General features: G+C 33.6%; 15 protein-coding genes and 1 long non-coding RNA gene across 22 annotated transcripts; 6 read left to right on the plus strand and 10 right to left on the minus strand.

The window, feature by feature from the left end:
• Window positions 1–17,632: 17,632 nt before the first annotated feature.
• On the minus strand, window positions 17,633–28,595 carry LOC123692681 (probable tubulin polyglutamylase TTLL2). The gene is made up of 12 exons (XM_045637454.1): window positions 28,527–28,595; window positions 28,063–28,182; window positions 26,447–26,550; window positions 22,815–22,959; window positions 21,353–21,515; window positions 20,999–21,112; window positions 20,568–20,773; window positions 20,005–20,156; window positions 19,589–19,736; window positions 19,090–19,182; window positions 18,607–18,798; window positions 17,633–17,864 (listed from the first exon to the last, which is right to left on the minus strand). The coding sequence occupies exons 1-12, from the start codon at window positions 28,593–28,595 to the stop codon at window positions 17,673–17,675; spliced, it is 1,698 nt and encodes a 565-aa protein (XP_045493410.1). The 3' UTR covers window positions 17,633–17,672.
• A 1,878-nt stretch (window positions 28,596–30,473) lies between these two features.
• LOC123692412 (cytochrome P450 4d2-like) lies at window positions 30,474–32,336 on the minus strand. 2 transcript variants are annotated; one of them, XM_045637154.1, is made up of 7 exons: window positions 32,286–32,336; window positions 32,002–32,198; window positions 31,864–31,915; window positions 31,583–31,763; window positions 31,167–31,318; window positions 30,867–31,049; window positions 30,474–30,751 (listed from the first exon to the last, which is right to left on the minus strand). In XM_045637154.1, the coding sequence occupies exons 1-7, from the start codon at window positions 32,287–32,289 to the stop codon at window positions 30,585–30,587; spliced, it is 936 nt and encodes a 311-aa protein (XP_045493110.1). In that variant the 5' UTR covers window positions 32,290–32,336; the 3' UTR covers window positions 30,474–30,584. The 2 variants fall into 2 exon arrangements, with proteins under 2 accessions (XP_045493110.1, XP_045493109.1); XM_045637153.1 differs by having other exon boundaries at window positions 30,867–31,052.
• Window positions 32,323–34,020, minus strand: LOC123692682 (probable cytochrome P450 313a1). The gene is made up of 4 exons (XM_045637455.1): window positions 33,864–34,020; window positions 32,873–32,962; window positions 32,646–32,756; window positions 32,323–32,471 (listed from the first exon to the last, which is right to left on the minus strand). Exons 1-4 carry the CDS (start codon window positions 34,018–34,020, stop codon window positions 32,323–32,325), a joined length of 507 nt encoding a protein of 168 aa, XP_045493411.1.
• A 5,125-nt stretch (window positions 34,021–39,145) lies between these two features.
• Window positions 39,146–43,821, plus strand: LOC123692683 (probable cytochrome P450 313a4). Its single transcript, XM_045637456.1, has 10 exons — window positions 39,146–39,230; window positions 39,457–39,567; window positions 39,760–39,913; window positions 40,362–40,428; window positions 40,610–41,030; window positions 41,755–41,951; window positions 42,098–42,357; window positions 42,617–42,771; window positions 42,945–43,130; window positions 43,658–43,821. Exons 1-10 carry the CDS (start codon window positions 39,146–39,148, stop codon window positions 43,819–43,821), a joined length of 1,800 nt encoding a protein of 599 aa, XP_045493412.1.
• A 1,881-nt stretch (window positions 43,822–45,702) lies between these two features.
• Window positions 45,703–79,559, plus strand: LOC123692684 (cytochrome P450 4C1-like). Its single transcript, XM_045637457.1, has 16 exons — window positions 45,703–45,781; window positions 46,172–46,261; window positions 46,492–46,602; window positions 46,960–47,145; window positions 47,460–47,589; window positions 69,524–69,545; window positions 71,661–71,709; window positions 73,804–73,893; window positions 76,639–76,749; window positions 76,907–77,092; window positions 77,383–77,579; window positions 77,768–77,831; window positions 77,905–78,106; window positions 78,379–78,530; window positions 78,871–79,056; window positions 79,387–79,559. The coding sequence occupies exons 1-16, from the start codon at window positions 45,703–45,705 to the stop codon at window positions 79,557–79,559; spliced, it is 2,028 nt and encodes a 675-aa protein (XP_045493413.1).
• Window positions 79,560–80,286: 727 nt separating this feature from the next.
• On the minus strand, window positions 80,287–89,097 carry LOC123692411 (cytochrome P450 4c3-like). The gene is made up of 10 exons (XM_045637152.1): window positions 88,895–89,097; window positions 86,302–86,388; window positions 85,642–85,752; window positions 84,839–85,024; window positions 84,091–84,287; window positions 83,592–83,661; window positions 82,362–82,563; window positions 81,736–81,887; window positions 81,045–81,230; window positions 80,287–80,825 (listed from the first exon to the last, which is right to left on the minus strand). Exons 1-10 carry the CDS (start codon window positions 89,049–89,051, stop codon window positions 80,650–80,652), a joined length of 1,524 nt encoding a protein of 507 aa, XP_045493108.1. The 5' UTR covers window positions 89,052–89,097; the 3' UTR covers window positions 80,287–80,649.
• Window positions 89,098–93,718: 4,621 nt separating this feature from the next.
• LOC123692410 (cytochrome P450 4c3-like) lies at window positions 93,719–105,496 on the minus strand. Its single transcript, XM_045637151.1, has 10 exons — window positions 105,115–105,496; window positions 101,733–101,819; window positions 100,664–100,774; window positions 98,151–98,336; window positions 96,952–97,148; window positions 96,591–96,660; window positions 96,162–96,363; window positions 95,207–95,358; window positions 94,357–94,542; window positions 93,719–94,235 (listed from the first exon to the last, which is right to left on the minus strand). Exons 1-10 carry the CDS (start codon window positions 105,269–105,271, stop codon window positions 94,060–94,062), a joined length of 1,524 nt encoding a protein of 507 aa, XP_045493107.1. The 5' UTR covers window positions 105,272–105,496; the 3' UTR covers window positions 93,719–94,059.
• Window positions 105,497–106,233: 737 nt separating this feature from the next.
• LOC123692686 (putative gustatory receptor 28b) lies at window positions 106,234–108,037 on the minus strand. The gene is given in 4 exon segments (XM_045637458.1): window positions 106,234–106,510; window positions 106,686–106,775; window positions 106,861–106,932; window positions 107,018–108,037. Coding segments are annotated over 4 exon segments (1,245 nt in total). The 3' UTR covers window positions 106,234–106,447.
• A 6,611-nt stretch (window positions 108,038–114,648) lies between these two features.
• On the minus strand, window positions 114,649–131,470 carry LOC123692671 (rho GTPase-activating protein 39). Of its 3 annotated transcripts, none has more exons than XM_045637443.1 (22): window positions 131,358–131,470; window positions 131,085–131,175; window positions 130,782–130,874; window positions 130,576–130,704; window positions 128,702–128,841; window positions 125,890–126,013; window positions 125,623–125,728; window positions 125,433–125,542; window positions 125,153–125,242; window positions 124,746–124,876; window positions 123,545–123,718; window positions 122,922–123,088; window positions 122,411–122,524; window positions 121,964–122,116; window positions 121,385–121,662; window positions 120,677–120,901; window positions 120,239–120,444; window positions 119,703–119,895; window positions 118,642–118,773; window positions 117,709–117,949; window positions 117,221–117,375; window positions 114,649–116,575 (listed from the first exon to the last, which is right to left on the minus strand). In XM_045637443.1, exons 1-22 carry the CDS (start codon window positions 131,369–131,371, stop codon window positions 116,351–116,353), a joined length of 3,291 nt encoding a protein of 1,096 aa, XP_045493399.1. In that variant the 5' UTR covers window positions 131,372–131,470; the 3' UTR covers window positions 114,649–116,350. The 3 variants fall into 3 exon arrangements, with proteins under 3 accessions (XP_045493399.1, XP_045493400.1, XP_045493397.1); XM_045637444.1 differs by having other exon boundaries at window positions 123,566–123,718; window positions 125,153–125,251; XM_045637441.1 differs by having other exon boundaries at window positions 125,153–125,251.
• A 2,439-nt stretch (window positions 131,471–133,909) lies between these two features.
• Window positions 133,910–143,326, plus strand: LOC123692835 (dipeptidyl peptidase 3). Its single transcript, XM_045637632.1, has 14 exons — window positions 133,910–134,070; window positions 134,317–134,435; window positions 134,609–134,761; window positions 135,388–135,615; window positions 135,789–135,915; window positions 136,209–136,497; window positions 136,833–137,086; window positions 137,421–137,563; window positions 139,027–139,138; window positions 140,720–140,852; window positions 141,174–141,297; window positions 141,889–142,036; window positions 142,560–142,733; window positions 142,875–143,326. The coding sequence occupies exons 1-14, from the start codon at window positions 133,938–133,940 to the stop codon at window positions 143,030–143,032; spliced, it is 2,295 nt and encodes a 764-aa protein (XP_045493588.1). The 5' UTR covers window positions 133,910–133,937; the 3' UTR covers window positions 143,033–143,326.
• A 4,928-nt stretch (window positions 143,327–148,254) lies between these two features.
• On the minus strand, window positions 148,255–180,184 carry LOC123692833 (protein piccolo). Of its 2 annotated transcripts, XM_045637630.1 has the most exons (28): window positions 179,970–180,184; window positions 167,208–167,313; window positions 164,840–165,039; window positions 164,470–164,578; window positions 164,289–164,397; window positions 164,065–164,184; window positions 163,533–163,665; window positions 163,087–163,165; window positions 162,444–162,585; window positions 161,905–162,016; window positions 161,521–161,647; window positions 160,997–161,081; window positions 160,549–160,737; window positions 160,055–160,181; window positions 159,641–159,730; window positions 159,444–159,556; window positions 159,030–159,154; window positions 158,474–158,574; window positions 158,065–158,218; window positions 157,726–157,872; window positions 157,222–157,428; window positions 156,875–156,934; window positions 156,577–156,688; window positions 156,100–156,197; window positions 155,614–155,640; window positions 154,927–155,006; window positions 149,839–153,385; window positions 148,255–149,450 (listed from the first exon to the last, which is right to left on the minus strand). In XM_045637630.1, the coding sequence occupies exons 2-28, from the start codon at window positions 167,306–167,308 to the stop codon at window positions 149,390–149,392; spliced, it is 6,555 nt and encodes a 2,184-aa protein (XP_045493586.1). In that variant the 5' UTR covers window positions 167,309–167,313; window positions 179,970–180,184; the 3' UTR covers window positions 148,255–149,389. The 2 variants fall into 2 exon arrangements, with proteins under 2 accessions (XP_045493586.1, XP_045493587.1); XM_045637631.1 differs by lacking the exon at window positions 155,614–155,640.
• Window positions 180,185–184,965: 4,781 nt separating this feature from the next.
• LOC123692442 lies at window positions 184,966–205,628 on the plus strand. Of its 2 annotated transcripts, none has more exons than XM_045637186.1 (14): window positions 184,966–185,172; window positions 195,190–195,282; window positions 196,748–196,889; window positions 197,689–197,829; window positions 198,277–198,445; window positions 201,598–201,712; window positions 201,870–201,986; window positions 202,167–202,362; window positions 202,511–202,676; window positions 202,779–202,896; window positions 203,016–203,136; window positions 203,479–203,658; window positions 204,098–204,182; window positions 204,272–205,628. In XM_045637186.1, exons 2-14 carry the CDS (start codon window positions 195,216–195,218, stop codon window positions 205,436–205,438), a joined length of 2,784 nt encoding a protein of 927 aa, XP_045493142.1. In that variant the 5' UTR covers window positions 184,966–185,172; window positions 195,190–195,215; the 3' UTR covers window positions 205,439–205,628. The 2 variants fall into 2 exon arrangements, with proteins under 2 accessions (XP_045493142.1, XP_045493143.1); XM_045637187.1 differs by having other exon boundaries at window positions 184,966–185,167.
• LOC123692443 (ruvB-like helicase 1) lies at window positions 205,599–209,320 on the minus strand. The gene is made up of 10 exons (XM_045637188.1): window positions 209,083–209,320; window positions 208,616–208,744; window positions 208,282–208,456; window positions 207,849–208,051; window positions 207,416–207,584; window positions 207,066–207,157; window positions 206,828–206,934; window positions 206,631–206,733; window positions 206,460–206,551; window positions 205,599–206,074 (listed from the first exon to the last, which is right to left on the minus strand). The coding sequence occupies exons 1-10, from the start codon at window positions 209,221–209,223 to the stop codon at window positions 205,915–205,917; spliced, it is 1,371 nt and encodes a 456-aa protein (XP_045493144.1). The 5' UTR covers window positions 209,224–209,320; the 3' UTR covers window positions 205,599–205,914.
• A 1,446-nt stretch (window positions 209,321–210,766) lies between these two features.
• LOC123692713 (importin-13) lies at window positions 210,767–223,803 on the plus strand. The gene is made up of 17 exons (XM_045637486.1): window positions 210,767–211,101; window positions 211,284–211,451; window positions 211,549–211,665; window positions 212,014–212,126; window positions 212,434–212,610; window positions 213,103–213,289; window positions 213,598–213,840; window positions 214,066–214,242; window positions 214,801–215,035; window positions 216,043–216,251; window positions 219,334–219,477; window positions 219,856–220,005; window positions 220,958–221,095; window positions 221,518–221,749; window positions 222,162–222,299; window positions 222,466–222,646; window positions 222,991–223,803. The coding sequence occupies exons 1-17, from the start codon at window positions 210,949–210,951 to the stop codon at window positions 223,109–223,111; spliced, it is 2,883 nt and encodes a 960-aa protein (XP_045493442.1). The 5' UTR covers window positions 210,767–210,948; the 3' UTR covers window positions 223,112–223,803.
• A 6,890-nt stretch (window positions 223,804–230,693) lies between these two features.
• On the minus strand, window positions 230,694–240,375 carry LOC123692396. Its single transcript, XM_045637135.1, has 14 exons — window positions 240,089–240,375; window positions 239,523–239,642; window positions 238,459–238,561; window positions 238,168–238,301; window positions 237,777–237,899; window positions 237,364–237,465; window positions 237,072–237,155; window positions 234,422–234,543; window positions 234,051–234,102; window positions 233,896–233,942; window positions 233,083–233,250; window positions 232,561–232,731; window positions 231,814–232,014; window positions 230,694–231,461 (listed from the first exon to the last, which is right to left on the minus strand). The coding sequence occupies exons 1-14, from the start codon at window positions 240,150–240,152 to the stop codon at window positions 231,225–231,227; spliced, it is 1,728 nt and encodes a 575-aa protein (XP_045493091.1). The 5' UTR covers window positions 240,153–240,375; the 3' UTR covers window positions 230,694–231,224.
• A 435-nt stretch (window positions 240,376–240,810) lies between these two features.
• On the plus strand, window positions 240,811–242,111 carry LOC123692397. Of its 2 annotated transcripts, none has more exons than XR_006751537.1 (3): window positions 240,811–240,851; window positions 241,309–241,503; window positions 241,951–242,111. It is a non-coding gene; the product is annotated as an uncharacterized LOC123692397 (long non-coding RNA). The 2 variants fall into 2 exon arrangements; XR_006751536.1 differs by lacking the exon at window positions 240,811–240,851 and adding an exon at window positions 241,212–241,228.
• Window positions 242,112–243,793: the final 1,682 nt, after the last annotated feature.

The raw sequence follows: 243,793 nt of genomic DNA on the forward strand, positions 1-243,793 counted from the left end.
TAGGTATCTTTCAGTACCGTATTTTACACAACATGCCTAGTATGATCAAATATCAAATATGAATCCCACAGTTTGAGTTTGACATTTTTTTCATAATGTTTAAATATTATAACATAATGTTTGTATTATGATTGTTTAAGGCGACAAATAAATTATCTTTTACCATCAAATAATCTAAATCTTATTAAAACTTTAGCTCATAAACTACTTTAACACAACTACGAAACACCTGACAATTATTTAAAAACCACATAAATCATTTTAAATAATCGCTTTTTCTTACACTTAATAATATACACATAATAATATATATGCATTCAAAAAGCACCCCGCAGTTGCAGTTGCATGAACCCCGTGGCGGTGTCTGAGTGACAAAATGACACACATTCCCATCCTCATACTTCTTTGGTTAGTGAAAGAAAACAACCTACAGCTAACATGAACTCGGCTCACCTATGCGTGAAGCCATTCATACTGTAAATGAAAATGGTGAACGTAGCTATCAAATGAACGCTATTTTTTCAGTGACGTTGCTTTTTCGACTTCTAGAAAAAATCGGATTAGTTTATTTTCAGTATAGTAGAATGTAGTTTTAACAAGAATGACTTTTTATTCATTTTTATTTAATTGAACTCTATATTTATAAAATGGTGGATGAGAATTAATATTATCAGTATAACCACAGACTAATAATAATATACTACGTACACAAGTATAACTGTAGAATTTAGTTTTGACATTTTTAAGATTTTTTTTATGAATTTTTATTTAGGGCCGATTTTTCAATGCTTGGATTAAACTTATCCGTCCAATAGAGTATTACACGATAATATTAAAATGTCACGTAAACTGTCAAATACGGGCAATTAGAATAGGTACCTACGTTTTTCAATGTTTTATACCACAGTTTTATACATTATTCGTCGAATAAGTTTTAACCAAGGATTGAAAAATCAGCCCTTAAACTAATAAAGAAAATGGTGGGCTTAATAAAGTCATTTTGTACTAGGTAAGTAATTGTATTCACAACCTCCAGATTATATTATGCAATATTTTTTTATCTGAATGAAAATAATAAACAAGCGTCATCTATTGGTAAATTTGTAAGATTAAAGTTTTCTTAGACTTCTTAACAATTTCTTCAGAGAAGGTAAAATTTTATTTTAGTAGTTACAACTTACAAGTTTGAAAATTAAATATTTTAGGGTTATAGACCTATCTTCATTTTTTCCGATACCTAGTCAAAAGTTGTTTACCTAAAAAAAATTAAACATATCACTGTAAAATATAAAATAAATATATTTTACGTAATTTCATTCAAACTCCCACATTTTTAAATTTACGATACATAGGTAATATTATTATACAGATAAATTATTTAATGTCTAAAAGTCTAAACAAATTTTAATTCTTATATTTCAGCGTCTTTACTTTGCTAGAATTATATTATAAGAAAGCATATCTAGTAGCGACATCTCTTGACACGACCTACTCGCTCACGTTTAGAACAAGACTGTTATGTTATAGTTCATGTAAATATTAAAAGATGGCGCTGTAACTAAAAATGAGTGCAAAAATTTTAATCTTTATTATGGAACTAGCTTTCCGCCCGCGGCTTCGCCCGCGTTTTCAAAGAAAAACCCGCATAGTTCCCGTTCCCGTGGGATTTCAGGGATAAAACCTAGCCTATGTTACTCGTGGATAATGTAGCTTTCGAATGGTGAAAGAATTTTTCAAATCTGCCAAGTAGTTTCGGAGCCTATTCAATTCATACAAACAAACAAACAAACAAAAAATCAAACCTTTCCTCTTTATAATATTTGTATAGATACAGAATCAATAATTATTAATGATGTGCGCTTATGTTTAATGCTTTTGATTTAAAACTTATATTATTGAACAACTTTATTTAAAAAATACACATAACTTTGTGAGTTTTTTTTATATTTTTGCCCATCACGTAGCCTGTACAAGTAGTACATACCTACATTAATAAATACTATTTATTTCTAATTGTACTTACAGTACCTGTTCTATGTTGTTCTATGGTCAAATATTAAAGGCAGTAAGGCATATTATTATAAATTCAATCATACAACATTAATTGCACACAGAATTACATACACTTTTAAGTACTCTACATAAAGTACAATATTTACCATCTTATTTTATAGCAGCCATAAAAGCTTACACCGTAAACAAAAAATCTTAAGTGCAGCGTTAATAGTATCCAAGGTGTCTTATAATATAATAAGGGATTAGGTGTAAGAGATGAAATATTTTACAAAAGTTTCTCAAGTCCGGCGGATGTAGCTTGCTTTATTTTGCGAGGATAACAATGTGCTGGCTGACATTGACTGATCGCGCTCTTTTACCGGCAGCATAGCTGTTTTCAAGATTTCGCCCTTTGTACCTATCAAAATGGAGCGAAGTTGATAATTTATGAAGTATTTACTACCCTTTTAACGACATTTGACTAAGTAATCACCGTTCTGAAGATGATTATAAAATATTCATAATAATAAATTTGCTATGGCTTTGAAGATTATTTCGCAACGGATTATTTTGATGAAGTATATTATTAAATTCAAATTATGAAGTTGCGGAGGCTGGTTTCTGGGAAATTCAGAATTAAATATTTAATTCAAGGGCACACAAATATCGGGAATATCATTATTATTTATAAACCCACAGTTCAATCGTTATTATTAGATTAAAGGTTAAGAAGAAAAAAATATTCATAGAAAGGGTCGTAAATTGCGTAAATAATGCTCCTATATAATAACAGTGAGACGTTTGAATATTGTATTTAAGAAATATGCTACACATTTTCTTTTCTATAATAATTAGTCTTTCTCTAGAAATTATGTACAAATTAAAGGATAAGTATGTACCTAAACATACCAATAAGTAGATATGTAGTAACATACAAGTTAGGTATACAATTTACGAGGAGGTAGAACACCACTCTTAAACTTATCCATATCAATTAGGGGAGACCGAGGGGAGTTGAAACAATTTTTACGTTTTGTTTAATATAACTCATACTATTGTCAGAAATCTTATGGTACTGGTACCAATCGATAGGTTATTCTATACACTTGCGAATGGTTAGCATAAATAAACGGTAAGCGTTAAAAATGATGGTGAAAAATGGACTTAATCGCAACAAGTCAACTTGTTTCAATTCCCCTCATACCGAGGTAAGATGAAACAGAGGTCGAGGAGAGTTGAAACATTATGATTCTGGGGAGTAATAGGAACTGCAAAATAAAAATGTTTATTTGATTCAAAGGTTTTAATTAAAACTTTTATTTTCAAGTAATCAACGACCTTGTAATATGTAATAGTAATATTTTAATGACATATCAGTCAAGTAGGTCTAATACAAATAATACACACAAAAATTAATAAAAATTAACATGCGTAACATCAATTATAATTAGTCAAATCAACAAAATGTTTTACATTTTTTTTAAACTAAATCTTTGACATAAAATAGTTAATAATCAGTCGTTTTTTAAGTATGTATTACAATCAGTACCTACCTACTATAAACTATGGAACAATAATTTAAAAAATATCAACAAAGTTCTCCACCAGCACAAGCTTCATGGGCACACAATTCACATTTAGCCCACTTTTCTTTGGATCTGTTATTTGAATATGATTCCATACAGTAAATGCAGCAGGATTCCTCTTCTTCTTCATCACTATCTTCTTTTCTTGACAACCTTAACCTTTTTAGTTTCACAGCCTGGTTTTGATCTATTTCTTGCTTTAGTTCATCCAGTAGGCATGCTTAAACAAATAAATACATTAAATCAACAATAACATCCTATAATCTTCGTACTTTTTAGCTATAATCAGATATTAAATTGAAAACAAGGAGAGTTGAAACAGTCTGTTTCAAATCACCTCGGTGAGAAAAAACCTCCCAATTTTTACTCAAATCTCGATCAAGCAGTAAATAGACAGAAATCAAATTCACCAAGTATATTTCAAGAATCTATAGATAATAAGTTTTTAAAACCTATATAACTCAACCCAAAAAAGAAAACCAATATTAAAGTACAAGCATCGTAAAAAATCATGAAATACTTACTTTTTGCGATTTTCGGCACATGTCATTCAGAACTAAAAAACTGCACAAATGACGCCACCGGCGTGAAGAGACGCGATAGCTTGTGGTAGGAGAAGTTTAAAAAAAGACGTTGCCAGATCGCTAAAGGTTTTAAGTTCCGAGAAATCGGGACTGTTTCAACTCACCTTTGTTTCAAATCCCCTCGGTCTCCCCTACCTATTTTCTGCTCAAAACACCAGAATAATTCGTCAAATATACATAAGATTATAGCATTACAAAATAACGACTGTACAAACAGTACGTATTATTATTTCACGATGTAAGCCAAAGTGGTTGCACGCTAAATGGCTCCCGTTTGTTTGATAGGCTTTGCGGGCAACACTCTCGTAGCTCAGACCGCAACTATTTATCGTGTTTTCTTTATCGAGAACATAGAAAATTTGTTCGATTTTGTATTAAACTGTTGATTTACCACTAAATCTAACATCCAGTATACTTTCTTTTAGCGAAACGAAGGAGTTATTTTAGGATTAGTTTAGCAAATAAATACAAACGCTACGTAGTACTTACGCTACAAGTTACAACACATGAAAACTGTAGTTTTATGTTCTGCTATAAGATACATTTTTGTCATGTTGGATACACAGAGCTATTGATATTTCTGAACTTTTGACGATTAAAAGTAGTAATAGGTAGTGATAGTAATCTCATTACATATTTTAATTACAAATACCTAGTAGGTCATTTAACGCTCTTCAACAATGTTTTTTTCTCTACAAACTGGAAGTTGTATGTGTATCAAATAAAAATATAATTATATCTTAAAACGTTTCATAATAATAATATGTAAAATACATAATATGTCTTTACATGAATAACACAAAATAAATATATAAACGTTTCACAATCGAGTTACTATGATAACAAACAGTTGTTCCAATAAAAGTTTCTATCGTCAGATAAGAGGCTTGCGGGGACGCCCGACGATATTCATTTACCACAATGACAGCGAACTTTATGCTTTGTTGCAAAATAACTAAGCGCTGAATAAAATTTATTCAAGTTATAAACGTATTTAAAAAGCTTTTCAGCTGCGCTTCTCTTGAAACAAAGAGGATTATTAACAATGTTTCAAAAATGTACAAATAACTCGCATTATTACGTATTTGATTTTCAGGAAATTTGGGTATTATTGTGGTATTATTTAGCATTCCAAGAATAATTGGTATATATCAAATTTTCTTGTAAAATTTAATTTGTATATTAAGCTATTGCATAGCTTCTATCGCGGGCCTTGAGCGTGGGGACCAAATCGAGAAATTCCGTAACGAAAAAACCTAACGCTCCCCACTCCGACGTGCGGAGGTGTGGCTTGAAGGCATAGCATGCAATAGCTTTACCGCGGCCGGCGCGGCAGTCCCCAAGTGCCACACGTCGTTTTTTTTACTATATTACTGGCCTTGCCATTACCATAATTCTCTCTCTACATAACATTATTTCAATGTTATTATGTATTTGTAATTGTCAATAAATAATTAAATATCCACTGAAATTTACTTACATTGTATGAGGTACTATGTGTACAGTTGACATCGTGTAACAAGAAAGTTGCAGAATTAATCATCATCATCTTCCGCCCATTTTCTTCTTTGTGCATGGGCTATAGGGACTTTAATGAAGGCTTATAACATAGAGATAAATTACTAATAGTACTGGCAAACTGGTACTTGGTAGAAATATTTTTTCTTTTGTGTTGCACGTCATAGTTATTTAATTCATTACAATGAGGCAGAGGTGATACAAAAAATATTTTATTCCATTATTGAGTAGGGAATGAAGTGAAACAATTATTTCAATATAAGTATTATAATGTTTTCAATATTCAAATAATCAATATAATCAATATAAGTATTATAATGTTTTCAATATTCAAATTTTCTTGCAAAATTTAATTTGTCTATTTAATACATTTGTGTTAAGGAAAAAAAAACGACATTCATTGTAACTGTGTATCACATGTCAATACACTAAACCTCTCCCGTGTGCCTCGGAAGTAATAAAATATTAAAACTCGTTTGATAAATTTCGTCATAAAACATTCAAGCAATGTAACCACAAAGAACCGTTTAAAATTCTAGATCCTCGTAAAATTTTAAAATTAAAAGGATTTTATTCAAAGCTATAAATTTTAGAACGAATTTATTGAGTTCAAAAATAACAATGCTCAAAGATACTCTAAAATAACCTTGGTTTATTTTATTTGGTGTTAACAGTTTTATTTTCATCTAAAACATTCAGATTTTTTATTTTTTTTACTAAAAAATAAAACAAATGCATTCTACTGTGGTCAAAATAGGTGAATCAATAGATCAAATTACATAAGTTAATAAAAAGAAATAAAATGCTATGAAACTTGTTTTATTGTAATTAAGTAGTCAAGTCCTCTATAATTATTGATCAATTTACTGGTTAACAGGTTTTCTAATTTTATATTAACTTCCACGTAAATTATGCAGCGATGATATTAACTATTAAGTACACTTTGACTCGTATTCCAATGCTCTTATTTCAAATTTATTTTATGAACTCTCCAAAAACATCGATCACTGACGCTAAATACTGCCTCCCCCGACTGCAACGCAAAAAAAAAAATAAGCAAATCGCGCTAAACCAACTTTTATATCTATTGAATGAAATTAAATGGAGATTAATGGATGGCCGGATGCTTACTGTTTCGTCATTAGCCTGCCATTGTGTGAACAACGATAATCCACATTGTGGTTCAATTCCCGCCAAAACGTAAGCTGAACGGATTTCACCATTAGCTAATATGAATTAGTTATGAATTCATAATCCGACTTGTGCTGCCTATGTGGGATATTTGCGATTTTATATTTACGTTTTAAGGCCATTTATGTTTCTATAAACAATAAAGCTTTACTTATTTTCTTTTAAACAAAGTGTTTTTAATGTAGATAATAAGTTATTCAAGGAAAAATTAATGCTACGAAAAGGCTACGAATAATTGCAAGTCACATTACACACATTATTATAAGCACCAATTTATCCTAGCTTGGAAGACAAGATCGCTTTTTAGCTTTATCAGCATTATTAAGTAATTATCACATATGGATAATTTTATGTGTAGGTATATCGATTCTTATAACACACATATATGGTAGCTAGTTTTTATCATGTGCATTAGTCGTTAGTCTCCATATATTTATCCAAATCCAATAGCAAAGCAACTATTTATTTAAAAGCATTATTTATTACCATATCATATAAAACCTATATGGTCGTATAATTAATACGAAGTATCGATATCATTGAATATAATGGATTAGTTCAATATCAGATATACCAAATTGTAATTAGTTGACCTGAGGTTACTCTATACTACATGAAATGGAGTGGGAATTACGTACAATTATTATTAACTACAATGTTCAAATTGTAATTCCATACCTTAATTGGTAGTTTAGATCGGTTTGGTTAATTATCTATATAGTCTTGAATGACATGCTGAATCTCTCTGGTGACCAACTCCGATGAATAGCAAGGAAATTGTTATCCTGTTCCCAACTTTTTCTTAGGAGCTGTTGAGTATAACTGTCCAAATGTTATATTACTTTTCATCATAATCATCAGGTATGTATTTGTAGTACCGAAACAAAGGTTTATTCGCAAAGTGCATTGATACAAACATGAGCTAATCCCTCTGTATAAAGCCAACGCGATGCACTAGCGAACGTCGATGTATTTCAGCTATATTACCGCCGAAATTAAGCTAATGTACTGTTAATAGTCCATATGAGCGTCTCAGCTAATCTAATAATGGGTATCGATCAACGTCAACGCGTCAAAATGCTCTCGTTATTCGATGAATAAACAATTCTGAAGCTTTCTTAATTATGTAAAGGTTTCTATGGGTATTGAATTTGTATTGCTGTTTGAATATTGCTCGTGGCTTTCATTTTGTCGTTTAGGCAAATTTTGTGCGTCATGAATATCTTTATGTAAAATGTATATCTTGATTTTATACCAGTATTATATTTTTTGTGTTATATGCTTCATACTAATACAATAAGCTGGAAACTTCAATTGTAGATAGTTACTAAGAAAACATTTCACGTGAATAGCGAAACTTATAAAATATATGAAACAATGGCCGCAAAATTAGTCTGCAGCGAATGAATTCAATTTTGTTAAAAATAAACTATCACGAATGAAGTTCACTCACGAGAAAGCGCGGGAAAGTTGAACGCTAAGCATGTTATTTCAAATATAAATTTCAATTAGGCACTTGCTTTTCGAGTAAGTTAAATTCACAAAGCTTTCTGAGGTGTATTGCCTGCGGGGCTCTGGTCCGTACAAACCAAACTCAGTCCCAGGGGTATGGGTATAACCGTTATATTTTCAAGTGTTATTACAGTCATTCAATTTCATAAATGGGATATCCTAATTGTGGTGGTTTCTATTGTATACCATGTTTTATGTTCTTAAGTATTTTTCGGTGGAACTGTGATTGAACAGTGAATTTCATATTTGCGAATTTGGTTCGGAAAATAATATGCTTACCTGCATCGCCTTTGGCACAATAATGAATATGAGATAAGTCGATGTATATGGGCTCTACATAGTACAAATAAAAGGTATGTTACAATATTTAACTTAATTGACATTTTGCTTTTTAGAAAAAGAAGTAATATAGTTTCTGTTGTATATAAAGTAAATAGTGTATAGGTATGTGTGTTAGAATGATATTTTATCCAATTTAGATTGCTCTACACATTTATTTACATAGGCTTTGATTTGAAATGCAGTCTACAATTGCTCAACTTATTCTAAAAAATCTATAAAGTTCTAAACTATACGTGATACGGTAATACAATGCCGAATATATACTCGCATATTACAGGAACCTAATTGAGCCGATGTTACATACAGTGATGTACAATATGCTGATGCACATTTACGTATCAGGTGAAATAATATTTTCTTCTATACAATGGTTAAATGGTGAACCTAAATAAGCAGAACTTGAAATGGAATCCAAACTGCAAACAGTAAAATAAATACGATAATTAACACAAACGCTCCCTTGGGTTAAACTCTATTTAGACAAGAGTAGAATAACTCTTTGAGCAAAGTAATTAAATTTTTTATGCTCTCGAGAAAGCGTTCGCAAAGTTTTTTAAACATTCTTGAATAAGTTCGTGATAATACACAAGAATTAAGTAAATATTCATTTTGTAAAGATATGCAGATAGAAAACGATTGCATCATATTATTATATCAGATTTGCTAAAATTTTACAGTTGTTGTTCAGACAGGTTCATTAATTATTTATAGCAGAAGTCCAATAGCAATGGTAAAATACCCAACCAATAAACTTTTTATTTATCCCAAACTTCTCAATTCTAAGCTGCTTAGCCGAGATTGGTACGTAAGTAGGAACTATAATCAGAAACTTAGGTCCTTCCAGAAAATGCAGAGAGAATGGGAAATCCTTAATCGATATATTTACCAGACGTCTAATAAATAAATGTCTAATAAACAAAAATTGTTAAGCTGACATACATGACCAATCATAACTCATTCAGGCTGTTTAAGTTTTACCTTACATAACATATAAAATTACATTAAATAATTAAAACGGAACCATTTCGAAGTGCAAACTCAAAGTCGCTGGTTTGCGGAGTGCGGACGCAAGAAAGTTGTGAATTTCATCACAAAGGACAAAGGTAGCGCACCGGAGGCGATTTGCGCAGTATATTTGTTCCCGTCTAATTAAACACGAAACAATTGGAAGCGCATTACGGTGGAAGCGAAACAGTACAGTTTAAACCGCGGTATTGGTGAAAGGGAATTGATACTGTAAAAATCTACATGAAATTACCTCTAAATTCGCATTTTTTTGCCTTGAAACAGTGCAACATGAAGTTTGGTATTTTGAACATAATAAATGTAATCTCTTACTCTTTGGCACAATGTATTAGTTATAAGATTGTTCATTGTTCATATTACAACCTTACAGACATTGAATACGACCAATCATCCATGAATATACGAGACTTCATCATATAACCGGAATATTACATAAAGGCCGCCTAACATGATGGTATAGCGTACATCAATACTATCCAACACAACGACTAGTACCATTCTAATTAGAACATAAGCTCTTGCACGACTCAATAAAACAGTGAAATCAATATGTGTATTTGAGATTGCGAACAATTTGTGCGCGGAATGTTACCCATTGTACATATTAGGCCCCCTATTTCAATAACGAGGGTAGCCCGCAAACATTTGCGTTTCACCGTCACTGTTTATCTAATAACAGTAAACATTTTGCAATCAGTACCGATACTAAACATAATAAATACCTATTTGCCATTTTGCTAGTATTTAGAGTTAACTTTGTGTCTGTGGTAAGCTAATATTTATATGACGTACAATTTGCTACAATTAATTAAGGTTTGAAGTGAAATGCGGCGGAGAATATTAAGTCTCTGTAGTGGCTGCGAACCTAGGTCTTAATTTGTTATTACGAATCCTTATTTTCTCTCACTCATTTTCAGTATAACGAGATGCACAATACGGTAGATATTATGCCATTTATATAATAAAGGTGATTGTGCTGTTGCACAATTGTTATTCAATGTCGAGTGACTTGATTCTCTTGGTCAAATCGATCTCGTTTCAAATTGTACTTACTGGCCGATGTACCGATGATGTGATATTGTGTAGACTGCATTGACGCTTCGAAAGATACGTTAACATTTTACGGATTGAATAGTTATCGTATTTTTATTCGTGTATAATATCTGCCTATCACTAAAAATATTTAGAGGAATAAGAACTCTCTGAAGTCTAGAGTCAAGCACAAATAAGAGCTAAAAACAAATACATTATCTCGGCTACCATCTTATAATATAAAAATGAATCGCAAAATGTGTTGGTAAGCGCATAACTCGAGCACAACTGAACCGATTTCGTTAATTCTTTTTTTATTACATTTCTTGAAGTACGAGGATGGTTCTTATGAAGAGAAAACGTAAAAATGTACCACGGGCGAAGCCGGGGCGGACCGCTAGTACATTATAATAATGTGAAATAAAAAATATAAGGAGTATAATATGTACAAATAAAAAGGCAAATTAAATCACCAAGATAATACAAAAGATGTCCTAAGCTTCGTTGTTTGAAAATAAATGGAACCAATGAATCAAAAGCTCGCGCCATGGACGATGGAAGCGCTCTACCTCTCCGTCTCCACCTCTCTTGATGCATCGCCTTTATTGTAGGTGTGTATAAAACAAATAATGCGCAATTTGGCGCATCAATTTTGCAACAAAACAAACTAAACGAAACGAGCTTAATACAATATTCTATCCGCGAAATCCGGCTCATAATTCACACAGTGCGTTCACGGCATGGCAGGTGGTCTTAATAAATACGAAAACGGTCTATCGTGGAGTTAGATAATAAATTCAAGAGGCAATCAACGCAACGGGGGCTGATAAAAATATTAACAACCGAAAAATAATTATGCATTCATGAGTCCCTCCGGATAACTTCGAGCAACGGAGTAAACTAAGTCCGGGATTTGGTCTTTTTATCCGCTTACACAAAATACATTATTGCAGCGATTTTTCCTTTTCGCTTTCCGTTTCTATTTAGGAGGACAGTTGGGTAATCTCTAAATCTGTTGGTATGGTAACGAATTACATAAATTATGTTCTACTTAAATTATTACAATTTAATTGGCTTATAAAAGTCAGTGATAGAGCATCTTGTATAAATTCTATAGAAGAAGTCGCGTTGTATTTAATATTGCTTGTTCTGGACCTGAGAGAAATGACTATACTTATTACTCTGACGTAAGCAGAACATTACTTCCATCTCCCATTCAACCCAAACAAAATCACTCCTCAATCATCCGAGCACGTTCTACTCAATAATTCCGTACTGAAATACCTGTACGCACGAAACAAAACCACCCAGTTCGAGTCATCAATCAATCGTTAATCCAACGACGCAATATCCATAAAATGAATCGGTCGCGTACGGGGCGGTACATTCGGCCCGTAATAGGCACAGCGAGCCAGCGACAATGCCGCAATCGGGCCAGCAATCTGCATAATGGATTGCTCGCCTGAACGCGCTCCCCTCATTCAATTGTCGCGGTCGTCGATGTGTCGCCTGGTTATTATGGACTACGGAATTAATATCGCAGAACTGAGAACGGTCTAATGTCGCTTGGGATATTTAAAGCTATTGCGGATAGCCGGATCGGTCTGCTACCGAAATTTTCAAACGGACTATTTTTTGTTACAACATTGTGAAGGTTGGTTCGTTTTGGCCTTGTTATGTGATAAATTATATACCACCAACGCTACAAATTATAACATTAGAAAAATAAACGAACACTAAAAGTTAAAAATCCTGCCCTTATTTGAAATCGGTCGCGTAAAATACAAAAATAACGCAAATACGCGTAAATACAATGTACAGAAAACAAAGCTTTGTACTAAAACGCTGGGCAGTCCATTAGAAACATGCATTCTAACAAATCATATGAGCTTAGTTGTATGGCGTAGTTAAAATTTGAATTCAACTCCCAACTTGTTATGTGACAGTACAAATAGCTCGTTTGCCTTAGCATTTGGGAATTTCCTTATTTGACCCATGTGTTTTCGGGTGAATAATGATATATAAATGTTTCTACTAATAACAACCGAACTTTAATTAATAATAAATTTTTTATTGGGTAAAAATACATTACATAAAAAACCAAGCAATTGTACAGACTCGATCAAAAACTAAATATAAATAAAAAGGCTATAAATTACTTTTTAACCACCAAATGACTGTTTAACAAAAATATGCATTACAAATTAGACTAAATAAACTCTTTGAAACTTAGTGTTAAATTATTTCAAATCAAATTGCTAAAAGACCACTTAAAGTAAGTTCATTGCTACTTTCTCCCATATTCAAGTATTAATTGAATCTTGTGAATTATATCCAAGATGTACGGTCGACACAATATGATGTACGGCTCAATAACGCTCCTTAACGTAACGCTGGCTTTATGAGCTTTGCTGTATGTTCCAGTTACAATATCGAAGGAAATCTATGTATTCAGATAATATGCGGAAAATAGAATCAATGACACCGTGTTATGTTCACATGTTATGAATAAAGTTAGCAATTTTAATAATTCATTATAACAAAAATCAATATTAGGTTTATGTTTCTAAAGCATAGATAATACAAAACTCTATTATTTTATAAGGATTGTAGCGAACTTTATGAGGTAAAACACATAACATAAACTGTATTCCTCAGATGTCTCTACCTCGCTTCACCGTCTTTCAGGACGTTTTCGGTGCCGTCCTAAGATATTATTTCAGCCACAACTCATATATCGTATACACTACTATTATTATCATACTAAATTTGTCTTACATTGTCTCCAAACATAAAAACTAATATTTCAATTATAATTATTTCAAATGCATTTAAAATCGACAACGTTCCTTATAAATACCACTTGCATTATGAATATTCCGAGTTCATAATTACAAAATAATTGACAATGTGCATAAATCAAAATTAACATTCATTAAATATTTACTTCGTTAAAGTACTCAGTGTATATAATAAGCGTCTTGTTCATAATTAAACAGCCCGTAATACACATTGTTATTACGTATATAAGCTGTTCGTGCTGCGATGCGCTTAATTAAAATATGCATTATTATAAATTATGCTTACCACGTTAATACGTCAATTCCAAAATTGCTTCTTACAGCTTTAAGCAAATTGTGTTTCAGAATTTTAACCGACTATGAAAATTATTTGAAGACATACCCTGTTAATCTGTTCTTAAAAAATAAGGGTTTAGAATTTATATGCATTTACAATGCAGTAACTGTGCCAAATTATTTTCTGAAATTAGCCTATCTACAGCCTACTTAAAGAGCCATAAAAAACGCTATGAAAAGTTTCATATTACATTCTCATGCACCGTGTTTGTTATGTGTACAAAAATCTGAAAACTACTCGAACATAGACAGTCATATTATAGATTTGAAACAAAATTAGTTCCATTTTCCATTTGCCTACGGAATACCAAACGATCGAATAAAACGTCATATAACTAGCAACTTAATACTCAGCGCGGTAATTCTGTAATTGAAATGGACAGTACTATTTTTGCATTCGCATACGCTGCAGCTCCCGATAGAAAAACACAATAGGGCCTGAACAATGGGTCCATTCACCGGTCTTAAATGCCTTCGGCTGTATGGAAATTTTACAGCCTCCCTACATATCACTGTAACTTGATTTTTAACTGACGAAATGGATTCATTGTTCTGTGTGTAAATTAATGCCCTGTATTGGATATTTTTCGAATAGTGCACTGTTATCTTTAAATTTTCGTTTTTGTCGAATGAAATTTGTTTTAATGCTTTGTGCGAAGTTTTAACAATGCTCGGAATTTGATTCTCTTAGTTCCGTATCTATTTTCATTGAATAAAATCGTAGCATTAGATTTATTATTTCATTTATATACGCTGTGTTTAGGAATTGTCATGATTAGATAACCAAAACACATGCTTATATTTTAGCATTTCCACTTATTTAGTTGGTTTTTGTTTTTGTTATAGGTATAAATAGGTAAATATGTTTTATTATTTAATGCTCTATAATCTCGTCTCAAATATCGTAATCAATGCTATCTACCACCTCAAATTATTAATAATTATTGTTCGCATTCTCTTAAATTTCACATTCGCTATCACGTAGCACATAGTACGTGCTACGGAGTAAATTCTAATAATAAAGCAGGTAAATGGAGTTAGCGACCAAATGCATAGTAATATACAAACATGAATATATTTGTGACAAAATATCTCTTTATTCTAAAGCCTAAAAGCGATCTTCTTATAATCTTTGTCTCTTACAAAGATTATAAGAAGATAGAGATTAATGTTTTCCCCAGGAGAAGCTATTTTTTATTTTGAATGAATGAATGAAAACGCTTTATTGTACACCATTACAAACAGGAAAAGACATACATATACAGAAGAGAGACATGCACAAATGGCGGCCTTATGGCTTTAGTAGCCATCTCTTCCAGGCAACCAAACACAAGATAAAAAACCAAAATCATGACAGAGGGTGGTGGTAAAGCTGTATTAGATTGGTAATTAAAAAAAAATTCAAAAAAAACAATATACCTACATAAACATACACATACATAAGTACATAAAAATTATTATAAATAAAAACATACATACACACATACATATATACATAAAGCATATATTAAATAAATATCGTATTAAAAATATATAGGTACCTATAATACAATAAGTTATCACTTTTTAATGTAATGTTTATTCAGTAAACGTTTTAGCTTTTCTAATTGTGACAGGGAGATCATTCCACAGTTTAATAGCTTTCACAGTAAATGAAGAATTGAAGAAAGATTTGTGTGTAGGAATACATAGAGATAGAGTTTCATGAGAGCGCAGGTTCAGTCCGTGAGTACATATAAATACTGAAATTTATCTTTGAGATATGAGGGAGTGTAACGATAAAAATTATTTTATTTTATTAAAAAAAATACATAAAAATATATTTATTAAAAAATACATTCACCAACAGAATAGATTACTAGTGAACCCGGCTGTTAATATTATATTTTCTAGGTTTTGATTCCAGCAAGTATCAGCAGCTGTAGGTATATTTTGTCGTCTATGCTTTTAGCTAAAATTTCGAAAACGGCTTCACAGCAATTTTTATTTTTTTATTATTGAAATTATTATTACAAATTATTACAATAACTTAAGTCTAAGTCCCACAAAACTGCACATGCAGTTTGTCTGTGGGATGCCTCTTATATATCTATCTATAACTAAATATATTATATAATATTATTATTGTCTGTTATAAAATATAGTATTAAGTATATTTATTTAAGTAAGTAGGTATATCTATTTAGGAGTTTGTGCTTACTACTTACCTAATAGTGTATGTATCTGTTCATTCATTTTTTTCCATGAATGGTACTGAATAGAGTGCAAGAGATTTTACAACTAAAATATTTATTTACGTTGAAGTCTAAATAATAAAAAATGTCCACGTAATGATCCTTAAATGTTTTATAGATACTTACTTTATATCGATAATAATTACATATTTAAATACTAACATAAATGAAATAAAAAATTCTCGTTAACTATTATTCAAAATATATATAACGATGATACTGCATTCGTATTCATCAAACAATGGTCAATATCATCTTACTTGTTATTGTTAACTAAAAACTACATTCGCAAATTCTAGCTCGATGCTAACGAACACCGTAGGTACCTATACTGAAATATATTTTACACGTATTATTGGGTTTTTCTTCTATTCCTTTTTCGCCAAATAATAACAAACAATTTAAAACATTCTTTGCTTTCAATACTGTTGCATAGAGCATACGCTTCCAGGTTTTGATTATCGTGTTTTGTATTAAAAAGTGTGATATATCACATTTTTACCGTGCTTCTACTACACGTACTTCTACTACGTTCATCTACTTATGCAGTGCTACGATATTACGTACACTTGTTAACATTACCCAATACCATGTTTTTTCAAGGTACAATTCCGAGACGGGCCGCAGACCGCAAACTGCAACAGCAAACTGCAAGCGACAACACTTGTTTCTATGAGCATCTATGAATCGCTGCGCGTTGCGTCTGCAGGCAGCATCGCCGCGCTTGGAATCAATTTCATAGATTATTGTCCTATAGTAGGTAGTTTTTTTTTTTTAATTGCAAGGTAAAACACCTTTACAGGCAGGCATTAGGCGTAATATTTTCTCTCGTAATAGCTATAAAACAAATACAATTCGCAGAAATCAATTTCAATCTTTCTGAATACGATCTTAATTATTTGGAATAGCTACTTGCAATTTCGCGTTTGCAACATCACTTTACTAGTTTGTACTAACTAAAAACTTTAACAGCATTTCAACAAATTGTTAACTTTTATTTTATAATTGACTGAAATAATGTTATAAACGAATAGTTTTTGGAACTTTCAGCAATTGATAAACAGAGAAAATTTCTACATGAAGTATTTTGCTGTCTGATTTTCTATTATACCTAACTACCTAATTTAAGATTAATTAAATAAGATTTTTAATTAGCTGTAGGTGGTGTGTTCTTGACGTGTATAATGTTGTTTATTATTTTCATAAAGTAAGGGCTCCATAAACTACGTTAACATCAACAATAACAGTGATTCGCATATTTTCAGACGATACTGGCACACGATTATATCAAAAGGATTTGAATACAGACATCTTAGTACCACAGACTAATAATAATATACTGTTAGTACATATCCCCATAAAATTATCCCCAGTACGTTTGATAATTTATTATTCCAAGAAGCTACTGTAGACATTCTATAGATTTTTTGCGAGATTAGCTAATAAATCCATCCCATCTAAATAAAAGTCAAACAAATCCAGAACACATTTATTCTTAAAGTTAAATTGAACACATTAAAACGGTGGCAGCCAGACTTCAAAATTCGGGCCATAAGCTAGTTTCTTTCGCAGTGCAGCCTCGAAGACGGCATCTCTAGTGGAATCCCGGGAACGCACGTCGCGACCGCATTCCCGGACTACTTCTCGAGCCGCACGGACAAACTTCGACACGTGGGCTACACTTTCTCTTACATCTTCTAGAGGTAACTGTAACAAAACAACAGTTTGTCTTCTAAATATTTTTGAGTAACATAATAAAGAAAATTATTGATTAATCACTTTCTTCTTTCAGTTCGCTGTCTACTTTTAAAGGTCTGTTAGAAACGATATCTCGAACATTAAAATAATATAAGAGGTCCAACATAAACTGCAAGGCTTTAAAATGAACACAAATACTTAATAGTATGTAATAATAACACAAATATATATCACACGGAAATAATTAAGCTTTCCGATGATGGAATTTTTAGAATGGAACAACACAAAATCTAATCGATATTACTAGATCTCAATACTAAAGAGTTTATAAAGATAACTGACTCTTAAAATGATCGCAGACAGATTCGATTGTGTGTACTTGTACCATTGCGAGCAAGTACATACATCTAATATATAAAAATCAATGCCACTTTTCGTTGTAATTCCATAACTCGAGAACGGCTGAACCGATTTCGATAATTCTTTTTTTATTATATTCCTTGAAGTACGAGGATGGTTCTTATGTAGAGAAAACGTTAATATGTACCACGGGCGAAGCCGGGGCGGACCGCTAGTCCAATATAAAAAATGACATATAAATGGTAAATTGTAAAATGAAATTGTAATATTGAAATAGTTAATGTAATGTACTAACATAGTAATTAAGAAATTACTAACAAGTGGACCTATGATGTTCTGCTAATAAATGGATTAAATAAAGAAAATATATTCGTAGACATAAGAAAATTACTTGTTCATAATTAGACAGCGTATGCGGGTGAATCCGGACCCACTGTCCCACGCGGTTGGACCCCCTATCCCACCTTACACCGTTACCCCACATACAGGCGTTCATCATTCGTCTCCGAGACGCCGCAGTGGCGTAGCCCCCGCGCCAGGTCTCGTCTGCTACTTCTGGGGGTGAAGTAATCCTTGGTGCTGACTAAAAGGAATATTTTGATCAGTATCTAAACCAATCCTCCCTACTATTAGCGAATTTTTTTTTTATTTTGTATGAAATTAGTTTTTCCGAAAGAGCTCTGAAAAATATATATCAACGATATTATGATAGATACATATTTGAAGTTAGAAATAATATCATTGAAGTTAGAAGGTTCACTAGTTATTTATAAAATAGAGGTCCTAAAAACAACGTAAATTGTTTAAAGTAACACATTACTGTACAGTCATAAAATCAGCATTTGTTGTTCGGCTTTGTTAGCTTATTTCTCACCTGTGTATCTGAGACGTCACTAGCAATGTCGGAAGACGATTTGTAACTTTGTAGCGTTTCTATTGGCTTTTCTTTTATTTTATCAGGAACATCCTGTAAAATAGAATTGAATGTTAACATTTATATTTTATGTAAATAAGTTATTTTATATTATATTAGTATATTTATTACAGTAAAATAAACATAAAGCAAAGACAATGAATATGCACCGACTACTTGTATTACTTACCTATATTATTTTAACAAACAAAACTAAAAAGATTATCTGGCTACGAAGTCAACTAAACGACCTCTAAACGACCAAACGAATAGTAATATTATTATACACTGACACAGTGTCCTAACTCTGCACCGAAAACAGAGTGATTATTTTCTAGTGCAGATACACCTTGATCATCTATTTCCTACTTATCTGCCTCATACGAGGTTGCACGAGACTTCGTTTTACATAATTGATTATATTTTAAAATATTTATATTCAAGTTCACCCTAAGCTCACATTATACTTATCAGTCATTGGTGGTTGTATAGTAACGCAGTGTACAGGCATGGCTCTGCGCCGTCGGTGTACGCGCCCGCCGCGCTTATGACCAGACGTGGAGCGGTTGGTCGCACTAGGTGTTCCACTTTCATCTTCTGAACTGTAACTAATTATAAAGAAAAACATTTACTTAATAAAACATGGTTGAGTATAGAAAATACAAAGTTCTGCTATTAATCAAATTTATCAATTGGTAAAGAGCTTCTATAATATAGCAACAATTTATTGCATTTAACTCTTGCAAAATATTCATATTTGTAAAAATCTATCATCCGTGCTGGTAAACATTTATTCTCCATATATCTCCACTTGGCATCTGCTTCTATTACTTAAGAAATTTATTTCATAAGCAAAATATGGAATTTCATATTAACCTAGTAATATATGGTACAGAAGGTCCCTGCAGGTACGATAGGCCAGTGTGTCTCATCGGCAATCCGAGCAGATCAAACAGTTCGTGCAACATTGGCTGTTTCACTGTTATATCCGCTTCACAGTCCGCTGCTAATGCTGGGGAGAGGTTCACCTGTGAGGAGAAAAAGAATTATATTAGCATTTCGTTTCAACATATCAAATCCATAATAACTTATCGCATCGCATCCACGGCAAATCTACAATTGCGCTAAAATAGTGCAAACTGAAATAGTTATAAATTTTGACCAGAATGAGTAGATGAAAATTTGAACGATGAAAATTTGTAATTTAAAAAAAGTAAATAAACATCAATCAATTTAATACGGCAAGTGCCTACAACCACTCTAAAATATGTATTTACTAGGGTAATTAAATTCGTATACTCATGACGTAAATTTCGATACATCTATCTTTTACCGAATGTATTATAAACTTTATAAATGTGTCTTGTATATGAATACCCTAGAGATACGAAATCGAAGTATGTTTGAAATCTACGAGTGCATGAGAAACATGTTTTTACCTCAATCAACCAGGGCTTCAAAGAATCATCGAGCAATATATCAAAGCCGTAGAATTCAAAACAGTTCCTAGCTGGTGGAGTACCAGCAGCTTGAGCTAATAGCGTCAGAGTTACTATGGCCCTTATCCTCTGCCAAACCAGCCATTCTATAGCACCCCATCTACCAATCAGCGCGCGACGTACTTGTTTCAGCGTCCATTTACACCCTGGGAATTGTCATTTCAACGTTTTAATTAAATTTACATGCGAGGAAAAACCTCTACAGATAAAATTTTCAGCGTTTTCTTCTTTTGGTGTCTGTTTCTAACATAGATTAGTTAAAATAAATTAAAAGAAGAAAAAGGGGCATATGTAGGAAATGGTAATACTAAATGGTTCAATGAAGGAGTTCTATTTTATACACACTACTATATTTTATAGTCAAGACTTACCACTTCCAATCCTGTCTTTGCATTCTGCAAATCTTGGTCCGGTTTTATTTAATGAGGAATTCGTCAAATGTCTATATGGATTGTGTATATCAGATAATGTGTATTTATCAGTTCCTGGAAATAAAATTAAAATATTATAACAATGCAGCAATACGAATAATATTTACAATAAAAATTTTAAACGATAAAACGAAACAAAACCAAATAAGTAGGTATTACGTTATTATATCCGAGCCCATGTCAAAAGCTTGTTCTATAAAGGATAATTAAGTTAGTCAGAATATTATATTTAAGCTGTGTGTACGGAATCAATTATTGCAGCGAAATATATTTGGTTCCGAGGAAAGTACATACCGAACCTAGCCAGCCCCTCAGCATACATATACGCAGTGAGTGGTCTATACCCAGGAACACAGACGTACAGCCGCAGGTCGAACTTATACCCAGCAATTAGCAAAGGTCGTTCAATGTACCGTTGCACCACAGCTGGACTACCGCAACGCATTTCGCAAACGCTCTGAAATTAATAAAAGGCAACTCATGTGATACTCCTGTAGTGTTATAAAAAACACTGGCTTAATAATATAGCTACTAACATGAAATAATAAATTTAAAAATACACACTAGCTTAATTCCACGCCTCTATTCGCATAATACACTTCTGAAACTCTGAATTAATACTGACTATAATTATGTATGTGTCCCAATTCTATAAAGTTCCAATCTACTGTTTTTGCGTGATAAGTCACAAATATCCAACATGGACAGATTCGGCGAACATCTTTTTCGTTCATAAGAAGTTGATTAAAAACGTCTTAGTAGTAGACTTAAGACAATAGACCTTGTCTTTTTGTTTAAACGGATTCGTGGTAAATATTAAATGCAGTTACATTCACAATGTAACATCTAGTATCTACTATTCTAGCTATCAAGTCTTAGTACGCTGCTCTTTGTACTTTATTTCCCTGATGGCTAGGTGCCAGGAATTATGGTGCATAGTATCTTTAATTCCTTCTAGTGATTTGTAGTTTTATTTTTACTACAACACTTACAATGCGATGCAATGGATTGGGTAAAAATAGCATCATAAAAGCTTAACAGAATTTAGTAACTTTGTTTCCACAAAATACTAGATAGTATGAAGGAGAACATAGTACATAATTTCTTATACGTAGGGTAATCTATTTGAACCATTCGATCATCGTTAAGGCAGAGCAGGATATATGACCTGCCCCAATCGCGTGATTAGAGCTACTTAGTATATAAACAACTCCGTCTGAAAGTTGTGCACTCGTAACCCATAAATGACGTACGTTTAGAAATGAGATATTATTGTTATCAAATTATAGTGCATTAGGCTGTATGGAAAAGACATGAATAACGACTGTTTAGATATACCTTTAGTTTGACCTCAAAATGGAGTCGAACAAATGGGCCGTAATAATTTTCTTGCCAAGAAACTATAGTTATTATTGAATAGTAACAAATGAGCTTCTGTACTAATGGCATTGTCTAAATTGCTTAGGTTTAACCTTTACCATTTTGCTAGTATAGGACAGCTAGTTTGTAACATACTAAACATTATTTAACAATTTGCAGAAGCTTCAACTCACAGCGAACAATCTATCAAAATCCACTTATCCACCCTACGTTTTACTGTAGAAAATATTTTCCTTAATCGACCATATAGTGAGATCGACCTTAATTGGTTATACTCCTAGTTTTTCTAGCACCTAAATACGAAGGACAAGCTTTGTAAACATGAAATTACTGAATTCTATGTGTACCATCTTCTTCTTAGTATTAATTAACTCACACGAAAAAGAAATATCCCTCTGCCTTGGCTCTGTGCGACCGGCTTATGTATCCACACAGCATTGTTGCCATCCTCACTGCGCCTCAGCCGTGAACACTCGGACACCAACTTCGCGTATTCCAGGGGTAAATGGAAGCACGTTGGACTGAAATGTATGGATACAAGCTACGTTATTTGATGCTAAAGAATGTATTTTATTATTATGGACAGATACACTCTGTAGGATAGAGTTACGCTAGTTGAAACACAACCATGATTGAGAAAATTACAGTTCTTGGAATAATCCAAGAAATTGTTATAAAACAATTGAAGGTCAATAAAAGGTAAAGGTTCTGAAAAAAAAAATGAAATGGATTTTCTAAATATACGACAAATATTGTATCGCTTTATACTGCATAATATGTAAATATAGAGTTCTGCATTTCATTAAATTTCTAAATTATAACATCACTGGCATGCAAACGTCGTATTATTTTAAAGCGATGAAGTGCATAGAGCAACAATATTTAAAGGGAATGACGTTAATTCTATAGTACACAACAAATGACATTGACTTTTTCTTCAAATCGTCACGCAAATGCCGGTACCACTTGGGGTAATTGCTATAAAAGCACGGTTCATTAATATTCCCAACTATAATTTAATATTACCTCGAACTTTCACCTTCGTCCCGAAGACAGAACAATTCTTATTATTGACCTTTGAAAGCGAATGCAAACTTCACTAATTTAATATTATTCCAGTAATTTCTACCGCGTTAAAAGTTTTATTTGAATTTGCTATTGTTTGGATAGTTATTGGCAATTAAATGTCGCTGCATAGTTATTTGCTAACAGAATTTAATTTAAAAAAATTATACCATCTTAAATAGTTGTTTACAATTCCAACGTTAAAAGTGCATTCCAAACATAATAAACCCTTATTTCATATTATTTGCTTAAAGTTACGTTTACATTAACTTTATATCGGGAATGTTACTTTTGCATAAATAAAATACTTATATATTATATAAATAAAGCGATGATGAACATCAATTATTTTCAAATATCAGAAAAGCTCCCGTAAAAACAGACATAACTCTATAAGACTAACTTTTACCAACCCCAAATCGAATGCATTTAATTCATACATGCAACTGTCCATAAACTTAAATATCAGCTATTTATACACTCGAATCTACGCAAGATCGTGTACACAGAGGCCTACATAAACAACGTTTACAACGATTTAAAATGCCGCCTGCTTTTTTCCGTGCAACTATTTCCGTGACGCACGCAACGCCACGCGTGATTCCATTCAAATAGTCTGTGACGCGAGGCGATTGACTCTGCCCCCCGTCATACGACAATATGATAGACATTGCTCTTCTTAGCCTGTGTACAGAGTGGCACTTTAAGTTTTTAGTTATAAGTAAAATATCGGATTTCTGACAATTTGTGACTGTGATAAATACTTATAAAAATGTAAAATAAATATGCAAGGGCCGTCTTGTACGTTAGGCTGCAATAATGCAATGTTAATCTGTGCTAAAGTATAGTTTTTTCGAATGCATGTTTAATAATTAAAAATGCAATATAGCGCAGTTGGATTGGATAGACAAAAAGTTAGAGTTAAAAGTCGAATTTGATTCATCGATGATTGTACAATCCGTTCATTGTAAAAAAAATCTAAAATGAGTTAGAAAAAATAAACTAGCTACACACAGATTACGGTCTAGATATTTTAAATTACTTGAACCATTTTTATGAGTATTTTAAACTTTTATGAAATATTTGATTGGTTTAATGTGATCTCCAAATTCACTTATTTGTAAACTGTTTCTATTATATATACATAATTAACAAAAGGAATAAATTACAGAGAAAAAATCGCGTATTTACTATAACTCTAGTGTATGAACACAGCTTTACAGAGCTTTGCAAACGTCAATGATCTTAATGGCTTTCTAATGGACTGAAAACATTTTATTTATTTGTTCCAAAGCTATCATTCGATTTTTCTAACTTTAAGCTCATAGTTCAGGATACATCGCCCATTTTTGCAAGTGACTACTATCAAGCTGATTTTCCGTTTGTAGCTTTATTTTGATGAGACACCGAATAATTTCGTGTACGAAACTCTCGATTGTGGTAGCTAACAGAGATAACAAGGATAGGTAAATTTTTTTGATTTGATGGTACTCAAATATTTATTACGCAATTTGTAGGACAATATGTCTGTTGAATTATATAAACATTAACTAAGTGAAAACAAAAAAATCAGCTTGTTAGTAATCATTTATGATGACCTCGTTATCGATACACTTTGGAAAGGGGAACTCTTTGAACAAACCATAGATTTTGTAGGACAAATATTTTTTCGAATAATTTAGGTAATTATCTTGAGATTGAACAAAAAAAAATTCATTCAGTTAGTAATAAATATTTGAGAACCATCAAATCAAAAATTTTTATCCTTGTTATCTCTGTTAGCTACCACAATCGAGACTTTCGTACACGAAATTATTGGGCGTCTCATCAAAATAAAGCTACAAACGGAAAATTAGCTTGATAGTAGTCACTTGCAAAAATGAGCGATGTATCCTGAACTATCAACGTTTTGTAAAAAAGAATATTATAAACTTGAATATTTTTTTTTTTATTTACCACAACATAGATATGAGAGTCTCATATTTTGGTTGTAACAGTTCCAATAGTATAAAATTTCACTTGAAAGTCAGTTTTGTAAACAAGCAATTCGTTCAAGGCGTTTGTATTCACCAGACTTATTTTCGATTCGCATAATCGCGTGCCGATTTTTTATGACTTAAAATTATCAAAACAGTATTATTTCGGTTTCATTTTCGTTGCTCCTTGTGGTATTTAACATTTTTCGATAATCTGAGATATCGTAAATTTAATTTTTGATGATATTACTGTCGGTTATAAATTAGCAGGAGTTATTAAAATTTAATGGTACTTCCGCAAACCTCAAATTGCCATCACGAAACTGCTGCTCTAAATTTATGACTACTTTAATTCTATTTTTTACTTTTAAACTTTTATTGGTGGGAGTTAAGTGCTCCCTTCTTTTGTGAAGGGAGCACTTAATACCTACTTGAATGAACCAGAAATATGAATTAATTGATTGATGGGTACCGAAACCTTCAAAATATCGGCACATCGGAGGTAATTCTGTCAATGTGGATTTTACAAGCAAAAAAAGTGAAAATTTTGTGTATTTCTAATATATTAAAATCTGACATTGAGATATATAAGTGTATTCTGTATCTTATCAATGGATATTTCTACTAACTTGTAGCTAAAGTGTAAGTGTATTTTAATTTGTATATCATGTTATATTTGGAGAACCCGCTAATGTAGGGTCACCTTATGGTCAGGTATACGACGAATATACCACAATTGATTAAATTATTTTTTACACAAAATAATTTTGCTGCCTTGTCCCTGTCGAAATGGAAATTCTTTTCATTTCTATAATGAAATTAATCTAAGACCAATCAATTGTAAGACTACTACTACTCTAACTACCTATCGCGACTCTAAAAACTAATTGAACGATAGCTTTAAGATCCCATACAGTTACTTATATACTTTTAATAATGTCCTTAATTCATTACAATATAACTTTACCTAAAGTCATATATAGGGCCGTAGACTCTCCTCATGCACCGAAGAAGTCGAGAGAGACTATCCTTGCGACATATCGAGCCTCCTTTTGGTATGTGATTCATAAACTGAAATCAAATAGTGTACTGTTCAAATATCTTTAAAAATAATATTGTATCAAATTGTACCAAGCAATACTTAATTTAAAGAGATACAAAATAAAAGTATGACAGATACATATAAATCAATCAAAGCTGAGTTAAATCCGTATTGCTTTTCAAAGTTTTGTTTTCAAAAATATTCCTGTAATGTAATTATTATATACCACAAAGATATTATATCCATCAAATTATAAATAGGTTCAGGTGATCTTCGTTTAGGTAAGTATATATTTAGTCGACTTTGTTTAAGAAAATACGAGACTAAAACTAGGTTAAGACAATTATTATAGTATAATTTGATCTATTTGTATCCAACTTTGTTTTATAATAAAAGATGTAAAAATAATCAAGACATTATAAAATCTTGATTTGCTTTTGTTTTTTTTATTTTAAAAAACATTTTTTTTTCTGACAAAATAAAACTACAAGTTTTACGAATTTCTAAAAATTATTGTCACATTAAAACAAACATGAAAATTCCAAAAAAATCCAAAATTATGGGCCAAGTAACTGCCAACAAACGGAACTAAGTCTATAGAAGACCGCCGTAAATATAAATAAAAAATATTGTCAAACACGAGCTTCGATCATAAAACTATCAATATTCGCAGCGTCATAACTTTTGATTAGGCAAAGACACGAGAAAATTCCATAGAAAACTGCTATCAATGAACCATTGTACAAAATCGTTTTAGTACGGTCGAATTTGCCGTCACCCACATTTTCCGTATGCTGCAATTGGCAGCCATAAAACACTGTTATTATTTATACCTCAATAAAAATGCTTGAAATGCATGGTAACTTGATACTTGTTTTTTTTTTGTCAGTACCTAAGTATATTTTATTTCTACGTTTATGGGCATGTATTGCGAATTTATCATACGGTAAATATTTTGTAGTAATAATCATCTCGCATAAGAGACAAACAACTACTATAATTTCATATTTCTCGCTCTCGCCTTCAATTTTTGCCCCATCTTTTAACCAGAGACCATTTTCAAGTGTTTGATTTTACGCGAGTGTTATACATTTAGAAATTAAAGACTTTTTAACGGATTTTAAACGCGATTTATTCATTATATTATTTTCCCGGCGTGGTCAGGGGAGTCTCCCCGTGACCACGCTCGCTGTAAAGTGTTCGAAACGTCGGGAAAATAATATAATGAATAAATCGCGTTTAAAATCCGTTAAAAAGTCTTTAATTTCCAGAGACCATTTCTTATAAGCTATTAATTATCAAATGATCTAATCTAATTAAAAAAAACACTAGTGTCTGACCGAATGCACAAAAATCAAATTTTCTCATTATTTTATTAAGGTGCACGTAACGGTGTAATTTTTTATTCAATTTTACTTGTTCTAAGATATTTTTACGTTGTAAAGGGCTTCTGTTGAATAAAGTAGTTCAAGCACTATAGGTACGAGTTCTTTTTTATTACAAGGACAATCTCACAAATGTACTATTTAAATATAATTTACCTGCCAATCGTCAAGAGTCTTGTAGCATGTTGCAGGAAAGGCGCTGCTCCTCCACCAGAGATTCCATTTATCTTCACCGCCATGCCCTTGGTATATACGCCAACCGCGTTCAGCACAAACCTAAAGATTATATATCATTTGAACATAAATCTCTAAAGTTAATTTTAATATTCTTAAATTATTACAAGAGCGAAGAAAACGCATATGAACATTTATCAATTTTAACTTTACTTCATTCATTTATTCCTTTTGACTCGTATCTTTTTTGTCGGATCACAATATAACAGCCAAAATTGAATGCCTGAATATGATTATAATATTACCTATACCTTCTTTAATTTATAATATAAACTCTCCATATAAATTAAACTATCTTACACGCGAGTTCGCTTATACTATAAAAGATCATCAGATCATCTCAACAAAATAAAGCCTGCAGCTGTGTTGTAAAAACAAAAACTTACTTTCACAAGCAAACTCGGGCCGGATCCGTTATCATTAAGCCGGTAAATAAAAGGTTCATCATCGTCCATTTCCTTCGACTTTACAATTCAATCCTGTAACAAACGTTCATCAAAACCACAGGGCTCAACACAAAAAGACAAACAACAGATACTTACTGCTCTATCAGATGCTCATTATACTAAAAAAAACTCATGCGATTGTTTCTTGTATTGTTTTGGTAGAATTCGTAAACTTTTCAGGTAGAGGGGTTGGTACGGGCCAACTGTTTCGTTTGGCCGCCCCCGAGGCACTGCTCCCGCTGCATCAAAGCCTTACCAAAATAATTTATAGCCTTGTGGGATTCGTGACAGGGCTTTATAAGCAAACCCTGCGATGAGTTAAAACGTGGTGCTTTCAATTTGTTAACTAATAAAGTGTGTATTCGCTATGATTTTCCGATCTTATCAAATACACAAATAATAGTTCAAAAATGAATAAAAAAAATATTCGCGCCCTTTTAAGTTTTATTCATAGTGAAACATTTAATTTTGCCTAATTTGTTATCTTTATTCATCTTTTTATCATGAACGAAGTTATAAATTCTGTAGAATAGTATTTTTATTAATAATAAATAATATTTTTGTTGGACTGTAATAAGTCGGTACTTATTTAAAATAAATCATTATACGGCCTTAACAACCTTAACTGAAGATCAAGTATTTTAGCCACATACTTACTTGACGTTGAGATTTATTTTACTACACTAGAAAAAATATGACCTATTGTGCCATAAATCAGTTAGATATTCCGATACCTACGCATCAAGAACTTTCAAGGTTTCGTCAAATTTTTATCACATAAAAAATTACTAAATTTACGTAGGTACGCCGCGTCTGTTCTGTCTGTCTGTTTACGATGAGCTCAAAAACTACTGCACCGATTTTCACGCTACCAATTGATGACATTGATTTTATGTAAGCTTTCCACCCGCGGCATCGCCCGCGCAGACAAAGAAAAACCTGCATAGTTCCCGTTCCCGTGGGATTTCCGGGATAAAACCTGTCCTATGTCCTTTCTCGGGTATCAAATATCTCTATACCAAATTTCATGCAAATTGGTTCAGTAGTTAAGGCGTGATTGAGTAACAGACAGACAGACAGAGTTACTTTCGGATTTATAATATAAAGTATGGAGTAAGGATATGTCACCTGTCTCTATCCAAGCAAATCCAATAGATCCAGTTAAAATAAAATCAATTTCACATTTAATTGTAAGTTTAACACATCATAAGAATATTGCACGTATTAGCTCTACCACTATTCATTGAATAAATTTTAAATAAATATTCATTAGATATTCTTAAAATCAAATAATTGCACTTAATTGACCAAATATTTCTTAATACCTATAATACCTATGGAGGAAATGACATGTAGTGACATACATAGTTTTCTTTTTAATCATTACAGTAATTGTCAAAGGAGTACGCCATGTCACATACAATTTGCATACAATACAATACAGACAATACATAATATTTTATAAAGCACTTTTATACCCTCTTCACATTGAAATTAATAGTATTTCTATTGTTTTTTCTAATTATTCTCATTACATACAAAATTTATAACACTTTAAACATCACGCAGTACCGATAACGGTACACGCTTGGTACACGGTACACTATTATAAAATAGTGTCAGTGAAAAAACTTGGAAAAAGGCATCAAACGTTTATTTTAATATACACTGAGGAATATTATAACCAAAACTTTATAGTTGCAGAGAAGAACCAATCTAAGCTAATAATGAGAATTGTGATTGTGTGATTTTGTTACTCATATCCAAGCTCATATCCGCCAACCCGCATTCGGCCAGCGTGGTGGATTATGGCCTGTACCCTCATAGGAGGCCCGTGTCCCAGCAGTGGGAACCTATATGGGCTGATGATGATGATGATGATGATGAGTTACTATAACAAATTCTAAATTCGTTGGTATCTGTGGTTGGTATCTATTGATGCATAGTCTATTTTATGATTGATTTTATTTCTTAAATGTTCTACATTAATTCCTCGCTTTATCTTCTTTCTAGGGCGACTTTGTACCCATCAACCGCCTTCATCATTATATCCAATTTTACTCTAATATTTGGTTTAGGGCCTCTCTCTGGTTCGCCTACAATCTTATAATGGCGGAGTATCGTCGCTAGTGACGTTTTCATAGACATCATGGCGTATTGGTATCCTAAAAAATAAAGAAATCTTAAACATACTCATTTGTTTTATTTTCATTCCTCGTTTTTATTGAATTCATTTAGATAAATTTATTTATTAAGATTCATGATAATAATTGACCTCACCTATGCAATTACGTGGTCCAGAACTAAAAGGCAAGTAGCAACTTGGATGTGGTAATTTATTTCTATGCGGCAGGAATCTATCCGGATCAAAACATTCTGCATCCTGACCCCAATACTTTGGATTTCTATGTGTTCCCCAGATTGATGCTATACAGCCTGAACCAGCGGGAAGTATGGACCCATCTTCTAGAAAATAATAGGTAGGTATACCAAAAAGTTGATCAAAAATTAACACATACTATCTTAGCATACTATTCTTTAAATAAAATTGTTTCTTCTACTTTGAACTTTAATACTCACGTAATACAGTGTCTTTTTCAATTTTACGAACAATAAATGGCACAGAGGGGTAGAGTCGCAAACTTTCTTGTATAACTCTATGAAGATAGACCAGTTGTGACAAATCTTCTCTCTGTATTGAACGCTTCGTATCACCTAATACTGTCTGCAACCTAGAATATAATTTACAATACAATATATATAAATTCACACTTTCACATTTTACGTCCTTTTAAGCTATAGTTTTTTCATTCTTATCGCTAACTAACAATTTCAATTTTATAATATTAGTAAGGGCACGATTGAAGGAAGGGCGATGGAAATTTTCTCTTCAAAACAGATCTCGATACATGAGAGCATACACGTATACTCAATAGACAGATTGTTAATAGTGTAATCCGAAAAAAAAATCAAAAGATTATTTTTTTTTAACTTACTCATCATAAACTTTTTCCTGCACATGATGGTATTTCGCTAAAAGCTTCATAGTGAAACCAATGGAAACCGCTGACGTATCAGTCGCAGCTATTATCATCATTAAAGCTTCTTCACGTAGTTCTAAATCATCCATACCATCTATTTCATTCATTGAAATCAGATGATCCAGAATGCTCTTTACTGAAATCACATTAAAAACTAAATGCCAACGTAACTATTTATTTACTCTGATATATTTTTTGTAAAGCTATTTAATTCAAGAAAGACATTTTATAAATACCTTCTAGGACTTCACTGTTATCCGATATTTGTTTCCTTTTATTTTGAATCACCTAAAAATTTTATCGGTATATCATTTATTTTATACACCTCTAAGATAATCGATGTCTTGAATCTTATTTACTGAGAAAAAATTTACCTCATCGGCGAAGTCATTCATTATTTTAATGTACTTTTTAATACGTTCATGATTAGGATGAAATCTATACAACCAGTTTGGATGAAGCCAGAAGTGGAATATTCTCTGAGCTATATAATTTTGGCCTTCATTGACAGCGTTCAAAAATGCATTATCAGGGTTCTGTTGAGCGCCAATTTTTACACCCATCGTTGTTTCTATAAACAGCTTATTGATGTAAACATTGTAAGATAAAAAATACTTATAATACTGGCAAGTAATTGTTTGATGTATCTCTTACTTACCCATAGTAGAATCCAAACTATAAGCATTTATAAACGGTCATAAACTAAATTGTCCTCTATTTATAAATGATGATAACACTGAACACAATTTTTCACTGTTCTCTAGAAAAATGTTGAAAAACGTTGACAGTATCTTTGGGCTGAATAAAGGCATGACCATTTTTCGACGTTGTTTCCAAATAGGTACTAAAATAAAAATTCATTTTATTAAGGACACTGTTGAGTATAAATAAATTTAATGTATGTGAAGTCCATGTATCCATGTTTCCAATGTCTGCGAAAAAAAGATCTAAAACATATAAGTTGATATATTATATATCTTCTTGTTGTTATAACCAGAACATTGTAGACAAAATTTACCTGGGGCAAAGACCGAGCCATTTCCAATGACTTGCCACATAAATCTATAAATATCATCTTTCTCTAGACTGGATTTAAGAACTGTTTCAAGTACTGGTGCCTCTGTGACCACTGCAATACAATTTTTTAATTATTTCGGACATAGTAAAAGAAATAGAGTCTTTTAGTGGAATTTTGTATTTTTATTTAATGTTGCTAAATAATCTATTAAAAATTTAAGATATCACCAAAATAAAGCAGAGGTCCAAACCAACTGGCAAGTACTCCACCATTGTTCATACTGGCATAGCTGGAGTTCTGCATTACTTCTAAAATATCTGTAAAATAAATAACCATAAATACAAGGCATAAAAAATACAACGGCATTCTAATAAAACGAACAGTACTTTATAAATATTCTATCGAATTCCATAAAAAGTCACTCTTGTTTTAAATTGAACAAGTTTTTTTTTTTCTTTGACGTCAGGAATTTAAAGATGTACCTACATAACTAGCTATTTCCCGCAACTTCAACCGCGTGGTAAAAATAAAATTTTATGGTTATTACCCTTATTACTTACTAGCTTTCCGCTTAAGAACATTTGTGTCGTACATGATTTCTATGTAGCTTTAACCATTAAGGTTGCACACGCGACGGAAGCTTAAAAAATGGAGTAACTTCTCCCGTTTTCCCAATATTTCCCTTCACTGCTCTGCTCATATTGATCATAGCGTAATAAAAAGTATACTATAACCTGCCCAGGAGTATGAAGAATATTTGTGCCAAATTTCGTGAAAATCCGTCGTGTAGTTTTTGTTTCTATAACGAATATACAGACAGACAGACAAAAATTTTACTGATTGCATTTTTGGCATCAGTAGCGATCCCTTGTCACCCCTTCATAGTTTTTTTTAAATATATTTCATGTACAGAATTGGCCTCTACAGATTTATTATAAGTATAGATTACCCTTCGGGATAAAATTTATCAAAATCCTTTCTTAGCGTATGCCTAAATCCTACATCATAGTGGGTATACCAAATTTCAACCCGTTCGGTCCAATAGTTTGAGCTGTGAGCTTTTCGTTTTATATATTAAGAAGATATTCATTCATTGTCGTCATATGAGTGGGAACAAAGATTCAAGGTTATTATTAACCATACGTGATACTACTTCGTTTTCTTTTGAGTAGATTGATGGAATTAATAATTGGCATAATAAAAACATGTGATACTTACGTTCTGTAGAACCTAGGAGTGAATATGCAGCTCCAATGATAGGCAAACTATTATCATCTATTGGAAATTTATTAGCAAGTTCATATAAACGTTTTCTTCTCAATCTAAACACATAGTATGAAAACAAAACAGCAAGGAGTAACAACCAAATGTACATTTTGGGCTCTTGTATAGGCAATGGTATAAACAGATGTAGACGAAGAATAACAAATGAAATATGCTTTTATACAAAGGATACTTTCTTGGGATTACATTAAAATATAGAAGTACATGCATTTTTATATTTGCAGGTGGAAACTTTATTGAATAAAAATCGAAATTATGCGCAATAAAAAGCATTCGATATTGATAGTAAGTGAACCAAAAGTGAACGTAATATCTTATATTTTTTTATTAAAACATTAATATACAGGGTGTAATCGTTATGTTTGCACAGGCGATTATTCCGTAACTATTGAAGATATCAAAAAACTTTAAACTAATATCGAAAGCCTAATGAGTAAAACGACAATAATAACTTTTTATTAATAAAACGGGAAAATTTTACGTCCCGTTTAATCACTGCCATACATTTAGTATGAGATACTATCCCGAACATGTAATATGAAAAATTTTGGTTCTTCTTTTGGTTTTGTGCTTAAATTGCTTCGTAAATTTTAATGAAAATTCATTTAAAAACTGTAAATAGAGCTATGTGGAATACAATGGTATTCCAAAACGAGGACGTCACTTTGAACATTTGCTTCGAACACAAAATGGTATGGGAAATTAAATGTATGGGAGTGTTTAATGTAACTTTTTTGGATATTTCCCGTTTTATTTTTAAAAAGTTATTATTGTCATTTTACTCATTACATAATGTTCTTTTGATATTTAAAGTTTTTTTATAGCTGTAATAGTTACGTAATAATCGCCTGTGCACACTTAACGATTACACCCTGTATAAAATTTTTATATGAAATTTGTTACATTCAGTTCAGTTTAAGGTTTTTTTTTAATAAAAACGAGTTTGTAAAGTGCTCAACCGATTTTAAAAATTAGATAGATACCTTTACCGAGTACCAGAAATGAGCAGGCTTTTTTCCGTTCAAACTGGGTTAAGTCCGTTGAATTAGCTGGGGTTTTCTTTCAGTTTAATAAATAATAAAATATTAATTTGGATTTGATGCGTTGATCAGAATAAGATTGCACAATCTAATTTTGTTACATATACGATCTTTCGGTGATTCTTACAACACGGATTTACTGTCTTTGAGTGGAATAAAGCAAAGGGAGTGGGTCTGTATATTTCATAATATTTCTAATTTTATTGTGCAGGTTATGCTTTCGCTATGATGTCGATAAAAACAACAGCATTATGCGTGATTCTGAAAACCTACAGAGTTCTACCAGACCCTGAGGACGGCCCTGTGCCACACATTAGACCCAAGTTTGATATCACTATGACTTTAGTGGATGATAAAGTGGCATTAGAAAGAAGATAATACTTAAATGATACTCAACATACACCAATACACCAATACATAAATAGTTTTTAATACTTGTTTTGTCCTAATTAAATTCTTAAAACAGCATAATTCCAGTCACTTGGTGCAGGTATATTTATATGTATGATGCTGTTTTAAAATTTGTTATCACTTTGTATTAATTTCATTCTATGTTAACGCTTGTGTGTAAGCTGTGGTCACATATAACCGGTTGTGCATACGCCAACTTATATAAAAAAAAACTGTATTTAGCCTAAGTACACATGTAACGACCTTTTGTGATCCTTAAATAAATAAAGAAAATAAAATAAAATACCAAATACATTAAATAGTAAATTATCAAGATGTTTCTTTTGCCTCCTCCTACAACCTCCTATAATATCAAACCTTCCCTTTAACCCAATTTCATCAGTCTCTAAAACATGGAAAGATAACATTTATTTGGCTTATTTATTTGGCGTTTGCAGAAAAGTCAATCATCCATATTATAACGTTGACCAATAACATTCCTTTGCATAAGAGCCTACAAAATAATATTGAAATATATATAAAAACGGAATGCTATTTCTTCATTATTATCATTATTTTCTTGGGCACTTGGACGTTTCTGATAAAATGTCTGGATCTATTACATCATTTTTTATTAATTTTGATACTGCGAAAAAAATCTTGCTTTCTGTAGATATAGATACTAGAAATATTAGGTACCTATAGCTAAGTAGCTGTTTCGAGCGGTGTAACCCGCGGTTGAAAACTAAAGTAGATATTATTTTTATATCATACGGAAACGGCAAACCGAACTACTTACTTAAACCATTCTTTTTTTTTCTATCAGAATTTTTTACGTTAATAAAACGTACTACATAATATGTTGAAATTGATATTTTTGGTTTTATGGCAATTGAATTGCTTTATAAATATAAATTTATAAAGAATAGAAAAAATTCGATCACTAGGCGGGACTCGAACCCGCATCCTTTCGCGCCATTCCGGGGCGGATGCCTGACCAACTCGGCCACTCGTGACCCAAAAACGTTGAAACACGCTCTTGTACTACGTACGTAGTAAGTATAAAAAAAATATTTTATGGGAAATGATTTTATGAATTCTAATTAAATAATAATGAATCATTAACATTGCTTTATATGACGTAATAAAACTAAATAGGTATATATTGTCTTACCACAAAAAACTTTTGACAGGGTTTATCTTTAAGCGCGGGTTCTCTTTAATCTGATTTTGTCTTAATTCATATAGACAACTAGAGGTTTAAAGTTAGACTGTGTATGTTAGTTTTTTGTGGTAAGACAAATAATGTCTTGATAAAGACATACTGAAATAGAGATATGCCTTGGAAACACAAGCTGAGATTTTAACTGACTTTAAAAAAAAGAGGAGGTTCGGTATATTTTGTGATCACCGAAAACTTCAATTTAAAGACCTTATCTCGTAAACTGAATAAACAAGAATCATAGAAATATATAATATCTACTTAGTTATATATATATGTATAATATTAAATGTATTATGGTTTGTATTAATTATCGTAAAAAAAGTTATGAGGAAAAAACTAAAAAGTTTTATTTTTCAACAGGGTAATATATTTTTTAATTACTAATAATTAATTCAATCTTTATTACATGCGTATGTAAGTTCTTTTTTATTGTGTACATATAGGTATATTACATTCCTTCTAGAAAAGTCGAAATTTCATGGTGTAGATTTATTATCTTTTTCAGTCGTCACATGAATAGAGTTCAAATGTTTATGCAATATTCCGACAGTTTACCTTCAGTTTTCCTTCATTAATAAAATAGTTATATCGTAACAAGGCAAAATATACCTATTTTATAACCCTAAAACACATAAATTAATGTTTTCTATTACATGTTATTTCTATTTTATATGGAAAAACCATAAAAAATCTGTTGAGACTTTTTTTAAAATACATTAACTCAAAGATACGGTGCCCGACTCATTTCCATCTTTTCGTAATAATATGTAGTACATAATTATATAAACACGTGTATTGTATAGTAATATTATTTAAAAATCAGTCAAGTGCGAGTCGGACTCGCGACATTAAGGGTTCCGTAGGTACAATTTACAAATAGTTTGGAAAATCCAAAAGTGCACGCCTCATAATCTCATCCTTTACAATAAAATTGATCATTTATAAAGAGTACACTATAAATATAAAAAAGAAATAAAATAAAACAGTTGGAAAAGTAAAGAAAGCGGTACCGTAATAATTGAGCTATTTTTCTTGTGGCCCCACCTAGATGTGAAACTGCGCAGGTTTAAGGGACTGACTACCAACTTATTTTTTTAAACCTTGGCTTATAGTATAAAGAATCGAGTTTATAATGGTGAATTTTGAGTACACTATAAATATAAAAAAAGTCGATATTTTTTTTTTGTTTATTTAATAACAATTAAACCACATCGAATCAGACCCTGAAAAAAGAAAGGGTTCTATTCCTGAGCATACTCAAGCGTAAGAGAAAAAAAAAGACTCGATTAGTAAAGTATTTCGATCGCTATCGTGTTAACAAGAAAATCCTCCGCACATACAGACACACGGACGTCCAAGACAGAACTTTTTTAAACTGTTTTTTAACTAGTTTAAATAACAAAAACGACATCAAAAATATCATGAATGTTGAAAATAGTGTTTTTTCTTAATATGTGTGTGTATGTATTATCTTACAAGTGCAATGTATGATACATAAAGACATTTTTAGTTTGAAAAATCAGATGTTTTGCGCGAAGTGACAGTAGTACCCACCTCAACGCTTCGCTTGTGAGGCGTGCAATAAGCTGAAGAGTAACTGCAAAAAAATGCTCACCCGTCCAATTTATTTGCAGATAATATAGCGGCCCGATAAATACTCTGAAAATTTCAATTGCCTAACTATCACGGTTCATGAGATACAGCTTTGTGAAACAACAAACAGACAACAAAGCCTCAGTAATAGGATCTCGTTTTTCCCTTTAAGCACGGAATCCTAAAATGAATTTTACGCGTGTTCACCTTATTAACTAGAGCGGTCATTTTAAAAATAATATATAAAATGACCGCTCTTAATGGGCTTTAATATAGTACAAAAAAATCCTTTTTTTAATATATATATAAAAGGTTATAATAGTTCCTTAAACAATAAGGTCGCCCTTAAGTTTCAAAATTTTACTGTTGACGGACGTGTAAAATTGTATAATGTTTTTATGGGTATATTGTATATTTGTTATACTTTTTCTTTATTTGGGAAGAAGACACATCCGTAGGTATGTGGTAGCTTCGCGAATATATTCTACTAAAAAGAACTTGCCTTTTATAGGCGTTGCCCATCATTTTTCTGGCGATACGGAAAGTAAGTGTTTATCTATCTGACTTCTTCTAGTTTAAGAGTAAATGTACATAATTTTGTAAATTAAAATTTTTTGGCAAAATAAAGATTTTATTTATTATTTATACAATTTTAGAGTCAATTTTTTCATTGATTTCAGAGAGCGAAAACTTCAACGGTTCTATCCGGCTCTTCTGTGTAGACTACTTTCCTGAAATAAAATTATTAAAGTGAAACTTTTATTACATCGTCTCAAACTTTTTGATCTGTGTAGCGCATGTCGCGTGACGCACGATACGTACGATAATTATTATCGTACAAATACGATAATTTTTAGTGTGAAAAAAAGTTTCACTTTTACCGTGGTTTCATAAAACCACACAACATTTTTTTTATTATTTATATTATGTGTCAAAATTATTTAAATCTTTTTTATGTTTAAGGTATAATGGAGTCGCTAGTAGATTTGAGTAGCGAGTGTTCAGAAAACGGTGGTGTCCTGAGGGCATGGCTTGGCCCATTACTATATTTAAGTAAGTTTATTTCTTCAAAATCTTACCTAGAATCAAAGACCGTATTATATTTGATGGTGTGTTTTCGTTTTCAAGCGTTTTTTTCATCCTGCGTTAAATTAACAATACCTAAAGTATATATTTAACTGTATGAAAGACTTCATTATCATATATTCTAAAAGACTATCTGAACAAAAATTGTAAGATAGAAAAGATGAATTGGATGCTTTTTTGTATAATATTACAGTTACAACGGATCCTGAAAAAATAGATGTAATACTTAAACATCACCTGGACAAGGACGACGTTATCAAGGTTCTTCATCTTGGTGTTGGCTATGGATCTTTATTTGCTCCAGGTAAGAAAAAAGCCAAATTTACTGTTTTACGCATGGTTTAAATAAAAGGCCATCTCGAAGTGAGAAAAACATTTACTTGTGAGTCGAAACCGAACAAAAACTTACTTGTGGGATGACAGTATAGTATCTAAACTACAGGAAGACCTTTCGATATTATCACTACTGTAAATAAATCTTTATATTTTGTTATAGGTCCGATATGGAAGCCTCGTCGGAAAGTAATGATATCTGTTTTACATCCAAAAGTTTTGACAAATTTCTTCGACATTTTTGTACAACGAGGTAAAAAATTAGCCGAGAACCTGGCTGTGATTGCAGTGGATAAAGAACCTAAGAGTATTTGGCCGTATTTGAATTCACATAGTTTTGATATTATCTGGGGTTAGTAATGTATACTTACTTATATTTACATTCTTATTTGAAATGGACAAAATAATGACTAAATTAAGCACATTTTAATATTAAATCTATTTTAATATTGGAGTAAGTAGGGGAGACCGGGGATGGTTGGCTATAGGGGCAGCTAGACTAAACAACAATAACTCGCCACAATTCACGTGTTTTTCATCAACCAATCACGAGCGACGATGCCTGCCTACGACCCGCTAACTTGTGTGAAGTGAGCCGCCGCAGTCGCGTGGCGTTCGTGAGTGGCATCACATGTTGTATTTTTGGTCTCGGTAAGTAACTTTTTTCGTTCGTACTTTTTTTGTTATTGTGTCTTTGGATCTGTTAGAAACAATGCTGTTGTTATGCCAAATGTAAATATGATAATTTTATTCTATATTACACAGTATTGCTTCCATGTTAGCGCCAGAGTTTGCATATGATACGCAGGTGAAATTCAAAATGGCGTCAGGGGTTGGTTGACTAATTTTGTTCGGGGTACGTAGACTAATTGGTCAACCAACCCCTTTATAATAAGTATAACATTTTATCATTTATTTAAAGAATTGTGTGGGCTAATAGTTAATGTGCATCATCAATGTAAACACTTTTATAGTCTTCTCTCACATACTAAATTACAGTTGTATTTTTACAGAAAATGAGGACGTACAAAAGAAAATCTGAAAGGGGTGATGTACCAAAAGATATCATAGAAAGAGCTTGCCACTCAGTAATCTTCGATAATAATAGCATCAAAGCCACATCAAAGAAATACCAAATTCCATACAAAACGTTGCATCGTTATGTGACTAAACTTAAACAAAAGCTAGAACGTTATCCGAACCTCGGGAAAGCTGATTTGACCCTGGACACGGCGGGGTACTTAAAAAATAGGCAGGTATTTAGCGATGACGAAGAAAATAAACTGGTAGCTTATTTAAAGACGGCTGCTGACATTTATTATGGATTAACAGCGTATGAGACACGCAAGTTTGCATTTGAATACGCAAAAAAGAATAATAAAACTGTACCTGAATCTTGGAATACAAAATTAATGGCTGGCGAAGATTGGCTTGGTAATTTCTTAAAACGTCATCCCTCGTTATCAATAAGATCACCTCAACCTACAAGCCTGTCTAGAACTACGTCGTTCAACAAACAAAATGTACTTAAGTGAGTTCTTTGTTAACTTGAAAACAGTTTACGAACGTTTAAATCTAAGCCCAGGTGATATTTGGAATGTTGATGAGACGGGACTTACAACAGTCCATGTGCCTAATAGAGTCATAGCTCGCCGGGGTATTAAAAATTTGGGTAAAATGACTTCGGCTGAAAGAGGCACTTTAGTGACAATTGCAGTAGCAATTTCAGCTCTCGGCAACATGGTTCCCCCGTTTTTTAACCGAGAATGAATCTCAAATTTAAGTTTGTTTATATGTAATTAAATAAAAAGTTTCTATCATTTAGTACATTTTAATGTTTTATTTTATACTAATCCTCTTTATTTACACTAATTACTGCCTAGGTCAACCTACCCCATGCCTATAGTCAACTTACCCCGGACATGGGGTAGGTTGACCAAGCGTCAGGGTTTTAGAAAATCGACTAAATAAATATTATAATGATAAATATATAGGTTATAGATTAGTATTTTAGGTACCTGAATAGTTCTTCTATCTGTATCAACTGCTATTTTTGTTATATACAGTTAAACATCAGAGATATACGAGCTTAAGTCAAAAATTAGTCAACCATCCGCGGTCTCCCCTACCTACCTATTTATTTATGTTATTTTTACAGAAACAACAATAGGAAAGAGCTCTATTGACATCGATAGACATAAAGAAACGTTTCTAGACGCAATAACACAAGTGAAAGATTATCTTACGACTAGAATCTTTCATTTTTGGCTCCAACCGGACTACACGTTCCGTTTACATCCAAATTTTGCAAAAATTGAGGCACTTAAGAAAACTGGCTACGCATTTCTTGATGAGGTAATAAAATATTATTTTTTAACGTATCGTTGCTGCTGATCACTTAGCATTCAAAGCATTTTTTATATCTACATCAGTTAAAAAACTTATAATATGAATATTTCCATATATTTTTCAATTTGCAAAATATAGAACTTGTATTGCAGGTCGTACGAAATAAGAGAAATGAATTTAACGAACAGCATGTGACAGATAAAAGCGTGGGTCAAATCAACAAAAAATCGACACTCTTCGATCTATTCCTATCCTTTTCTAAACGGGACAATAATGGGTACAATGATTTAGAAATGCGAGAAGAATTATTGTCTCTATTTCTAGCCGCTACGGAAACTTGCGCAAACGCAGTCTGCATCGTCTTAAAATTACTAGCAAAGTATCCTCTTGTGCAGGAAAAAGTATATGAAGAGTAAGTACATGAATATCATTTACTTATAAGTTATTTTCACGCTTGAAGCTTATGATCCTTATGATGTTCCTTTTTATTATAATAATGTCATGGACTTTATGCACATTTGATGTGTTCCCGGTTTTTATCAAGATTTTATTTTTTTGACCAATTGCGAGGTTTGAACCTCACCATAATCAAATATGGTTACTGTGCTGTACTAAACCGACATTGTAAAAATAACAAATTTTCCACCTGTAATAAAATAAGCAATTTTTAGGATGTGTGCAGCGTTTCAAGATCAAGACATGCTACCAAATAATAAAGAAGATCTTGCAAAATTAGAATATTTAGAGCGTGTGATAAACGAAACCCTTCGACTTTACCCAGCAGCGCCCTTCATAATCAGAAAAACAAATAAGGATATTGAATTCAGTGAGTACCTACATAATATATAATATATTTTAAAATGCTCATATTCTATGTAACAAAAACCTTTCAAGGTTAATCAAGGTACAATAAAATACGTCACTAAAATAATAACTAACATCATCAACAACATACGAAAAAAAAATTTTTTATACATAAAAAAATATTATATGTTGCAGCGGATGGTATTACAATACCAGAAAACATAAGTGTGCTGATATCGATTTGGGGTCTGCATAGAAACAAGAAGTACTGGGGCTCGGACGCGGACTGCTTCGACCCCGACCGCTTCCTGCCCGAGCGCTACACTCAGGTGCCCCCTGGCTGCTTCATACCGTTCATTGCTGGTCCTAGGAATTGTCCTGGTTAGTACCTACCCTATTTATTTCTTTAGTTTCCACGCGGGTGAAACCGCGCGGCACAGCTATTATCAAATAAATTTTCTAGCGTTGTCATATGAAAAAATTGTGCTGCAGTTAGAAAAACACCACAAAACATTATTACATACCTAGTCAACATATTGATACAAAATATATACGCCACATAAATGTAATTTATTTATTTATTTATTTAAATAGGTACACATCACAGCTGACAATTTTGACTAATTATACACAAGTTTAATCACAATCATGTTGCGGTAAAATGCCAGCCAAATTGTGTGTACACAGCACAATTGAGGTTAAAAAAAAATATATTAAAAATTATATTATTTAGCACAATTCATAGATTCATTTCATTTCATTTCATTTCAAATACCTACATTACATTCAATCACATAAAATACAGTTAATTTAATAAATACCTACATTACATTCAAAAATATATATTAAATATATATTATATAAAAAAAAATATATAATATTATGTTTTGTATTTGTATTTGTTACAGGTTATTCATACGCCATGATGTCAATGAAGATAACGTTATGTGTGTTATTCAAAAACTTCAGAGTCCTACCAGAGCCCGAGGACGGTTCAATTCCACACATAAGAGTCAAGTTTGATATAACAATGTCGGTACTTGACGATAAAGTGGCACTAGAGAAAAGATAAAGTAAAACGTTATACCTATGAAGATGATGGTTATAGTTTTTTTTTTTTTATATATAAACAACCAAAAATATTTATTATGTTTTTTCTTTCCTGAAGTAAAACAGGCAAAACCTTGATCAAATTAGAGTATTTTATGTCGTTGTAAGTTTTACATAAAATAATTAAGATAAGACTTAAAAACACTGTGAAAAAATTAAAAAAAACAATAAAGCAAAAACAACATGGGAATCCACTAATTAGCACAATGTTAAATATTATTCATGTTAAATATATATATTATTCATTTATTTTCTTTTTTGCGTAACTAATTTTAAAGTAACACAATAAAAACATGAGTTTGAAGCGTTTTACCTATAAAGAAGGTCATACACCTACACTATTTCATATTTCGCATATTTAATTATTATCAGTTAATCTGCAAATAGTTCAGATCACACCTTGATCACACAAAATACAATTTGTATCATTGACAAAATATCTTATTTTCAGTACCTATTGCATAGACAATAATTATACTTTTTACATACATATATTTCACTGCAGTAGTCTGTATTAAACTGAAGCGTAACTGCGTAAGTTGTTGGGAGAATATTTTATAATTAGAAAGAAAGAAAGAAAGAAACATTTAATTAATAAACAACCGTAGGTACGTAATAACGTTTTGTAAATTGCCGAATGGTTCATTTTATTTTGATTTGTATTGTATCTAGTTTTTGCAACTGGACGTAAATACCATGAAAATAATTGAAATAAATGAGTATACCTATATTATTTTTTAAAGTTTGTTTTATTATATCCTTCTTTCTCATAATATGTACCTCTATGTACTTCACTACCTACTTTACTTTGGCATGTGCGCCTAGTTCTCTATATTATATGTATTGTCAATACTTATCACGCCTAAAAGAAAATCAGGATATGATATTCAAAAACCATGAAGAGCGTATTGGCTCGTTTTTATTAATAGGAATGAAAAATGAAGAAAGTGATGTTCATAATATTAAGTAGATATTATGAACATCACTTTCATCGTAGTTCAAGTTACAGATCACGTTTAAATGGCCTTGTAAAACATTTATAAAAAAAATAGTTCAAATTCATATCATCGCATTTCCACCAGTCTAAGAAAAAACATTTTATACTATTAATTGCAGTAGGCTTATGATGGCAGAGGTTGTTTTTATAAGTTCATGATATTGAAATCACCTTATAAAAAATTCTTTCATCTATAAAACAGATGAGGGTATATTTTTCTAATCCCGGAACTTAGACCACACGTCTATAGGCGTTATTAATAAACTAGCTGTTCCCCGCGGCTTTACCCGCATTACTCCGGTCCTGTTGGTCTGAGCGTGATGATATATAGCTTCCTCGATAAATTGGCTATCTAACACCGAAAGAATTTTTCAAATCGGACCAGTAGTTCCTGAGATTAGCGCGTTCAAACAAACAAACAAACAAACAATCAAACAAACAAACAAACTCTTCAGCTTTATAATATTAGTAGGTATAGATTACCTACAAGAATAATATTCGGAGAATTTTTTTACATCAATTATTTAAGTATATTTTTTTCGTAACGAGCAATTAGTCAATGACAATCAGTTTTTATTATCAATATTTTTTGTGGTTAAATGGAGATTTTTTGTAAGAAAACAATAGACTACAAAATTATTCACTTAAATTTTTTTGGGAAGCGAAGCCGTTGTTTTAGCATATATCTGTGTAACTAGTTGATCTGTTAGAACCACTATAACAGGAGAGTATTGTTACTGTTGCTGGACGGGGGAATTTATAATAATGACTACATTTACTGCATATTGTTTAGTGTTAATATTTTTTTATTTAATTTACCGTTACAAAAATAGACGCATCTACTTGATGCTTCGGAATATAAAAACACCCAAAGAAGACATTCCACTATTCGGAGTTTCTCTGTTTCTCCTGGGAAATGCTGAACGTATGTACACTTTTTTCTTCAAACTAAAAGTAATATATTATATTATTATAAAAATAATGAAGCTTAGATTGTCTTCACTTGTATGTGTGTAAGTTTGTTTGTAACCGACTCCTTAAAACCGGCTACTCACGTACTTTTTCAAGTGGGAAAATCTTACCTGAGATACACTCAAGTACCTGAAAAAAAAGTCATTTATATGTTTTTTTCTTTTTAATTAAATTAATTTCAATCTAAGATATTATAATAACAACTTGCATTATTCAAATCAAAGATATCGACTTACAATTATTCAAAATTAAGAATAGCTTATTTTTCATTGGGTTTTTATTTTTAGCTAGTTACTTAAATACATTTAAATTAATAAAACTATTTTCAAATTTTTATTTACAGATATAATGAACAAAATGATACAATATGGTCGGGCCGCAACAGCATTTGGAGGCATTACAAAAGCAACACTTGGACCTTTTGTATACCTCAGTGAGTATATTTAATACGATAATAGGTATTTACCTTTAATATTATTTAAAACTAACTAACTTTGACTAGGCAGTAGGCAAGTGAAGCCAAAGGCAAAAAGCAACTCTAAAATAATTTATAGATAATTTTTAATACACATGAACATCATATTATTATGACACATTAAACATACATAGGAATCTCGGCATTATTTTATGTTTTTAATACTTAACATTGGTTTTATATTTCAGTAATAACCGATCCAGCTTTAATAGAAGTAGTTTTGAAAAATTGTCTAGAAAAAGACAAATTACATCGATTTATACATTACTTTCTCGGAAACGCCTCAATTTTTGCCCCAGGTGAGTTCTTCATAATTAATTAATCTAGGAATCTTGCTAAAGAAGTTGCACTTCTGACACGTGCTCGGCACATACGCTCTTTTTTTATTAATGGTTTCAGTTTAAAGAATAGGTACCTACGTTTGAATAATGAATGTGAAATATATAAAAAAGTTCAGGTAATGATATTTCCTGTTCTTCATAAGATTGATTTTTCTGTAGTACTTTTTAGGTCTCAAAATGAAATCAGTTCCGAAGTATAGGGAGATATCATTAAAATTTCAATTAGCTACATCATACTTAATTGCCGTCAAAGTATTCACCCATTTCAAGTATTTTTATAACAAATAAATTAATAGCAATTACTTTTTATTTCAGTTTCCATTTGGAAGCCTCGACGTAAAGTGATAGTTCCAGCATTTAGTCCAAAAATCATATCGAGCTTCTTTGATATTTTCGTTGAGCAAAGTATCAAATTAGCTGAATCACTAAAACCGATGGCAGGAGCAGGAATATTTAAAATTTGGCCATACATAAATAGTTACAACTTGGACTCTGTTATGGGTAAGCTAGACTTCTTAATAACGCAATAAATTAGCAGATATTAAGGTATCAAATACATTTTCAACTGACTTCCAAACCGCAGGAGGTTCTCAATTCAACTTTCAATCTCTTCTTGGGTTTGTTACTTCAGAACTTTTGAGTGGATGAATAATTCTTAATCGTTGTGTGGTTCCCTAATTTAAATGGAACCACCATTTAAATTTGTTTCCATTTAAATTCAATATTTTGTTAAAGATAATTATTATGAGTAAATAGCATTCTACCTACCCATTGGGTAGTACCCAATTCTAACAAAATTTACTATGTTTTTTTAGAATCCGCAATGGGCACATCTTTGACAGATGAGGACAATTATGACGTATTTTTAAAGGCTTCATATGATGCTATGAAATATTCCAGTGAGAGAATATTTCATCCATGGCTCCAACCAGATTGGATTTATAAATTTTTTCCGCAATATGAAAAGTTGAAAAAAGCTACGGAAATCATACACGAATTAACCGACAAGGTATGTATTTTGTTTCGTGTTGCTAAAAATTGCAAATATGAAAATAATAATATTACAATAGTGTAGGCTTAACCCATTGAGCCCCGAGCGCGCGGCCCGATCGGACCACGACACAATAGATTTTCTATTGTGTCTGTGATTCCGGGGGCTGAGTTATTAATATTATAAAGAGAATAGAACTTTATTATTTTAACACACTTGGAAAATCCCAGACAATACAAATAACTACTTTTTTCACTTACCTACATTTTATTACCTTTTACTTCAGGTAATCGTGAAAAAGAAATCTCAGCTGAGAAAAATTCAGACAGGGGAAGCGAAAGTCCAGGAAACAAATGGTATTTTATTTGATTACTAACTCATTTTGTATATTTTGTCATGTACCTGACTCATTTGTATATTTTGTCTCCTAGTATCTGATTTATGAAATATTTTAAATTTTTTAGGTGGACAAAAGCAGTTTCTAACCTTTCTTGATCAATTAATATCCCATTCTGGAGGTGTTGATGGTTTGAATAATTTGGCTATACGTGAAGAAGTATTGACTTTTATTTTAGCAGCATCAGACACGTCAGCCGTTTCGATCGGTAATACTCTGAAACTGCTTGGAAAATATCCGGAAATACAGAACAAAGTGGTGGAAGAGTGTGTATCTTCGTATTGTCACTACATAGTATAAAACAAAGTCGCCTTCTCTGTCCCTATGTCCCTTTGTATGCTTAAATCTTAAAACTACGCAACGGATTTTGAAACGGTTTTTTTAATAGATAGAGTGATTCAAGAGGAAGGTTTTAGTATATTATAATTTATTAGGTTTTAGACAAAGCGGGCGAAGCCGCGGGCGGTAAGATAGTTTTCTATAAACGACTGTTTACCAATAATCATGTACGAAAAAGAATATCCCGTGCACTTCATAATATACTTATTAGTAAATTGGCTGCACTTGTTTTTCTTTGCAAACAGCTATAAATATGTACCGGAACTGAGTATAAACTTTTGTTTTTCACTAGGTAGATTTTATTTATATCCTTAGCTGGCCTCACATTTTTTAGAAATTTAAATACATATTATATCTTAAGCTTAAGTTACTTCATCGTCTTTTAACTTTTCAGATTAGATTCTCTCTACGGGGATTCAGATCGTCTCATTGAAAAAGATTTTCCAAAGCTTCAATACTTAGAAAGAGTTATAAAGGAGAGTCTAAGACTGTTCCCACCAGTGCCATTAATTGTACGCACTGCTACTGAAGATTCTCCTTTGAGTAAGTAAAGTAAACTGATATTATAGATATATTGATACTTATTACAGAGATATAATTGCCGAATATATTGCCGAAGTTTTTTATCCATGAACAATGGACATGCCGGTTTCCTTACAATGTTTTCCTTTTCCTCTTAGAATACCCCAAAGTAGAGATAATGTTAATAAAATTGAATCTATCTCATTTGCATAAAAAACATATGGATCAGGATCCATAGACAATTATCCATTATATAATTCAAACTTCTCGCAAATTCTTATTAGTAAATCAAGATGGAATTAGGTATTTAACCCTGCATTCAAATCTGTGTTGTGCACGCGCATTGCTCCGCTCCTGTTAGTCTAATCGTGATGAGATAATATAGCCTATAGCCTTCCTCCATAAATGGGATATCTAACACCGAAAGCATTTTTCAAATCGGACTAGTCCTAAGTTTAGCGCGTTCAAACAAACAAACAAACTCTTCAGCTTTATAATATTAGTGTAGAAGATATTCTTATAAAATTAGGTTGATAGTAAACAGTACTTAGTAAAAATATAAAATATTTTATTGTAGAGTAAAAAAACCTTTATTTTCCAATTTCATTTTAGATAAAGAAATTACAATACCTCAGGGAACAGGTATAGTTCTTAATATTTATGGTGTCCATAGGAACCCCGTCGTGTGGGGTTCTGACGCCGACTGCTTCAATCCCGACAGATTTTTGCCAGAACGAATGCAGGGCATGCAACCTTGCTCTTTTATGCCATTTAGTCAAGGCCCTCGAAATTGTCTCGGTATGTATCATATAAATTTTGACTGAAATTATTGGATAACAACTTGCATTTAAGGCCGTTTAAAAATCATCTCAATAAGAACTAAAACAAACTAAAAATAATGCGCTTTCATAGGAGGAAAGATTTCTATATCTTCTTCTTACGGTGCATTTACATCAAACGAGTGAATGCTCATTCTAACCCCGCTATGTCAAATTATTTTAGTGTAAACAAGCGTAGAGCATTATTTCCTTGTTCTTAGTGCGTTCGGAAAGATTCAATGGAATGTTCTTATACCGAACGAGTTTTCGTTTACATTTAAAGATCACGAAAGATCAAAGAAGGCTCTTGCTCTAGCACTATGTTCGTTTGATGTAAATGCACCGTAACACTTTTTAAAGGTTAAAATGCAAATAAAAATAGCATAATGCAAATATATTAACATTTGGCATATTACACGCATTATTAGTTTGACATGTTTCTCATTTCCAGGTTATCAGTATGCTATTATGTCAATCAAAACAGTCCTAACGACTCTTTTGCGGCGATATAGAGTCATCGGAGAGCCAGAAAAAACTCTTATACCAACGATTAGGTGCAGATATGACCTCATGATGAAAGCTATCGACGGATATGAAGTTGCTTTAGAATTACGATAATAATAAATAGCAATAAAATCTGAAAGGTTTCTTTTGGCTTATAATTTGTGTAGGTTTTGATTTGTAATAAACATAATAATACGTTCGCAGATACATAACTGTATAATTGATATATCGGGTAAAATTATTTTTCCAAATAAATAAAAATTACAAAATAGAATTTGGTTGAATTTCATTTACTACGTTACTTGTAAATATATTTACTTTTAATTTTTTCTTATAAGCATATTCATTGAAAATTGTATTTGAAAATTTACTTCAGTAATTTATTTTACTAGCTTTCCACCCGCGGCATCGCCCGCGCAGTCAAAGAAAAACCCACATAGTTCCCGTTCCCGTGGGATTTCCGGGACAAAACCTATCCTATGTCCTTTCTCGGGTATCAAAATATCTCTATACCAAATTTCATGCAAATTGGTACAATAGTTAAGGCGTGATTGAGTTAACAGACAGACAGACAGTGTTACTTTCGCATTCTTATTATTAGTATGGATTACAAAATATGATCTTTTTTATACGTAACTTAACACTAGAAACAAATGATCATAATATTTTGAGTATAAAAAATATAATTACTCAATGATCATGCTTTGCGTAAGTAATTTGCATAAATAACTCCATAAAAATTAAATACATGTAAAAAATATGGTTAATGTGTCTACTATTCATTAAATAATAATAATTATGCTAATTTTTGCATCGTCCGTAGTTTTTACCTGTTTTATTCACATTATTCTCATGGCCTAAACTTCGATTGTTATATTCTAGGGTCAAAAAAATTGTCTGACGTTAAAGCCATTTTTTATTTTACTTTTATATCCTATATTTTTCCGCCAAGCCGCTTTTTTTCGTTTAAGTAGCATAATATGTACAATACTTATATGTATATGCTAACTAGCTTTTCGCCCGCGTCTTCGCCCGCGTTTTCAAAGGAAAACCCGCATAGTTCCCGTTCCCGTGGGATATCCAGGATAAAACCTATACTATGTGTTAATCCAAGTTACCCTCTATAATCTTAATAATCGGTTCAGTAGTTTATGCGTGAAAACCATACATACATACAAACCTTTCCTCTTTATAATATTAGCCCAGTATTACAATATTATTTCCTACAGTAAAGAAACGCCTTTGATGTCGCGCGATGCCGCCGCCAGCGTAGGTACTTACGCTGCCACACGAAAATACGCTAGGGTTGCAACAAATGGGAAATAAAACAATTGTAATTATTAATATTATGATGAAATCATTTATTCATATGTACATTCAAAATAATTGCGATTATTAAATCTGATGTAATTATTTGTTCATAAATATATAATAGGCATGACGAAAGATTTTAAAATCCTCTTCCATAACGTGTGTATATGTTTACTATACAAGAAAAACCCTATATTTCGGTAATATACTTAAATTTAACGAAGATAAAAGCCATTTTTCAAAAAATATTTATTAACTGTGCCAAAACAGCTCGCAGGTGTTATGGCGTAGGCGTAACGTCACTCTTTAGTAAATACGTAATTATTTGTACGCATTGCGAAGAAAATTAAAGAAATATTTATTTAATATGTGTTATAGAAACGAATTTCAAAGTGTATAAGTGGTGTGCAGTATTGCAGTGTGAATCCACTTAAAAATAATGCTCAAAAATGTGTTAGTAATTATTTCAAGCGAAGAAATAATAAGAAATGATTGTATAAAATTGGCGCGGAGAACCCCGAAACCACGTATTCGTGAATTCGCAATTATATTTCTGCTCTGAGTCGATAAAGCATACGTGAAACAATAGAAAATAAATAAAAATGCGTATTCTCAACATATTCATAACAACAAAATACATCTGACGTGAGTCGTTTACTTAAGCGTGACGTCACGCGTGTTTTAGTCAAAATGGCGAACTGCAGAATTTACCATTTAACTAAGTAATGCATGCGCATTGGGATGTACAATCTGATTAGAAAATAATGAGGACAACATATACATAGCTTTGATTTTAATTCAACAGATACAATTAATACAATCTTTCTGAAATATTGTTTCCTTCTGGGATTTCAATGTAGATTTACATCCGAAAACGGAACAGTTTTTGCGCGCCATAATAGAATATGTAAGTACCTATGTATAATAAAATTATTACACAAAAAATACGACTGCGTCGTCCTTTCGCGATAGTTAATGCAAACTCAGCGTGATTGCATCAAGCGGCCCGCGTCGCCCGACCCCCCGCCATTTCCCCTCCGTTTCTCTGCACAAGTACATTCGTCGCCATACTGTAGGAAATATGGTAATACCACAGACTAATAATAATATACTACGTGTAATACTGTGATATTAGTATAGATAAGCATTAAATATTTAATTTATCTTTTCTCTAGTGCCACTTTATCGTCAAGTACTGACATTGTGACATCAAACTTGACTCTTATGTGTGGAATTGGACCGTCCTCAGGCTCTGGTAGGACTCTGAAGTTTTTCAGCAATACGCATAAAGTTATCTTCATTGACATCATGGCGTAAGAATAACCTGAAACAGTTTAAATCACAAATGATTCCCTGTATAACACACAGTCAATTAACAGAACTTGAACATCCATAAATAGACTATATAACATTAGATACTTATAGATAGGGAGGCGAGGTAGCTAAATGGCGTAATTCAACGGCGTCGCCGAGACTTTTCAAAATCGAACGATAAAATAATTTTGAAAAGAAAAGCTTCTATGGTAAAAACCATTTTAGCGGTGGGTTTGGCGTGTACGGATTTTCAAAAATGTAAAAAAAAACAGTAACTTGGGCATTCTCGAGCGCGTCAGATATTCATACTACGTATGCCCCAAGTGCCTCTGATAACAATGGTATACTAATCTGCCGGTTTGCGTGGTGGGGATAGGCATATAAAATCGTCAAAAATGCACAAAAAAAAAATTTACTCAAGCGCGTCAGATTTTCGGAAGGGGTGTTAATTAGGCCCCAAGGAAGCTCCCCTTAAAAAAACTGACGATTACGGCGTGACGATAAGTTACGATGAATTTTTGAAAATGCAGAAAAAAAAAGTCCTTTTGAAATACTTACTCGAGCGCGTCAGATTTTCATAGGGGAGGTTTATCTCGGTATCCTGAAAGCATATTTTCTTAATCTGACAAAAATGTTGGTGGGTTCTCTTAATCTGACCGAAAAAGGTTTGTGGGTTTTTTTTTTTAATCATCGTTATATTTCATATCAATTTTTCTTAACACTCTCAGTTTTCGAGATGTACTCAAAATACCGGGAGTTTGAGTTTTATGATGCTTCAAGTAAAAAAAGTTTTAATTATGGACAAAAATGAAAAGAGACCTTTTTTTGGAAAATAAAATTACCTTTTTTGTTTATTTAAACTTCTTTTTTGGAAAAAGTAAAGTTCGCGACTTATATGCTGCAACGCGTTTTTCGGAAGACGAAATGGCTCCTCCAGACACAGTTGACAGATATATACTACGTACATACAGTTAGGAAACTAAGCCCCCCCCCCCATGAAATTATGACGTATAGCTATAGGGCTGTTACTTTTTGATATTTAACCGACTTGAAAAATAAAGGAGAAGGTTATCAATTCGGCCTGTATATTTCTGTTTGCTTTTTTTCAGTTGATTTTGTGGTAATTTGGAGATTAAAACCCGTTAAAATACAAAAATGGTGTAGCCTAAATATGAATTTACAAGAAGAAACAATCCGAATTAATACAGCTTGTAAAAGTAAATACGTTTTTATCAGTGCTATATTTCGAAATCTAGCTTTGTTATGGACGCCGAAGGCTATTTAATGTACCTAAATTATTTATAATGCTTGATATTTATATTATACATATAATAATTTTAAACCAGAATTTACAATACTTGTATGTAGGTATATAGGTCTACCAGAATCTGATGGCATATTTATATTTAAGAAATAAAAGATTTTCATGTGGCAACTTATTTGACAACTATCAAATTGGTTGTCAAATTATTTGTCTTTTTTTCAGTTGATGAATAATTTTTAGGATTTTGTCTATAAAATCTTCGAAAATGTCGAAAAAGCCGCTGCGATCACAAGCAAGAGGTGTTGTTTATAATGTGTATAGAAAAACAATCGATGAAGAATGGTCAAACACATCACAATTTTCAATTTTGAAGATTTTATTGGTAAACCGGACTTACCCGTTTTGATACTTTAAATTAAAAAATATTATATTATGTAGGTAACTATAATATTGTTTGTTGATGTAATTTTATGAAAACATATTACAGGAGTTTCCAATACGGCTATTCGTCAAGTCAAAGCTGGCCAAGTCAATTTAATAATGTGTGTATCTGTTAATACTTACGAAAATAAACATAGTTTTATTTTATTTTTATTTTATTTTATAAAAATTATAAGTAGTCTAGTTTTGATCTACATTATAATTATATCGATATTTTCACATGGCATACTGATAATTAATATACAAATATAGGTATATAAATTAATATACAAATATGTATAAATAATAATATGTATTAGGTACCTGTATAAAAGTAATATATGTATAATGTATATTATACATGTAAGTATGTACTTACATAATATTAAGTAGATATCTCATTATTAAGTACAGTATTGTCCACTTATGTAATGTGACTAATTATATTGAGGACAAAATAAAAAATAAGCAGTATCAACATCGTTCAGTCCATTTTCCCTAGGGTTGCACACTCAAAATTTTGATTTCCCTAATTGCCATCAGATTCTGGTTTACCTATACCTACTAAATTATTTTTAAAACGATAAATTAAATGAAATTAAAAAACACAAAATATGCAAAAATAAATTAAAATTATCATTATACGAGCATAGAACCTCTACCTTTTTGTTTTAGGAAGAAAAAGAAAATAGTTTGACAGGCTTAGTGCTTGACAAAGTGGAGACGCCACGTATCGATAAAAATACAATAATTATAATATCTATCTTTTTCTTCCCTAATATTTACGTAATTATGCACATAAATTTAAACAAGATTTTTTTAAGGATTCCTTTTTTATATTTTCGTGCTCTTCTAGATTGCGTAAAAATAGATGCAACCTTTAAACAGACTGGACTCCTAATAGTGACTATTTGTAGCTATCATTTTGGTAGAAAATATGTCAACTTAATTTAAAACTCATGCTGCCATATCTATAGAAATTAAAAAATAGTTCTACTCTCTCTACTCTTTTTAACTTGTAGTCAGGTACGGTATTTACAAATATATTTATTGAAAGGGCTACAAACTGAAACAATCGATATTTATTTAATGTGAATTGACATCACTTTAAACTTTTTTCCATACTATATTCAAAATCTATGGATGTGTCACCCGCTACTATCGATCCCCCTCAATACCCTCGAAAACACGCTTGATGGGGGGGGAGCCATTTCGAACATTTTGTATGAAGTTTCCTTACTGTATGTATCTGTATATTGTGCTCCAGACTTCCGGTCATGCGGAAACCGGCAGATTTTGTAGTTTTAGTAAGTTTTAGATTATATTCTTCAAAATAAAAATAAAAACAATCGCGCTCGAGAATGCCGGATTAACGTTTTTTTTTACAAGTTCGCGACCCTATAACTCGGCGGCGTCGAGGACTTATGGTCAGATTAGTTAAATTTAGTCTTAAAACACTAAAATCAACCCCCAATATCTTAATCTGACGCGCTCGAGTATTTCAATATATCGATTTTTTTTTACTAATCTGATCGTCTATCCTAGGCGCGCGTCACTACATATAGAGCTAAATAGTTTACAAGGTTGTTCTATTAGGTCTAAGGTATCTCTCATATCTTAAACTGCCACGCTCGAGTATTGCAGAAAATTTCCCTATTCGCCTCCCTATCTATTATGTTTTGTAAGGCTAGTAAGGGTTCAGTAGCGTTATCATATAGATAAGTAAAATAACGATCAATTAAAAGACAGATTTTGAATAAAATTATGATAATACTAGCTTCCGCCCGCGACTCCGTCCGCGCGGATGTACGTCGTCGCGTGGATGGTTCATTTCTCCTTTTTGAGTAACTCTGACAATGACATCTTATAAAAAAAAAGAATCCACTGCGGGTAACGCAACGTGTGTTCGCGGTTCTATAGAACAACGTCTATGGATAAAACTGAAAAATTAAGATTTATTTTTTTCCACGTTTTTTTCCAGGATAAAAAGTATCCTATTTTATGCCCAGGATAATAAGGTATAATTATGCCAAGTTTCATCGAAATCGAACCGTTAGTTTTCACGTGATCTCTTCACATACAAACAGACAGACAAAAAAATTTTAATCACATATTTGGGTCTGGTATCGATCCAGTAACACAGTAACAATGCTATTTATTTTTTTCATTATTTTCAATGTAGGTACAGAATTGATCCTTCTACAGATTTATTATAATGTATTATAGATTGTCGTAAATTTTCATTTACATCAGCAGTGTTAATTTGTTTTCCTATTATTATATGAATGTGTCAGTAAGCAAATTTAAAGAAAGTAAGTTCAATAACGAAGCAAAAAAAATTATGTAGAAATAGACAAATGTGTAAAAAAAAAAAGTTTTGAATACTAAATATTTACCAGGACAATTCCTAGCACCAGCAATGAACGGTATGAAGCAGCCGGGGGGCACCTGAGTGTAGCGCTCGGGCAGGAAGCGGTCGGGGTCGAAGCAGTCCGCGTCCGGACCCCAGTACTTTTTGTTTCTATGCAGACCCCAAATCGATATCACTACAGCAGTGTCTTCAGGTATTGTTATACCATCCGCTGCAATATTTAAATGAAAAAATATTACCATTTATTATAAACTTAAGTATTTATATACATTTTAACTTTCTTCGTTCCCTGTTTAAGTAGTCAAGCAAAATAAAACCAATTTTATTCGATTATGAAAAATTGAGGATGTATAATAAAATATAAACTTACGAAATTCAACATCTTTGTTGGTTTTTCTGATAATAAAAGGTGCGGGGGGATAAAGTCTTAACGTTTCGTATATTACACGTTCCAAATATTCCAGTTTTGCAAGATCTTCTTTATTATTTGGTAACATGTCTTGGTCTTGAAACGCTGCACACAACCTAAAAATATATGACTCAATTTTAATAAGAGATATTTTATTAGCTATGAAGAAGAATCGAAATGCTATTATTTTACTACATTAATATTTAAATTAAAATGTGTTAACCTAAGTTTGGCTAGTAGGTAAACATTACAGCATGTTTCAAGTCAGGATAGTAAACTTATAAAGGCTAATAAATAAGTAGATACTTCTAGGTTCGGGTAGCTCGATTTCTAAGCTAGAAAGATTATCAACAAGCCAAATTAGTTTGTTTAATAGGATTGGTAAGACCATCTTGAATAATACTTGCCTAGAAGTCAATGACAGACAAATTAATTATTCATATAAAAGAAAACATGATCATCGTCCTCGTCCACCAACTTAAGGACACATCCATAAAGATTTATGTGATGACATTTACTTACTCCGCATATAATTTTTCCTGAACACGAGGGTACTTTGCAAGTAGCTTTAAAGTAACGCAGACTGCGTTCGCGCAAGTTTCCGTTGCAGCCAGAAAAAGAGACAGTAATTCTTCTCGCATTACCAAATCATTGTATTCATTATTGTCTCGTCTAGAAAAGAATATGAATAGATTGAATAGAGTTGATTTTTCATTTTGAACCAAGCTTTTATTTGTCACATCATATTGTTCTTTGAATTCACATCTCTTCTTTCTTACAACCTGCAATATTAAAATCCTCATTTTATAGTTTTGTCTGTGAACATAAAACTTTCAATTTTTATCATGTTTATAGCGAATCGTGTCGAATTTTTTTTTATAAGCCTTTAAAAATACTTTTATAAGATCCACTGACCCAAACCGTGCCTTTCCTTTAAAAACTCACTCTAATAGTATGAACGGTTATCATATACGTTTATTATGATAAAGTCATTTAAATTTATCACCATCTAGTAAAACAAAAAGCAATAAGAGGAATTAAAACGTTTTTATTCATATTTTTTGTTACCATGTCTAAAAACGCGTATACACTTTTTTTAATCGATTCGACTTTTGCATAATTGGGATGAAGACGAAATAAGCAGTCTGGATGAAGCCAAAAGTGAAAGATTCTAGTCGTAAGATAATCTTTCACTTGATTTATTGACTCTAGAAATGTTTCTTTATATTCATCAATGTCAATAGAGCTCTTTCCTATTGTTGTTTCTGGAAAGAATACAAATACCTAAATAAGTTTGGGTATAAATGGTTTAAACAAAATTGTTAAGATGAGATATTTGTTGTAGAATGTAACTCACCCCAGATAATATCAAAACTGTATGCATTCAAAAGAGGCCACATATTCAAAGGGTCATTTCCCACAGAAATTCGAGACAAATCTTGTGCAAATTTTTTGCCTCGTTCTACAAAATCATCGAAGAAACTCGTCAAAACTTTTGGATTTAAAACAGAAAGCATAACTTTCCGACGAGGCTTCCATATCGGAACTATAACATAAAATAAAATAACGTAGTATTATAATGTAATAAAATTCATTTTTTACCTATTATGTGTTACCTATTAACTTCGTAATAATTTTTGCTCATAGTTCAAGTATATTTCATATTTTATATGGTATATTATATTTTCAATAATTTCGAAATTTCCAAATACCATTCGGTAAAACTATACCTAAACATTGTAGGTACCTTATATATTTTTTATTGCGCAGAATAATATTAATAATAATTCACAAAGTATCATTAAATCTTGCTTATTATACCGGTAAAGGGCATGCAGGTCGTAGCCACTAACTTGTAATTAAATAAAATACTTATTTAAACATTTTTCCTTTTTTGTCAATTTTATTTTGTATGTATTTTCTTAGGGTGGGCAGCGTTTGGGAAACTGCGTGGGGTCTTACTATCGTCAATCCCACAATGCCTAAAGACAAAAGTCTTCAATCAGTGCGTCCTACCTGTCATGACATACGGAGCCGAGACGTGGACACTCACAGTGCGGCTAGTCCACCAACTTAAAGTCGCTCAGCGTGCTATGGAGAGAGCTATGCTCGGTATTTCTCTGCGGGATCAAATCCGAAACGAAGTCATTCGCCAGAGAACAAAGGTTACCGACATAGCTCAGCGAATTAGCAGGCTGAAGTGGCAGTGGGCTGGTCACATTTGTCGCCGAACGGATAACCGTTGGGGCAAACGCGTTGTAGAGTGGAGACCGCGACTCGGCAAACGTAGTGTAGGACGCCCTGTAGCAAGGTGGAGCGACGATATACGCAAGATTGCCGGTACAGAATGGCGGCGAAAAGCCGAAGACCGAGCCAAATGGCGTGCCTTAGGAGAGGCCTATGTCCAACAGTGGACGGAGAAAGGCTGAAGAGAGAGAGAGAGAGAGAGAGATGTATTTTCTTACTTTTGACCTGAGCAACACAATTAAAAATGATATTAAGAACCAGCAAGCACTCACACCACATATATTATGGATATACTTGATTTCCGCCCGCGGCTTCGGCCGCGTTTTTAAGAAAATACCCGCATAGTTCCTATTGCTGTAGGACTTTCTGGATGAAAAGTAGACTATTTCTTATTCTGCGTCTTCAGCTACCTACATCCAAATTTCATTGTAATCGGTTCAGTAAATTTTACGTGAAAGAAGAACAAACATCCATCCTCACAAACTTTCTCGTTTAGTAGGACTTATAGGTTAGGTACCCGGCGCAAATAGAGATCCATTGCCGACACCAGTATGAAGAACTTTGATGACGTCATCCTTATCTAAGTGATGTTTCAGTATTACATCCATTATCCCGGGGTCTGTGGTAGCTGAAAAATTTGTATGAATATTAAATTTTAATAATGCCATTTCGAAATAGTTAAATAGTGAGTTTCTTGGTTTTGCTTAACAATATTAATAATTATCACTTTTATTTAACTGTCCAGAGGTCGGCAAAACAAGTAATTTAAAGACGTGCATTCAACGAACCAAAATCAAGCTTCATGCATGAATAACGTAGGTTTGACAAGAATTTCCTCTATAAACGATTGGATGCAAAATGCCGCTCTATCTACTGAAGAAACCGCATCAAAATCCGTTGCGTAGCTTGAACAATCTAAACATACTTAGTGACAGACAGAAAGGCTGTGGAAAGTGACTTTGTTTTATATTTATGCTATTTATAACTACTATGTAGTACATTTGATCAATTAAATAGTCTTACCTATATACAGCAATGGGCCAAGCCATACTCTCAGTATACCGCCGTTTTCTGAACACTCGGTACTCACTTCTGCTAGCGATTTCATAATACCTATAACATATAGAAGAAGAAAAAATTCAAAATAAAATTTACACACACAATTTCATATTTTTCAGAAGAGAAGGACGAGTTTGATGAAATCAAGCAGAATATGATAAAATAAACCAGTAAAATACAACTCGGTATACCTAATATATGAATGTCGACTCGAAGGATTAGCGCGTTCAAACAAAAAACAAAACAAATCTTTAACTTGATTATCATCTTAATATATATAAATCTCGTGTCACAATGTTTGTCCTCAATGGACTCCTAAACCACTTAACCGATTATAATAAAATTCGCAAACCATGTGCAGTTCGATCCAACTTGAGAGATAGGATAGTTTAAACATGTAGGTACCACGGGCGAAGCCGGGGCGGACCGCTAGTATTAGTATAGATTAATTAGGTAACCCTTAAAAAATATATGATTTAATTAAAATTGACGTATTGTTAATAATTGTTGTACAGTTTGTACGAGGATAAAATACACACTTTAGAATATGTGCCAGTTATTTATTCATATATTTAATAATCATTAAAAGAATTTATTTGATAAAATTGCCAACCATGAATACTTACTTTCAGTATCTCCAGAAAAATGATGGGCGACGCCTATTAGTGGTAAATTATTTTTCGAAGAATATATTCGCGATGCCACTACATATCTACGGATGTGTCTCTTCCCCAGAAAGAGAAAAATTATAACAAATATACAATAAACCCACAAATACATTGTAAAAGTCTATACGTGCGTTAGGTGCAAAATTTTAACACCAAACTGTAATCAGCATATTTATGGTGCTTATATAATATAACCTTCTTTACAATAATAAAATAATCAAATGATTTTTTTTTTTTGTATAATAATTATTAATTACCACGTCCACAGACCACGTCATATTTTTATATGACGTGGTAATAAGAGTTATACTCTTCATCATATAAAAATATGAGTACTAGCGGTCCGTCCTGGCTTCGCCCGTGGTACATGTTTACGTTATAATAAGAACCATTCTCTATTAAAAAATAAATTAACGAAATCGGTTCAGCCGTTCTCGAGTTTTGCGCTTAGCATACAATCTCGAGTTGGTGATTCCTTTTTATTATTGAGAAGATATAGTGTGATGTGGTGAGTTATCCTTCTCATATAGGTCTGCAGGAAGGACCACAATTTCATTTACCTTTTTAGAATAACATTCTTAAAAAGCTATTTACTGCCCAAATATTACCAAAATTAATAGTTGAATTTTTTAACTATAGGTATTTTAAACAAGACAGTTGAATTTTTTAACTATAGGTAAATTCTTATTGAGAACACTGGAATAGCCGTTCAAATTGATTATTTAGAAAATATACTTTTATATTCTTACGTATAGTAACCTCTTTGCAAGATACTACCTATACGTAATATAAATATACTAGCTTTTCGCCCCGGCTTCGCCCGTGGTACCTACATGTTTACGTTTTTTTATAAAAACTATTCTATCTCTCAAGTTGGATCGAACTACACATAGAGTGCGAATTTTATTATAATCGGTTAAGTGGTTTGGGAGTCCATTGAGGACAAACATTGTGACACGAGATTTATATACTTATATTAGAGAAGAAGATTACGTAAATGCTACTTTTTAGCAAATTAATAGCTATAACTTTGGTAATCATAGGAATTTACGTCAATAATTAATTGTTTTAACAATCATTGTGTTAAGGAAAAAATAAAGCTTAAGTAATTCATTCCTCAATTATCTATACTAATATTATAAAGCTGAAGAGTTTGTTTGTTTGTTTGAACGCGCTAATCTCGGGTACTACTGGTCCGATTTGAAAAATTATTTCAGTGTTAGATAGCCCATTTATCGAGGAAGGTTTTAGGCTATCTAGACACGCGGCAGCGTGTCAAGCCGAGTTCAAGCGAAGAGAACTGGCGAGCAGCAGCCGTGTGTATATTTACACGAACCATTTCGAGCCACTTTTCACCCCCTTATAACTCGAAAACTATTTAAGTTAAATAAACCAAATTTGGTACATATCAAGAGGACCTCAAGATAAACAAGAACCTTAAATTTCATAAATACAGATTAAACAGTTGCGTAGATATTAATATCCAAAAATCGCAATTTTTAAGACTGACTGACTTATAGACATATACAAAACCTAACCTACTTCCAGATGACCTAGAAAGTTCAAATTTTGTAATCAGCTAGATAATAGTGAGTGTACAAAGGAAAAAATCAGAAAATACTGAATTTATTTGTATTTAATTTTTTTTTCAATGACATTAATTTTGTTTGTATGGAAAAATGGAAAAGTTTAAAAAAATAGAAAATAGTATATTCACCTTACTAGTCTTAAAAAATAGATCAAAACTAGTCAGTGGCCGAAAAAAATTTTGAAAGCCATCAATAAATGACTGAGATATAGATTATTGAAGTTTACATATTTTAGCGCGAAACATCTGTAGATTCGATGCGCCTCTGACATCACACTCACTCGCGCTAGTATCGCTAGGGCGGATTACTTCGATTGCATGATTTCTTTATTCAAAACTATTATTAAACGTAAAATAAAAGAAAATTGTAATAAAAATATTGCTCATACAGTTAAAAATAATATATAATTTTACAAATTCACATTTCTTTATTCTTTATTTATGAGTGTTTAGTTTATTTTTAATTTCAGTGTAATGGAAGAAGGCTTTGTCGAAGGTCGAAATGATTTAATTTGCGTAATATTAATATTAATATAAGTGAAACATCTTTAGGCGCGTTTAGAGTAAAATTTAAAAAATCTCATCATGGCAATACCGTAACGTCATGGAGTAAAGCGACGATTCTTCTACAACGATCTTTGCATCTTTGTAATAGTGTGTGTACATATTCACGCTGGATGTTTAGAAAATCATGTAATCTTTTAAACAGAAAACGAGTTTAAAAAATTGCAGATAATGACGGGGCAATGTGCGCTGACATTCATAACATACAAGAAAATATAGAAAATAATACTAAACAAACCATACAAAGAATCCGAAAGAAAAAATAAAAAAAAATCGTATATAAAAAGTATTATATTCATAAAGTAAATCAAATTTGCAGAGTAATTTTCTGTACAAAAAGTAATGATATCCCACCAAAAACATAAATGTAAAAATTGGAGCCGAGTTCAATCGTTGACTTAATTTGCCAAAAAAGAAATGAGATCTAATTAATGTGTGCCAAGTTCTGCAGACAGTCCAGAAATTTATTTATAAAGATGTATTAAGTTCTTAGGTTGACTGAAAACTCAATTGTTTTATTTTCCCTTAGAGAACAATGTTTATTCCAAAATATAACTTTTTTAATTTGATAATATAATTATTTTCACAAAGCAAACAACTAATGACCTATTGAACCCCATAATTTGATGAGGCTAGTTTTACATACTGTTTATATTTTGTGAAGTTCTAAAAACTAGCCTCATCAAATTATGGGGTTCAATAGGTCATTAGTTGTTTGCTTTGTGAAAATAATTATATTATCAAATTAAAAAAGTTATATTTTGGAATAAACATTGTTCTCTAAGGGAAAATAAAACAATTGAGTTTTCAGTCAACCTAAGAACTTAATACATCTTTATAAATAAATTTCTGGACTGTCTGCAGAACTTGGCACACATTAATTAGATCTCATTTCTTTTTTGGCAAATTAAGTCAACGATTGAACTCGGCTCCAATTTTTACATTTATGTTTTTGGTGGGATATATTATCACGCTACGACCAACAGGGGTGGAGCCACGGGGGTGAAACCGCGCGGAGCAGCTAGTTATAGATAATAATTAATATGGCACTTTATAATTAATCCTAGATGATTTATTACCTATTACGTACTTTGCATAGGTCAGGTATTACTGATTTGTGATGTAATATGATTACATTATAATATTGTGTAAGTCATAGCAGACAGATCATTAAAATAATTGTTGTGGTAGTACGGTTTATTTCATATTATTTTATAACAATGATAGCAAGTAAAATATAAAATATATAAATTTTGTGATCGCGTAGGATTTGATTTTTTTTTCAAAATGTTTGATTTTTTACTAGTCAAGCCCTTTTAATTTGATATTGACCATTTTGTTCAGGTTCTACGTTAGGTACCATAGACAGACACATACACATTATATTATAGATACGTCAAACTTATAGCATCCTAGGGATTTAATGATTTAAATAGTGCTCGTAGAATTAAGTAGTTTTCCACAGGACAACTATTTTTTTTTTATATGCTCTCTCCATTACAAATTAGAGCGTTCCTTAGAGGCAAACATACTTGACGTGTACAGGTAAAAATATTGTTTGCATCTTCAGGCTTTTTGTAATAACCGTGAACGTCATAATGATATTTTGTGTGATCTTCGTAATTCTCACGTCCATTTTTTGAATACATCAATGATTTTAAGACTTGGAGTATAAAGTAAAAATACCATAATTAAGTTTAAATGAATCAGATAAAATTTTTATTTTATTTATTTAAATTCAGATTCATACATATTTCGTTAGTAAAGAATTAAAAAAATATATATATTTCATCGTCATCCAATGCCCGAGAAAAGTTAATAATGTTTTATTCAGATATTATCAGCCGATTTTTTCTTCACTATAATATATAATATAATATTATAAAGAGGAAAACTTTGTTTGTTTGTTTGTTTGATTGTAATGAATAGGCTCATAAATTACTGGACCGATTTTAAAAATTCTTTCCCAATTCGAAAGCTTCATTATCCACGAGTAATATAGGCTTATATATTATCACGCTAAGACCAACAGGAGCGGAGCCACGCGAGTGAAACCGCGCGGCACAGCTAGTATAAGATATGATCTGAATTTCTTATGGGCATAACTAGTCGTTATTCTTTTCTAATAATATGTTTATACATTCTTCATCTTCTAAATTAATAATTGTAATTGTAATAATAGATACATTTCAAACTCAAACTCAAACTCAAACATTTATTTATTCAATTAGACTTCTTCCAGAAGCACTTTTGAATCGTCATTACATTCTTTAAATTTACCACCGATTCGGAAAGCAGTATCTATATAATATATATTATCATAATATGCCAAGAACTGTCCTGTAATTCTTACGCGACAACCCTCCATGGATTTTCATCTTCCATATATTCCTTAATGCTGTAATAGGCTCTCTGAACTAATACATTTTTTAAATAAGTTTTAAATTTAACACTACTAAACTCTTTAATACTATGAGGAATTCTATTGTTAAAACGTATACCTTGGCCCATAAATGAATTTTTAACCTTAGTGTCTATCTCCTACTTTTGTGTGTAAGTCTGCGTTTTTGTGTACATGTAAAACATTATTAAATATATACTGTGATGGTACAGTGAGGATACCAGTATTCTTAAAGAGATCTCTTAGTGAGTCCCGAGCACGTAAATTATATATAGAGCGTATGGCTCTTTTCTGTAATATATTTAATAAGTACAAGATAACAGTGACATAGTTTTCTTATATAAGACATAAAGCCTTGGACTTGCCCCAGCTGATTGGTTAAATAATGGTAATTAACATTGTTTTTCCAGTGGTATCTTATGTTCTGACTTTTCGACAAGTTTGAATTTTATTAAATTCATAGCACATTAAAAAAACCGCCTTCAAGTTGTCGAAACTATAGACGAAGTTTAATTGGTACCAACTTCGAAATAAATGAAGAGTTCCTTCGATTTTTCCAGGATTCCATGATCAGATGCTGACCTGATGATCATGGAACCAACTTCGAAAATTATTTACTTTCCTTGAAAGTGTTTTGTAACAGGATGGCGGTTCTACATGGGTCTTAGTACGCAATGCCAAAAGAAAAATGATGGTCAGAACGCTGGTACGCCTTAGTCGAACTCGTTGGATAAATTACGAAAGTCAAATATCAAATAATAAGGCCTTCAAAATTGATATCACAATTCAGCGTACACGGTATAAACGATTCATCGGACGTGATACATTTTCAGTATTTTTTCAAAACTTTTGCATAATGTATAACATTTAGGTCAAAGTTACCAATATTGTTAACATGTTGTGGCTTTATATTTTGATCCTTGTGATGTGGTAACTTTAAGACATTATAACTCGTTGTTAAATTTAGTGGATATTGATATTTTTTCTGATAAATGGCCTGTAATGAAGAACAAGATTAATAAGCTTTTTTTGTCCTAATTAAATTCTTAAAACAGCAAATTTCCAGGTGCCATTATATTTATATGCATGATTAAGCTGTTTTAATATTTGTTACCACTTCGTATTAATTTCATAAATTTATGTTATTGTGTGTAAGCTGTGGTCACATATAACCGGTTATGAATACGCCAACTTATATATGTATAAAAAAACTTTATTTAGCCTAAGTACAAATGTAACGACCTTTTGTGATCCTTAAATAAAGAAAATAAAATAAAATAAAATGAATATTTCAAATATTATCTGACATTAAGGCTTTTAGACTTTTACGTATTTATACTGCACCAAGAGCCTGATATAAAAACTAATGTAATCGAAAACTCATTTCCAGAAACTGCAATGGGTGTTCCTTTAAATGCTCAAGAAAATAACAACCACCCTATTTTAATAGCGACCAATGATGCATTAAAATACACATGTGAACGAATATTTCATCCATGGCTCCAACCAGACTGGCTGTATAAATTGTTTCCACAATATAAGAAATTGAAAAAAGTCACAGACATAATACATAACTTTACTGATGAGGTATATTTTTATAACTTCGTTTGCTAGATCTTATAAAATATAGAATATAGATACTGTTTAAAAGTATTGGATTCTTCATCAAAAACAATAAAGAAGCTCTAAAGACTCACATTAATTTTAAAATTGACAAGATATGTTATTTAATTAATTTAATGAGTAGTTTAAAAGCAATTTAAACTTCAATATTTAGAAAGAGTTATAAAGGAAACTCTAAGGCTGTATCCTTCTGTACCTATCATCATACGAACTACAACTGAAGATTCTCCTATGAGTAAGTCAAAAGTCAAAACTATATTTAAGTCTGCGATATAAAAGTGATAAATTTGATTAACTCCATACTGAATATAACTTACAGGAAGTAGATTTTTACTATCGTCATGTCCACTTAGTAAGATAGGTACTGCACATTACTTCTCCTGTGAAAAAAAATCTGTCAATAACATTTATTGTACTTTTTTGCAGATGATGATATTATTTTTCCAAAGGGGGCAGGAGTAGCTCGTATATATGGTGTCCATAGGAATCCCAAAGTTTGGGGTCCAGATGCTGACTGTTTTAACCCAGATAGATTTTTACCGGAGCGAATACAAGGAATGCATCCTTGCTCATTCATACCGTTTAGTCATGGACCTCGTTTGTTCTCTTGTTTGGGTGAGAAATGTTTACTATTTTTATTTTATTTTATAAATAAAGTTATCTTCTCCTCTTTATGTGTTTGTAAGTTTTATCAGCTGCTGTTTTTTTTTTTTCTTTTTTTGTTTTACAAAAGATCTACAATACAAAAAGTCAAATTTGATACTCAATACTTAAACTAAACTTTACTGCATCTCGCCCAAAGTAATTTCAGCCATTTCCCTTTATATGACGTGTATATTTTTGATACTATAAATTTTATCTTTTTCAGGTTGATATCAATAAAGACAGCATTATCAGCTATCCTAAGACGATACAAAGTCATAGATGAGCCAGAAAACAGTCCTATACCAAATATAAGAGTCAAATTCGATATTATGATGAAGGCAGTCGACGGATACGAAGTAGCTTTAGAACAACGATGAAAGACTTTAAATAAATATAAGTAAAAAAAATTTTAGTTTTATTTTTTCGCAAATATGCCGCTTCATAAAAAAAAACAATAATGACCGTAAGTATATGAATTAATTTGTATGAATTAATTTAACCCGGAAAAATTCAGAGAAAAATAATTCAGACACGTTTTCCTATGAACATATAGTATAAAAAATTTATTTAAAAAATGTCTTAGAATGCACCCTAGATACCAATATTTGTTTTTATATTATACTAGGTTTCCGCCAGCGGCTTCGCCCGCGCAGTCAAAGAAAAACCCGCATAGTTCCCTTTCCCGTGGGATTTCCGGGATTGCGTCATTTTTCCGGGATAAAAAGTAGCCTATGTCCTTTCTCGGGTATCAAAATATCCCCATACCAAATTTCATGAAAATTGGTTCAGTAGTTTAGGCGTGATTGAGTAACAGACAGACAGACAGACAGAGTTACTTTCGCATTTATAATATTAGTATGGAAGAGAGATACAACGAGATGTATTGTACTTAATGTAAATTTTTATTTGAAAGAAATAAAAATTTTCAATCATTTTAAGTAGTTTTAAGTTTTTTCCATCCTATAATTTCCAACCTAATCATTACACAAATGTTTCTAATATATCAAACATAATGATTGAAATATTCCACACTTATATATTTTATATTATGTACCTACTTAAAATTACAATGCATCATTTTCACAAATGAATCATGCGATATCATCGAAACATTTCTTATAATAACAAAACATTAACATAAAAATATACTATAATATAACAACACCTCTCGTTCGTTCACACAAAAACAGTAAAAAGAGATATTAATTATTATTAACTAGCTGTGCTCCGCGGTTTTACCAGCAGTCCTCCGCTCCTGTTGGTCTTAGCGTGATGACATAAATTATTATTACGTAGTATATTATTATTAGTCTGTGCCTGTGGTGCCTATATCCTTCCTCGATGAATGGGCTATCTAACACCGAATGAAAAAAATTTCAAATCGGACCAGTAGATCCCGAGATTAGCGCGTTCAAACAAACAACAAACATAAACCGAGGAAAAAAAAGAAAAAGCTATTTTATCAAATAAATTATCGCCTTTTTTGTAAACGTGACCTCAACGTCACGTTTACAAAAAGGATTTTAATCGCATGACATTTTTTTTAATTTTCGCGGAAGTTTTCGTAAATTGTGTAAATTTATGATCAATGGATTGATGATTGGCATGATCAAATTATACAAAAAAAGTTGTAGGTTTTAGATTTTTCAAAAACTAGCTGCTCCGCGCGGTTTCACCCCCGTGGCCCCATTCCTGTTGGTCGTAGCGTGATGATAATATATAGCCTACAACGTAACCTTCCTCGATAAATGGGCTATCTAACACCGAAAGAATTTTTCAAATCGGACAAGTAGTTCCCGAGATTAGCGCGTTCAAACAAACAAACTCTTCAGCTTTATAATATTAGTATAGATTACAGGGGCATGTTTTCCTATTACCTTTGATCAAAAGCTGTGATATAAAGACGATAAATTTTTTTTAAGTTGTAATTATGGATCCATTAATAAGAAGAAAAAACACATTTAGGTACCTTTTTAATTTATTTTACATTATTATTATTTTTTTACGAAATGGAATAACCTTATGACGTCATTTGTACATTTTTCCAAAAACAAGAAGTTGACGACATAAAACATGATTTACACGGAAATGTCTAGCATTACGTGCTTAATAATAATTATTCATTCATTGAATTACGCACACATTCCATTTAAAAACAAAAACAAATCTCCCATAAAAATATATTGAAGCACAGATATTATAGAAACATTACATAATGATTAAACTAACAAAATTATTATATTCCTTGCGTTCACATACACTGGATATGATTTAGCTATAATTTCAAAAAAGGAGGAGGTTATCAATTCGGTGTAGGTACATACTCTGAGGTTTCTGAACCGATTTACGTGATTCTTTTTTTGTTTGATGCGGAATATAAAAATTTTATTCGGATAGCTTTTTTGTCTGATCTTGACTGATCTCGATGACTTAATAGAAATGTAGCAAGTAACTTTGATTCACTTCCCGGTTCCCGATTGAGCTGAAATTATGTTTACCTATATAAATTGGATAGCGATGAAACATTATTATGACATAGAACTGATTTGATGATGGAATCGGAAGGTGGCCATAGGAACTGAGTAATATATTGATTCAACTTTATCGAACTTTATTTGGGCTCGTTTGATTCGTGTTGAAAAGTACACTAAAAAGTATTAAATAAAAATAACTACGTTAAAAACAACCGACTTCAAAAACGGAAAAGTAAAAAATAAAAATGATTGGAACCGACATCAAAAACTTTTTAGTAAATAGCACATCTAACTATCTAACTCTTGTTATAAACTTATAACATTGATCTCATGAAAGCTAAATCGTCTTTTTATTAAATAACTAGCTTCCGCCCGCGACTCCGTCAGCGCGGATGTCGGTCTTCGCGTGGATGGTTTATTTATCCATTTTGAGTACCTCTGACAATAACATCTTAGGTATAAATATCTATTGGACCCAATTCCCAAATACGGCTAGGCCTATAATAATACGCAACGTGTGTTCGCGGTTCTACGGAACAACGTCTATGGATAAAACTGAAAAATTAAGATTATTTTTTTTCTACGTATTTTTCCAGGATAAAAAGTATCCTATTTTACGCCCAGGATAATAAGGTATAATTATACCAAGTTTCATCGAAATCGAACCGCTAGTTTTCACGTGATGCCTTCACATACAGACAGACAGACAGACAGACAGACAGACAAAAATTTTTTTAATCACATATTTGGGTTTGGTATCGATCCAGTAACACCCCCTGCTATTTATTTTTTCAATATTTTCAATGTACAGAATTGACCCTTCTACAGATTTATTATAATATGTATAGATAATAGATAAAAAATAGTTATTTCATTTCGTTAGCATTAAGTAGGCGCGTTCTGAAGGGCACAATATTTTTTGTAGTATATATAAATTATAAAAAATATTTCAAGGCTAAGGTATAAATATAAATACAAAGTTTTTATCGATTGATTAAAAACTATTTAATTATTTTTAATAGAGAAAATTTGTTATTATGTATCCCACTGCCCCTTTGCTTTATTTTTGTAACTTTTTCATGCGTAGCTGCTGTACCAAATATCCGTGGATATTTGGTACAGAGATATAGCGGGCGGTAGGTATCACGCGAGTGACGCTACGTGTTCCAGCTAGTTCCTCATATTTTGTGTTGATGCAGAATATATGTTCGAAGATGTATAATAATCTATACAGTCTTATTAGTTTTTGAATGCTGATTATCCTTGACTGCTTTTGCCTTTAAATGTTGCCGGATTCACCAGGAAGCTAAGTGTAGAGTACATATTGTATTTTTATAGAAATTTAACCGTTTAAATAATAAAATATGTGTGAAGTGCTGCTCCTTTTTCTTCTTCCCCACTACTGGATACCTAATTGAACCTAATAAATTAGCAATTCCTTTTTTAGGGTTTCCTATTTGTGTTTCCCATTGTCTACTAAGACAATATTATAAATTTATAGAGACTAAAATACCTATATTTTTTTTACTTTTTTCGCAACAAATTATCACAACATTTTATAGTTCACTGTCTTGAAAAAAATTAAAGATTTAATGACATAATTACTATCGTATTCTATAGTTTTGGTTTAATATTATTTTATGCAAAATATTTTTAATTTATGGCATACTAAAAAAGGTCGATATTATAAATGTTTTCACATTAATTGCGGTTAGATAAATTTTATATATATTAGACTCAGTGTAAAATAGTACTCTTTCAGTGTCACATCAGATTTACACATAGAAGCACAATAATGGCTTCATTTTTATTTTACTGTTTGTTACCAATTTTATGTTATGTGTTATATCGTTACAAAAATAGACGAATCTATGCGATGGTAAAACATGTCAAAGGGACTGCTGATGACATACCGATCTTTGGGATTTCCGTGTTTCTTTTAGGAAGTGCTGAACGTATGTACATTTTATTATATTACTCATCAGTGTTTTAGTGTGTCATACAGTGTGGATCCATAATACTAGTATTTTTTTAGTTTAGTGAATTAAATTAAAGTTTAGCACCAAAACGTTCGTTATATTATTATCGTGGTAGAGCTGGAAAATTCCTGAAAGGGTTAAAAGTTAAAACCCTACTTGATCATAAACAAAATTGAACAATTCTAAGGTTTTGGATTAAATCCACATGCCTCATAGACAATATCTCAAATAAGCTCAAATCAATCAAGTCAACTTCCATATCCCGTCAATATGACTTAATTTATATATCTTGGTTACTTTTGTGACTATAATGATTATCTGCCCTTGGTTTCCTATTTGTCTCTCTATTGTTTCTGCAAGTTTGATATAAAGCTAATATTATAAAGCTGAAAAGTTTGTTTCTTTGTTTGTTCGAGCGCGCTAATCTCAAGAACTACTGGTCCTGAAACTATATTATATTACTACTTATCGAGGAAGGATAAACTGGCTAGTGGCTATATATCATCACGTTAAGACAAACAGAAACGGAACCACACGGGTGAAACCGCGGAGCGCAGCTAGTATTTTATAAAAACAAAATATAGAGTTATTACATTCGGTTACGACAAGCTACAATTATAACTTGTTATGTTCAAAACCACAATCAAATCGTGAGAGTATATTATTAACATAGTGTGATAGTAATGAAATTAAAATATACTTACTTGTTTAATAAATATGTAAGAGAATTAAACTCTATTTTATTCATCTATGAATATTTATAACATTCCCTATTTTAATTGCATAGAGATAAAACGTTACATCTCATATGGCACTTTAGGGTAAAAGATTTAGATTTAAGATATTCAAAATTAATTTTAATCCAGTTGTAGAAATAGATCAAATCAGATAAGAACAGATCAAATTACTTTTATTCAATGTTATGCTTGTTTAAATTATTTCCAAAAAATACCTGTATAACGCGTTTAGGATACGCATATTCACTAATCAATCTAAGGTCGGTTGCAGAGCTTCACCGACCATCAGTGCGTACGTCAGTCGCGCTTGTCATATGTATGGAAATTAATAAAACCGTTCATAGCTAGACCGACCATACGCACGCGTATTTCCATACATAATATGACAAGCGCGACTGACGTACGCACTGATGGTCGGTGAAGCTCTGCAACCGGCCTAATATATTGACATAGTAAAAGTAATTACATTAACATAATATATCCTAATTTTATTAAAAAAAATGTATTCGTATAGATATAATGAAGAAGATGGTAGAGTACAGCAAGGTCACAACACATTTTGGAGGTATATCAAAAGCGTGGCTTGGACCCTTCTTATATTTCAGTGAGTAAACATATATATTGATCGATAAATTTATTATATGTTATAAGAAAATACTAGGTTTAAATACCGCCTCTATGATACTACGGAAGGCATTTCCATACAGGCATTTTACTTTCCCATAAATAAAATGGATCAGTAAGACTACAATATTCCCTTTATATAAGTATTGTCATTACCCGACTTTAAAAAAAATAAGTCGTTGCTTGTAGCAGTAAGGTAAACGCAGCTATCAACGACCCATCGAAAATCTGAAGGTATTACCGACCTATAAAAGTAATTCGAAATTTAAACGTTTCCAGAACTATTCTAGCTATAGGTAGGCAAAGTTATAAACGAATGTATTACTTGAGCATCGTATACTTTTACGTTAGTGTAACTGTGCAAAAAAGAGTTAAAATACGTAAGTTGCTGCGGGGTAGCGTGGAAGCAGGACGTGTCGTACTATTCCGTTGTTCCTTCGGGTAAGTACTGTGAGTATCTAAGACATTTACAAACAAATGACATCTATACTTTAATTTATATTACTAAATGTCAATGCATTTAAGTGTTGACTTTTCATTTCTTACAACATTTTATTAATAAAAAGTAATTTGAAACGATAAAACTTTAAATTAAAATGGGACGGTGTTAGCTTCACCAGTTTAAGTCGTGGCAGGTATCAACGACCCGTAAGTCGGCAATGGCAGCAACGTAACTTTTTGTTTTATTTTCTTTTATGTTATTGTATCACACTAACACAAGTGGTTTTATGGACCAGTTTAAATCTAAGCTATGAGTCTTCATAAAAATCTATTAGCGACTAAACTTTTTTGTCTAGTGTTGTGTCTTTTAGCGTTGTCAATTTATACAAAGTTATGATATTTTTCGAGGATCCCTATCGAATAGTTACAGTAGTAAATCATTGTTTTTTTGTTTAAACAATATGCATTTGTTCATATTTTGTATGACATTAATCAATTATAATCTATTTTATAGTCTGATGGTCAAATGAATTAAAATAACCATTTTTTTATGGGTCGGTAATACAATTTAGGTTTATACTTACATACTTTATTACCGACCCATGTGGGTCGGCAATAGCAACTATAGGAAGCTATTACCGATCGAATATAGATTGTTTAGTTTCTCATCTACTTTTATGACATAACCTAGGTGCCTATTAAAAAACGCTTCTTCATGGTTAAATTAACATTAAAAACATATAATTATATTTTTTTCCATAAATATGGAACCACAAAAGCGGCGAAAAGTATACAGTAAAAAATAACTCGCCGAAGCAATCAATCAAATAGCATAAGGAAATATCCTAGAGTTTGAAATCCTCTAATTTAATATATGTACATATATTAATGGTATTGTTGATTAATTTTAAAGTTTATAATTATTTAGTTCATTACTAAGAAGTACTCTGAATTTGTTTTATTAAAAATAACTACTTATAGTAAAAAATAACTATAATAAAAAAATACGAATATATTTCCATTTTTATTTCATTTTATTAAGATCGGTAATCATCATCATCACTAGCTTCTATACATTCCATTGCTGGAAAAAGGCTTCCTCTCACATACGATCGGGAATAGCTGCATAAAAATCGTTAATAGCTTCTCAGCCGTTTTTATGGGTCGGTAATTGCAACAATCGACTAAGTCACATTTTAAATTATTTTTTACAAGATAATCCTTTATTTGAATGTATTTGATTCAATAAAAACATTTTTTATACATAACACTAGCATATAAAATGAAACTATAAATCTTTAGAAGAACCAGTATACTTAAAAAGTATGGTTGATTTTAAAATTGCCTTAGAGGGGTCGTTAATACCTGCATTTACCTTAATTAAACTTTAATAACAAAGATTTAACAAAGCGAATTGGCCCAGAGTTCTGACCCGCGTGCGCTTGTAATTCTTTCCCACCCATCTATTTACCTAATTTTATTATTTGTGATTTTGTGAACAATATTTAAATAGGTACTGCTTTAGTAAAATTCAAATAATTCAATTTGATTTAAAAAGTATAATTGTTTAACAATATTTTCTCTAAGACTTTTATGTACTTATTAATTGATCACAAGGTATGTTATAATCCATATAAAATGTATTGTAATGCCTTATAAAAATATTAATACACAAAATAAATGTTAGAATTCGTGTTTATTTATTTTTATTACAGATAAGAGTAGGCCTTCCAATAAACCGGAAAGTCTATCATAGAAAAAAAAATCTTAATGCTGAATGCATTAAGAATTTTTTTCAATTATTTGCATAAAAACCGGATTATTACCTTCCGGGCTGATTGAGAATAATTATGTTAATATTATACATAATACATAATATCTACGTAACGCATTATAACACCGAACCTTCGGTTCACTTCCGTTCGCGACGCGTTCGCGTTATGGCTGCCTTTCTGGCTAACATAGACAAACACCACACAAAAAAAGCATTACACAATGCAACCGCTTCTATTACTTATTCGTTAGTGTCATACTTAGTTTATCTCTCTAGTAGAGATGAGAAAAGATTGAGCAATAAGCTTTTATCACGTAGATAATATGTGCCGTGTGTTTTATATTGAATCAAATTATTGTCTTAGTTTTATTTATGTCTTATTATACATGTACTTACAAAAAGAATAAATATATAAATAAATATTGATTATAATTTCTTCTCTGATTTCTTAATCTATATTATAATTTTAGTACCAAAACAGTATTTAAAACGACTTAATTTTATCTTCAGTGGTAACAGATCCAGCGGCATTAGAGGTGGTTCTGAAAAATAATTTAGAAAAAGACAATTTGCACCGTTTCTTAAGATTCTTCCTCGGAAATGCATTAATTTTTGCACCAGGTAAGATTTTTGACAACACCATGTATTTTATAACTAACTTATTATATAACTTTTTACAATTCCTAAAATGTAGTAGTTACTTATTCTAGAAGAATTTATATCGTTAAATTTTACTAAATTTACACTTTAAACTAAGTAATTGTATATTTATTTACAGTCTCTATATGGAAGCCCCGCCGAAAAGTTGCAGTACCAGCTTTCAGCCCAAAGATAATTTCTAGTTTTGTCCACGTTTTCGCAGAGCAAAGTGACAAGTTAGCAGAATTGCTAAAACCTAAAGTGGGGATTGGAAAATTTAAAATATGGCCTCACATCAATGCTTATAATCTTGACTCTGTTATGGGTAAATATCTATATTTAACTTAATCGATCATTAATTTGTATTGAGCTAAAGATTTTACTTCATTGTATTTAGTTATACTTATGTGCGAAATCAGGCGATTTTAATCTTCTTGAATATTAAATATTTATAACTCAATAAAGTACTTAAGTTTAAAAATATAACTATTAATTTTTAGACATAGCATATTTTCCTGAACTTCGTAATAGTATCCGTGACAGATTGTCTAAAGGTTTTTAATTACGCAATATAAAAAAATATCTATGATGAATTTCATCATTTTCTTATTACAGAAACGGCAATGGGTGTCCCGTTAAATACACAAGATGATTATGAAAACCCAATTTTAACGGCCACAAATGACGCATTTAAATACACATGTGAACGAATATTCCATCCATGGCTTCAACCGGATTGGTTATACAAATTATTTCCCCAGTATACTAAATTGAAGAAAGCAACGAAAATCATACACGACTTTACAGATGAGGTATGAAAGTTTATCTTATTCCATATTATCACAACGTTTTATTATCTACGTATAAAGCACAATACAATACAAGTTGTTGTCAATTCATCTAGGCTGACCTTAAATAAATAAATAAATTCATTTTTTTCGTCTTGTACTTGAGTATTTCTATTTATTTATTTTTTATTTAACTTTTTAAATATTTTAAGGTTATCAGAAAGAAGAAACTACAGCTTAAGGCGGATCAAAAGAAATCGAACATCCATAGATTAGGTATTTCCCATTCACAATCTCATATACCAAACGTGTTCATTCAAATACTAACATCACTCATACAATTTTATAGATTTACTGCAAAATACGGATATAACCTTTTTGGATCTCTTGATATCTCAGTCCGGAGGCTCGGAAGGATACACCAATCTGGAGCTACGGGAAGAAGTATTGACGTTCATTTTAGCCGCTACAGATACGTCGGCTGTCACAATGGGCTTCACTCTCAAACTATTGGGAAAATATCCAGAAGTACAACAGAAAGTGTTTGATGAGTAAGTTTATTTTTGGGTATATTTTACGATCGATCGTCCTGTTATCATCGGTTTATTGGAACTAAGAGAATAATTTGTGCAATGCTATAATTTCTTTCAAGTATCAAATACATATTAATATATTGGAGCATTTGTAATCTTTTGAACTGTCACCAGTTTTACAGAATTTTAACACTAGGTATATCTTCCATTTTAGTATACAGCACCTACACCAGAATGTTAATAGTATATTGTTAAAGGCAAAAACTATATAATACGTTATATATTTACAGAATTGACGCAATATTCGGTGATTCAGATCGGCTCTTAGATAAAGATGATCTACCAAAGCTTCAATATTTAGAACGAGTTATAAAAGAAACACTGAGATTGTATCCTTCAGTACCATTACTCATAAGAACTACCACAGAAGAGTCACCATTGAGTAAATATTCGTTTTATTAATAATTATTGTCTTATCGTTAAAAACAAAAATTCTTTTTAAAACGACGAATTCACGACAAATTTCTTTTCTATTAAATGAAACAAACGAAATTAATTTTTTAATTTTCGCACATACAGCGACATCTTTTCGGATTCACAATTAGCTTCAATTTTTATGAAACGTAATTGTATTTTATTGTTTATAATCATACCATTGCTTTTTTGTCTTCTAACTAAATAACTCATAATCCTTACTTTAACTATTAATTGTATTATGTTGTTGTTTTTTTACAATAATGTTTATTTCATAAAATGTATTAAATTTTAATTTTGTGTTTCAGACGAAAACATCGTTCTGCCAAAGGGTACAGGCATAGTTGCTAGCATATACGGTGTCCATAGGAACCCCAATGTGTGGGGTCCAGATGTGGACTGTTTCGATCCGGACAGATTTTTACCAGAGCGAACTAAAGGAATGCACCCCTGTTCGTTCATACCGTTTAGCCATGGACCTCGTAATTGTCTTGGTAAGTTTAAAGTTACCAACTTTCCTTTTTTCTGCTAATTATGTTGTTTTGAAAACTTGCTTATACAGTTATTCAAAGGATAATTTTAAACAACTGAACGGATATTGATGATAATTCTATTGACAGTGCTGTGCCTGTACACCAAAATAATACATAAGCACAGGGAGCTGAACTAAATTCACTTGTTTTCAACCACTTTCAACCTGTTATAATACCAAATTAAAAGCTGTGCACAAAATCAATTAAGACGTCTCCAAAGGGAGAAACAAAAAATTGTTATGAATAGTAAATATGTAAGTTGAATGTTTTAAATATAGTGAATACTTTCAGGTTATCAATACGCGATGATATCTATCAAGACTGCACTTTCCACCATCCTGAGACGTTATAAGGTCATCGATGAACCAGAGAAAGGTCCTATACCAAACATAAGAGTCAAATTGGATGTTATGATGAAAGCTGTCGACGGTTATGAAGTGGCTTTAGAATTACGTGAAAAATAAGTACTTAAACATAAACATATTCCTGTAAATATAGGTAGAAAATGAAATTTAATTTATTTAATGTTCAATTTGGTATGGAGTTATTTATTTTATGCATTTGATTATAATATGTTCAGTATATTAAGTATGAATAGGTATTAAGTAAATATTTTTATGATGTAAAACAAGTCTACTTAAAAAAATATGTTTAAAACGTGTTTTAATGGTTACCAAGGAATTAGTATTAAATGTTGTAACCAATATTTTTAAATGTTTTATTTTGAAAGTGGCATTCTTATCCTTACTTCCTCCTTATTAATAAAGACAACAAAATAGAAATAGAAATTATAAAAATAAAGTTTTTATTCCGCACAACTGTCCCTACAAAAATAGACAAAAGTCGGAAAATCGCGTAGTGCCTTCATTATTTTTATGCGTGTTACAACGACAGTAATAATCTATACTAATATTATAAAGCTGAGGAGTTTGTTTGTTTGAACGCGCTAATCTCGGGAACTACGGGTCCGATTTGAAAAATTCTTTCGGTGTTAGAAAGCCCATTTATCGAGGAAGGCTATAGGTTATATATCATCACGCTAAGACCAGCAAAACCGCGGAGCGCAGCTAGTGTTTGATAATATAATACTACTATACACTTAAATTGAGGTATTGTTTGGCAATAAATAACTTCGTTATATTAAAAATTTAAATAACAATATCATAATTACAAAAAATAAAATACATAGAATAAAACTCACAATTGATTGTATTTGCAATTTCGGCCTCATAGAGCCACGATTATTGTTTATTTGTGACAGCTTGTACATTTTTTTTATGCTGTAATAATAATATAAATATAATATTATAAATCTATATTTATTAACATTATAGTCGTTGTAACTTTTGTCATTTCGATATAGTTTATACAATATTTATTTACACCACCGACAAATAAATAAGTTTGGAATCAATTATTTCAAAGAATTAATTTTCTTATTATACTACTGTTACAATTTTACAAGATCACCTGGACCATAGTAATTAATTCCTATTTAATTTATTAAAGTCCTATTATCACTGTTAAGCCGCGAACTATCCTTAAGCAACTATGCTATAAAGAGCTCCGCTTCTCTAATGCAATCCGATATCCATCCACAGCCTTCATCATTATTTCTAGTTTCATTCTCATCTTAGGAGCGGGACTGGTCTCTTCTAAACCCACTACTTTGTAGTTTTTAATAATTGCCGACACTGCTGCCTTCACCGACATCAGAGCGTATTGGTATCCTGAAAAATGTATTCGTAAACTTATACAACAAATTTTTATTTGAAAAATTAAGTGAATTGAAGTGAAAAGAACCAGATTAAGGAAAATTCATTAAAGCGATTTGCATATAGTTATTTTCAATAATAAATCTGAAATATTATTATTCTTGTAATATTCTTTTCTGTGATATTAAAAATGATACCTAATACATATACATATATGACAATAGAGCAACATACCTAAACAGTTTCTTGGTCCATTACTGAAAGGCATGAAACTGCAAGAGTTAGCCAAATTGAACCGCTCCGGAAGAAATCTGTCAGGATCGAAGTTCTCTGCATCAGGGCCCCAATATTTAGGGTCTCTGTGAGCGCCCCATATGGATACTACCACCCCAGAGCCAGCGGGCAAAACGTAGCCAGAAGCTGTAAAATAAATATATATATGTAGAGTCATACTGCACGAAAAACCAGCATAAAATATTCCTATTTAATAATTTTTGCAATTACCAATTTTATTAATAGTCTCTATTTAACTTATAAACGCCTAGACAGCTTCTACGCCTAGAAGCTGCGAAAGCCTTTTAAGGATACAATTTTTGTAAAATTATTATTTTATGCATTGATTTTCAAAAATGAAACATAGAAACTATTTTATTCTGTTAAATATTTAGGGTATGGGCGTAGGGGAAGAGGAGAAGTGGTGAAATGGCTTCCCCTTGTTACCCGATATTAAACTCAAAGTTCTTAGGTTAGTAGAAAATTATAAATGAGAAAGACTGATTTTCAAATACGACGATCAATTTATTTAGTCGTTTATTATCAACAAGAGTGCTATGATAATAAGGGGTTTGAGTTAAAATTATTTTTTTATTGTTCTAGCCTCTAGGCATATAATATAAAGGGAAAACTATAGTTGTGTAATACATACGTAGTTTGGAGTCCTTTAATACTTTTCTTATAATAAAAGGTACAGGTGGGAATAATCTAAGTGTCTCCTTGACTACTCTATCTAAGTACTTCAATTTGGCGTAATCTTCTTTGACTAGCGGTCGTTTGGTCTCGCCGAATACCTCTATAAGTCTGAAATACAAAATTTTCGAGTATAGTTTGCATTTAATATCATTATATTTCTCTTTCTATACGAATATTAATGAAAAAGAAGAAGACATATATATACACTAACTAGCTGTCCCGGCAAACGTTGTTCTGCCTTACTCTTCATCATTTAGTGGTATGAAAAATAGATGTTAGCCGATTCTCAGACCTACCCAATATGCTTACCAAATTTCAGAGGAATCGGTCAAGCCGTTTCGGAGGAGTATGCAGACTAACACTGTGACACGAGAATTTTATATATAAGATATATACACTAAGATATTTTAATCAATTTTCTTTGAAAAATGTATTTCTCCAAAGAAAATCTATCTAAAGAAAAACAAATTTTCTTAGCCTTAAAATTCAAGTATAACACCTAAAACTAAAATATTCATTATTATACTATATTTATTGTTACTGTTTAACAAAATATTAATTAAGAAAATTAAAATAACATACTCGGCATACAGTTTCTCTTGTACTTTCGGGTATTTCCCCAATATTTTCAAGGTGTTTCCAATAGCAACAGCAGATGTATCGGTCCCAGCCACGGTCAAAGTAAGCACCTCCTCCCGTAGCTCCACATTGTTGTAGCCTCTCTCTCCGCCAGACAAACTGATTAACATATCCAGGAAACTCCTTGTTTTGTAGTCTTGCAAATCTGTAATATTTTAACATCACTTGGAAGATAAAAATAGAATATCAAAACGGTCTCACGAAATGGTGTACTGTAGTCATATGAATTACTAGCGGTTCGCCCCGGCTTCGCCCGTGGTACATATTAACGTTTTCTCTACATAAGAACCATCCTCGTACTTCAAGGAATATAATAAAAAAAGAATTATCGAAATCGGTTCAGCCGTTCTCGAGTTATGGAATTACAACGAAAAGTGGCATTGATTTTTATATATTAGAAGATAGAGAATATACACGACACACGTATTAATTGTTCTTTTATGAAAATTAGTTATCCAGTCTCTGTTGGAAACTCTACTCTCGAAGTTGCTGACGAATTTGTCTACCTAGACAAACCGTCCAATTAGGCAGGTCCAACTTCGGGAAGGAGGTCAATCGTCGAATCCGACTCGGATGGGCAGCGTTCGGGAAGTTAAATAACATCTTTTCGTCCAAAATCCCTCAGTGCCTGAAGACTAAAGTCTTCGAGCAGTGTGTGTTACCAGTGATGACCTACGGAACAGAGACGTGGCCTCTAACCCTGGACCTTGTGCACAAGCTCAGCGTCGCCCAACGTGCTATGGAAAGGGCTATGCTTGGAGTTTCCCTACGAGATCGAATCAGAAATGAGGAAATCCGTAGGAGAACCGGAGTCACCGACATAGCTCGCCGGATTAGCACGTTGAAGTGGCAATGGGCGGGGCACATAGCCCGTAGAACCGATGGCCGTTGGGGCAAAAAGGTTCTGGAATGGAGGCCACGAACTGGACGACGAAGCGTGGGACGACCTCCCACAAGATGGACAGACGACCTGGTCCGAGTGGCAGGGAGCCGCTGGATGCAGGCCGCCGGTGACCGGTCGTACTGGAGATCCTTGAGGGAGGCCTTTGTCCAGCAGTGGACGTCCCACGGCTGATCATTTAGATAATAATTATTTCGTTAATTGTATGTATTTATGTAATACAGTAAATATTCTACAAATAACTTCAAATGTCTACAATATAGAAAACTTACCCAATTGCTTATCAACTTCAGGTTGTGACTGTTTCTCGATTTTCAATTCTTCTCTCTTTTTGCATATAACCTGTTTTATAAATAAGATATAGGTATGTATGATTATAAAAAGGACAAATTATTTATTTGCGACACATCATCGAGCAATGTGTTTGAAATGATCCAGAATGATGCGACACAAAGTATCTAAAGAATGCATTTGAAAAAAATTACAATCATCTAACACTTTGAGATATTATCATGGTAAGTGATAATCCCCAGTTTCTTTACAGGTCGACCCGTAGAGCACTTAAGGATGTTGTAGCGAAGATGCAAAGAAGTAATTTTAATTACTCCTTTTATATTTTTCGCTAAACTTGCTTATTTTATGTTACACGTTAGACTATTAGTAACCTATAAATTAAATATTTGAACGCGATCTGGGTTACGCTAAGCCAGAATTATTGTTGAGGTCACTTTATTTAAATGATTGAAAGTTATAAATAAATCTGATACAAACGTCGTCAGTGAAGCTGTGTAGCACACCAATGCCGTCTTTTTGGACTTTGTATTGCGGGAACAGTTTGAAGATGCAGTCTGGTTGCAGCCACAGGTGGAATATCCTTTCACAGATCACATTCATTAGAGTGTTCATTGACATCAGGAACGGGGATACCGATTTGCCTTGTGCGTCCATTTTCACACCCATCACAGTTTCTGTTTTCAGTATATAGAAAAACTTCACGTTAAAATGAACCATGACAGTATAAAATAATTACGTTGAATCAAAGACTAAGTAATTTCGCTGTACGTTAAATCATCCTTTTTCCTTTGAGGAATGAACTGGACTAGCATATCAAACAGAACTTGTCTGTCCTAGAACTAGAGTCTAAGTTTGTTTCTTACCACCGGCGGCATTTAACTTAAATAACGAGCTAAACGAAGTCTAAAGCTAGAGAAAAAACTGATGCTTCGTAAATATATGCAAGCTGGTAATCTGTGTGTTGTAGTTAAATCAAAACTGTAACTCGCAGGCCTGTCTGTTTCTAAAAAAAAGACGTGTGGCACTCGGGGACCGCCCCGGTAAAGCTATTGCATAGCATTCCTTCAAGCCACACCTCCGAGCCCGTCGGGGTGGAGAGCGTGAGGTTTTTTCGTTACGGAATTTCTCGATTGATTCGGTCCCCGCGCTCAAGGCCCGCGATAGAAGCTATGCAATAGCTTAATAACAAAATACGGCTTAGAGAGAACATAAAATAAAAACGTACCACAAACCGCATCAAGAGTATACGACGATAAATGCGACCAAACGCTAAACTCTTTCCCATTGGCGCACTCCGCTAACTTTTCTGACATCTTCTCACTTTGCTCCGAAAATACTGCTACGAATTTCTCCACAATTTTCGGACTAAACGCTGGCGTTAATATTTTGCGTCTCCGTCTCCAAATTGATACTGTAATAAAACTTACTGCTACTTAAAAGGCATATGATTATTTAAAAGGCTTTAAACGTCTTTCAAATCATTGAAAAGAAAAAAATATAATATAATTGCAATTATTCTTCCCTCTACGAAGCCTACGCTCTCTATTTTAACTAATTACGTCGTACGTACTGCACGTACCTTAATATGGCCAACCTTTTGACTATCGGAAGAAGAAATGAATTCGCACAATATGGAATATGAATATCCAATTAAATTAACGAATAAGTAGTTATAAGAACAGAAGATCTATTACTCTACCAAAGGTCATCAAGATATTAGATTAAAAAAAACGTTCTCTATAGTGCATAGAAACTGTCGAAACCGTTGTAAAGCATGAGGCAGTTTTTGTACAAGGTTTATATTATAAAACTAGCGGTCCGCCCCGGCTTCGCCCGTGGTACATGTTTACGTTTTCTCCACATAAGATCCATCTTCGTACTTCAAGGAATATAATAAAAAAAATAATTATCGAAATCGGTTCAGCCGTTCTCGAGTTGTGCGCTTACCAACACATTTTGTGATTCATTTTTATATATAAGATTATTTACTATCTAACTATTTAATTCATTTATTAACTTTTAACCAACCTGGTGCAAAAATACCTCCATTACCAATGACTTTTCGAATAAACCTGTGTAAATCATCTTTTTCCATAAACGTCTTCAGCGCCCTTTCAATATCCACGGGGTCGACGACAACTACAAAAACCAAATTCATATTAAAAATATTCAGATTTCCATGTAAAAAATATAATATACGTAAATTTAATAATTTTCATAACTCTCTCAATTTTTTTTTTTTTTTTGAACACAACTACACACAGTGGGATACATCATACAAGTAGCAATTAGCAATTTAACTTTTAATTACAAAAACTTTAACCGAATTACACTTTTTTATAAACACAAGTTGCTTGCCTCGTTCTGAATAACTTTTTTATGTACTAATTTTCATTTTGTAACGAATCCTAATCCAAGCGGACTCAAAGCCAATAAATCAAAAATCTAAGAAATCCTTTCTTGAATTAATTATTAGTTATGTAAATATCAGACCTTACTTTTATACATAATATTAAAATAAAGATTTTCACTAAACCAGAGATCGCTTGAATTTTCTTTGATTCCAATATATATGTTTTTTTAATGTTTGGAAATTGACTACTATAACAAAAATTTAACATAATTAGATGTACTTCATATAATAAAAACATAATATACTAATTATTATTGTTAGGTATATGTACTTACTAAAATATAAAATATGACCAAGCCACGCGCGAATTATTCCATGCTGCATAGAGACATAACTATAATACTGTAAGGATGACATTGTACCTAAAAATAAGAAATAAAATTATATAAGAATAATTTATTTATCAAACTTTAAAATATATACAAAATGTAGTAACTAAAACTAACATTTTAAATGCATAACTCCATCTAGTCAAAAATGAAGCTTTTATAAAAAAAGTATCACAAAAAAACACATTAACGTATCACACGTACACAAACTTTTTTTCGTAAAAACCATCCACTAATTACGTGTGCGTAATTTTAGGGATTTTCCTTATCACATAAACATAGACACAGACGTAAATATTTATTTCAACAACACACTCAACTAACAAAAAATAGTAACGAATTGTGATCACATATTTTATTTTATTTTAAACTAGCGGTACGCCCCGGCTTCGCCCGTGGTACATATTTACGTTTTCTCTACATAAGAACCATCCTCGTACTTCAAGGAATATAATAAAAAAAGAATTATCGAAATCGGTTCAGCCGTTCTCGAGTTATGCGCTTACCAACACATTTTGCGATTCATTTTTATATTATAGAAGATAACTATAATTAAATCAAATAAAAGCAACAATTTTTTTTATTATTTACTGCAAAAGCAAACGGTTGTACAGCGAGCCTATGTCATCGGCTCGATCGGCTTATCGACATCTAAAACTTTCTGTTTTCTACATTTCGTCTGTTATCAAGACCTCCAACCCAAAGCTTTATTCCCATGGGAATCTTATAATAAATAGTGCAAATTATTGAAGTGAAACTTCTTTATCGGGGTTGGACAAAAATTTAGTGTAACATTTTTGTGTTACGCGGTAGGCGTGATATTTTTGCGTTACGCCGTAGGCGTGACTTTTTTGCGTTACGCGCCAACTTTTTCTTATCCCTAAATTTCACTTCTTACGTGTGTACTCTAGTACACGCACACATTTTTTATTTATATATAATATATTATTTAACATTTAATAAAAATACATTTACATCATCTCTATACATCTACATAATATACCTACATCTTTATAGCTGACAACTTTTTTTTTATTTTTATCTTCACTTACAATTTTACCTCAATAAAACAAAACTATGGGTAGTGTTTTAATTTAAATTTTGTCCTTATATAAATCATTCTTTATTACACCAAACAAAACAAAAAAATCGTAAGTAGGAAGCATTTCTGGAAAAAGTGTAAGTTTGGCGGTTTAAACAAAGACAATACTGTCATACATAACACATCACATACCTACGTGGCTTACACTCGAGGAAGGTTTTAGAATAAAATTTGTTAAGTTTTATACAAAACAGGCGAAGCCGCGGGTGCAAAGTTAACTATCAAATATTTAAATCGAACAGTATATAAATATACACGTAACAACTTTTTTCTGCTAAATAATAATTGTTATCCGTATATGGACATTCCATTATCACACAAGGTTATAGACTAAGATACCACCACTAGATCTTACACTAGATTTAGTAGATTTGCTCATGTATGACATTAATTTTAAATGAATTTTCAGAGAGTGTGCAATGGATTACAGATAGGTTGCCTCATTGCGTGTTAAAATTGGCCCCATAATATATATGTAATTCATTTTTGTATTCAGATCAATTTGCTTGTGTAAATTATAGCTATTTATTCATGGATTTTACTTAATTTTAAAGAATCAAGTGAAAATTAAAATAAGTGATTGACATGTCTCAGCCAGTTTTAAGCAGGTATATTTTTGTTAATTACTTTTTAACAAACACAGCACAAAAATTAATGAAAATCTCATAAAAACAGCTACGCACTTCTTCACAAAAAATTTGATAAAAAAAAATTTAATACAGTAAAAGCAATTTTGCGAAGTTATATATATAAGTCACGCCAGATTAGTTTTCATGTATATTGTATTATACGATATTATTTATAACTAGCTTACCGCCCACGGCTTCGCCCGCTTTGTCTAAAAGCTTATAAATTATAAACCATAAAACCTTCCTCTTGAATCACTCTATCTATTAAAAAAACCGCATCAAAATCCGTTGCGTAGTTTTAAAGATTTAAGCATACAAAGGGACATAGGGACAGAGAAAGCGACTTTGTTTTATAGTACCTACCTATGTAGTGATAATTCTCTACATGTATCTGTGTTCTCTACATGTGTCTAGTTTCGAGAATTAAACGTAGGTAATAATATCGTGACGTGTCATGCATTGTTGTGTACCCATGAACTATTGGACAGATTTTAAAAATTATGATATGCACCAGCAAAAAAGATTTGTATTATGATATGCTTCTCTACAGTTCCTCCAAGAAACTTATTTAATAAATGATTGTATTGAAAACTTTTGATTATATGATTAATTTTGAAGTTTTCCAATGGAAAATAAGAAAATCCATTACCATTTTCTTTCGTCACCTTAACGCAAATTTAACATGATGATGTTGTTTACGAAGAAAATTAGAGTAGATTTCATAGTATATATAGTTACATATTAGAAATAGACGATGATTTTTAAAATCTAAGTATTTAAAAAGTTCATGTGAGTAAACGTATCTTACCTTCTGCATCCCCAAGGAATGTGTGTGCGATGCCAAGTATCGGAAGCTCTTTCTTAGGCCCAGGTATTAGCGCAGCTAGCTTGTACATTTGCCTCCTTTTCAACTTAAAGAAAACCGTCCACAGCACAGTCAATATAACAAGCAAGTACAGAATCATCTTTGCATCATGTTTCACGACTCACTGAACAAAATCATACCCTCGGGCGATCAAATGTGTATGTAGCGGTGATGAAATCGAACCGTTTTATATACATTGTCCTGTAAAGGTTGGTGCACTAACTTTTATGTCGTAATACATGAGTAAAAGAGTTTGTGGACAAATCTAACCTTCCATGTCTTGAAACAAGTTCACTAAAGACCTCGGTGTAGCATTTAACTACGGTTTAGTTTTCCTAATCGTTTTTTTTTTCGTTGAGAGATTAGAGAATTCATGTATGTACTCCACTTTTCAATGCCCGGTTGACTGACCGGTTTTGACTGACCGGTTGGCTTGGTTGGTAGTGGCCCTGCTTTCCAAGCCAGAGGTCGTGGTTTCGATTCCCACCCGTGGCAAATATTTGTGTGGTGAACATAGATGTTGTCTCTGTGTCTGGGTGTTAATTATAATAATAATAATGGTGTTAATTAATATAAGTATTTATTTCAAATTACATATGTATGTTTATCAGCCATCTGGTTTCCATAATACAAGCGAAAGCTTATCCCATACAATCAGATTGTGCCGTGTGTGAAAATTGTCCTGAAATATTTATACGTTTTATATTAGAGTATCTTAAGATAAAATATTATAGTATCTTCACCGTGTGTGACGCGCTTAAGACGGATACCATTCCAAAATATCAAACATGCTGAACGTTAGTAATCAAGTTTTCACTTCTGCCGGCACTCCCAGAGTGCAACCCGTCTTTTTTTTATGAAGGAGAAGGCAACACAGCAGACGCGACGCCTGATGGTAAGCGGTCAGCGTCGCCCATAAGCCCCCACAGCGCCGGGGACATTGTGAGTGTGTTACCGGCCTTTTAGTTAGGAATGTGTTCTCTTCTTAATGACTTAAAGGTCCCCAGATTGTAACCATTTGGGCACACCGCACAAGAAAGCTGGTTCCATATGACTGTTATGCGCGGAAAGAAGATCCGTTTAAAGCGCACAGTTGTCGACCGCCAGCAGTCAAGGTAGCGAGGGTGGTACCTACTTCTGCTTATGGCGGGCTGTATGGTAATGGAACGGTAACAACAGCTGCGGGTAATATTACAAACAATTCCTCAGAGCACTCCCCATAGTAGATGCGGTAGAGAACGCATAAGGAAGCGATATCTCTTCGCAACGCCAGAGTATCAAGCCGATCGGTGAGACTAGGTTCGTCAACGAGTCGTACAGCTCTCCTTTGAATGCGGTCAAATGGAAGGAGGTATTGTTGGGGTGCCCCGACCAAGAGAGATTAAAGAAAATTACAACCATTTAAAATAACTCAAGATCAGTTAATGTTGATAACAGTTCATTGAATTTGTCCCCGCTTGAATTAAGTATTAATTTGTTTTATCTTTACCAAGCAAACCATAACTGCATTTAAAATTCCATGCACTTGTGCGTATATATATGTATCTCAACTTCGCATCACGTAGAAATTTTGAAACAGATTCAAATTAAACTTATCTGAGGTACTAGGTAAGTTCATAGGCAAATAAAAACTTAAATTAGAAAAATATTTTATTTGTACTCGTCAATCGAATGGTATGGAAATACATGAATCATTATTAAATTATATCAAAACATTTTTTAAAGAAGATCCGTAATAAATTAGCAACGTCGATGAAAGTAATTAGTAATGTGATTATATTATAATCTCGGAATTTTTACCTGATTTTTATATTTTTTTTACCTTTAAAATATATAATATTACATTTTTTATTAATATTAACAAGTTCAAAATTTTTGCACCAGTTCGTCAGGTCGTGTATTGTAGAAATGCATTCAGTTTTCATATGAATTTTTTAAGTTGACTCTTTTGTAGCGTTGCGTAGGTACCTACGCGTAGGGACCTCGTTGTTTTTTGAACAAGTTTGAAATAAATATTTCTAAGAAAATAACGTAGTTCTACCCAATGGTACTCAGAAAATACAGAAAATGTCTTGAGAGGAAAAATGAGTGATCCTTGAAATAGTCATAAAATACCTACATTTTTTTGAGAAAATTACCAGTTTTCCATGATTTTAGGTAACTTTGACCTCAAAATAATAATCGTAATTCGTTACTTTAGTATTATTATAGTAGTTTATTATTTCTATGATATAAGCTTGTAATTCAATTCATACTATGATATTAGTAGGTACATAGTTTACTGACTTCCACAAAATCATAACAATTATTTAATAACTAGCTGCGCTTCGCGGTTCTACCCGCGTGCCTCCGCTCCTGTTGGTCTGATGATAATATATGTAGTCTATAGCCTTCCTCGATGAATGGGCTATCTAACACCGAAAGAACTTTCCAAATCGGACCAGTAGTTCCTGAGATTAAAGCGTTCAAACAAACATATAATACATATTAGTATACCTAGATAGACTGTAGAGCCTAAAACCATGCTACTGCGTATTAAAGAGCTTTTGCTTCGCTGAAACAAATCGATTAGATTAACGAATATTTCCAAACATCGGGTATGAAGAGAATTGTACGTAGTTAATAATATGTAATGACAAATATAAATTTTGTATTTTTTTATTGGTTGTTGAAAAATACCACAGCATAAACCAATAATTTATTGAACGCGTGCTAAAAACGTAAAGAATATTTGGTTCGGAAAATATCGACCTATTAGCTAAAAATAACGTTATCTAATATTTAAAGAGATATTAATGAAAAATTAATAAAATTAATAACGATAAGATGACAATTAAATTACATTTAAATTGAAGGCTAAATAATGAATAGCATGGCTGAAAAGATTTAATATAACTAGCTTACCGCCAGCGGCTTCGCCCGCTTTCTCTAAAACGATTTGAGATTTAAACTATCCTATCTCTCAAGTTAGATCGAACTGCACATGGTGTGCGAATTTTATTATAATCGGTTAAGTGGTTTAGGAGTCCATTGAGGACAAACATTGCGACACGAGATTTATATATATTAAGATTATAGATAACGTATTACTCGATTATTTAAACTCGAATAATATAAGTCAGCGCGGTATATTTCTTTATTTTACAAAAAATTACGCACACTACGGGATACAGCTGTTTTGGAGGTGACGGGAGGTGACTCCAGTCACGTACTTTATTATCCACCATTTCTGGAAAACTCCAATTATATTTTAAATTTTAGAACAAAAACCTTTAACATGTATAATTTATGTAACAAATATCCATAATAATCTATAAATAGGTTAATGTTTATTTATATTTCTTCTAAAAGTAAGAAAATAATACTACTTGGAGGAAAAGCACCTATCTTAATACTTTAAATAGAAAATTTTACTCAATAGAAAAATACCATTATTAAAAATAATGAAAACTGCATTTGAAGATTTCCGAAAATCCGTTTGTCCAACCCGGGCATTGAACCGATTAAAATCTGCTAAAACTGCACGTTGTACCTTTATTGCATCGATAACGGACGGTAGTTTGGATGATAACTAGCTCTATATGAAAATTAATAATCGAAGGAAAGGGACATCGTGAAATGTAAAATTATTTACAAAAAAAATGATAATAAAGGTACCTACCTCATCATCGAAGAAAGGAGTATGCAATAGAGAAACATGCAAATTGCAATAATCATAACTAAGTAGTAAGAATTCGACATTTTAATAGATAAATGACATTAATGATAATTATTAATTACTAACATTACTAAACACTACAGTAAACAGATGATTCTTTGAGTAAAGGTGCTTTAACTTAACCCATTAAATTTATTTTTGAAGTGAAAACTTCTTTAGCGTAAGACGGATTTTTTTAGCCCATTTATTCCATGCGTAAGACGGATACCATTCCAAAATATCAAACATAGAACGTTAATAATCAAGTTTTCACTTCTGCCGGCACTCCCGGAGTGCAACCAGTCTTTTTTTCACATTATTAATTTATTAGCTTCCGCCCGCGACTCCGTCCGCGCGGATGTGGTCTTCGCGTGGATGGTTATTTCTCCATTTTGAGTACCTCTGTCAATAACATCTTATAAATATCTATTGGACCCAATTCCCAAATACGGCTAGGCCTATAATAATACGCAACGTGTGTTCGCGGTTCTACGGAACAACGTCTATGGATAAAACTGAAAAATTAAGATTAATTTTTTTCTACGTATTTTTCCAGGATAAAAAGTATCCTACTTTACGCCCAGGATAATAAGGTATAATTATACCAAGTTTCATCGAAATCGAACCGCTAGTTTTCACGTGATGCCTTCACATACAGACAGACAGACAGACAGACAGACAAAATTTTTTTTAATCACATGTTTGGGTTTAGTATCGATCCAGTAACACCCCCTGCTATTTATTTTTTCAATATTTTCAGTGTACAGAATTGACCCTTCTACAGATTTATTATATGTATAGATCAAGATTGTTAGAGAGATTTCATCCTTATAAATTACCATAACGATCGATCATCGATGCTTGCAACTCTTCAACTTTATAACATCAGTAAAGATACATAGATTACACAAGATAAGTGAAAAAATAAAATGTTGTGACTTGTAGAAATGGAAAAAATAAATTGGTTAATATCTCCTAACCCAAGCCCAGAGCAGAAAAAGTATAAAAACTTTCAAACTTATTCAGATTCCAAATAATTTGGGAAGGATGGTAAAAAATAAAAAATAAAATAAATGTTTACAAATTTATTCATTTACATTAATTAAATTAACTATACTAGTATACCAATAAACTATATAACATACACATCAAGCAAATGTTCTGTTCTGCATGTAGGTAATTGATAACAGTCTTCATATAAAATAATAAAAGGCATTCGTCGCAAATAAACGTTTATCATATAAATTATGAAGCTTTATTCTTGACACACGTTAGTTATCACTTTTGCATTGAATAGACAAAAAGTGGTTTCCCAGACCATTAACGATATCAGACAAAAAATAGTTATATAATTCACATTTATGCAATTGTTTTCACTATAGTTGCGTTTCTTTCTTTATTAATATCAAGGTTATAAAGATGTTCGTTTTTCTAATGATATCTGGTATCCATCCACTGCTTTCATCATTATTTCTAATTTAACTCTCATCTTGGGTGCAGGGCTGGTCTCTTCTAAACCCACTACTTTGTAGTTTTTAACAATCGCTGACACTGCTGCCTTTACAGACATCAGAGCGTATTGGTATCCTGAAAAAACAGTATCGTAAACCTTATATTATTGTCCAGTTAGGAGATTCCATACTTTTTGATTGAGTTTACATGTTTCTTAAACTTCTTCTATATCAAGTACAGGATTATGTCAACTCACCTAAACAGTTTCTAGGTCCATTACTGAAAGGCATGAAACTACAAGAGTTGACCAAATTGAACCGTTCCGGAAGAAATCTGTCAGGATCGAAATTCTCTGCATCAGGGCCCCAATATTTAGGGTCTCTGTGAGCGCCCCATATGGACACTACCACCCCAGAGCCAGCAGGCAAAACGTGGCCAGAAGCTGTAATATAGCATTTACATAAGTATTGATCAAGCAAATTATTTACTAGAACAATCACAACTACCTGCCTGTAACAACGAAGAAAAAGTGAACCAGGAAGTTTACTTTTTGAAGTGAAACTTCTTTAGAGAATAATTTAAAGGTCGCATCATGGCAATACCGCCACGCCATGGAGGTATTTTTGAATCATGCCAAAGAAGTTTCACTTCTGATACGTGTTCGTGGCACATACGTTCTTTTTTATATTAATTATCTATATAATTTAAAATATGTATTTAATTTAATAGTTGAAAAGTGGTTCCTATTCAAAACTGAAATAATTCATAAACAAATCGAACACGTTTATAAATAGTATTCATAAAAACTAAAAGATCCAGAACTGAATTAGGTACATAAAGATTTGCAAGGCAATTAATCTCGTAAGTAGTTTCAAGTTTCAACCTTTCTTAGATCATAATTAATAATAATCAGCTGCAAACGATCTAATATTTATAAATATTTTATAATTTTTGTAATAAATCAAATTAGCATATAAACGTAATGTTCATATATTTTATTCCGATTTGCTTTATAGACTCCTAGTTTTTACGATGGAAATCCTAATTTAATTGCTTCAATTTAACAAAAAATGTATTGATTTGGAGAAAAAATTAAGTTTACTTACGTAATTTGGTGTCCGTTAATACTTTTCTTATAATAAAAGGTACAGGTGGGAATAATCTAAGCGTCTCCTTGACCACTCTGTCTAAGTACTTCAATTTGGTGTAATCTTCTTTGACTAGTGGCCGTTTTGTTTCGCCAAATACTTCCATAAGTCTGAAATTAAGAATATTACTTTTCATGAGTGTAAATATTTTATTATACACTCGCGTTCCATACGGTGAGTGAGGGGTCCGGAGGCCCACATCCCTTCCCATCCCCTACCCATCCTCTCCTTCCCTATCTTCATTCCCTCCCATTCTCGCGCCTTCTACCTAACTCCTTCCAAATCCCTTTGAGGACAGCAACACATCCACTTCCCAGTGGAGTGGATGCATATGGGCGGCGTGTGTCGCTTAATACCAGGTGATGCGTCTGCTCGTTTGCTATCCTATTTCATAAAAAAAAAAAATAGCTTTCCACCCGCGGCTTCGCTCGCGCAATCAAAGAAAAACCCGCATAGTGGCCGTTCCCGTGGGATTTCCGGGATAATACCTATCCTATGTCCCGGGGTAAAAAGTAGCCTTTGTCCTTTCTCGGGTATCAAAATATCTCTATACCAAATTTCAGGCAAATTGGTTCAGTAGTTAAGGCGTAATTGAGTAACAGACAGACAGAGTTACTTTCGCATTTATAATATTAGTATCACATAGCTAAAAATGTCCGTTTATGCATTATTATTTTCAATTGGCCAGTCAGAGCATGCAACCTCGAGCGGAAATTGCATCGCGAGGCTGTTCGCACCGTGGTGATCGGCTTATACCTAATAAAATTAATGATTTTTTTTTTAGTTTTATACAAAGCGGCGTATCTACATTATCTTCAAATTATTATTTATTCTAATTTATGATGACACATATCTCTGTTAATAAGTTGTAAGTTTTATCCCGTTCTTTTTGCAAAAAAATCATGTCACTTACTCAGCGTACAATTTCTCTTGGATTTTGGGGTATTTTCCCAATATTTTCAAGGTGTTGCCAATAGCAACGGCTGATGTATCGGTCCCAGCAATCGTTAATGTTAACACTTCCTCTCGAAGTTCCTCATTGTTGTAGCCCCTCTCTCCTCCCGACAAACTGATCAACATATCCAGAAAACTCTTTGTTCTGTAGTCTTGAAGATCTGGAATTATTTTATAGATTTGTAGGTAGCTCACCTATCTTTCGTAAATTAAATAGATTTTAGAAGGTTAATTAACCTTCAGCTCCCTAACAAACATAATTTTTTACATGTCTCCAACGGGTATATCAACCAAAACCTTTCACAGTTCTATGTAATTTTTTAACTAAATAATCAAGAAAGTCATAAGCTGGACTTTTTCTCATGCAATTTTCGTTACTAAATCTCACCAAATTGTTTGTCGACTTCGGGTTGTGATCGTTGCTCATTTTTCAATTCTTCCCGCTTTTTTTGAATAACCTGCAGCGTACCGGACAAAATTATTTTAATTAATGCATTTAAAATAATATGTACATAATAATATTTCAACTCATTTTTTATTGTTTTTAAAATTAGTTAGGATTGTTTTTAAAACAGAAGAATTTGACTTTAAACAATTGAATCAAGGTCAAATTTGTTTCATCAATTTTAATCAAAGAAAAAATACGCATCTAACTTTGACTTTAATTTCTACGACACGTTTTACAGTTTACTACCATAGTCAAAGATGGCTTAAAAAAACAAATTCCTAAGATATGTAATCTTCTCTACCTCATCAGTAAATCCGTGTAGTACACCAATGCAGTCTTGATGTATATTGTACTGTGGGAAAAGTTTGAAGATCCAGTCTGGTTGCAACCATAAATGAAATATCCTCTCGCAAACAACATTTAGCAAAGCATTCATAGAGGCTAAGAAAGGAGAATTTGGATTTTCTTGCGCACCCATTTTAACTCCCATTGCCGTTTCTGTTAAATTAAAACACATACTTTAACTCGCGTCATAAAAAAATGTAATAATTGGAATCAAGAATATAATAATTGTAAAGTGAACATAGCAGTTTTCTGTTTATCTGAATTAAATTATTGCACGTGCAATGTGCATATAACTTCTCAAAAAATTGTACAAGAAATAAATAAATATATGAATATTAAGCAAATAAATAAAATGGACTTGACGTGGAATCTTTTATCTGAATTGTAAAGGAGGAAAAGATTATTCTAACAAAATTTGAATGGATTACTGATTTACTAGAAAGGCAGCGATTTAATTTTTTTTAAGTTATTTATTAAAATATTTTTTTTATTTAAAACTTTCCAAATGTCAAGGACTGCAGCGTTTAGGAAATCCTGAAGTCAATGCAATGTCAATGAGAGGTCATTGTATCTCACCAACGTTTTTTGATCCTTCGATTTCTAATAACATAAAAATGACGGATGGTATTTACTCATAATCTTAATAATGGATCCTTTTCATAATGGACGGCGCGGGCGTTGGCCCAACATATTTATTTGTTTGGTGTAATAGGCACATTTAGCCTTTAGGCCCTCTGCACTATCGTGATTGCCTCTACTCGCCCAACGCTGCCATATTTTGCAGAGGGCCCATAATACGTAAAAATGAATGTTTGTCCGTATGTCGTATTTAAAATGGTATAGTACTAACATCTTATGACGTTTCTTATACGATGATACGATGTCAACAAAGTAATGTGCATGAGAGTTTAGCTGCGTTGGTAGTACTAAACTTGGACAATTTACCACAGGCGATGTCGGGTTACATAGCTAGTTAACTTACATCAATAACTTTTATTATGTTTTTACGTTTTTTATTTATGTATTAATTAATAATTCAACAAGACAACTAAACTTAACTCAAAGCATAATAATAATCATCGATGTTATCGCTCAAGCGTAGATTTCAGTATGTTTATTTTTTCGAACAACAATTTTTTTTTTTCAACTACTTACCACAAACCGAGTCAAGAGTATACGACGATAAGAATGGCCAAATGCTAAAATCTTCCCCGCTAGCAGAATCCGCCAGCCTCTTAGATAACTTCTCACTTTGCTCGGAAAATACTTCTACGAATTTCTCCACGATTTTCGGACTAAACGCCGGCATTAATATCTTGCGTCTTCGTCTCCATATTGAAACTATAAAAATATAGACATTACACATATTATCGTAATTATAAAACTCAAGTTAAACTCACTATAAAAATATAACTTAACATACTTAGGTATAATAATATAATCATATGTTTATTGTTAAAAGATATAGAATATATATTAAAAGATATAATAGATATAGATATAGAATAGGTTTTATCCCGGAATTCCCACGGGAACAGGAACTATGCGGGTTTTTCTTTGACTGCGCGGGCGATGCCGCGGGTGGAAAGCTAGTACTGTATAACGGTGGCGGTGAACCTGCGCAGTGCGCAGTATACTTTATTAAATATATAATAATACTTTAATTACAAAATATACAAATAATTATTTGAAGTATAATAAAAAGATTTAAGTATAAATACATTCAGAATCAAATAAAATAACGTAACTTTAATACTATAATTTGAGGGGTAATAAAGATTCATTTAATCTATGAAAAACCTTAGTTTTAGCTTAACGTTCAGTATCATCATTAAATCACAGTGTTAATTGAAATAACTTCTATTAAATAACAACTCGTAATGATACGTTAACATAAGGTTAGGTCAAGTCGTAACTGCTCCCCATAACCGCATTATATCATACCATCATTATTACTGGTTTCTTGTGACTGTTTATATAAATCGTAATCAATTAAATGAATCGTATATTTTTATTGTAACGGATATTAAAATACAATAACAATAGGTATTCAATTACAGGCATTATGCATCGTCACACTGCCGTGAATGCAACTGCGGAAAGCAAAGATAAATCAAACTTTTATAAGAAATGTACAGCTAACTAAATTTTTAAGAACATCAAGCCCGAGATAGAACCTAATTTAATTCCTAGAAAAATATACAGTGTAGGCAATCAAGCCCTAGAATTATTATCTTCTATCTTTAATGAATTAATTACGAGAGTATGTAGAGAATATGGAGTGAGTCTTATTCTTTTGTTCTTTGATGAACAGGTTAATTGTATCAATCAATTTGTGCTATTGTGATTAGAGGCATTACTGTTTATGGTCGTGGATGATGAATGCAAAAAACATTATGTAGATCTGATTCATCTACTGCTGCGTAACCCAGTAGTACAACCATTTAAAAATAAAAATAAAAGAGACTAACCAGCTTTGTGCTGTTGTTATCAAACGTTATATTAATTACTAGCTTCGCTCCGCGGTTTCACCCGCGTGACTCTGCTCCTGTGAATCTTAGCGTGATGATTTATAGCCTATAGCTTTCCTCGATGAATGGGCTATCTTACACCGAAACAATTTTTCAAATCGGACCAGTAGTTCTTGAGATTAGCGCGTTCAAACAAACTCTTCAGCTTTATAATATTAGTATAGATAATTTTATAACATTTTATATGTTTGTTATATTTTATCCTAAACTAATCAATCTTACTCTAAAAGATTTTGTTTATGGTTTAGCTTCAAGAGTACCTAATCTTCAAGGGCGTGGGCATAATGAATCGCAATTTGAAGTGATTTATAAAATTGCATTCTTTGTCTTACACTTGCAAAATTCTAAGTACTAAAGAACGTCTACTTGATTTATTATAATATATTTAGACCTATTTTTGACACGGTTATTTTTCTTCTCAAGTAACGAATAAAAACAAAATGTGATTTCACATGTTCCCATCTTTGAAATTCCATTCAGTAGATAAAATTTAGACCCAACATATTGGCAACTAGTACAAATAAATTAAAATAAATTACAGTGCATAAAATAAGATGAAAATCCTATGATTACTCATGTAATTGTTTTCCGATATTTTATTTTATAGGAGACCTTCTTGCCCTTGAATGTTTCCGCATGCCGTGGTGGATATTTATGCTTATTAACTTGTCCTTATGTATCACTTTGCTTCTGGGAGTAGAGTGGGATTTCCAGATTATCTATGTATTTAAAATGACCATATATAGGTCACGAGTAAAATAGGAATATTTGCTCGTTTATCAAATTATCATTGATATAAATGTTAAATATAATGGACTAATTCAAATGTTATCATAATTAAATCGAGCTATTCCATATTTGAGTTAGTTTTAACAAGATTTTCTCATTAACGCATATTAATTTCTTATAATTCTAATGTGCACGAAAATATAAACAAAAAGTACTTATAAATTAATATAAAGTGCAAGCATAAGAAAAACTTATTAAATTACGTTTGTTTAAATTTATTAAAATAATATCAACGTATAAAAAATGCATCAATGCGATATTACTACATAGCCACGCAGGCGTGAAATAAAGAACAACTACTAATAAATAAACTACATACTTTTAAGCAATTACTAAGTAATACATTACCTGGCGCAAAAATTCCTCCGAAGCCGATGACTTTTCTAATAAATCTATGCAAGTCATCCTTCTCCAAACATGTCTTCAACACCATTTCTAAATCCACAGGATCAACTACGACTGCAAACAATAATATTATGAAATATCCGGACATTTCGACAACTGATTAATCCTACTACAATAATACGTATTATAAATGCGAAAGTTTGTGAGGATGTGTGTGTGTGTTTGTTACTCTTTCACGCAAATACTACTGAACCGATTACAATGAAATTTAGCACACATAATCTAGAGGGTAATTTGGATTAAAACATAGGATAGGTTTCATCCCGAAAATCCAAGGTTTTTCTTTCAAAACGCGCGCGAAGCCGCGGGCGGAAAGCTAGTTTTCTATGTTTCTTAGAATTGACGTAGAATCAACATAAAATATACTAGGTAAGTTACCTCGTCTCGGAGTCAACCTGGAATAATAAATAAAACTACCTATGGTTCTCAGGTATATTGTAAAATCTCTATTTCGGCTTATCTAATATATAAAAATCAATGCCACTTTTCGTTGTAATTCCATAACTCGAGAACGGCTGAACCGATTTCGATAATTCTTTTTTTATTATATTCCTTGAAGTACGAGGATGGTTCTTATGTAGAGAAAACGTAAACATGTACCACGGGCGAAGCCGGGGCGGACCGCTAGTTAATCATATAGGAAGCTGCAAACTATACAAAATTTGTCGTAGGTATAAGAATGCATTAATGCAATTTTATTCTTAGATCATTAAGGTTTTATTGAATGAAATGAAAAATTCTTTATTGCACACTTAATACAGGATTATAAACTTAGAGCCATTATTGGGATGGGGGATTTGGGATGGGGGTTTTGAATAAATCAAAATCTTTTCTTAGCCGATGCCATCATCCTAGTGGCTATCTGCATGCTAAATTTCAGCCCGATCGGTCCAGTAATTTGGGATATGCGTTAATAGATCAGTCAGTCAGTCACCTTAACAATTTGTATATTATTTTTACGTTAAGAAGAAGATATATAATGTGTACTAAAATGTACAAAATATGTACTTACGAAAATATAAAATATGACCCAGCCATCCGCGAAATATACCATGTTGCATACTTCCGTAACTATAGTATTGTAACGCTGACATTATACCTGAAAATAACATGAAAAGACATAGAAAGTCAATATAGTTCACTTCACATTTCAAGTTTCACTTCAAAGTTCAAATGTACCTAGGAAATTCAATTTTGTACTAATTTGGATGTAGAAGGAATTAAAACTAGGACAAACATATTGATAATTGATTGGAATATATCCGCCTACTTCACTAGATTTCTTCGTGTTATCGTATATCAGCAATAAATTGAAGAAATACCTAAGAATAGATATTGTTATTTCACTATAATTATACTGTATTTCCGTTACAGAGAATACTTACGTTACTATACTTTCCGTTACTATACTTATGTCATACTGAGAAAAAAAATGATCTAAATGAGTTGCGAGTTATTTGTTGCGATACAATCAAGGGAAAAATTGCTAGTTGATTTATTAATGAGATTAAAATGATGTCACGGCTATATTACTGTGATATCTGAAATCTGATACTCTTAGCTATAAAGTTTACCTGACATTCATGTTAGTATACTACGTACACATGCATTTTCTTGTAGCAATAAAGCCGCCTTTTGACTAATTATGTCCTATTAAGTAAAATTTGTATTTTCTGTTTGTAAATAAAAAAGCTTATAAATAAATAAATAAATAAATACACATGCCAAGTACGGAGTCAAATAAGGGATGGACCTATGTGACTCCTTACAAGGTTTTCGTCAGGTTTTTGTATCAATCATCGCTAAGATTACACAGGGTGGCCCAAGCGTTGACGTGAATCATTTAAATAATTAAGGGTTAATAATTGTTATTTTAACAAAAATGTTGTTGATAATCTCGTTAGCTGGGTCCACACCGGACGATCCACCGCGATCCGATCGCGCGCGGCAGGCGCACGAATCACGGATCGCCTTAGGATCGCTTGGAGCGCATATTTGGGATCGCCAGTTTTTAAAGTGGATCGGCCTAACACGATCCACGATCCATGCTCCGCGAACCTGGATCGCGTATCGTGGGATCGCTGGATCGCAGCTAATTATCATGTCTGTTATTACCCATATAAAATTAAGTGTCTATGAAAATGTGTAGTTATACTTTGTATTGTTACATCTTGAAGAATCCACCTGGTATTAGATTTTTTGAAATAAATACCTACAATAAATTTCTATCTCAATTTTTATTACATTTTTAAATTGATCACAAAGTCTACAACCCGTATCGAAACATCATTCTTCGGTAGAAGTAAAACAAAGTGTGCAATTTTTTTTTAATTATTATTGTTGTCTATGTAATTTATTATAATGTAACTTGAATTAATTGCATCATAATGCGGGAACCAATGATGTTATTTCCTGTATTTTAAAGTTTTTTTTTCTTTAAGAAACTGCACTAAGCACTATGTAATGTACCTATTTATGTATAATTGATGTATGATGTATCTTAAAGAATAAAGATTTTTTATTATTTTCTTAATTGCTATGATTCATCATAAGGAGAACAAACAAAATATATTAATAACAAGTTTAATATTTAACATTTTTGTTTCAATTTTAATGTTCAACTTGGTTTTTTATCCAGTTTTTTAGACATTCAAGAGTATTCTAATTTAAATTTACTTATGGATCCTTAAAATTATTCTCTCATGTAAAATTGTACTAACTATTTTTTCTCAACGAGCTTTTTCATGGAAGAAGTAAACAACACATTTTTATTACATCCGATTATTTTTTTTCCTACACTAGTTGACGTTACAATCTTATAATATAAAAATGAATCCAAAATGTGTTGGTAAGCGCATAACTTGAGAACGGCTGAACCGATTTCGTTAATTCTTTTTTTATTATATTCCTTGAAGTACGAGGATGGTTCTTATGTAGAAAGAAAACGTAAATATGTACCACGGGCGAAGCCGGGGCGGACTGCTAGTAATAAATAAATTTGTAAACAAAACGCGACACATCTAGCTATTAACATTGACCTTACTCTAGTTACAAACAAGATTTTTTGCGGACAAGTAGGCAATAAATAATTTTAGACATGAATGGTGGTTTTTCTAGCGTCAATGTAAAAACCATTGTAAAAACCCAAAGGTTAAACTATCTACTACCTATTTCATTACACATTTTACAATAGCATTATTTCGGTTCATTAATATTTAATCCCTCGATCTGTAACGAGATTCGGAAAAATTGTAAGTTTTTTTTAAGTTTATTAATTTAATTGCAGTAGGTATAAATCATCATAGGTTATATATCATCACGCTACAACCAACAGGAGTGGAGCCACGGGGGTGAAACCGCGCGGAGCAGCTAGTATGTTGTAAAATTGCTTGTCAACTAAAGTTCTTCCATTTGTTATATTGGAAATAAATTATGTATTATCTACTAGTTTATTCTGTGGTATTATGCTATATAACATAATTTACGGACTTCACATTGTTTTTAATTAGACCCTATTCAAAATTTCAGGCTGTGACCGCACCGTGAGATGGAACGTTATCGTTACCGTCTTCGATGAATTGTAGAGTAAAGAAAAAAAAGGTTTTAAAGAGTTAATCCTTAAATAAGTAGTAAATACAGTTTACAATCTCACGGAAAATAAAATCGATCGGCACAAATTTCACGTAATTGTAATTCTTGTCTTCTTACTGATCTTAATTATAATTTGTGATTTAAAAAAGTAAAAATTTAATATTATAGATAAGGTTCTATTAATTATTTTACATCCAACGAGCGGTCTACCCCGACTTCGCTCGTAGTGCATAGTATATATCCAACAGTAAAATAATTTAAAAATCGATCGAGCTTGCGATTAGTGCTTTCAAATAAAGTAATAAACAAACTATACATAAAATAAAATAAATGTATGTCAAAAAATATGTTTATCTTTAAACATTTTCCAGGAAATAATTTTTGTTATCTCTATTTTATATCCAACAAAGAAAATAATATTTTTCTGAACTGTGCATTATTTTCATAGTAAATAGAAATCTGTAAAAAAGTAATAGACTACATAAAAGAAAGTCTCTATATATTATACGAAGGTGTCGAAATTACTACTTTCATAAAATAAACAAATTTTAACCCTTTTTCACTTTAGTAAAACATTTTTCAAACTAGCATTGCTTGATAAACACATCGAAGATCGAATCATTGCATGGTAGAAACGTTGATTGTCAAGTTTAATTGTTTCAAGTTTAATGTGGACTTTTTTAATTACTCGCCTTGTATGGCCACATGTACTTGAAACATTGCATGTTACAGATAGATCAATTACAAATAAATCAACGGCCAATTACACATTTTATAAGATTACCTATATTATTAGGACTCACCTTCCGCGTCTCCCAAGAAACTGTGAGCGACGCCGATAACTGGGAGCTCTTCTTCAGGTCCAGGTATCAGCGCCGCCAGTTTGTACATTCGCCGTCTCCTCAACTTAAAAAGTACCGTCCACAGCACAGCCACTATGACCAACAAATATAGGATCATCTTTGCATTCGTTACTTTACGAATTGAATAGAATCATATGCACACGGCGTATTAGCGTGTCGCAATGATGAAAATGCGCCGTTTTATATAGGCATTTTCCTGTAATCGCGTACGGTTCGTGCACTAATTCTTGTGTCGTAATAGATGTGGGGGTCGAAGAGTTCATGGAGCGCTAGCCCAACCTTCAGTACCTGGAAACGAGTTATCACCTCGCGTCTAGTTACGCAGTGCACTGAGAAGGATCGGTATGAACGAGTGACATACTAGCCACCTGCAGTAGGCACCTACATGTATTTCCTATTAATTATCAACATATCTTGCGGTTGCAAACGATTGAAGCATGCTAATGTTATTCTTTGTAATATTATGCTTTCTATTCTATGCGATACAAGGATATATTAAAGCAATAAATATCAAAGCAATGAATTAAACATGGTTAGATTTAATATTTATTTACGATTGACCATTTTTTTATTATTTTTCAGTTCCTTTTAGAATTTTCAATAATTACTAATACAGGTAGGTACCTACTTTATTGCTGTTATACGTTTTATTCAAATAAAAGCCAAACAAACAACATATTTAACTATTTTATTTATTACTAGCGGTCCGCCCCGGCTTCGCCCGTGGTACATATCAATAAAAAGTAGCCTATGTCCCTTCTCGGGTATCAAAATATCTCTATACCAAATTTCATGCAAATTGGTTCAGTAGTTTAGGCGTGATTGAGTAACAGACAGACAGAGTTACTTTCGCATTTATAATATTAGTATGGATTTATTAAACGACAAACAATTTTTCTCTTTTGTTATTCAAAGGTGTCAAAATAAAACGCTTGTTACTTAACGATGATTTATTGAATCGAGGTTCATACACAGGGTCCTATAACATATTTTAGATTTTAGACCATAATCCATACTACGCTGCCGGTACGGTATAGGTAGTTAGTATTTGTACAAATTACCAAATTCATTATTTTTTTTATGTTTGACTGTTATCTTAAATTGATTGAATAAGTGGTGATGTCCGATGAGAACTTCTAAAATCCATATGAAGTTTATTAATAAAATAACAAATATAATCAAAATAATTGACCTAGAGGAAGAGTGATACTTGAGAATATTAAAATTCGGAAATAAGATTTTTCCGTCGGTGATAAACTCTGCCAAAGAAAGCTTAATGTTTTTGAGTAACAGACTGGAGCAATATAATCAGAAAGGTGATGACAGAACGAGTGCCCTGAAACATAAAAATAGATTATATTATATGTATTTTACAAGCTACTAAGTATAAAGAAGAATAAATATTTTTCGGAATATATTTATAATCAATAAGTTCAGCACAAAATTAGGAACAATTATGAGAATAAGATTTTCATCAATAATACGACTCAGACTTATGTGTGAGTTCTTACCTCTAATAAAAGAACATATTCTATAGGAAATATGCCGCGCGCCGTAAATTTTGGTGTTTGATGAATAACTTGCAATGAGAGCTTCAAAGCCTAAGAAAAGCGAGATATAGTTATTTTCAGAAAAAAATTGATATAAAAAATAAGATAAATTTAATGTTTTAACTATTATATTTACCTCTTCTTTCACAGATGAATCAATATTCCTACTATTAATCATAGTATGCGCCAAGAAAGAAGTTACTTTAGCCTGAAATTCAATATTAAAGATAACTGGAATATTATATTAATCCTGGAATAACAAACATATATGCAAATTCCATAAACTTGTATACCTCTTTAACAGTTACTTCACAGAAGTAAATGCTCGAAGACAACATAGCTATGGAAAAAAATATTTGTCAAAACACGTATATCAAGAACTGAATATATCGTTCTAGTTCATGAAACAGACCTGCTGCAGTCGCTTCCATAAAATAATAAAGGTAGAGTATTATTATAAGAAGCCACACAGACAGTGTTAGAAGCAATGCCAGACCAAATTTATCGTTAGCTATCTCAGTGGCCTTGTACAGCATACTATATATTTTCCCACATTTGTTTACCATTTCGCACAGAGCCCTGTCTTGCATACTGATCGTTTTATTATCCACATTTTTCATACGCACAAAAAAGAAGCTCTCACCTCTTCTTTGTAATTTCCTGAGCACTTTATTTATTCTCTTATATCTGTCACGGATTATAAAGAGGTAAACACCATAGTGCAGGGTTGTCACAAATACTAGGGAATCGGAGAATAATATTTGATATATCTTGCTGTACGGGATGTTGTCTATTCTTTGGCTTATCGAAACCCAGATACTGAAGGAACGTATGACCCACATAATAATGAGTGTTACAGGTATCAGGAAAGATGGAGTAGACCTTTTACTATGATCTATATTTTCGCCCAACTCTTTGAACGCTTCGTCGATATCAACGAGTTGCTGCATGTGTTTAGTAGCTCCACTGAGGTCGAACGATATCTTCCACATTGCGTAAATAACGTACGTCGTAGTTGCGATATTTTCAACTAAATCTCCATAGTGTTTCAACTGCGTATCATATAAAACTCGCAATATAGTTTGGTCATAACTGTACACATTGTAAATAGCACAAAAATAAAGTGAATGCCACAGCGTAAACAAAACAAATCCAACAAACGAAAATTGAGAAGTAATTACATTTTCAGAAGTACTTTTGATATTAAAAATTGATACTCCTAATAATTTCCTCACAGTCCCTATTAAAATGCATGCTTCGACAATGTTGCCATACTTTTTTTTCCGTTTAAACCACTTTCCAATTTGCTCCATTTTCGCTAAATTAACACAAGAGTCTTTTGGAGAGTATTGAAAACGAATGTGTTCCCATATTACATTTCATACTTTCATCAATTTCAAAATGGACAATAAATGAATTACCTATAATTTTTCTTGTAATAAAAACAAATCACTTTTCATTACTTCAATGATAACCACTCTAGACGATTGCGTAATACAACATGCAGAGGAGTTAAATGATACAATTAATGGTATTTACAATTATCCAACGGATAATCGAATTTTATTTTTCAAAATGTTCACATTTACATAATAGCCTACGCCATGAACTATAATGTCCAACGCGATAGGTATATCATCTGAACAACTAAAAATTAGGCATATTATATACAATGGGTGAAAATAAATTGTTTATTACAATTATTTATAAGCACTATACAACTTTACATATTGTGAAAATACAATACAAGCATTTCGGTATATAATATAGGACTATCATATCACTGCCAAAAGTACAATTATTTGAATTAAACATAACTAAGTGCGTGTATACAGTAAACACATACGTAATTATTGCAATACATAGAAAATAATAATATATTTGCTGCGTAACAAACTCTAATATTTAAGAGCACTAAGCATCTATTAGTTACAAATTACAGATCTTGATAAGATTTACATTATAGGCTATCGAGGCTATGTTAGAAAACTATGAGAAATTCGAAAAAGGTACCTCCCTTGGTACTTGCTTATCACCGGAATTAAACAATACGACGGTAGCCGTATTTTAATAAATGGTGGATTACTCTTACTTTTCTTTCTCTTTCTCTCTCTCTTATCTTTAGGCTACCGACGCATCTAATGCTATTATGGCACAACGTAATAAATGAAGAATTAAGGTAACATTTATACAGGTATCTGTTGTTAACAGAGTAAGGCGAAGCCTTCTACACTTAACATCCTATCTGAAATTATCTTTAAAATATGAGTGAATAAGGTATATGTGTAAATTATTGTAATATGTATTATGTCTTTCAGGAAAGCTTTTTATGAAAGATACATAAGTATTACCTAATATTCGAATAATTTATCCGTCGTATGAATTATGCTTTTATACCCACATAATATTTATTCACTTATATTTTCATTTTTCATACATGGATGTTTCGACCAATTGCATCGTTATACTGAATATTCTTCCGCCATTTCAATGCGTGCATGTCACTTTAAGATTGTAAACACTATTAGATTACAATCTGAATGCATTATTTAGGCAAATTATAATCTATCAAAGTGAACATAATAATCTTATGATAAAAAAAATGCGTTAAATAGCGAGCAAATGTTACAATTTGTCGACAGAGAACAATTTCACGAGTTAGATGATAATCTAACGGTTTTGACGATCTTACGGCGACACATGCAACCTGATTTATAGGTACCTACGTCAGGAATATTAAAATTAATTACACAGATACAATATGACGTACAAAAAACAAAACGTTATAGTTATTGTGACGCAAAGCCTCACATTGCACCTGGTTTTAATTAGATAAATAAGAAGCTGCCACCTTTTTTTACTTGTATATGGTCGATGTATGACTATTTTATCTCACCAAACTTTAGATTCTTTAAAATCTAAAGACTACATTGCTTTGTGACGAAAAAACTGGTAAATTATAGATACTAAAAATTTACGAATAATGTTACATTTCCCTTATAAACATAGTTTTGAAGAATCCCTGAATATTAGTTCAAAATGATAGAAAATACAAAAATAATTTCATAATAAATCACTGCGATATGTCCAAATTTTAACTTAGCTCTAGTCACTAGGTATACTCAAAACTTAAACATAAACAGAAATATAGAACAAAGTTACAAAAATAATCATCTTATTGTTTATCTTATGAGATTAATTCAGCGACTTCATTCGCGAAATAGATGTGAAAGTTCTTGAAGGTTTTATCGTAACATTCAAAATTATATCCAGCGGAATGTTGAATGGAATAATTTATAATCACATACGTTTAAAAAATTGAATAAAAATAGCAAAATAATTTTATATTTTCCACCGCTATAAAATAAATGCAACCAAAACACATTATAATATACAACTAGAATATCGTAATAAAATACCATTTGTGACATAATTGAGGCGGTCAAAGCTGTGTTAACAATAATAATAGTTAGAAAATCATTAAATCATAAATGCACGTAATATATAAATGTTGTTAATATACGAGTATAATATTTACTTTATTGCAATTTTCATTAAATATTACAATAGATTTTTTGGAAGGTGTATTAATTTCGACATATAAGAGCTAGCGCGCAAGAGCAACTTTTGTCTCCGCAACTATTTTGTCTCTCCCATCAACTCTATGGGCTCGTAATAAAGTGCGCGCACGTATTAGTATATTAAGAAGAGCTGGAACGTCAACACATTTACACATTGCACATGTTAGGCCGGGAGATACTGACACAAAATTTCGGGTCATTTGTAACAGGATGGCGGTCTAGAGGGGTCTTACTTATCCGACGAGTGTGACTTACGCCCACGCGACTAGTCCGCCGGTACCAGCGTTCTGACCATCATTTTTCTTTTTGTCATTGCGTAATAAGACCTCTGTAGAACCGCCATTCTGTTACAAATGACCCGAAATTTTGTGTCAGTATCTCCCGGCCTATGTATGTGTCATATTTTGCAATTGTTTATAAATACAGGGTGATGTTATTGGTGTAGTACGAATATCTAAAAATCTATGAAGAATTTTGTGATACAGTAAATGGAAGAATTATAGACTATTTTACAGTATTTAATAAAATCATTTAATTTTTTGTTCATTTTCATTAGAAATGTCAATTTTTCTCACCAAGGCCAGGTGGAAATTTGGATGATAAGGATCTTGTTAGAAAAATATAAATTTTGACTAAAATCGGCATTTTTTTTTTCAAAAATCAAATTACTAATTAATAATCAGAGTTATCACCATTTACATTAATTTACAAACGATATCGGTTGTTCTTACTTAAAATTGAATACCAATGTCTTATTGCGGTATGTGTTCTTTGGAAGTGTTCGTAAAGTTGTTGATCCGTAATTAAATTTTGCGGAAAATCTTTTAGAGCGCTTAGTTGTGACATATCCTAAGCATATTTAATAGAATTAAAAGACGAGCGAATATCCAGAATAAAACACAATACCTATTCTTTATGACATTATTTAAAAAAAATACGCCAAACTATACACAATTTTTACTTGATGCAATCCTCAAAGATCATGGACATAGTGTATTGCGCCTTCCACCATACCATCCAGAACTCAACCCAATAGAGTTACTATGGGGCATAATTAAAGGGAAAGTAGCATCACAAAATGTGAACTTTAACTTGAAAACTGTGGAAGAATTATTTAGAAAGGAAGCAAATGCCATATTAGTCTGGATATGTTTAGTGACGTTTGGAGAAAGACGCGAGAACACGAGGAAAAATATATTCAATTAGAACCAAAAGTAGATAATTACACTGACTCATTTATAATAACATTAAGAAATTCCGACGGCGAAACATCGAGTTCTTCGAGCGATGAAAGTTTCAGTGAAGTAGAAGATTACGATTATGATTAAATAGATTCTTCATTCTTCTCTATAGATACTGCTTTCTGAATTGGTGGTAAATGTTGAAACTGTTAAACTGTTATGACGATTCAAAAGTGCTTCTAGAAGAAGTCTAATTGTATAAATGTTTGAGTTTGAGTTTAAAACCAATAGTGTGAAAATCATACAATAAACATGTAACACGTATTTGTTAGCGCGTATTGGTAGGTATTACGTACTTACTACAAATATAATATTTCTTAGATATTTTTACTCGACCAAAGTCAGGACAAGACTGCTCCGCAACTGCAGAAGACGTCCGTCATTTAAATCATTATCAAAACAACCATCCGTGTGTTGGGAGTGAGCGCACGTGTTATTTGTATTGTTTTTATGACCTGAAATTTAATTATTATTTGATAATTGAATGATTATTAATACTTTTATCCAATTGATTATTTTTAGAATAAATAATTAAGTTCATCAATTGATTTACTTTTAAATTATAATTTTACAGGTAAATTATGAGAGCTTTCATAATTATATTTGCATATAATTATTTATCTACAACGCACCCATTTTACAATTCAAGTCTAAAATGAAACTAGAGTCGCATTTATTTTTGAACATACTGTAAGTGAAATTGCATAAGTGTGAGTACTGTGAACATGCCAGCTTTCCTTAATTGACCGATAGCGACGCAACTCCCCATAGAGTTGATGGGAGAGACAAAAAAATTTTTCGATCGTAAAGCACTCTCTGATGCTTCGCATCGTCGTGCAATAGTTGCGGAGACAAAAGTTGCTCTTGCGCGCTAGCTCTTTGTGTAGTTAAAAGAAGTCTTAGCAGTTAGAAAATTTTATATATATGTTATAAAGTTGATTACCATTTGGTCTTACCATCTTAGCACTATTTCCAATAAACTTTAAACTCCATAATTGTGACTATAATAATATCTACTATACTTTCTTGCTAATTTAATGAACACTATTTCAATTTTCAATACACTTTCTATACAAACATTGGCTGCTATAACATTTCAGGTGACATCGCTAAGAATTTTGTGCCAATAGGAATCTTGAATATATCTATAGGTATGAATACTTTTAAACATTAGTAACTTTATTGATTCCCTCTATACCTAGATGATTATTTACTTCTGGCAAGTTTGAAGTGGCATAGAAAAATTAAATTAAAGAGTGGCCCATTATTATATTTTCCGTGTTACAATCGCTAATTAACAACAGCTATATACGAAATTTTCGACTGATTTTACAAAGTTTATATTTTCAATTATTTTATTCATCGTCTTCTCTCAATTTTAATATCATCCGATCGAAAATTTTTTTTTTTTTTTTTGTAATTTCCACATTCTATAAATGTTCCAATAATATTCCAAAAACATCTTCCAAATACATTAAAAACTCCTCTTTTAATCAAGTAGGTTTCTACTGTCATCGGACATTTGCTAGGGGATTTTTCTGTTCTATTTGCGATACAATATACATACTATAGATATTATTATTATAATGCTATTAGCCAAGTAAATGCAAAAAACCCAGGTTACGGGTACTTGACACTTGAGACTATATCGACAACGTGACACGCACGTGCGCTGCCATCGTCGTAATTACTTCAAAACATTATAATTAAAATAATTAAATCATATTATTCTTTTAGTTTAGTATTGCATGTCTTGTTTAACCGATCTTGTAAAATATTCGTATTGTTAATATGATGCCAAAATAGTTTTGGAATGGAGCCAAATTTTCAATGCGCTTCTTGAAGATAATGAATGTCATATATTCTAATGTTTTCCAGTATAAAATGCGATATATAACTTTATTTCTTAAAGATTATTTCCATGTCACAACTTAAATGAAGGCCACAATTATGAGAAAGAGAAAGACGATTAATAAAATAATATGAAAACAGATATAATGAAGTAAAAAACCAAACTGTCGAAATGCCGGCTAATACTCTCAGATCAATGAAGATAGATTTATAGGTTAATATTTTCAATGGATATTAAATGTTAATAGACCATTAAACATGTAGTTTATATAATAGAAGATAGTATCATGCACTTAATATATTGCCATACATCGTTAGAACACCAGCCTAATAAATTGTATCTAATAATAAAAACACGCGCGTCCACAGTATAACAAATTCGTACCACACAAATTGCACAAATATAGGTAAACCAGAATCTGATGGCAATTAGGGAAATCAAAATTTTGAGTGTGCAACCCTAGGGAAAATGGACTGAACGATCTTGATACTGCTTATTTTTTATTTTGTCCTCAACATCATTAGACACATTACATAAGTGAACAATACTGTACTTAATAATGAGATATCAACTTAATATTATGTAGGTACATACTTACATGTTAATATACATATAACTTTTATCTATGTAATACATATTATTATTATTTACACATACCTATATTTGTATATTCATTATCATTATGCCATGCAAAAATATGGATGTAACGATAATGCAGATCAAAACTAGATTGCTAATAATTTTTTATAAAATAAAATAAAAATAAAATAAAACTATGTTTATTTTCGTAAGTATTAACAGATACACACATTATAAAATTGACTTGGACAGCTTGGACTTGACGAATAACCGTATTGGAAACTCTTATAATAAGTTTTCATAAAATTATATTGTAATCAACAAACAATATTATTATTAGTTACCTACTTATAATATTAATTTTAAGTATCAAAACGGGTAAGTCCAATTTACCAATAAAATATTCAAAATTGAAAATTGTGATGTGTTTGACCCTTCTTCATCGAATGTTTTTCTATACACATTATAAACAACACCTCTTGCTTGTGATCGCAGCGGCTTTTTCGACATTTTCGAAGATTTTTTAGACAAAATCCTAAAATTATTCATCAATTGCAAAGAAGACAAATAATTTGACAACCAATTTGATAGTTGTCAAATAAAATTGCCATATGAAAATCTTTTATTTCTTAAATATAAATATGCCATCAGATTCTGGTAGACCTATACACTTTCGTAAAGCTCAAGTTATGTTAATCACATATCAATAAATATCTTTGGATACGACCAAAAAAAACGTTTTCGAGTACAAAAATACAAAAAATATACAAGGATATTTGGGAATATTCACTTTATATGGAGATAAGCGCTGCCTTGCCACGACACTAAACAATTTAATCATTATCCATACACATAAATAATTAAACAGTCTAATAAGTTTTATTGGCTCTATGAAGAAAGCATATTATAAGATCAAACTGAGATACACTGAGATACTTTTGAAGTTGTTGAAACAATTATTATATTACAAGAGCGATAGTTTTTGAAATGTTTAATTTATTAAATCTATTTTTCATCTTCTCAATTATTTAAAAATTACTTGATATCACATAACCAATGATTAATTAACACCTACAAGCACATTGGAAAGTACTGAATTTCAAATTACAAACCTAGGGTTGCCAACATTATAAAATTGTTATGGTAGGTTTATCAAGTCTATAACAGCTATAATATGTATTATTTAAGAAATATATATTAAGCAGTATCTACACAGAAATTTTGAAATGGATGGAACAACGACTGCCACACTTAAATTAATAACAATCTATTTTCTCGATTTTGTAAAATCTATGAACAAGGCTAACTGTTTAACATCATAAAATTTAACATCTTTACTATATTTATCTTGAACAATTATGATAACTAGAAATATGTTGGCAACCCTAATTAAATGACTAAACATAACTGTTCAAACTTCCCTCTAGAACGACTATAAGGACAGGCACTATTCTTGCTCTATATCGCAATTACAATTATCATTAAACATTTGAGATATTAAATTTAAAGCCGTATATTACTTTCGCTGACCAGATAAATGATTCTTTAGTAATTTCAATAGGAGATACAAATGATTTCAGTCACTCGAGACCGCGATAAGATCTTGTCGGTAAAACAAATCGAGCTATTAGCAACAATTGAATTACAATTGAAGTAAAAAGGTGATAAGAATGGTAATTTTTTCTGCTCATTTTGTGAGTAATATCGTATAATTAAATATTACACAACTCTAATTGCTGTAACTCTTGCTACCATGGTACATCGCTAGGTCACATAGAAGTTAATAAAACTCCAAAAGTGAAATTTATTCTTCCGAAGGTAGAAAGATGTAGCTTTTTTTCATCTACCTTCAATTTTAATATAATCATCATCATAAATTATTAGGCTCTTTTCTCCCTGCTTTTAAGGTTTAGGCCATAATCCACAACTCTGGCCAAGTGCGGGGTTGCTATATGGTTTATGCCGTCAAACTTTTTGGTTCTTTATAAAAAGTTAGTTAGATAGTAGGTAACCCTAGGCCGATCTCGTTTATTGCATGTTCAAATAGTTGCTTCTTCTATTCATTATTTGTCATAAAATAGAGCAGGACTATATTATTTCATATTTCCCACTATAATTGCTTCTGATCATTCAAATAAATACAATTTCACGTAAAAATTTACTTCCTACACACAAAGGCATCTTACAAATCTACTAAGGCTTACAAAATCTATCCAACGATAGTTGTTTTATCACTATGCATATAAACATTGCTTATAGCTCGATTTTTTTCCCATATAATTCTCAATTCTCAACACTCACATACGGAGTATATAGCTGCTAAAAATTCATATATTTTGTAACGTTATTGTTACAATAGTTGAGATTCATCAGTCACAGAAGATCTTGTACGTGCGAAGTGTCGAGGTTTGTGATCAACGTTTTCATAAAGGTCATTTCTTTGCGCGCATTTTCTAATATGACCCTCGGGTCTGTGGATGTGCACCTGAGGCAGTTTGGAGCGAACACCATGGCGAGATTCGCAGAGTCCATTTTGGTTTGACTTACCACTTCCGGCGCAGTAAATTGTTGTAGGAAACTTATTAAATATGTTAATACCTGGAAGGAAAGTTTGGTATCAAAATACGAAATATATATATTTTTTTTTTATGAAAACATCAGAAACATAAAAACAGCAATATCTGAATTGAAATATACTGTTAAGTCAGCAACTACTGGTGTCCTGTTGTGCCGTGGTCATTCTTCACTACAACCAACGCTAGTAAGGCATATTACGATTATAACAGAGTCAATTTAATAGTCAACATTTTACAGCTCAACTAAAGCTCAGCTCTATGTCATGATAATTTTTCATCGCTTTCCAATTTACATACGTATACAAAATTTCAATTTGATACCATTCCACATCAAACAAAAAAAGAATCATGTAAATCAGTTCAGAAACCCCGGCTTAATAGGTGTACATACATAAAAAAAATATACCGGCCGAATTGATAACCTCCTCCTTTTTTTCAAGTCCGCCTAAATATTTAGTAAAGGAGACTTTTCAATTAAATTACAATTACAATTCAAGTCATTTGTGTTATTACATTCATGAACACTCACCAGTTTATAACGCACCAGCAACCACTGCAGCGCTCGTATACGCTGCGAATTCACTTCCCATTTTAACATTAGCAGCGCTGCACGCGCTTCGCATATAATCTAAAATAGAAACCGAAATTTTAAACTTGGAACACTCACCAGTCTATTAAGCGCGGGCAGCCGCTGCAGCGCCCGCGTGCACGCGGCGAAATCGCAGCCCGCAGCGACGCAAGCGCCGTACAGCGCGTCCGGGATCAGCGGCTCGTACAGCTCGCGGTACCACAGCTTGAGCAGGCTAGCGGGGGCGTGTGCGTCTGGAAGTTTTGTGATTGTGAGTCAATTTGAATTGGAAAATTCTTATTAAAATCAATAAAGCTAAAGTTTGTTAAATTGGATGGTTGTATGTATGTTGGTTAGTCTTTTATACGAAAACTACGAACACTGAACTGCCTCTGAACGGATTTTGATTATCCTTGACAGCTATCTTTCGTGAGTAATAGAATAAATGGTATCAGATAGTTTAGTTATTGCACACCTCAGCAAGGTAATGCTTTAGTATATTATAAGAAAGATCGTTTAAAGATAACCAAATCCGTATACGGATGATATTTAATAATTCTTTATGTCTAAATAAAAATCGTACTCACCAGTCAACATAGAGGCATCGGGCAGCTCCCAATTATCTATCTTCGCCTTAAGAGCATTAACCTCATCCACGTCTGCGGAAACCCTGAATATGCCCTCCGTTTCCCTTCCGTTAAGGGCCAGCACTTGCTGCGATAAAGCAACTTGTACCCACGGCAATTGTCGGTTCGGAAACCTCTCCTTTTGTAACATCATCACTTCTGCTAGCGTGTTGCCGAACATTGACTGACGGAATATTTGTATCTGCAATGTATTTTTGTTTTTAAAAAAATTGTAGGATAAAGTGTCTTGGCCTTAACTAACATAATTGACAACAATAGACAATAAAAGACTAAATAAACGGCAATAAACTCTCGATAGAAAAGTCGTATTTAAATGCTTGTAAACAAACTATGTTTGAATTTGAATAATAGGGAATATGCATAAAATTTGAAATGGCCTAAAATATTTTTTTCTTCAATAATTATAGTAATATTATAATGAAAAGATTTTTTTTTATTTACTTATTATTTAAACCCCTAAAATAATATTCAGAAAGTGCAGAATAAGGGAGCGAAATTCAAACTTCCAAAACGCTCCACAATAGGTCGAACGAAATGTGACGTCATCTGACACGACATTGTATTCATCACTCCACAGCAAACACTAAGGTAAACACCCACTGGACGTGTCATGTGACGTAACGCAAAGCGCGCGCAAAATGGCGGCGTTTGAACTGCTTAAATTTTTTAAAAGTTTTAAATTTCATTTTTAAAAATATCTAGAGTATTTTGAAGTCCATTAATATTTTTTTGTACGTTATAAAATAGTAAACTATTAATTTAAGACAAAAAAGAAAAACGTGAATATTCCCCATTATAATATGAGTTGATGAAAATGTCTAAATATAAACTTTTTTAAAGGTATTACAAATTGTTATCTATGGAATATCTTACCCGCGCTTGATCAATGTCTTCAGTTGTGGGTTTCCTTGGCTGTCGTTTCCCACCGAAGCCGATCCGTTCTAGCCTCTTGCACGCCACACTTGCGTAGTGCGACACTTGCACGTGAATCGGCCATTTTCCAACCTAAGATATTATTATTATATTATATTGGCATTGTTTTAAATTAAGAATTCCAAATAAGGATAATTTTTCTTAAAAAACTTTAATTTAAAACTGTCAATAAACACATCGTTTCGAAATCTTGTAAATTGTAACTGCAGTTAAAGTTGGTTAGTACGTTTTACATACACCCATACTCCCTACGTACAAGACAGGCCTGAAACTTGTGGACGCGCTATTTTATATTACGCGATATTTTCTATAAAATCCCAACCCCATACTACTATAAGTGTCAAGCTAAGTTGATATTGCTGAGTTGACACAAGCGAGTCGCATAGCGGCTTCGCATTGCTTTCGCAGTCGCATGGTTCGCGTTAAGCCCTTCTCCCATTACGATACTTCTAGAATACGACACTCGAAAAGAGTATTAGGATATTTGCTCGCTACCCGATGCTCGCATATTAAGCAGCTGAAAAATTACTAAACTCATCATTATTGTGCCTCTTTCTTGTGTACGGACGTTATGTCGAGCGATTTCAGTGACGAAGAAGCTCTTGCAGTTTTTCTGTTTTTAGAAATAGAAGACGTCAACGTAAGAGTAGGATACTTCCTATCCCTGGATACATCTATATATTGAACTTACAAAAACTCTATAAATTAAAGTTTTTGTAAGGGTCTAAGTCCGCACCATTTTCATGAACTCCCCCCTTTACCACTAGTTAATACATGTGACCCACCTCCGGGAACCCGTCCGATTAGGGCCCTTCTGGCCTCCTCCACTCAAGCGACAGCTCAAGCCGAGGTTCGTGGTCCCCGTCAAGGGGGGACGCCCTTGTGCATGTCGCTACCAGGGTGAACCTTCAGTTCACCCCCGCGTCCGCGTTAAAATGTAGTAGCCCTTCTGGCTAACATTGAGAAACACCATACAAAAAAAAAAAAAAAAAAAAAATAACCTCCGGGAAGCAGTCGGCGAAGGCCGGGTCGCGGTGGCGGTTGACGTAGTTGGTGAGCGCCGGCTGGAAGGCGGGCGAGGGCGGCACGAACGCGAGGCACACGGCCAGCAGCTCCCAGCCGCGCAGCAGCGAGTCGCGCAGCGGGTTCTCCGTCGTCTGCCGGCACAGCTGCACGTACAGCTCGTCGCGGAGTCTGCGCACACATTGCCATGTCAAATGCCACTCCTTAGACACAAAGCGTAACATGACACTGACCTTTATTGACTATGCAGACACACAATTGTGTGAGGAATTTAAAATAAAATATCCCCACGTTGCCCTCGCTATTAACACTGATATATTCATATTTTCAAATATACTGATCATAATGGCACATTACATTTCCGGCTATATAAATCTAACCAAAAACTTCTGTTACCTTCTGATATCACACTCCATACAAAATCTAATATCACTAGTCTTCCGAACCAATAATTTATACACAAGCTAAAATTACACATAATTATAAATTTCGACTTTTTACAAAATCCACTTACTTTTCATTAGTAAACGTAGCGTGCAGTATATCCTGCGCGACCGAGTTGAGCGTCATACCGGGACGCGCCTTCCGATCACCCATGTATATCTGCACCAATCTAAACAAGTCCGTAGCCGCCTTCTTGTGGCCCTTGTCCCACGCCGCGCCCACCATTGGTGCGTTTATCGACGATGACGTCCAGGATAACATGTCGCGGACGGACGCCTGGGAAAATGTTATTTATGAACAGACGGAACACGTTGAACAGCAATAAATAATACTAGAAACATTAAAAGATTGTGTTAAATGGGTGGATGGTGGATAGTCTTGAAAATTAAATACTCAATACATCAGGAAAATCTGTATAGTATATACTTCATTTTTGATTGGCAAGACGTTAATATACTATATTATAGATTTTATAACACCTTTTATAACTTTAACAAGCAATATTCACCTTCCGCCTAAAAATGCCTTTATTGAAGTTCAGGTTGTCCTTCGCGAATATCTCTATATCCTGCTCTGGGGGCGGCATGTGCGGCAGGTGCGGCACCAGCGGGCGCGGGTGAGCTCGCACCGGGCTGTATAGAGCCCCCTCGCTAGCTGTCACGCTGGACGCCGCCGCACCGTCACCTGTGTCCGCGCGATCAGTCGTGCCCGTGCCGCCGCCCACGGATGACGTCTGCAATAAAGACGCCGATTTAGAAGTGTAATTCACTAATAAAAATACGAAGATTTGTTCTTAAAAACCCTATCAATTATTTTATTGACAAGAAAAACTGTATTCATTAATTTTTTAATGGTTTGTAAGTTCTAATGACAGCCTATAAAAGAGTCATAGTTGAATCATTTCCACTATTATTTTACGTGAACTTATTTTCCATTATATCTACTAGCGGTTCGCCCCGGCTTCGCCCGTGGTACCTACATGTTTACGTTTGTTTTTCATAAAAACTATCCTATCTCTCAAGTTGGATCGAACTGCACATGGTGTGCGAATTTTATTATAATAGGTTAAGTGGTTTAGGAGTCCATTGAGGACAATCATTGTGACACGAAATTTATATAAGTATATTAAGATTAGTTTACGGATATCATACACAGCTTATAATACTACACGAGAACATTAATTTATCAATTTTAATATAACATAATGTACACTTACCCTATGTATCCCCGGCGAGGGTTGACGATCGAACCCAACAAACGTGTTATAATACGCCACGCCATGATTCATGTACTCCGCGTCCGTCGGCCGGTGCGCGTACGTGTGCGGCAGGTACACGCCGGACCCGTCGTCGTCGTCCGGCGTCCGCGCGCCGCCGTCCGACGACTCGTTGTCCGGCTCGTGACCGGACAGCGAACGCGAGCCGGATCCAGAGCGGGAACGGGACGAGCCCGACTCGTTGTCTGAATCCGAGTGGCCGGTGTAGCGGCTGCGGCCTGTTTAAAACATTAGTTATTAAGAATTTCCTCTATTTCTAGATCCTCTCGTCTCTAATTGTAATATAAGTAAAAACATAGTACAATAAAATTACCTAATCGTAAGCTATTTATTAAAAAAATCATTAATTAATCAATAATATGAATCAATAATACAGAAACTTATGCACCCCTAAATTTAAATTGATCATACAAGTTATAAAAACAATAATATCTATTGCATATAAATGACATATAATATTGAATATTGCATGAAACACAATAATCCAATTTGATTAAGAACAAAAAATACTGCACTTACTGGACAACTTAGCCTGCTGTATAATATAGTCTTGCAATGGTAACAAATGCTGCATGCCCCGCAGATCCCAATTACAGTAGAGAGGGGAACCACCACCATCCTCCTCTTCCTCATCTTCCGCTTGATCGTCAGGTTCTACTGGTCGTCTGTGGCCTGTTATAGTTTAAAAATATTTTAAAACAACAACAGGGTATTAATTTAAAAGATAAGACAGATTCAGGCGATTACTGATATAAATACACGTTAAATGATTTCCAAAATATGGCACTCTGTTAATTTTTCAGAGTCGGTCAGAAAAGACTTTGCTTTAATAAATTGCTTTCAAAATTTATCGAGATACTTCTTACTCAATTCATATGTATGTTTACAACAACCTCATTACAAAATGATTTGATTACTGAATGCCATTTATAAAGTCGAACATTAAAAAAATGGGTTAATACTAACGTCTAGACTTAGTTCTATCGCGCGGCGTCGTTCTTTCCAAACGTTGATTGTGCTTTTGAACATTCGGCTCGGTGAGCGAGGGCTCCAAATTCACACACTTCATTTTGTAGTTCACTAAAAAGCAAACAAAATCATTCAATATAACCAAGTTCCAAGCAAGAAGATAAAGCAAACCAAATAAAGTAATCATAAAACTCAGAATTATTAGGGTAATTTAAAATTTAAACTACCCTCATAGATCTGACTATTTCACTTCATATGCATGTATATTTTTACAATGACGCTGACAGGGACTCCATAAACAATCAAACAAAAAATACACTACATAATCAAATACCATTTAAACCACGAATTTCCATCAAATATACTTTCTCCCTGTTTTAAACCAAATTATTTCCAAACAACAACAAAAAAACTATTTGAACAACCCACCCACAGCAATAATATACACCTAACTACGTTTTAAAATCACTTTTTTTAAATCAAAACGTGTAACAACATTATAACTCACCAGCAGCAACATTATCCGCTTCATTAGCAGACGAGAGCCTCATAAAGTTGTGATGTTGGTGCACGTGCGGTTGGTGCGGTTCGTGCGGCGGCGTCCTGTGCTTGCTGCTGCTTGACGACGCGGACGTCTTGCTTGAGGTGTACCTCTCGGGCTCCGCTTGTTGCCGCCTGCAAACATCACTGTAGTAATCCCCAGAGTTAAGGACTGAAGTTGGCTACCAAATGAGTTCCTACTAATATTATAAATGCCAAAGTTTGTGAGGATAGATGTTTGATACCTACTCTTTCACACAAATACCACTGAACCGATTACAATGAAATTTGGTATGTAGGTAGCTGAAGACCCAGAATAAGACATAGGCTTCTTTTTATCACGGAAATCCCACAGGAAAGGGAACTATGCGGGTTGTCTTTGAAAACGCGGGCGAAGTCGCGGCTCTTATTATTGCATTATTGACGTAAATACAACAAATCAAATATTGTACACGAACAAATTCATAAATCTAGCCGCTACAATTGCAAACCACTAAATAATCAAAATGAAGTTTCAAGTGTACTCTTTTTGTTTTTCTAAAATCTTTCATTCAACTCAAAATTTAGATAAATCCTATAACATTTACTCACATATCAACAGATTGCTGATACCTTGTGAACTCTCTCGGCGTGTGCCAGTTGGACGCATTGTGACGGAGGTCCAGGCTGGTCTGTCTGAAAGGCTTGTCCACGCTGTATACCGCTTGCTTCTCGGGATACCGCTCGATACGGTCTAGTTCCGCTAACCGATCTTTGTCTAAGTGCCTGGAAAGAGTTTAAATACTAGATTATTAGAAGGTAATCTGGATAATCATTTTATGTATACGGTTCCCCCATTGTAGCATTAGTGGCTGCGTTTATAATAATGTTTTATGGAATGTTAAAATATATTATGTAAATTTTGATATCCATACACATACATACTTTAAACACGAATTCCAAAACTATTTATAGTTGGTTTACAAAATTTCTTGATGTTAGCTTAAATTGACAGTTTAGAAACTTTGTTTATGATATACCTACTGAAAGTTGTTGTTATTCAATTATTTACAAGTTTTCTTTAAATAATAATAATACAATCTGTTAAAAATTCTTATTGAAATTCAGCCATCGTAAATCGTAAAGTTATAACTGTTATACAAACTTATTGAGTATAGAAAGCGATTACGTGAGTCATATTTATAATATCACTGAAAAATTCAGGTTATAAAAATTTCACTTCCGTGAGCGTGACACGCAACTTAAAATCATATTAATCAAAGTAAAGAATACAGAATGTAATATATTTTATAGCAATCCATTAAAGCCATTCGGTCTTTGTTTATTATATTATTGTGCCATTTAACTCCCCACAATGAAATAGATTTTGAAAAGGATCTACTACTATACAATGCATCTTTCAGGCCCCGGAATCACAGACACAACAGAAAAAATTGTGTCGTGGACCGATCGGGCCGCTCGGGGCTCAACGGTTAATATGTTTATTTATAAACTTCCCTAAGTCAATGTTTAATTTTTATAATTAGTTCCATTCAATCCTATATTAATTACGATGAATCTCAAAGAAAATCGTTGATGAATACAACGATACAACATGCAAAACACCTAACACACCCTAAAGAAAGAGCGTGTGTGCCGAGCACACGTGTCACAAGTGAAACTTCTTTGGCAAGATTCAAAGATACTAAAATTATTACTCCATGACATGGCGGTATTCCCGGTATAATTTTATTCTCAACGCGCTCAAAGAAGAACAGTTCAAAAATTTAAAATATTAAACTTAGGTACCTACCTATCAGAGTATCTCTCCCGTGAATGTCTAGACAAGTGGTGCGGTCTCTCCAAGCTGAGCATGTGCCGTGCGCCCGCCGCCTCTGTGGCCAGCGATATTGACGACACGAGAGATGGTCGGGCTGCTGATGTCTAGACAAATATAATATAATATATTTATTAGAAAAATAATAATCATTGCGTGTTAATAGAAAATATTTCCTTACAAATTTGAGTGTTTTTGTTTAAATGTTTATCATTGACGTTACGAAATAGGTTGAGAAAAGAGTCAATAGTGCTTAAATACTTCTGTTGAAGGTAGTTTTTTTATTTTATAAAACTACTCGAAATAAAACATGATTATACTCTTAGAAATGTTTATATAATTTTATGAAGTTATTATTAAAATAAAACAAATCAATAACATACCTGTAAAAATGATGTTGGCTGTGGTTTCTGCAGCGGACTGCTTGGACTCTGCGGTGAAGCGGACTCACAAGACGACCCGCCCGCCGATTGCTGTTTTAACTAAACAAATTATTATTTACAACCTACAATATCTAATCTACTTATTATAATTTATAACACTAATTTCCATAAAACAATATAGAGATACAATATAGTGTCATAATATTCTAGTTTTATTTGTCACTTTTTATTTTTCTTTACCTTTTCATTAAAAATAGGGCAAAAAATAAGTCATATTCACCTTACGTCTCGTTAAAGGCGTGCTCTCGACAGACTTAAAGTATTTTTCGTGCATAGAATCATCGGAGGCATCTTTCCTAGGCGATATGAAACTACCGCTTCGATTCAAACCTATAAAACATCGGTATTTTTTAACATGTTAAAATGTATATCATATAATTAAGTAAAATAGAAAATAAATAATTATTTACCTGAATGTGGAGACCATTTTTCGCTGTCGTGAGTAGGGGGTGGTTGAACACTGCTGCGTTTTTTCAATTGTGGCGTACAAATCGGAGGATTGCAGGCTGCGAGCTCCTAAATAATATCATAAAAATACATTATATTTTAAAGTGTGTGTTGGAATAAATGGTTTCTTTCTTTCTAATTCTTATGTAATGTTTGCTTGCACTGCTATGTAAAGTGTGCTTTTGGAAGACTAAAATACTGTATAAAATACCATAAAACAAACATTATACCTGTTTCCTCCTTTGTTGTGCACTACTGATGCTACTATCAGAAGACCGTCCCGAGTCCGTGTGCCGACACAGAGCTGTAGAACCATCTTCGCTCATCCGCCCTCTACGACTCTCGCCACTATTCCTGTTTTCATCATAAATATTTTAATAACGTTACCTAACTTACAATCCGTAAAAGTGAAGGTTTTCCAAAACCTTTATAGATATGTATAACAATACTGTTTCATCCGCATTTACTCCCTACTCTTTGTAAAAAAGCGAAAGTACGCAAGTAAAAAGTTTTACGCTTCTAAATATATAAGGTTGAAACAGAAAATGACTAAGGCAGATAGGACCACTTTTTGGTCAGAGATCAAAACTTGATACGAGTAAAATGGAATTCAAATATGTACGATTGTCACACGATACCGTTAAATAACTCAGGCCCCGGAACCACAGACACAATAGAAAATCTATTGTGTCTGGGACCGATCGGGCCGCTTGGGGCTCAATGGGTTAAGAGCATCCATATAGAAAACGAATTTTCTTTTCAATTGAAAAGTGCTTTTATAATAATCATTAGAGCAACAATTTACCGAGTCATAACGTGAAATCATGCAATGATACAATATTTTGAAATAGGATGAAAGGTCGCGACATTATGCGATAGCTAACAATGGATTTCACTCTAAATGAATATAACTCGGCGCTATTCGTTCAACAAACAGTATAACTATATACGATATTATATTTGAAGGTCAGAATACATTTTGCAGCCGCAATATTTTTATAACTCTTTACAAAACGAAACATAAAACTTCAGTAGATATCATTCATTTCCTTTCCATTCAGTACTTTTCATAGCTGGATGTTATTTTCCTAAGCCATGTCTGTGGCTGATAAAAATGCGAGAACTGCAATAAAAATTTAGTTTACGCCGTATTTTTTCTTGCGTAAATCCAGTTCCCGAAAGCAAATATAGGCCAGATTAATGTAACTTTATCGAGTTAAAAAATAGATTTGTTACTTTTGGTTGTAAGCGTAACAAAAAACAAACATGCCGCCGAAAAATTGTTTATCACTACAAATATATTTATACTGTGTCACTACATAGTATAAAACAAAGTCACTTTCTCTGTCCCTATGTCCCTTTGTTTGCTTAAATCTTTCAAACTACGCAACGGATATTGATGCGGTTTTTGTTAATAGATAGAGTGATTCAAGAGGAAGGTTTTAGGATATAATTTATTAGGTTTTAATCAAAGCGGGCGAAGCCGCCGGCTGTAAGCTAGTTTACCTATAAAATAACAGCAATAAGCAAAATATTATCATCACACGAATACGGAGAAATAAACATTTTTGGAACTATGTAGATATTTAGATCATTAGACCATGATTGTTATTTAGATCATGAGATAATATTTTTAGAACTATTTGATGAAACTACAACGAGACAATGGAGCTCATTTCGTAAAATATCTACCACTAGTGGTTCGCCCCGGCTTCGCCCGTGGTACATATTTCGCAATAAAAGGTAAGTAAATAATCCATACTAATATTATAAATGCGAATGTAACTCTGTCTGTCTGTCTGTTACTCAATCACGCCTAAACTACTGAACCAATTTGCATGAAATTTGGTATGGAGATATTTTGATACCCGAGAAAGGACATAGGCTACCTTTTATTGTGAAATATGTACCACGGGCGAAGCCGGGGCGGACCACTAGTTTCAAATAAGTAGCATATTTAAATGTAACGTTTTTGTATTCTAACTCGGAATAAAAAACTACGTAAAATTATAGCTAATTCAAACACCATGTGGTGGTTCAGAGAGCAGTCAACCTGATCGAACATTGCGTAGTAACTTGATATATTAGGCAGAGATTTGTTTACACTATGTGTCTGCGAAAATATTTCCATGCGATTTGTTATTTTTTTGCATTGTCTTTGATGTTTCATTTGAACACTGCTTTAATCAACATTGAGTTATTTATTATCTTTTCTCTAGAATACCTTACGGCTTAATCATTGTATACGGCCAATTTTATGAGCGAATCGCGATTATTTATTGCATCAAAAAGCTAAAATTAAAATTGGTAAAGCAAAAGCTATGTTTATGTAATTTTGTTTTAAACGGTATATTTCTATGAATTCAGAATGTGCACTTTTATTTGGGAATGATATATATTATTTTCTCATTGATACGCGATCATGTGCATTTATTTATTGACAGGTTTATTCATGTGATTGTTCCCTATTGTCCACATAACACGCACTTCATATTTCGTCAATAATAGACGATTGCAAGACGAATTCTTGCATTTTGCGTAGAAACAACCAAAATTGTGTGCACAGAGCGGCAACGTCGCGTCATTCGTCGAGTTAGTCGTGCGGTCGTGGAAACATCCTCGTGCGTATTACGTACCTATTAGTATATTTTATTACAATTATTTATAGGCCATATTTTTTTTTATACAAAAAAAGTATGTATGTGATATATCGTCAAAACAGGTGAATATAGAGCTAATAATATCATGATCGTTATTTTGTTCTTTTCTACCCTACGGTTTCGTATTTCTAAACAATTTTTATTTGCATTAAATAATTATAGCAGTTCTATCTGATTCTTGGTTACACTAATAAGAGCAGCAGACAATCTTTTTCACGGAATGAACAATCAAAATTTACTTTAGTAGGTTTATATATATTTAACCGAATTTAATATACAGTTTTTGTTTATATATATTTAACCACTCAACTTCTAAGTTAATTTATACACTTAATAACTTCTTTTAATAAACAAGAAATTCATAATATAAAAATGAACAAACCTGTGATGATAATGAGTTCGCCTCGTACGCACAGGGCTTGTTTGTGTGATTGTCACATTTTTGGTATTACTCGGCGATTGCTTGCTGACACTGGCAGTTGTGTTGCCGTTGCTGTTAATTGGATCTAGGGTTGATGGCACCTTTAAGAAAAACAGAATTTATGAAAGTATATTCAAACAAAAAAATATAATTTTAATTGACATTTCTTAGCCAAATTAAATTTGTTCTTATAATTATCATTACATTCTTGTTTTTTATAGAATTAAATATAAAAGTAGTGTTTGTATATTAACTAATGTATCTCAGCACTACATGCTTAATATTTAACTATTGAAACCCTCAAACAGACAAACAATACACTTTTTTAAAATAAATGTATGTCATAAGCTTTCATTTTCAATATAAGCACCTAATAAAAAGTTTTATCATTAATATCTTTAAAGTTACATAAGCCATGTAACAAATCCACCGAGTGAAAAACAAAGATGTCCAACAATAAAATTTAAGCACTTAAACCTTGTTCACCATTTACTCATGCTCTATAAAACTGCATAAAAGTTTGAAACAATGTTTGGCACGGTGCCAAGTTATCAAAGCATAATAATGTAAAAATCACTTTACAAAAACAGGTTAACAGGTTAGGTTGAGATGTTCATTGTGAGTAGAATGGCCATGCAAAATATACGACCACACTTGAGGTGCTAGAAAAACACTTAGTTTTAAGTTTTCCGTTATTAAAAAAAATTATTAATTTATTATAAAAATTCTCTTTTTAGTAGAATTCAGTGTTTCAAATATTTAAGCACATAGTTCCTACCAATGTACAAATAGTTCATTAGTGATGTGTTATAAATAATTAATTGAAAATATTTTAATGAGAATATAATATATAGAGGAATGAGATAAAAAGTCTTCAAGTCCTTTTGCAAAAAAAAAATAATATTTCTATGGTAGCTATTTAATTTATATAATTATTGTTGAACATATATATTATTTTCTATTTGTTTCTTTTAACTTGCAAATAAAAAAGTAAATTATTATATTTAGGGCCGATTTTTCAATGCCCAGATAAACAGCTAGATAGACTTTATTCTTCAGTTAACAAAATATTCAATTTTTCAATAGACGAATAGGACTTATCTATCGATTAACTACGTTATTTGACGAATAAATCTATCTGCCGCTCCAACGGCCAGATAGCGTGCTATTCGACGAATAGGCGTTTGATTTGACAACTGACGTGTCAAATTTGGGATATTTTCGTTTGTAATAACATAGAGCCTATGCTCTATTTATATATTTATATTTATAACTCTATAGTTATTAACAATTAAGCCTCTTTCTATATAATTATTATCAATTAAAATCATATTGAAAATGATGTTTTTGGTAGTGTTGATGACCATGCCATTGAAAATTTGCCGAACGCTGGCTTTATGTCGTTTCCATCGTAAAATATATTTAAATTTAAAGACAAATTTAATCAAAACTCTTTACTCGAATCAAAACAACAATCAACAATCATAGAACACGAGCAAACTTAAAATGCACTCCTGACGTGTGTCATAATGACGATTGTTGACTAATTGCAAGAGTTGACTCTATCCCGCTCTAACCTGACTTATTTAATATGTTTGTTTCGCCACTCCGAGAGCAGAGCTGCCAATATGGAAATATTTGGTCAGATAGTTATTCATCAAATAAATCACGATTGAAAAATAGGCGAGCCGTTATGAGTTAGATAAACAATTGAATAAATCTATTCGAGGGGTAGTTATTAGACTTTTTATCTCGGGATTGAAAAATCGGCCCTTAAACTGACACATTCTTGAAATAATATTATTACTTATTAAATCAATAAAAAAAACAATTACCTGAGGTGCTGCCAAATTAGTTTGAGTAGATGTTTCCCTTCGTTTTTCTGGATCAGTGTTTTGTTTCAATGTTTGTAATTTAGCTAAAGGTATGATGTCACAGTCTGTAGGCCTATGCCAAACAGTTGTCTGAAAGTAAATAATCTGTAAGACTTCTATCAGATACAATATGAATCATCAGACACAATATAATATTCTAAACATACCTGAGTTGAAGCATTGTAGTAATAAAATCTATGAGTATTGATATCAAATAACTCCCACCATTGTGATGAATCCGTACGTTTTACTTTGACACCCTGAAAAATCTTGAACTTTTATTTCGTGATATGGGACGTCTATAAAATTTATAATCTTTGTTTATATTATAGCAATCTTTATGTATTACGAGAAGTTAAAAAAATCGATAACTATTTTTTTTTTATTTAAATTATATTTCATTAAATAAGAATTCCTATGATTCCTAAATTGAGGGATCATTAATTTTATTCCTCTTTTTCAAAGTTTACCTCCGGTGGGTCCCATACACATTCTCCTGTAGTTAGGTTAGCATACATATGCTCCTTTGTCTTCGGTTCTATAATCTCCACCCATTCCACCCTAGAATAAAACATTACCGCAATTTAAATGAAATACTGCACCCCTACCGCACAGCAACAAACGTATTCTGGGCGTGACATTAGCGATTTCCGCGTATACTTTATTGATTTTGCAACTTTACACCGATTTATTTGAAAGTTATCGATCTAAAATATTAATAAAAACATGTATCTACAGTTTACCTCTCTGAAGACATTGTCACGGTAATAAATTCACTGATAAAGCTTTACTTCTTCATACTTAACAACTTATTGGAACTAAAATTATGTACGAATTTTTAACCATCCATGTTGAGTGTTTACTTCACACCGAGACTTCACAGTTCAGACGGCTGAACATAGATAAAAAATATTTACACAGACGACACAGGAAGTCAGTTTCAATATTTTTATCTAAAAAACTTTATTCTAAAATATATGAATTCTTTTCTGTGTTGCACAATGCACAATAAAGAATTTTTGTTAGTATGTTTGTTTGTTTAGGAACTTGATATATTAAAGATTTTATATATATAATTACACCAATATTATCGTTACACACATGAACACATCAACAAAGTCTGATATTTTTTATTGTACAAATATCTAAAAATATGATAATTTTGTAATAATGTAAAAGGAAGATTTAAATAGCTCTTATAAAGGTCTATAATACAAAATAAAAAAGAGCATGTATGCCAAGCACACGTTATTATTTGGCAAGATTCTGAAAAGATACCATTGCATTGGGCTACTATGTACTACGTATAGAGAGGACATCGGTACTACACTATTTGTAACACGAGTTAGAGTCAATCGTCTCAAACCAATTTTTTTTTTTTTGTTACATTGATTGGTTTTAATTTATAAGTAATAATAGGCAGAATATCTACAAAATGTATGAATCACTAGCTGTCGCGCACCGCCGCGCTTGTCACACAAATTTTGTTCGTGATGTCCTCTCCATACGTAGTAATAATACCTCAATGACAAAGGGGGAAACTTCCTAATATCCTACTAATATTATGGATGAATGGATGGATGGATGTTTGATATTCTTTCACGTAAAAACTACCGAACCGATTACAGTCTTTGTGGGTGAGATCGTGGGTGGAAATGTAGTAGATAATAAAGATCTTCATTTCTTGTTAGAAAACTATAAATTTTGACTAAAAATGGCAAAAGATTTATTAAATTTAATTAAAAATAATCAGTGCTGCACCATTTGCCTTAATTAAGCAACGAAATCGCTTGCTTGCAGTTGTCTTCTATGTATGAGGCTTAGTATGAGGTATGAGGTTCTTTCGGTATAGCTTAGTAATATAGGTACTAATTTACTCTTTGGTTCTTTTTATCTGTTGATATCGTGGTTGTTCTTTAGTTAAGTTGGCGGACTGCAGCTCCAGGGATAATATGTCTGAGTGGCATACGGTAACAATTCAAAATATCCCTAGTCTTTGTTGATGTGTGTTTATTAAATTAACTGCTTGTACCAGCTTCATCTTTACGATTCTCTTGATATACAAATAAACATTTTTTATACTCATCACAAACAATGAGGCGAAACTCAGAAAACGTGCAGAAACCTAATCACATCTATTTTACTCACCACTGCTGGGAGCATTTGAAATTTGAATTAAACACGAATTAAATTAATAATACTGGCAACATTATTTTAAGCGCTGACAGCGCATCGTCTGCGGGTTTTATACCTACACCTACCTAGCTGTGTACCTAGCACAATGAATAAGGATTCCCAGTGAGGATTCCTTATGTCGCCTCTACACATAGGCCAGCGCATTCGCCAACGCGCTGGCAGTGCGCTTGCAAACGCGCTTGTGAGTAATCCACTCATTGGAAGGTCGTTCAGTATGGTTTGGTTCGAGCCAATGTGTGGACGGATTCAAAATGGATGTAACAAACAAAGAAATAAACACACTTTCACATTTATAATATTAAAATAATATTAAAGTGAGCATTCTCTCTTTGTGAAGTAAAACATTGTGAGAAAAACGGCATGTCCAAGAACTTTATTTATTTGGCACTTTTAATACATACAAATTTTTTATTTTTATGGTACTTATTTTTTGGGTTCTACAGGCAGTTTTCACTCTGATAGAGCTCAATAAATTTAAATGTTTCCTCGTTACTCATATTGTTCGCCTTTTTGTCAAGTTAGGTGTTAATTCGCCGCAAGAAAAAAACGTGCACTCCTGATCGCTGCTACAGTCAAACTGATCGGCGATCGCGCGGTCATTGGCCAATGTGTGGATGGTGCGCCAAGCTTGCGACAAGTGTCGTTTGAAGTTGCAGTCGGCAAGCTCGCAAGCGCGCCGGTTAACGTTCAAATACCTACCACCAGTGCGCATTTCACCCGTTCTACACATAGACAAGTGCATGTGCCAACGCGCTTGCCAACGCGTTGGCCTATGTGTAGTGCCGGCATTAGTCATTGGCCTACCATTAAACCACAGAGCAAGTAAATTAAACCACAGAGTGCAAAAATTGTGACTTGACACATAATGTTTGCTGTGGACTGTGGTTTGATCTGACAATACGACTTGTAATATTTGAAACAGTCATCTGTGCCCTGTCGTCTGTCGATATTCATTGATTTAGCTTCAGATAACAATATAAATTTTATTACCTATTTTCAGTATTTCTTGTATCAGCCACTAAGTATTGGCAATTTGTATTATATCGTAATTGAATAACTAAATCGTAGTAAGTACATGATAGAAATTTTATTGATATATTGTATGTATACTTTCGATTTCAAGGAAAATGTTTCGATCTGTTAATAACCTATTCAAAAGCCGGCTCATTTGTGCTGATTCAATGGTTTTTAATAGATTAAATCGTTTCTCCGTAAAATCTACACAATTGAATATAAATCAGCCGTTAAAATTAACCAAGGGTCAGTACCAAAACTTATTTCTTCGTTTTTGTATTTCTAACAGTAATGTAAACATCTGGAGTGATGGCATTATTTATTTAATCAAATATAATAGTGACTACCGCGTCTATTCAAAAATAAGCTTCTATAAATTGAATTGGACTTTTTCGTAGTTTATCTAATTAATAATTCGATTGTAAGAATGGTCTATTTGTATTAATTGTCAACTATATACCTACTAATAACTAAATCCATTTATTTTTTTAGCAATGGATAAATCTAATTTCTTACTTCCCAACAATCAAAGATTTGTTGAATTAGACAGCTCACAAGCTTTCGAGAATTTAACAAAACAGGAAAAACTTTACGCACATTATTTAAGTCAGGTAATATTTTTTTATATTTTTCTTTTCATTTCTACAATGAAAACATATAAAGCTGCATTGCCTTTGGATTTGGTGTTAAATAATTTATCAATAATTCCTCTTTGCTAAGTTTGTAATATCTAAATACAAATAATTAATTAATTATAAATAAAATACATTTATTGTTTTTTTAGGCTGCATGGAATGGAGGCCTTATTGTACTAATGCAAACTAGCCCTGAATCTCCAAAGATCTTTTCTTTGTTGCATAGAATATTTTTGGAAGAACCGATAGAAGAATTGAAAGACTCATGTAGCAAAGCTGGAGTATCTGAAGATGACTTTCAGGTAAAATAATTAAATTTTTAATTTATTGCATTAATTGATATTGTATTTCAATCTTATACTACCAAAAATAAGAGGTAACTAGTAACTACAACTGTACTACATGGTTTCGCCTACGGACGAACCTGTTGGAAAAGCAATTCAAAAGCTGGTAAAAGCAAAATCCCTGCAGTGTCAAAAAAAATCCATTCAAAAACTTTTGTGTAAAAGTATGATGAGATATGTCACAATATACAATTGGATATCACAATATATCTTAGAAATACAAGGTTGCTACTTGTTATGCATTTCTGGATTACATACAGTTCAAAATAAAAGAATATGCTAATATACTTTATACTTTTATAGTATTTAAATTCTCTTCAATAGATCAGTATTTTCGATTTGTAGCAGATTTATACCAGAATTAACAACATATAAAAGATCTTTTTTTCCTCATAATTTTTTTTATTGTAGTATTGAACGTTGAAACCTTATCATAAATCATTTTTCTAGTTCATAGAAAAAAAATAGATAACCACATCCTGTATAACATTTTTATGTGGTTTTTTCAAATATATAACCAATCGAAATAGTTGATAACAATAAAAGATGATAAAACTAGTTTCTGAACATGATTTTTTTTTCAGGCATTTTTAGTCTATGCAGGTGGAGTATTTGCCAACAGTGGTAACTACAAGGGATTTGGCGACACTAAATTCATTCCTAATCTGCCTGATTCCACATTTGAATTGATTGTGAAATCATCTAAAGCCTATGAAAATGATACAACCCACATCACAAAACTTTGGCAAAACACTCACCATGCAATTTACAGTATTGCTCCAAGGTTAACAAGTTTGGGTCTAGCTGATAAGGTTAGTACTTGTTTTTCTTCTTTGTAAAATTTTTGTAACTAGTAGATAATTTTGTCAGGAAATTGAGAATAAACAAAAAAATGATTTTTTTTACTACCAAATTGCTATAACATGAAATGGTAGTAGCACTATTTAGAAAATTATTAAATTATTAATTAAATTATTTATTTTAGGGAGTGACAACATATTTTTCAAGCAACTGCACTGAGGAGGATTCCAATTTAGTAAATGATTGGATGAAAACAAAACGCATCGAAGCTTACATCTGCCGGACATTTAAAACTACAGCTAATGATGGATGTAAGAATTTTTGTTAATTTAAAATTTAAATTTACTTTCGCGGTTTTTAGATATTTATTGTTCAAGAAATTTTAATTTATTCACATAACGTATGTGGTAATAGATAAATTGAAAGTATTTTTAAAACCACAACGAAAAAAAGATATTCAAATCTAGTTATAATGATGCTATTTACTAAATGAATCTTACAATAATATATTTTTAGTAAATTTAAATATTTAATTTAAATCTGTAGATAAGTGTCACAAATGAATAAAGTTTATAGACACTGTTATTCCTATTTTCGTTTCTAGTGCCATTATACACAATACACTTGGCGAGTGTTGAGAAATCATCCAAAGCTCCTATCACTATGGATAAAGAAAAGTACAAAGGAGCCTATTTCCAAGTCACTCGGGGGGACTATTCTCCACTCCTCAAACTGGTGTCAGACAATCTCACCAAGGCCATAGAATATGCAGCTAACGACAATGAAAAGAATATGCTCAAACATTATGTGAACAGTTTCAACGAGGGTGACTTGAATGAACATAAAGAGGGAAGCAGATATTGGATCAAGGATAAAGGACCAATTATTGAAACGTGAGTATCTTGTACATTAATACCCAATTTGAGAAAGGTTGTTTTCTACTTTTAAATAGATGTAAATCAGTAAATGCACTTTTTGAACACTTTTTAGTTTCTTATAGTTCATATGAATTATACAATATATTCTTATAGTTCATAATATGTACCTATTGGAAAAATTGTTTTATTTTTATAGTTCATATGTATTGGAAAAGTTGTTTTATTCAATCTTTACTACTTGTTGTTACTACAAATATTACATATATAGGATTTACAATTTTACATACAATTAACAATTTGATTGCAACATTAACATCCCTAATCGAAAACTAATATTTATTAATTCACAGATATCAAGGATTCATCGAAACATATCGCGATCCTAGCGGCCAGCGTGGAGAATTCGAAGGTTTCGTGGCCATGGTTAACAAAGAAATGTCCAAAAAGTTTGGAACCCTGGTCGATGGAGCAGAGAGGTTCATCAAGTTGTTGCCCTGGGGTGAAGATCTGGAGAAAGATACCTTCCTCAAACCCGATTTCACCAGCTTAGATGTTCTAACCTTCTCCGGAAGTGGCATTCCAGCTGGCATTAACATTCCCAATTGTAAGGGACGTTTTTTGATATATATTGTAGGTTTTGTGTCGTTTATCGTCGTCGTTATTATAATGATATAAAAAATAGGTAAATAAAATGGGTGATTAAAAGATAAAACTCAAGGTTATAATTAATGTGAAAGAATAATGTTTTAACGATATTTATTTAACTAGTAGATATTACTTTCTATTTCAAAATTCTATATTAATGTTTTTCACAACGTCCAACATATAATAATTGGTTTGAGAGTGCATTTATTAAATAATAAATACTTAATTTCGTTTTAAGTATCATTTTCTTTTCTTCACATATAAATATAAAACAAAATTATTTTTTATTACAGATGATGAAATCCGCCAGAACGAGGGTTTCAAAAACGTATCTCTCGGTAACGTGATCCCAGCCGCGTACAAGGAGTCAGTCATACCATTCCTTTCTGATGGCGATAAACAGCTTTTGGAAAAATACCGGGTTGCTGCTTTTGAGGTAAATAGACGTACACACACGTTATTCCTACATTGGTTAGGGAGCCAGGTGCAAATTTGGTTAATTATTTCCTCTCAAGAGATAATTCGTCAGACGCATCAGAGTATAGTAATATAAAGCCTCGTGAACGTCGGCTGGCGCTCGGTTGGGGGGGTGAGCGGTTGTAGCCTCCCACGCACGTAGGAAAAAAAAATACATTCATTCATTTCCTCTCAGCTAAAAATTTGTCAAATTGTAGCTAACCCAATATCTCAACGAAAAAAAATAATCAGCTGGTTACAACATGGTGTATTATACGTCAGCTGGTGTCTCGAACATGAAAAAAATAAAATTATTTTCCGTGATTTCCTCTCAAACAAAAATTTACCTGATGATAGCTTATATGTAACTGTGGATATATATTATATAGGTCGGCTGGCTGTATCTTGGTGGAAAAACCGTCAGCTGATACTTTGAAAGTTATTACATAGGAGTTAGACAGAAGCATCTATTGCCAATTTATATGCATCAACTGACTAGGTTTTCCTCTAATTATTGCTAACTGATTTTTTTTATTTATCGCATCAGTATATAAACAATCAGCTCACAAATTTTCATCTGAGATGAAATGACGTACCTTTAATTATTATCGTTATTTTTAAAAATTCAAGCAACACACGCTAGCATAATTTAGACAGTAATAAGGTACTTGGAGGTGGTTAGTTGTGCGCATGATCGGGGTACTACGTACATTCAGCCACATCGGTAAACATGTTTTTACAAATATGTATTATAAACTGCATTTAAAAATAACTATCATATCATCAAATTCACATAACTACCTAAAAGTGTAACAAATATGAAATAACCCATTAAAAACATTAGTTAACTATAATTATTAAAAAAATAATAGTATAATATATAATTAATAAAGTTATTACTTATCTTTTACGGGGACTTGTGATATTGATGGAATTCCACGTATCTCGATGATTTTGTTAATGTCTCATTATATTCGAAACACCAGCTGACGTATAATACACCATGCTGTAACCAGCTGATTATTATTTTTCGTTGAGATATTGGGTTAGCTACAATTTGACAAATTTTTAGCTGAGAGGAAATGAATGAATATACTTTTTTTTCTTACGTGCGTGGGAGGCTACAACCGCTCATCCCCCCAACCGAGCTCCAGCTGACGTTCACGAGGCTTCATAATACTATACTTTGATGCATTTTACTAATTACCGCTTGAGAGGAACTTGGTCATAAAATCTGCTTCTGGCTCCCGGACCAATGCTATTTTATCAAAATATATATTTCTGTGTGTCGCGACCAGAATATACGTTTAAGTAATAAGTTCTGAACTATTAAAACTTATATATTTATCAAATTGTCTAAATAATAAAGTTAAAAATCTGAAATATTTTCACTTTAGAGACATATCTTCATACTATGTTTATGTTTGTATTTATAAATGCTAGGTGCAAGTGGGTCTTCATGAACTCCTCGGTCACGGCAGCGGGAAGTTATTGCGGCAAAACGCTGACGGCACATTCAACTTCGACAAGGAAAAAGTGAAAAATCCTCTAACAGGTAATTTATTATTTCCAGTGGCGGTACGTTCATACAAGCCGAAAAGCCCGGCTTGCCTAAGGAATTCGCTACGAGACAGGAAAATACCCAAATTCACTTTTGAATATTCGCGCGCAACGAGCAATTCAAAATTTGCTCCGAAATTCAATGAAAACTCACCAACAAACAATGTCGAATTCGAGTCAAACTTTTTAATTTCATCCTTCTTGCTATCTAAATAAAGTCGTATTTTGTATAAACAGTGCGGTGTCCTTCTTGAGTGACATATAGTTCTCTCGCTTGCACTCGTGGGCTTTTACCGGGCTTTGCGCTTATCTCTTCTAACGTATGAAATTTCGTTGAAGTAGCTACATACCTATCTATAGAATTCTATAGCAATTTATATGGCCAACAAAGCCGGGCTTTAACAGTGTGAAGATAGTTACGATTGCGCGTCGCGCGAACGAACTTCGTGAATATTATTGTAGTATGGTTTAGCGCGTGATTATACCGGTGTAATTTAGGTTAAGTTTTTCGAATTTTGTGATAAAATAAGTGTCGCGACACAGATTGTATTGTAAATTGTGATGATTTGCTTTGTGCTCAGCGGGGAAAGGTAAAATCATTAAACTTTACTGTAAAACAACGATTAATTTCTTCATCAAAACCAACTCCCGATTTGTGCAGTAAGTAACATAAACCAAATTTTAATTGTAATGTTTACGAATTATCGATTTCATGAATGAGAATTGGTTAGAAGAAGCCTTCTGATGAAACTTGCACATATTTTGGTATTTACGACTCTTGCTAGTTGTTTTTCCACGGAGCGTGCTTTCTCAGCGTTAAATCGAATTCATAGGTAGGTAGGTACGTATTTAAGAAATACACAAGGCCAAGAACGCCTTTCTGAATTAACAATGACTGTCATTGAGAAAGAGCTGTTAATTGAATTAAAACAATCACCTAAGTAGGTACCTACCTACTTCTATTCTGATGTTATAAAATATTTCCTTCAGAAAGATCGGCGTTTTGAATTAGAATATAAATGATCTGTACAATTTTATAATATAATGTCATACAGTTTTATATAATTTATAGATATAGATTTTAATATGATTGTAATGGTAAACGTTTGACTCAACTGTTTGCGGGCGCGCGTGAAGATTTAGAAGATTTGATTCGGTATGTTCACATTTTTTATAAGTTTTATAACGAACATAGGTACCTACTTAGTAACACAGTGTATAACCTAATTCAAGAAAAGGGTACCCAGCAAACACTTCGAAAAATTTGGGCTTGCCCAGTCCTTACACCCTAGGCACGCCACTGATTATTTCTAATGTGTACCTGACACTAACACATGATTTTTCTTGTAGTCTCGGTAAGTTGTATAAAAAGTGTTTCAGAAGTTGAGATTGAGGCATAAATTTATATTCACCCCCATAATTTAATTCAATTTATGATCAACATTTTTTTGTAAAGTACTAGAATTAATTAAGTTGTTATAAACTTTATACAGGACTGTATCACAAATGCCCTAATGTTATTTCTTTATTAAATCATTATTTATTTCATTTCTTTATTAAATTATTAATTCAACAGGCAAGCCAATCGAATCTTGGTACACGGAAGGCGAAACATATGACAGCAAGTTCACAACGCTCGGCTCCGCTTTCGAAGAGTGTCGCGCTGAAGCCGTCGGACTGTACCTATCCTTGGATACGGAGATATTAAAGTGAGTTAAAGCGATTATACTTATACATTTATCTACATACTACATGCCAATTACTGTGAAAAAACCTTTTCCACATTTATAGTGGAATTTTTTACAGTATTTGTAATTTGTTATGAAGTCTCATCCAGGGATGTGGTATTTGATTTTTTAAATAAGTATCGATATTCTTCACTGGCTAGTTTGTGATGAAGCTTTTGTTGATCGAAATTCGAAACTTAGCGTTTGTGGGAGATGGAATAAATAGAGTTCAAATGTTGCATGATTTTGTATAGAACTCAGTATAAAATATTAAAGTAAGGATACAAAAAACTATTATTCTAGAATATTCGGTTACGAAGGGCAAGAGGCGCAAGATGTGATGTACGTGAACTGGCTCAGCCTGCTGTGGAACGGCGCGGCCAAAGCCACGGAAATGTACCAACCGTCTACTTCTACCTGGCTTCAGGTTAGTGTTAATTAATATTTATGTGAATAACTAGCTGCGTACTTACTTCACTGTGGCATATTAAAAATATATATAATGCGAGATAAGTACAAAACACGAAAGAATATTTCAAGCAGCACAAAACCTTTTGAGTTCACAAAGCACCTTCAAAGCAATTTAATATAAATCCATACTAATATTATAAATGCGAAAGTAACTCTGTCTGTCTGTCTGTAACTCAATCACGCCTAAACTACTGAACCAATTTGCATGAAATTTGGTATGGAGATATTTTGATACCCGAGAAAGGACATAGGCTACCTTTTATTGCGAAATATGTACCACGGGCGAAGCCGTGGCGGACCACTAGTTTAATATAAATACTAACTGCATTCAAGTTTCAAATTCTTACAAGAAATTTATTGTACTAATAAAAACATCAGTTTGCTTTGAAACATATCAGCATGGTATTTTTTATTTTTGTTGTATACGTCAAACTCATACTTAATCGCTTTAAAAATAACTTAAATCTGAGTCTTCCTAATTCACATAAAATAATGAAATAAAACAACCATTTCCTGTTAAATATTTTTTTTTATTACATCAATTTAGGCTCACGCCAGGGCTCGCTTCGTTTTGATGCGACTCCTCGAACTGGAAGGCGACGGTATGCTCACAATCACTGAGACGGAACCTGGCAAGGATCTACTGATGACCCTTGATAGAACTCGTCTTCCCACCGATGGAAAGAGAATTATTGGTGAGTGCTATTAATAATTATTATAATATGTATTAAATGTTTTAAAAATATAACATAAATTTGCCTCTTTAATCCGACAAAAATAAGCTTTTTGTATATTCTTATATGAAATAAAACTATATCAAACCAAACAAATAATTACCAAAAATACTTCTTTATTTCCTTATCACGCTACAAAATTGGTTTAAAATATTGATATTTGATATCGTAAAAATAATTTATTTTCTGTAATGACTCTGGTCACATTGCATAGAAAGTTGGAACAAATAAACATCGAGCCCGCGCAGTTGTATGGGCTCGTGGCGATACACAACTGTATTGAGAACGCGTTTTGTATAGACGCACCGCATACGTATGCTGGTGGCGAACACTCACCACAGTAGTGTCCGCGACAAAATACATGTATGAAAATATGTGTCAAGTGGCTGTCGCTGGCTACTAGTGGCTGTGGTAGATGGCCCGTTTGCGCCCATCCTATAAGAACTTTTCTTTTTCTAAATTTTTTCGATTTTTTCTTTCGCAGGCGAGTTTCTAGTAAAACTCCAAACCATAAAAGCAACGGGTGACTCGGCGGCGGGCGAGAAGCTGTTCGGCGAGTACAGCCGGCTGGCGGGCTGCTGGGGCAAGTGGCGGGATATAGTGCTGATGCATAAGCAGCCACGGAATATCTTCGTGCAGCCGAATACTGAGGCTAAAGGTAGGATATATTGTGCAAAATAAATACGGCTAATACAATGTTAGTATGTACTTTAAATTTGTCTGGCATATGCCATAAACTATTTTTAATTTGAAATATAAAAATATATCAGCACTAATAATATCAATATCAATTTTCCAGGTGATGAAGTTGAGCTAAAACGTTACCCAGCCACCGCAGAGGGTATGATAGCGTCGTGGGTACAACGCTTCCCCACAACCAAGCCAGACGACATTCTAGAAAAACTCGCTGAAGACGACAGCAAATACTTCGAGGAACTGGAAAAACTTGCGGCGTAATTGTCTACATAATCAATAACTAATAGATGTTAAGAAACTGCCGTATATGAATTTGATATTAATTTACCAATTGTATTAATTTTATTTTCGAATTAAATGTCTCAAAACAATATTTTTACTGTCTCTGGTATTCTATTGTGAAAAAGCAGCAAGAAGTTCTTAAAACTTGAAATGTCTATGTATGTGTATTTTATACCGTGATCGAATATATGCCGGTACATTATTCATTTTACAATCTGAATGTATATTGCTACATATTATGTATTTGTGGCCAATAAAATATTTAGAAAGTCACTTTTGTTTTATTGTAACCTTAAACTATAATTTATATTTATATTATGTGAGTAACCAGTATGTTAATATTTCTAAAAATTGAAAAAACAAAAAAAAAAAAAGCAAGAAAAGTCTCTGGACTATAATCCAGAGGTGGCGCGAACACCCTGTGATGACGGGTGCCTTTAAAAAAAAAAAAAAAAAACCTTAAACTATAATACAATTAAAAAACACAGCTTGCTAATCAGATTCCATAGAATTGGCATTGTATTTGATGCATAATCACACGCCTTCACACAATCAAACAAATAATCCATGAATAGTCGCTTGAGCAAGCGATCTACCAAGTAAGTAGTTGAAATGAAATAAATAAGCATGGTATTTCTATTTCCTATATATATGTTTAATCCGCCAACCCGCACTTGGCCAGCGTGGTGGATTATGGCCTGTACCCTCATAGGAGGCCCGTGTCCCAGCAGTGGGAACGTATATGGGCTGATGATGATGATGATGATGATGATGATATATGTACGAATCAAGTCGACAAACTTTTCCAATACATGCTTATTCAAGATTACGCAAGTTTTTATGTATGTATGGATGCTGGTAACTCTTTCACGCAAATACTTCTGAACCTATTACAATGAAATTTTACATGCAGGTTTTTGAAGACCCAGAATAACACATAGGCAACTTATTATCCCGGAAATCACACGGAAAGGCGTTTTTCTTCGACAACACGGCATAAGCCAGAGCTAGATACCTAATAGGTACTTAAAATGTTTTGGATGGTTTTATGATCCGTCCATATTATATCTAATTTGTTTATGCGTATAAATTAGGCTATATTGGAGGTTTAGTTTATTAAGGATCCGTCATTGTATAGCCTCAGTGGCGAACTAATAACTTGAAAGTTTGGCTAGGGAGGTCTCCAGCACAGAGCAAGTACTGTAGGTAGTAGTCTGCATATGACCAACGCCTTATCAAGAATCGTAATAGAATTTCTACTTACTACTTAGTACTAATTTTATCGTATTAATATCAGAAAAATTTTCAAAAATTAAATATGTATTCCAATTTTAAGTCAATTTTTGGATTCACTAATTTGTCAGTAATGTTCAAAAAGTAGATAATGCCTCCTACTTACGCAAAGCGCATACTTACGGGCTTATAATATCGTAGCGATAAATTCATAAATTTGTGTAAACAAACTAGCGGCCCACAAGAGATCGACTTTCATCTAGGTACCTATCAGATACTAGGCTAACCGCTAGAGTATGTAGAAGTCAACATATTATTATATGAATAATTACGTTTTACCTACGCATAAAAAGACAAAACCGGCCAATTGCGAGACGGACTCACGCACCGAGGACTCCGAACAAACCTTTTTTTATCAGTTGTAACTCTAAAAATATGTATGCTAGCTTTTCTTAATTTAACGTAGGTTTTGATTCCCTTGCGAATGTCGAAATTTGCGATAATTTGGCGAATAAAACGGCTGTATAATTGGATTGCGTTGGTTTATTTTAGTTTGATTTCACATCGTTATGGGACATAAATTTCAGCTTGATTCCTCCATGCTTTCTTGAGAAAAAGGGTGTTGACAGACCGAAAACTTTAAAATTATTAAACTTTTAATAAATATATTTTTTTTTTATATATAATTAAAAATTATGATTTTTTTTTTGCAATTTTTACTCTATCGTAATTGTTCCTATATCTGTGACTAGCGGTCCGCCCCGACTTTGCCCGTGGTACATATTTCGCGATAAAAGGTAGCCTATGTTCTTTCTCAGGATCTAAAGATTGTTTGTACCAAATTTCATCAAAATCAGTCCAGTAGTTTATGCGTGAAAACCATACATGATACATACATACAAACCTTTCCTCTTTATAATATTAGCACAGAATACATAATAGTAGCTAAACGCTACAGAACGGACACTCTCCGCCTCCCGCCAAAATTAAACACTTACCTCACCCCGCACGATCAGACATGTTATGGTACCCATTTCCCCGCTCCACGATACCAAGTACCAACGACGTCTTAAGTCGCCTCTACACATAGGCCAGCGCATTCGCCAGCGCGCTGGCGGTGCGCTTGCAAACGCGCTTGTGAGTAATCCACACATTGGAAGGTCGTTCAGTATGGTTTGGTTCGAGCCAATGTGCGGACGTATTCAAAATGGATGTAACAAACAAAGAAATAAACACACTTTCACATTTATAATGCAATGTCTTGAGACATTGGATTAAAATCCATGTCTCAAGCACATTTTGATTTAAAATAGTATTGTTAATAATTAATTGTGTAATTTTAATACTAACGTAGTTTTTAAGGTACCAAGATACTAACAATTATATGGATATTGCAATTATCTGAAATAAATTGAATAAATAAATAATATTAAAGTAGGATGCTCTTTGTGAAGTAAAACATTGTGAGAAAAACGGCATGTCCAAGAACCTTATTTATTTTGCACTTTTAATACATAGGTACAACATTTTTATTTTTATGGTACTTATTTTTTGGGTTCTACAGGCAGTTTTCACTCTGATAGAGCTCAATAAATTTAAATGTTTCCTCGTTACTCATATTGTTCGCCATTTTGTCAAGTTAGGTGTTAATTCGCCGCACGAAAAAAACGTGCACTCCTGATAGCTGCTACAGTCAAACTGATCGCGCGGCCAATGTGTGGATGGTGCGCCAAGCTTGCGACAAGTGTCCTTTGATGTTTCCGACACCGCGCGGCAAGCTCGCGAGCGCGCTGGCCAACGTTCAAATACCTACCACGAGCGCGCGAACGCCCGTTCTACACATTGGACAAGTGCATGTGCCAACGCGCTTGCGAACGCGTTGGCCTATGTGAAGTGCCGGCATTAGACGAAACGCAACGAAGATTGACAACATTAATCAAATTGACATAAAGTAATTTTATTATTTTGGATTTGTGATTATCGTTTTTCGTAGAAAATGGTTAAATATTGTGCTGTTTACGGATGTATTTCATCAGAAAAACGCGAATTTTTTTTTACGCTAGTCACAAATGTGCCAACCATAAAGCGTTAACACACACATTTGCAGTCTCTACAGTGTGACTGTCAAAACAATCATTTTGTATGGAGTGTCCGGGGTGTGATATTAGTATAGATTTATGACGTTACTTTGTACCAAATTTCAAGAATGTGTTTATCCCCATAACCCTGTAGGTTTTGATTTCCTTGCAAATGTCAAAGTTTGCGTAAATTTCAGTATTTACGGCTGTACCACAGTATTACCATATTTCCTACAGGCGATATGTATGAGTATGGCGACGAATGTACTTGTACAGAGAAACGGAGGGGAACTGGCGGGGGGTCGGGCGACGCGGGCCGCTTAAAGCCTGTCCCAGACAGACGCGGCCTGCGGTGGCGATCTGCTGTTGCCTTCTTGCTTGACCGTGATAACAATATACTGCCGCGGCCGCGGTGGCGGTCATTCTAACCTACAGCGGCACATTAGCTCTCGAGTCTCACCTGCAAGTGGACGTTAGTAATGGCCAATCGTACGAAGTTTTCTTGCTTTTATTGCCCATATTTTGTCTTTAATTCTTTTGTTTTTTTAGTCTTTATGTGATGTATCATACAAAACTGGGTAATTTTGCACTATTTGAATAAACAACTCAGTGTTTATAGGCATAATTTCACGCGGTACACGCGGCCTGTTGCAAAAATTTACAACTGATCGCGTAATGACCGCCTCATGTCCGCGCGCTCATTCACACAGAAGCGGTGGCGGACAGGGCGGGGCTTGCGGCCGCGGTAAGCCGCGCTGTGACCGCGTCCAGGCCGCGTCTGTCTATGTCGTTCCTAGAACTTTCAAGTCATCCAACTGACCGCCACCGCCACCGCCACCGCAGGCCGCGTCTGTCTGGGACAGGCTTAATGCAATCACGCTGAGTTTGCATTAACTATCGCGAAAGGACGACGCAGTCGTATTTTTTGTGTAATAATTTTATTATTCATAGGTACTTACACATTCTATTATGGCGCGCACAAACTGTTCCGTTTACGGATGTAAATCTACATTGATATCCCAGAAGGAAACAATATTTCAGAAAGATTGTATTAATTGTATCTGTTGAATTAAAATCAAAGCTATGTAGGTATATGTTGTCCTCATTATTTTCTAATCAGATTGTACATCCCAATGCGAATGCATTACTTAGTTAAATGGTATAATATACAATTAAGAACATCCAAAAATAAAGTGTCCACGTAAATAATATTTAGCAGTGATCTGTAATTATATATTTATGAACAAATAATTACATCAGATTTAATAATAGCAATTATTTTGAATGTACATGTGAATAAATGATTTCATCATAATATTAATAATCACAATTGTTTTATTTCCCATTTGTTGCAACCCTAGCGTATTTTCGTGTGGCAGCGTAAGTACCTACGCTGGCGGCGGCATCGCGCGACATCAAAGGCGATTCCTTACTGTAGGAAATAATATTGTAATACTGTGGCTGTACCGTTTGACTGGGTAGGCTTATAAGTTTTATTTTTTACAGCATCAAGTGATCGTAGACTTAAGAGTACAATACAAATTTCAGCTTGATACCTCCATGCGTTCCTGAGAAAAGGGTGTTGACAGACAGACAGACTACAAAGTGCTCAAGGGTTCCGTTTTTTCCTTTTGAGGTTCGAAACTCTAAAAAAGAATACAAAATCATTCAAGTAGCTTTAAGTTAAATCAAATCAAATAACAATTAGAAAACAAATTCATCCTTCTGTAATTTAGATAAAATAAGGATTTTATTTGATTTTTTACTTTAATTTAAGTTATGAGGTAGGTGAACTTGGCCTCAAAGGTAATTAATAAAGGGCCAGGATATTTTCTTCATCATAATAAAAAACTAGGAAGTTATTCGGGTTGTTAGAGAAATAAAAAACCATTATTTTTAACTATAATTTATTCACATTCAATACAAAACGCGCGTGATAGCAATTACAATATTATTCAATCACATTCTGAGTTCACATTAACTATGACACCGAACAATATTATTAATCACTACACACAAATAAATAGCTCGATACTAATGATTAAATTAATAAATAATTTTAATACGAATAAAAAAGATGAAATCATTATTGCTTATAAAACTTGGGCTTAATATGATATAGTAAAACAATGAAATGGCAACAAATGAAGTTAAAACTTATATTATCATTCAAAATACTTCTGATCTGTCAACAAATAATATTATGTAGATTTAATAAAATTCGAGAACTTTAAATACCTGTAATACTTTTACGTTGTAAGAGACTATGTTTATTAATACAATTTATGTCTAAGAAAACTTTTTAACTAAGCACCATTCTATTCGATAACTGTTACATGACTTAGCAAACAATACTATCTGATAAATTATCAACATTTTAACTTAAGATTGACTCAGGGAAGCGCATAGTTATAAGTCAATTAATAGTAACTTAATTATTAAAATATGTTGAGTTATAAATATATTTGTGCAAACACACAGTAAATCGTGTCATTTCATGTCTCTCAATAAAATGGACAAATCCAGTCGCTTTCGGTTTATATAAAGGCACATAAGATTCAATTCACAATTAATCTGATTTCAATTCATATTATGGTTCAACAATATTTGGCATTATATATTCATATAAAATTTTAATAAATATACAAAAAGTACATTTGGCGTTTGATTTTGATTATTATTTTAACGCATATCGTTCGTAATATACATATATTAAAAAGCAAAAATGACAACATCACAGCTAAGATGATCGATGACGATAACACCTACCGAAATTTTACTCCTAATTTGCCACTAATGAGATTTTATGTGCATTAGTCTAAGTACAAACTATGCAAATGCAAGCAGACTACTCGATTGGCAAGATATCTCTATGCTCAACAACAGGACATTAGCAAGAAAACATAACGGAGATTCGTTTCAAATATCTAGACTTCAGTAGATTCGAACAAATGGATAGAGTGAAAATGCTTATGTAAAGAGAAAAGTAACAAGTGCGGTGTAAATACATCGCTAGTAGCGCCTCTCAGTCGCCTTTCGCAGAGCGTTCTGTACCGTCGCCTTCGCTTTTAGGTGAGCCAGTGGATCTGAAATTAATTACACCAAAATCTTTATCACACCAGATGACGTGTGTTTATATATTATTGTGATATTATAAATGGTGTGCCCTATGTGAAAATACTCTATTCTTTTTTAATTCTACTTAATTTTCTTGCGTTAATATGAAATTACATACAGACTCATTTATAAAGTAATAGAAAAGTAGTGCTCGAATGATATATTATCTATATTAAATTTATCTACATGAGACGATTCGAGTTTCAAAATATTTATAAACATAACTGTCAATCTTGAAGCATTAGTGCTATAAAAATTTAATACAAAAGCATGAAGCGTGCACAAGAGTAAAATCTTTTTATTGGAAGAGTTATTCAAGATTATTTACGGTACATAAATAGATTACAATATACACACCTTGACAGCGAGTCCTTTTCTGGTTCGGGCTTTCTCGTGACACTGATCGAATATTTTCTTTGTCGAATTTTTTCAAGAATATTTTCTGGACTCGGTTCTTTTTCGCTCTCTTTTAGTATTATTGCAGGGTTGCGGGTACGCTTAGGCCGATATGTGGCGTAGTTTCCGGGTGAATACATGGAATTTGTTCTGTTATATTTTTGGGGTTCTCTAAGTAAACTAAGACTAAGATTTTCTGTGCCGTCTGAACTGTCCATTAGGGACTTCGTTCTCGAATATCTGTTCTGACTATAGGACAAAGGCTGATCGTAGTCGAGGTAGCTGCGTCCCCCTGAATATTTTCGAAGGTCATTTCTATCGAGAGATCTGTACGTGTCCACTTTATCATTTATTCCATCGTATCGTAAATTACTTCTAGTATTGACGGGCAAGTCGGCAAGGAGAGATCTATAGCGATCTGTCGACGGCGACAGGTCGGATGCGACGGAATATCCAGGCGATAAGTCGTATGTACTGGGAGAGGTAGGAGAAACATCATATTTCGTTTCCGAAGGTTGCGAGTAAAGTCTCGCTACGGGATCATACTCAGTTGCACCTGGACCGACTAAATTACTTTTTCTCCTTTGTTTCTTTTCGTTAAATCTAGAATAAAAACTTTTCCTTCGTATTCTGTCCACTATATCCTCTTTTTCAGGGGTCGTGGAATCGTGGCTACGTAAAGGCCGTAGACTGCTAGGAGACAGGGGATTTTTGTCTTTAATTTCAGCACTTTGGTCTGATTTAACATCAGAATTAGAATATACTGATCTACTTCTAGATCTACTTCTACTGATAGTGTCGCTCAAGTCCAACTTTCCCGTTCCGTCTGATATCACTCCATTTTTCTCTTCTTCGTATATTTTTCTGTTGCTTTCCTTGTCTAAAGAGGTGTCCATTATTTGAGGTTCTATCACAGGATTTGTAGGAACTATTTTTTTAACTCTAGGTAGTTTTGAAAAATCTAATTTTAATGAATTTCTAATATTCTTTCGACTCGATTCGTTTTCGATTTCATTTTTTAGCGGTTTTTCATCAATTTCTAATAAAGTATCATTAACGTTGTCATTGTTTGCTTTATTATATTTACTTTTTCGATTTAATCCATTTAATAACAGGGACGACGGCCTTCTTGCTTTTTCATTATCATTTTCTAAAAAATCAGCATCTTTAAGCAGTACATCGCATTCGTTTATCGTTAAGTTGTCTATTGATGGTTTTTCAGATACTACTGCTTTTGTAGATTTATCTTTTGCATCGAATTTTTTAAATAGTCCTAGTACTTTAGATACAGTTGTTTTATTCTGGGCGTTATTTTGATTCTCGAGAGCTGCAACATCAGTTATCGTAACGGCTCGCTTTATTAAGTTTGATTCAGTTGGAGGCTCTACTGGTACAGAATGTTCTCTTTGAGTCCTACTTAATTTAGATGTTTCTTTTTTATTTTCACTATTTGTTGAACTGTTTTGACTCTTTTCTGGCGAGTTGGATTTTGAAGAAGTAAATTTCTCTAGTTTATGACCTATAGATTGCAGCATTGATTTCTTTTTTGTAGTAGTTGTTGTTTTGGAACTATCTTCGGGAGTTTTATCCTTTTGTTTTTTCACGACCTTCTTTTTTTCGGAAGTGGATTTAGTATCATTTACGTCTTGGTTATTTCCTAAGTCAGTCTTTGATTTTGATGAAACTTTTTTAATTATTTTCTTTTTCACGGCTACTTTTTTCTCGCTTTGTTCACTATCAGCGTTTTTAAGTTTTGAGTCATCTTTTTTAATGGAATTATTTGTAATTTTACTGTTTTTAGTAATTTCAGAATCTTTAATTATTGTTGAATTATTATTGCTGGTTTCCGATCCATTACTAATTATCTTTTGTTCGACATTTTGTGACTTTTCCTTGTCTATAGAATTTACTATTTGATACTTCTTTAAAACTAGACTCGATGATGTACCATCAGTTGCACCATTCTTTTTTATAATCTCTCTATTTTTCGATTTGTCTTTATCATTCAAGCCTTCTTGAATTTGTCCAGATTCAACATTTGATGTAAGTGAAACTTTAGATTTTCTTGGTAATGTAATATTAAAACTAACTTCGATATCACTCTTCATTTCTGGACTTGCAGAATTTTCTTTCGAAGCAATATTCTTTGATTCGTCCTTTTTGGTGTCTTTAAGGAAACTTTTCTCTTGCGTTATAGTGCTATTAGGATAGCTTTTAGGCCTCAATAGCTTAGATTCACGCGGGGCTTGTTTATTGTCAATAGCGTCAATATCTTTATGATTTTTTTCGTCTACAATGTTTTTGGTCGTATTATCGAATGCGCTTACATTTTTCGCAGGATAACTCTTTGGTCTCACCAACTTTGTATCTTTGTTGTTAACGACATCACCATCTTGTCCCGTAGTTTGTGGATCATCGAGTTCCTTTTTCGTTAGTCGTTTATTAGATAGTGATGAAGAGTCACCGATGTTTTCTTTAATGTTATCTAAAATAGGAAAGAAAGGAGTATTCGACCGGCTGCGATCTTTCCCCAACAATATTCCGGTGGGCGACAAACACTTTCGAAACGAATCATTTTCGAGAGAGTTATTTTGAGATTCTTTCACATCGGTCGAACCGTTTGCGACGTTTTCCGCACATTTGTTTTTCTTTTCTCTTATCTCTTTGAGTATCTTTTGCGTCTCCAACTCTTTCTCTTTTTTATGTTTAGCGTATAGACTCTCTTCCGGGGGAGATTCGAAGAAATCCGACCTGAGGAATCTAGATATTCGTTTTCTAGGTTGATCGCCAGACAGCCTCATAGAGTGACGCCTAAAGCCTAACGACGAGGAGTTTCCTAAAGCGGGCGAGCCGTACGCCGCAATGTAGCTCGGGTCCGTGAGGATGCTGCCGCCGTCCGTAGTGTAAGTTTCATCCAATGAGCTCGTGCGGTCGGTCAGATATTTACGCAGCAGGGGGCGGTCGGGCGTGTCGCGCGCGCCCGACCGCGACCGGCTCGACTCCCGCAGAGACGAGTCCACTTTATTCGCGTAATCTCCGCTCGCATCCGAGGTGGGCGACGTGACTTCCCGCGTGGCGGACGAGCGGCGCCGCAGCCGGGGGAGCGTGCAGAAATGGGAAGCGGTAACTTCGGGCACGTCGTTATCTACGCTTTCCGGTTGCGGGTCCGGTTTGGGTTCGGTGTCGGTGGTCGGTTCTGCGGCGGGCTGGTCGGAAGGCGGGTCGCGGTCGGGCGCGTCGTGGGCGGAGGGCGTGCGGGCGGCGCGCGGGGGCGGTGCGGGGGCGGACAGCGACAGCGTGCGGCGCAGCTCCCGGGCGGCGCGGGGCGGCAGGTGCGGCAGGTGCGCGAGCAGCTCGCGCTGCAGGCGCCGCGACAGCGCCGGCGTGAGCCCCGACAGCGCGCGCATCTCGCGCTCCGAGAACTGTATCGAGCTCAAGTCCAGATCCGACAGGTCGAGCGCGCTGTCGTCCCGCTCGGCGCTCGCGCGCGACTTGCCCTTCTTACTACCTGAAATTCAACAGGAAAACACACGATTTCGATCATGCATAACGCTCGGGGCGGTATGTTTATGTACAGTGCGAGGGCTGAGTCCTTTCGCGATTATTTTTATTCAAATTTTTATCATGTGAGAGGCGGGTTACCGATGCGGTCGCATCGAGTCTGGTTAAAGGTTAATGAAAAATTTTGAGTAAAACGTTAGTGTTAGATCAAACTGAAAGCCGATGCAAACCAAAACACGAATATATGCATTCAAATGTTGCTTTAGAGTTCGATATAAAAAATGCGTTCTAAATTATTATTGTGCCATCAGCAGCGATTTACTTCAAACGTCGAATGCGTCTAATTCGGTGAACAGCCGCAGCGCGCGATGCGCAACACAAAACACATAAATGAAAAAAAAATAAACATAATTTAGTACCTATTCCTGCGTGTCGTTTGTGGCGGGTTTGTGGTTGGCGCTGGTGCCGCTGTGGAGTGTAGATTTGGTCGGAGCATGCAGTGTAACGCGCAACCCAACTGCAACCACACCAACACAACCTCACTACCGCGTGTCTGCCGGCGGCCAAGTGCCCCCCCCTCCCCCTCCCCGCGACCCCCGCTCGCCCCACCCCCAAAGGCTCTCAAGTCGAAACATCAAGTGCTACCACATCCACTATCTACACATATATGGCGTGATAACAAATAAGAACATATGAATCAGTGTCAGTCAGTTTTAATAGTCGCTGTTTGTAACACATTATAAAATTTTGTCTATGCGATGATTCCCTCGTTTGACTGTAGCGGGTCGGACGACCCATTTAGAATGTAATCGATGCATTTCATGCAAATTGTAACTACAAAAGTACACGATAATCTAGAGCAACGCAACATTTTCCTGCTATTGTTAGCGGGTAGGAGAAAAAACCTGCACAAAGAATGCAAATTGTAATACATTAAAACACTACAGTGCAAAACGTTAAAATAAAAATGTTATTAATAATTTAAGTAAAACAACACATAAAATATAACAGACTATTCTACAAATGTAATTAATCAATTTGTACAGTAGTCTATTATATTATTTAAATTGAACATTAATAGAAAACCAAAATGTGGAAAACGTTACTAATATCCGATATGTCGCGGTCTCGTTTTAATCGTTCCGTATGAATGGATGATGTCGATCGTTAATTGATTAAGTATAAGCTAGCTGTCTTGTGAGTGGTAGCCGTGCCACCTAGCTACTTGTGATGCGCTAACTTTTACTGATAATCAAAATTTATTCATGCTAAATTCAGATACTCAAATTTCCACTAATTTATATATAAAAAAATCAAATTTAAAAATTTCGAAACATTCTCAAACATTGTAAAATCTCTATAAAAAAATCCAATGAAAAAATTTTGAGCTCAAGCGTGTGCCGTGTGCAATGTAATGTCTGTACACTAAAATGACGCAAGCGTGCGAGACCGGTTGCCGCTCCATACACTATGTAGGGGCGTGTCGGTATATCGGCAACGTTTTCCCGTGCTTCAAGCGGATGCAGTGTGCGGGCGCGTCGCACTCACCTCGCGGCACGGGCGCGCGCGACTTGCTGAACATCGAGTCGAACGGGGACTGCATGTCGCGGGACGACCAACCTTCGCGCCTACAACACAAGGGTTATATTGCTGTAACATGGTTCCGCACACATTTACATGCAACTTAAATAGGATAATATATATTGACCACATAATACATAATATCATCAATACTACACACATTTGTGAGAATTATATGCTATATAAAAACTTTATAGCAAGAGGACCAGATTTTGATTATCGATATAAAATATCGGTCTGACAATGCCACCTACTAATTTTTTTTTCCGATATTAAATATTCGATATAAAATTAATAAATCGATCAGTTACATAGATCTTAATATTTATTTCATAAAGCGATCTTGTCTCTGTGAAATAACAATATTGAGTACACAAAATAAATAATTGAAACTCTCTTCAAATTTACACATTTTCATTCACTTCATATTTAAATACAAAGACAGCACTTTATTATTTTATATTTCTTTCTCCACCTCTTTTCCACTATTTCGTCTTTATATCACTATCAAATATTCCCTAATAATAAATACTTACGTCTCTGAAACACTTCTCTTATTTTCCGTGTACCTATGTGTGCTGCATGAAATGATAGTTAATAATAAAACATTGAACACAACCATAATATATAGTTATTGGGATGACATATACTTACATGAAATGCCTCCGTGGTAAGTGAGGGCTGCATGCGAAAAACAAATGTCATTAATTAATTATATTAGAAAAAAACAATGGATTAAGAAAGCAAATATCAAACTGTTTGCTGAAATTTTTCCAAAAAAAAACACATTAACCCATTGAGCCCCGAGCGGCCCGATCTGACCACGGTCCACGACACAATAGATTTTCTATTGTATCTGTGATTCCGGGGGCTGAGTTATTAATAAATTAATTCATGAAAAATGTGATTAGTATGTTGTAAGGGTAAAAAGTAAAAACTATTAGTACCGTAAGTGATTATTTTAAACAAGATTTTATGAAATCAATTAAATTGTTTAAAAAACACAAACCTCACATATTCTATTACCATAATTTATCTTGTATTAATAGCCCCAAATGTATAAAGATTGAGGTAAATGAAAGTTAAAATAAAATAAAAATTAATTTTATTTCATGTTAAGATAATCAAAATAATATATACCTGTTAAAGAACGGTGTATGCAAATTGTTGAAAAGCGAGTGCGGGTGCTGGAAGCCCGTGCCCTCTTCGCCGTTTAAGCGCTGAGTTAGCGCACGCACCTGTAAATTATTTGTACATGATAAATATTTTTACATTATAATTAAGAATTATCTTAATATGTGAATCTTTGAAAAATACCTCTGAAAAAAAGAGATTCCCAAAAGAGATTGGGAACCTTTGCAAAGTTAACCTTAAAGTTCTTGCTAGCCAATACTGAATTATTCATTTAAAACTATTCAATTTTATGCGATATTAGAACCGAGAAATTGATTTTTATAATAAAAGAACTTTAAAAACAGTCTAAGGGTACTTTCAGTCGCAAATATAAAACATGAAACAGATGACACATCACCTACGTAAATTTTTTTTTAAATAACAATACCTTCTAAAAAGGTCAAGGTATCTTTTATACAAGTGAATAAATAAACGTATATTTACCCTATGCAATAGAGTGGAGAACAGATTCTCAGCAGTGAGCAAGTGGAAGCCCTCATCTTCTTCGTCCTCCTCGCCTGAGCTTACAGACTCCGCGCGAGCCAAACGGCTCGATCTGGAATATTTATATATTTGAGATGAATGAATCATTTATTTTTATTTTTTTGCTAAATTAAAAAAATAAACAAAATGTATGTAACAATGTGTGTCCTTACATATTATGTAAATAAAAGCTTTCATTCTTAGAGAAAGTTTTATTTCGTTTTTGATATTTTATTTCTTCTGATTGTTTTGTACTCACCTCAATCTGTGCATATGAGTGTCATCTTCTTCTTCGGATTCACCACCGCTGACTAGGCTACTGTAAAGTAAAAATTATATGGTTCAATTTAGTATCTTTAAATTAAATGCACATTGCACAATTTAAATAAAAAAAAATCTTAATAAGATAATATCTTGAACACCTCAAGCAAATATCAGTCAGGCGCACAAATGGAAATATTCCTTTTACCGGCTCGAACGTGATCATTACCCCTTAGTCCCTTCCGTGCGTATTACACGTTGCGGCGTGAGTATTATTATAGACTCGCGGACTTACTTTACCCGCCTGAACGTTTTAATTTTCTTTATAATAATCCCGCCCCCTACCTGATGCGTCGTGGTGTTATTCTCGCAGTATGCGCGAGTGGCGATCGTGGAGCCGACTCCGGCTCGAGGCTGCGCTGGCGCGGAGTCACGTAGCCCTTGCCCTCCACAGCGATGGGGATTATGAACTCGCGGGCTGATTTCTTTATCGGCTCGCCGCTGCTAGGGCTAGCCTCGCTTGTTCCGGTTGATTCGGTGGATGCTAGACGCCTGTTAGTAATGGTATTTTTTAAATATCAATACAATTATTTACAAAATGATTTAGGATTAAAATATAGTAAATAAAAACCGATTAAAGAATGAATAATGACGATTAATTAATTTGAACGTTGAATTAAATGTTTCAACGACATGACGATGCTTAATTTTTTTAACAAAAATGTAAAAATTATAACATCGTTTTTTACCATCTTCAAAAAATAGTATTAGCATATATATATACCAAAACCTTTAAAACAATCACATAAAATAAACGTCAAACAATATAAGGCCAGTAATAAAATAAACCTTAGCGGTGTGTGCAAGCGCGGTGCGGGCTTATGCGCAGCGGGCGCGGGCGTAGGCGGTGTGGGGACAGGCGCGGGGCCGGGGGGCGGGGACGTAGCGTCCTCTGGCGCCATACTGATTGGTATGATGCGCTCCACCGACACACCCCTGATACGTACAAATATAATACACATTGATGATTTAAAAATTACACAAAAAATATAAATTATATATAGTAAAAATTAAATGGTTATATCTACTTAGATGTAGCTAGATAGAGATAGCGCGTGGAAGACAGCGGCGAAGCTAGTGACGTCACGCCCGCGGACTATATTTCAGCAATCACGTCACAAATCTCACCTATTGCGATGGTCCTCAACACGATGATGTGCCTCTGTCCTGAACAGCTTGCCCTCATTGCGCGGCGGTGCGGAAGCGGGCGGTGTTGAAGGTGGTGACGCGAGTGACGTCACACCCGCTGATGATGAACGCCCGTATGGTACTGGCGGTTTACCTGGTCATAAAAAATGAATTTATTAAAACTTTTGCTTAACGTGTTATGACGTATAACCTTTAAAAAAGTGCTTTACGGGCAAAACATACACGTCTCTGATATTGCAGACGCCAACGTAGACTAGAAGATGTATATATGCTAAACGTAAATCTAGAATGTTCACAAATTTAATGCTGCATAAATGAAAAAGTTTAGAATACATAAGAAGAACAAGTATACCAAATAAACGTTCAAAGATTTATAAAAAAAGCTCACCAGTTCGAATAGCAGTAGAAATGATGTCTCTAGCGGCGCGACGGCGGCTCTCCTCTCCCGCGCGCTCCTCCACTAATTTCGCCATTGAACTTTGCAGGCTTCTGTACAAAATATAAAATGTTTTATCTATAACATGTTACACTAACCATGTCTGCATTGTAGAACACATTCATACATAATAATACAAACGCTTCAATGGTATAATCCATACTAATATTATAAATGCGAAAGTAACTTTGTCTGTCTGTTACTCAATCACGCCTAAACTACTGAACCAATTTGCATGAAATTTGGTATGGAGATATTTTGATTCCCGAGAAAAGACATAGGCTACCTTTTATTGCGAAATATGCACCACGGGCGAAGCCGGGGCGGATCACTAGTTTATTATAAGCCCATACAGGTATTTTTTCCTCATCATCACCTACCCTCACTTTTTTAATATTGATTTATCCAACATCTATCTATATAATAATCTAGATCGAAGGTAATTCTTTTAATTTTAAATTCTAGTCCTTATTCGTTGATATAAGTAAAAATGTGAATATTAAAGAACCTTCTAGCATCCTGCAACAGCACGGCCGGGTCGACCGCAGTGGACGCGTTTGCAGGCTCGCTCTCAGTTTTCTTAACACCGCCTTTGTTCATTTGCGTTTGTTTCTCGTTGCTTTCGACTGGCGACTGAAAACAAGTTTATAAATCTATAATTATAACAAAAATCTAATCATATTTTCTATTAATAGTAAACGTTCAAATAAGATCGATGTTTCACTTGTGTTAGACTCAAAATAACTATTTTGTCATATAGAAATGCGTAACAGAAGAAGACAAGTGAGTAATGTAGAAAATATGACTGATACTAAATATGTAACGAAAATATGGCATATTTGGCTAAGATCCAGGCTCTTGTTATCAGTTAAATATTACAATTATTATATTATTTTATATTTTTAATTATGTTAATTGTTACCTTAGGTGGTTCGATGCCGATTTGTTGCAAACGCACTGTTCCATTATCAAGTGGTTTGTTTGATAACTCGCGATCTTCACTTTGAGCTTTGGGCTTCGCGATTTTCGACACAACTGCAATTGTAATAAGGTTGTTATTTGTTTGTCTTTATAAGGAGTATCTATTAAATATATTTTCTCAATGTTGTTGATTCAAACCTGGTTTAGAAACATTTCGTTTGATTTCTGGCGATGTGGTAAGAGACGCTCTTCTTTCGAACTGTTCCTTGAAGCTACCGACATGACCTCCTACAAGTATAACCAGATATTAAAATATGATACATAAGTAATTCAAATTATCGTACTTCAATTAATATTATTAAAAGTACTAATGATATAAATATCAAAGGAACTTGAACAAAATATTAAAAAAAATTGGCATTCAATCAAAAAGTACAGAGGAACAAAAGCGGACGAGAAATATGGTATGGAAAATTTCTTTTTTACCTACGAAAGACTGTAAATCTTAAGCATCGTTCCAACGTTATTTTTAACAATAGCAGACCAATGGCTGGTTCTTTAGAAGAAAATTCTTATCCTTAAGAAAAAATATGAATTAAATAAACAATTTACCTATAGACAATTTCTTTGGTTTAACTGGTGCGGGCGCTGGCGGAGTAGCTGGCTGTGCCGGCTGAGCTAGCGATAGAGACGTGAGCTTGTCTGCGGCCGCCGATACCGTTGTTTTGTTGTCTTCCACCTGTTAAAACAATAACGTTTACAATTTTATAATAAATGATGGTTTGGTAAAAGATGGATAAAATTTATACAAAGGAATTGAACGATCTAGCAGTTAATAAATTATACATAGTTGTTTGAGTTTGAGTTTTGAGTTTGAGTTTACTAATATCATAAGGAGGAAGATTTGTATATAAGTATGTTTGTAACAAATAGGCTCAAAAACTACTGGACAAATTTAGATTATACTTAGATCAGAATAACACATGATTTAAAGAACTTGAATTTTTCCGCGGGTGAAACCGCGGGGCACACTTAGAATGCGTATATTTTATAAATCTTTTGAATATTCAAATTTAAAAAGTCTTAAAATATTTCTCGATAATAACCTTTGTTTCTTCCAGTTTTTCTGGAGCCGTATCAATTTTGGCGGGTTTCTTTGGCGACACGACCTTCGGTTTCTCCTCATCTTTGGGCACATCTTTGATTTCAACGGTTGGCGCTTTGCTAAGTTCTACTGTGGCTGGCGCAGGCGTTATTGTCATTGTGGCTGACGATTTAAGGGATTGCTGTGGGGCCTGTATTTTCATAAATTTACCATATAAGTATGTTATATTTCTCGTTATAATAAGTATATGCAATTGTGACATTTTGAAAACATTATTTTGACAAATTACACTTTAAAATACTCCATAAAAATTAATACAATTCTTGGGCTAATTTTAAAATTTCTCATAAGGTAAAAGCTTTTCAGCAGTACTAAAAGTATATCTCTAAACTAAATTATCCCACTTTTAAAACGTTTCTAGAAGTTTCCAATCATTTCCCGACATTTACCTCATCATTATAATACTCCTGCTCGTCGTCAGGCACACTCGCCTCCTCCGGCAGCGCGGGCGGAGCGCCGGCGATACTCGCGCAACTGTACAATACAAGTATTTTATTAATTCTATAAATAGTGCTTTTTTGTATTTAGTACATAGTGAATTGTGAGGAGAAATTAATAATTGACTTGTTTATTTATACTTAAAAAGCAACGTTTTACTACAAAACATATAGCTGACCCACACGTATCACTGGACCCACACGTGTCACAGACTCACTCGTGTCACTGACCCACGTGTCACTGACTGACCCGCGCGTGTTTTAATATATATTTGGAAATTTATATTTTTATTTCAAAGATAGGTAATAGACTTTTTTATGATTTTAGTTTTTCAATGATCCAGTCTGAATTACTTGATGTTAATGAACACGTATGTATATTACATATTAATCTTAGCCATTGTTTCTGAATAATTCTATATGGAATCTTAAATCTGTCAAAAAATAATTAATTAAAATTGTATAATTATATTCACCTGGCAACCCTCTCCTTCTTCCTCTGCAAGCCGCTCGCGGACATGGCAAGCTCGAGCTTCCTCTTGTTGTCGCTCGCGGACACGATGGTGCGTGTGGGCGATGGTTTGATTGCGTCCTCGCCACCCTCTGTAATTTTATATATTATGTATTTATAATTTACATTAAGTTACCCAAAAAAAAAAATAGATTTGTTACCCTATGCTAACAATAAATAGGAAATGTGAATGAGTAAACAAAGTATATATTTACTAAATTGAACATGAATAAAACTTCTTTCTTCATTCGATAGTCAATGTAATCCCACCCACTCCTAAACGCAAAGTTAGAAAATTTCAACGAGCGAAAAGTATTAGTAACCCTAATAGAATACTTTACAAGTGTACCTGCTACAAGTTCCAAAATTCGTTTCTCGGCCGAGTTGCTAGGCTCCACTGCCATCGAGGTGGAGCTAGTTAAGTCTGTACAGCTTTCATCCGGTCCGCCTAGTTCTGATTGCTACAAAGGGAATACAAACATATTAAAAATAATAACAAAACACATAATTTTATAGGTATTTGAATTCATTGCAGGTTTTTGAGAAGGTGCAATTGCAATAATTGAAGTTTGAAGACTCTAATACAATAAGCTTCCAAATATCAGCGTATCTACCCTATATTACGTGGGTGCATTAATTAAATTGTGTGCACAATGCACATTCTGTATTGTTCCGAGGTACGTGCTCGTGCATGAGTGCACGTGTACATTCGTAGATGTATGCATATCTACTATGTACGTGTCAATACTTGTATGTTTTGTGTACAAACGTGTTGTTAATACCCGCTGTAACGCTTGCGTGTACGTTCATATGTGTGATTCCGTGCCCTATTGCCACCCTAGAGCTTGCATGTGCGTGTAATCATGTGTATTGTGTATGTATGCATACCTCATTCGGCACAACAACACTATTCGAGTGCGAAGGCGCGGCGGGCGCAAGAGACAGCAGCAAGTCGAGTCGTACGGGCGTCTGCGCCGCTAGGGCTTCAGCCATCTCGAGGCATGATGTCTCGCAACCTGTGTTCACCCACCTGAAGAGCATTTTTTTAAATTATGCTCGATCGTTATAATTAATAGGTAATAAATAGCTGTGACGGGTGAACCCGCAAAAGCAAGAATTTCTATAGCTTTTGAGTTATTCTGATGCATAAGCTACTCAGAGGAGTATCATCATATTCCGTTCAGTTGATTTTTGCATCAAAAAGGATAGGATGAAAGGTTTATGAGAAATAGCATAATTTATTTTTAAAGAATCCTAACTAATTTATTGTTTGGGTAGCCATTCCTTTTATTATTTGGATAAATAAATAAGTTTCTTCAATTTTTTCTCGTATAGAACTCTATATATTCGTTACAATAACTATTAAATACTGATAATCCACATCCTATTTACCAATTAACCGCATTTATGCGAAAAATTAATGAAAAAATGCGAAAAATTATTTGGTAAACGTCCATTCTCCAGTCTTTAATTGGGATTCTTACTGTAAGAGAAATTTAAAAAACATGCAATAATTACGAAAAAACCTTACGGATGGTCACAAATGTACACGATGTCGGCACGCTTCAACGGGTCCACCGTGAGCATGTCGCGAATTAGCGGCGACGCGGCTGTAATTAATCATTTTTAATTGCTATTGATTCTGGTTTATGCGATTATCTAAGTAATTAGCGGATAGCTATGTGGCAACTGACCGCCTTCTTGGTAGTGGTTAATGCGTGAGCAGAACTGTTAGGTCCTGGTCAAGTAATTTCAGTTTAGTTTAGTTTTATTTCAGTATCGAAATTAACTGGTGGAACAATAATGATGAAAGAAAATAGTTTTCAAAATAAATGACACACTAAATCTTAATACAAATAACTAAGAACAAGTCAAAATTATAGAAATTATAGTTTCCCAAATTTTATATCATAACATTTTAATTTAATTTACCTGTCATCATTTTATGTTTCAATTCATTTCAAAGTGCATACTTACTAGACGGATTTTTAGGTTCATAATAATCTCCGTTGCTAATTTGTCGAACAAGACGTTTGAAATTTGAGCCGTCGAAAGGCATGGCACCATACACCAACGTGTACAGAAGCACCCCTAATGACCAACAGTCTACCTGAAAATGTATGAAGAATTAATTTTAGTTTGTATAGTAGTTCATAATATAATAATATAAATAATTTCTTTATTTTTCTCACACCCCATCATCACATACCTAACTTAGTTTACATACATAATAAAACGCGCAAACTAAAGCGTATTTTCACCCATAAGCAACAAGCTCAAATCAATAAATGAAATAAAGATTAAAAAATGCCTATTTCAAGTAAATTATAATATGTAAAAATTGTCCATATTGACAATAAACTGCTTGAGGATCAACTCTCTATTACGCAATTATACCAGACAAACCCAGTCTTAATACTTAAGGGAGAAATACATTGTAACGCGATGATAAACGACCTGCAGGTGAGTTTGATAAACAAATTTCATATGAATTGGATAATGGACTCACTTCAGGACCAATATAAGGAGTTCCTTTAACAATTTCCGGCGACGCGTACAGCGGGGAGCCGCAGAACGTTGACAATAGTGACGTCTCTTTGAACACATTGGAGAGACCGAAGTCCGCTATCTGTTCAAACATATTCATATAAATTATTACTAATAAATATAGGCAAATAAAATAATTTTCTTAATACTATTTGAATGTAAAAGTCAGTTATGTTCATACTTTACCTTGGCACTGCCCGTGTCATCGAGTAACACATTTTCTAACTTTAAATCTCTATGGCAGATTTTATGTATATGGCAATAATATACAGCGGTTGCAATTTGACGAAATAACCTTAAAATGAGAGAAAATATAAATTAACTAATTCACAATAAAAAAATCAGCTATGTGGAATTGTATTCTAACCTTCTTGCTTCATCTTCTTCTAATACCTTTTTCTGACTAAGATAATCATACAATTCACCACCGGAACAATATTCCATTACCAAAATCATCTTTTCACTATTTTCAAATACTGAAACAAACCAATATGTTCATTGTTCAATTGTCTAACATTGGCTCGAGGTTTGAACAAAACAACATAATATCAAGAAGTATGTGAATAGAAGAACAATAGGTTCGAATTTATCATGACTGTATTTGATTTAACAGCAGCATTTGATTAGTTAGAAATTAGGGTTAAGCTTTTCAATGAAAATGAAAATAGACACTATTGCTGGTCGTTTATATACTCCTTCAATTGTTATTCTTAATTAATCATGATTAAACTTCTTACCTTCGTATATATGTACAATATTCGGGTGCCTGACCGAAGACATAATCTGCACCTCTCGTCGAATGCGTACCAAGTCAGCTTCTGTTTCAATTTTACATTTCTTTATCGTCTTAATTGCCACCTCTTGTCCAGTCTTCTTGTTAATTCCCAATTGCACTTTTCCGTATGTACCTTGACCTAATTTCCTTACTATATCGAATCTGAAACAGAAAAGTTCCAATAATTTAATTATTTTATTGCTTTCCAGTCTATTTACGCTCTATATGACATATGAGTGCTTAACTCTGGAAGAAAATAATTTCATGATAATCTTGCTTTGTCTTAGACAGTCTAGCGGTAATATGCACCTACGTCCTACAAAATTTTACCTTCTTCAAAATTATGGCTCAGTTTAAAATTGGGTGCAGAAAGTAGGCAACTGTGAACGAACTCTCATAACGTGAGTGGGACTCGTTTTAATAATAAAACCGTACCGACATTAACAGCAGAAGCATAGCAAATATTTGAAAATAGTTTTTATGCTAAAAATATTTTTTTAGAATTTAGTGAAAATATCCATTTATCACTATTATTGTGGGATGGAACAAATTTACAAGCTGCAAAAATTCCTCTTGTTTTATTTAAACAAATTCTTAATTTTTACGATGCTTTAAAATTTTTGCCTGAGGCTAAGAGCAATCAATAAACCTTTATAAGTTATAACGGATAAAAAGCGCATTACACGGCCACTGAACTCGTGTTGTTGATAAAATTCTGTTTGTTTTTAACAATGTCACGTTGGTGAGTATCAATTGCACTTTATCTGACGCTAATGTTTGTGCTAAGTGCATATAGTGGCAAAATATAGGAGGTGCTTAGCCTACAAACATGTAATGAATTGCAGACGGGAATCAAAGCGGCATCAGATATCATGTGATACGTCAATTATTTTATAGACATTTTAAGTAACTGTATTATTAGGTAGGTATGTGACTTTTATGTATATGTCCCTTTAACGAGATTTAATATTATAATACTTTTAAAAGGAAGTATACTTTAATAAGACATACAGCATCCAAATATGTATGCATAATATTATGTAAACACTAAACATTCAACGTAATAGTACAGTATACGAATTATTTACACAAATACTTTTCTCAACTATTATCACATGCTCTTTCAATAACAATTACCTACAAGTATTTGTATTGAAATTCAATATTTACAATAATAATTTCAGAGTATAGAATAATTTTCAATAAAATTACGTTAGTCAATGCAATCAACTTTTAAATTTTTTTACCTTGAAATATCTAATGCTGTCACTGGACAGTGTCCAAGCCTCAAGGCCATATAGAGCAGAGTCGATGTAAATCTTGAGACATTGTTTCGATTTTACGTTATAAAAGTAGAGCATAGTATGTGCTTGTATATTACGCAGATAATTATTTAAATTGTTATTTCAAAAATAGTGTGACGTCACCTACAACCTTTACGCCCACTATTTCCGATCCGCAAGCGTGGGTGCATAAATCTATACCCTAAAATGCGGTCACCGACTGCGCCTTTCCACGTCTCCCACTATTACTTTCAATATATTATTTTCTATTAATATTTTAACAGGTATATCGAGGACATAGCGCTATGCAACGGTGTCACGACTTCAACATTTTATTGTAATTATTGTAGAATGATCACGACAAGTGAGACATGTCGATATCTACTTCTGCCCAACTTTTGCATTCTATACATACCACCGACCAAAAAAAAACTTAGCTTTTGAGAATTGAAATGTGATTTATTTTTTTAACAAATAGAATGTTTGGAAGTTAGCAGAGCGATAAGTCATACGGACTATCTTCACAAAGGAATGAATATCTAAACACATGCTCACCTACAGCGAATTACTAGAAATACCTATGCATGTCTATAAACAAATGGCAGTGTTTCACATACCTATGTTGCTTATTTAATCAGACGTTGAATCGAGCATGATGCTGTGTATACTCAAGTAAGAGCTTATATTATATATTTTAAATCACGAGACGTTTTATATTAAGTGCTAATGATATTATATTATAAGGTAGAATAAAGACACACCACAAAAGCACAAAAAGCTTGTAGGTCCTAAAATTAGATAACGTCCTAAGTTTGACCACTGCAATAGCTGAACCCATTTTACTGTTTATCTTTCTACTTTTCTTGCTCTTTTTTCAAATCCGCCAACAAGGTTAAATGTTTATGCCTTATGGTACAGAAACATTCTTTCACGCTTGCAATGATCATCGTACCTAATGCTTGTATATAAAAAAACATTGCGTACAAAACTATTCCAGCAGCATTTTTTAGGGTAGATTTAAAAAATTCCAAGGTTTTGTTTTGTTACCTCTGTTTCAGTCGTAACCGATGATCGTGCAGCCGCACATCGCCGGTATTCTCGATACCGTCCATGATGTTGGCCGTACGCTTGTTTTCGCCGACCACCATTTTGTCTGAAAAGATATACAGTTTACGCTTATAAATGCATTCATCTAAATACATATTATAAGAATTATTGAGTATTAATTGATTTTTAAGCGAAGAGTCAATATAAAATAAGCGTAGTATAGAAGAACATACTACTGAAACATCAAAATTATGTGCACCATTTGGAATTCTTAGCTCTATTTGGTGATATTCTGCTACAAATTTAAAAGAGAGCTCAATAAATACAAGTTCTGAATTACATAACGCAGAATCATATCATCACAATAGTCGAAAGCTTTCGTTTTAGATTTATAGTTTAGAAGACACAAAATAACTAGTTGTAGCGATTCGTATTTCAACGAAAGCAGTCATTACAAAAAATACAAAAAACGCTACAAAAAATTAGAAACGCTCGTATTTAAAACAGTTTTTTGAGTTAACAATTTCTCCTTGAGCGTATACTGTATATTGATCAGAGCCAACAGCCGGCGTGCGGTGTGACGTAGAGGACGTACGAGGAATCGTAATGAGATCGTGTAGGATACGCTGGAGATTTATCATTCTGTAGTCTGTTCACGTATGCTAATGCTTTCTGTTCAACACTTCGCTGAATACAGTCGTCGACGAAAGTTTCAAATATATTTAAATTGAAGTCTGTGTAAGCTTTGCTGTGCTTTGTGCTTTGTGCTTTTTTAGATTATTATTATCAAAGTATCCTACTAATATTATAAACGCGAAAGTTTGTAAGTATGGATGGATGTTTGTTACTCTTTCACGCAAATACGACTGAACCGATTACAATGAAATTTGGTAGGTAGCTGAAGACCCAGTATGAGTATGTAGGTAGATGAATAAGACATAGGCTACTTTTTATCCTGGAAATCCCACAGGAACGGGAAAGCTATGCGGTTTTTTCTTTGGTTTCAAAGAAAAACCTGCACAGTTCCCGCGGGCTAGCTAATCTCACGTGTGCGTAGTGCGTACTAATCTAATCTGTCTTCTGCGAAAGTAATAATCGAGGGGTATATTATAGATTCGTATAAAAGTTCCAAATTTTTCCCAATTTTATAAAGTACCTACCTTGCTTTATGAATACCTTAAAAGTGGAAAAAAAGACTTTCGTCCCAACACTTACCATAAATTAACCATTTAGTGTCTGGCTTTCAATAGTAATATCATAAAAGTCTTATCCAGTTATAAAGCTGAATAAAAGAACGGTAGGCATATAAATCCGAGTCTTTACGATTCACAAAAACACACGGACACGTAAGCACACTTTCAAAATGATGCAAACATCTCGCTTTACTTAGAAATAATTCTGAGACTCTGTTCTAAGAACTTCGGTATGTGAAATTTAATCATGCATCAAATTTCGTCCCAGTTAAAACAATGATATTTTCAAACGAAAATAATCATGAGGAGGTATCTATTCAACATTGATGTAATGTAATCGCAGCTATAGTAGGAAGTTGAGAATATCGTCTCTCTAAGCTAATGGTAAACTGTTTCCTGTCTTACCTACTTCTTTTAAGGCACAAGTAAACCTATGTTTCTTTAGAGCACAATTTGGCATAGATTTATAATAGATTTTCTGTGATATAATAAATAAAAAACATACACAACTTTGACTTGCGGTTAAGCTGTAAGCGTGCCAAATTTTATAGTCAAGATGTAGTTTTTGCTACCTTTATAACATACTAGCTTTCCGCCCGTGTATAGTAGAAGAAATATATCGCATATCCCCGTTCCCTATATCCTACCTATGTATAACTCAGACTCGGATCTCAAGCTATCGCTGTAGCAAATTTTATCCAAATCGGTTCAGTAGTCGAAGCGTGAAGAGACACAGACAAATATCATTAAGAACATAAAGTCATAAAATTTTTACTAACTTGGTGAAAAATAGAGGTTTAGGCAATATTTTAAGGCTTATTATATTATTTTTAATTCACTAGGGACCTCATTAACCTTATATCGTACTGTACGAATATGTATTTAACGTTGACTTATGTATTTATATGACCATTCATCAAGTCATGTTTATTCTATGAGTAGGTACTTACTTGTTTATTCCCCAAGCGCTGACACGAAAGGAAAAAATGTAATTGTATTATTAATTCATTTTATGTGGGTCATTGGGTGGGGTAATTAACATATAGAAATGAAATAGTGTTCCTAATTTTATTTCAAACCTCTACATATAAAGACGCAGATCATCATGGATTCATTGCAATTCTTCGTTAATCATAAACATTTTTCAAACCATAAATATTAAATATTCCTTTAGTTTCTGACGAGGAACTCCATTGCAAGTAGTCTTTTGATGTAATTATAACCTTATTACTTATTAAGTTATTAGTTATAATTGACATTTTAAGAAGTTTTTATTTTTAAGTAGCCAAAGATAGTATTGTTGAAGCAGCGAATTATAAAAAGAGTGTAAAACATGTTTCGAACACCGATTAATCATTAATTTAAATAGACGCAGTCAGTCCTACTATTACGCTCTACTTGATCTTTGGCGGCATAAAAGTGAAGAAATTTTATTGCGGGCGAAACAAAACTAGTACACCGAGGTATCACGGTTTAATTTACGGTTTTTCTCATAATTCGAGTGATTGAAATGGAAAGATAAAGATAGATAAAAAACAATCAAATAAAAATTAATGAATTAATTATAGAAAGTAATTTCAGTACTACAACACATATAATTTGTGAGAAGTAACATTGTATTCCGGTAACAATATAGACTTCTTCAGGAAAGTCGTAATTATTGTTTCAATAGAGAAATTTTCGTGTTTTCCATTAAATCACGTTTAATGTCACCTTATGTATTTCAAAAACAATTTTCAGATTGCAATCAAAAATAATTAGTTACCACTAAAAAATTGTTTGTAGCGACGCAGACGCAACCTACGTCTGCTTTACCATTTAGTTTGAAGATCTAAATTCTAACATCTATTATTCGGAATATAGAATGCAACGTGATCACTTAAGTTCACAACGTGCGTGTATTACATTGTAATGTATATGCCTGTGTAAATACATAGTAACAGAAATAGAACAGAATTGAATTTGAGACAGTCGTTCACTCCCGCCCACTCGACAATCACGACGGGCCACTAGAATAATACGATACAACGACGAACAATAGCTTAATGTTTTATGAGTAATTGTCGAAAAATCGTTAAATACATCAAAGAATATTACCTATGATTGTATTCATTCATTATTGTTTAAGTTTTTGATATTAATTTATTATGTAATTATAGTGTTGTTTGAATTTAATGCACCCTTGTGGGTACGAGTGCATTATACGAATGTAGTTATGCATAAAAATTCGTTTATAACCGATTCCAAATAAAAATGTGTAACATCTCATACAATTTTGGAGAACAAAAGCACCCTAAACAAAAAAATGCGCTTCTTGTTGTCACTCACTAAACGAACCCCATCCATGTGTATATATACGCAAATATGACAAATATGAATGACCGCCGTGTCGTATTACACGAAACTTCAATTCAATCCTTACGTGAGCGTCAGTGGTTTAACTGTCTTGTTTACATTATGTTTGACGGCACTATTCACGGTTATAGCTGCGTGGTAATGTCCATTATGGAACATTAACATCGAAACCGGAAGATGCGGTCTAGCACTCAATATATCATTGCTAGACTAATTTGATGTGTTAATATTTACACATAACACTCATCTATGGTAATAGGTACTATATACCTAATTGTACAAGTTATAATAACTATAGTAACTTTGCCCTAATAGTCATTTCAAAATTCATATTATAAGAAGATTAACCGCATACGGTTTTCCTTTGTCCCTAAATAGGTTACATACAATGTCATATAAATTATAATGAACTCGCACATTATTCAAAATCATAACATTATTTAGGCCGTTTTGAAGAGATAAGATTTGACAGCACAAGGTAGCAAAAATTTGGGCTATTGGTACCTATAGAAAATGATATCAAACTGTAAAATATGTCATCCCAACCATAAAAAGCATTCCATATATTACAGGAAAAACAATTGAATTATTGCTAAAATATGGTTACTAGTTATAGATTCAAAACCACATAACAAAATAATAATTAATACTTCTGTGGATTCCCACTGAGAAAACATTACGGTAATAGGGTATTTACCATTTTGGATATAATATATTTGCATAGTCTCGTTTATGAACAAAGAAAATATTATTTGCACCGTCTGCGACCTGCAGCGCGCGATATTTCACCTCTTGCGTGTTTTGCATTTTTGAGAAACAAGTAATCTTTTCTAAGGCTTCATCCATATATTATTAAACCTCGTTCAGATAAGTTGATCCATTTACACGTGGAGAGATAGACAAAGCTACTTTCGCATCTTTATTCATCCTTTGTAGGTACCCTTCCGTTTATTGCACGCCTCATAAGCGAAGCGTTGAGGTGGGTACTACTGTCACTTCGCGCAAAACATCTGATTTTTCAAACTTAAAATGTCTTTATGTATCATACATTGCACTTGTAAGATAATACATACACACATATTAAGAAAAAACACTATTTTTAACATTCATGATATTTTTGATGTCATTTTTGTTATTTAAACTAGTTAAAAAACAGTTTAAAAAAGTTCTGTCTTGGACGTCCGTGTGTCTGTATGTGCGGAGGATTTTCTTGTTAACACGATAGCGACCGAAATACTTTACTAATCGAGTCTTTTTTTTTCTCTTACGCTTGAGTATGCTCAGGAATAGAACCCTTTCATTTGTCAGGGTCTGATTCGATGTGGTTTAATTGTTATTAAATAAACAAAAAAAAATATCGACTGTTCTCCATAATTTTAGTATATTTATATATATTCTTTTTTTTTATATTTATAGTGTACTCAAAATTCACCATTATAAACTCGATTCTTTATACTATAAGCCAAGGTTTAAAAAATAATTTGGTAGTCAGTCCCTTAAACCTGCGCAGTTTCACATCTAGGTGGGGCCACAAGAAAAATAGCTCAATTATTACGGTACCGCTTTCTTTACTTTTCCAACTATTTTATTTTATTTCTTTTTTATATTTATAGTGTACTCTTTATAAATAATCAATTTTATTGTAAAGGATGAGATTATGAGGCGTGCACTTTTGGATTTTCCAAACTATTTCTATACTGCGTTAACTTTTATTTTATTTCTCTTGATATTCACCAAAAATGCTCTTATTTTAAAAATGTTTGAACTCTTTCTAGTACCTTCAGGAACCAATTTATTCTTCAAACTTTTATGTTTGTTATCTTTAATAATTGCATACAGAGCGCGAAATCACAAAAAAATATTAAAAACACGTTGAGCAGTAATATGCAGAAAGCTGCAAAGCTTGAACTCTTTGGTTCCTATAAAAGTTTCACTAAAACAAACGACAATTAGAACAAAAATATGTAGGATTAGTCAGTCTTGAGTGTAGTTATTTATATACAGCAAAAGTTGTAAAAATAACTGACACTCGCATACATAGGACACATATTTATAGTTGTAATATAATTTCACTCATTTTAACCGTGTCACAGTGGATGTGTCATCTGTGCTCATTTTTCATAAAGTAATTCCCGTCTTTAGTCTCATTATTTTTAAATGATCTCGGTAATATTATAAATCTTAAAAATTTATTTGTTGCACAAACCTTCTGAAACTATAGATATGGCTAATTTTTACATGCAGCTAATTACCTGCATTCCGTAAGGAATTACATAAATATTAAATACAAAACTACACAAAACGAATTGATTTCAACAAAAAAACAAGGCTATTTTTTATACGATATCGAGTAAAGCATCATGATACATAATATTACTTTCTTATTAAAAAGGGTTCTTCTATACTGATACGATAAATAAAATAACTGTAACTATTAATAACTCAACCCCCAATAATGAATTCTAAAAGTGATAAGACGATTAGAAATCGGAATGTACCCGGCGTGTCTGCAGACGATACTTGCAATAAACACGGGTTACGAGGCGGAAGTAGGGCGCTCGGCAAACCGTACACGGCACCAATTACTTTAGTATCCATTATTCTGGTAGAAATAGAATATAACACTAACATAATACGTATCTTACATACACTTATAGTTTGTTTTTGTACCTAATTTAAAAATAATAAAAAAATTGCATGAGGAGAAAGTATCATTAGGCCGCCTTTACACCTGTAAGTTTTACTTACGTAAGTCACTTACGTAAGCTACTTACGATAAATTTTCAAATGTAAACACTCGTTGTAAGTAACTTACTGTAATTTTTTACAACTTTCGTAAATTTAAAAATTACAAGTCTAAACGTGTTCGAGTTTGCTTACGGAAGCGACTCGCAGCTTATTGAATTATTTTGATAAGTTGAGAACTCACCAAAACAATGTCCTCTAAACAAAAACAAAATAAAATCTGGTCACCAAACGAGGTAGAAGCTTTAATTACCGCTTTTGAAGCACGTCCCATACTGTGGGACTACAAAAATAAAGAATACAAAAACCGCGTAAAAACAAATTCACTACATGTTGAACTTAGCGAAATGTTTAATATCACTCCAGATGAAATCATTAGAAAGTTGCATAATTTGAAAGGACAATTTAGCCAAGAAGTGACAAAATTAAAGAAAAAGAAGAGCGGCAGCGGTACTAACGAAGTTTATGTGTCAAATTGGCGGTATTTTAATGCCCTTTCTTACGACTTGCCCTACTGATTTAATGTAAACGGGCGTGTAATAATTTATGTAAGTTTAAACTCACAAAAATTACGTAAGCATTATTTACTGTAAGTTTATTTTAAGTGTAAATGCAACCGTAAGTCAGTTACATAATTTTTACGAAAGTAACTTACAGGTGTAAAGGCGGCCTTAGATATATATACATGTATATTATCGTGAGTGACGACTTGGCTCTATTAATTTGCTTTTAAGTTTTAACCTGGTCGTAAGTCGCACTTTTGGCTCCTTTTATACTTTTCCGATTCATTTCGAAAAGCTCTTCTTGTATACTTTTCATAACCACAAAAATATAATACTGTTTGTACCTAGTACCTATATTATTATGATATTCTATGATATATAAAAGAGCTAGATACGTTACCCGCTCTCTATTTTGGCAAGAAAAAACTCAGGTAAGTGCCCGAGTTTCACTTAGTCACGCACCATTCAGCGTCGTGGCTGGACGTTCTTTTTGTATTTTAATCGGCAGTTGTTATTACGAAGTACATGAGTGAGACATGTATTATGTCTCGTGCGTGAGAGTGAAAGAGAGAACAACTGTATTGGTGATAATGCGTTAGTAAGTAGGTATGTATTAATTACGCTGTTTTTTAGTGCAATGATGTTGGCGTATGCCGCGTCTACTAGTATAATAGGTCATTGATGATATTAAATTAGAGGTTCACGGTGTAACATGGTTTTCGAACTATATTCGTGTTATAAGATCATTATTTAGTAATACGGAGTCGTACCATTGACCTTAGAGCGATAAAATCTAGTCAATAATTACACAGACTAAATACTTTATTTTTTTCTCCATCCTGCATATTATAATGCCACAATCTGTCATGTTTGTGTAAGCAATACCGTGGATCATGTAACAGAAGCCCTCCTCCGGCTAACCGCATCAGGAAGAGCGGTAAAGGTGTCAATGTTTATCGGCCACCACCGGCCTCATCGATGGCATTGGCGTCGAGTGAACGGTCACGTCAGGAAAAATGCGGAGCAAGTAGCCAATTAACATGCGAGATAGTGTGAGGCCGGCGTCTCGGCGCCTCTATAAATAACCACCAGAAGACTGCCATAGCCGCGATGCCGCCTGCCACCGATCGACGATGTAAAATGGAGGGAAGACATAAATCTCCGTCTCCGAACGGCGACATCACACGTTGATACATCGGGTCACAATTTATTACGAACCATTTTATGACAAATTGTTTTATTCGCTAGACGTATCGATCGAACGCATTTTATTAGGTAATACTTAAGTACGTACGTACGTAAGTCGGTAGATTTAGGGCATGTACAAAATTTCAGTTTCCTTCACGCGTGACGCGAGGAGTAAGCTGCAGCTGTTTTAATGACGATAAACACAAAAAAAGCTATCTTGCCATCATCAGGTCGTTTAGAGTGAGTGGGGCCGTATCCCGGAAATGCGTATACAGTGGGGAGGTGCGAGTTGCGACGTCAACAGAGGTGTGCGAGATGCCACGAGTGATCGCGCTATTTCTGTCTAGTCACCAGTTGAATAACCTCCAATCAGCTATTCGCACTTAGTTCGCCTACGATAGCCCCTACATAACTTTTAAAACGTGTTCTTAATGTACAACATTATTAGAAATAACCACATTAAACTTGGCACAAATACTACAATATTCTAATATCCTGATCTAATATTCTAATCATGCAATAGGTATTCCGATTCAAGAAAAGATAATTTTTATTGTAATGGAATTATGAGCACAGGAGCTTTTGGAAGACAACATCACGAATACATGTTAAATTGGGGACAACCAAATGAGGCTATAGTTTAAAACAACATGATTTATTTTGTTTAGCTACTTAAACATGCACGCTCCCAATAGAGGTGAAAATTATCGACGTCCTACTTAGAACGAAAGGACTCTTCATTTGAATTGAAGCCGAGTTAGGTGTCTTGCGAATGGAATTTTAATATAACTAGGTAGTAGGTATGTATTTACAAAAGTATAATATCGCAGGAATATCTTGTGAATGTCTGGGAATGAGAAGAATCTAAGGTTGTCTGATATAGGTAGATGCGATCAACTCTGATGAAATATCGTTTGGAAATTGTCAATTTTTTCGGCAAAGTTACAAAACGTAGTCTGTAAAAATCACGAGCATGCCTATAAAGGAACAAAAAAATTATCCAAGATACATTTATTAAATGCTTATCGTTAAGAATACATTTCTTCAAACTGAAATAACTAAGTCTGGGAAGCTATAAAATACTAAATTGCACGAATAACAATATTGCAATACATATAGGTACCAATACCATGTACAAATAAATAATGCCATTCTTTAGTTATAATATGCAAAAATGAGTTTGTATGTTTTTTTTCTTTCTTTCACGTCGGAAAGGACCGCTCCTGAATCCTGTGTAAGTATCTACATTGTTGTGTCTTCAAATAGAGCAGAGGATAGGATTTTTACTGCGGTAAAAGTTAAAACATCTCATTCCCATGACAATTCCATTGACGATGCGGGCGGAGGCATTCACAGAATGCTAGTTTACCAATAAAATCCGCAAATTAATTATGGAAGACAACTGTTGAGATCTAAAGTACAGTAATCAGTGACCAAATTAATCTTAAAGTTCAATGACAATAGGAAGGTAACTACGTGAAAATATGTATAACAAAAACGATTTTATATCGAAAAAGAAACTAAAAATAATGGCATTGCATGGAGGTCCATGACACGAAGCAATGAAAAAGGTTTTTGTGCTAATAACCACTTATATTAAAATTTATTTCAAAACATCAGTGGTTTTCGATATTTCTATTAATAAATCAACGAGTATATAAACTACATGTAGGTACATAGGTATTTAACTTTATTGAAGAAACTGCTGACGCAAATCAGCCCATTACATGACTAGGATTAATACGTAGGTACATTATGTTACGTAAAGCAGTGTTTTGAAATTAACTAAAATCCTATTTTAAACCGCTATAAAGCGGCTTTAGTAACTAGGTACAACATAATTTTACAACGGCATTACTTATACCAATAGAATTATAAAGAAAATAATCCGATAAACACAAAAGTGAATGTGGCTAATTAATTATTTCCGCGATTAACTCGCGATTAGTACCTAGTTATTATGCATTAACCATTTTACATACAAATGTAACGCCTAAACCGGTCACGCACATACAGTAAACACGAGAGTCCCGACTCCCGACTACACGACTGACGCAGTCGTATGCATGTTTTGTCGTAAAACTTTATAATTTGGCAGAGTATAGAACTTGGGGCCGATGAATGTAACAAAAATAGAGTATAATTCCATGACGCTGACTCAATAGTCTTAATCCTGCATTTTCTGTTTAAACACGGTTATAAATTAAATTTTGCGAACGTCAGTACTAAAAATCGAGTAGTTAGACTATATGAACGTCTGATTTTTTACATTAATTTAATATTATTATTTTACAACCTTTCAACAAAAAATGATTTTCTTGGAATTTTTGAGAATGTAGTACAAAGCGATTACAAGTAAAAATACTATTGTTAAAGTACTGTGATTTATTGGAATCCCGCTCATCAATTTCATGAAGAAATAGTTTACATTGGAAGTGGGCCAGGTCAACAAGTTCATATTTAATGAAAATACTACAGATGCCGAACCGGTGCTATTGATCCATTTATTTGAAAAATGTCAACATTGACCTATATCCGATAAGAAGAAGGTTTGTGCACTGCATATGAATGCAAACTTAAACATTGGTTTTTATAGAGTTCAATTTGCATTAAATGTTAAATTTTGTTTTACAAAACTATAAAGTATTTTATTTTATGCCAATTCAAATGTATAGTGTCAAATGTTTTTTGTTCAAAGTTTACGGAATTTCAAATTGTTTTCCTACTGTTATTAAAGTGGATATTCAGCTAAAATGTTCTGTGAAGTCATACCCACTTTATTTATAAGCAAAAACTATTTGCAATCATCATCATCATCATCAGCCCATAATCCATATATGTTCCCACTGCTGGGACACGGGCCTCCTATGAGGGTACAGGCCATAATTCACCACGCTGGCCAAGTGCGTGTTGGCGGATGACACATGTCGTCGAACTTTTTAATTCTTCGACATGTCGGTTTCCTCACAATGTTTTCCTTCACCATTCGAACTATTTGCAATACATAGGTATATTGCCTAATGAAGTAAAGTCCACATGTTGTTCCAAGAGCATTTCAATCATGTAGAACCTTACCAAATGTAGTATTTTCAACGCAAACATATCTATTATATGTTAATAACACATTAATAACATAATACTGAGTACTGACAACTGAGTGCTGGTATGTGAGGGTCTTTTATATAACTACCATTTATATTTCAGTTAAGTACTTATAACAATTTCCCTATCATAATAATTGTCACCGAGCAAGCTCTACAGATGACAGACGTTGAGTGCTGTGCCAAGTGCTGGTCTGATGACACTTATCATTATATTTTATCATTAATTATATTTATTATTTAATAGTTAGTGAAATATTATGAGTTTAATCTTATCTTCAATATGAGCTCAAATATTATTCATGTTTACAAGTACGTACATGCATTTAAAATTCATTCATCTTTACTTAAATACATAATAACAAATGTGTTTATTTGTTTTTCACATTGCAACAGAGTGATTTTATGACATGCTTATGTGTCTAGAGATAGTGAAGGATAGAATACTAGTAACATTATAATTTCATACGTGAAATAAAGAAAAAAATAACATTCCAGTCACTATTTGCTTATTGCAATATTATGCTGAATAATCTCAATATTTATTTTAGTTTGCAATCTTTATCCTTATTCAGGTGTCAAAACTACAATACAATGTACAATAAGATAAGTAGAAATCTATTGATGTTAAAAAAGTGTTTTCGTAACAAACATAGGGGATAATGGTACAAAAGTATGTTAAATCACAAATTTAGAAGCTACAGAGAAAAACTGAAGACCTAGTTTCATGATATTATTAGAATGTGCCTATCCCAATTAACCAAGGACAGCATTGGAATTGCTTTGAATTAGTTATAGTAATATTATTAAAAAAAGGAACTAAGTAAATTATTTGTTATAATTTAACAACAGCTTTTATTTTATTTTTTTTAACATGAAATTATTAATTTATTGTGATAAATAATAAATTGAACTTCTTCACTGAAATTCATACTAAAAATTATTAAAAAGGATATGTAAAGCATGGCCCCTGCTTGCATATACATATCACAATTAAGGAGCCAAATTAAGGGTGCAATTCCAATATTGCCCCTGCTGCAGGTAGGTAAGTAGCCGGTTTAACACAACAGTATGGTAAGCTATTAATTATTATGTATGTAAGTACATACCTCATATTTATTATCATCTTATTATTCATATTCAATTAATAATTATTACTATATTAATATTCTGATAAGACACTAGACTATTGTTTACTTCCCTAATATTATCTTGTGATTACAGTGCATTTTAATTGGTAAAATGATTATTGTAAATTTTGTGTTTTTAATTTTTTATTCAACGCCTGTAAAATATTATTATCGATACATATGTAGAATAAAAACACACGTTTGTAAAAAATGCACGCTCTTTTGCTATGCTGTATGGTGAGATGAATCACTGTGCTCTAAATGTTTACAGCCTTTGGTATTCTTCGCTGATGTCATGAAGAATCCGATGGGTAGGTACCTAATAATGAAAGCTACGGCTAACCATATAGCTGCGAATTATTTTTGAGTGCAATAGTTTAAAATAAAGTAAGGAATTTTCTAAAAGATTCAGTCATTACTTCGTAAACTAGACTTCGACATTAATATTTTTTTTAAATGATACCGTCACTCATTAAACAATAATAATTAATAGAACAATAAATGATTGCCTACGAATGAAGTTTTAAGCGTAGGAGGCAATAAATACCTTTATTTTATGTGTAATCCAATATCCCAAAGAAAGTAGTCCTCCTATTTACACACGATTATCACTGTCATTCATGTAACTTTAACACACCATCACAAAGCAGCACTGCACAAATTTTCACTTATAATTAATAAATAATGTGAAAATATCACATAATGCGCCATTTTCGCAATAAATCCGAAGGACAGCAGTCGGCAATCGCTGCCATCTTTTTTGTCAAATGTCTAAAAACTAAATATAGCGCAAAGAGTATAGTAACTATGTATAAGGATATAGCGCTTCATACGAACTCTAGTGTTATTTTTAGAAAATAAAAAGACGCCTTCCTACTTCGCTCAATAGCGACATCTGTATCAAAAACTTTAATTTAATTAAAAGTTTATAGATGTCGCTTACCTTAAAAAGTAACTTTTAATAATGCTCCGTAGATGGCGCAACGTACCTTGTATGGAGCAATAATACGTGGTATAATCACAGAATACATAATAGTCCATTGAATAAAAAGTTCTAGAGTGCGTGAGTTAGTAACGTAAGATGTTTCTTCGGAAACATGTCAAGAGTCCCTAGGTAATAAACATACTAAAACCCCGGGACACTAGGAGGAGCCCCGGAGTGGGGGGAGGGGGGAAAAGGTCCATTTTTTTCATTTTTCGCTTAAATCTCAAAAACGGTACATGTTAGAGAAAAACTTTCAAGGAAAAGTTGAAAGGCCATAAAATTATCTACAAGTTGTACCTACATCATTTTTTTCTATATCCTAAAGTTTCTGAGTTACACGCAGTAAAAAATGATTTTGGCTCAAACAATTTCCCCATACGATCAAAAAATATTTCTTTCTTCCAAAAAAACTCAAATGTGCAACTTGTGATCGGTACTGATAGATTGCTCTTAATTAGGTCTATAATTGGTAAAATAAACACATTCCTCCATGGAAGTCTTTAGAAGGAATCGATTGTCAAAATATATTAGGGTAGTTTGAGTTACTGAACATGATCTGATCATTTTTTTCTTCCAAAAAACTCAAAATTGACCGGTACAGATATATTGCTCATAATAAGGTCTTTCATTGATAAATATACCAGAATCCACCACGGAGGCCTTTACGGGGAATTGAATTTATTAGGGTAGTTACGAAACTTGAACTTTTTATTTTTTTTCTTCCAAAAATCTCAAATGTGCAACTTGTGACCGGTACTGATAGATTGCTCTTAATTAGGTCTATAATTAGTAAAATAAACACATTCCTCCATGGAAGCCTTTGGGAGGAATCGATTGTCAAAATATTATATAAAGGTAGTTTGAGTTACCGAACTTGATCTTTTTATTTTTTTCTTCCAAAAAACTCAAAAGTGCAACTTGTGACCGGTACAGATGGATGGCTCATAATTAGATCTATCATTGATAAAAATACCAGATTCCACCACGGAGGCCTTTACAGGAAATTGAATTTTATTAGGGTAGTTACGATACTTGAACTTTTTATTTTTTTTCTTCCAAAAAACTCAAATGTACAACTTGTGACCGGTACTGATAGATTGCTCTTAATTAGGTCTATGATTGGTAAAATAAACACATTCCTCCATGGAAGCCTTTAGGAGGAATCGATTGTCAAAATATTATATTAGGGTAGTTTGAGTTACTGAACTTGACCTTTTTTTTTTCTTCCGAAAAACTCAAAAGTGCAACTTGTGACCGGTACAGATAGATTGCTCATAATTAGGTCTATCATTGATAAAAAAAAACAGATTCCACCATGGAGGCGTTTAGGAGGTATTGAATTTAGAGTAGTTAGGTAAAATAAAAAGCTTTCGAATTTTTCACATTTCATGGGATGTAGCTCGAAAACGGCTGCGAATAGAAAAAAATGATGTAGGTACAACTTGTAGATAATTTTATGGCCTTTCAACTTTTTCTTGAAAGTTTTTCTCTAACATGTACTGTTTTTGAGATTTAAGCGAAAAATGAAAAAAATTGACCTTTTCCCCCCTCCCCCCACTCCGGGGCTCCTCCTAGTGTCCCGGGGTTTTAGTATGTTTTTTACCTAGGGACTCTTGACATGTTTCCGAAGAAAGATCTTACGTTACTAACTCACGCACTCTAGACCCCCCTTGGAGGGACTCATTCAATGGACTATAATAGTAGGTAGCTAAACCAACTAAACGCTATGCTAGTATAATACCGTAATACTATGTACACTTATTATTATTATCTGGTTGCCCGAGAAAATTAAGCCGAAAATGGCTATCAGCTGAAATAATTCGTGTAGTTTTGAAGATCGCTACAGTTATTCCTTGTCGTCGTCCAGTCCATATTATATTGTTAAGGGTGTAGGCGGGTTCAAAGGACCATTTTTTAGTTTTTTGCATAAGTCTTAAACCTTTTTTTTTTATAGTGGGGAAATCTTCCAAAGATACCCACGGCCCCCGGGGAAGGAGCCATGGGTTATGTCGGATTCTTACCGACTAAAACCCCACTGTGTTCCGTCGAGCCGCTTTAATGATGGGGCCGCGGGTATTGATTAGAATTCTTCCGCGACTGCACAACTAGCATAACCTTAGAGCATAACGGTTACTTCTAGGAAAATATTCTACAAAAAATCCTTTATTACTTAGCTCGATTATTAAAACAATAAAGTAGGTACCCACAAGTATATGTAAGTATGCTATGCCATTAAAAAAATGGGTTCTGTGGCATGGTACAAATGATTATATTCCGTTGTCGACATTGTGAATTTTCATGGATATGATAAATATATGATAATTTAAAAAGTACATTAACATTTCATAATACAAATGATTAAAATTAAGTATTAAAAAGAAGGAAAACAATTACGTGAAAGGATAAGTGGGTACCTATAAGTAAGCAATAAAAGTCAACCTTTTAAGCCGGACAATCTGAAAAAAATAATTTCAAGGCTACACGTTCTTCCTCATTCCCATAATAGTGATTGTATGTTCAAGCTAATACAAGACATAAAAAAATTAAGTCGAAACAACATGTTTTCGAGGGAGTATGATGTCCGAGTACAGACACACTGAACATTAATAGCTATTTTGTATTTTTATTTAGTTAAGTTTTTGTAATCTCGAAGTTAAAAGTTATTATAAGAATTTTAAATAATTATTTAGTTTTACTCATAATTATTATCTGTAATTTTATTGACTTTGAAGAGCGCTGCACAGTGCACATACCTACTGTTTATTGCTCTTTGCATACAACATTTACTTTGCTACCTAGTTATACAGCAGCTTCAGCCCGCCTCTTTCTGACACATTCTATAAAGTACCCTTCCAAAGCCACAGAATGTTTAATAGTACATACCTAGTTACTTACTATTTACTAACATACCCAGTTGGAATTTTAGTTTCTACTGTATTCCACTGTAGGTAGGTATTCCATCTGTGTTCTGAATGGGTTCGATCTTCATTCTGCCATGTCACCTTGAAAATATTTAACTACTTTATTACTTTTATTGGAAGGACATAAAAAATATGTGCGATTAATTTTAAATTACTTATGTAAAAAATATATCGACCTATTTTTAGCAAAGACCAGACTTATAGGTAGGTACAAAAATAAATTATTAAGGAATATTGTAAATCTTATCTTAATACATTTAGTTATTAATAATATCCTTAAAAATGGAAAAATTGAGTGTCACAATCGAATTACGTGGAACTTCATTAAAATTGTATTTTGCAAACTACAGCAGCATTTCACGACCATGTCTTAAAAGTTTTGACATTTATTATTCTGGATATTTAGCCACATAATAATATACCCATTATTCGTCTGGTCAGCGGCCAATACGTAACAAATGCGTCACACCGCACACGTTTACGCCTCCTGTTAGCGGTTGGAGAAAGTGCTTGTGCAATGATGCAAACAACGCCGGCTACAAAGGCATAAACGATCTCACAATATTTCATATTTCCTCACAGAACTAAGTGCGTTTTTGGTTCAGAGGAAGGAACATCAAGCACGACATAATATGAAGGTTACTGCCATAACATGAGCGTTGGCTAGTTATTGCAGATATAAAGTTGTTTTTTAAATGTAGGATAAAATTAAATGGTCGAAATGTAATGGATGCAATGCAAAATGTGAACACGAATGAGAATTTGTTATTGAACTAGAAATACATATCTATGTAATAAAAAATAATCGGCAAATGTTGCTAAGCGTAAAACTCGACAACGGCTCGACCAATTCGGCTATTTCTTTAACGTTTTTGTTAAGCCAAGGTTCTCAAGGTGGCAGGGCAGAATAACGTCTGCTGAGGCAGCTACGAATCAATAATCTTCTTCTTCTTCTTCTCTTAATTAATTGCTCCACCCAATAAAAAGGGACTTCGCCAATGTTCAGTATACATGGGAGAGACAGGACTCAAATTTCAGCCAGTTAGACTTGTTCGGTTGTGACATTTAACATTTGGAACTGAGTGGGAAAATGCAGAAATTTTGATCAATAATCTTATAATGAAGGTGAGACTTGATTACTGTTATATGTACCAAATTTTAATTACAGGATATCCCTTCGAGAGAAAAGTAATAAAGAATTTATATATTTAAAGCTAATCAGTAAAATAAATTGGAAATAGAAGCAGCAATCATTATGATGTTACATCGGAATTCGGAACCACAGGTAATTACAAGGCATAAGACTGGTAATAAAGGTTGTACAATAACTTATAACCGCTCATAATGCATTGAGTTATTATAATGTTATTTATTACAAATCACTTTGCAGTTACGTTAGTATTTATTACGTGTTTGCTTTTGAAAAAAAAGTGGTGGTGTTAGACTGTTAGACACATTTGCATAAGGTTCCAGTAATTTAATAGCCGTTACGTGGATGAAGCGGAAAGAGGAAGTATACCGAATAACATCAGCCCAAACAACTAAACAATACCAGCAAGGCAGCAACCAGATCACTGATGTAACCGCCAAAGTGTAGGGGGAAACCACTTTTCTCTTGACTCTTGAGTTTCTCCAAGCGGCGCGCGCGCAGTCCAACTCGCAACGGCACACCGTACGTATCCTCATTGAAGCTAAATTTGTTCCGATACAACCGAAATAATACGGTGTTGTTGTGATAAATATATTTGTGTAGATTGTGATTAAATATTGTTGAATACATCGATTGGTGTACAGTGTACGGTACCAGTTCTCGAGTCGCCCAACCGTATCGGAATAACTGTGAGGTTTGTTTTGTTTAATTAATATTCTTTGAGCGAACTTTGCGTAGTCAACAACATTTTACTGTTGACGATAGTTTATTACCACTGTTCTATATCTTGAAACTATACTATTTTCACAATTTGCATATACCTACCGTAAATCAAGCGGGAATTCACTTCACATTTGCGAATATTTTCATTAGTTATAACTTATTGCTAATGACTAAAATCTATGTTAACTAGATAAGTATATTGACAAATTAATCTAAATTTGAGTTGTAAACTATGAGTTTTTAAATGCAATTTTTTGCATTAACGCATCTGAAAATAAATATGTAGGTACCTACTTAGATAAGATTTATCAACCCGGGTTCCCAACCTGTAAATCTAGAAGAGCAAGAATGTAATATTGGCGGTATCTGCAAAGTGGAAAGACTCAGTCAACTGTTCTTAAATTAATTACATATAGGTAGGTACCTATCGTTAAAAAATTGTAAATCTTAATATCTTTTTAAAATCTCAAACATGAGTCGGTTCATAATTACTTTCTATAAGTCGTACAAACAATGTTATATGGAAGCTGGAGTCAGTACTATAAAATACTGAAGAAATCTGGCAAACGTTTTCGATTTCACAATAGGTAGGTACAAAAAAAGAGCCCTAACTATACCTATTCGATATACCTAAAATCTTAGAAATTACTGGATTGACTTCAATTCTTTCACTGTTGGATACCTACCTACGTAGGTATAATAGACTAAGTATATTTAGGACGGACGTAGCTGGAGACTGCTAGATAAGATATATATAATTAGTATAAAATAACTTTAAGATAATTACGTAATAACCATAATTTTCCGGTCTTTATTCTGCATTTAGCTTGATGTAGAGTTGATTCAAATAATTTAATTGGTAGATAACTACCTATAAGCATAAGCTTATAATAGGTACAATTAATATCGCCAAGTGAAGTTTCATTAAATAATATAAAATACAAAGAACGAAATCTGCCGATATAAAGCCAAGCATAAGAGGATATATTATAGCTGCATAACGATGCAAATCTAAATTTCAAATGCACTTTAGAGGCTTGTTATATCTTTATTTGCCATCTTTCTTATTTTCTCCTCCGGTGAGCAAACTCATATGGAAGTACCAATTAATGTTTACAGTAAAAAGAGTGTACCTTATCTGGTACATGACAACACTACCGATATGCGGATGTGATGTCAATGATAAGCTGTTTAGATCTGTCTTCTCTTGGTTAGTTAGAACAGGAGAATATTTTACAATGAGAAACACCTACAGAACCTTTTTAAATATTACTTAATATTTTCATTGTCATAGTAAATTGATTTTACAATGTAAAAATGTATGGTAAAAGAAGTTACCTATACCTTCGTTACGATTTATATATTTAATTCTAATGAAGTTTTTTTAATAATCAAGGTCGAGAACAATTACAGCAATAGGAATTTAAATGAAGGACAGTCGCAAAATTTATATAGGTACTTATATTTTAATTTATTAATTTATATAATCCTGTAAACCTTCGATCCATATATTAGAATTCAACGCGCTGTTTAAAATGTAGGTAATACATTTATTAATGAATGTAATGGCATTCCATTACATTCAATCATGATAACTTGACCATATACCTAATAAGTTACAAGTAATGGTAGCGAAATCCCTGATCTAAATAAAATGCATTTTATAACTAGTATACCGTAGAAGAATTACAATAATTTATACTGTCATATCAATAATTAATTTCTAGGGACAACACACAACTCAAATATCGATATTCATTAATAATTTCGATTATTATTTTCTCTACTTATTACTCCACGATATTTCGTATATCTGCATCACCAAATCGAAACAAAAAAGCACAACTTTGAGGGATCTTACTGATTTTCGTAACAAAAGGTTGCAATGCAGGACGCGCGAGTCAGTTTTGTTGATTATACATATTATGTAATTGAAAGAAACCATTTATTTATATTGTATATTATTTTCGGAATGCTTAATCCATAATTATGGCAATCAAATACCAAATGTTTATTTAATAACTTATTGATTATTGTCCCACAAATGCACAGCTACTTAAATCAACTGCACTTTAAACCGTAGTACACGTACTTTCGTAAATCCAACCTAATTGATACAGTGCTACACGCATTGTTTCGTCACAACTATCGGCATTCACAAAGTGCTAACAATTGCCTCGAGTTGCGTACATACAGCCTTTTTTGTGCGACTAACATTGCAGCAACTTACCTATTGTATGAAGGAAGCTGGCTCAGAACCCGGGAAATATGCGCCTGGGTTACAATGTGTGTTGCAAGCGGACAATATTCTATTGCTACTTATAATTATAGGTCATTAACGTCTTATTTATTTATAAATTATTGTTCTTGCATGCTCCTTTAACAATAGACAATTAATTAATATTAATTTTTATGCGTTACGACTCCCCGTATGGGAGTATGTGTGCTATTTATTATTTCGTATTATTGAAATCATTGAAATGTGCCATGTCAATGACAAAATAACCAATGAGAACCTTCGTATTTTGAAAGCGTGAGTTAAATAAATTTGGCCTTACGCACTAAATATTTTTGTATGTTTGAGTTTTACAATTTACATAATTTTACATCTACCTAAGTGAAATTTTCGAGTTTTTGAAGGCTACGATGATGCATTTGATTCATTTTATAAAATTGAAGTTTTTTATAAAATAAACAAGAAATATAAAAAAATATGTTTATTAAGTACTAAAGTAAAGTCTGTCATTACAATATGATAATTATTTATATGTGAGTCTTGTACTTATTATTTATTAACAATGATTCATCAGTGCAAACAAAAGCCTGTCTGCACCGCTGTGCTTTCCATTCCTGCATTATAAGTGTGTCTATATCTAATCTCAATTGTTGAATAAACACTTCCTCTTTATTTTTAACATACAATATCATTGTAGCCTCAGCAATCACAAGTTTTACTTTAAATCGCAACACAATGGGTTTATGTATCTTACGTCAATTGCGCAATATGTGTAATGTTTTCTTTCCTTATTTACATGACGTAATAGTATATCATCGATTGATTATTTTATGTAAATATTATACAATTTTGGTACCTAATTCTTATTCAGATGATATACGGCAAGACAAATTTATTCGATTATTAGTTAGAATTAAATACTTAATTGGACACTTAAAGGGCAATAATATATATCCCAATATTCCGTACAATTATTGTAGTACCTATAACTAACCAATAAAAAGTTATGACCTCAAGCAATGATGTAACACGGGCACCGTAAAACGCACCACTCGGATCAATAACGGTATAATCTGCTTTCACTTTACGACTGAATGCAGCTAAGTATTAAGTAATACACCCTTAATTTTCCTTTTGGCATAATTAGTTTCGGTGCGACCGAAACCAATGTTGCATTTCGATACAATCCATACTAATATTATAAATGCGAAAGTAACTCTGTCTGTTACTCAATCACGCATCGCCTTAACTAGTAAACCAATTTGCATGAAATTTGGTATATTTTGATACCCGAGAAAGGTTATAGGATAGGTTTTATCCCGGAAATCCCACGGGAACGGGAACTATGCGGGTTTTTCTTTAACTGCGCGGGCAATGCCGCGGCCGCGGGTGGAAAGCTAGTTTTAATATAAACTAGACTCTAGAGTCGATAAACATTCAAGATATCGTGACAATGTTCTTTCAATACAAATAATACATAATTAATTGCGATTTCTATTGTTTAATTGACAAATATATAATATGTATATCAAATAGATATGATAAACAGTTTCGTAATTTATAAATTATATGATACATATTATTATTTGACTGATGCATTCACTGCTTTCACTCACGAGTCGTGGTGTAACTAATACTTAATCTGTGGTCGTGGTGGACGACGCGCCGACTATGAAGTTAGGGTCAAAACATTTAAATTGAATTAATTACGCATATTACATGAGAACAATTTCTCTTCTATCAGTCCAACTAAACTTGGATATAAAAACATTCGCTTTCGGATTAGATATAAGTATAGGCATTACCTGCATATTGCAAAATAGGAAAAAATAGCTATGAAGTAAATGCATTCATACAAAAACAGTTCATATTTTATTCGAGTGTTAATTAACAGGTAATAAACTTATTACTGATCATTAATAAACAATGTCGTAACGAAAATGGACTGTGTAGAAATAAACAAACATATTGCATTTTCCATACAAGGATAATTACCTTGAAAACCTAATTTTAGCCATTTTAATATGTAGATATACCTAGTCAAAGTCAAAAAGCAATGGAAATATTCAAAGTGAGACCGCCATTGACCCTATATCGTGATCCGAACAATACAAATATGTATTACTATGCAGTATTTCACAAGTAATACCCGACCTTCCGAACACAGCTTTGAACTTTCAAATGCAAGTTTAAGCTGTAAAGCTGAGTGAAAGTCCTGCGGCTTACCATCGCCGTCACGCGTAATCGTGTTGGTAATTAAATTATGAGTTGGATACAGAACAATTGTTATAGTCAAAAAATTAAATCAAAATAGCAAAACAAATCGAGTCGTGTCGAGCTCATACTTCATCTTCTAGTGTTACTAGGTACTCTACCCCGATCCTCGGTTTGTTAGTAAGCCACCGATGCAAATGCTTCCACTATTTAATTATGAGGAGTATGTAGGTAGCTAACTACAAGAAGGAAATAGAAGAAAGTTCCACGTATTTTTCTAAACATCGAATATTCAATTTTACCCAAAATGACCGTATTTAAAACAAAATCTATCTATAAATAAAATACGGGCGATATACGGCATAACTAATATTAGGTTTATTTATAAGTATTTTCGCTTTCCACCAGCAAACACTTTCTCTGAATAATTAGCTTCATTAGAGACATTTGAAGTACCGACAAAGGAACAATAAGAAGTAATTTTTAGTAATTAAGTACATAGGTTAGCGCGGAGTATCTACCGTATTTTTTGAAAATTGTTCTGTTTTGAAAATTGATTTGAAAATTTGAAATTTGTTCTATTTTCAATAAAAAAAATCATTAGAAATTTTAACTAAACTTTAAAAACGGTAGACAGATATAATATGATCTGATTCTGTGCATTTACATAAATTAATAATAAATAGAAATACAGATACTAAAATGCCAAGCTTTGTCTTCTATCTGGGTAGGTATGTACCAATTTTTTTTTACCATCCTCAACATTCCTGCATAATTCGACACATTGAAATTATCCAAGTGCGTTTTATATTAAATAGACGAACAAGCACGCGTATTTTTCCATTTTTTTTTTAAATTTTAACTGAACACTCACCAGTGCTTTGTAGGTATATTATGCACATCATATATTTAATATAATAAAGAGTTTTCTATACAATACTTTATACATACAGTATTTAAGACTTTTATTAATTTATCAACTTTATCAGTACAGATGTATCTTACTGATAAATAATAATATAACATAAACGATGGATGGAACGTTATCAGCTGATTACGTCCAAGATTTAGGTAACCGTGGTCCATGATGTCACCGCATATTATATTATTATGAAGTCTCTTTGCAAATTGTCGAGATATCTTTTATAAGGATGTATGTAATTGTGTGGTCCTTAAATTAATTGTACGATAACATTTTATGTATTGTCAGGTATTTTCAAGTGTATTGGTGTAATGAAATACAGTTATTATATATTTTATAATGTAGATGTAGAATCATTATATTTTGTAATGCTCCTGCATCCTAGTATTTGTTCATATCAATTTAAACAATCGTAGACATTCGATTTTTTACAATTAGCACTCAATGTAACCAATACTCGGACATAAAATATTATATTGCAGTTGACCCGAAATATCAGTTTCTGTGTCAACGATCTATTCCGTAGGAAGTTTACTGGATATAATATCAAATTCAATATTGTTAGAATCCGAAAAGCCGACGAGCCATGAAATTAAGGTCGTTTTACCTCCACTGCTGTTCGGGTCAGTGAATACGATCGACATGGCCGACATGTTTGATTGCAAATAATCCGTAGCCAATCAAAATAATACCCTCATATAAAATTTATTGTTATTAGAAACTATTTTCTCTATCAACCAGACTCTCTCCAATCTAATTGTTATTGAAAACTTTATCTGTAACAATTGGATTAGAGAGTAAATGTTTACGTTCTTTGTGGAATTACACAATGTTGTTAATTAATATAAAAGACCTATAGGCAAATAGGTAATAATCATGGTTTTACAAACTTTGGCAACATGTTAATGACAACAATAAACCATGTAAATTGAAAATTGTTATAAACATACTTATTAATTATCTTTAAATGGTCGGTCTGTTTATTTATTAAAAGTAAATAAACAGTTATGGTTTTATAATATAAAACAAGCCAAGCCACAAAATACGCTAGTCTAGGACCTAGTTAATTAAGTAACAATTGAATTGATATAAGATATACTACCTAAAACTTTGTGTTTCGTATTTTTCTTATTTACCATTGATTCTGTTCCTGTTTAGTTCAGCCTATACTTAATGTACCTACCTGGCTTTAGCGGTTAGTCGATTTACAATTATTAGAAGAATCTAAGGCTATAATTATTAAGCAATATAGGTAAATGGGCAAGTAGGTAATTACTTGCAGGTAATTGGACATTACTCACAGTAATTCCCCACTCAATGAATAATTATTAAATTAATTAACAGGGAAAATTGTAAAAATAGACCTAACGTTTTCAATAAACAATAATTGATTGTGTGACCATTAAAATGCCACAGGAAACATATAGATAAAAAAAATTTGCAGTTAAACCTGTTAATTTTTTGATCGTACCTACCAACTTATATGCAAACATGTTGTACTGATGTAGAGCAATATAATAATATTATGTTTTTTGTTCTTGCTGGTGAGTGACATTTAATTAATATCTGGGGGCACGGTAGTGCCCCCGCCAAGACGAGCAAAGCGAACAAGCGAAGCGCACGGGCACTACCTACCTTTTCTCGAAGCGCTTCGACGTTTTTTTGAACCCTCATAACTTGGGTTTGGATTATGCTAGATCAACAAAATTTTCGGGATATATTGCCAATAGCGGACTTATTGAAAATATTAAGTTTTAATTACATTAGCTTTTATACTTCAGATTTTATTTATATCTAAAAAACGCTAATTTCGTCACTGACTCACTGATGATCATCAAAATTCTTAAGGTATTTCCTAATGTCCTAGAAAGCTGAAATTTTGTATGTAAGCTAGTATTAGCACACAAACAACAAAAAAATTATAAAACTTGTAACTTTCATCCCCCAACCCCTTAAACTAGGGAATGGGAGTTTGTATGAGACCTGTAATTTTAAATTAAATTTTGATGACGCTAGAGGTCTAATCTAATAATCTAAAACTTGGTTCCCCTAGATATATATATGCATAGGTACTCCTTGTTAAAAAAAAATTAAAAATTTAACCGACACATAAAATTTTGTTACAAACAACTTACAAAAAGAAATGAAATCCCACCAAAAACATTTTCATGTAAAATGTTGCCAAGACGATCCCATATGACTCGCACTGTCAAAAAGTTATCAGATCTCATGTAGAGCCAAGCTTCTAACACTACACGCCCTAACTCTACAAGGCCTAACTTCACAAACTCTACACCTTAGTCAAAATATGTGGCTTGGCCGTTCGTTACTACAAGAACTATTGTATAACACAAAAGTAATGAACAGTGAATTAATTAATTTTTCACCTTACGCCGATGTGAATGTAGCGAAATGAAATGAAACTCTACAAGGCCTAACTTCACAAACTCTACACCTTAGTCAAAATATGTGGCTTGGCCGTTCGTTACTACAAGAACTATTGTATAACACAAAAGTAATGAACAGTGAATTAATTAATTTTTCACCTTACGCCGATGTGAATGTAGCGAAATGGCCAAGCCACATATTTTGACTAAGGTGTAGAGTTTGTGAAGTTAGGCTTTGTAGAGTTAGGGCGTGTAGTGTTAGAAGCTTGGCTCTACATGAGATCTGATAACTTTTTGACAGTGCGAGTCATATGGGATCGTCTTGGCAACATTTTACATGAAAATGTTTTTGGTGGGATCTTATTGACATGAATTAAAAACAACGATTCGTTTTACAAAATAACTAATAAGTAGGTAAAACTATATTTTTAAATGACATTTTAATAAATAAAATTAAGAATTTAAAATTACAAAACATTCATACAAATAAGATAAACTCATACACAGAGTTCCACACTAAAATATAAATTTTACAACACTGTATAGTTATAATTGTGCAAGTTTTTCGCTAACATTCTTATGCAGTGCAGCAGACTGGTTGCTTGCAGACGAGGTTAACCTTAATACCGTCGCGTCGTCGGCCTTTCGTTTTGCTAAACTATATTGTCGTCAATGTTTTTCAATTGCATAATAAATTCAAAAACAAATCAAGAATTTAATAATTATTAATTACCTATAATGTCGCAAAATAATTAATTTTCCTGTTTATCTTGTTGAGTCAGAGTAATGTACAATTACTTCCTCAGTCTCAAAAAACGTATAGGTACCTACAAATATTTAATACAACTTGTACTTTATTATCCTGTGATTCGAAGCACGTGACATGTATTTTAGTGGCTCTATAATAGAGACTATCTATTAAATTGTCGTAAATAATCTAAAAATAGCCTATTGTCACATATTCATTTAAATGTATGATTCAGCTAGTGTTAGGTAGATCAATAATTTGTTGTACCTATGTTTAAATATAATGGAATAATTACCTATCATTGGTTCTCCGTTTCATTTTGCCTGATATGTAGAGTAAGGGTAGTTTATACAGTTTTAAATAATCTGTCGTTACAATAATATTATGAATATCAGTAAGAATCTAATCGATTTCTTAAATCTTACAAGATTGGACTAAGAGAAAAATAATAAGAAACTAATTAATTTGAGACATTTCCATTCAATTTAGCATGCAATTCATTTAAATTTCTCTATAAAAGCGTAACTCATTTATGCACTTAAGATTTTGGAAAGAGAAAGTTTCGACAGTTGTGTTATTTGTAGATTCTGCTTGACTCACCATTTTTGAATAAACTAAGTTCACTTATCTTTATACGGCAATCTTTGTCAGGTTTCCGTAATTGTAAAATATAATTAAAAACTACGTAATGAAACGTGTTATATAGGTAGATATGTAGTACGTATGTTCACATGAGAAATTCAATAAAAACCTATAAGCGATTGTATTAACTGTTAATGTTTCAAAATCTCTAGAAGAGATATTAGGTACAAGCAACGCCTATACTATGTTCCCGCAATAAAATATTTAAGCAACAATATATTTTCGAAACAATAGAAAACGTGAAAAACTAACAAAGGGATTAAAAGTAGACCACGTTCACATTTCCTCTCGCGTGTATTGAAAAAATTGGTCACATGACTGTTAAGCAAGATTTAACAAGTTTTAATGAGGTTGACAAAACCTAATACTTGGTTCTTCGAGACAATGATTTTCACAATATTGAGTAAGGTATCTGAATTATTGTAAAAAAGAATGAACACAATATTTCTGGTTAACATTTAAAATTTAATTCGTTCGTGAGTTTGTTATGATGTATTCAAAAAAATTAAGTACCTACCTTCCTCAATGAAAATAATCATGTTTTTCGAATGGATTTTAACTTTTAAGAAAGCTCAAAGCATAATAAGCTTCTTTGTCATCAAATAAAATTGAACATCCAAAGATGGCCAAACTAGCAATCTTCCGTACATTGTTATTTCGCTATTCCTTAACAAACTTCTAATAAATGCATAATTTGCAACAAGATAGAGAAAGTCGAAGTCAACTCAATCTTTTTTAATCAAATTCAATATGATTAGTTTTAAATTGTGACCAAATGTGTACATACGAATTTCACATAATCATAATATACTTACCTACTTACATATTATTTGTTTAAGGTGTTCGTGAATGCCGGGCCGCATGGATGGCGACGCACGTATGGCGCTCGATCGCCTTAATACTAGCTCTCACAACTCTAGTATTAGCTAAATGTAAGTCTTCATCAATTTTAAAACATATAACATATTTAGAATATTTTATAGAAACAAAATGAAAATTTAATATAGCGACACTATTACATACCATTTAGTGGAAGAAATTACAGCCATCCAACTAGCAAACATCAAAAGTTGGAAAATATCGAATGAAGTAGGTACGAACCTGGAACTTGGATCATATACTTACTAATAAAATTATGTGAAGTCGTAAAACATGTATGTAAATGTAAATAATATGTTAACAAATATTTATATAACATATTTTCACGCTATTTATGATTGTGCCACTGTTGTAATAATAAATAATTATCAATTCGCTGATTTCTTAAACAAACGAAAGTTACTTTTTTGTATATTTCACACTTTATTGTGTTCTTAACAATTACTTTGTAAGATAAATATTGTAGGTACATTAAAATGTGTACTTAGTCCTATCATGTATAATCAAAACCCAATAATATATAAAAAAATACTATTAGGGTTAACTTATTACCTACCTACCTAAAGAAGTAAATAATGTATGTTGCAATCTACTTTACGTCCACAATACCGAGAAAAATTAACTATCCAAGACCCAGTTGTAGAGATGCAACGAATAGTTGTTTGGCCGGATACCGGATACCGGATGTTCGGCCTGACCAACAGCCGAATGTTCGGTATCCGGCCGCCGAATATTCGGCCGACGGCATTTTGAGTTTCGTAGGTGCGTGTCGCGCACCGGCACGCCGCCTGTGCAGTGCAGGTTTTGACTTGTTTCGAAGTGAACGTTCGCGCGGTCAGTTCTTGGTAGAGACACTTTTATCGTGTCAGTGAAAAAAAATTTCGTTAAAAATAATAAAAAGCTTCAATTACAACTGTGTCTTTATTTCGATTCTATTTATAAAATCTACCAATTTTACTATCCGGTATCCGGCCTGATAGTACATTACTATCCGGTATCCGGCCGGATAGTAAAATAGGGCCGGATAGGCCGGATACCGGATAGGAACCGAATATTCGGTGCATCTCTACCCAGTTGTTACCAACTTCTAAGTCGCAATAAAAAGCTCTAAAGTTTCTCACCATTTACGCCGGCCGCGGCTGGGAGAGGCTTGCTTTCGTTCAGAGTAGGCCACACGTTACTTACGCCATACAATGCCCTACAACATTGGATCAAGGCCGACAAAAAGCCTCAGTCTTTAAGGAATTCAGGTTACCTAGTGTCCTCCGTTCTTGATTTGAATTCAATGACAGACGCTTGTGATCACAACACGTGGCTCGATTATTCGGAGTCGAAATCCTTGACCTACAGCTTGATTCTATTACTTTAGTGAATGCTATGAATTAGTTTATACCTGTTTATACTTTAAATGGATTTAACAAGGTTCTAACACATTTTTTGTTGACAACTTTGAAGTAACAAACATCCAAAGCGGTCTCGCTATATTCATTAACAAACTATTGTAAATTCGGGTCAAAGATGCAGAATTAGAAGCATGGCGAGGAGCAGGGCCGCCGGTGTCGGCCGCACAGGAGGCAGAAGATGAAAAACGTGATGTGGAAATGCTGGCAGCTGTCAGGAACTCAATCAAGCAATGGGAAATAAAAAAGTCGCGGACTAGGTAATATTACAAAATATTTCAACTCATACACTATTAAACAATAACAATGGGGTATACACATAACTGACACCTATTTGCTATTGTCGTAAATGCAAACATCGTTAAAACTACAACAGTTGTCTAAAAAAGTACTTTATAAGTGTTTTCTCTTAGACAAGCACCTACCGACACTTTACCAAATGGTTAAACGATGTTAAACATTTCAACCTTCTGTGCTTGTAAGCCATTCAATAATTACGGTATAAGTAAGACCATGCTATGCCTACATTTAACTGAAAGTCTAAGTAACGTGCTGAAACCTCTAGTTACCTTACGTAACCCAGTAATTAGAAAGGCAAGTGGTATATATTATTTCAACAACATCTTTGGGACATATGAATGCATTTTATCTAAAAGTTAATCATGCTTTCACTGAATTTCGCCCACACCACTTTCTATTGTGAAAAATTAATTTCGCAGTGGAGTGTGATTCTAGTTCCCTTCGTATGAATAGCTCACGATTCTCACGAATCTTTGTACAGAAGACTGAAGAGTGCAGATAAACTAATAATGTGAAAGCATTAGGTATTAGCTCGCGAAATGTCTCGCTTTGATCAATGTTGTGATATTTATCAGTTGTTGTTATTCATAGCGTGCTCTCAAATGCTCATTTCTAATCGTAACTGTAAAATTCTATGAAGTAGAAATTTTCTTATCTACCTATTAAGACTCGAATACGTTTAACAAAGGCAGGCGATAGGCAATAACATGTTTAGAAAATCTAAGTAAGATGATAAATAAAATGTTATTAATTTTTCAGAACTAAGCGATCTCAAGGCAGCGTTTGTTATGGTGAATTTGGATGCTTCGAAGATGCTGGACCTTTTGCTTACTTGGAGACTCTGCCGAGTCCGCCGCAAGAAGTCGGGACTCAATTTCTTTTATATTCCACTCTTAATAGGTATTCTATTTATTTTAAGCATAGACAGGTTAACGAAGTCCATGATATAATGGGCAGATGTATCTTAAGTTTCATGGAATAATTTTCAATGTTGTAACAAATTTCACACACAATTTTAGTTTCCCACCATCAGTTCAGTTAATTGCATTTTTAATGAGATAAGAACGTTACGTATCATCTCTTCCAGACATCCTGATGGTCCCCGTCCGATTAGGGCCCTTCTGGCCTCCTCCACTCAAGCGACAGCTCAAACCGAGGTTCGTGGTCCCCGTCAAGGGGGGACGCCCTTGTGCATGTCGCTACCAGGGTGAACCTTCAGTTCACCCCCGCGTCTGCGTTAAAATGTAGAAGCCCTTCTGCCTAACATTGAGAAACACCTTACAAAAAAAAAAAAAAAAAACCCTGATGGTCAAAACAATACATAAATATTAGATTTTCACATTTTAGGGGTGACCAGCCACTCCTCGCGGTATCAGCCAGCAACATGTCAGCCGCGTGGGGCTGGGCAACCCGCGCGTTCGATGCGGCCCGCCCCACACGCGTGATCGTGCACGGCTTTGGGTCCAACTGCGATAATGTGTGGGTGTACGAGATGCGATCCGCTTTGATGGCTGTTGTGAGTACGATAAACTACATATTTTAAATAATATGTAAGTATATTGTAATATAATATATGTTGTTGAGTCGATGGCTACCTATTGTAATTTGTAACGCCGATCATTTGACATTGGATAAGGAATGACATTAGATAAGGTACAACTTTCGTATGGTATGTCATCCAACAAAGATTAATTGCAAAGGATCCGGGAGAAAATCTAAAAGCAGTAAGTCAATAATGTAAAATGTTATGTAAAAGTACTAGCGGTCCGCCCCGGCTTCGCCGGTGGTACATATTATGAAAAATAGATGTTGGCCGATTCTCAGACTTACCCGATATGCACAGAAAATTTTATGAGAATCGGTCCAGCCGTTTTGGAGGAGTATGGTAACTAACATTGTGACACGGGAGTTTTATATACAAGATTATGTATTTTTATTTCTTCTTATTTTAATTTTTAAGTAACTATGTACATAAGTTCAAATAAGTAAATAATTTTAAAAATATTTTTTCCTGCTGTTTATCTATACATAATTTATTAAATCTGTAGAAGGGTCAATTCTGTACATTGAAAATATTGAAAAAATAAATAGCAGTGTTACTGGATCGAAACCAAAACCCAAATTTGTAATTAAAAAATTTTTCGTCTGTCTGTCTGTCTGTCTGTATGTGAAGACATCACGTGAAAACTAACGGTTCGATTTCGATGAAACTTGGTATAATTATACCTTATTATCCTGGGCGTAAAAAAGGATACTTTTTATCCTGGAAAAATACGTAGAAAAAAAATTAATCTTAATTTTTCAGTTTTATCCATAGACGTTGTTCTGTAGAACCGCGAACACACGTTGTGTATTATTATAGGCCTAGCCATATTTGGGTCCAATAGATATTTATAAGATGTCATTGTCAAAGTTACTCAAAATGGAGAAATAAACCATCCACGCGAAGACCGACATCCGCGCGGACGGAGTCGCGGGCGAAAGTTAGTAAACAATATAAATAACCATTAATCAATAGTTAATGTAATAATGGTTAATTTTTGGTAAAATATTAAATTCTATAAAATTATTAGCGAATACAATCATTTACGATTGATTTCGCTGCCAAAAAATAATGAACTATGAAACTAACTCCAAGCAATAAATTAATGAAAATTCAAAATTCAAATGCAAATTCAAAATATTAACTTTAACATTAAATATCAAAGGGACAGTAATATATTAAATTGAATATTAAATCAAAATTCAAATATTAAAGGGGACACTACGCATTTGAATTGTATTTAATTTATTAAGCGGGGCTAGTGGAATATTCAAAATAAATTTAACAGTGATTTGTTATATGGAATGTGGATAACATAACTGAACTGCGACTTAGAAAGCATCATTTTCAAGATGGCGCCCTCTGGGTGTCGTAAGGGAATCATGACGTGTAAGAGCGTTTTCACATTGTCCGGTCCGATATCGGATATCGGGCGCCGATAGCCGATATCCGATATCGGAGGCTAAGTAAAATGTATGATATAAGTACCTGTCTTTCACATTATCCGGTCCGATATCGGATATCGGAGCCAACACCGATATTCCCGTGAACTATCGGACGATAATGTTCAGTGTTACCAACTCAATTTTCGAAAAGGTAGTATACCAACAGCAAAAAAGCACTAGTTTGTGTATTTTCAGTCATTTCTAGGCGCTAAATGTAAAAAAAAATCCTTTCATTTACTTTAAACCTTTTTATTAAGAAAACATTCATTTAAGTATTTAAAGGCGTTAAAAATACTATTTTTACGGGAGCTATTTTAATACCGTCCTATAATATACGGCAATTGGCTGAACTGAAGTAAACAAAAATATCTATATCTTTTTTTACGTCTCAAATATAATAAATACAACAAATAAAATTTTTTATTATAGTTTGCCATGATGACCAGTGTTGACCACCTTATGATTTTTCGGGTGATCTACTGATTTTTCAAATAGGTACTAGCTTGGAAAGAAAGGTGTAGTTATAATATTTGTTAAATACTACCCAGAATATTTTAAGAAAGGAAAAGTAAATTTGCATATTATGTTAACGAGGTATCAAAATATACTGCACTTTCCAACATGTACAATAAACCAACAAAAATAGTATGACATATTTTAGAAGAAACTGACGAAATAGTTAATGGAGAAACAATTTTATGACATTCAAGAATTTATTACAATGCGGAATCTGTGACAACGAAGAATTAGTTTAGTTTAATTTATTTCGTTTAATATTTGCACTCCCAGATAATAGGTAGAATGATGTACATTCTACCTATTATTTATAGGTATAATATATATATTATTATTAGCACTATAAAATTGTAATAACAGCACCTACATTTGTAAATGTAATTTGAATTTATATTTGCCAGTTTCGTCGCTTTAATACTGAGTTGAATTTTATTTTATTTTATTTGTTTATGAACATAACAGTCGTACATGATTTAATATAAAAAAGTTCTAAAATTCACTACGACCACACAACATGTTCTATTATTAAAAAAAGAAAAACAGCATATAAAAAAAACAAGCCTCACAATGAAATTGAATATTGTGTGATTGAAACTAGATTCTGACTCTGCAGAGGGTACAAATCCAAACTCCGCAGTCAGCAGATTAAACCGGTTTGAAAAACATAGTTTATTTATTACTATTTATTTTATTTAAAATAAAGTTTATTTTTTGTAACATAAATGCATCCACTGTTTTTTTTTTAATTCTCCATATATCTACTTTTCCAGTTTCTGGCAACACTCATGATATCGGGACGATATTATCGGATAATGTGAAAGGGCAAATTGTGTCCGATATCGGATATCGGCTATCGGCTTCCGATATCCGATATCGGACCGGACAATGTGAAAACGCACTAAGGGTGAAAAAAATAATGGTCGTTCAAAATTGCTCCACTCCTGTTGGTCGTAGCGTGATGATATATAGCCTATAACCTTCCTCGATAAATGAGCTATTTAACACAGAAATAATTTTTCAAATCGGACCAGTATTTCCCGAGATTAGCGCGTTCAAACAAACAAACTCTTCAGCTTTATAATATTAGTATAGATTTAAGTTTTTATTTACTAGCCTACGGAAGTTCAGAGAAGTCAAATCAAGTTATATCTTTTCTTTCAACAGGAAGAATGTAATGTAATTTGCGTAGATTGGGAAGGAGGAGCTTCAATGCCAAATTATTTAAGGGCTGCGGCTAACACGCGATTGGTGGGCAAGCAGCTAGCTATGCTGCTACAAGGTACATCCACAAAAACTTACCTACTAACTAAAAAACTTTCAATAAAAAGAAAAAAAGAAATATGGACGTTGATTAAGATCTACGGCTATTAATTCCAAAATGGTTCCATATTTATCAATTAATCAACATGCTTTAATACGAGTATGTAATATTTCAGGTTTAGCTGAACACATAGACGTCAGATTCGAGGACATCCACTTAATTGGTTTCAGTTTGGGTGCACATGTGGCGGGTTTTGCTGGTTCCGAGCTAAAGAACATAAGTCGAATTACAGGTGAACAAAACTGATCTATGATTTCCAAAATATATTACTCATTTTAAGTAGAATGAGGAAACGTATTATTTCGTAGCTTTTTTCCTGAATAATACTTATCACAACAATAAATAAATTTTATTTAGTTTCAGTAGTTCTTGTTTAATACATAACTAAATCATATTATTTTATTACTTTAAGGCCTCGACCCAGCCGGTCCACTCTTCGAGTTCCAAGATCCCAGAGCACGTTTGGACAAAAATGACGCAAAATTTGTAGATGTAATACACTCTAATGGTGAGACGTTAATCCTGGGAGGTCTCGGAGCGGCTCAGCCGTTGGGTCATGTAGACTTCTATCCGAATGGTGGAAGGGTTCAACATGGGTGCTCTAATTTGTAAGTTTAATTCGAAATATACACTTTATTTATTAGGTACTGAATAATACAATTTATTTAAACCCATATAATATGTAATAGGTAGCAAATTTACGAAGTAAAATGCTATAAAAAAAACTTAATAGTCTTACCTTATCTTTTATTCCAGGTTCGTTGGAGCAGTATCTGACTTAGTGCTGCCCTGGGCGGCCGCTTCTGCTGAAGGTAGATCTTTATGCAACCATCGCAGAGCATACAAATTCTTCACGGATTCAGTTTCACCAAAATGTCATTTCCCTGCTTTTCCTTGTACGAATTACGACACATTTTTGGAGGTAATATTATAGTCATTGTTTTCAGCAACGTTTATATTGATCTTGTTAGAATTTTTCGCTTATTTTTGTTGCTGTTATTAACAATGTAAATAATGTTTCTAGGGTAGATGTTTCCCCTGTAACAGTGAGCGAAGATGTGGCAATATGGGCTATTATGCAGACCGATCGCTTGGAAGAGGACAATTATATTTACTAACGAGGGAAGAGGAACCATTTTGTGGTATGTGTTCAATGCATTTAAATAACAATATTATAGAAGTCCGCTAGTTGGATAGTCTACAAATACATAAAACAATAATAATAGATTTGATTAAATTCAAACATGTTTATTTTTTGTAGCACACCAATATCACGTAGAAGTATGGGGAGGAATAGAGGCAAATGAAAAACCAAATTTCGGACGAGTCACTCTGACGCTCCATGGTGATTCAGGGTTGAACGAATCTTTCCCTATGACAAAGTAAGTTTGTAAAATGTTTTTTATCCTTCCTTCCCTATTTAATCAGTAAGTTGTTTACTTGCCAACACCTCCTAAACAGGTCAGCTATGACTCTTTTGTTTATAACAATAAATATTTTTATATATACCTTTATTTCTTGTCAATCTTATCATGGCTCCATTGTGTTAGATTTCCGAGTGATTTTTTTATTTTTTTTATTGTAACCGGAAATCTGCAGTCGATCGAATTTTGGTCAATGTAGGTACTCCTGTAGTTAGATACTAGGATACACTGCCCAGAATATCAGCAACTCACTTATTAAACAGTGTTATAATTTGGTTATAATATTAACTTTCCAAACAGACGCGAAGAAAAATCCGGCTCACGCGTATCCCGCTGGACGCGCGTGCTCGTCCCGCACCCCGCGCTCGGCGTACCCCTACGCGCTACACTACACTACGCACCATATGGAGGCTGGTTAAGCGCCGGCGCGAAACGCGTGCACCTTGATAAGCTGCTTATTACCGATAGTTTTGGCAAGACGTGAGTTAATTCATTTGATTTCAATTCTCAATTTGCACAGACGATGAATGGAAAGATCACGTTTTTAAATACTTTGTAGTACTATTAAATATGGAGAGGTGCATCAGGTTTCATTAAATATATAAAAACTATAATGTCTGTATATGTTTAATTATAATGATTATTCAGGAAGTTATAGTCTCAATGCTGTGTAAATAAAAAGTCATGGTATATCATTAAACTAGCATATGAATAAAAAATTAATAATACATAGAACCTTTTAACGATAAGCATGATTGTTGATAGCCTTCAAGCAAAAACTAATAGGTATTGCTAAAAACACAACAAGCTTTTCAAGTTTTTTTATTATATCGAAAGAATTAATAGTGTGTCAATAGCAACATTTAACATTTTTATCAGCCTTGCGATTCAATTATATTTTTTTTCTTTTGTTTTTCAGTTCTTCATTTTGTAAACTACTTTGGCTAGTCACGGACGAATCGATTCAGTTGCCCTTATATCCAGGAGATTGCGAAATAAAAGAGGTATGCATTATGTTATACAAAAATTACTAAAATTAAATATAGGTAAATACCAGATTGTAATACTATAATATTATGTATTTGTTTTTCAGATTGACGAAATAACGAACGAAACAAACATAGAACAAGACGTAATTCTGAGGGAAAATGTAACCAAAATAATTGGCGACGATCCCCACGATAATGAACTACCAGAAGAATCTCCACAGCAACCATTTGCTCTTATTGACAGTGATTATGAATGGGAGGAAGCCACTGACACGGGTCGAGCCTTCGGAATGACTAATACTAAAACAGCACCTAGTGGTCTCATTGAAATAGCGGAACCCGTATTGAGACCACGTAACAGAAAAACTCCAAGACAAAGATCAGATAACCCTGATGAAATTCACGAAATATCTGAACCGCTATTAAGACCTACACAAGCCCCCAGATCGACAACCGCGCCTCCTCTACGAAAAGCTAAAAATTACGACGTTTCCACGACTCCAACAAACGATGAAATAGACATTAAGGACGAAAAGGAGGAACAAGGTTTTGCAGTACAGTTCCTTCCGGCGAGACTGGCGTCATTTATATCAAGAGCGGAACGCTACGCCAGAGATACTCTCCTGCCTTTAGTATCGGCTTATGCGCCACGACTTCCAATTTTCGGTTCTAGAGAATTACCCAGGACGACCGCCCGGTATATTCCCACGGAAGAAATAAATGTCACCAGTTCTGTACCTGTACCTACACCCACGTTAGAAATGAAAATTGAAATGCTACACACGATGGGGCCACCGGGAGAGAAACGAGAATTTGAAACGCCTGAAGATCCCGACATACCGGTAGTGATATCGACAACTACGACTTCTTCGACAACAACAACCACCACATCCACAACAGAAAAAATAAGAGCAGCACCAACTGAAATGTTACAAGTTGTTGCAGGACCGTCAGTATCGACGAGCACTGCGTTACCACCAGTAGCATTGCGTAGCGAAGGCAAGAAGATCGTTATAGTATATCCCACAAATGCAAGAGAGGAAAAGAAAATTCGATCCCACTCATATCCCGAAGAGATGCAGTTCGAAGCTCTTTATCGACATACTGCGGAACCGACAGGAGTGAGAGTCGATCTACCAACGTTCTCCCCACCGACTTCAACAACACCAAGTGCTGTATCGCCGGTTAAAAGATCGGTCGATTCTCGATACATACCGATACCTTTCCTTAAGAATTTGAACATTAACGAATCGGACGAAAGGAATAAGTAGCTGTAAATATTGAAGTTTAGTTTAGTCTTGTACAGATTGTTTTGTTTGCGTCAACTTGCTTGAACGAGATGTGTTAGTTATTTGTATAAAAGTATGAATTGGAAGGAATGATCAATATTTCAGCCGAATTGAATGTGTACATAGATTAGAATAAGAGACATTTTTTATATAATTAAACTTATTTATTAAACAACTGTTTCATTGTCGTCTAACATAACACATTTGGATTAACATAAAATGAAATGACATAAAAATAAATCACAGTTCCTTAAATGTAAACAAAACTGCACTTATGCATAAAGCTTTCGAACATAAAGCTATTTCAGTTAAAGTATTTTATTGCCTTAGATACAAAAAAAGAGTACAAAATAGATGTTTTTCAACGGCAACTTGTCTCACCTTGCAAAGTCGGCTTCGCAAAGCTGTGCACTAAAGACTCCACGCTGTGAAAGTATCCTAACATTTCTTATAGCGGTTTACTTCATGTATTTATCGGAATGTTGTGTGAGGATACGTGCGGAGGACTTGGCGTCGAGGAACAGCGTGTGCACGCCCTCGATGTGTGCGGGCGTGATGCGGGTGGAGCCGTCCGCGCGGGACGATAGAGCCGCCGGCGTTAGCAACTGGGCCGCGTACCTGAATGAAATAATTGTATGATCCAATAGGTATATTGTTATGGTTAAGAACCCTATATGTTATACTACTGATTCATTCGGTTAAAAATTCGACTATAGGAAAAAGAACCGCTGCCAGTTCACTACTGTCCAGAAAAGCCAAGTCCTTTTTTTATAATAATAACATGTCCTGTTCGTGTTTTCCTTTTTGATTAAATCCAAATCAAAATTACTTTTTATGATTTTTTACATTAATTTAGATAACATATTAATTTAATTTGTGCACTATAAGCAATTTAACTGTCCGGCAGTCTGATATTTTACTGTCTAATACAGCACGTCACAATTTAATATGACCCTTTTTACACTTTACAAACAATTCAATTATTCTTTTTTATCAAAATTACCTGAGCGTGCTGTTAGCACCAATTTCTGATAATGCAGCGAGAGCGTCTTCGTCAATTGCTATACCTTCGGTTGCTGCTCTAAGTTTCAATATCTGTGAAAATTATTAAAATGGGTTTAGGATAAATGAGAACAGTACATAACAAAATAAAATTGTATATAGCAACACATACCTGCAATAATTCAGCTTTATTGTATGGTAATGTCCTAATAATTAGAAGTCTATCTAAAAGGTCTAATGGTATTCCATGTGGAGAGATTATATCTTCAGTTCCTCTGAAAATAAAAATAGATATTATTTTAATAAATGTTTAAAGTAAGTTATACGAAAAATCTTCATTGATGAATATGTCTTCATAGAATAACAAACCTTATTTGACAGCGCCCCCTATTAGTTGCGAATATAACTATAGGTGCGATCGCGGATTCTAACGCACGATGTAGATAGGTGAATGTTTCTATATCTAACATATGGACCTGGAAGATAATTTAAATCATATATTAGACTTAAGAAATAAAAAATAGCACATGAAAACTGAATCATAAATTTAAAGTATTTAGATATGAAAAAATAAATTTCATATTCATATCTTATTGGTACAACATACCTCATCAATGAATAACACTCCAGGTACTAATTCTGCTATTCCTTGGTCTATATATTTGTTTACTACTTTATTTATTTCTTTTCTTAACTTGTCTGAAAACAATGAATATCTATGTTAGATTCAACTGTCAATAACTCAATCATAAATGAGAAAGTTTTGGTTGAGCTAAAAGTTGTGCTCGCTCACCCAAAATATAACTTGATATGACAAAATATATAAATCATGATATTTTAACACACATCAACATGCTCTATTTTAAATATTTTCATTTATATAATTCATTGTCTAATATTAGCTTGATGCATAAAACAGTTGAATCAATCAAGTATCTTGCTTTCATATAAACATACCAGTAATTTCCGTCTTTTTCGGTTTCATTAACTGTCCCATCATAGACATAATGTCATGTCCACCTTGAGGCCTGGCATTGGCACAGTCCAAATCATGTAAGGTCACATCTTGTACAACTTCCTTCTTTTTGTGTACATCACCTTTGGGCAATGGTACATATTCCTCTGCCTATAGATATTAAAAATTAATGTATTACTAAATAATCAGATAGAACAGAGAAAATATATAAAAAATGTGGTAACAATGATTCAAAATTGCTTAGAAGAAGTCTAATTAAACAAATGAATATTTGTTTGAAATACAAAAACATTGAATAAGCAGGGAATTTTCAAATAATTAAATTAATGGTAAAAAAATTTCAATTCAAAGTCTCAATCGCTTTTATTAGAAAACAATAGAAAAATAAATGTGTTCAGTATGTTTAAAACTTACTTCCAAATCAAATTCAGTAGCGAATGTATCACTTCTGCCTTGTCGTTTCACAGCCCCAGAGTTTGCTTCTATATAGATAACATCGCCCACTTCAACCTTTTCTTTTTGCAACGATTCATAGATAGTGGGATCCAGTTTCAACTGTTTTGTACCTTTGGCGGTTTTTAAACCGATTATAACATGGGACACTGTTTTACCATAACCTGGATTAAGGAATAATAATTATAAGATAAAGTTACTATAAATATCAATTTTTCAAGATAAAAAAATAAAGGAATAAGTGTAAGTCATGATACAGATACGAAAATTCAGGATTTTCACCAGTTATGATCACAATTAGAATTTACAGGTACAATATTAAATAATTTTATCATATCCCCAAATAGCAAGGTTACTAAACCTTCATAGAATATAAAATATATTTGAATTATACCTCCAGCAGGGTTTTCTGTTTCAACAGGTGTAAGTTCAGTAACTTCGCCTTCATAAACTTCTTTAGTTTCTCTGATACGCAGACCTATTGCTCTACGGAAGTTTTCCATCAGAACCTCTGTCTTCTTAATTTCTGTGCTGTATACTTCACTTCCAACCATTGGACAGAATGGTACCTAAATAATAATGTTATAATATTTACAATGTATTGAAGCATGAAAATCACACTCAATTAAAATCATCTTGCCTTGACTATCAGACTGATTTAATTTTATATACCTGAGCAGCTAAATATTTTCAACAGAATAAAATACATTCATGTATAATGTATATACCTTATTTCCTAGCTCCTGTGCTATAGCTAGCGCTATAGCGGTTTTACCAGTGCCTGGTGGACCAGCCAACAGTAATGCTCGTCCAGCCATTTTTTTACTCCTGATCATATCAACCACTATTCCAGCAGCCTAAAAACATTACAATTAGAAGTTGTTTAAAATAAGGAATGAGGCAGACAGTTGTACCAATGTTCATGTAATTTAAAAATATTATGTTCATGTTATCTAGGATATTATGTTCCAAATATCAATACATTAGCTGCTCGCCGTAGCTTTCTTTTTTAGATAGACAAAGATAATGATATGAAAGAGGAATAGATATAAACAGCACCATAGTAACGGAGACCTAACCTCAAAGTTTGATCAATAACATTCAATTTCAAAAAGACAATACTAGATTCTTAGGTATTCAGGATAATATTCAGGTAAAATTGAATAAGAGTTAATTAAAAACATCGTCCTCTTACCTCTCTTGCCGATTCTTGGCCCACGAGACCGGCTGCCATCTGAATGGGTACACCATTTTCATCTAAACCAAGTCCCTTTATATGGCTATGTGCTGATATTCTTTGAGTTTTAGCAGTGCTTTTTACTTCTTCGATCTTCATTTTACCAAATTGTTAGTATTTAATGATTTATGCTGGAAAACTTTTTTAAACCACCACCGCTACAACAACAACGCGAAACGAAAAATCTAATCAAATAACAATGCTGCCGGCTATTTTTTTTTTTTTAATAATTTATTCATAACCATGGATACAAGTCCTTCAGTCGCAATCTATTTTTGCTCTGTGTCGCAATCTTCAGTGTTACCAACTCTCAAAAATATTTATCCCTAAAGTTTGTGTCAAAAACCCCTAAAAACGCCTAAATTATTCAGTTGTCCCCCTAAAAAAACATACAAATATAAATTCATGATGATTTAGAAATAATATGCTGTAATATGTTTCAAAAGTCTTTTTATTACAAGTTATTTAATACATAAAATATTTCGTCTTCATCTGAAGATTCAGCGTTTTTGAAATCATACATGTTGAATAAATTTAACATTTTATTGGATGGATTAAAATATGTTGTACAAGATCCACCATTTCGATTTGATAATGTAAATCGGACCATCATGATGCTTTGCAAAATTTTATTTAATTACGTACTGGATGTCGCTATGAGTCGCTAGGTCAAGAAATAAATATTAAAACTAGTTATGTAATTATCAATTTAAAAATATTAAACAGTCAAAAAAAAATCCCTAAAAATACCCCTAAAAATTTCAGACCCCTAAAAAATTCCTATCTCACTTATTTACCCCCTAAATCTGGGGGAAAACCCCTAAGTTGGGAACCGTGCAATCTCGGCTCAATCGCGCAGCCGCGTTAATCGCAAAATGGCGGTTTTGAGATAAACGCGGGAAAGACATTTTTACATATTTGAGGAAGATGTTTATATTTTATAGCCGTTTATACTTTATAGCCCTTGAAATCTATCAATAAAATTGGAAAAAATACAAGCTTTACAAAGATAATTATCTTATATTTCATAAATTGTATATCCATTAATAATGCGTATTATTGCGTTGAGGTTTAGCATCAGGCCAGGCATCAACGTGACGTGCACACGTTGTGGCAAGCAATCGCGGAATGAAATTGTGTCATCAGATTGAGGGTTGGATGAATCGTGAGTAGAGAACGCTCAATCGCGACTGCAACAAATTGTTTCAGCAGATTGTTGGTTGTGTTGAACCGTGAGTAGGGCCTTTTAAAGTAATATACATTTCAATATAAGCTGCCGGCTAGCGACTAGCGAGTTGCCAGTGCCCAGTTGTGACTTGTGAGTTGCCACTCCACTAACGATTAATTACTTCTCTTCTTCCCTTTCATTAATTAATATAATACGTCCGAACTATCAAATATCAGTCTACAAACCGGTATCTATTCAATTAATTTTGTTCACTTCTAATAAAAATCACCACAAGGATAATCTTATGCAATTATAGATCTCCATATTTGTACGTATAAAAGTAAAATATATATATTTTTAGTAACATATTTAGAAATTAACAGGGAAATTAAGTTTAATAATAAGGTAACACGACCACGCGTCATTGTCATATTTAATTTATCTGTCATTTTCATTTTTACATTGACAATTGACGTTAATCAGCGGGTAGTCAATAATATTGAGATTTCTTCAATTTTAAAATCATTTAGTAAATTATTTACCACCGTTCACCATATTATATTCATGATTATCCGAACAGCAAAAGCGCAGTGGTATTAATTGTGTTCTTGAATGCTATGTTCTTGTGTGGATAAATTTTACTCGTCGTTGTAGCCATGGAGTACACAATGCAGAATTTAGAATATGCGGTGTCCGTATTTTACAACGGCGAGCAAGCGGAACGAGCAAAAGCTCATACTTGGTTGACTGCTGCGCAAAGGGTTCCTGAAGCCTGGAATTTTGTATGGGACCTCCTACAACCTACCAAGGTAATTGACAATAATTAAAGTGAGATGTTTCCTTATTTATTTTATTATTCTACCTTTTCTACTTAATTATTTTGACTTCTACTTCTATTAAACACTAAGTTCAGGTTATGTCTGTTAAACTGTCTATTCCACTTCCACAGCTATATCCAGTATTCTAAAATGTCTCCATCTGCTTATTACAGGGAACAGAGATTCAGTTTTTTGCAGCTACCACATTGCATACAAAGATTCTACGTTGTTGGAATGAATTGCCATCTGAAAGCTATGAAGAATTGAAAAATAAATTACTTCAATCTGTTATTACTTATGCTAATGGGCCAAAAATTGTAACAAATCGCTTATGTATAAGTGTAAGTACCTATATGACATAATGTAGACTTTTTCATGCCTTTTATATATGTTATTTTTCCAATTTATTAATCTGTAATGTTACATTTTCCATTTTAGTTGGCAGCTTTCATTCTCCAGAGAGGTTCGGAGGATCTTCCTAGTACACTTGTTCCATTATCATCCACACAGAATTCCTCCTTGCTTCTAGAAGTTCTTACTGTAATACCAGAAGAAGTGAGTTGCAATAGTTTAAATATTTTATTTTGTAATAATGAATAAAAATTCTGCTTTTAGATTTATAATTTAATGAATATGTACATAATGTATGTATTTGATTCAGTCAAAGTATAAAAAAGAGTATGTCTGCCTAGCACTTGTGTCATAAGTGAAACTTCTTTGGCAATAATATGCTATAATACCAAAATTGTCGCCATACTCCATGACTTGACAGTATTGCCATGAAGCGACCTTGAAATTTTACTCTCAACGTGCGTAACAAAGTTTCACTTCAAAAATGCTTCATAAATGAATATTATGTATATAAAAGTATATAAACAATAAACATAATTTAAATGTTTTTAGTACAACAGTATGACAATGGGAACATCGCTAAGGAGCAAGAATCGTGCTGCTCTGCATCAAGCTTGTTCCATGGTGATGGATGACATGTTGAGGATACTGCAAACAGTGTTTAAGTTAGTATTCTGCTTATTTTGTTCATAAATAACATTAACAATATGTTCATAATCATTGAAAACAGAATATGTTTTATGTTTTATCATTTATATGTGATTTTTATTGAATTATGGTACATTTATCTATTTTAATTTTAATTGTGTGTCCAATTAATGATTTTTAGTTATTATTGTCCATCAATAACTATAATTGTTCGACTTGTTTTTAAATTCATGAAGATAACGATTTAATATTTGTATACATTTTGCCCGAAAATTGAAACAACCAAGCAAGTTAAGCTAATTTATTACATGTTCTCAATTACAGTGATTACAGTAACAGTCCACCAAGCGAAGAAACTATAAACTCGTGGACATTGGCAGCATCATGTGCAGCCAGCTGGCTCTCGCTAGGTAGCGATGAATCTACGGATTCACCAATCTCATTCACAGATAGAACTCCTATGTTAAGAGCTCTCCAAACAGCTGTTCATGTTTTGTATGTGTAAGTTCATTGTGAAGTGTGATGTCCGATTTTTTTCGGCATTCTGTAATGACTTTGGTTGTTTGGTTCATGTATGTCTGTCTTGTCACTATTTCAATTGAAATTCATGATGATTCAGTGTTATTGGCTTTCCTTATATTTTTCTATGTGTAAGTGTTTTCTATATGTTTTTTTTTTTGAATTTTGAATTATATAATATGCATTAGTTTATAAGTTATGTAACATTTCATAATGTATGTAAAGTCTTATTTTGATGATTTAATAAAAAATCTTAAGATTATTATTTATCAAGTATTCTAATGAAGGTTTTAAACTAGAATTCAAAAATTTACAAATCAAACTGTTACAACTTTACAAGTATATAAAAATTGTATTCATAGAATTTAGATTTAAAAAAGTTGCTCGCTTTACTTTACCAAACACTACCAAAACAAAACTCGATAGTTGTTTTTTTTTAAGTTTGTTTGTTACAGCTTTATTTTATACCAACAGGAGCAACGGCGTAGTCAGCGGGTCGGCTCTAGAAGCGTGCGAAGCGTGCCTCTCAGCGGTACGAGTAGCAGGCACGCACGGAGACGCGCACCGCCACCAGCGGGCTGCGCGCGCATTGCTATCTGATCTAGCGAGTCTCGTAGCGCCTGTTATGGCGGAGTACAACGTGCCCGACTCGATTAATGAGGTACGTGTGCGTTCTAGAAGGTCCTATGAGTGGAGGGTGTGGAATGTTCTAGAAGGTTCAGTGACGCGTACCGCCACCAGCAGACCGCGCTCGCGCTGCTCTTATTTAGTAGATTTATATTTGTTTAGAATTTGAATTTGCATACTGATTGATAATAATAATTAAATATGAGTTTATGATAGAATAGCCGCTCTGGTGTGATTGAATATAAAATAAGTAACTTGATCTAAATAATTTTAGTAATTTTAACAGCATTAAAAATTTGCAATAATTTTTTCGTCTCTTTTATTGCATATATTTTTTTATAGGAATTGCTGTGCGCCTTGATCACATGTTGCGTCGCCGTAGCTGAATGTCACTCGGGGACGTTAGTGCAAATGGTGCAAGAGGGCACCGAGGGCGGGGGCGAAGGCACTAGCGCGGGGGCGGAGGCCGGAGCAGGGGGAAAACTCCTACTGCAACTGCTGCTCGCTGCGCAAGCGTCGCCGGGCTACTACCCACTGCACGAGACGAGATCGAACCTGCTGTTTGGCTTCTGGTACACTTTGCAGGTTCAATATTGCACTTATTAATGTTGATGTGCCACTATGATTTTTTTGATGATCGATTTTTTTTGTTGAAACCTTTTTATATTCCGTTTTAGAAATTAATTGATGAAAAATAATATTGTTTCTTATAAATTCAACATTATACCACGTTAATGCAATGGATTTATGATAAAATGATCTATTTATTTAAAATATATTTTGGTAACACAAATGTATGTCTTTTTACAGGATGAAATATTGAATGTGACAGATGGCACAGAGAAAATGCAACCGATATGGCGGGATGTTTTTTCGCAGCTACTTGTGACTTTAATAACAAAGTCCGAAATGCCACCAGACTCAGACCTATCGCAGGATGATCTAGAACTCATGAGGTGCTATCGACAGGATGTAGGAGACGCAATTGTAAGTATGATATTCTTTTAATTTATACTTTTTCAATCTTAATTCTCACCCGCACACTTATAAATTAGCACTATCTAACTCATGCAATTTATTCTGCTCTCAATAGTTTAAAAAGAAAAATTGTCATGGCTTTTCTACTCTTATCAGTTGTATGCTGTTGTTTAGCTCTCCTTCATAAACGGACTAGCCAGCACAAAAATAATACATATTTCAATTCAAACAACCATTTCCTGTCATTAGCGTTTTCAACCAATCAAACACTTTACATCTTTTTTATAAAAATATGGAAACGCTTTACCTCGATCTCGCTTGCTTATAAGCGAATATAAAATATATAAAATGAAATTTGTTATAATACTAGGCTTACCGCCCGCGGCTTCGCCCGCATTCTCTGAAACGATTTGAGATTTAAACTATCCTATCTCTCAAGTTGGATCGAATTGCACATGGTGTGCGAATTTTATTATAATCGGTTAAGTGGTTTAGGAGTCCATTGAGGACAAACATTGTGACACGAGATTTATATATATTAAGATTATGTATGAATCTCGTCACTAGATGTACTGCTACGCGGTGCTCGGCGAGTGGTGCTGGGAGGTGGTGGAGCGCGCGTTCACGGGCGCGCACTCGGAGGGGCGGCGCGAGGCCGTGCTGCACGCCTTCGCGGCGCTCGCCGACGTGGCCCGCCATGGCGACGCACCCGCCTCGCTGCCGGCCATGTTGAGACATGCGGTGCATCTGGTGGGAGACACGACGGACCAACGCACGCTGGATACGGCACTCGATTGTATTGGTACGTATTAGTGTAGTTACTGACGTGGCCCGCCATGGCGACGCACCCGCCTCGCTGCCGGCCATGTTGAGACATGCGGTGCATCTGGTGGGAGACACGACGGACCAACGCACGCTGGATACGGCACTCGATTGTATTGGTACGTATTAGTGTAGTTACTGACGTGGCCCGCCATGGCGACGCACCCGCCTCGCTGCCGGCCATGTTGAGACATGCGGTGCATCTGGTGGGAGACACGACGGACCAACGCACGCTGGATACGGCACTCGATTGTATTGGTACGTATTAGTGTAGTTACTGACGTGGCCCGCCATGGCGACGCACCCGCCTCGCTGCCGGCCATGTTGAGACATGCGGTGCATCTGGTGGGAGACACGACGGACCAACGCACGCTGGATACGGCACTCGATTGTATTGGTACGTATTAGTGTAGTTACTGACGTGGCCCGCCATGCCAACGCACATGCTGCGGCATGCCGTGCACTTGGTGGGCGACACGACGGACCAACGCACGCTCGATACTGCGTTAGATTGTATTGGTATGTAAGGAATCGATGATACAGTACGATTCAAACTTAATGGCGGCTTGGAACATCGTACGATCTGATGCGCAGAAAACAATTTTAGGTATTAGCGAGACGTCAAAGGATCTGTGCGCACCTGCACTCATATCTGTACCTAACTTCCGGATTGCCATTAAGTTTTAATCTAACTATACTGTTCATTAACCGATCGGAATTTATTACATGTCAAATGATTTTTATAAATTACAATAAATTGTTTTTAGATTACCAATTACAAACTCTCTCTACTATATTAATTCTATTTTATGTTAATTTCTGTGTGTGCAATAAAGTATCTATCTACAATTTTATTACACTGTTCCATTTTCTTCCACATGTTGATAGTAGCTTATTTCATATCTTTATATGTAATACAATTTAACGCGCCATTACGTCTCTTTATGGATTATATATTATATTATTATATACCATATCCATTTACAGGCACGTACGCATCGTGGATATGTTGGCTGGAAACAGAAGCGGCAGGTCGTGCGGCAGGCGCGGAGCCGCTCGGCATGCAGTGCGTGCGCGCGGCGGGCGGTGCGCTGGCCCGCAGCCCGGTGGCCGCCGCGCTGGCGCTGCGCCGCCTCGCGTGCGACTGCGCCGCGCCCGCGGCCGCGCTCGTGCACGATATCGTGCAGGCTGCGCTGGTACGGACACGACCCTTCCTATATGTTTAAGAACTAGCTTCCGCCCGCGACTCCGTCTGCGCGGATGTCCGTCTTCGCGTGGATGGTTTATTTCTCCATTTTGAGTAACTCTGACAATGACATCTTACAAAAAAAAAAAGAATCCAATGTGGGTAACGCAACGTGTGTTCGCGGTTCTATAGAACAACGTCTATGGATAAAACTGAAAAATGAAGATATTTTTTTTTCTACGTATTTTTCCAGGATAAAAAGTATCCTATTTTACGCCCAGGATAATAAGGTATAATTATACCAAGTTTCATCGAAATCGAACCGTTAGTTTTTACGTGATGTCTTCACATACAACCAGACAGACAGACAGACAAAAATTTTTTAATCACATATTTGGGTTTGGTATCGATCCAGTAACACCCCCTGCTATTTATTTTTTCAATATTTTCAATGTAAAGAATTTGACCCTTCTACAGATTTATTATATGTATAGATATTGACTGTCCCGTAAGCACATTGCACATTACTCTGTGATTGCGCGGCGCCCGCGGCCGCGCTCGTGCACGATATCGTGCAGGCTGCGCTGGTATGTGCCACTGTAATGTCTATATTTATGTTATACTAGCTATTCCCCGCGGTTTCACCTGCGTGGTTCAGCTCCTGTTGGTCTTAGCGTGATGATACAGTGGTGGTCATATAATTAAGAACGCTGATACAAAGGGAAGATTTTTTCAGACTAAGATGCATAACTAATTTCATGTAATTATTTTTATTTTGCTCGATATAGAAATACTTTTCCAATTAATCACTGTATTCATTAATACACGTGATTAGCCTGAAAATTAATACACAAACTTTTTACACTACTTCTAAACATAGTATTCCTATTTACTGGCTGGTCACGTAATTAAGAACGCTAAATAGTTTATACTTTTATTCAAATTTAAATAGTGAACACTCGACTCGATTTGTGGTTGTAGGTTACTGTTTGTATAATTCTGGCGCCATTAAGTGATGCAAAAGATTAAAAGTGATTACTTCTTATTAAAAAAATAAAAGTTGTGATAAATCTACTAGGGAAGTTATAATAATTCTTCGCAGGAAGAATTAGTCTTATAAAAATATAACTGATCATCTGCAATGTTCAAAAACTATGGTTTTCCACGCCATAAGACATTTTGATACGTATTAAACAACTTCGGATGTCCCACGTATGCCAAGACAGAGAAAAACAACTCCTCGAGATGACCTAAACATCGTCCGTATGGCGAAACAAAATCCTGTTAAGGGGTCCAATGAGCTGAGAAAAGAATATTGCGGGGAAAATAACCCTTCAGCAATCTCAGCACGCACTATTCGAAGACGTTTGGTAGAAGAAAAATTGCATGGTCGGATAGCAAGAAAAGTACCCATGTTGAAACTTTGTCACAGGCAAGCCCGGCTTAGATTTGCAAGAAAATATGAACACTGGACTGTGCGAAATTGGAAAAATGTACTTTTGTCTGACGAAACGAAAATAAACAAAGTATGTTCCGATGGAAAACGTTATCTTCGACGTCCTCCGAATACAGAATTCGACCCTAAGTACACGAAAGTTACATTAAAGCAAGGTGGTGGAAATGTGAAAATTTGGGGGTGCTTTTCTGGACATGGTGTTGGACCTGTAAAGTTGATAGAAGGTAACATGGATCAATTCCAATATAAAAATATACTGGAAGAAACAATGCTACCTTATGCTGAAGAAGTTCTACCGGTTATTTGGACATTCCAGCATGACAATGACCCAGCACACTGCACACACTGTAATTTCTAACAGCGCCGTCAGTTTCTGTTTTGGCCTGGCCAGCTAACAGCTCTGACCTAAACCCAATAGAGAATCTGTGGTTCGAAGTAAAGAAAAAGGTTTCAAATACACAGTGTCGAACTTTAATGGAGCTGTACGACGTTTTTTTAGAAGAATGGAACTCTATTTCTGTAGCAAAATGTCAAAAATAAATAGAGTCAATGCCTCGCCGGTGTAAAGCAGTAATAAAAAGCCGTGGACATGCTATTAAATATTATTTTTAGTTAAAAATGTATTAACTTGCTTTATAAATTTTTCGCGCAACATATTATTGTAAATTTTTAAATGAAAGTGTCATACAAAACAATTCCCGAGCAGATAAATTAATCGTTCTTAATTATTTGTCCAGCTTCACTCTTATTTGAATGTGTTGCTTTGGTAAAATAAATTATTTTTGAAAAAAAATTGTTGGCGATTTTATTATTTATTCTTAAACTTAGTTGCTCTATTGATGTGGCTATTTTATGACATAACTAGTTGCTTCTCAGAAGGTGCACATCTCAACTTCTTAATCTTCTACTTCAAATCGTTCTTAATTATATGACCACAACTATATATAGCCTATAGCTTTCATCGATAAATTAACTTTCTAACACCGAAAGAATTTTTCAAATCGGACCAGTATTTCCCGATATTAGCGAGTTCAAACAAACAAACGCTTCAGCTTTATAATATTAGTATAGATTGACTGTACATGACGATAGTAATCAGATTCTCTAATAAATATTAATGCAGTTAAAAAAAATAAAACACTGAATACACTAAATCTTAAGAAATTATTATATTGATAAAAACAAAGTTTGAAATAAAACTGTCCGTTTAAAATATAGGTGAAAATCGTAAAATAAAACATGTCGGTTACATATAAATTTAGAAATATACAAGTGAAGCTTATAAAAACTTGTTGAAAAGCGTTGACATTTTATTTTATACAATAAATACATAAAAATAATATGATAGTATTCATCTTTTTTAATTTTCTACATTAGAAAAAAATAATTATTTGATATATTTATATTTATTGCTGTGTCATACGTGCGATATTTCTATTGCAGTCATAATTACAAAATATTTTTAACAAGGCAAGAATACACAACAGTGCTCAGTGTGATCGTAACATATTCCCTTCATTAAATAACGTTATATAATAACGCTCAACTACGAGCAGAATGTCTAAGAACCTATAAATTTCGTACCTCAGCTATGTAACAACATTCAGCAAATAAAGACAATTTGAATTTGCATCAGAGCGCGGAGGGCACGTCGGACGCGTGGGTGCGGCGGCAGCTGACGAGCGCGGCCGGCGCGGCGCTGGCGGCCAGCGAGCCGCGCACCGCCCTGCCGCTGCTCGCCCGCCTCGCGCACCACCTCGCCGCGCAGATCGCCGTGCAGGTACACTATGCCATCCAACATGAGGGCAACGTTCAATTAACGCATTCTTTTCCACTTTAAATCGAGGTTAAACGGATAAATAAAAAGTTTTGACAGGTGTCAAGGGCCACCCGGATGGAACGAACGAACTAAAGCAAGTCAGCACATGCTTTCTATGAGAGAGAGAGACAGAAAAACACGTGCACTTCGCACGGCGTGCACGTGTTTTTCTGTCTCTGTCTGTCGCAAAAAGTGTCATTACAACTTTTCGTGAGAATTTTTTCCGCCTAGCCCCTTTTCACAACGCGCGATAAGGAACTTCGTTCCAAAAAATAATCTCAATCGTATTTTCGTATTTTCAATGATATTTATCGAAACTCAATCGTATTGTATTGGCAGTCCCAAGCGGAGAGCGGCGGCACGGTGGCGGCGGAGTGCGGCGCGGCGCTGATGGCGGGGCTGAGCTGCCAGCCGCCGCTCGCCGCCGAGCTGCTGCGCGCGCTGCTGCCCGCGCTCGCCGCCATGCCGCACGTGCCGCGCCTGGTGGAGGTGGCGCTACTTTTTCTACTTAATGGAGGGGCCTTTCGGTACCATACCACAGAATATACAAGGTGTCCCAAAAAGTAGCGCATATCACAGCGATGGATGAAAAATTGAAAAAAAAAAGTCATAACTCCGAAAATACGAAAAATCGCATAACATACATGGGGGTAATTCGGATAGCCCTCTTGGTCCTCTACCTCACAGCTTTCGTTCATCACTACTTTTTGGAACACCCTGTATAATAGTACTACGTACGGAAGGTTCACTCCCTAACAATAATCAACTTTAGGCATAAATAATAGCTAGCTGTGTAGCAAAATAGCTCAGGGTTGGTACTCGCCGCCGATTTATCATAGGTACGCGAACACACGTCACGCGACCTATGCAGTGAGCGCGCGGGCGGCGAGTGGAACATACCTAAACTTCTGGGTGAAACCCCCCTGACCATACACTCAACGCGCTTTAAAATTCTACACAAATAATTGTCCAATTTCCTGCTTTATTATAACACAACATTTGTGTACACAGACATGTGCGCAACTGTGTGATTCGAACATAAAATAACATCCAGTGCGCTGTCATCTTCTGATTTTGCACGTGTTATTGCGTGCGCGAAGAGGTCTCTAGAACGTGCGCAATAGATAGCAAGTTTTAAGAACACGCAATGATTGCCAAAATTTATTCAACAATGCGACGCCCGCCCAACTACCACCCTCACGTGAGCTTTCTTTAAAGATTATTTTTTCATAGACAAAATGCTCACATTAGCGAAGCGGTATATGCCGGCTGCGCGAAGTTAGAAGAGAAACCATGGATTTTAAGGAAAAAATTTTGACGTAATTTATTTGTTTAAGTATTTTTGACGTGATCAATTGCAAAACTACAAGTCCCTTCGCGCTTAGTATACCGATAGTGGGACACCCTGTATATGGAAATTAATTTGTTTTTATGTTTTCAGCCGATGTTTTTAGTACTGAAGCAAACAGTGTCCACAATGATGGGCGACTGTGTGCCCTTTATAGACCAGATCTCGCAGCTCACTATCACAGCCTTCAACACGAAGCCCTGTCCTATTGGCTTGGATGTTGTAAAACTTGTAAGTTTTCAATTTCAAAATTTCTTTATATGTAAATTATAACAATAAAAATTACATCCTTTAGCATACAAAACAAATAACAAGCCGTGGCAACTTGTAATAAAAACAACACTCGGCTATCTATTTGTATCTTTTATATATGTAATCATGTAATGGTGTCTGTTTTGTAAATTGTCCTTATAAAAAAATGTCTACAAAACACAATATGTATATTGCCAAAAAAAATATATCATAAACTAATTGTTACCATAGGAATGTATGAATTTCCTTTTAATCCCTTTAAATTCATTACTATCTCTAGATACAAAAGTTTTACCATTAATTCACATTGCGACGCGAAATAAAGACACTAAAACAACACTTTCGCATTAATAATATTACAAAAAAAACACACATACACAAAAAAAATATTTTATTTCCAGCTAGTCCTAATGGTGGGTGAGGAATGCGAGCAAGTGAAGGAAGTGTTATTATCCGCGGTTTGTGCGACCGCTCGCTTACTGGCACAGAGTCAATTGACGAACACAACACCGCCCAAGTTCCAGAAACCGGATTTAGTTGAAGCGTTATTTACAATGCTTCATATGATGACGAGGAAGAAACCGCATTTTATTGATGCGTTAGAGAGTGTGGTGCCGGATCTCGTTCAGCTTGGTGAGTTGGGCTTCGCCTCATCAATCTTTTTGTTGGTCGTTGAATGACTGAGAAGACGGATTGATTTACGACGTCTCTCATTTCGATATCTTTTCTATTTATATGGAGAATATCGTAGTAGGGTTTAGAGTATCGCCAGTAATTTTAATAGTGTCTATTTTATTGCGCATTAGACGCGAATTTACTGTGAGAGTACTTGTGGTTGTATTATCAGAAGACAAAATAAAACAACGATATCTCAAGTATTCATTTATTACAATAAAACTTGATTAAATACGATAAATATTGGGTTACACGTGGCACATTCTATCAATCATATAATTGGGAACACTCTTTGCATTACTTTTATAACACATTTAAATCTTCTACTCTGTATACACTATACTTTATTAAAAAATGTATGTGTCCGCAGCTTGCGGGTGCGTGCGAGTGTGGGAAGTACACGCAGCGCGCTCGTCGTGCCTGTTTCTCAGCGCGCTGGCTGCGCGAAATCCGCGTGCGTTACGAGACGCGGCTCCAGAGCTCACGTATGCTGCGCTGCGGTGTATCGGTATGTTACACCGCTTCAATAAACTTTGCCAGTTTAAATCACCACATCGCGTCTTATTGGGTTTTAGATTACTTTATTTATTAAAAAAAAACACACTATTACACTTTTTTTCTACTTTAATTCTTCAGAATTTTGTTTTCAAATAAACTAAATAATTGTTTCTCAGGCGGTGCGAGTCCCCGCAACCAGATGGAGCCCCTAGCGGAACTATTGCTGGCACTAAACCGCGCCGCGTGGGGCTCCGGCTCGCTGGGCACGTGGCTGCGCGCGGCGCTCACGGCGCCCGACTTCCCCACGCACCACGCCACGCCCGCGCACAAGCACCGCTTCATCGATGCCGTGCTCAGGTGGGGAATGTTCTAGTGTCGGTGCCGTGTGCTGCTGGCACTGACCCGCCGAGTCAGTTCAATTTAAAACATACTACTTCAACATGTTTTTTTTTTCAAACACTGTAATTTTTTACTTTACTTCTAAAAGTCTAATGAAACGACACTGTGCATAAATATTTATTTTATATTCTACATCCCTTAAGAAAATAAAGAGTTTTCAAATCGCGCTTTTTTATTTGGTGTAGTAGATTTGTTTTACACATGTAAAAATATTTAAGTAAATGCTTCATTGCCATAACGCAATAGCATTGTTAATACTATCATTTTTGCTTATTCCTTATTTTTATATTCTCTAATTGCAGGGAAAAGACTAGCAAGCGTAAATTACTGGAGTCGGTGCACGAATTCTCGCTCGTGTGTCGCGGGCTCGTTGACACGGAATACGCGAAACAGACCATCGCGTCCAAGCAATTAGTGACCTAAATACTTTATACTTAAGGATTAAAATTAATTGTAATCTACGCAGACATAATTTTAAATTCTAAACGTTCTCACACTGTTAATTTAAAGTTATACGTTATGTTTCATGCACACACCGTTGACATCGTACGCACAATGTTTTTCCTTGTTCTATGTTAATACTTCAGCTATCTTTTTTTTTTCATTTGTGGAAATAATAAAAAAACATTTGATCGTTTTTCTGTGTGACATTTTTCTTTTTATATTTTGTATCGTTTGTAAATAGTATATTTTCTGTATTGCCTATAAATTGTATGGAGGCATGAAGCGGCCTGCTCCGTCCGGGTAAGAGGACTAATTTTCCTTGAAAATTAATTGCTTATATTCTTTTGATGTTTGTAATAACGAAATGAAATTTGTGTCAACGTTACCAAGTTGTAAATTGATATGACACATGATTAGGCCGAATTTACACCTGTACGGTAAATATTCAAATAAGCTTATTTCTTTAATAGTGTAACAAATGGCTACCTACTTGCGACACCATATACACAAAAACAGGATACTAATATGTATCTACGTTACATATGTATTGTAATTTATTTAAAAATAATACCATGTAGTTGTAATAATTTTCTCATTTGTAAATAATCATGTTCTCCTATAGACTAGATTGTAAATATAAGTTTTCTATTAAAATAAAAAGATGCAATATATTTAAGGAGTTTTATTTTCACATTCATGTAGTTTACCTGTAATTAAAATTGTACTTTCGCCACTATTTATCGTCTTCAATGTAGTTGAGAGAATTGAAATGATTTTGAAATGGCGAACAAATTCCTAAGAAAAAAATGAAGAAATATATTTATGTGCACATGTAAATTTTCATTAAAAATAAGTTGTGACGGTATAGAAAGGGTGCTTATCCACCAATAATGTGCGTGAATAATGGATATGTAGTGAGGAATGTGTTAGTAAATAACCAATCATATCGACTTGTTTACCTCGCCTCGCTCAGCCTGGCTTTAGTGGAAATGGCTCCTCGGTGTTAGGTTTTTTCGTATATATAACAAGCGCGTGATGAGTGCGAGGTTTGTTTATTAGTTCTATAATTTTGAGTAATGGCGACATTTCAACGCATTCTTGCACCGCACATTTTCCTCGAACGCCCACATTTTTCATGGTACAGGTAGACATTTTCGCACGACACATTTCCCTTGCACATTATTGATGGAAAAGTTCGCGGACAGAATTCATTCAGTGAATCCCTCATTCGTCATGTCTAAAATCTTTTTGCCGTACAATCCAACCAATTTTTCTTCCACTCTTAGGTAGCGGATTTATATCCCTACATTAGAAATATCCGGAAAATATATGTGATTAAAATTTAGGGTGCCCTTATAGACAGAGATGGAGCTATACTTAATTATGTTATTTATTATAAAATATTACTTTTAAAATGGGGTTAAAAAATAAAACGTCGATACATACATATATACTTTTAATATTTATTTCTAAATCACGCAAATTATTTTATACAGGTTTCAATGCAATATCGTCTTTATTTATTATACTTACTGACAAACATAACATAAGAATTATAAAATTAATATTAATAAGTACTTCCACGAACCGATGTTTAACATCATATGTGACACTAGGTACCAGCTAAAGAATCACGGTCAATACATCGCATGGTACTTGTATGGCGCGGGTCATAAGCCACGCTCACAATTTGACCGTGACTGGGGATTCTCGATTGACTGTCTTAAAAAATTGTTTCTCCCCTAAGTCCATTTCGCTTTAATCATTTAACGTCGCACCAAACGGATTGACCGTGAATGCCACCTGTATTGCAGTCATTGAACTGTAAAGATTACAAGAATTTAGAAGTGTACAAATAAGTTATATTTTTAAGGACGCGTTTACGAATCTGACAAAAATAAGCAGTTTTTAGATGCATTTTGCGGCAAAATAATACAATACCAAATTTGACTAATAATTACCATAGATAGATTACTCCTTAATCTTTAAGGACGCGTTTACGAATCTGACAAAAATAAGCAGTTTTTCGATGCATTTTGCGGCATAATAATACAATACCAAATTTGACTAATAATTACCATAGATAGATTACTCCTTAATCTTTAAATGGTAGGAATTATTTAATCGAAAATTTTGGTTGATAATATTGTAAAAAATAATTTCCGTTGCCTCTTCACACAAAATATTGACAATATCGTGCTGAATATAGAAGCATTTTTCTATTATTTAATAAAATAAATTTACTTATTTAAAAATATTTTAAGTAAGCAGACATGTCCAACTCAAAAAGGTAGGAACTAAAACTATCAAAATGTTACAAATAAGCTGAGAAAAAAATTAAAATCAAATCTTATTTTTTCACATATTTAACTGTAACGCGTGATACTTATTGCATGGAAATAAGGGTTATTTTATTTGTCACTATCTTGATTTATTGTACAAAAATTTGTAATGAAATATTTTTAATTTTAGTAATTTAGTCGGCGCTCGGACGCCTTTGTGAGTAGACGCTGTGACGCTTGTAGGCAGGTCCTCGTTTACGAAAAGATCGCTGTACGTATACAAAATATTTGACCTAATAAACTTGATCATTGACGCATTCTGCACCGACAACCAAGGCACACCAAGGAAAGATTTTATTTATAGTTTTTCATACTTAGGGGATTATAAATTTCATATATTTTAGTTTCTAACTTGATGGAGTGACCTGACGTGTACTTCGAAGACTGCTACTGGAACTCATAGACGAGTAGAGCTAGATGTACCGAGTTTGGGCTCGTTTTGTTAGTTATGTTGAGACCTTACCTCCGGCCTTGATGGAGTGGCCTGCAGGTGTACTTCGAAGACTGCTACTGGAACTAATAGACGAGTGGAGCTTGGTGTGCCGACTGCCGAGTTTGGGCTCGTTTTGAGTGAAACTTTTATTACATCGTCTCAAACTTTTTGGTCTGTGTAGCGCATGTCGCGTGTATCGCGGCTGCCGAGTAGGTATACCTACTCGGCACGCGACATGCGCTACACAAAGCAGTGTTCGGAACCGTTCGAACAGTTTCACTTTTACCGTGGTTTCATAAAACCACATCCTTGGATATGTCGCCATGACCTCACCTTCACCGAGTAGGCCAAGTAGGTAGACCACACCAATTTCCGAGTAGACTACATCAATTTCCGAGTAGACCAAGTAGACCGCACATTCGAGTAGACCAAATCTATTACCGAGTAGACCAATTAGACCGCTCCTTCGAGTAGACCATACCTATTACCGAGTAGACCAAGTAGACCGCACATTCGAGTAGACCAAACCTATTACTGAGTAGACCAATAAGACCGCTCCTTCGAGTAGACCAAACCTATTACTGAGTAGACCAATAAGACCGCTCCTTCGAGTAGACCATACCTATTACCGATTTACCGAGTAGACCAAGTAGACCGCACATTCGAGTAGACCAAACCTATTACTGAGTAGACCAATAAGACCGCTCCTTCGAGTAGACCATACCTATTACCGAGTAGACCAAGTAGACCGCACATTCGAGTAGACCAAACCTATTACTGAGTAGACCAATAAGACCGCTCCTTCGAGTAGACCATACCTATTACCGAGTAGACCAAGTAGACCGCACATTCGAGTAGACCAAACCTATTACTGAGTAGACCAATAAGACCACTCCTTCGAGTAGACCATACCTATTACCGAGTAGACCAAGTAGACCGCGCCTTCGAGTAGACCATACCTATTACCGAGTAGACCAAGTAGACCGCACCTTCGAGTAGACCAAACCTATTACCGAGTAGACCAAGTAGACTGCACCTTCGAGTAGACCAAACCTATTACCGAGTAGACGAAGTAGACCGCTCCTTCGAGTAGACCAAACCTATTACCGAGTAGACCAATTAGACCGCACCTTCGAGTAGACCATACCTATTACCGTGTAGACCAAGTAGACCGCACCTTCACCGATTAGTCCAAGTAGACCATACCTATTACCGAGTCGACCAAGTAGACCACACCTTCGAGTAGACTAATCCTATTACCGAGTAGACCAAGTAGACCAATCCTATTATCGAATAGACCAAGTAGACCACATCAATTTCCGAGTAGACCAAGTAGACCGCACCTTCACCGAGTAGACCAAGTATACCACACCAAATTCCGAGTAGAACAAGTAGACCGCACCTTCACAGAGAAGACCAAGTAGACCGCACCTTCACCGAGTAGACCAAGTAGACCGTACCTTCACCGAGTATACCAAGTAGACCACACCAATTTCCGAGTAGACTACATCAATTTCCGAGTAGACCAAGTAGACCGCACATTCGAGTAGACCAAACCTATTACCGAGTAGACCAAGTAGACCGTACCTACATTCGAGGAGACCAAACCTATTACCAAGTAGACCAATTAGACCGCTCCTTCGAGTATACCATACCTATTACCGAGTAGACCATGTAGACCACACCTTCGAGTAGACCAAACCTATTACCGAGTAGACCAAGTAGACCGCACATTCGAGTAGACTAAACCTATTACCGAGTAGACCAATTAGACCAATTCCAGTAGCAGTCTTCTAAGTACACCTGCAGGTCACTCCATCAAGTCCTGAGGTAAGGTCTCAACATTACTAACAAAACGAGCCCAAACTCGGCACACCTAGCTCCACTCGTCTATGAGTTCCAGTACCAGTCTTCGAAGTACACTTTGGCAAGTACTTGTTTACCAAACAATCACTGTCCAATGAAATTAGATAAATGGTATCTACTTTTGTGACCATTCAACGTTACAAACTTTACAAATCAAAGTAAAGTTAAAAAAACATAGCAATAAAAATAAGCTCAATTATCAAGTCGTGTCAGTTTACTCATAATTTCGCCGTTTCGCTCATTTCGATGTGTGTGTGAGCCGTGCACGTGTAGCAGTAAGACTCAATACCTAAAATTGATGCGCGTCAATTTGGAAATACGTCCTTAACCGACTTCAAAAAAAAGGAGGAGGTTATCAATTCGGCCGGTATGTTTTTTTTTATGTATGTACACCGATTACTCCGAGGTTTCTGAACCGATTTACGTGATTCTTGTTTTGTTCGATGCGGGATGGTGTCGAATTGGTCCCATAAAAATTTTATTCGGATTGGCCCAGTAGTTTTTATTTTATGAGCATTTTTGTCTGTAGGTATTTGTAAATTTTGCAAGTGCAAGTTTGAAGTCGGTTGTTTTTAACGCAGTTATCACTTGTTATTTTTGTACTTTCTTACAACCTAGTGACTGTGAGCAAAACTGTTCTTTGTCTTTACATTGACTTGCGGAAATACTAAGTAATATTTATTGAAAGGTGGATATTATGAAATGATATTATAGTACGTAATAGAATTTAATTTAAAACAAGAACCTCCACTGCAACAATTTTCAACAATTGTGTAATCAACATAGGTTCTTGTTGAAATATTATATTTACAAAGTGGTTATCAATACAAAATACTTAGTAGGTTTAGAGAATATAACAAATACAAGAATACATTATGTTGTATATCTTAGTCGAAATTACAACTTCAAAGCTATCTTAGTACAGTTCGATTCAAACTTAATGGCGGTTCGGAAGTTAGCTGCGAATGCATGTGCGCGCACATCCGTCCCTTAACGTCCGTCCCGCTGATATCTAAAACTGTTTTCTGCGCATCAGATTGTTCGAAGTTCCAAGCCGCCATTAAGATTGAATCGTACTGTAATGTATAAATGAAATAAATATTGCACACAGTAGCACAGTAGTGACTGTAATAACACATTATCTTAATCTTATTAGTATACAATACTATAGGCGGTATTCAGAACAATTTCAAGATTGTAATAAAATGACAAATGGTGAGTGACGAAAAGATATCTTTCTTCTTCTTAATATATATAAATCTCGTGTCACAATGTTTGTCCTCAATGGACTCCTAAACCACTTAACCGATTATAATAAAATTCGCACACCATGTGCAGTTCGATCCAACTTGAGAGATAGGATAGTTTTTATGAAAAAAAACGTAAACATGTAGGTACCACGGGCGAAGCCGGGGCGAAAAGCTAGTAATTTAATATAATAGTAGTAAGAATAACAAATGACTGAAGAATAAACCTAACACATACAGTTAAAATAACAATACCTTTGAGGATTCCGTATGAGTAACCTTTTTATCAAACATTTAATAATTCAATAATTACAAAATGTACATTGTTTAATTTTTCTCGTTGCATCTTTCAAGTGCTGAACTGTTTAAGAACGGAACCCAAAGTTATATTAAACAATAAAATACATATAAAGAAGATACAATATTAAACATATTAAGTTTGAAGACATTAAAAATATAATAATGAAAGTGAAGCGATTTAGGATTATATATTATATGTACACAAACACTACTAACATACAAGAAATTTAACAACATTAATACATAATAACTAAAATACTTTCTTTTAAGTGACATTATATTAAAATTCCTTTAATGGCAACTCATATAAATCACATCATAATTAAAGTGTGAAAATAAATAAACATAGTGTCAAATATTTGTATATATAATATGTTAAGTAGAGCGGAGTTTGTGCAATTTTTCATGTAATTCCAATGTGCAGACTTATTAAAAATAGTGTTTTATTTTTTTTATATATTAAGTACAAATAAAAATGTTGATTTTGGTATTGGGAAAAAAGCTGGTGTAACAAAATTATTTAGGAATGTATTAACCTTAAACAACAACAAAATCAACATAATGTTAATAACTACACTAAAACGTCACGTTTGTAGGCATAGTAATTATAAGATAACACACAATCACAAAGACCACACATTGAACTAGATATATCAATTGGATTAAATTTATATGAAAAGTTTGTATCTCATTAATATAATGAGTAAATACTCGCCATAATCTTTTGAGGCATACTCTATAACACAATAAATTACATAATACATACATACTAAAGTTTGATCTGCTTCTGAGTTTGGATCAAACCGAATTATGTAATAATTGCAGCATAAAATCTCTCTTCTTTACACTTCCATGCACATTTTCGATTTGACATCAATATTTGTAACAGCGGCAATAAAAACCAATCATATTCTTTTGTTACAAATTGTTGCCATTTACAGTATCTTATCACAAGGTAGAAAGACACTTTTTAAAACCACTTACAAATGGAATGAAACCTCTTATAACTAACCCTCCTTCCTAAATTACAATCTTATTTAATTCATCACATATTGGCCAGTTGGTCACAGCTCAACTATTAGTGAATCTTCTTTGGTACCTTTTAAAAGCAGCATTCTAATTTCTACACTAGCATACTAGTTTTCATCGTTTTTACAATTTTCGTTTCCGTAAAAATTTAAAGTATGTAATTAATCAACTGAATCATAATTTTTATCAATACAATAATTATGTCAAAATAGTAATGAAATTGTGTTTTGTACATTTTAATATTCAATGAAGTTTTCAAAACATAATTACTTAATTAACTGTATCTTAAAAATGTACTAAATGTTATTGCTATTTATATATAAGTCCATATTCACATCCCGCGGTCTCACACGCGTGTTTCTTGCCAAATTCCATTCCTGAGCCGATTCTCTTAACTTCATGTTGTTACAGTTAGAAATCGGTTTATGTGCTATGTTACAATTCTCTTGATGTTTCATTCCTCAAAGTAGTGGGAGCAGCAATACGACGACAATTGCCAGATGTAGCTCTATCTCTCTCTTTTACACAACACCGGGAGTCCAGCTCCACCTACTAAAATACCAAATCCTATTCTATCTGTCTAGTCTGCCTTTCACAGTTGAGTGACCCAGCTTCACTGTCCTCAAATTTAGCAATACAGCACCCTACCATTAATGTATTTTTTACTTTATGTCACTATCTATCCAGTCATGCTGTTCTTATCTGCGGAGAAATTTAGCTCCACCGCCCACAATTTAGCAATCCAGTTCCACCATCCACAATTTAGCCACCCCGCTTCACTGTCCATAACATGGCCGGCCAGCCGGCTCCCCCGTCAGCGGGCACGTCTCGTAGCGCACGACGCGGCCCTCGCTGACGTACACGACGCACTCCGATCAGGAGTCGGCCGGCTCGTCGGCGGGCGGCTCGCGCGGGCGCAGCTCGACGCACAGCTCGAGCGGGCGGTCGGGCTCGCAGGCGCGCGAGCGGCCGCGCAGGTAGTTGAGCGCGTGCTCGAACGGCAGGTGGAAGCAGTCCTTGCGCGTCACGTTCAGCGACGAGCACTCCAGGTCGCTGTGCGTGGCGCGCGCGTACACCAGCTTGCGGTCGCAGTGCTGCCCTTGTACCGTCACCTACAGCGAATTCAAATAAAGTTGGAAATCAACATTAATTTCATGAGATATTTCATTGTTTGTTTGAAAGAGGAAAAAGACGTTCTAACTGATCAACTTCCCGTTTTACCAGTATTATAGAAGAAAAACTAATATTATTGAAGAAGACGTGAAGATTTGTGCAACTAGGTACTTAATTATAAAATATAAATATTTATAAATCAGATAACTTTAGAAGATCAACATTATCCTAGATTTTGCAATATTATAGTCGTTATGGCCTGACAAGTGATCTGTCAATACGGAGTAACATTAAATTAACAAATTAGGGGAAAACTTTCGGATTTCAATAATGATACGAAAAAATACGTACCTCATAAAGGAATTTCCGGGCGTCCGCCATGGGCCCGATATAGGACACGTACATGTACAGGCCGCGGTTCAGCTCCACGTCCAGCCGCAAGTGGAACAGGTGCGGGTTCCACATGACGAGCCAGTTCTCGTGCAGCTCCAGGTTCACGCGCACCAGCAGCTTGTGCCGCCGGCCCATGCGCAGCATTGATAAGTGACGCGTCTGTAAATATAACAATATATAACATTTAAAGCGTATATTAACTATTTATTTTTTCTATAAGGGTTTTTATTGTATAAATACTATAAAGCTATTAATCGTAATCACAATATATTGCAGAGAGAGAGAGAAATAGAATAAATTAGACGTGAAACAAATTGCACATCCTCACCTTACCTCAGTTATCGCATTTATCTGCTGATAAGTAGTGACGCAACAAATCTAGTAGTGATGACGCTTGTCATCTGGCAATAGTGCGGCCGGTTGCCGTGTCATGCACCTGGCATTAGCTACGTCATTCCCCTGTAAATAGCTGCATCATTCCCCTGTCAGGAATTGCGTCATTTCCCTGAAAGTAGCTACAACATTCTCCTTCCAGAAGTTGCATCATTTCTCTGCCAGGAGCTACGTCATTCCCCTGTCAGCGATCACCTCGCACCTGGCAGTTTGTACGTCATTTCCCCGTCAGGAGCTACCTCATTGCCTGTCAGCGATCACGTCGCACCTGGCAGCAGGTGCATCACTCCCCTGGCAGCGGCCGCATCTCACCTGGCAGTGGTGCGGCAGGTCGGCGAGCGGCAGCGGCGCGCGGTCGGCGCAGAGCGGCGCGGGGCAGCGGTACAGCCGCGAGGGGCAGTTGGCCTCGTGCGCCGAGCGCTTGCGCAGCCGCTTCTCGCGCCCGCAGCCGTGCCGGCACGGGTAGCGCACCAGCTCGGTCACCTGCACGCCACCGGCCATAGATAACATGTTAATGCTTATTTAATGTCATATACAGGATGATTGATGAAATTTTTTCAAACTCGAAAATGTGACATTTGGAGATAACATAAGAGGTAAGAAATGAATATTAAATCACTGCTGAATGTATACTGTTATAAAGGGATGATCACAGCGGATGTCTCTGCGACGGGATGCCACCGCTGCATTATCTAATTAACGTTAACTTCTAATCAATCTGTATTCAATCGGTGGCAGGACTTTCACTTCAACACGCTATAATATAGAGTGTATGTAAATTGTATATGTGCATTGTGCAATTAAGTGTTTATTTGTTTATTTATGAACACCCACGGCCTCCATAGCGCGGTTGCGCACGGACGACACGGTGCTGCGGCAGATGGGGCACACGCTGAGCCGCTCGCGGCAGCGCCCGCACAGCAGGTGGCCGCGCCCGCACTGCGACAGCGGCGGCTCCATCCACTCCAGGCACACGGGGCACTCCAGCAGCCGGAGCAGTTTCTGCAAACAATCATATTGAGCACTTAACGGTCGTGTAGTATGTAGCCATAAGTTGTCATAAGCTAACATAATATGTAGCCTTAAGTTAGAATAAGCTAACATATGTAGCCTTAAGTTATTAATTTTAAATATGAGTTACACAATAAAACATTGTTTTGGATTGATCACTCGTTTCATTTGGTACCTTGCGCTGGCCTTACAATCTTAGAGTATATTAGCAAGCTATAGAGTGTTGGTCACATCTTTCATTTGTGTGACAATAGAGAAAATTCGATCTTAAGATTTTAACCAAACAGACAGAGTTGCTTTGACATTTATAACATTGAAAACGAAAATGAAAAAATCTTTATTGAATTTTTTTTAAAATAATAGTTTATGTATTTGGGGAAACTAAAGCATGTGTATTATGTTGTTTTGTTAGTTCAAAACTATGTTACAGGCTGTAATTACTCAGGCCCCAGAATCACAGACACAATAGAAAATCTATTGTGTCGTGGACAGATCGGGCCACTTGGGGCTCAATGGGTTAAAATCCATTAAAAATAATAATATTATATTAGTAAGAATATGCTCTTTCTAGATAAACACACTTCATCAGTTCTGTTTAGAATTAATAAAATGATAAATTGAATAGAAATATCTCACTTGATTAATCTCTTTTAGACTCGAAGCCTCAGAATCATCATCCGGAACTGTAATAAATATAAAGGTTATAATCAATTGTTTTCACATTAAAACCATAATATGCATAATCTTTGAATGATAAACTCTATATACAAGCGAAATAAAACTTTGCTTACTTTCTATCTTCCTCTTTATTTTACGTCCCTGCTGTCCATCAGATGTAGATTGCTAAAAAATTATAATAGACATCAAAAGTATGTCAATGCAAGAATAATATTAAAATAACATTAAGGATAGCCGGGGCGAACAGCTAGTGTGTAGGCCCTTATGAAAAAAATAATTAAACTCTTAAGATATTATGTAAAAAAAACTACCCTTTAATTAATTCCCTATAATTAATTCCATTTTCAAAAAAACTTTGCATTGCTAAGTAATAATATTATCATTATAAATAATCTTAACTCTTTTAATTCTTTATGCATAAAATACACAAATTGATATTGGCATAACAAATAAAACTGCATACATTTTACCAAGTAATAAATACCTCATTATTTTCTACTTGTTGTGCATTGTCAGAATTCACAACGGCTTCCTCGTTAGCGGCACCCTCCGGCTCAATCTCCACTATTTCTTCTTCCATCCTCACGCTGTTCAGTGCCGCATTAACTACATAATTATATACAATTGTAATATATTGAGTAGTTATAATAATTTATTTTAAAAACACAACAACACAAACACTTTACGAGTAATCTATACTAATATTATAAAGCTGAAGAGTTTGTTCGTTTGTTTGAACGCGCTAAAATGAGGAATTACTGCTCCGATTTTAAAAAATATTTCAGTGTTCGACTGCCCATTTATCGAGGAAGGCTATAGAGTATAGGCTATATTTAATCCGACAAAGACCAAAAGAAGCGGAGCAATGGGGTCAAACCGCAGGGCACAGCTAGTTTTAGATATTTTCATCATATTATGCTTGAAAAAAAGTCAATTCGTATTATTCGTATCAAATATGTCGACTATTTAATTTACTGCTTATCGTTAGTATTGCAAAAGCGAACATACTCTAAACAACTTCAAGTTTTTTGCTAATGAAAATGCATTTCAGATTACCTTTGGTCATTTTTACACGGTAAAACTCATTTGTTTTGAAAAGTTTAAGAAACCACTGACGAGAAAGTAATTTTTTGCATTACAATTCGTAAAGATGCACCCATAAAATTTACAATAAAATGAGGGTAGAAATGATTGAACAAAGCTTGTTTGTTCTCAAGAAGGTCAACGACATAGATTATTTAAAAAGTTATGAAGAGGCTTGATGTTTTGTTTGTGTTTACCTGTTAAAGCGCGTGTGCTGAGTGTAGGTAATAAATTAGGATTTGCGTTCGTATATATCTTGGTTTTAAGGTTTATTGTAATTGATTTTCGATTTAATTCATATCATTAAAAAATAATTTATACTGTTGAATTTATAAATAAGTATGAATATATTTTTTACATTTATAAATAGACATTAGTTTTAACCGATTTCAAAAAATATGGGGAGGTTTTCAATGCAACTGTTTTTTTGAAGTGAAACTTCTTCAGACGCGTTGCGTAATTTTTATTTATACAGTGGTGGACGTTTAATTAGTAACACCTAACACGATTACTTAGTCATCAAATATATTTAACACTAGCTGCTCCGCGCGGTTTCACCCCCGTGGCTCCACTCCTGTTGGTCGTAACGTGATGATAATATATAGCCTATAACCTTCCTCGATAAATGGACTATCTAACACCGAAAGAATTTTTCAAATCAGACCAGTAGTACCCCAGATTAGCGCGTTCAAACAAACAAACTCTTCAGCTTTATAATATTAGTATAGATTTGTGTAAAAACGTTAAAAGTATTAGAGATTAATTATTATTTCATACTAGGTCCGCCCCGGCTTCGCCCGTGGTACATATTTCCGTTTTCTCTCCATAAGAACCATCCTCGTACTTCAAGAAATGTAATAAAAAAAGAATTAACGAAATCGGTTCAGTTGTTCTCGAGTTATGCGCTTACCAACACACAACAATAGATGTAATAGAACACCTGTTTATCTAGTTTCATAAGAAGTTGCTTAATTTTAATCTAACATTAGCTTAAATTAATTAAAGGCCCGTAGATTTGCCCGTTGTAGTAATCCAGTGAAAATCACGCTTTTTAAAGCCTACTGTCAAAATTTCTACACGGGTAGTCTATGGTTTGACTATACTGATAGATCGCTTAATGCCTTGCGTGTCATGTATAACAATGCGTTTAGAATGCTGTTGGGACTGCCTCGCTACTGCAGTGCGTCTGGAATGTTTGCTAATGCGCATACTGACGACTTCTGGGCGATTATACGCAGAAAAACAGCGTCTACTTTAGATAGAGTGCGGCGCAGTCGCAACAGTCTCATGATGATCATTTCGGAGCGATACATGTCATCTTTCATGGGACACTTTGTGCGTGAACTTGTCCATTCAAAGAGACAAGTTTACGCATAGAGTGCCTCATCAACTGATAATAATGAGTATATTTTTAATATTTACTAACATTAGTTATTAAGTCTCGTACTAACATAAATGGATCTGTGTAATCTAATTGTTTAAATAAATAAATAAATAAATAAATAAATAAAAAAAAAAAACAATCTAAAGTAAAGTCTGATTTCAGAGTGTTTGCAGTCTGGACAACAAATTAGAAACAGCATGGTCCGAGTGTACCAAAATCAATCTGTTGAAATGTCGCCAATATTTGTTTCTTCTACAAATATTTGCACCCTTGCATTCTTCACCCCGAGTTGTGACCCTTAATAATTAAAAAAAAACATCCAATATACACAATACTCATAAATGCAGAACAGTAGTGTCAGAAAATGACTACGGAACCCTACTTTATTCGTGGTCCGACACACACTTGTACGAGCCAATATAAATAAAACTATTTATTTATATTGGTACTAGCTTTCCGCCCGCGGCTTCGCCCGCGTTTTCAGAGAAAACCCCGCATAGTTCCCTTTCCCGTGGGATTTCCGGGATAAAACCTATCCTATCTCTCAAGTTGGATCGAACTGCACATGGTGTGCAAATTTTATTATAATCGGTTAAGTGGTTTAGGAGTCCATTGAGGACAAACATTGTGACACGAGATATATATTAAGATTTTATACAGAACTTACCTTCAATGACTTCGTTTTCACCCGGCGTCGCTTCCTCTATGTGTGGAGAGAATGATCTCTCTTGTTCCGATGGTTCCTCTGCCACTGCGATCAAAATATTTCATCTTAGTTTTCCTACTCCTAATTTATTATTTACTGATATGACTAACTTATGAATGAATATCTAAAAAAATATTATAATTCGTTTTATTTGTATTTTAAATCATTATTAAGGGGTTATGGGTTCCTGCTTATATTTTCAATTTAGTTGATATGTAGATTGCTGAATTGCAAAAAATCTAAATTTACTGACCTTCCACAATATGATTAGCATTTTCTTCTGCATTATCTTGCTCTTCAGTTGATGCAACATCGTCTTGCCTCGAACTACCACCTTGCTCGGTCCTTTCTGGAGCTAAGTTTAAAAAATGAAAAAAAGAACTTATTTTTTTTTTCAAACAATAAAACATATTTCATCCATTGTCTTCAGAAATGTAAATTGCTTGTAATCTCATAGATTAGAAATAAATTATGTAATAAAATAAATAATGTGCTTATGGTTTCATGATTTTAATAACATTATGTACATTGTACATAACAAAAACGAATAAAGCATTAACTATAGCGCTTGTGCAAATATATATCGCGAATATCTGTTGACAATGAAGAATAGACGCGGACCAGGGTGCAGTCGTAAAACTAGTTAGTAATGCACAATATACATACGATTTCTAGAAGTGCCAGTGAGTCGACGTCTGGCCAGTCGCCGAATTCTTTCAACTCCCCCTGAGGACGGTCCCTCCCCACCAGCCTCATTGAAGATCACTCGCATACCACTTGATGATGGACCTATGACATAAATATAAAATATAATATACATAATATATTATTTACTAGCTGCCCTCTGCGCTTTCACCCGCGTGGCTCCGCTGCTGTTGGTCTTTACGTGATGATATATAGCCTTCCTTGATGAATGGGCTATGTAACACCGAAAGAATATTTCAAATCGGACCAGTAGTTCCTGAGGTTATCGCTAATCGCTAAACATGTGACTTCATTAGTGACAATTAATTGGAAGTTTTCCTGACTACTATTTCAATAAAATAATTCTACTCACGATTTTGTGAGCGATTCCTGTTGTATTGGTTCAGATTATTCGAAAGTTTCTTGATCGCCCAAACACGCTGTATGTTAGAAACAGGGCAGTTTAAATCCACTCTTTCACTAGGCACTTCATAAGCTGATGAAGGTCTGTGAAATTTACTCATAATTAAACAAATATATACAAAATTATAACACACAAGCAATTTAGTTTCTATAACACTTAATTGACTTTCTCAAAAAATGGATGCTGTTAGTTCATAGTTCTCTTTTAAATATTGTACAGTAAATATTCATTTAAATTTACCGTGGTGGTGCACAGGGCTGTATCCAAGGGGTGTTCATAATGGACCAGAACAGATCCCTCTCCAATCTTGTTTGGGATCTTTGCACAGCTGCTTGTGGTGGAGCTAGAGTTATAAATAGAATTATAATAATTATGAATAAAAGTAACGAGAATTCAAAATAATATATATAATTCAAAATAATTTAATAAGTGAATTGACCTAACAATAATGAACAATAAATGAGCTATCTAACATCGAAAGAATTTTTCAAATCGAACCAGTAGTTCCTGAGATTAGCAAGTTCAAACAAACAAACAAACTCTTCAGCTTTATAATATTTGTATAGATTGTTTTTGAACTATATTATTCTTAATTATGCACAGAAAATAAATCTTTGTGCATAATAAAGAATAATAAAAACAGTTGCCAGAGCTGACAGAGTACATAGTTATTTGTTTATTTGAAATAAGTGCAATTATTATCAAACCATATTATGGCACAGTTTGCTCATGGATGTAGTTGTTTTGTGATATGTCTCTAATCTCTATGCATTAATATTAATATTGGTGATACTATAATTATTTCTAACTATAGTGCTATTGTTGTCATGGGAACTGCCAATCACAACACAATTATTTACAGCTGGTAATATAGTTAGCGAAATTTTCTTCAAACAAAATATGAAATACTTACTCCCTTTTGCTTTATATATGTCGCAGGCAAATTGTATAATCTCGCCGTTTACAAATGCTCGGCATTTTGTAAAATGCTGAGGATTTACTTATTCCAAAATTCTACAAAAAGACGGTTGCAAGCCAACTGCCTATTTCTGTGGAGTTTTAAAAACACGAACCTAACCTAACCCACCCCCTTATCCAAAATTTCTGATTACGAATACTCGACATATTACAAAATGCAATTTTGTAAACGGCGAAATACAATTTGCCTGTGACACATACATATTAATATTAATTATGAATTTATGCTAGACTAAACAAACTACATGATTTACAAAAAACAAATCAACATATTATATACAAATACACTAGGTATATGATAGAAATAGTAAAAAAATATGTCTTACCACTATAACTAGCAGATCTAGGTGCATCCAAATCAACTACTTCCACTTCCTCAGGTGTGGCTGACGTATCTTGTTGTTGGTCTGCGTTTTGTCCTTGATTCTCATGATTCTCCTCGTCGTCTATATTTGAAACGATTTAACTTTAAATTATATTACATAAAATCAAATGAAAATTAAACTAATAATGGATTAATATAACACGAGCCATCTTTCTACTTAAAAGAACAGTAAAAATATGGGTATTTCTTTAGAAATTTGCGGCACGAATTAAGGGGGGGTAGGGGAGGGAAAGGGAGGGGGGAGGTAAGGGGAGACCCCCTGTGAAGTGGGGGGGTGCGGAAACCCCCCCTTCTATTTTTTTTTGAATTTATATTTATACTAGCTTACCGCCCGCGGCTTCGCCCGCTTTGTCTAAAACCTAATAAATTATATACTAAAAATCACGCCGAAATTCGTGCCGCAAGTTTCTAAAGCCAACCCAAAATATGATAATAAACACAATGATAAACAATACTCAGTCTTTGTTTTCTTATTTCTATTATCATTAGTGAAGTGATATAACTCACCGGAACTCCAGGGATATTCCGAAATACCCAAAGCTCTCCTGAGGCTCTCTTTCCTGTTAGCCATTTTAATGAGTGAAATTATTTAAATATGGTTTTGCTTCCAGCGGCTTTTAAACAAAAATAAGATAACTTAAACAAGAAGTCATAAATTATGTTTTACTACAGAACAAAACAAAGAAATATAAATGACTTTTTAAAAATTATTGAATAAACATTCAACAAATCAGTTGAATGTTTGCCAGAGAGTTGCCATCACCAATCACTGGCTGCCATCACAGGTTGCCATCAGTTGCCATCTCAGTTGCCATACGAATTACGAAGGTAGAAAATCAATGACTAAGGAATCCTATGGACAGGGCATAATGTTCTATACAAACAACTGATTATACAAATATCATGCATTTCGATACCGAAATAATAAAACGAATACTGTCTCTTTCTAACTAATGAATATTCTGCTAAGTGAAAATATATGACTATACGTCTGTCAGTGCTAATTCTATACCGTTTGACATTTGAAGTTAGCTCAAATACCTACTGTGGCCGGGCGCCATTTTATGTTCTCGTTATTATGATGTACATGCTCTGTCATTGCTCCGTAGTAAACATTGAAAAATATTGAATATTTTTGTGATTGTGACAAACATTTGTGTCTAAAACATATAGAGTGGTCAAGGACAAATAGTGGCATAATACCAAAGCGCAGTATTGTGGGATGTGGCTCCGGAAAGAATGAAAACTAGAAAAGTTTGTCTTTGCACCGGTATGTATACGTTTTGACTGAAATATTAGTTATTACTTTGCTGATTTACTTATTTTCATGTATATTGAACTGAGGAGTATTCACAGACTATGTTCAGTGTAAAATTGTTACCAAATATAGCTTTATTTTGTATATTTTCGTTCTAGTAAAATAATGAATTTGGGTGCTAGTGATGACTTATAATATCGACATCAGCAAAATGTTCGATGAAGACGTGCGTCTCCCAAGGCTGTGTCATTAATCTTAAGAATAGTTGCTTTGGTGAATACACTTCCAAAATAACAAATTAATTTTGCCAAGAGCAGCAGAAGGAAAAATAAAACACTTAAATTTACCTAATATGAATTTTAACTTAAGTAAGATTAATCGCTTTTATAGTAGGTACTTTAAAAATGTATTTATAAATAAGTCAGGTCAGGACTAAAATTATAATAACCTAAAAATTCATTTTTTGAAGGTTACCAAGAAGTGAAAATAGAAAAGGAGAATGGTTAGAAGCAATTGAAACTGAAAATATCAAGCCAAATGTAAAGGATATAATATCATAGTATGTTCCCTACATTTCCCCGAAAGTGCTTTCAATAGAACAATGGATGTGATTAGTCTGCACGATGATGCTATACCAGTATGTCTGCCGCTGCATTCACACAGGGTGAGGTTTTTATCTGTAGACACGTGATGTCTTCCAATTTACTTTTGGTCTTTTTATTTAGATTTAGGGCTGTCATTTATAATCTAACGTTTCTCCTATTTTGAAGGAGGCCTGTGAACAAACTGAGATGGTTTTATATGATTTTTTGAGTACAAACTTGGGTGATATTTGGTTGTTGAAATGTTATTGACTGAGGGAAAGTGCAATTTACTTTAAATACATGGGGTGTTTTAAGTTATTTTTCTATTCTTTATAAATTTATATTTATAAAGCATTTCAATGCCATGAAACCAAAAATATAAATTCAAGATCCGCTATTATAAGCCCTAATGTTGATATTAATTTCAAACCATCAGCATTGCCCTTTTAATTAAAATGTATTGCATTTTAGTTTAAATGTAAAGTGAACAATGCTAGTTAATGTAAACTGTGACATTTCATTTCCAGGTACCAGTTGAGCCTCAAATCCCGAACTCAAAAATGAACAGAGTGTATCCGAGTGCATTCCAGGCTGCACAAAATAGTTTAGCTCTATAATTTTCTCTATTATTATATATTATTGTTTTTTTTTGTCTATTATTTATAAATAAATAAATACAATTACTGTATATTGTGTGGTTCATCGTAATAAAATACTATTATATACCTATATTAGTATATATATAATATGTTGTTTCATTATATTACATTCCTCAAAACTGAAATTACCAAATTGTAAGTCTACCGTAATCCTTATATCGAAGTCAAAATTGAACTGGATTTATCAAATTATACAGGGTTAGCTATCTTGTCCTGCGAGGTTGCTGGTGTTTTACAAGTAACCGTCACGAGCAGCCATCGTCATACTTAATTTTATTAATTGGCATTGTCATTTTTTCCATTTGTAATTTTATTTCTATGTTTTGTACAATAAAGTTAAAATAAATAAAAAAGAGTGTGTGTTTATGTACACGCGTTAGAAGTTACGCGCCAAAAGAAGTATAACTTCAAAAAAAATATATATTAATATTATTTTTATATCGATAAACATAATAATGTTTATCGATATATTCTCGGCACTAAACACCGCCATGTTTTGTTACAAGCAATATGGCGCCGGCCACACTTTTTTTGTAGGTGTGTCACTTCCATGTGATTCCTTATTCATTGTAGAAAATATGACAATTGATAAATGACATCTGACAGATTTTGCTAGAGTCTGGCCGGCCCTCAGAGCAATAAACCTATAGCACAGAATACATAATAGTAGCTAAACGCTACAGAACGGACACTCTCCGCCTCCCGCCAAAATTAAACACTTACCTCACCCCGCACGATCAGACATGTTATGGTACCCATTTCCCCGCAAGGACGATACCAACGACGTCTTTAGACGAAACGCAACGAAGATTGACAACATTAATCAAATTGACTTAAAGCAATTTTATTATTTTGGATTTGTGATTATCGTTTTTCGTAGAAAATGGTTAGATATTGTGCTGTTTACGGATGTATTTCATCAGAAAAACGCGAATTTTTTTTTACGCTAGTCACAAATGTGCCAACCATAAAGAGTTTACACACACATTTGCAGTCTCTACAGTGTGACTGTCAAAACTATAATTTTGTATGGAGTGTCCGGGGTGTGCCTATAGAGTACTTGCTTAGATTATACACCTAGGTGTATAATCTAAGGAGTACTTGTATCGAGCGTATACTTAGAGTATATATACTATCTATAGAGTGCGAACAACCAAGTGGGAACAGTAGGCACAGGTGGGAACAACACGACGCTCCCGCCGCGAGCGCTCGCAGTCGTGGTTGAGTGCTCACGAAGTGCGTTGCTCTGGATTTTTTTCATATTTACGAATAAAAGTGGTGAAATGTGCAGTTCTATCTTGCAAAAACGATACTAGAAAATACACAAAATTGAAATCCACTATCACATTTCATCAGTAAGTCGATTGTTATACATAATTTTATGAAAATAAATCTAGCATCGCGGGGGTGAAGAGTAGGTGGGAGGCGGACACGCGCAGGCTCGCTCGCGCGCCTCACTGCCGCCACGTGATCGTAGTGATGTGACCTGACCAACGCTGTACTCGATATAAAGTTTACTAGAAGAACTATATTTTAACAAATTATTTATTTAACTTTAAAATTAAAACTCTTTTAAAAATGTATTATAAATAAATTTGTGGTGTGTTTTGTACGATACACTTTCTAAATTATGAATGCGAATGTATTATAGTGTAAATGTAAAGTATGTAATGTTACGATATATTTTCTGAACCGCTAAATTGATTTTGAA

The sequence above is a fragment of the Colias croceus genome, chromosome 6 (assembly GCF_905220415.1).
Source record: "Colias croceus chromosome 6, ilColCroc2.1".
NCBI classification, from domain to species: domain Eukaryota; kingdom Metazoa; phylum Arthropoda; class Insecta; order Lepidoptera; family Pieridae; genus Colias; species Colias croceus.

What these genes read in the sequence shown, in the direction of transcription:
- LOC123692442 (XM_045637186.1), top strand. Translation starts at nt 195,216, where the DNA reads ATGGCGACGCACGTATGGCGCTCGATCGCCTTAATACTAGCTCTCACA. An exon ending in GAACATAAGTCGAATTACAG is followed by an intron (nt 201,987 to 202,166) that starts GTGAACAAAACT and finishes TATTACTTTAAG; the next exon opens with GCCTCGACCCAGCCGGTCCA. An exon ending in GAATCTTTCCCTATGACAAA is followed by an intron (nt 203,137 to 203,478) that starts GTAAGTTTGTAA and finishes CTTTCCAAACAG; the next exon opens with ACGCGAAGAAAAATCCGGCT.
- LOC123692833 (XM_045637630.1), bottom strand. Translation starts at nt 167,308, where the DNA reads ATGGTGGTCGGCGAAAACAAGCGTACGGCCAACATCATGGACGGTATC. An exon ending in CGGTTACGACTGAAACAGAG is followed by an intron (nt 165,040 to 167,207) that starts GTAACAAAACAA and finishes TTTCTGTTTCAG; the next exon opens with ATTCGATATAGTAAGGAAAT. An exon ending in ACGAAATGTTTCTAAACCAG is followed by an intron (nt 159,557 to 159,640) that starts GTTTGAATCAAC and finishes TTACAATTGCAG; the next exon opens with TTGTGTCGAAAATCGCGAAG.
- LOC123692682 (XM_045637455.1), bottom strand. Translation starts at nt 34,020, where the DNA reads ATGTACATTTGGTTGTTACTCCTTGCTGTTTTGTTTTCATACTATGTG. An exon ending in TGGACCTCTGCTTTATTTTG is followed by an intron (nt 32,757 to 32,872) that starts GTGATATCTTAA and finishes ATTGTATTGCAG; the next exon opens with TGGTCACAGAGGCACCAGTA. An exon ending in TGGCTCGGTCTTTGCCCCAG is followed by an intron (nt 32,472 to 32,645) that starts GTAAATTTTGTC and finishes TTTTTATTTTAG; the next exon opens with TACCTATTTGGAAACAACGT.
- LOC123692713 (XM_045637486.1), top strand. Translation starts at nt 210,949, where the DNA reads ATGGAGTACACAATGCAGAATTTAGAATATGCGGTGTCCGTATTTTAC. An exon ending in AGGATGTAGGAGACGCAATT is followed by an intron (nt 214,243 to 214,800) that starts GTAAGTATGATA and finishes TCTCGTCACTAG; the next exon opens with ATGTACTGCTACGCGGTGCT. An exon ending in GCCGGATCTCGTTCAGCTTG is followed by an intron (nt 221,750 to 222,161) that starts GTGAGTTGGGCT and finishes ATGTGTCCGCAG; the next exon opens with CTTGCGGGTGCGTGCGAGTG.
- LOC123692396 (XM_045637135.1), bottom strand. Translation starts at nt 240,152, where the DNA reads ATGGCTAACAGGAAAGAGAGCCTCAGGAGAGCTTTGGGTATTTCGGAA. An exon ending in GGAATATCCCTGGAGTTCCG is followed by an intron (nt 239,643 to 240,088) that starts GTGAGTTATATC and finishes TTTCAAATATAG; the next exon opens with ACGACGAGGAGAATCATGAG. An exon ending in CACTGGCACTTCTAGAAATC is followed by an intron (nt 237,466 to 237,776) that starts GTATGTATATTG and finishes TTTTAAACTTAG; the next exon opens with CTCCAGAAAGGACCGAGCAA.
- LOC123692443 (XM_045637188.1), bottom strand. Translation starts at nt 209,223, where the DNA reads ATGAAGATCGAAGAAGTAAAAAGCACTGCTAAAACTCAAAGAATATCA. An exon ending in CACAGGAGCTAGGAAATAAG is followed by an intron (nt 208,457 to 208,615) that starts GTATATACATTA and finishes ATTATTATTTAG; the next exon opens with GTACCATTCTGTCCAATGGT. An exon ending in ATAAAGCTGAATTATTGCAG is followed by an intron (nt 206,552 to 206,630) that starts GTATGTGTTGCT and finishes TAATTTTCACAG; the next exon opens with ATATTGAAACTTAGAGCAGC.
- LOC123692683 (XM_045637456.1), top strand. Translation starts at nt 39,146, where the DNA reads ATGGAGTCGCTAGTAGATTTGAGTAGCGAGTGTTCAGAAAACGGTGGT. An exon ending in TGGATCTTTATTTGCTCCAG is followed by an intron (nt 39,568 to 39,759) that starts GTAAGAAAAAAG and finishes ATTTTGTTATAG; the next exon opens with GTCCGATATGGAAGCCTCGT. An exon ending in GAACCTAAGAGTATTTGGCC is followed by an intron (nt 39,914 to 40,361) that starts GTATTTGAATTC and finishes TATATTACACAG; the next exon opens with TATTGCTTCCATGTTAGCGC.
- LOC123692412 (XM_045637153.1), bottom strand. An exon ending in TGAATGACTTCGCCGATGAG is followed by an intron (nt 31,916 to 32,001) that starts GTAAATTTTTTC and finishes TAAAATTTTTAG; the next exon opens with GTGATTCAAAATAAAAGGAA. An exon ending in TGGACCACGTAATTGCATAG is followed by an intron (nt 30,752 to 30,866) that starts GTGAGGTCAATT and finishes TTTATTTTTTAG; the next exon opens with GATACCAATACGCCATGATG.
- LOC123692835 (XM_045637632.1), top strand. Translation starts at nt 133,938, where the DNA reads ATGTTTCGATCTGTTAATAACCTATTCAAAAGCCGGCTCATTTGTGCT. An exon ending in TATCTGAAGATGACTTTCAG is followed by an intron (nt 134,762 to 135,387) that starts GTAAAATAATTA and finishes TTTTTTTTTCAG; the next exon opens with GCATTTTTAGTCTATGCAGG. An exon ending in GCCGAATACTGAGGCTAAAG is followed by an intron (nt 142,734 to 142,874) that starts GTAGGATATATT and finishes TCAATTTTCCAG; the next exon opens with GTGATGAAGTTGAGCTAAAA.
- LOC123692671 (XM_045637441.1), bottom strand. An exon ending in GTGTATGGGACCCACCGGAG is followed by an intron (nt 130,875 to 131,084) that starts GTAAACTTTGAA and finishes AAGATTTTTCAG; the next exon opens with GGTGTCAAAGTAAAACGTAC. An exon ending in CGGGAGAGATACTCTGATAG is followed by an intron (nt 123,719 to 124,745) that starts GTAGGTACCTAA and finishes AACTCTTTCCAG; the next exon opens with GCACTTAGACAAAGATCGGT.
- LOC123692681 (XM_045637454.1), bottom strand. Translation starts at nt 28,595, where the DNA reads ATGGACGATGATGAACCTTTTATTTACCGGCTTAATGATAACGGATCC. An exon ending in TGAGGGGCTGGCTAGGTTCG is followed by an intron (nt 21,113 to 21,352) that starts GTATGTACTTTC and finishes TTTTATTTCCAG; the next exon opens with GAACTGATAAATACACATTA. An exon ending in CAATGACTGATAAGTATAAT is followed by an intron (nt 19,183 to 19,588) that starts GTGAGCTTAGGG and finishes TCTATTTTACAG; the next exon opens with GATGTTCCTGATAAAATAAA.
- LOC123692684 (XM_045637457.1), top strand. Translation starts at nt 45,703, where the DNA reads ATGCTTCGGAATATAAAAACACCCAAAGAAGACATTCCACTATTCGGA. An exon ending in TCTCCTGGGAAATGCTGAAC is followed by an intron (nt 45,782 to 46,171) that starts GTATGTACACTT and finishes TTTTATTTACAG; the next exon opens with ATATAATGAACAAAATGATA. An exon ending in TAATCTTGACTCTGTTATGG is followed by an intron (nt 77,093 to 77,382) that starts GTAAATATCTAT and finishes TTCTTATTACAG; the next exon opens with AAACGGCAATGGGTGTCCCG.
- LOC123692411 (XM_045637152.1), bottom strand. Translation starts at nt 89,051, where the DNA reads ATGATTCTGTACTTGCTTGTTATATTGACTGTGCTGTGGACGGTTTTC. An exon ending in ATTCCTTGGGGATGCAGAAG is followed by an intron (nt 86,389 to 88,894) that starts GTAAGATACGTT and finishes TCTTATTTTTAG; the next exon opens with GTACAATGTCATCCTTACAG. An exon ending in CAAGAGAAACTGTATGCCGA is followed by an intron (nt 81,888 to 82,361) that starts GTATGTTATTTT and finishes TTTGTATTTCAG; the next exon opens with ACTTATAGAGGTATTCGGCG.
- LOC123692410 (XM_045637151.1), bottom strand. Translation starts at nt 105,271, where the DNA reads ATGATCCTATATTTGTTGGTCATAGTGGCTGTGCTGTGGACGGTACTT. An exon ending in TTTCTTGGGAGACGCGGAAG is followed by an intron (nt 101,820 to 105,114) that starts GTGAGTCCTAAT and finishes TGTTATTTTCAG; the next exon opens with GTATAATGTCAGCGTTACAA. An exon ending in TACACGGATTTACTGATGAG is followed by an intron (nt 96,661 to 96,951) that starts GTAGAGAAGATT and finishes GGTACGCTGCAG; the next exon opens with GTTATTCAAAAAAAGCGGGA.